Here is a 267,175-nt window from a genome sequence, read left to right as displayed (position 1 = left end):
CATGGACACAGCATGGGGTGCCACCCCAGGCCGGACACACAGACACAGCACAGGGTGCCACCCACAGATGCAGCACAGGGTGTCACCCCCCAGGCCAGACACACGGACACAGCACAGGGTGTCACCCCCCGGGCCGGACACATGGATGCAGCACAGGGAGTCACCCCCCAGGCCGGACACATGGACATAGCACAGGGTGCCACCTCCAGGCCGACACACAGACGCAGCACAGGGAGTCAACCCCCCGGCTGACACACGGACGCAGCACAGGGAGTCACCCCCCAGGCCGGACACATGGACATAGCACAGGGTGCCACCTCCAGGCCGACACACGGACGCAGCACAGAGTGTCACCCCCCAGGCCAGACACACGTTCCGTGTGGACGGAGGAGGCCAGCTGGCCAGTCTTGGCAGAGCGGCGCCTTGGCAGACCTTGGAGAAGTGGGGGGGATTTATCGTCTGTGTGTCTGTCCATCCGTCCTGCTGTAATTCTGTCCATCTTCCAGTCACTCTCTCTTGCTTTCCCACGGGTGCCCCTCACAGGGGTATCTGGGAGCTAATGCTAATAACAGGCATTGGCTTCAAGCCGGTCTCTGACCCACCCCCCCAAGTCAGGCCTGGGAGAGCTGATGCTTCATTCCCCCCTCCCATTCCCCGGAGGGGCTGGTCTGCAGGGGGATCTCTGGGCGCCCTGCCCTGCCCCCTGCTGCAGAGCCACCGGGGGCATCTCCAGTGTGTCCGAAACACCCGGCTCTGTTCCCAGGAGCGTCCCAAGGCGCTGGATACGAAGTGAGCCACGCACCAGTGGGCCTGCCACCTGATCCTGGGGTGCCAGGCTGAGGGGATTCCTGTGGCCCCTCCCCGCCTCTCTGTGGCCACAAAGCAGGAAGGTGCCGGCTGGGGTGGAGTGGTTAGAGCCAGGGGGGCGTCCTGGGCCCTTGAACTGGGCAGAGGGCGCTGGGCAGAAGGCAGGGGGCATCCTGAACCCACAAACGCCCTCCCCTGTCCTGGATGCAGCCAGCTCTGGGGTGAGGCCCTGCTGCTGGGCTGGCATGTCACGTACCCAAGAGGAACCATTTGCTGCATCCCACGAGCTCCTTCCCCTCCCCCTCCCCCCGACTCCCTAAAAACCCCACCTCGCGCTGTACCTTTCAAGAGATAAAACGAGCAGCCGGGGCTCTTCACACGAGCCCAATCGGCCCCTTTGCATCCGTAACGAGCGGCCCAGCAGGGAGCCCGGCGCTTAAAGGAGACCCCGCCAGACCCCTTTGAAATCCCTCCGTCTAGTTTAATGATTGGTTCGCTCCCCGACTTCAAAGGCTGCCTCCCCTCCGCACTCCTGATTGGCTGAGGGGGCAGCCCAAAAAAAAAAAGTTTGCGCGCAGGGGGAAAAGCGCAAAGATGCGGCCGGGGGAGAAGCGGCGGCCGGAGACGGAGAGTGACGCCTGCGAGCCGCGGCGCGCCGCGCTCCATGGAGCAGCCCTGAGCCCCCGGCCCCGGCTCCCGGCCCCCAGCCCCGCTGCAGGTAAGGGGCTTCCCTTCCGGCCGGGAACTCAGGCGAGCTGCCGGCTCCCCGCCCCAGCAGGGTGGGGATGGGCCGAGGGACCCCCTCGACCCTTCCCCGCTGGAACGCTGCGTGCGCCCCGGAGAGCTGCGCCCTCCGTGCCCAAGTCCTGCGCCCTGCGACGCAGGGAGGCGAACCCTGTGCTGGGAGGGGGGATGTAACAGCTCTCCGAGGGCCCCGATCCCGAGCACGCCTCGCTGGGAGGCAGGTCGCTGCCCGGAGCCGAGAGGGGGTGGGTTTTTTTCCGGGGGGCGGGGGAGCAAAGAGAGGCGATTCCCATGGAAGATCCTCTCCATGCGCTTTGCCTGGCACGGGACAGGGACCGTCTCCTCGTCCCCGGCCCGCCCTCTGGATCCCTCCCGCTCCGAGCTGAGCCCAGCGGAGGGCAGCTAAGCCTCGGGCCTTTGCCTCGGTGTTAGCCCCACGCCCCTTGGGCGTCTTCCCCGGGGCCCCTAGCGGGTCCCTCACACCTGGAGCCCAAGGGAGCAGAACCCGCCAGCGGCTGCGGTTACCAAGCTGGGACCCGGGCGCAGGGCTGGGACCCCGGCTGCACACTGATCACCTGCTGTCACGGGACGCACCGCGCCCCCTGCTCCCCCCCCCCCCCCGCCCCAGGCTGCGAGTCCCAGCTCAAGCACCCACGACCCTCCAGCCTGTGACAAAGTCAGAGGGAGCTGAGCGCCGGGTCCTGCTAGGGTTGGGAGGGGGAGGGGGTCATGTTTTCAGAGTCACCCCTCCCCTCAATCACAGGGCATGAGTCACTCTGCAGCCTCTGCCATGTGGAGCTGCTCCCCTCCCCTCTGCCCCTGCGAGAGCCTTCTCCTCTGCAGCTCCTGCCACCCGCCTCTCCCCAGGGCCCCGGTTCCCCTGAAACCTCAGCAGAGCCCCCGTGTCCCATTTATAACCGAGTAGGCGGGCTCGCCCCTCACAGGGGTGGGCACAGGACACTGCCTGCGGACCGGAGTGGTGCCCTTGGCCAAACCACTGGTGATACGGATGCACGGGCCCGTCTCCGCCTAGTGAAGATCCCCCAACCTCTGGGCTGGACTCTGCTCCCAGAAACATGGGTGAAATCTGGAGTGAGTTCAGCACCCATGGGAACGGGCTGGGGACTGGCGGGCGAGCCCTCCTGTGGCACGGGACCACGGCAAAGCAGAGTTCTCAGACCCTAGAGAGAAACACTCCGGGATCTCCAAGGTCAAACGACTCCTGAACAGCCGGTCGGAGGCTGACAAGAACGGACCCTGCTGGGTATCCCAGGCTGGGCTGTGCCAGGCTGCCCGTGCCAAGCTCAGTGTAACACCCCCTCCCGGGCAGTCGTGCATCCTGGCTTGGGTTAATAACCCAGCTTTGCAAACGCCTCAGCTTTCTAGTCTTAGGGTGCAGGAGTTGGGGGCTGAGCCCTGTGCGAGGCCGGACACAGACTGGGAGCTATTCCCACCCTGAGGCTGATCAGCTGGGGGGGGGGGGGGAAGCCCCCCCAGAGGCCTGACCCGCCCTGGGCAGGGCACACCCACAGCTGCCAGGGCAGGAAAAGGAGTTTGCAGCTCCACACCCCCAGCTGCCAACCCAGAACTCAGGCAACTCTGTGGGGCTCCCAAGTCGGAGCCGTGCCCTGAGGTGGGCCCAGCGTTCCCGGGGGGGGGGGGGGTCACCAGGAACCACATCCAGGCTCCCGCCCCAAGGTGGGGAGGGCAGGAACCAGCTGGGGTTTGGAGGTGGGTCAGTTCTGCTGGGGGAGCTGGTGCCCAGGCACAAATAGGGGCAATTTGCATCAGAGGCTAATGAGCACCTGGGAGTGGGGGGGGGGGGAGTTCTGTTCTGTGGGGCCCTGGGCACCCCCTAGCGGCCGGACCTGGGGCGCTGGGGATGGGGGTGCCGCAGCTGGGGGGGCCGGAGGCATGGTGGCTGGGGTGATGCTGTGATGGGAAGTCAAGTGGGTGATGCTCTTGACAGAGGAGAGGGTTGCTGGGGGCAGGTGATGCAGGGGCTGGGGGTGATGCTCTGGTGCAGGGGTGGGAATATGCTCAGGCTGGGGGCAGGTGATGCAGGAGCTGGGGGTGAAGATGCTCAGGCTGGGGGCAGGTGATGCAGGGGCTGGGGCAAGCTGCAGGAGTGGTACTGGGGTGATGCACTGGCTGGGGTGAAGATGCTCGGGTGGGGCAGGTGATGCAGGGGCTGGGGTGATGCTCTGGTGCAGGGGTGGGAAGATGCTCAGGCTGGGGGCAGGTGATGCAAGGGCTGGGGGTGATGCTCAGGCTGGGGGTGAAGATGCTCGGAGGGGGCAGGTGATGATGCACTAGCTGGGGGTGAAGATGTTTGGGGGACAGATGATGCAGGAGCTGGGGGTGAAGATGCTCGGGGGCAGTTGATGATGCATTAGCTGAGGGGTGAAGATGTTTGGGGGCAGGTGATGCAGGAGCTGGGGTGAAGATGCTCAGGGGCAGGTGATGCAGGGGCTGGGGTGATGCAGGGCTGGGGGTGAAGATGCTTGGGGGCAGGTGATGCAGGGCTGGGGGTGAAGATGCTCGGGGGCAGGTGATGAAGGGGCTGGGGTGATGCACTGGCTGGGGGTGAAGATGCTCGGGGGCAGGTGATGCAGGGGCTGGGGGTGAAGATGCTCGGGGGCAGGTGATGCAGGGGCTGGGGGTGATGCACTGGCTGGGGGTGAAGATGCTCGGGGGCAGGTGATGAAGTGGCTGGGGTGATGCACTGGCTGGGGGGTGAAGATGCTCGGGGGGGGCAGGTGATGCAGGGGCTGGGGGTGATGCACTGGCTGGGGGGGCGAAGATGCTCGGTGGGGGCAGGTGATGCAGCGGCTGGGGGGGGTGAAGATGCTCGGGGGCAGGTGATGCAGGGGCTGGGGTGATGCACTGGCTGGGGGTGAAGATGCTCACGGGGCAGGTGATGATGCACTAGCTGGGGTGAAGATGCTCAGGGGCAGGTGATGCAGGGGCTGGGGGTGAAGATGCTCGGGGCAGGTGATGCAGGGGCTGGGGTGAAGATGCTCGGGGGGCAGGTGATGCAGGGGCTGGGGGGTGAAGATGCTCGGGGGGGGCAGGTGATGATTCACTAGCTGGGGGGAGAAGATGGTCGGGGGGGGCAGGTGATGCAGGCGCTGGGGGCAAGCTGCAGGGAGCGGTACTGGGGGGGGGTCATTATCACTGCTAGGCCTGGCCCTGCCTGACTCCAGCTCTCTCTGCCCCAGGAGAGGACCCCCGTCTCCTCCCCCGAGCGAGCTGCTCCCCAGCACTTCTCGGCATTCCTGGCAGCAGCTGCGGGACCCTCCTCTGCGGACTTTGCCCCGGCCGCCTATGAGGCTGCGGGTGGCCCCGCCGGGATGTTTCAACTCTGGAGCAACGAGGTGCCGGGCGGCTCCGGCCTGAGTGCCCACGCCATGCCCTTCGGGCTGCCCAAGGCGCAGTACCCCGGGCACATAGCCCCGGGCACCCACGAGCTGCCCCTGACCCCACCGGCCGAGCACACCTACTCCTTCGAGCTGTCCCCGGTCAAGGTCCTGGCTCCCCAGGGGCCGCCCGGCTCCTCCTACCACTTCCCTGAGGCTCAGGACTTCCCCAGCTTCCTGCAGAGCTCTGGCAGCATGGCCCCCCGGCCCCTGGATCCCGGCCCCCCCAGTGCCCCAGCCGCCCCAGGGGGCCACGCGGAAGATGCCCCCTGGTGGAGCCTGCAGCAGCCCACCCCGGGCAACCTGCCTGCCTTCCACCTGAGCCGCCCCCTGATGCTGGGGCCACAGCCCCCGCTCCCAGCCCTGCTACACGGCTCCCCCAAGGGGCTGCTGGGCCCGGCCCGGCGCTGCCGGCGCTGCAAGTGCCCCAACTGCCAGGCGGGCGCCGAGGAGCCGGGCAAGAAGAAGCAGCACGTGTGCCACCTGCCGGGCTGCGGGAAGGTCTACGGCAAGACGTCCCACCTGAAGGCCCATCTGCGCTGGCACGCGGGCGAGCGCCCCTTCGTCTGCACCTGGCTGTACTGCGGGAAGAGCTTCACCCGCTCGGACGAGCTGCAGCGCCACCTGCGGACTCACACGGGCGAGAAGCGCTTCGGCTGCCAGGGCTGCGGGAAGCGCTTCATGCGCAGCGACCACCTGGCCAAGCACATCAAGACCCATCAGGGCAAGCGGCCCAAGGGGAGCGGGGCCCAGCTGGGAACCATCAAGCAGGAGTGAGGGGGCTGCGGACGGTGGGGGTGGGGGGCACGGGGAGGGATGGCGCCGCTGCTATTGGGGACACACCTGCGGGGGAGGGAAACTGAGGCACACGCGCCTGGTCACGCATACAAACAGTCCACGTTGTGCGCACACACCTGGAGACACGGCGGAGGCACGAGACAGAGCAGGTCCAGCCTGGGATCTGCGGGAACGGTCCCAAATCCGGCCGCTCAGGCCAACTGGGACTGTTCTGAAATACCCCAGGTGGCCCTGATCATGGGTGGACCCCAGCGTCTGCACGGTGCCGGGCGGGTTTTCCCCGGGCAGCCCGCGGCACAGCCAGGGCAACGCAGCCGGGGCCAGCCCTCTCCACGGGAAACTTCGAGACAGAAGCCGAGAGACGGTTGGAGTTCGACATTTCCCGACAGAAGACCCCGCCTCGGGAAAACTTTGGGTTGAAGAGACACACCCGCCCCTGCAAGCACCCCAGACATCTGCAGAGCCGCCCCCCCCAGCACGCTGGACACCCACATAGATGCTCCCCCAGAACACCCCAGCCACATACGGAGATGCCCCCCCAGACACCCGCGGAGACGCCTCCCCCAGAGCACCCCCAGCCACCTGCAGAGATGTCCCCCCAGAGCACCCCGGACACCTGCAGAGACACCCCCCCGCCCAGAGCGCCCGGACACACCCGCGGAGACGCCCCCCAGGAGTCTCTCAAAGTTGCACAGCGCGCTCCCCCTGGAAAAGCCAGTCCTTGTGACCCGGGGGCGTGGGGGGACCCCCCGCCCCGGGCCTCCTCCCTTATGGATCTTCAGCAGGAACGATGGAGCCGCCAGTCCTGGGACCACCAGCCGAGCTAGCGGCTGCATGGGGGGTGGGGGGGGGGGTTGGAGGTGGCTAGAAGGAAACACAGCACTGAGACCCCCTTGTCCTGGGAGGGGGGGGGCTGACACCTGGACCCCACAGTGAACATGGGGGCAGCTGCCAAATCCCCCTTCCCCCGCTGGGGCCCGCGCAGTCACTGTGACATCACAGCGAGCGAGGTCACACGCACGCTTCTGACATCACCATGGGGGCGGGGGCTGGCTCTGGGGGGGGGGGGCAGGCTGCGCCCCCTGCCCCATGTACAGGGCTTGACACCCATTAAATGCCTGACACCACCCCGGCCACTGTGGTTGGTCCAGTCTCTAGGGCCCTGGTGGGGGGGGGGACCCTGACCCAGCTGAGATGGGGGTCGCCGCCCAGAGAATGGGGGAAACCCTGGGGTGCTGTGAGGCACCACCAGAATGCGGCCACCTCTGGGGAGGGGGGGCTGCACGGGCGAGGGGCTGAGCCCACGTGATCTCCCCGCTCCCACCCCACCTGCACCCCTGGGGGGGCGGAGGGTGCTGAGCCCACATGGGGTTCTGGGGGGGAAGGTCAGAGCAGATCCCCCCACTTTGGGCCCACACCAGGGAGGGCTGTTTCAGGGAGCAAATTTTTTTTTTTGGGGGGGGGGATTCAGGAATCCCTCGAGGGGGTTCATTCCTGGTGGGGGGGGCTGTGGAGTGGCGGGGGCAGAGCCAGCTGGTGGGTAAACACTCCCCCATCCCCTGCAGGACGGGGAGCTGCCCTGAGATCTGATCTGTCTTAACGCCCCCCCCATGGCATAAACAGGAAAGGAACGCCCCCCCCACCCGTGTCCCTCACTCCACTCACAGCCCCCGCTCCGACCCCCCCGTCCCTGGCCCCCTCTCACCGCACGGGCCCCCCTCTAGCTCCTGCCTCGCAGCCCCCGCCCCAGCTCTGCCACTACCCCGTACCCCCAACCTGCACCCCCCTCTAGTCAACACCCTCCAAGCTAGCAGCTGAGAGTGCAGGACGGGGCTGTAGGCACAGTCCCTGGGGCTTCGGGGGCCCCCTCCTGCTGCTGCTGCTCTGGCAAAACCGGGGCCCCACCTCACGGCCTTGCTGGGGGCACCCCGCTGCCCCCCCACCCCTGGAGCCAGGCCCGACCCTGCCAGGGGTGTCAGCAGCGGAAGGAGGTGCTGCCCCCATGCCCTGAGCCCCGGGGGGGCTGTGGTGCATGGCGCTGCCCCACACAGGCACGAGTCCTGCACGGGACCAGGCTCCTACAGGTGGGGGGGGGCTGGGGGCTGCCCCCCAGGAGCACAGGAGGTGCTGTCACCCCCTAGGGGGTGGGGGAGGCTCCAAGCTCAGCCAGTTTTTCCCCATTTGATAAACCAAAAACTTTATTAAACAAAATAATTCCCCCGCCCGGGCCCGGCAGCATGCATATACAGGGGCCTGCAGGCCCGGTGGGGGGGGGCGGGCCCAGGGGGGCCCCGCATTGCATTCCCTGGTCCAGAAAGGGGGCACGATTCCCATGGGGAGAGGTGAAGCCTGGGAGAGAAGCCACCTTTGGGCTGGGCAGCTGGGGGCGGGGGGCATGTTGCAATCTCGGGGGCCAGAGATGGGGGGTGGGAAGGGAAGGGCCCTGACAGCCTGGGGCTGCTAAACAACCCCAGGGAGCAAGGTGGGGACGTCTGGGAACACCCCCACCCCACAAAGTGGGGGGCCGCAACAGGGGGTCAGGGCGACGGGGTCAGGGTCCGGCTGGGTCCAACCCAGCTCCCAGGCGGGGGCAGAGGCACCCTTCCCATCTGTCCAGAGCCCCATTTCCCCCCTCCCCAGCACCCCACTGCCCAGCCCCATGGCGGCTCCATGCACCGAAGGGTCCTGGGTGGGGGAGAGGCAGACCCCCGTACCCCCCTCAGCATGAGGGGCCTTGGCCAAAAGGAAGACGCTCAAGGTCATGTCCGTGGTCCCTGCCTGGCTGCCCCTCCTCCCGGGGGGGGCAGCGTGGGGTGCGGGGCCCCGGGTCTCCCCGGCTTCACTCCAGTCTCTGAGGGGGGGGCCCAGCCGTTCCTCACGGGTCACTCGCTGGGCTGGGAGGGGGCAGCAGCATCCTCCAGAGTCCCCAGTGGGGGGTGGGTCACAGCTCGTCTTCGTCGAGTTTGGCGAGCCGGGCGCTGGGGGTGTCGGAGCCTGGCTCGGGGAGCGGGCAGCCTGCCCCCCTCAGGGCCTGCCAGGGACAAACACAGCCAGAGTCAGCCGGCCCCCCGGCCCCAGCACTGCTCTGCCCGCCCGAGCGCTGACCCCTGCTCCCCAGCACCACCAGGCCTCAGCCCTGAACTCACAGGAGCTGACCACAAACCCCCAGCGTATGGGAACCATTGCAGGTACAGGGTTCGGGGGGCTGCGGGTTGGGATTGGGGGGGAGCCTAGGACTGGGATAGCAGGGGGCTGCGGGTTGGGTTGGGGGGCACCGGCAGTGCCCAGGGGGACGCTATTGCAAAGCAGGAGGTGAGCCCCCATTGCCCCAGCCCCCCCCACCTGCTCCCCACCCCCCAGCTCCAGCCCAGGAAGACGTGTGGCCTTCATTGAGCTGTTCCCATCACTCACCCCAGGGGGGGGCTCGCCTGGCTGGGGGCCCCCGGGGAAGTTGAGGCAGACGTGGGCCGGGGAGGCCGTCCTGGGCGCGGGGGAGCTCTGGTTGCGGGCAGGCTGCAAGGGAAGCATGAGAAGTGGACCCAGGAGTCCTGGCTCAGTGAAGGGACATCCCCCAGGCTGGGCCCCCCAGACCCCGACCTCAGTCCCTGCCCCCCCCATCTCTTAACCCAGCTGGGCCCCCCAGACCCCGACCTCAATCCCTGCCCCCCATCCCTTACCCCAGCTGGGCCCTCCAAACCCCGACCTCAGTCCCTGCCCCCTCATCCCTTACCTCAGCTGGGCCCCCCAGACCCCGACCTCAGTCCCAGCCCCCATCCCTTACCCCAGCTGGGCCCCAGACCCCGACCTCAGTCCCTGCCCCCCATCCCTTACCCCAGCTGGGCCCCCCAGACCCCGACCACAGTCCCGGCCCCCGACCTCAGCAGGGCCCCCAGACCTCAGGCCCAGCCACCCAACCCCGACCTCAGCTGGGCCCCCCAGACTCCAACCTCAGTCCCCGCCCCCCGCCCCCGACCTCAGCTGGCCCCCCAGTCCCTGCCCCCCGCACACCAGTCCCCCCAGTACCTCAGTGGGCGGTGGGTGCTCTGGGCGCGGGTGGCTGCTGGGCAGGTAGATGGAGGGCAGGGAGGAGTTGTAGGCCCGGAGGCCGGGCCCCATGTTCCTGTCCATGGAGGCGGAGGAGTGGGGCCGCAGGGGGCCGCTGGGCGGCGATGCCCGCAGGGCCCCCGCCCAGCCCAGGCTGTGGGATTTGCTCTCCCGCCGCTGGTACTCGATGGGCGACTGCAGCGCTGGGTGAGGGGGGGAACCACACAGGGCATCACGTGACACACGGGGGCCACACGCGTGTCACATGCTGCAGAGCCACACTCGCGCTCACACGGCACACGGGCCGCACACGCCTGGGGAACAGCTCCCCTCCCCTGCCGGGCTCTAGGTAGGGGAGATAAGGGGGGGAGGGGGGAAAGTGCAACCCAGGGGGAGGGGGATAGGGCAACCCAGAGGTCTGAGGGGGGCTAGGGCATCCCAGGGGGCGGAGCTGTGGGCGGGGCATCCCAGGGGGCGGAGCTGTGGGCGGGACATCCCAGGGGGTGGAGTTGTGGGCGAGGCAGCCCAGGGGGCGGAGTTGTGGGCGAGGCAGCCCAGGGGGCGGAGCTGTGGGCGGGACATCCCAGGGGCGGAGCCGTGGGCGGGGCAGCCCAGGGCCGGGGGAGGGGAGCTGGGGCAGCCCCGGTGGGGGAGTGGGGGGCACCTACCATTGAGGAAGTCACGCTGGGTCTCCAGGATGTGGCTGATGTCGGCCGCCCAGGCCCGGGCGATCTCCGGGGCCGCGGCCTGGAGCACGTAGCGGATGCTGCTGCGGTCGGCGCCCCGCGACGTCAGGGCGAATTTGCAGGGGTCGTTCTCCACGTCCTCCTCCAGCCCCAGGCAGCTGACCTGCCGCAGGGAGCCCGGCCTGAGCGGGGAGCCGGCCCAGCCCCCCCCCACCAGCTGCCCCCTCCCCTCAGGGGCCTGGGGCCCATACTGGAGCGGGCAGGCTGAGGCACAGCCGGGGGCGCTCAATTCCCCTCGAGGGTACCCTGGCTCTGGTCCCAGTCCCCCTGGTGCAGAGGGGCAGGGGGGGGCTCCCAGGCGTGGGTCACAGGGCGGGGAGGGTGCAGGGGCGGGGAGCGACCCCCAGGCGTGGGTCACAGGGCGGGGAGGGTGCAGGGACGGGGAGCGACCCCCAGGCGTGGGTCACAGGGCGGGGAGGGTGCAGGGGCGGGGAGCGACCCCCAGGCATGGGTCACAGGGCGGGAGGGGCAGGGGCGGGAGCGACCCCCAGGCGTGGGTCACAGGGCGGGGAGGGTGCAGGGGCGGGGAGCGACCCCCAGGCATGGGTCACAGGGCAGGGAGGGTGCAGGGGCGGGGAGCGACCCCCAGGCGTGGGTCACAGGGCGGGGAGGGTGCAGGGGCGGGGAGCGACCCCCAGGCGTGGGTCACAGGGCGGGGAGGGTGCAGGGGCAGGGGGCTGCAGGGGCCACAGCACATGAGGTCCCAGCCCCCCACTTCCCGCTCCCTTCGGAAGCTGCCCCTGGGAAAGGTGCCTACGAACCCCAGGTTGCCCCCTTTGCTGTGTGTGTGTGGGGGGCAGGTTGTGGGTCCTGCGCCACGAGATGCCCCCAGGGCTTGAGCTCTGGGCTGGGCACCAGCTTCCAACCATTTGGGTCTCACCAAAGGGGGTAGGAGGCTTCTCTGAGAGGCGGGACTTGCCTGAGTGGGCGGAGCTTCCTGAGGCTAGGATGGGGTGAGGCCTGCTAGGGGCGGGGTTCCCTGGTGGGAGCTGGGCTACTGGCATGGGCAGGGGCTGATAAAGGCAGGGCTCCCTGGTGGGGCCATGGCTTGCCAGAGGTGGGGCTCCAGGGGTGGGGGCAGGGCCGGCCAGGGGCGGAGCTCTGTGGGTGGGTGTGGCCTGCTAGAGGTGGGGGCAGGGGCTGCCAAGGGCGGAGCTCCGTGGGTGGGTGTGGCCTGCTAGAGATGGGGCAGAGCTCTATGGGCAGGGTGTGGCCCGCCAGAGGTGGTGGGGGGGCTCCATGGGTGGGTGTGGCCTGCTAGAGGTGGGGCCCGCCATGGGCGGAGCTCCATGGGTGGGTGTGGCCTGCTAGAGGTGGGGGCGGTGCCTGCCATGGGCAGGGCTCCATGGGTGGGTGTGACCTGCTAGAGTGGGGGGCTGCTGGGGGCGGGGCTCCATGGGTGGGCGTGGCCTGCTTGAGGTGGGGCGGTGCCTGCCGGGGTGGGCTCCATGGGTGGGCGTGGCCTGCTCGAGGTGGGGAGGTGCCTGTCAGGGGCGGGCTCCATGGGTGGGCGTGGCCTGCTTGAGGTGGGGCGGGCCTGCCAGGGCGGGGCTCCATGGGTGGGCGTGGCCTGCTCGAGGTGGGGGCGGGGCTCCATGGGTGGGCGTGGCCTGCTCGAGGTGGGGGTGGGGCTGCCGGCGGTACCTTGATGCTGCTCTTGAAGAGGTAGGCGGGCGTGGCGAAGGCCTTGCGCCGCTCCAGGGGCTCGCTGAGGATGACGAGCTGCTCGAAGAGGAAGACGCGTCGCTCCCGGCAGCGCGGCAGGAACCCGCCGTCCTGCTCCGTCACCCAGAACGTGTCCTGCTGCAGCAGCTTCCCCTGCGCCGTCAGCTTGCCCTGGAGGGGGCGGGGGGGTCACGTGGGGGACAAAAGCTCCCCTACCCCAGCCCCCCAACTTCCTGTCACCCCCCTGCACCCCACAAACACCTGACCCACCCTGCCAGCGCCCCCACCTGACCACGCCCCAGCCCCCCAGCAGCTCCCACTCCATCTGGCCAATCAGGGTACAGCCACGGCCCCACGGGGGGACCCACTGGGGTGCTCAGGTTTGGATCCCAGCTCCAGGGAATCCTTGGGGGAAATCGGTGCCCCTGGTGGCCGCTCGGCAAACAGGCGAGAGGGCAGAATGCAGCCAGGAACCGGCTCGGCACCTTGGAATATGGGCAAAGAGCCATGGACACTGCCCCACACACGCCCCACAGGGACATGGAACCCTCAACCCTGCCCCCAGTGGGCACAGACCCCCTAATCCCCCCCCACATCCCTGGGTCGTAGAGTGCCCCTGTGGGAGGGCATGGCAGGCTGATAGCAGAGCCTCCTCCATCCCCCTGGAGCAAAGGCTGCCCCAGCACAGGGCCTACGCATGGTGGGGGGAGACGATTGATTGGAGCCCCCCTCAAGGGATCCCAATGCCCAGAGCTCAGAGGAGAGACCACCCCCGCCCCCCGACTCCTACCTCAAATCCCTGCAGCCGCCCCACGTTCATCATGTCGTTGCAGCGCTTGGGCACGAAGCACATCACCTCCACGGCTTTCTGCGAGGCAAGGGGGGGGTGAGAGCCGGGGAGAGGCCCGGGGGCCCGGCGCGTCCTGGGTGGCAGGAGCTGCAGATACTTGGGGCTGCAAGTCGGGAGTGAGGGGCACTGGCAGAGTTGGGTGGGTTATCCCCAGACTCGGGCACCCCCCACACACTGCCCATGTAATGACCCAGTTGCTTTCATTTTCCCAATGGGAACTGAACCAACCCCAGGATGAACCCCCCTGGCAAACACCCGCTCCGGTCCCCATGGAGACGCTGCCCCATGCCCCCTCTGGTCCCCACGGAGGTGCCCTGTGCCCCCTCCGATCCCCATGGAGACACTGTCCCCTGCTGCCCCGTGCCCCCTCCGGTCCCCACGGAGACGCTGCCCCATCCCCCTCCGGTCCCCACGTAAATGCTGCCCACTGCCCTCCTGGTCCCCATGGAGACGCTGCCCCGTGGTCCCCCGTTCCCATGGAAATGCTGCCTGCTGCCCCCTGGCAACCTCACCCTGTCCCCATGGAAACACTGCCCAATCCCCCCGACAATGCTCCAGGATTGGAATGGTGCCTTTGCAGGGGGCGACCCCCAGTCCAGTGGGGCCTTGCCCTGGGCAGAGGCTCATGGGCCGGGTGCCCCCCCACCCCGCTCCCAGCTCTCACTGTCCCTACCTCCAGCTGCTCCGTGTCCATCCCGGCCTTGCTGTAGTACTTCAGGAAATCCTGGGACGCAAGAGAAAAGGGACTGAGGGAGGGGAAAGGGGGTGCCCCGACCCCTCCCAAGGGGCTGGCATGGCCCCAATTAACCCCCAAGCAGATGGCTCGTGCCCCCGGCAGTATGCCAGGGCAGGACGCCAGGGCTAGGAGCCTGGTTCAGAGCCACCCTGTCCCACTTGGCTCACAGGGCCGGGTCCCCAGGATGCTGGGTTTGCTGTTTTTCACACCAAGCCTTCAACACAACCCAGAGCAGGTGGTTACACTCTGGAGAACCCAGGGCTAGCGGTTGGAGGGGCGGGGGCTGAGGAGCATCGGAGAGATGTGGGGCTGGCTCTGGGGCGGAGCATCCCCAGCCCTGGGCAGCCCGGCGTGGGCGGCTGGCTCTGGGGTGGAGCGTCCCGAGCCCTGGGCAGCCCGGCGTGGGCGGCTGGCTCTGGGGCGGAGCATCCCCAGCCCTGGGCAGCCCGGTGTGGGCAGCTGGCTCTGGGGCGGAGCATCCCCAGCCCTGGGCAGCAGGGTGTGAGCGGCTGGCTCTGGGGCGGAGCATCCCCAGCCCTGGGCAGCAGGGTGTGAGCGGCTGGCTCGGGGGTGGAGCGTCCCCAGCCCTGGGCAGCCCGACGTGGGCGGCTGGCTCTGGGGTGGAGCGTCCACTGCCCTGGGCAGCCCAGCATGGGCAGCTGGCTCTGGGGCAGAGCATTCCCAGCCCTGGGCAGCCCAGTGTGGGCAGCTGGCTCTGGGGCAGAGCATTCCCAGCCCTGGGCAGCCCGGTGTGGGCGGCTGGCTCTGGGGCAGAGCGTCCCCAGCCCTGGGCAGCAGGGTGTGAGCAGCTGGCTCGGGGATGGACCGTCCTCAGCCCTTGGCAGCCCGACGTGGGCGGCTGGCTCTGGGGTGGAGCGTCCTCAGCCCTTGGCAGCCCGGTGTGGGCGGCTGGCTTGGGGCGGAGCGTCCATAGCCCTTGGCAGCCCGGTGTGGGCGGCTGGCTTGGGGCGGAGCGTGTCTGGCCCTGGCAGACCTTTCTCACCTTGAGCAGCAGCTGGTATTTCATGATCCTCTGCACTGGCTTGATCAGCAGGTCATTGAGCTGCAGCCTGTGGCCCAGCTCCTGCTTCAGCTCCTGGGGAAACAGAGGCAGCACATCAGCTCCCTCATGCCCCGCACTGGCCTGGTCCCGCCCACCTCCAGGAGGGTCGGGAGGGGCCAGCCAGGGCAGCAGGGTGGGGGGCAGATGGGGGAAACTGGGGTTCTGGCTGGGGCAGTAAGTGTGTGTGGGGGGTCAGTTGAGCCAGGGGAGCATTGGGGGTTGGATGGGGTGTGCTGGGGTTCGCTGCTGGAGGAGCGGGGGGGGGGGGGTTGGATGGGACGGGTTGCACAGGGTGAGGGGGGAGCATGGGGCAGGTTGCAGAGGGGGAGAGGGGGAGTGCGTGTGGGGGGGTCCAATGGGGGTAACCAGAGTCCCAGCTGTTGGGGGGTCATGGAGGGGCCGGAAGGGGAAACCGGGGTCCCCTCACCTCAAAATAGGAGTCGATGTACTCAGAGACAATGTGCTCCGATTTGGGTTTGTTCTGGCAGTAAACGACGTACATGTGCAAACGGCGCTCCTGGAAGGGAACGGGGGGCAGGTGACAAGAGTCCCAGGCACACGCCAGCACACGCCAATGCACGCTAGCAGACGCCAATGCACACCAGTACACGCCAATGCACGCTAGCACACGCCAATGCACGCCAGTACACGCCAATGCACGCTAGCACACGCCAATGCACGCCACAACATGCTCCACACATGCACACACACCCCAACACGTGCCAGCCCATGCGACCACACGCTACAGCACGCTGGAACATGCTCCCGCGTCTGTCCCCGCAGGGGGGTGGCTGATGCCAGCCGGGCCCGCGGTAGCCCCCAGCGGAGCTGGTAGGCCCGGCAGTTACGTGCCCACAGGCGAGGTGGCAGCCAGCCCCATGGTGCGGGGCCCTTGCGATGTGGGGCAGGAAGCGGGGGGGGGGCCTGGGGGCAGGGCAGTGCCAGGGGCAGGCTGGCGATGCAGGGCTGGGGGTGGGGTGGGGCCTGGGGGCAGGGTCCGGGGCAGGGTCTGGGGTGGGATGGGGCCTGGGGGCAGGGCAGTGCCAGGGGCAGGCTGGCGAGGCAGGGCCCAGGGGCAGGGCTGGGGATGGAGCCTGGGGGCAGGGCAGTGCCAGGGGCAGGCTGGCGAGGCAGGGCACATGCAGCGACGCCCGGGACTCACGTGCTTTATAAAGAGCTGCGCCAGCAGGTCCGGGTTGTGCAGACATTTCTCCAGCTCTTTAAGGAGGTAACTGGGGGGGGGGGCAGAGAGGGCTGAGAACCATGGGGCAGGCCCCCACCGACCCTCCGACCCCCCCGCAGCCCCTCAGGCAGCCGGGTGTGCCAGGGGCCGAGCACGCGGCCTGGCACGGGCACCACAAGGGACGGCGTCTGGGAGAGGGCAGAGCAGGGCACCGGATGGCTGGAAGCAGGGGACTCGCCTGGCACCTGCAGACGTCTCCCTGATCCTGCCAGAGCCCGGGCATCCCCCCTGCAGCGGGCAGAAGAGGGGGGTCGCTGTAGAGATCTCTTAGGGGTATATCTGTGTGCCCCCCCGGCCTATACGTGGGTGGGGGGAGGCAGCCGGCCTGGCCCTGGCAGCACAGGGAGACCCAGCCCCTGGAACAAAGCGTTGGGGGGGGGGGATTCCCTGGGACCCACGCCGGGGGAGGGGGCTGGGGGGGGTCCCATCCCCTGACTCACTCCTTGTGCCAGTCGTAGATCTGGTGGATGTTCCCGAAGATGATCTTGTCCTTCCCCTCCATGTCCTCGGGCACGCCCCGGGCACGCATGGTCGCCATGTAGCCCTGGGGGCAGGAGGGGCGGGTTAGCGGGGAGCTGGCGCCGGGGGGCACACGGGGTGGGGGTGGGGCTCTGCTGCTGCCCAGACTGGGGCAGGGGGAGCCGGGCTCCCGGTGTGGGGGCAGGGCCAAGGAGAAGCATCTGCTCACCCCAGGGAGGGGCAGAGCTCTGGGGCTGAGGGAGGGGTCGGGGGTACCCGGGAGGCTCTAGGACCAGGCCTGCTGCTTGCTGTGGGGCTGCCCAGGAGGGGGCCCTAGGGCTGGTGTCTGTCTGGGGAGGGGAGCCCAGGAGCAGGGGGCTGTTGGGGGAGGGGAGCCCAGGAGCAGGGGGCTGCCCGGGGAAGGGGGCTCGGGGGGGGGGGTTGACACCTCCACTATCTGGCCCAGGTCCTCCACGTACATCTTCTCCGTCTCCACGAGCTCCGTGAGGACGAACCTGCCCACGGGAGGGAACGGCGAAGTCTGAAAGCGGGGAGGGGCCGCGGCCCCTTGTGAGACCCCCCCCATCCATCCTCCCTGTCCCGCCCTCGGCTGCCAGAGGGGAGACGCCTCGGCCCCCTCCCAGCCCAAGCCCAGAGCGATGCCGGGGAGGGACCTAGGGTCGAGGTTGCCCCCAACCCCGGGATCCGTCCCTAGCAAACCCCTGCAGTGCTGGGGACGCAGCCTCTGCTCCAAGCGCCCCAGGACCCCCCAGCCCTGCCCCTGGCACCCACAGCCCTGCCCCTGCCTGCTGGCACCCCCCACCCAGGAACTCTGTCCCTACCCCCTGGCACCTCCCCCCAGGAACCTCCATCCCCGACCACTGGCACCTCCCCTCAGGAACCCCCTTCCCTGACCCTGGCACCTCCCTCACAGGATCTCGCATCCCCAACCACTGGCACCTCCCCAGGAATCTCCATCCCCAACCCCTGGCACCTCCCCCAGGAACCCCATCCATGCCCCTGGCACCTCCCCTCAGGAACCCCCATCCCCAACCACTGGCACCTTCCCCAGGAACCTCCATCCATGCCCCTGGCACCTCCTCCCAGGAACCTCCATCCTGACCCTGGCACCTCCCAGGAACCCCCATCCCCAACCACTGGCACCTCCCAGGAACCCCATCCCCGACCCCTGGCACCTCCCCAGGAACCCCATCCCGACCCCTAGCACCTCCCCTCAGGAAACCCCATCCCGACCCCTGGCACCTCCCAGGAACCCCATTCCTGACCCTGGCACCTCCCCAGGAACCCTCATCCCCGACCCCTGGCACCACCCCACAGGAACCCCATCCCGACCCTCGCACCTCCCCACAGGAACCCCCATCCCTGACCCCTGGCACCTCCCCCCAGGAACCCCCATCCATGCCCCCTGGCACCTCCCCCCAGGAACCCCCATCCCTGACCCCTGGCACCCCCAGCCCTGTCCCGCGGGCGCAGCGGCTCCACTTACATACTCTTTTCTAAGGCACTCTTTCTCTCCTCCTCACTCGTTATCTCTTCCGGGGGTTGCCTGGGGAGCTCTTCAGGGGGGGCCAGGCCTTGGGGGTCACTGGAGAGACGAAGGGGGCTGGGGCCCTGCCAGGGGGAGGGGAGACACAGTTAGGGGACACGGAGCAGCCCTGCCCACTCCCACCCGGGCATTGGCAACGGGCCTCGAGGCTGCTGGGCAAAGAGCCCTGGGAGACCCCGGCAGGTGTGGGGGGGTGCGGGGGCCCGTGGGGAGCAGGGGCAGGGGCCCGGCACCTCAGGTGCATGTGTCAGGGGCAGAGCTCCCCCCTCAACAGGCGAGTTGGCGCCTGCACTGGAAGGGGCCCTCGGTGGGACACGGAAAACTCCGACCACCTGCCCCCAGCACTGCAGTTGCTGAGCCCCCCAGAGCCAGGACGGGGCGGGAGGCACCTCCCATGTGAATGCGTCTGCACAGGAGTGTGTCTGCTTGGAGCACCTGTGTGCACGTGGGGGCACATCTGTGTGTGCAACGGCGTGTGCGGGGCCTGTCTGTGCATGCGTGGGCTTCTCCATGTGTGCACAGGGTGTGCGTGGGGCGTGTCTGCGTGTGCACAGGGTGTGTGGGGTGTGTGCACAGGGTGTGCATGGGGCGTGCCTGGGTGCACACAGGGTGTGTGGGGGGTGCACACAGGGTGTGTGTGGGGCACGTCTGGGTGTGCACAGGGTGTGTGGGGTGTGTGGGGGGGTGCACAGGGTGTGCGTGGGCCGTGTCTGCATGTGCGTGAGGCCAGGCGTGTGCCCATCTCTGGGGGGGCACCACCGCCCCTGCTCGTCCCCCAGGGGAAAAGGGGGGGGGGTCTCCTGCGGTGCCAGCCCCCGCCCTCAATGCCCCCTCCTCACCTGTGTGTTTGCCTCTGCGGCGCCCCCCTCCAGCAGGCTGCACAGCAGAGCCAGGCCCGGCAGCCGCTCGCCCCCCGTGGGGCCCGATTCCTGCAACACGCCGGGGGGGGGTGTCAGATGGGGGCTAGGACTGCAGCTCTGCCGGGGGCGGGGCTCCAGAGGTTCAGTTTGCCCTGGAGCAGGATGGGGGGGGCTACACCCCCTGCCCCTGATCTCCAACCCCCGCAGCCCTCACTCTCCCTCAGAGAGTCAGGGGCCCCCCACGGCGGATCCCTGTTTTCCAGGGGAAACTGAATTCATGAGGCTGTTTTCCCAGCCGCAGCCCCAGGATGTGTCCTGACACATCCTCAGCTCCCTGTGTCACCAGAACTGCTAACCCAGAGCACCCCCATGGCAGTGCCCAGCCACCCAAGGCAGTGCCCGGCCCCCGGGAACCCAGCCCCCCCATGGCAGTGCCCGGCCCCTGGGAACCCAGCCCCCCATGGCAGTGCCCGGCCCCCGGGAACCCAGCCCCCCCATGGCAGTGCCCGGCCCCTGGGAACCCAGCCCCCCATGGCAGTGCCCGGCCCCCTATAGCAATGCCCAGCCCCCATGACAGTGCCCAACCCCCTATAGCAATGCCCAGCCCCCATGGCAGTGCCCGGCACCCAGGAACCCAGCCGCCCATGGCAGTGCCTGGCCCCCGGGAACCCAGCCCCCCATGGCAGTGCCCGGCCCCCGGGAGCCCAGCCCCCCCAGGGCAGTGCCCGGCCCCTGGGAACCCAGCCCCCCATGGTAGTGCCCGGCCCCCGGGAGCCCGGCCCCCCATGGCAGGGCCCAGCCCCAGGGAACCCAGCCCCCCATGGCAGTGCCCGGCTCCCAGGAACCCAGCCCCCCATGGCAGGGCCCACGCCCTGGGAACCCAGCCCCCCATGGCAGTGCCCGGCTCCCGGGAACCCAGCCCCCCATGGCAGTGCCCAGCACCCCATGGCAGTGCCCGGCCCCCGGGAGCCCAGCCCCCCCCCACAGCAGTGCCCGGCCCCAGGGAACCCAGCCCCCCATGGCAGTGCCCGGCCCCAGGGAACCCAGCCCCTGGGAAACCAGTCCCCCATGGCAGTGCCCGGCCCCTGGGAACCCAGCCCCCCATGGGAGTGCCCAGCCCCTGGGAAACCAGTCCCCCATGGCAGTGCCTGGCCCCTGGGAAACCAGCCCCCCATGGCAGTGCCTGGCCCCTGGGAAACCAGCCCCCTAATGGCAGTGCCCGGCCCCAGGGAACCCAGCCCCCCATGGCAGTGCCCAGCCCCTGGGAACCCAGCCCCCCATGGCAGTGCCCGGCCCCTGGGAACCCAGCCCCCCAAGGCAGCGCCCGGCCCCAGCCCCTCCCGCAATGCTCTCACCGTGCCCTTGGGCTCCCGGAGGGCAGCGAGGGGTTCGTCCGCCTTGCCCAGCAGCCCCAGGTCGATGCTTTTCCTCTCCTCCTGCCGGCCGTGCCGCCTGCCCTCGCCCCCGCGCCGGGGCCGCCCCTCCGGCTTCCGCTCGCCCTTGGCCAGGCTGCCGGTGCTCAGCTTGCGCACCGGTGTGGTCAGCCACTTCTTGAGGGTGCTGATGGAGCGCCGGGAGCCGGGCGAGCTGGGCGCGGAGCCGGACGAGGGCTGGGGCTGGATGGAGGCCACCGAGGCCGAGATGCTGCCATCACTGCCTGCCACGGAGTAGGACTCTGCGGGAGAGAGGCCGAGGGGGTCAGAGAGCGGGGCAGGCACAGGGTGGGAAGGGGGCAGGCAGGTTCCTGGCATGGGGAAGAAGCTCTGGAGGAGCGGGGGCTGACTCTCCGGGTGGGCCGGGGGTGTGGCAAAGTGGGAATGTTCTTAATGTTTTCTCTGAATGCTGCGTGGGTGCCTCAGTTTCCCCTATGCATTTCTCGAGTGTTATGGGGGGTGGGATTGTTGCAGAGCCCTAGGGGGCCAGTGTGATGGGGTCTGCACAGAGAATGGCGACACCCTGTCTCCTGGCAACTGCTGGCCTGGGCCCCTCCCCTGCAAGGTGCCAACGGAAAGTGTTGGAGAACAAAGGGATCAGGTGCCTCCTGGCCCAGGAAAGAGACAAAGGGGGCGGGGCGGGGGGGGGGCTGGAGAGTTTTCAGTTCGGAGCTGGCTGGGGAAATGACGGGGGCCCAGACAGGGCTCTGGTCTCCCCTGGCCCCCCAAGATGGACCTGACTGAGGGGTCCCGTTGTCTGCACCTGCAAGGCCTGTCCTGGACTGTGTCCCTGTCATCTAAATAAACCTTCTGCTTTACTGGCTGGCTGAGAGTCACGGTGCAGGGGGTGCAGGGCCTTGTCTCCCCCCAAACTCCGTGACACTCCGTGGGGTGTGGCACAGGGGGGGTGGAGAGCCAAGGGGCACCCTGAGCGGGCATGGAGGAGCGGGGCACACAGACATGCTGGGGGCTCTCACATGCGATCCTCCGGGGGCGGGGAGGGACACACACACTGAGCAGAGATAGCGTTTGGGGGGTCATGCCCCAGTGGCTTGGGAGGGTGCCAGGTGGGCGCTGTGGGGGGGCAGGGCTGGCAGCTTCTTTCCAGGCCCAGGAGAGAAGCGAAGTCTCTCCGGGGCCCGGTTGGCAGCATGGGATCAAATGCCTGGGAAGGGACGACCCAGGCCCTGAGCAGCCCGGCTGGAGCCGCCATTCGCCCCTGGGTTTGCGGCACAGGGGGGTGACACAGAGGCCCACATGTCCAGGCCCCCAACCCTCAGCCCCACAGCGGGGAGCGCTGGCAGCGGGGGGGCTGCTGGACTTAGCCCAGCTCAGAAATCTAATCCCTTCTATTCCAAACAATTCCAGCTGCGGAACGGAGCCGGCGCCGGAGGGCCCTGGCACGTCGGCTGCAGCCTCATCCTCTCTGTCCTGCAGACCCCCTGCAAAGCCCCCTGCCCTCCCCGCAAGCCCGAGTGCTTCTGGGGAGCCAGGGCTTCCAAAGAGCTCCCCTCCCAGTGCCCAGGGCCCGTGGGCATTTCAGGCCCCAGGGATCGGGGCCTAAAGGGGAGCAGAGTGAGCTCTTTGGATAATCGGGTCCAGGGAGTGCATGCGAGATAAACATGAGAAGCAATTAAGCTCCTTTATGGCACCAGAGAGGCAAAACCACAAGAGCCACCACCCAAAGCACCAGCCAGTCAGGAATCTGAGCTATGGGGGCGAGGGGCCACCCAGAGGGCTGGGGATCATTTGGATGGAGCTGTGGCTACCTGAAGAGAAGCAGCAGAAAAAGCACAGGAACATGGCCCTGAGAGCAGCCTAGAGAGCGTGAGAGCTTTTGGGCACAGCACGGGCTGGGAAGGGGCTTGGGATGGGAGCAAAGCACCAGCCTCCCGCTGTTTGATTCCTGCTGCCTCGGAGGAAACAGGACTTTGTCCATACGCAGGATTGCATCAAAGATCCCAGCTCCAGCTGTGATTCCTCCCCACACTGGAAACAACCCCCCGTCCCCTATCTCCCCCCCCCCGCCTCCAGCCCATTTTGAACCCACACTTTACCCAGCTGGGGAGCCTCATCCCAGCCCCATCTCCTGGGAGGGACGGCAAGGGAGGCGCCTCCCCAAAACAACAGAGCTGGGGAGAGAACCCAGGAATCCGAGTCCTGGGCTCCCAGCAGCGCCCCCTGCTGTCTGCTTTGGGGAAACTGGGACATGCGTTCGAGAAGCAAGAAACGTTCCCCCACGCTGGACCCCCCCCCATCCCCTCCCTGAGGGAGACCCTTCCCCTGCCACCCCAGCCAGGTGCCCAGGGCACTGACCCTGACGGTGCCCGCTCTCAGCACGGCTATCAGTCAGCAGCAAAGCCTGTAGCAGGCAGGACAGGGGGAGGGAAGGCCCCCCCGGCAGGGCCCAGCAAGGGGTGGGGGCGTGGGCTGGGCCAGCGCCTGGCGGGAGGTGATAATCCCATGCAGTGAGACTGCACCTGCTCCCGAAATAACCTCGCCTGCGTCAGGAGCCCGGGACGTGTCAAGCCGCCGGCACGGGCACCCCACCCCACCCACGTGGCCACACCAGCAGGGGCGAAATGGAGGGACCTGGGCACACTGGAGGGGCTCCCTCGGACATCTCGAGCCAGCACCTCCCCCCCCCCCGTGCGCCGGGGAGGGGCCACACACCCGCGGGGGGGACGTGCACGGAGAGGTTCTTGGCGAGTGGCCGGCCTGTTCCACCCGCTGTTCCGGTGGGGGGGGGGGGGCCCGGGGGCCGAGCCTCGGGCTGGGCGGGGGAGGGGCAGGGGATTGTGTGACTTGAGTTTGGTTCTTTATCATTTAGTTTTCTTGTAAAGGCTCCTAACGACCCATGGGCGGGGGGTGGAGTGGGGGGCAGGGCCCCAGAGACGGGGTTTGGGGAGCCTGCTGCAAACAGGTGCCCCCCCGTGGGGAAAGGCCCCGTACCCCACTCCCTGCCCCCTTGAGCCAGCCAGTGCCCTCGCCCCGGGGGCCGGATCAGAGCCAGCGCCCCCTAGAGGGGAAAGGCCCCATGCCCCATTCCCCGTGCCAGCCAGTGCCCTGCCCCGAGGGCCGGATCAGAGCCAGCGCCCCCTAGAGGGGAAAGGCCCCGTGCCCCATTCCCCGTGCCAGCCAGTGCCCTGCCCCGAGGGCCGGATCAGAGCCAGCGCCCCCTAGAGGGGAAAGGCCCCATGCCCCATTCCCTGTGCCAGCCAGTGCCCTCGCCCCGAGGGCCGGATCAGAGCCAGCGCCCCCTAGAGGGGAAAGGCCCCGTGCCCCATTCCCCGTGCCAGCCAGTGCCCTGCCCCGAGGGCCGGATCAGAGCCAGCGCCCCCTAGAGGGGAAAGGCCCCGTGCCCCATTCCCCGTGCCAGCCAGTGCCCTGCCCCGGATCAGAGCCACGTGATGCTCACAGTAACGTGGGGGATCCCTGCACTGGCCAGTTCGCCCAAGGAAGCCCCCCAGGGCGGTGCTGGTGCCAGGGCTGAGGTGGGGGAGCTGGGTGGCCGTGGGGGAGAGGACAGCTGCAGTGCTGGGGCTGAGGCTGGTGTGGAGCGTGGCTGGGACGGCGGCCAGGCGCCCGAGCCGAGCAAAGGCAGCTGTGTTCGCTGTCTCCCCAGCCCTCCCGCGCCCGGGCTGGCACTGGGCACCGGGCTCAACATGCAGAGGCCTGGCAGCCGGCGCCAGCCACGCCTCAGGGTGGGCAGCGCTCAGCATGGCTGGATTTACCGAGCCCCGGGGACAGGCCTGTGGGCTGAGCAACCCCTGCTAGTGGAGATAGGAGAACCCAGGAGTCCTGGCTCCCAGCCCTCCCCGCTGCTCTAACCACTAGACACCACTCTCCTTCCAGAGCCAGGGATGAAACCCAGGAGTCCTGGCTCCCAGCCCTCCCCGCTGCTCTAACCCCTAGACCCCACTCTCCTCCAAGAGCCAGGGAGGAAACCCAGGAGTCCTGCCTCCTAGCCCCCCACCACAACCAAAGGGGGATGAGCAGGGCACACGGCTGAGTCAGAACAGAGGGTGCTGAGGGGCACCTCTCTGCAGCACCCCTGGATGGTGAGGGGCCATGTGAGACCTTTGGGGGGCATTCTGGGAAGACGCCCTCCAACAGGAAAATACTGGAGGGGGAGTCAGGTCCCTGCTGCCCTTTCTGGGGGCGGGGGGAGCTGCTGGAGTGAAGGGGGGACTCCAGGCGGCAGGCGGGGTGGGGAGGGTGGCGCTAAGACCTGCCCCACACTGGGGCCGGTCTCTGGGGGAGGGGCTCCCAGGCAGCAGCCAGGGGGTTAAGTGCAGGGCACTCCGCCCCCCGCCGCCCATCCCGGGATCCTGCCAACATTTTTCCCATTACGTTCTGTTTATTTTAATGAGGCTGACAAAAAAATGTTGATTTTATTATTGTATAAACAGGCTGGGCTGGGGGGGTGCAGGCCCCGGGCTGAGGGGGCAGGGGCTTGGGAGGAGGGGGCAGTACGATCAGCCTGGGTGGAAGAGAATTGGCTGGCGGGGGCAAGAGACCAGAGAACTCGGGGTTGGGGAGCCAGCTGGGGGACCTGGGGAGATCAGCTGGGGGAGGAGCCAAGGAGCTGCGGGGGCGTCAGCTGAGGAAGGAGCTGGGGGTTGGGTGGGGGTCAGCTGGGGGAGGAGCCAGTGAGCTGTGGGAGGAGCCTGGGGGTGTCAGCTTTGGGGGACACAGGGAGATCAGCTAGGGGAGGACCCCGGGCTCACTGGGCAGCCAGCGCCCCCCTCCCCACCCCACGGCTCCAGGCCCCGCTGCACCGGGCAGCCACAGGGCCTGGGAGCAACAGGACACTACTGCTGACTCAGCGGGTTTGCTAGGCTGGGGGGGGGAGGCGGGGCTGTCTGTGCTGCGCCCCCCACACACACACACCTGTAAGCTCATCCCTCCCACACAGAGCCCTCCCCGGGCATTGGGAGCCGAGCCCTGTGCAGGGGGGGGGGGGAACCCTGCCAGGGGAAGGAAACCTGGGGCTGGGGGGGCAGCTGGGGGCTGTCCAGCAAGGCGTGGGAGTGGGGGGGTGTCTGGCCAGGGCTCACATTGTCCGTGGTCACAACGGCTCCATTTTGGGGTGTGGGGTTCACACCGGAGAGACCTGTGGGGCGATCAGGCGGGGTCCCTGTGGCCTGGGGTTTTCCCCAGGGCTCGGCCCTGTCCTGCTGGGACCCACTGGGGGAAGCGCGGGTGCGACCGGCCCCTCTGGCGCTCAGGGGAGCCGGGAGCTTTGGACCAACACGGGGGGGGGGTCCCCAGATTCCAGGCCAAAGGGGGCAGACGGGCCGGGGGGGGGGGGCTGTGTCGCCTCTGGCTGCGGACGGTGGCTCCACACTGGGTCCTGCCCCAGGGCTGCCCCCCTCCCTGGCCCTCAACCATGTCCCCCGAGGCCGCTCGGCTGACCAAGCCCCTATCACCCCATGGAGGGGTCGGACTCCTGCCAAACGATGCCAGCAGGAGCAACCCACCAATAAGAACCCAGTCTGGCGAGAGACTCTACGATAACAGAGCAGAGCCCGCAGCCCTGTGCCCTCCAGCAAGCTCCCAACAAAGGATCCCAGTCTGCCCAGTCCAGAGCTCCTGGGAGACCCTACAATAACACACCAGTCTGGGTACAGCCACATAACTCCAGAAAGACCCTACAATAACACACCAGTCTGGGTACAATCACGTAACCCCAGAAAGACCCTACAATAACACACCAGTCTGGATACAACCACGTAACTCCAGAAAGACCCTACAATAACAGACCAGTCTGGGTACAGCCACATAACCCCAGAAAGACCCTACAATAACACACCAGTCTGGATACAACCACGTAACTCCAAGCAGACCCTACAATAACGCGGGGGGGTGGGGGGAAGAATTCTCAGTATCGGAAGAGAATTTCAATGCCAGGTTTCTGAGGGGACCCTCAAGCCTGAACGGGGGAGGGGTCTGCTGCGCTGGGTGCATCTGGGGGGTGGGGACAAGACAGAGTGTGGGCCCCAGGCAAGGGTTAGGGTACCCATACACTGAGCAGAGCCCCACCCCCCTTCCAGAGCTGGGGATAGAACCCAGGAGTCCTGGCTCCCAGCCCCACCCCCACTCTAGCCCACTAGACCCCACTCCCCTCCCAGAGCCAGGGATAGAACCCAGGAGTCCTGGGCTGAGAGCAGCCCCCTCTCTGCTCTCATCTCATTCTCTACCATTAAGCAGGTGAAAGCCCCGCTTGGCGCAGCCAGTTGCGCGCCAGGTGGGGGTTGAGGTTGGTGGGTACTGGGGGCGAGGGGACGTGGATGTGACAGTGTGGGGGCTGGTGACCGGAGAGCAGCTCTCTCCTGGCAGTTTGGCGGGTGCCCCCTCCCCCCACACTGGGTCCCCAGCACCCCTACAGCCTGTCCAGCCCCCAACACCAACCCAGGACACCCCCTGGCAACGAGACCCTCCCCATGATTCCTGGCACTGGGACATCCCCCCGCCACCGCCAGTGACCCAGGCCTGTGGGGAAGGGGCAGAGGTCCTGGCACTGGGGGCAGCTGGTCTGCACCGCGCCCTATCAGCCCTCAGGCTGGCCAGCTGGGGGCACTCTCGAGACAGACAGCAATGGGCTGCAGCTCCCCGAGAGGATCCCCTGGGCTAGGGGCCATGAACACCACCACTGTGCCCCCAGGTGAGTGGTCACACACACCCCGACCTGGGGCTAGAACCCAGGAGTCCTGAGATCCCAGCCCCCACTGCTCTAACCCACTAGCCCTCACTCCCCCACAGAGTTGGGGACAGAACCCAGGAGTCCTGGCCTCCCAGCCCCCACTGCTCTAACCCGCTAGCCCTCACTCCCCCACAGAGCTGGGGCTAGAACCCAGGAGTCATGGGCTCCCAGCCCCCACTGCTCTAACCCACTAGCCCCCTCTCCCCCAGAGCTGGGGACAGAACCCAGGAGTCCTGGCCTCCCAGCCCCCACTGCTCTAACCCACTAGCCCTCACTCCCCCCCAGAGCTGGGGCTAGAACCCAGGAGTCCTGGGCTCCCATCCCCCACTGCTCTAACCCGCTAGCCCCCATCCCCCCCCTCGACCTGGGGCTAGAACCCAGGAGTCCTGGGCTCCCAGCCCCCACTGCTCTAACCCACTAGCCCCCATTCCACCCCCCACCCAACCGACCTGGGGCTAGAACCCAGGAGTCCTGGGCTCCCAGCCCCCACTGCTCTAACCCACTAGCCCCCACTCTCCCCCAGAGCTGGGACAGAACCCAGGAGTCCTGGCCTCCCAGCCCCCACTGCTCTAACCGCTGGGGGAGAACCCAGGAGTCATGGGCTCCCAGCCCCCACTGCTCTAACCCACTAGCCCCCTCTCCCCCAGAGCTGGGGACAGAACCCAGGAGTCCTGGCCTCCCAGCCCTCACTGCTCTAACCCACTAGCCCCCTCTCCCCCAGAGCTGGGGACAGAACCCAGGAGTCCTGGCCTCCCAGCCCCCACTGCTCTAACCCGCTAGCCCTCACTCCCCCCACCAGAGCTGGGGCTAGAACCCAGGAGTCCTGGCCTCCCAGTCTCACCCCACCACCTTTTGACCCAGAGCCAGGAATGGGACCCAGGAGTTTTATTAATCTGTCCCACACTCCCAAACCTGCAGTGTGGGGGGGCTCACATGGTCTCCCCCATCAGACATGTCTCTGGGGCCCGGAAGGAAAGTGCCAGAGGTTGGATCATGGAACAGAAAAGGACCCTCATGCCCCAGCCACGGGGCCAATGGAGATTCCCCCCCCCAGTCACGGGGCCACCCCGGACACGCCCCCGTCCAGCTCTGCCAGTGCCCCTCAATCCTGACCCGCAGCCACCAGCTTGACCAGCCCTGGGCTCCCCCGGCTCTGCTGATGCCCCTCAACCCAGGGAAGAGGAGCTGCCCCTGAGTACAGAGCACCCCCCGGAGAAGGGGATGCTGCAGGCCCCTCACATAGCAGGGGCAGCGCAGTGGAAGTGAGCAGCTGGGACAGGGCACCCCCTACTGGCCCTTCTTGGAACTGCCGTGCAGTCTGGGCTCCAGGCCGAGGTGGGGCTCAGGGGGACACCGGGCCCTGCCCTGGGCAGATCCCCGGTCCTGGTGCAGGAGCCAAATTCCTGCTGTGGTGCAGGGCGAGGGGGCGCTGGGCCCCAGGGGGCAGGGGGCAAAGGGGTAAGAGCCTGGGGTGCACAGACAGACTGAGGGGGGACCAATGCCCCCCCAACCCCCAGCAGCCCCAGCGCAGGCAGTGGGAAATGAGCAATGGCCAGCGGCACCAGAGTGGGGGCTTCGTTCCCCACCAGGTCAGCAAGGCCTCAGGCTGGGGGACAGGGCAGGGCCCCTGTGCCAAGCGTGGAGCCGCGGGTGAGCCAGGCACCCCCCGCCCCCCCCAGGCGGACGGTGAATGGCCAGGACAGATGGAGTCCGGGCACAGCACGCACCCTCCTCCCCCAGACTGTGGGGTTCCCCCCCCGATACACCCTGGGCCGCCCACACACTCCCACCACGGAGACACCAACCCACCCCAGGACCCAGCCCTTAACCCTGACCGACGCACCAGTCCCCCCCCACCCCGCCAGCTCTAAATCTGCCCGTCTCTCTTGGTCCAAACTTCGCCCGCCCCCATTGGCGCAGCTGCACTGGGCAGCGGGGCGAGGCCATGGGGCATCTGCAGGCTGAGCTGGCTGCACCGGGGGCAGCTGCTGCCCGCTGTGCCGTACCCCAGAGAGGTGCCCGCAGGGGCCAGCGCCCCAGTGCAGGGGGGGGAGCGGGGTGTTGGGGGAGGGGAGTCACTGACCTCGCGCCCGGGCGTCACAGCAGCTGCACTTGGCGAGGACTTTGCGGAACAAGTGTTGGCAGGAGCAGCCCTGCTGGTGCCCCCCTTTCATGGTGCCACCCGGCCGTGCTGGGCACCGGCGCCCACTGCCCGAGAGGTGCCAGCCATAGACCGGGCAGCGGGGGGGGGCAGCTGGCGGCGGGAATCGGGGCACGGAGCCGGGGGAAGCCGGGGGGCCCAGGGCTCCTGCCCGCTGCACGCTCGCTCAGCGCTGGAATAACAGGGCTGGGGCTGGGGCTGAACTGAGCTGCCAGCGAGGAGGAGCCTGAGCTTTCCCTCCCCCCTCTCCATCCCTCCATCCCTCCCCGCCTCCATCCCTCCATCCCTCCCCCTCTCCCTGCCTCCATCCCTCGCTCCCTTGGGCTTCGGGCCCTTCCCAGCCCAGGCTGCAGCCAGACTGCAGAGGCGCAGGCCTGCAGCGGGGAGCACCTGGCGCTGGGCAGCCGGGGGTCCCGGGCGGGCCCCAGCTCGTGCCCTCGCCAAGGCCTGGCAGGGCGTGGGGGCAGCCCCAGCTGCCTGCCCCCCTCCTCCAGTGAGGTGGCCACAGCCGGGGGTGGGGGGAGCTTGTGGCTTATGGCCAAATCTCCCCACCCCAGGGGTGATGGGGGAGGGAGTGACTCCTTTGCCCCAGAGCAAGGGGGACTGAGCCCCAAGCAGGGGGGGGGGGGGCTGAAAGGTGCAATTGGACCCCCCCCGCCTCGGGGGAAAAGCAGAGCAAGAGGCCTGTGTTGTCTGGATCGGCCCCTCCAATATTAATCACTGCCCCCCCCCAAAGTGCACTGCGGGGGAGCCATCCATCTGCCCGCACCGCAGTGCCATCTGCTGCCCGTCGCCCCCCAGCCTGGGGCCGGAGCCAGCGCCTGAGTCACTGCCCGGAGCCTGGCACCGGCTCTGCCATTTCAGGGGCCACCGCTGGGGGTGAGGGACACAGGGGAAGAAGGGGGGGCAGGGAAGTGGGGCACGATCCTGGGTGCGCCTCACCCCCCGGCGCAGGCCCCACCCCACAGAACCTTCAGAACAAACCACAGGGGTTGTCTCTCAGACAGCCCAGCGGCCCCCCAGCCCCGCGCCAGCCATGTACCCCTGCCCCTGGGTGTCTGTGCCAACCGGCCCGAGGGCACCGCCCACCTCACAGCTCAGCACCAGGAAGGGACAGTCACTGGGCTGGCAGGGGCTGCGGGGCCGTTCCCAAGGCATCTGGGCCTGTGAGGCAGCCGTGGGGCCAGCCCCACACTGGGCTGGGATGTACCACATGAAGGAGACTGGCTGGCACAGGGGGGCAGGGAATGGAGCAAGGGGCCTTAAGAATTGGGGTGGGGGGGCTCAGCTCAACCTGCAGGGGGGGGCAGCCACAGCATGGAAACCATTGGCACCAGCCGGCCCCCTTACTGGCCGGCTCAGTGGGGAGGCTGGGGCTACACGGACCAAGGGGCCTGAGTGTCCCTCGTGTGTGGGTCAGGCCATGGTCTGGGGGGTGGGGCTCATGCTGTTCCCCCACTTGGGACAGACGCAGGATTTCTCCAGACGTGTGTCAGGACAGAGCCCCCAGCGCCTCTCAGCAAACTCCCCCCGAAAAGGCCCTGAGGGGGGCCGCTGACTCCAGGACGTCTGGCTGGGGGGGCTGATTTGTCTGGAGAAGAACCGGGGGTGGCTCTAGTCCCTGCTCCTGCCCCCCCCCCATGTCTCAGCTGCTCTCTGGGGCCAATCCCTCCCTCACTAGCCCCAGAGCCCAGCCCCGATCCCTCCCCATGCCAGCGCGGAGCCCAGGGACCGGTTCAGGGGGTGCTAATTCGTGCTCCTGGCTGTCACAGCCTCGGGGACACAGCTGGGGGGTTCTGAGCATGAGCTACAAGCCCCCGGCCAAGGCCCCAGAGACCTGGGGGGCAGACAGGCGCGGGGGGACCGGAGCTGGCCTCACCTTCTTCTGAGGGGCAGGTGTCTGGGGCCTGGTCCACGCCGTGGGGCTCGGGGGGGCCCGGTGCTGCTGGCCCGCTCTGGGGGTCCCCGCCACGCGGCTCCCCATTCCCTGCAGGGGCCTCGGCGCGGCCGTGCTCCGGCCGCATCTCGTCCCCCGGCCCCTCCGAGCACAGATCCGGCAGCTGGAAGGAAGGACAGACAGGTTGGAGGGGGTGGGGAGGGACAGGCAGAACAATGCCGGAGAACAATGCTGGGTCCCCCCCAGTCCCCCCGCACGCCCGCCTGTTGCAGCTGGAGGCAGAGCCTGGGCACTGGCTTTGCTGACTTGTTTCCTGGCGCTGCTGGAGCAGCCAAGGCATTGGCACCGGCCATGGCCCTACCCAGCCCCCCTTGCACGCTCGCCAGGGCGGAGGGATGTCAGCCGCTGTCACCGATCACTCCTCACCCTCCGCCACTGCTTTCTGCTCAGAGACTCCCCAGGCTGGGGCCAGCCCAGGGAGGGGTCCCCGCTTGGATCCCTCGGACGCGGAAAGAGGAGCTTGTTTCCTGCCGGACTGCCACCCACACAAGGGCTTGTTATTGTAGGGTCTCTAAGCGCTGGGTGTCATGCTCGGGTTTGTTATTGTAGGGTCTCTAGGCGCTGGGTGTCATACTCTGGTTTGTTATTGTAGGGTCTCTAAGTGCTGGGTGTCATGCTCGGGTTTGTTATTGTAGGGTCGCTCTGGTTTGTTATTGTAGGGTTGTCCCTTTGTCTCCTGATATTTTTTAAATAAAAATGTGTTTGGAAGCACGGTCCAACCCCTCCCCGCTGAGAAGGGCAGGGGGCTGTGGGCTGCTCTGATGAGGGGAGGGGTTGCCAGCTGATCTGGGGCCGGGGCAGGGATGGGGCCGTGAGCTCCCCCGGAGCAGAGCCCTCCTGTCTGATGAGACTCCCTGCACTGCAGCCCCCCGCCTTTGGCCGCTGCTCCTCCCGAATTCAGACGTGGCCCCCTGAGCCTCAGCCCCAGCCCCAAATGCTCAGGGAGGGACAGGCTGAGAGTCAGCGACATGTGGAGGTGGGGGTGTCCCTGGCTTGAGATTCCGCCTCTTGAGTTACGTTTAAAAACGCTGCTAATACAGCAGCCACTGGAGCGCCTGCCATGTTGCATGAGCAACCCTACAATAACAAACCAGCAGGCACAGCCCCAGTGCTCCGAGACACCCTACAATAACAAACCAGCATGCACCCCCCAATCCTCCCAAGAGACCCTACAATAACAGACCAGCATGTAGAGCCCAGTGCCCCAAGAGACCCTACAATAACAAATAAGCATGCACAGTCGAGAGACCCCACACTAACAAACCAGGCTGCCTGCAGTGCCTCAGCGGGAAGGATCTGGCGGGTGGGGTATTTATACCCCCCATCCCTGGGACTGTATCTGCCCCACACCAGGAACCCTGTTTGCTGGGGGGGGGGGGCGGTCCAGCCTCTCCCTTGAAGCTCTGCTCTAACCAATCTCACACACACAGGAATGAAGCCTCCGGGCACCCACCCAGGGGGAAGGGGAGGGGGAGTCTGGCGGGATCCCTCTGCCCAACAGTCGGGAAACACCCCATGAGCCGGAGAGGGGCAGCATCAAGTCCGCAAAAGCCTGCAGCCCCATGTGCCAGCACTGGGGGCACAGCCCCCGTAGTGACCCCCGCCAGCCCCACAGCCAGCCCCACATGGCCTGCGTAATTCCTTTTGCACGGCCCCCCAGCCACCCTGCACAGCTGCCCCGCACATCCCCCCCGAACACCCCTAAAGAGACCCCCCAATTACCCCCACATGGGCCCCCCTGCCATCCTGCACAGGCATCCGACTGCCCCTGCAGCGACCCCCCTGATTACCCCCACATGGCCCCCCCAGCCACCCTGCACAACCACCCCACACAGGCCCCCCGACCACCCCTGCTGAGACCCCTCCGATTACCCCCACATGGCCCCCCCAGCCACCCTGCACAGCCCACCGACTGCCCCTGCACAGCCCCCAAGCTCCCTTGCAGAGACCTCCCAATGGCCCCCATACAGACCCTCCAACCCCCGCTTCAGAGACCCCCGGCCATTGCCCCTAGACCACCCCCCGTCACCCCAGCACAGAGTCCCTGACTGCCCCAAGGCACCTCCCCTGTCCGGCTGGCCCAGCGCAAACAGGGGACCCAGATGGTCCTGAATCCCCTGCACCAGCCCCACATGCTCCCCAGAGATGTCATGTGGCTCTGACACCCCCAGGAGCTGCCCCCCGCCCCCATCCCAGGCCCTTACCCAGTGCTGGCTGGGGATGGCCATGGAGGTCAGGATATCGGCCATGGCCCCCAGCATCTGGTCCGTGCGCCCCGCTGCCTGCTGGGGGGCCTTCATGGCCGGGGGCCCCACTCACACCTCGCTGCCCCCAACGGCTCCCTGCTCCAGCGCGAGGCTGGAGGCGTCTGGGGGCAGCATGGGCGCCGGGCGGAGCCGCGGGCACCCTGCCCGTATGGCAGCCGAGCGTGGCCGGGATTGCTAAACAGCAACGGATCCTGCGTGGCTCCCAGCCGAGGCCCCCGCCCCAGCCCCCCGCTCCACCGCAGCTACCATAACTTCTCTGCTACAAGCTGCTACCCTCCCCGGCCCCGCCACCACCCCTTATCTCCCGCCTCCTCCCTATCTGCTCCCCGGCCTTGGGAGAGCGCAGAGGAGGAGCCGGGGGGGCTGAGACCCCCCCCAGGGCAGCAATCAGAGTCGGGGGGGGGGGGGGGGGGAGCTCAGCGGCAGGGCTGCCTTTGGAATGAAAGAGGGGCCCGTGGTCTAGAAAACAGGGTCTAGAAATCACCGGGCCCAGCTGAGCTGGGGGCTACGAACTGCTGGGCCCAGCTGAGCTGGGGGCTATGAACCGCCGGGCCCAGAGGTGCCGGGGGCTATGAACCGCCGGGCCTAGTGGTGCCGGGGGCTACGAACCGTCGGGCCCAGAGGTGCCGGGGGCTACGAACCGCTGGGCCCAGCTGAGCTGGGTGCTACGAACCGCCGGGCCCAGAGGTGCCGGGGGCTACGAACCGCCGGGCCCAGCTGAGCTGGGTGCTACGAACCGCCGGGCCCAGAGGTGCCGGGGGCTACGAACCGCCGGGCCCAGCTGAGCTGGGTGCTACGAACCGCCGGGCCCAGAGGTGCCGGGGGCTACGAACCGCCGGGCCCAGCTGAGCTGGGTGCTACGAACCGCTGGGCTCAGAGGTGCCGGGGGCTACGAACCGCTGGGCCCAGCTGAGCTGGGTGCTACGAACCGCCGGGCCCAGAGGTGCCGGGGGCTACGAACCGCTGGGCCCAGCTGAGCTGGGTGCTACGAACCGCCGGGCTCAGAGGTGCCGGGGGCTACGAACCGCCGGGCCCAGAGGTGCCGGGGGCTACGAACCGCCGGGCCCAGAGGTGCCGGGGGCTACGAACCGCCGGGCCCAGCTGAGCTGGGTGCTACGAACCGCCGGGCCGAGAGGTGCCGGGGGCTACGAACCGCCGGGCCTTGGCACAAATGAAGCACTGCTCAGCGGGCATCGCTGCTCCGGCTGGGAGGGCAAAGGGTAGCACAGGGTGGCCCGATCTGGCTCAATCTAGTCCCACATGAGACCAGCTCAGCCCAGCCCCAGGCCCGGGGGGGGGGCGTGGCTGAAGGGTCTCTCTTTCAGTGCCCCCAGGGGAGCTGCAGACTCGGCCCCGCGGGCGTCCTGGGCTCCGCTGGGGCAGGGGAGGCCCCTAGGAAATTGGGAGCTGGTTCCAGGCCAGGGTGAGGAGCCAGCGGGGTGGTGGAGGGCGAGGGGGCAGGGTATGGAGAGGCTCAGGCCATTGACAGTGCCCTAGAGAGAAATTTCCTGGCAGTGCTGCAGGGCAGAGAGCCCCAGTTGGCTCCCTGTTCCCTGTGATTACGGTCGGGGGCTCCCCCAGAATCAGGGCCAGCCCACTGCCCCCTATAGCCCAGTAATTACGGTCGGGGGCTCCCTCAGTCAGGGCCAGCCCACTGCCCCCTATAGTCCAGTAATTACGGTTGGGGGCTCCCCCAGAGCCAGGGCCATCCCGCTGCCCCCTATAGCCCAGTAATTACGGTCAGGGGCTCCCCCAGAGCCAGGGCCATCCCGCTGCCCCCTATAGCCCAGTAATTACGGTCGGGAGCTCCCCCAGAGTCAGGGCCATCCTGCTGCCCCCTATAGCCCAGTAATTACGGCCGGGGACTCCCCTGGGACGTTCGTTTCCTGCCATTTCTCTCCCACTTTCCAAAGTCAAAACACATTTTTGGAGCCCGAGCTCGGAGGAGCCACAGCCAGAGCCCCTCCCCCACCCGCCCGCCACGCAGGACCTTCCCCCCGCATCCTCCCGCCCCTCCCCCATCAGCCCGCCCCCGCCACGCAGGACCTTCCCCCATCCTCCTGCCCTGCCCCCCCATCCCTCTGCCTTGCCACGCCCCTCCCAGCCCCCGCCACGCAGGAGCCTCCCCCCTCCTCCTGCCCCTCCTCACCTACCCCACTGCGGCCATGCAGGACCCCTGCCTCCCATCCCCACCTGGCACGCAGGACTATGCTCCGTGTCCCCCCACGGGCCCCATCACAACCTCAACTCTTCCCCCACCATGCAGGCTCCGCCCCACCCATTTTGCAGTCCTCTGTCCCTCTCATTCATGCCAGCCACCTTTCCCCCTCCCCCGAGCCCCTTGCTGCTTCCCCCTCCCCCCATGGCAGTTTGCTGCTGTACCCCTCACGCCCCCTCCCAAGGTACCAAATTCTCCCTCCTCCGAATGAGCCTGGAGGGAGCCCTGAGCACCCAGCTCCTGTAGGACACGCTCAGCACGTGGGAACTCACCTCCCCCTCGCTGCCTGCTGCTTTGTTATTGTAGGGTCTCCTGGGCTGAGCATGCTGGTGTGTTATTGTAGGGTTGCTTGGGCTGGATTCCTCCCCCTGCTAGAGCTGACAAGCTGCTCCCTCCATGGGGATGTTCGCCACAGAGGCCCCTGTCCCTCATCCCCTGCACTGGCCCCCCCATGCCGAGACCACTAGACCCTGGAGAGGGACCCAGGCAGTCAAACCCACCTGGGCTGCGTCTCCTGGCTGGCAGCAGCAAAGCCCCCTGGCCGGCTCCTTCCTGGGCCGCAGGAGGCCTGAGCCTGCAGCTTTCCAGCCAGGAACTGCAGCTCAGCATGAATAATTTACTGTGCTCCAGGAAGCCGTAATAGGCAGCCTGTGCTGGGGGAGGTGGGGGGCTGACCCTGCCCACGCTCACACCCTCCTGCCAAGCTAGGTGTGCAGGAGCGCGGCCGTCTCAGCCCCAGGGACAGCGCCCTCCCCTGGCTCAGCCACGCCCAGAGGGGAAGGCGAGTGCTGAAAATGCAGCTGCCTCTGGGGAGGAACAGCCCCACAGGAACAGGCTAGGCCAGGAAACCTGGCATGTCCAGGTAAGCCTGAGCTGGGATTTAGCCAGGAGGCTTCGGCCTAGTCCCTGGGACCATCAGGAAGGAGGCGGGGCTTGATTTTCCACCATGCTGGGTGCAGCTGGGGTCAGACTGGGACAGAGGGGAGACCCCTCTGCCCAGCACCCCTAGTGCTGAGGCCAGCCCTGGCTACAACGGGAGCCCCCGCCCCAGTTTTGCAGTGCCCCGTGTGCTCTTTGAAGCCTCCCAGCCAAGGGGTAACCGGGCCTGGCCCCGCTCAGCTGATGAGCCCAGCCAGGGTTCGGGGCCGTGGCACCGTGCCCGCCGGGCGCGAGACTGCCCCGGGCCCCTCTTGGCCAATCGGCATCCAGCTCACGGTCAGCGACCCGCACGCAGAAAGCTTTTTATAACCACCGCTGAGTATTTATAGCGCCAGCTTGTCTGCTGCGGAGCCCTGCCAACCTCACCCCTGTCCCCCCCTGGCAGTGCCCTTCTCTCCCCCACCCCAGCCGCCTGCCTCGCTGAACCAAGGATTAATTCCACCATCGCCTTCCCCTCCCAGCCGGGGGCAGCTGGCCTTGCCCTGCGGCCTGGGTGCTAAAATCAACCCCCCTGAACCTCATTTGCCCCGGGCCAGCTCCTGCCAAGCAATGGGGCAGGGCAAGGGAGCCGAAGTCAGGGCAGCCTGGGCCGGGGTGAGAAGCCACTGGGGCATTTAACACCCCCCCCCCCCGATGCCCGGGTGGCCCCAGGGCCCAGCAAGTGCAAAGGGGACTTAGAACCACTTTGAGGGGGTGTAAATGGCTGGAAGATGGTCAGAGGCGCATGGTTGGTGCCAGCTGGGTACATCTCTATGGGGAGGGAGGGATGGCTAGTGAGTCTGGGGGGGATAGAGGGGTCTGGATAAGGAGAGATGCTGTGTGGGGGAAGAGAGCTGGACAGAGGGGTGTGTGGGCAGGTGGATGGGGGTGGGGACAGCTGGATGGGCAGCGGGTCTGTGAGGGGATGGATAGAGGGAGGGAGGGGTGGGTGGTGTGGCTGGATGGATGGACAGACGGACGGGGGGGATGGATGGTTGGACGGACAGAGGCGTTGGGGGGATGGTTGGAGAAGTGTGTTGGGGTGGCTGGATGGACGGACACAGGTGTGTGTGGATGGATGGATGGACAGAGGACTGTGTGGGGATGGATGGACGGACGGACAGACAGACAGGTGTGTGTGCGGATGGATAGATGAATTGGGGTGGTGGTGGGTGGATGGATGGTTGGAGGGGTATGGGGGTGGATGAATGGATGGATGGACACGGGTGTGGGGGGATGGATGGACACAAGGACAGACACAGGGGTGTGTGGGGGTGGATGGACGAACGGACAGACACAGGAGTGTGTGGGGGTGGATGAATGGATGGATGGATGGATGGATACAGGGGTGTGTGGGGGTGGATGAATGGATGGACACGGGTGTGTGGGGGTGGATGGACGAACGGACAGACACAGGGGTGTGTGGGGGTGGATGGACGAATGGACAGACACAGGGGTGTGTGAGGGTGGATGGACGGACAGACACAGGGGTGTGTGGGGGTGGATGGACGAACGGACAGACACAGGGGTGTGTGGGGGTGGATGGACGGACAGACACAGGGGTGTGTGGGGGTGGATGGACGAACGGACAGACACAGGGGTGTGTGGGGGTGGACGAACGGACAGACACAGGGGTGTGTGGGGGTGGATGGATGGATGGACACAGGGGTGTGTGGGGGTGGATGGACGAACGGACAGACACAGGGGTGTGTGGGGGTGGATGGACGGACAGACACAGGGGTGTGTGGAGGTGGACTGATTGACAGACCCCCTGACCTCCAGTTTCCCAGCAGCACTTCGATCTCTTTCCTGAGATTTTTGCCTCCTGGTGTGTGGTTTGGGGCGGGGGACGCTGACGCATGGATCTCCGGGGGCAGCGCTGGCCCAGACCCTGCAGCTTCTGCCCTGGCCGGGGCTGAGAGGAACGGGCCGGCTGGAGAGGCGCCGGGGCACAGGGGCACAGGCCGGGCCCGTGTGAGGAACAGACTCCATGTCCCCAGGGCTTGGCCTTGGCAGACAGGGCTCGGACCGGGCCGGAGGGCGCGGCGGGGGACGAATGGGCAGCGGGGCGTCAGTGGGGGGCACAGGCGGCGAGGCCAGGGGCCCACAGCGAGCAGGAGCCGCAGTGCATGGCCATCCCCCGCTCCCGGGCCCCCAGGCCGCAATGGGCCGGAGCTGAACCCCCTGCCCGTGCCCCACCATGGAGCTCCCCGGGGTGGGCCTGGGAGTGAGGTGAACGGGGCTCCCGGCTCCACCCATCTCCACTCCCTGGGGCATGAATTGGGGGCGGGGTGAGGTCCCAGCACTTATAGAGGGATTCGGGGGCAGGGTAGCAGCCAGTGCCCCCCGCCGTGTCAGGGAAGGGGGCACAGATCAGCACACAGACACCCCACGGGTGGGATGAGCCCAGCTGGGCAGTGCAGAATCTGCCCCCCACCCCCACCTGGCTGGGACCAGCTGGCCAAGCGCAGGGGGTGGAACTTAGCACCTGGGCCTGAGCCGTGGGGCTGAGGTGCCCTCAGGCTCCGATCTGTGGGCAGAGGCGCCCAGCAAGGGAGGGGACAGCTGGCCTGGTCTAGCTTGGCCCTCCCTCCAGGAGGCTTGGGGCAGGGGACCCCGCTTGGATCCCGCCCCCCGCGCAGCCCCAGCACCATCGGGAGGAACGTGCCGTTCTCCCAGGGGGGACACTGAGGCACAGAGCTGGGGGGTGACATGCCCAAAGGCAGGAGCAGCAGCTCAGGGCCAGAGCTGAGGCTAGAACCCAGATGTCCTGGCTCCCAGCCCCCCTGCTCTAACCACTAGGAGCAGCTGAAAGTTTGCTCCGCGGTTCCCCGGGGCCTGGCCGGGGCGGGAGCAGAGCCTGTCCTTGAGGCAAGGCCGGGAGGAAACGCTCCGAGCCCCCCAGGGCTGCAGCAGGAGCAGCCTATATTTAGCCCCTTCCCCTCCCAGGGGCTCCTCCACCACCTTCCCATACTTGGCCATTTCCCCGTCATTGGAGACCGATGGGGGCCCCCCTCCTCCCTGGCTGGCTGGCTCCGGAGTCCAGCCCGCAGCTGGGATAGACGTGGGGGGGATTCATTGCAGGCACCGTGGGGGAGGAGACGGATGCTCCATCACCACATCTGGCCATCCTGGGGGGTGGGGGGGATCCAACCCCTGACCAAAGGTGGGAGTGGGGAGTGCCCAGCCTGCAGCCATCTGAGACATGCTGCTTGTGGTGAGGAAGTGGGGTGGAGTGGTTAGAGCAAGGGATGGGCTCACCGGACTCCTGGGTTCCGTTCCCAGCTCTGGGAGGGGAGGGGAGTGGGGTTGGGTCCAGTGGGTTAGCAGGGGGGGGGGGGCTCGGAGTCAGGACTCCTGGGTTCCGTTCCCAGCTCCGGGAGGGGAGTGGGGTCCAGTGGGTTAGAAGTAGGGGGGCTCAGAGCCAGGACTCCTGGGTTCCATTCCCAGCTCCGGGAGGAGAGTGGGGTCCAGTGGGTTAGAAGTGGGGGGGCTCAGGGCCAGGATGCCTGGGTTCCGTTCCCAGCTCCAGGAGGGGAGTGGGGTCCAGTAGTTAGAGCATGAGGGGGGGGCTCAGAGCCAGGATTCCTGGGTTCCACCCCTGGCTGTGTCCTAGTCGCATCCCCTCCTGCTGCTTCCTTTTCTCGGCGTAACATGGTGCAACCCCAGGAGTGGCTCCACTTTTTCTTCCTGACACAGTCACTCCCACCCCCCACGGCCCCTTTAGAGCCCCGAGCCGGAGGTCCCAGCCTTACCCAGGTGCTGGGGGAGGGGAGGGGGGATTCCAACCCAGGCCAGAGCCCACCAGAGGAATAGCTCAGCCTGAGCCGGTATGTCTGGATTTTGGGCACCGAATTCAAGGCCCAGTCAGAGAACTCAGGTTCTCGTGTCCAGCTCGACAGGCAAGCTGGTTCTTGCCAGCCTTGCTCCCACTGCTCGGGGAGCTGGATTACCTACGGTGACGCAGCGACACCCCAGTGGCACAGCCACAGCCCACGCCAGCCTCAGTTTCCCCTCCCAGCCCGTGTGTCTTCAGCCCGTGAGCCCTCGGCGGCAGGGCCAGCGCGTCTCTGTGGTACAGAGGAAGGCCCCTCAATACCGATCAACATGGGAATGGATATTTCAGCCCGTCCGGCCTTTCGGAGCGTCCCCGGTTTTCAAATCCTCTCTACGGCTGGCCGGTGTCGGCACGGGGCAGAGTCCTGAAGGGAGGGTGCAGAGTGCCCCATGGGTCCAGCGACTGGGGCCCAGGACAATGAGGAAATCCTGCCCCAGGGCACGCGGGAGTGAGAAGGGGCCCTCAGAGCGGAGGGGGGCAGCCGCGCGGCTGGCTGAGGCTGCTGGAGGCCAGAGCCCATCACACGGGCAGGCGCTGGCTGCGGTTCCTGTGCCCATCTAGGCTCTCTGGTCTGGTACTGAGATTGGAGGATCGTGGGACAGGCCTGCCTGCTTGTACAGCGCCGAGCACAAACGGTGTGGGGCCATGCCGGGGGCTCCCAGCGCTACCGTAATACACCTAATAAATAACGTACAGCGCCTAGCACAGGGGGTACGGGGCCATGCCGGGGGCTCCCAGCGCTACTGTAATACACCTAATAAATAACCCACAGCACCGAGCACAAAGGGTGCGGGGCCATGCTGGGGGCTCCCAGTGCTACCATAATACACCTAATAAATAACATACAGTGCCTAGCACAGTGGGTGAGGGGCCATGCTGGGGGCTCCCAGTGCTACCGTAATACACCTAATAAATAACACACAGCGCCTAGCACAAAGGGTGCGGGGCCATGACTGGGGTGAAGCGCTACCGTAATACACCTAATAAATAACGTACAGTGCTGAGCACAGTGGGTGTGGGGCCATGCCGGGGGCTCCCAGCGCTACCGTAATACACCTAATAAATAACGTACAGTGCTGAGCACAGTGGGTGCGGGGCCATGCCGGGGGCTCCCAGCGCTACCGTAATACACGTCAATAATAGCAGCCCTGCGACACCCAGAAAGCCAGCACCAGGCAGCCTCGAGCAACCTTATCCCCAATAATCCCAGCAGAGGCCCTTCCCCCGCGGCCCCCCGCCACCGGGCTCAGAAAGGGGGCTGCAGACGTGTTGCATACTTTTATTCAACCAAAGCTACAGAATCCAGGACAGACAGGTCGGGGGCTGAGCGACTCGGTTTCTCCTCTTTTTTTAACCAGCAACCCCCCCCTCCCCCCCCGTGGGGAGACAGGGGACCCATCCTCCCCAGGGCGGCACTCAGCCGGGGGGCGGGGGGAGGTTAAAACAGGACAGAGAGCAGAGTCTGCTCACAGAACGCGACGCATCGTCTCTACCACACACGGTACACGCTGCGCGCCCGCAGCCACATGCTGAGAATAGGCAAAAGAAACAGAAGGGCCCCGCGCCGCTCGCTGGCAGCGCCCGGGCAGGAGGAGCCGGCGGCACCGGCCGGGGGAGGCCGGTCGGCAGAGTTCAGATCCAGACGACGGTGCCAGGCTCTGGCGTAGCCGCGTCTGGGACCAGGCCCCGGCGGAGAGTCTGGATCGGGATTGGAGGGGTATGTACAGGAGAAGCGGGTCCCGGCAGGAGCCTTTGTCCACAGACAGGCAGAGGGTGCTGAGGCAGGCGTCATGGCAGGGCCGAGCCATCGCAGAGCTCCGGAAATCAGTGCACAGCCGGCAGCGGCTCCGGCGCTCTGGGGCCCAGCAGGAACCGGACAGGAGGGCGGCTGGGCCCAGGGCCGGGTGCGGTGCAACCCGGGGGCGAGCCAGGCCCCCTCTTACACATACACACGTCTCGTACAGTCACCGCAAGTGCACACCCTGATCTCATCCGCACAGTGCACACGCTCCACACACAACCACCGACCTCACCCGCCCGGTACAGCCACACAACCCTCACCCCCTGCACACGCAACCCCCAACCCCACCCGCATGGTACAGCCACCACCCTCACCCCCTGCACACGCAACCCCTGACCCCACCCGCCCGGTACAGCCACCACCCTCACCCCCTGCACACGCAACCCCTGACCCCACCCGCCCGGTACAGCTACCACCCTCACCCCCTGCACATGCAACCCCTGACCCCACCCCCCCAGGACAGCCACCACCCTCACCCCCTGCACACGCAACCCCTGACCCCACCCGCCCGGTACAGCTACACCACCCTCACCCCCTGCACACGCAACCCCTGACCCCACCCCCCCAGGACAGCCACCACCCTCACCCCCTGCACACGCAACCCCTGACCCCACCCCAGTACAGCCACCACCCTCACCCCTGCACACGCAACCCCAGCCACACCCACCTGGTACAGCCACCACCCTCACCCCTGCACACGCAACCTGACCCCACCCGCCCGGTACAGCCACCACCCTCACCCCTGCACACGCAACCCCGACCCCACCCGCCGGTACAGCCACCACCCTCACCCCTGCACACGCAACCCCTGACCCCACCCGCCGGTACAGCCACCACCCTCACCCCTGCACACGCAACCCCGACCCCACCCGCCGGTACAGCCACACAACCCTCACCCCTGCACACAACCCCCAGCCCCACCTGCCCGGTACAGCCACCACCCTCACCCCTGCACACGCAACACCCTTCCCCACCCGCCCGGTACAGCCACCCCCCTCACCCCCTGGACACGCACACCCCGACCCCCCCCGCCAGGTTAAGACCCACCACCCTCACCCCCTGCACACGCAACCCCCGACCCCACCCGCCCGGTACAGCCACACAACCCCCGATCTCTCTCTCTCTCTCTCACACACACACACTTTATCTCACTCTACCCTCTCCATCCACCCCCCCCACATCACACATTCCCCCCCACCCCAAGTAGCACTGGCAGTGGGGAGAGGCTCTGGCACTGACAGCGCGGGGCCCTCAGCCGCAATCCGGGGTGGAGACAGCGAAGCACCTTGCCATGACGGATGCGTGGCCGCCCCAGGCCCAGCTGGATATGAGACGCTGTGGGGCCGTCCTGCCACCCCCCGGTTGCCCCCTGGCACCACAGCAGGAGCCGCAGCAGAGAAAGGGTTAATCCTCAGTGAGGCCTTTGGCTCGGAGCTCCTCCTGCACCCTGGCGAGGTACGTGGGGTCGGGGTACCCGAATCTAGGAGACACACAGGGGAGACGTCAACCATGCACAGCCCCACCCCCACCTGGACAGATCCCCAGCCCACCTCCTGCCCCACCCCGCCCCCGTCGCAGCAGCCCCTGGCTTGGCCAGCTCAGCTGTGCACTGCCAGGCACAGGGGGACCCCGGCACCCCCAGGGCGCAGGGTAGTTTGTGTCCCAATTCCTGAAGAAACGGCCTTGGGAGCTGCCAGGGTCACAAGCATCTTGGCACGCAGCACAGTGCCCCCTGGTGGCGGGCATTGGGGTCAGCGCCCACAGCCAGGGCAGGGCGCCCCCCGCTGAGCCCCCTGGCGCCGGGGATTGGGGTCGGCGCCGACAGCCAGGGCAGAGCACCCCCTGCTGAGCCCCCACACTGCAGCCCAGCGCCCCCTAGCACCGCATTGCGGAATTAGGGTCAGCACTGACAATAAGGGGAGAGCGCCCCCTATCTCACTCCCCACGCTGACAGCCAGGGGAGAGTGCCCCCTACTGAGCCCCCCACCCCCTGGGTTTCCAGGGCCAGTCGGGCCCCACTCAGGGGCACAGATGGGTCACCCCCAGCCCGTGAGCCCTGCGGGCGGCGGCTGCCTACAGCTGGGGTCCCCCGGTGCAGTTGGTTTTGTGGTGGATGTCGTTCCACGTGATGACGTTGGCTCTGCCTGTGGTCATGGAGGTGCCGATGGTGAAGGTCAGGCGCTGGTCGAAGGCCTTGCGGAACAGGGCCAGCACCTTGTTCCCCTCCGGGCAGTCGGGCAGGTAGGCCACCCGCGTGGTGCCCGGGTACCGCACGCCCGGGTTGGGATGCTCCACCTGCAAGGGGGGTGGGGAGAGACCATCAGACCCCAGGGATGCTGTGAAGCCTGGCGCAGACGCTGCTGCCAGGCAGGGCTGATGCTGCCCACGGGCCGGAGTCTCCTCCAGTGCTCGCTGCGGGCATCAGGCAACCCCCTGGGTCGCTCCGGCTGGGGGCTTGGTCTCTGCAGAACCCCGGGGGCTGGTGATCCTGCACCCGGCTCAGGGGGCATCATGCCTGGGGAGGCAGAAATGACCCCTGCTCACTGCCCCCCCGAATGCCAACCTGCTTCCGGCCTCCACAGTGCCCAGCCTCCCTGAGCCCCAGGGCACCGGCAGTCCAGAGGAGCCAGGACAAGGTAGGGCTGGTGTCCCCCTGCCAGGGCTGTGCCCAAGGCTCTGCCACGCCCCAGGGGCAAAGGCAGGGAGCGGATGGTTGTGGGAGGAGTTAGATCTACCCAGATTTACCAGAGCGGAGGGGAAATTAGCAGATTGGGAAGGGGGGTTGACAGGAAACGGGGAGGCATCCAAGGGCCAACACAGCTGGGGACGGGGGCACTGCACATGGGACTGGGAGAGCAGGGGCTGGGATTGAGGGGCACCGGCAGAGCTGGGGGCGGGGGATCCCAGGGCTGGGCTAGCAGGGGGCTGCGGGTCGGGAGTGAGGGGCACCGGCAGAGCTGGGGTGTGGGGAGACCAGGGCTGGGCTAGCAGGGGCTGCGGGTTCGGATTTAGGGGCACCGGCAGAGCTGGGGTGTGGGGAGCCCAGGACTGGGCTTGCAGGGTTGAGGGGCACCAGCAGAGGCAGGGAAGCTGACCCAGACCCCCCCCCACTCACAGCTGACTGCCCCAACAAGCCCCCTGCCCCCCGCTGCAGCCAGGCTGGGGGGGAGAGGGGGCTGCAGAGGACTCACCCCCTGGACGCCAGGCGGGAAGACGTACTGGATGATGATGGTGCCGTATTTCTCGTAGCCGGGGAGCAGCAGGCTCGAGTCCTTGGACACCAGCATGCGCCCGTTCTCGGGCTGGTTGCCCACCAGCTGCCCGTAGAAGCGCCCGCACATGGGGCAGGCCCGCTTGACCTGCAGCGCCCGCGTGATGCAGGCCTCGCAGAAGGAGTGCCGGCACTTCTCCAGCGTCTTTACCTTCTGGATCTCGCCCAGGCAGATGGGGCACTGGCTCTCCTGCTCCTCCTCCCGCGAGCCGCCCGCCGCCGCCCCCCCAAGCCCCCGGGCCCCCGCCCTGGCCCCGGCGGGCTGCTGAGCCCGGGAGACGAGGCCGGCCCCGTGCGGGCGCAGCTCGGCCCCGGGTTTCTCCAGCAGGGCCATGCACCCCACCAGCTCGCTCTGCCGCTGCGCCTTCTTCAGCTCCTTCTCCGTCTCCTTGAGCAGGGCCTTGAGGGCTTTGCGGGCCAGGTAGAGGCCGTTGCCGGCCCCGGGGGCCGGCGTGGAGAGCTGCAGCACGTAGATCTCCGAGGTCTCCCCGTCGATCAGAATGCTCAGCTTGGTCTCCTCCTTCAGCTTGACCAGCTTGGAGGGGGCCTCTTTGGTCAGGAAGTCCCAGACGGGCTTAGAGACCGTGAGCTTATTTTTAGTGGTGCCCCCGCATGCCGCCATCCTGGATAAAACAAATGACACTGAAGAGAAAAGAAGAGTCATCAAAGCCGCCGGCATCGCCTCCCGGGTGGGCTAGAGACAGACAGACAGACAGACACGGACCCCGCCCCACCCCCTTCCACAGCCAGCCCCAGCCGGGATCTGAACCTTCGGCTCCAGGAAGCATCGGGAGGGGCAGATCCCCTCCGGGACCCGGCCGTCCCCTCAGCCCCGGTGTTCTGCAGGGGCGGGCAGCCTGGGCGACCCCCATTGTCCCCTCTGGCTTGTAAATCTCTCCCCTCAGATCCCGCGCTGACGGGGGCGTCTCTCGGGTCTATTCCCCGATCGCGGTGCGAGTTAGCTCCCGTCCATCTCAGTGGTGGCAGGTGGGTTGTACCCCACTGCCTGCCCCACGGCAAACAACCGCCCCCAAGTTCAAATGAAACACACACACAACCCCCACGGCTGATCAGTCACCCATCCCAAACATGACAGTCACGAGACAATCATTTAATAAATATCATTGCAATTAAAATAAAACAGTGTGGGGCGGGGAAGAAATGCTTGTTTGGGGGCTTAACAAATGGGGGGGGGTTAACAAACAGGGGGCATGATTGCTCCGAAAACCCCACTTCGTAAGGCCAAGGCTGTGTTCCCCCCCCACCTTGGGTTATGAAACAGCAGAGTAATGAAAGGGAAATCCTGGGTCCTGGGGGAGGGATAAGGAGGCTGGGGGTGGGGCTCTCCATGGGAGAAGGAGGGGGGTCTAGCAGGACCCTAAGACACAGCTCTGTCCCACCGTTAAACTTGCCCTCCAGCAGTGCGAATGGGGGTGCATCCTCCCCCCAAGAATCGCCCCTCCAGAGGCCTCTGATGGTGAAGTGGGGTCAGGCCCTGCCCCCCCCATGGGGCAGATCAGGGGTGCGGTCAGAGGGCACTGCACCTTGGGTAGCCTCTGCGCGCCAGGGGGGAGCAGAGCTGAAGTTAGAGCAGCCCTCGGGCTGCTGCCATTGACCCCTCAGGCCAGGCCCAGAATCCGGGGAGCACGGAGAGGTGCAACCCGCCCTGCAGGGATGGGGGACCTCGAGCCCCACAAACTGAGCCTCAGCCCCGGACACTAGGAGCAGGTGGCTTCCGAGCCCCTGGCACATCTGGGGAGTCTCCCCCCCCCCCAGACACACTTATCCCTCCCCTCCCTCCAGTAAGTGCCAGGAGTAACACCCCCCTCATTTACCCCACTGAATCCTGTGCCCCGGGGCTATGGCTGGGGCCCTATACCCCATGGGGCAGAGAGCGGCACCAGGCAGGTGCCAGCCTGGATCGAAGGGGGGCACCGGGGTGGGGACAGGGGAGGAGGCCTCTCCCTTCCCCCCACACTGGGGGCCACCCAAGATCATGCCCCCCCCGCAACCTCAGCAGGATTCAGACCAACCCTCACCTTGGGGTGGCGTGAGGGGGCGGAGGGGGCCCCAAGGAGTTTTTGCCCCAGTGGGTCCCTGGGTTGGGGTGTCTCAGGAGGGGCGGGGGCTGAATTGGGGCCTGTTGTCTGGGGAAGCCCCTCGGCGCCTGACCAGATGTGGGGGGAGGGGACCGGGAGAGCAGGGCTGGGGGAGCCCCAAAGTGGGGCTGAGCTGGGGGGGTTGACTGGGGGGGCGGGAGAACTCCACGGAATAGGCCCAGACCCCAAGTGCTGGCTCCCAGCACCCCCTGCTCTAACCCACTGGATCCCCATTCCCAGACGAACCCAGGCGTCCGGGCTCCCAGACATGCCCCCACCCCCCAGCAGGTGTAACCCAGGCCCACCCCCACCGGGGCCACATGAGCAGACCCACAGCAGGGAGAGGCCAGCCCCTCCCCCCCGCAGGGGAGCCCCACACCTGGACGGGCGGGGGGGGCTCACTGAGATCCCCCCCCATGGGTGCAGCCCACCCCAGAGCCCCGGGGGAGAACTATCCCGGGGGGGGTAGGAGGAAGTGGGGGGCTGGTAAAGGGGGAGACGGACCCTATCGGGGGGGGGGGGCGGGGAGGCCTCCTGCCCCGGGGGGGGCTGCCCCCCTGGGAGGAAGCGGGGGGTGGGGCCGCGGCAGGGGGGGCCTGCACCGGGCGGCACCTACCTGGGGAGCCCATGGGAGAGGGAGGCAGGAAGCGCCCGGAGCGCGGAGTTCAGCGGAGCCGCGAACCAGGAACTACAAAGACCAGGCGGGTGGGGAGACAAGGGGATTGCGGGTTACGACGCTGCAGGGGCTGCCCCGCCCCCACGTCTATCCAGCCCCGGTGCCGCGGCTCAGGGCCCCACCACCATTCGCGGCAGCTGATCGGCCCGGCTGGCGTCATCTCCCCCCCCCCCGATGTCTCCCCCCCGCCAGCTCAGCGCCCCCCCCGCTCTCCCCCAGGCCAGCTCTGCCCCCCCGCTGTCCCCTCCGCCAGCTCAGCGCCCCCCAAGATTCAGGGCTCCCCAGCTCAGGAGCCCCGCTTCCATCTCCTCCCCACTCCAGCTCCAGCTCCTCCCGCCCCTGCTCAGGCCCCACCCCGTTGTGTGATCCCCAGCTCCCCCCACCCCCATGATTCACGGCCCCCCCTCGCCCGGGGCCCTTCACCAGCGCCTCTGCCAATACCTGGAGCCCCAGCAGGTCCGGTCTGTCACCCCCCAACTGCCCTGAACCACCTGCCACGCTCCGGGCCCCTGCTCGCGGTCCCCACCCCATGTCCAGCCACCCCCCAGGCACCGTGGGCTCCCAGCACAGCCCCCTTTGTGCAGATGACGTGGGGCGCCGGCTCTGCCCGCAGCCTGGGGGTTTGTCCGTGGCAGGTTCGGCTCACGGGACGTGGCGGCCAGTTGGGTCTGTCAGCCCATCGCCCCACTGATCTCCTCACTGCTCAGGCCGCAATCCCCAGCCAGCTGGGCCGGCCCCACTTCCCCATCCCCAGTGGGCTGGCTGAAGGGCAGGCAGTGTTTAAAGTGCATGGGGGGCGGGTGTCACAAGGGGTCGCAGACGTAGCCTGTGGGGGGCACCTTGCGGCCCATCTTACCAAAACGGCTGCTCCCAGATTACGTTGGATCCCTCACTATGTTCAGAGCCCCGCAGCCAGGGCAGGGAAGGAGCCGAATGCCTGGGACGGACTCGCAGCAGGTGGGGGGCCGGGCCAGCCGGACCTCAGGGTTTCTGGGTTGGGGGAAATTTTAACACTGAGTTTGGTTCCAATTCAGATGGAAACTCCACTCCATTTTCCTTTTCGGAAACCCCTCCCCCGGGTGCTCCCCAGATTAATTCCCCGGCCGGGCACCCACTGATTGAAACAGACAGTTTCACAGCTGCTGTTCAGTGCTGGGCAACCCTGAAACGGACCCGACTCCTGGCAGTTTCAGTCAGCGGCAGCCAGAGGCCCTGGGAGCAGCCCGGCCTGGCAGACTGCTCAGGGAAAAGCCAGAGCTTCCAGACTCACGGGCCAGCTGGCTCCCCGCTTCCTCCTGACCGGCCCTAGGACGGAGGCTGTGGCTGGGAGGGGTGTGAACGCTAAGAACCCCCCGGTTGTGTTGGGTCTCCTGCCTGTCACATCCTCACTGGCCTCAGGAACACCCTGCCAGTTTCTCATCTCCGTGCCTGTTCTCGGCCTCCCTGATATCCTGTGGCAGTGAGTTCCGCAGGCCGGTGTGCTAACAAACCTCTAAGAACTTGCTCTGCCAGGCAAGAGGCAACCCTGGGGGATGCGAGGGGGTACTTGGGGAGGCAGCTGGCATAAGGAGGGGTATGGCTCTCTGGGCCCTGCTCAATTGATGCAGAGGATGGCGGGGGGGGGGGGGGGGTTGCTCCCAGCCTGCAGGGAGTGACCAGCATCTGGGGGAGCTGCTGTGTCCCACCAGGAGCTGCCAACAAACAGCCTGTCTGGCTCCATACAACCCAGGGCCCAGCAGCCATGGTGCACAGGCCCCTCCCCCTGGTCCGTAAGTCTCAGCCGGGCCCTGGAGTCTCTAGCACCCGGGAGCTCCGTGTGTCGTGGGCGCTGCCCGGCGAGGCGGCGTCCCAGCGTGGGCTGGTCACTCCCAGAGCCCCTGAGGCCCCAGGTTTGAATGATGTCACCACGTGCCGGATAATGATGTAAACGGCCAGATCGAGAGCACCCTGCAGCCAGATCCCTGCATGGTGGGGTCCTGCCTCCGCCCTTCAGGGAATGGGGCGGGGTCAGTGCTTGGCTGGGAGACCCTCTGAGACCCCCCGGGCACTGCAGGAAGTGTGTGTGGGGGGGTCAGGCGGGGGGGCTCTCCTCACACAGTCACGGCTGGCTCCACGGCCACGCTAGGGGGTGTCGTGCTGCAGGGAGCCAGGTGGGCGCTGGAGCTGGTATTTGCCTCTGCTCCAGGTCACGGGTCAGTGCTGCTCACTAGCAAGGGCTGGTACCCACAGGGGCCCCAGTGGCAGGGCCGGGGGGGGCACCCTGATGGGGAACTCCCCACCACAGGGACGACCCCTTTGCCAGCGCCCCCCGGGAGGAGTCTCTCCCACTGGGAGCAGCAGGCCAGAGGCTGGCCCCTCGTCCCCAGGGCAGCCTCCCTCCCAGGATGAGTGTGACCCTGTAGGCCCCCCCTGCACAGCAGCACCCCCAAGCTGCCATTGGCAATCACAGCCCCGCCGGGATTTACCATCCCCTTCCCTGCGGCTGCATTGCAATAAACATGGGGCACAGCCCCCCGGAGACCCTACAATAACAAGCCAGCCTGAGCAACCTTCCATTAACAACCCAGCCTCTGCAGCTGCTGCAGGAAGGGACCCCACATCCCACCAGCTGTTCCCATGGGACCCTCTGAGAGCAAACCGGCCCCGGCCAGCTGCATGTGTTGGGGGGAGGGGAGTTCCCAGATTCAGTGGCCTGAGCCCTTGCAGTGTGTGTGTGTGTGTGTGGGGGGGGGACAGGCAAGAGACAGGGCTCCCCTCCCCCATGGGTTTCCTTGGCTTTCCCAGCCCCAGCTGGGCCCGGGGGGAGACCGGACATGGACTGGGATGGGCCAGGGCTACAGCGGATTCCCCCCTCACCCCCTCTCAAACAGGTGTGTCAGGGCTGCTCCCCCACCCCCAGCACCATCTCCCTTCAAGGTGGGCTCCCACGACGCATCAGCCCCGCTGGGAGGGGCAGGGGCGCAGGGCTCGGGGGGGGCGGGGGCTGGCTCCACTTCCTACCAGGGGCCCCAGACCGGACAGTGCCCAGTGCTGAGATCCTGCTAGGTCAGAATTGCAGCCGAGTGCCCCCCCCCCCAACAGGCTTCATCCTAGTTTGCAGGTGGATCAGGCCCCATCAGGGCACCAAGCACGGGGGGGGGAGGGGGGGCAGGAACGGAGGTCGGGCTCCGTCAGGGCCCCAGGCCTGGCATGGTGGAGGTAAGGCCTATCTGGGTGCCAGGCCGGGAGGGGGAGGATTGAGCCCAGCCAGGGCATCTCTGCCACAGGACAAAGAACGGGGAGGGGTGGGCATGGGCTGTTCTGAGCATCCAGCACAGGCCGAAAGCTGAGAGAGCGAAGGGGTCCTTCACCCCTCCCCCCATCCTTCAGCTCAGACCCCCCCATCCCTCTCCCCTCCCCCTTCAGCTCAGACCCCCCCATCCCCACACCCTTCTCCCTTCCCCATCACCCCTTCAGCTCAGACCCCCATCTCACACACTCCACCTTTCAGCTCAGAGCCCTTCATCCCCCCACCCTTCACCCCATCCCCCCTTCAGCTCAGACCCCCCCATCACCCCTCCCCATCCTTCAGCTCAGACCCCTTCATCGCCCCCACACCCAGCTCTGCACCCCCCGCAGGACTCACCCCCCCAGCTCACGCTCCCGAGGGGGGGCAGCGGCCCCCTCCCCCACCGCCGGGACAAGTGATGGGCTCGACCCTCCTCAATCTGCAGCCAAAGGCAGGAAGCCAAGCGCCCCCCGCTCCACGGCCCAAGGTCTATTTCATGCCAGCCCCCCCCCCTCCCGCCCACACAATGGCCCGCAGCGCTGGGAGAGCTGCTATTGTGCATCCGGGCCACGATCCCTGGCACGGGCCCCCTGGAGCAGCCAGACAGGGCCAGAGCCATGCCGCGCCCCCCATCTCTGCAGCCCCCCACCCCTGCCGCTCGCCCCCCCCCGAGCCCTGCCGCCCCCATCTCTGCAGCCCTCCGCCCGCCTCTCCACCCCATCTCTGCAGCCCCCCAACCCTGCCGCTCTGCCCCCAACGCTGCAGCCCCCAGCCCTGCCGCTCTTCCCCCACCGCCTCCTCTCTGCAGCCCCCCCAGCCCTGCCGCCCCATCTCTGCGCTCCCCCGCCTCTCCACCCCACCTCGGCAGCCCCCCCACCCTGCCGCTCTGCCCCCCCGCCCCATCTCTGCAGCCCCCAACCCTGCCCCATCTCTGCCCCCACCCATCTCTGCAGCCCCCATCGCTGCAGCCCCCATCTCTGCGCCCCACCCACCTCCCCTGCTCCATCTCTGCAGCCCCAGCCCGAGAAAAAGCCTCGCAGCGGCGGCGACTGGCGGGGTCCGATCCCGGCCGCTCCGTACCTGGCCGCGCAGCGGCCCCGAGGCGCCGCGGGGCGGGAGCGGTGGTCGCGGCCATGGCGGGCCCGGCCCTTCCCCGGCCTGGCGCGGGCGAGCGAGAGACCCGCTCCCGGCTCCTCTTGGGGGGGCGCCGCTCGATGCGAGCGATGGGGGCTGCGGCGGCGCTATGGAACCGGGGAGGGGGTCGGGCTATGAGTAGTGGGGGAGGGGAGACACTGGAGCTGGGATTGCGGGGGGGTCATCAGCTTTGTCCTGCAGCCCCTGGCCCGTTAGCCCCAGCCGCTTGGTGCACTTGGGGCCTGGGGTGCAAGCGGGGGCTAGAGACCCCCATGGGCCCGGCTGGGAGGGGGGGGCAGGGGATTCACCCCACCCAGCAGGTTCCCCTGGGAACCCGGCGGGGGGGGAGTCGGACAGGAACGCGCAGCCCAGCTGGATGGTGCCTCCCGCCCACAGGGCAGGGCTGGCCCCATAGGCGGGATGGGGTAGTGCCAAGGCTGGGGGGAAGCGATGCCATCCCAGAGCTGCCATCACCATTACCTGGGTTTGGGGAGCACCCAGGGGTCCCCCCCCCAAGGTTGTGGGGCCCACTACCCAGGCAGAGCTGGAGCCAGGCCCTGACCCAAAGGGCTACATAGCCAGAGCAGGGAGGGAAACTGAGGCACGGAGCAGGTCAGGGGAGAAGCAGGACCAGAACGTCAGCTGTCCTGAGTCCCAGCCCCCTACCCACTAGGCCTCACTTCCCTCCCCCTCACAAGCCCAGTAACACCCAGGCCGCGTCCCACTCGTCTCCTGGCCCGTCGAAGGGGCGAGAAGAGAAAGAACTGCCAGGCCCAGGGCCCTGGGGGTGAGATGTGCCCACCAGAGGGGGATGAGCCAGGATTTTGAAAGCATGAAATCGGGGTGTGCCGCCTCTAAGCAAGTGGCTGGTTTCATCTGAGCCAGGCATACTGGGGAGGGAAGATAATACAATAGTGACACCTCCCTCCCCCCAGCGCAGGCAGTGCCAGCTCAGGGGGACTAGCCCGGGGCTGAGGGTGACTGGGGAGGGGGGTGGCTGGTGAGGAGCTCCCCTGGGGGGTGGCCCTGATGCCAGGAGCCATGAGGGGGGCAGAGGAGGTTCCCTCCCCCCATGGGGGGTACCACCACTTATCTCCCCCTCCCCACATAGGCAGAAGCAGCTGGAGAGGCCAAGGTAGGTGCAGCTACAAAACACCACCACCTTTCTCTCCCCTACCAGAGCTGCCACCCCCCCCAGGGCAGGGGCCAGCAGCCCCAAAGGAACGAGGCTCATCTGTCACCCCCCAGCTCATGCGCAGGCTGTGGGGTTAGGAAGGCGCTACCCCTCCCCGTTCCTGCCCTCCTAGCACCAGGCTGGGGGCACTGCAGCCTCACCCCTGGCTCTGGCATTGCCCCAAGCATGGATGGCAAAGTTCACAAGCCAGTAGGGGCAGGGCGGGCACTGCCCCACCCCATATCTCCTTCCCTTCGCCGGCCCCTCACCAGGGCCAAGAACCCAGAGCCAGGCTGCTGTCAGTCAATAATTTATTTCTATCCAGACACAGGGAACGGAAATACACCAGAGTTTACAAAAATAGAAGGTGCAACAGACTAACCTGCAGCCAGGCTGGCAGACGGAGCGTTATTGCACACAGGGGGATCGCTGGAGGGCAGGGAACCGCCTCTGGGGCCTCGGGCCCCAGCCTCCTGCTTGGGACCCCCTGCCCCTCCAGACCCCCTGCCCCCTACGAGTAGGGGAGCAGGCATTTCGGCCAGCCTGGCCAGCGCAGCTGACGGGCGCCCCGTGGGCGAGGTCAGAGCACCTCTTTGACCTGTTCCACCGTGCCCCCCCCCAGGCAGCAGTGGGGATAACGGATTGCAGACCAGGCCCGGGGAGAGGGGACCAGGCCGGTAAGGCTCTGCTACTTCCCATCCATATCCTGCCCCGGCCCGGGCCAGCTGTCAGCTCACCGCACGAGCCCAGCCAGGGCTGAGGAGGGCTCAGGCCAAGGGCAGAAGCAGCTCCCCAGCCGGGGAAAGCCCAACCCGTGGCCAGCAGGTGCCAGGGAAGAATGGCAGCAGCAGCGACGCTATGCCCCCTCCATGGGACCGCTGAGACCCTGGGCAGGCAAAGCTGAATCTAGCACGAGCCTTGCCCTGCTGCGTGCAGGGGAACCCACGGGCAGCGCTGCGAGCGCCTCCTGCTGGAGGAAGGGTGGAACTGCACGCGCCAGCTGCCCCATGCCAGGAGGAAGGTGCTGCTGAAATGAATTGGGGGGGGCTCAGAGTACTCACAGCCGGGGGCAGGGAGCTCTGCGCCCAGTCGCTCCCCTCTGGCACACAGGGCTGAGGAGCAGTTTCAGGCCACAGCGGCCTAGAGACACGAGCACCGGTGGCCCTGGCTCGAACCCAGGCTCCGGCACCTAACGCGGCTCGTTCGGGTGAGGCTGGGGGCAGGCACCGGGGGAGCCAGCAGCAGCCATGGCCCCGGGGACGTAGTGTGTGGGGAGAGGCTGCAGAGTGGGGGGCTGGGACCCCAATGCAAACTAGTGTTAACTTCCCCCGCGACCCCAGCCAGGAGATTTCACCTAGGAATAAATTACACCGTGGGACAGGCCAAGAGAACCGTCTCCGTTCTGGGGAGCGTGGCGGGGGGACCAGTGCGGAATGCACACAGGGGGCGGGCAGGAGAGGGGATCCGCTGCCAGCCCCAGACTGGGGAAAGCGGGGGGGGGGGGGTCACTGTTGCTAGGGAGGAACCATCTGCCCCCTCTAAGGCACCAACGGGTCGAATCTTTTATTGCATATTGCAGGGCCTGGGCTGCCCCCCTCCGCCCTGTGGACAGGGCCGGTTGCAGACCCCAGCCCTAGAGATGGGCTGAGCTGACAGGGCCCCTCAGCTAGCAGCCCGCCCCCCCCAGCCAGAGGATCCACCCCCCGCTCGAGCGAGGGCAGGTAAAGATAAGGCACTTGGTTAGCAACCGAGCCCGCCCGGCCCACTCGGCCACCGGGCTTCTCTGGAGCTCTCGGGCCAGCCAACAGCGGGGGGCACGAAGACCAAGGGGTGGGGGGCAGGGGACACCTTTGATCTTCAGCTCCGACAAGACGAGACGGGGGGGGGGAGGGAGAGGGGGCCTCTCCTGGCGGGTAACGACTAAGCGAAGACGTTGGTGACAAAGTCCAGGAAGCGCTTGGCGTACTGCTCGGGGTGGACGGTCGAGATCTCCGCGCCGGCCTGTAGGGGGCACAACAGCGTCAGCGCCAACCAAGCCCCGCCCCCTCCGACACCCCAGGGCGACCTTCCAACGCTTGCAGAGCGCTGGACGCCGGGGGGTGACCCCCCCCCTCCCAGGCCAGGCCAGGCCGCCCGGCTGCGTTTAACAAGGCTAATTCAAGTGGGGCGTGCGCAGCTCCGGCGGCCGCCCTCCCTTCCCCGGCCGCCCCCGCGTGTGGCTAGCCAGCTCCGGCCCCCGGCCCCTGCCCCGGGCGGGACTCACCCCGTGCTTGACGGTCTTGGCGGCATGCGCGGCCTTCTTCTTGGCGTCGTACTGCGTGAGGATGTCGATGAGGCCCATGAAATACACCTCCGGCTGGGGCCCGCCTGGGGGGAAAGGCCACAGCCCGGCTTAACCCGGCTCCCAGACCTTCAACGGACCCTGCCCCGCCCACTAGCTCCCTGACCAGGGGCCCAGCCGCGGGCGCAGCGGGTCTGTGCCCTGCCACTCTCGGCGAGCTCCACGGCCGCCCCCGTCCCTGCCGCCTGGCCCCAAGACTGCTGCAAAGGGCCGCGCGACCCACCGGCCACACGGGGCGCTCCGGGCCAGCGCCCATGGCCGGGGGGGAAATCCAGCCCCCAACGCGAGGGCCGGGGGCTCCCGTCCTTTGAACACCGTTTGGGTCAGCCAGCGAGGAAGGAACAAAGCTACCCACCCCACTCACCCCGGAACCCTGTGCCCCGGCGTGGCACTGCCAGCCCCGCTCACCTTCCGCACTCTTGATGGCATACACGTCGACGTAGGGGTCGAACTCCCCCGGGCCCAGCGGCTTGTAGGAGTTCAGGTAGCCGCCGATCCCCTCGGGGGATGTCCCGTAGGAGCCCACCGCCATGACGTCTTCCCCCTCCTCTTCCTCCTCCTTCAGATCCTCGTCCTCCTCCTGCTCGGCCCGGAGCACGTCATGGATGCCCAGCAGCAGGCTGTAATCCATGATCTTCAGCTGGACCAGGAACTAGGGGCGCAGTGGGCAGGGGGTGAACCGGGGCATCAGGGAAAGGCTCCATTCCCACCCAGGGGGGCTCCTTAGATGCCACCGCTGCTTCCACTCAGGCCATGTTGCCTAGTGGTTAGAGCAGGGCCCTGCCCTGCCCCGATCTGCAGGGTGGGGAGACCCCCGACTGCACAGGGCTGCCCCACACTCCAGGGAGAGGCACTAGGCATGGCCCACAAAGCAGTTCTCCGGAGTAGTTGGGCTGCAGGGATGTTTGGGGACCCCCCCCCCCCACAGCGGAGAACATCAGCGGAGCCGTGAGAGACCCACCAGTGCCAGGACCTCAGTGCCAGCCAGCGCCAACAGCCTGTGCCCTAGGCAAGGCAGCCCTGCCACCCCTCCTTTGCGTGGCTCTCACTGGAACAGTATCACCTGGCACAGGCAGGGCTGCTGCGCCCGCTGGGCACCCAAGGCAGTGCCCTTCCTTCGCATGGTGGAGACCCCCGATCCCTCTGCCACAGGTTTCAGTCCCTGCCAGCAGTGGCAGTGCGGCCCGAGGGGTCCGGCAGAGCCCGGTAGCCGGTTCTGGTTGCTAGACAGGCCGCCCCGGGCGGGTCTGGGCCCATCGGCTTGGGGAGGACGAGCTGTTTCGGGAAGGTCAGATGCCCCCCAAGCACCCTCCTGCAGGCGGTGCCCACAACCGAGCCCAGCCGGCTTCCCGAGGAGAGGGGACAGCTGCCACCTCGGCGTGGAGGTCAGACGTGCCCGCGCCCTGCCCCACCCGGGGGGCAGAGGCAACTGCCCTACCTCCACGTCCCTCTTCAGCTTCTCCATGAAGTCGCCCTTCTGCCCCTCGTCCACGTACAGCTTCTGGCTCATGTGCAGGAAGTCCATGTCCTTCAGCGTGGGCAGCTCCTTGCCCTGGAAGGCACCAGACACGGTTAGGGGTCCAGGGGGGAGGGGCCCCCCAGACAGAAGCAGCCTCGCAGCTGTGGGGCCCCGAGGGACGACCTGCAAAGCAGCCCAGCTCACGGAGTCGCCTCGGGCCCCGGGAAACCTCCTCGCTGCCCATGGCCCCTTTAACAAGAGGCCCCGTCAGACCTGGGGCTGCCCCTCCTGGGACGGTTCCGGGGCAGGTGCCCGTGGGGTGCCAGGGCCGCAGGTAATGCAGTGCCCCCACCCCACCACCTCTGCAAGGGTCCCTGGAACAAATCTGAGGATCCACCTGCACCACCTGGCGAGACCCAAGGGAAATGCCCCATTTAACCCCCCAGCCCCACCTGGAAGCGCCATGCAGAGCATCCACCCCCCATGCTGGGTAGCCGGGGGCAGCTGCCCCACAGGGCCCTGCCTGTGAATCCCAGTTTATTCCCCACCCGCTGCTCTAGGAATTCTGCAGCCAGGCCCGCGAGGGGGCGCGGGGCCAGGGACATGGCGCCCGTGCCCAAAGGCAGGAGGAGCCGGCGACACAGCCCGGCCGTCAGGAAGCTGCTCCCCCCAGAGGCAAGACTCAACAGGAGCCAGTGGCTGGCTCCCAACGCGACACCGGAGCCCCTCACCCTGGCAGGATTCCCCCAGCAGCTGAGCCGAGGGCTCCAATCCAATCAACCCTCCCTCGCCATCATCTCACGGCCCTCAAATCTCGTTAACTGGATGCTGCCGCCACCCCTGGGCTTTAGGGCAGGCGAGACCACTAACGAGATCAGGATTATCCGGCTAACTCAGGTCATTCCCCCACAAACGGGGTAAGGCGGGCGGGGGAGGCCCAGCTGCATCTCGCCCTGGCTCGTGTAGAGCCACGGTTGGTTAGTTAATCACAGGCCCCCGCCTGACAGAGCGAGCCTCTGGCCAGGGCTGGCATCAGCTCATCCCCACTCCCGCCCGTGAACCGGCCTTGCTGCCCTTTCGCATCAGCCCCCCCAGAGCTAGCCGCAGCTGGAGGGCACTGGCAAGGCGACCCCACAGATCCCCGCACAGAGCCCACCGAGGCCTGTGCTGGGGGAAGAGGGTTGCTGCCCTGGGCACCCCCACACCCCCCAGAGGGCAGCGCGCAGAGGGGTGGCCGTGCAGGGCTGAGAACCACTTCCCCTGCCCGGTGCTTCGGTCTGGGATTTAACAGCGGCCGATTCCTCGTCAGCTCGAGCTGCCTTTCGACGGGGGCTGGGCCGCTCCCCCGCACGCTCTGTCCAGCCAGGGGATGCCAACTTGAGCCCAGCCTGGCTCCCCCCACCATCAAGGACGCCCCGTCAAACCCACCTGCTGGCCCGGCCCAGCAGTGGCACCATGTCAGAGATCAGAGGCAGAGGCCCATCCTACACTCCAGCTCCCTGGGGTGGGGGGGAATAAGACAGCGGCTCCCCCCCACACACCCTGAGGGGACAGAGCCCAACTCTTCCCATGGAGTCAGCAGGTCCCAGTTAACCAAGATCCCCCTAAGCTGGGCACAGGACACCCCATAGCATCTCGCTGCCCAGCTCCAGGGACCCCTGAGGCTGAACCCAAGCCCCTTCCCTAACCGGAAGGACAGGGCTGCATCCCTGCAGCTGCCAGCCCCTGCACTTTGCTGCTCACCCCAGCTCCCACTTGGCATGGGGCAGGGCGGGGCAGCCAGGAGGCGGCTGTGTGAGCAGCGAGGTGGATCCCAGAAGGCTGGAGTCCCAGGGTAGTCGGCCCATGGACCCAACCTCCAGGCATGGAAACCCGGCAGCTTCACCCCAGTTCTGCCCCAGCGGGCAGGGCCCAGATACCAACCCAGCCCTCGAGGAGGGGCGGAGTTCTCAGATGCTTTGAGGAGAAAGGGAAGCGAGGCGCCCCTGCCACGGATGCAGCCTGAGGACACCCGACCGCCACGGGAGCCACCAGCCAGGCCTACCAGAGCAACCTCCGACGGGGTCACCACCCCCGCCCCCCACTCCCCCAGCCCTGCCCATCCCACTGGAGGCAGCGACGCCCGTCAGTCAGGGACTCAGGCCCCCTGCTTGCTCTCCTGGAGGCCAGGCACCGTCGCCCGCCAGAACAAGCCAGGCACCGAGGAGCGGAGAAGCGAGCTTCAGAGCAGAGAGATCCATGGGTCAGAGACCCCACTCCCCCCACACCCTCAGCCATCCCCAGCTACCTTCTCCTTGTCGCTGGCTTCTCGGGACACCAGGGAGCCCTGCAAGAGAGGTACCTGCCGATTAGTCACGAGCCCCCGCCCTGGGCGCAGGAGGAGGGGTCAGATACACACAGGAGTCTGTGAGGGGGGTGCGGGGAGGACAGAGCAGGCGGCCACAAGAAGCCACGGCAAGAGGGAGAAGATGGCTGAGATTTAGGGGACTGTCACCTGATTATTACGGATGGGAGCCAAGCGGCTAAACCCCCCCCACTGCCCTGAGCCAGTCCCAGCACCTCCGAGCCGCTTGGCTACGGGATCCCTCTGGGCCTAGCCACACAGCTGCTGCTGCTGGCCTCTCCAACCAGCAACCCCCAGCACCTGGGACCATGCCGGGGTGGGGGTGGGGGTGGGGAGGGCATGAACAGGTCCAGGGTGGGTCGTAACCACCTGCCCTTTGTGGGGAAATGGGACCCCGAAAGCAGGTTGCCCCGTGGTGGCCCGGTGTGGAAAGTGACAAAAGCCACAGCTCCAATGGGGGCCTGTCCTGGGGGGTTTCAGCCGCACGTCACACAGCCCCGGCCGGCCTGCCGATCCCCACCAGCCTGGGGGAGCCCTCTGGGGTCCTGGGGCGTGAGAGAAGCTCCTTGGCCAGGGAAGACCCAGGGCTTCGCCCGGAAAGCGGCACTCCGATCTGGAGGAGCGTCTCTATCGAACTGCTACTGAAAGCGGGGTTCAGGGCAGAGAGACCAATCGGGTGAAGCCGGGGCGATCGATTCCTCGGGGCGCAATGCTCTGGGCCGAGCCCCGGTGATGCAGCCTCACCGGGGGGCTCAGAGACTAGACCGGCCGGCAGGACGAGCAGCAGAGGGCCGGCGGGTGCCCCCAGGAGCCTGGCTCAGCTGACTGCCCCCGGCCCCGTTACCTTGAGGTCGTATTTCCTGTGCACGGCGAGCCGGTGGCTGAACACGTTCCTCATGACCAGCATGTAGGTCTCCTCGCTGTCCACGCTGAGCCGGTACATCCCCAGGAACTGGGGCAGCAGGGTGACCCCGTGACACTTCACCACGTACTGCAAGGAGACAGGGCTGCGTCAGACCGGCAGGGGCCAGGGCAGAGCGCGCGGCGCCAGCCGGTCGGGCTGCTGGAGACCCCAGTGTCATGGAGTTTGGGGGAGACCAGGCCCTGCACCCCCGGCTTCCTGCGATTCACCGTGACTCTCAGCCAGCCAGTAAGACAGGGGGGTTATTTAGCCGACAGGAACAGTCCAGGACAGGTCTTGCAGGCACAGACAACAGGACCCCTCAGTTAGGTCCATCTCGGGGGGCCCCAGGGAGGCCCAGACGGGCTCCCCTCCATTTTTCCAGCCAGCTCCAAACTGAAATTCTCCAGGCCCCTCCCCCCACCACCACCACCTCTGGCCTTTGTCTCTTTCCCGGGCCAGGAGGCACCTGATCCCTTTGTTCTCCAACACCTTCAGTTGGCACTTTGCAGGGGAGGGGCCCAGGCCATCAGCTGCCAGGACACAGGGTGTCGGCCATTTTCTGTGCAGACCCTTGCACACCCCCTGCCCTTTAGGGCTCTGCAACAATCACACCCCCTTATCCCACCACCTAGATACTTAAGAAAGGCATAGGGGAAACTGAGGCACCCACGCAGTATTCAGAGAAAACATTAAGAACATTCTCTCTTCGTCACACCCAGCCAGAAGAGGGGGGCAGTGATGTGCCCTAGCGGCCGCAGGTTGGTGGCAGTGCTGGGATTAGAACTCGGCTCATTTCCTCCCAGCGGCAGGCAGGCTCCCTCTGGCGCCCCCAGGTGGCGAGGCAGGGACACCTCAGGGACACCGGCCATACCTGGTGGTAGTGCGAAAGGAGGCTGTGCACGTCAGCCACGTCTTCGCTGGAGATCTCCTTGATCACCAGCGTCCGGTCGTAGGAGGTGAGGAAACGTCGGTCGCTCCCCTCACCTTCGTAGTGGGGCGGGCTGCGCGTCAGGGAGACCTGGAGGGGGGTGGAAAGCAGGCATGAGAACTGACCCCGGGGCATACCCGGGACACTCCACCCCGGGCCTTTCCATCCTTTAACGGGGCAGACGGTGAGTTTCAGGAGCATCTGCTACCAGCAGCAGCCTGCCTTGCCAAGGTGCCCAGGTGAGGGGCACCACCCCAGTGATATCAGAGACTCGGCCAAGGCTGCTGTGGCCAGCCCCCCGGTCCCCACCCGCCCCTGGCGAAGAGGCAGGCATCCCAAGGAAAGCTTTAAGGGGCGCAGGGTAGCTGCCGGGGTCTGTGTACGTCCCCCCTCTATGCACACAGGGCCCTGGAACGGGAGGCCCAGGACACACATTCACCCTCCTGCCCCCATACGCGATCGGGACCGAGGGAGCGGGCTACCCACCTGGTAGTCCTGGTCGTCAATCCCGAAGCGCTCGCGGAGGTTGCGGAAGACCTGCGGGCAGTACTCCTTGAACTTGAAGTGGCTGGGCAGGTTCTCCCTGGCGGGGGGCGCAGAGAGGGTCAGTGTTTAGAACCAGAGGGACCAGGAGCCTGGCACAGTCACAGCCGTAATCGTGTGATTCAGTCCAATACTGCACGGCTCGTGGGCACCTTAACCCGCCCCTGGCATCGGGGACCCTCCTTGCTGGCAGTCGAAGCAGAAGGCAGAGGTTGGAGGACACCAGACAGAGCCAGGGATCACCCCGCAGGTGGGGACGCTGGCAGGGGGTCAGCAAGCAGGTGCAAGAAGGCTGGGGGGTGCTCCCCTGGGACGCAGGGACGCTGAAGACGATTCGGGGTGGGCCTGGCAGATAATCAGCTGAGCACAAGCTCCCAGTGCCACGCTGTGGCCAATCTAACGCCATCCCAGGACACAGGGGGATCTCGAGTTGGAGCAGACAGTGGAGAGGTTATTTTACCTCCGCATTCGGCACTGGGCTGACTGCAGCTGGAATCCCATGGCCCCGCGACACCCCTGCAGCCGGCTGGAAATTTGGGGAACCCAAAGAAAGCTGCCCAAACTGGAGGACACATCAGCCCCTGCGAGCATTGCCCAGAGAGCTCTAGCAGGGAGGGGGCTGACTCCAAGCCCTGCGGGTGATGCCTGGAGGGCGGCACAGAAGCAATCAGAGAAATGCAGGACCCCGCCCCGAGGCAGGACTATCACCTAGGAGGATGCCTACCCTGCTTTCTCCTGAGCTAGTCAGTCTGCTCTCCGGTGCACTGGGGTGTAATGTACCAGATCCACCCTCAGCCATTTCGATACCAGCCAGCGAGCTGTGCGTGCGCACACGCCCCCCTCCACACTCCGTGGGGGCAGCAGCGACTCACCTGTTGAAGAGATGATTGTTCACTTTGATTTTAGAGTTGGCTTTAAAGTCATCGGGTAGCAGCATCACCGGCAGGGGAACCTGGCTGAGCTCATTGATCTGGCAACAGAACACAGGACAAGCGGGTTACTCCCCGCCCCGCCCCATACGCAGGTTTTGAGCTTCAGAAGGCGCCGTTCAAACCCCAGGCGCGCTCAGACCTGCGGCTGGGTATCCTGCCGACCTCATCCAGGCGCACAGAAGCGGGCAGAGCCAGCGCCACACGGGACAGCTTCCAGCGCGGCGGGGCAGGGGGCTAGGACAGCGTTCCCAGCAAGTCCCTGCAGAGCCAGCTAGGATGGCCCAAAAACCCCCAAACGGCCCAGGGCCTGGTCAGGAGGCTGCTTGGCAGAGTCCAGAGCACGGCGGTAGAGAGGTGCCGGGGAAGAATTCGAACTCCCCTCCCTGAGCTAGTCAAATGAACGGACAGCAAGTGCCAGGCAACCTGTGAGCGCCCCCTACTGGATGGGGTAACAAACAGCCAGGCCATTGGCTCGGGGCGACAGGAGCCCAGTGGAACAGTGTAAGCGGCTAGGAAGAGCGAATTCAAGCAGCAAGCACCCCGTCAGTTGGTACTCGAGGGAGCTCTGGGAACAGCTGTGGATTAACACGGAGGTGCTCGCCCACCGCCTGGCATGACAGTGCCATCACGTCCGAGGAAAGCGGCAGCTGGGACAAGCCAGGCTCCTGTAGCTGCTCAGTCTCCACCCCGAACCCCAGGCGCAGAGACCCATCAAGCCTGTGGGAGGAGCGAGCCGGCTGGGAGGGCGCGCGTGAGGTGGGAGCTGCCGTTTCAGCAGGCTGCAGTGAGCCCAGCACAAGGGGCGATGCCGCGGCCACGCGAGTTCTGGGGCGGGGCCGTCACCGCCCAGCTTTGCCCTACGGACTCCGTGAGGACAGTCCCCAAAGCTGCACAGCGCGGTCTGGGGGCTCTGCCATCAGCTGCTAGAAGGCAGCCAAGCTCCAGCAGAGCCATTGGGAGGCCATGTGGGTAGCGCCAGACCTGAGACCCCCGGTTCATATCCCAAGGTCCCATCCCTGCCCCGTGCCTCGGTTCCCCCGAAATGGTACTTCCCTCTCTGTGAAGTGCTTGCAAGCCAGGGGTGGAGGACACTGCACAGGCGTTACTAACAGCCAGCTGAGTCCCCTTAAGAGCCTAGCAGACATTGCCCTGGGTAGTCAAAACGGAGAGGTTCAACGCCGCGCTCTGAACCGCTCCCAGACCCGCTCCCGAGAGGGGAGCCGTCCGTCGCGAGGGCCAAGCCGCAGCCATCAAAAGAAACCCGCCCTCGATACCAAGAGCCCCGGCGTTAACAGGCACAAAGCGAGGGCACGCGGCGGGGTCCCGGCAGCTTGATACAACACTGCAAGTACACGCACACGGGAGCCCACGCGAGGCAACTCCGGGAGCAGCCAGACGCTCGAGCCACCCGAGCTCCACCGGTTCGAAAACTTGCTCCGTTTCTTACCCAGGCACGGGAGTTTTTTTTAAGCCAGGGCACAAATTAAACACACCAAACAGCAGGGAGGCGACGAAGCCAAGGCACCACCCGGGACGACCAGCCAAGAAGGAAGCAGCTGGCCAGGCTAGGGTTAAGGGACCACCACACTCCATGCTCCGAGGCCCACGTACCATCAGCCTGCTACACTGTGACGTCCAGGGTGTTCTGGGGCTGGTTAAGCAGGACACAGAGCTCTGGCTTTCTAGGGGCCTGGACTCGAGTGTCCTTACAGCCCCTGGAATCAGCAGGCGGGTCCCTTGGCTTCTGGTCTCAGCCGGCGGCTAAGGGGTGGCCCTGGTACGGCGCACCCGAGAGAAGTGTGGGTTGAGATACTGAGCCCACAGTGCAGGCGCCTGCTCCAGGTCCCACTTGGCACCGTGGGGCTGGGACGTTCTCCCCTTTTCAGCTTGCCGCTGCGCGACGATGCTGCGCCCCACCTCGGACGCGGGACACGAGGTGCTTTCTGCGTTCGGGATCTCACTAGCTTTGCCTGCCAGGGTCCCTCAGGCAGGCCAGTCACTGACAGGCGGGGGGCTGAGGCGCTCACACGCCAGAGCGAGGAATGAGGTACACATGCCTGGAAAGGCGCAGGCCACCCCTTCTAAACCCCACAGGGCTCCCTGGGATGGGGTCTGAGCAGAGGACTGCGACGCCAGCAGCGCCTGGGAGCCTCACGTTCCCTGTCTGCAGACTGGAATAATTCTGCCCTCGCTCCCAGGGAGCCTTGCGCTGTGACCTGGTTACCGAGCTCCATGGCTGTAGCCCTAGAGATCCGGACTATTTAAGGAGCGCAGCTGCCGGGAGCTGTGGGGGCACAAACTGGCATTCAGCAGTAAACTACACAAGTTCACACCCCCGCCCACAGGGTCAGATCTGCCTAAACCCCCCGCCCAGTCAGATCCACTGCCTCAGGTGAAAGCTGGGGAAAGGGGCAGCTTCTGCAGAATTCACATTGTGACTCATGCTGGGGTGGGAGGGAAGCAGAGGGAGATGAGCTGCCCAGTCCAGGGGGAGGGACTAGTGTGGGGTGTCTCACCCGGTGGGGGTTACTGCAGCTCAGAGGGACAGTGAGGTCCTAGGCTGGAGGGAGTCAGTGGGCCCCGAGCGGGGGATAGTGCGGGGGGTGTCCTGGTCTCACCTGGTGCCGAATGCCACAACTCACTCCCAGGAGGCAGTGAGGTCAGGGGTGGGGGAGAATCACAGGCTCTCAGGCTGGGGGGGGAGGGTGTCAAATGGGCCTAAGAGGCTGAGGGTCAGAGGGTCCTGGGCCAGGATCAGGGGCACCCCAGAGAATAATAGGGGGCCAGGATCAGGGGACCCTGGAGGGCACCTGGTGCTGGACACCCCAGCCCAGGGGAGCAATGAAGTCTTGGGGGCCTGTGGGGAGCCAGGCCAGGATCGGGGTAGGCCTGGCAGATAATCCGAGGGGCTGCGGGGAGCTGGGATCAGGGGGTTCCAGGAGGGACCGGGAGCCCACGGGGGGCCGGGACCAGGAGCTCTGGGGGCAGTAGGGGCCGGGAGTGGGGTTCCGGGGGTTCCGAGGGTTCTGGGCGTGCCCGAGGCGGGCTGGGATCGGGCAAACCCCGGAGGGGGGGCAGTGCCGCGCCGGGAGATCCCGGAGGTCAGTGGGGGCCAGGATTGGGGAACCGGGGGCAGTGGCCGGGGGGGCAGCGGGGGCCGGGCCGGGAGCCCCCGGGGGAGGCAGCGGGGGCCGGGCCGGGAGCCCCCGGGGGAGGCAGCGGGGCCGGGCCGAGCCCCGGGGCAGCGGGGCCGGGCCCCGCCCTCAGCTGGTGCGGGCCGCCCCAGCACAACACGCCCAGCAGCGGTTCCGCCGCCCGCGGCACCTTGACGCGCTGGGGCACGAAGCGCTTCCGCTTGGTCTTGGTGCGCGGCGCGGCGGGCCCGGCGGAGGCGGCCATGTCCCTGCTCGGCCCGCGCGGCCGCGCTTCCGCCTTCTGTCCCCGGCGCCGGAAGCGGGGCCCAGCTGACTCCCCCGTCACGTGACGCGGGCAGGCGCCGGCCAGTTCGGAGGGGGGGGCAAAGGTCACGAGCATGCGCAGGCCAAGTTCTAGGGTCATGACCCCATCGGGGGCCAGAGGGCAAAGGTCACATTAGAACACATGTGAAACGTGGGTCAGGCTCCCCCACTCGTCCTGGGGGGGGGCCTGGGCAGGTTGGGGGAGCCGGCCCAGGGCAGCCAGGCTGGGCCGGGGGGGTCAGGGCAGGCTGGGGGAGCTGGTCTGGGGGAGCCAGGCTGGGCAGGGCACAGGGGGCTGGGGCTGAGCCAGGCTGGGCAGGGGGTCAGGGCAGGCTGGGGGAGCCAGGCTGGGTAGGGGACCGGGGCAGGCTGGGGGAGCCGGCCTAGGGGAGCCAGGCTGGGCAGGGGGTCAGGGCAGGCTGGGGGAGCCAGGCTGGGTAGGGGGTCAGGGCAGGCTGGGGGAGCTGGTCTGGGGGAGCCAGGCTGGGCAGGGCACAGGGGGCTGGGGCTGAGCCAGGCTGGGCCAGGGGTGCACCCGATGAGCAGGGCTGGGGGAGCGTCGCTGCAGAGCAGGAGCTGAGCCCATTCAAACACCCCCTGTTTTCACACAGCCCCGTGCACGGCGTACGCTGTGGGCAAGGCCTGCCGGCCAGACCTACAGAAGCGGGGAATCCTGGACAGCAGTGTTTCCGCAAAGGATCGTGGGGTCATCCTGGACACACGACTCCCCCAGCTCCTGGGGTGATGTGGCGGCAGAAAGAGCTAGTCAGCAGGGTGGGGATTTTCTCTCTGTCTGCATCGGGGAGAGCGACCGCTGCTGGATACTGCAGCCAGAGCTGGGATCCCCGTTTTAAAAAGGGTGTTCGATAGTTGTTAAGGGTGCAGAAAAGAGCCACAAAACTGATTTGCAGGCTGGAGAAAATGCCGGACAGTGAAAGACACCAAAAGCTCAGGATGTTTCACTTATCAGAAAGGAGATTGAGAGGGGACCTGATTAGAGCATCTAAGTATCTTCATGGGGAGAAAACCCCGGGTCCTGCAGGACTCTTGGGACTCTAAATCTCCCTTGCTGCAGTTTAAGCCCATTGCTTCTTGTTCTATCCTTAGAGGCTAAGGTGAACGAGTTTTCTCCCACCTCCTTATGACACCCTTTGAGATACCTGAAAACTGCTCTCATGTCCCCTCTCAGTCTTCTCTTTTCCAAACTAAACAAACCCAATTCTTTCAGCCTTCCTTCATAGGTCATGTTCTCTAGACCTTTAACCATTCTTGTTGCTCTTCTCTGGACCCTCTCCAATTTCTCCACATCTTTCTTGAAATGCGGTGCCCAGAACTGGACACAACACTCCAGCTGAGGCCTGACCTGCGCAGAGTAGAGGTCACAATTTCATTCCCCTCTTGTGCCCCAAGAGGAGGAGAAGGTTCAGCCTTCAGAGATGGCAGCTCTTGGGCCCACAAGCCACCTGTATGTGTGTGTGTGTGTCACAAGGACACAACCCCTCCTGAGACCTGGCCTGAGAGCTCCCATGTATTAGATGGGAGCTGAGGCAGGTCACATACCCCCAGCTGGGCTGGATCAGAGCCAAGAGATTCCTGACCTCATTCCCGCTCCATTCCTGACACCCAGCACAGCATCATGCCCCAAGGCGCAGCCCCCCAGCCACCACCCATTCACCACATCTCTGGCCTCAGTTTCCCCTTCCTCTCTCCTCTGCGGCAAACTGGGCTTGGGGTTCTCTTGGGCACATCCACCCCCGTGCACAGCCACGGCCCTGCGTGGGGATCAGAACCCAGAGCTCAGGGATGATTCCGTGGGCAGGCACACGTGGGCTGTGGGTTAGCATCACTCCCATGGCAAGTGGCACAAAACTGGCAGGAGGGGTTGTGTTCAGAGCCAGGCTAACGGCTCTTCTACAGCACGCAAGGGTTGCTCCTGCCTGGGAGGCTGCAGCTGGCTCTGGGGTTCTATGATGTACAAAACGAAATAGCTGTAAAGTGCGGGCTGGGAGGGGCCAGGCTCAGGGCCAGTCGAGGGGCAGGAGGTCAGTTCTGGCCTAGCTTTGGCCACCAGGTTTCTTTCCTCCCACCCACCCTGCCGCCTTCAGGAGGATGTGTGTGAGGGGAGAGATGTTATATTTCCCTATTCTTCAATCCTCAAAAGTCCCCTGCCCAGCTAGCTCCCACCTTGCAGGTCAAGGCAGGATAACAGGCCCACGGGCTGGCAAAGGTTATTCCCATCCCCGTCCCATGGAGGAGCCCCCGTTGTGGACCATGCCGCTGTGCAAGGTGCTGCACAAACCTGAGACCGAAGGACGTTGCCCGCCCACAAGAGTTTCTTGCCCCTGTCCCGTGCCCGCTGCTCCCCCCCAGACACCAGACCCCAGGGCGCTCGCTCATTCTCATCTCTTTATTGATTTTCTTAAATAAACACTTTTTACTCCAACATGCAACATTTTGGTGTGATGTGAGCAGAGGGGGAGCGGGCGGGGCCTGCGTGTTCCCGCCTCACAGGAGTGGGGCAGAGTGACCCCGACGTTGGGCCGAGGGTCCCCCGGGCCTGCTCTGCTCTGGGCGTAGCGGAGGTGGCGACGGGAGAAGGGGGTGGGGGACACACACACACACACAAGCTAGAGGCGGCCGCCTGCCGGCCCAGGAAAAAAAGACACCAAGGTGGGTTTAGCAGCTTCGGTTTGTCCAGAACAGCACCGGGCAGGACGCCCGGCCCCTGTAGGCTAAGCTGTATAATGGGCATCGGGGAGGAGGGGCAAAGCCCCCAGGCAGATTTCACAACCGTGGCAGCGTCCCCCCATTTTCTAGCATAGCGCCTCTGCCCCCAAAGCCCCCCCACCTGCGAGCTCTGAGGGAGCCCACCTTGATCTGGAAGGCACCCAGAGGAGACGATCGGGGCGCACACACCCCAGGATCAGTAGCCTAGGCAGCGAGGCTAAGGAGGAGACAGGTTCCCGGAGCAGGAAGGGGCCCAGCACCATGGGGGTAGGACTCCTCCTGGGGGCAGGATGCAGAGTGCAGCCCCGAGCGCCAGCACGGGTACCTCTGCCCTGCGCAGGAGCCACCCCCCTCTGGGCACGAGAGCTGAGCCGGCCGCCCTGCGGTTGTGCTGGGGACACGGGCTCTCCGGGGGTTAGTCTGACGCTGGGCGAGGCCGGGGACTCAGCCTGGGGCGAGCAGCTGTCTCCCCGGGTGCAAGGGACGGCCGGCCACTCGGCAGCCGCTGCAGCCCCAAGTCCGGGTGCCAGGCTGGGCCGGGGCAGTGCTGGCAGCTGGGCGAGCTTGGGGGGGACGGGGACAGAGGGAAGAGCCGGAGGCACAGACCTGGATGCGCTGCGGGGCCCCTTCCACCCCAGCGGCTGGGAACCAGGGGGCCGCTCACCCCTTGAGATGAGAAAGCAGCTCCCAGGGCCTGGCCAGGCGGCCCTGCTGCTGGTTACGCGTAGGGCGCCCCTCTGCCTCAGGGGGAAGGGCAGCGCCCGGGGGTGCCACGGGCTCTGGGAGCCCAGGGCTGGGAGGCGGATGAGGGGATGTGGGGTGAAATGGCTAATACCCCCCTCTCTGCAGGGTGCAGAGGGGCTTGTCCCGGGGGGCCTGGGTTCGATGCCGGACATTCCTCGTGGCGTCTGCTTAAGGCATTTTAAAATCAAGGTGGGTCGGGCCGAGCCGGAGGTGCCACCGCGCCGGCTCCTCGGCCGAGCCCGGCCGGAGCGCCAGCCCCAGGCAGGCCGGATCCGGGCCCGACAGGCAAGCTATGACACCGACGAGCTTGCAAGGACAGAGAGAGAGCGAGACAGCGAGTGCAGCAGCTGGGGAACGACACAGGAGACGAGAGAGCAGGACAGGCAGACGCGCGGACGGACGGACAGACGGGGGTTAGTAGAGAGGCCCCGGGAAGCCAGAGAGCAGCATGCTGAGCAGAGGCCTCCAGCCCAGTTAGAAACTACAAGAGAAGAGGGGAGGGGGTGAGATCTCAGGCTGCCCCAGACGGCACGGACCTGCCACAGGCTGAGCCTTGCTCACCCGCCAGCGCTGTGCCGGGCAGGGGTCCTGCCCCACCAGCTAACGGGGTGCTGAGGAAGGCCGGCTTGACCTGGGGGCAGGAGGAGGGGCAACCCCCCAGCAGTTTTCATGGTAGGACCCCCAGGGCGACACACAATGGGGGAGGGTTAGTGCGAGAGACAGGAGGGGAAGGCACCCAAGGGTGCAGGCATGATATCGGGGGGCTGGCGGGGCAGTGCCACCATGACACTGGGGGGCTGTGGGAAGGTGGCGCACGCGATACTGAAAGGCTTTGGGGGGCAGCGACAGCGCTACGGCAGGGGGTGGGGGCCAGGTGCAATGGGGGGGTCCCCTGGGAGGATGCAGACAGCAAGGAATCCCTAATGGGGGTAGGGGCAGAGGCCAGTGGGGCAGGGCAGCCCAGCGTGGGGGGCAGGAGCAGAGGCCCATGGGACAGTACCTGGCATGGTGGGGCAGGGCGGTACCCGGCATGGCGGGGGAGGGGCAGAGGCCCATGGGGCAGGGTGGTACCCAGCGGGGGGGGGCGTAGAGGCCCATGGGGCAGTCCCCCGCCGGGCGGGGGGTGCAGGGACAGAAGCCCGCAGGGCGGGGCGGTACCCGGCAGGGCCAGGGGTGCAGGGCTGGGCGGTGCCCGGCAGGGCGGGAGGGGTGGGTCATGGCGGTACCCGGCAGGGCAGGGGGTGCAGGGCCGGGCGGTACCCGGCAGGGCAGGGGGTGCAGGGCCGGGCGGTACCCGGCAGGGCAGGGGGTGCAGGGCCGGGCGGTACCCAGCAGGGTGGGGCACTCACCAGCTGCGCTATTAGCTGGCTGCTGTCTCCTGGTGAAGGGGGAACAGCTTAGCTTGTTCGTCAGCCTGGCAGCTGCAGGGCAGCTCACTTCTGTGGGCAGAGAGGGGGCTTAGCTCTGCCCCCAGCTGTGCCCCGGGAGCCCCCTTCCCTCCCTGCCCCCAGTGCCAACCCCCTCCCCAGGCCAGGGCCCGGCTGCTCCAACCCCGGGGCAGACGGCCTGAACCCAGGGCTGTCTGGGGTGTGGACGATGCCCTCCCTGGGATGCCCCTTCGCTGGGGGATGCCCGGTTCCAACCTCGCCCTGTGGGTTGCTGGCCACTCCCTGAGCCAGGCCCCAGCCCCCCCGCGGGGGCTCCCGGCCTCACCTGTTATCGTTGATGTCTGTGGCGTTCCCTGCAGCCCGGCAGACATGGAAAGGAAAGTGCAGTGTCAGGGGGAGGCCCGGCCCCCCCATCATCCTGGCAGCCAGCCCCATAGAGGGGTCCCCTCAGGGTAGGGGCCCTGGCATGTTCTCCCAGGACGGGCCCTGGCTATCAGGGGGTCTCTGATGGGCTGCAGGTTCTGGTCCCCAGCAGATGGCCACCTCAGGCCCCGTCCCTCCCCAGCCTCAGCCGCCCACTCCCCAGCAGCAGCCTCCACCCAGCCGCTCCGCGCAGCTGAAGCCGACGCATCCAAAGGCTCCAAGCTCCCCGCTCCCCACCCCGCAGTGCCTCCCCCCCCCCCATGCAGGCTGGGCCCCTCTCACCATTATCCACACTCAGCTTCTGGTAGGGGGCCAGGGGGCCGCTGGAGGAGCCCGTGCCGCTGCTGGACGAGGAGTTGGCAAAACTGAGCAAGGGGAGACCCAGACAGACGGAGCCGTCAGAACCGCAGCACGGACAGCCGCTCGCGGGGGGCCACGGCCCAGGGACCGGCAGCCCCGGGCCCCACACGCCAGGGGTGACAAATGGGGGATCCCTGCCCCAAGGGCTGGTAGTGCCCACCCCCGCTATGGGTTGGGATCCATGCCAGGCTCACAGCCTGGATCCTCTGTAACCGGCACCCGACAGGGCAGCTGGTCGGGCTGAGGCCAGGCTACGGGTCCCAGAGGGCAGGGTACACCTGCGGGAGGGGGTGGGCACATGCGTGGCAGCCCCCCCGTCAGGGGTTCCCCGTCCCCCCATCCCCAGCACTCACTAGGCGTCTGGGGCGGAGCCCTGCCCGTAGGCCGCCTGGTAGTTCTGGAAGAGGCTGTTGGTGTAGCTGACGCAGTCGGAGTTGCGGGCGCCGTAGGGGTTGGTGGGCGAGGCCGGGTAGTGCCCCGGCCGCACCGGCTTGGCTGAAAGGAAGAAACCGCCACTGAATCACGGCCCCTGGGACCCCCCAGTGCAGATGGGGCATTGAGACAGGCCAGCTGGGGGGAGCGCATGGCCCCCAGAGAACCAGGGGGGGCGTTATGCCATGCTGGCTCGAGGGTCTGGCAGTGCCCTGAGAAGGCCAGTGCCCTGCCCCCATCTGCACGGACCCCACTGAGCCCGGGGGGGCGCTCACCGATTTGCGCCGAGTGGGCGCGCTTGGTGGAGTTCTTGTAGCGCACGGCCTCCTTGATGCGGTCGACCTCCTGCTGGTAGCGCCGCTTGTCCTTCATGGCCCCCTCCTTGGCCTCCCTCAGTGCACCCTCCAGGGCCTTAACTCTCTCAGCCGTAGCCCGAAGCCGCTTCTCCAGCTTAGGAAGCTCACAGCGCAGATCTGCATTGTCACGAACCAGCTGGGGGCGCCGGAGAGACAAGGGGGTGTCGGCGGAGGCGAGACAAGAGCCCCCCCGGAGTCCTTCCCCCCCACACCCGAGGAAGCAGCCAGCTCCCACCCCACCCTCTGCAGGGAGCCACGGCACATCTCGCCTCGTCTCCTGCCCCTCCGCCCCAGGGAAAGGACCCAGCACCCCCCAGAAGCAGGCTAAGGGGGTCACCTGCCCTGGAGGGAGACCTCCACCCCATCGGTTTGGGGCTGGGGGGTTTGCAGCCCCTCTCACTCCGTCTCTGGGATGTGCTCATGCACCCCCTGCTCCTAGCTCTGAAGCCCCCTAAGCTCTCAGCCTCAGCACCCTCCTGAGGCAGGCAGTTCCACAGATCAATTTATCCCCGTGCTCCATCACTTGCACCGGGGAGCGATGGGGAACCGGGATTCCCACGCAGAGGGCAGCTGACAGAGCGGTGGTGGGAGCTGTGACCGGTGGCTCTAGGGAGGGGGCCTTGTAGAGGGCCGGGGTCTCCAGCAACCTGCCCTCCTTCTCTCGGCCCTGCTAGCGTGTTGAGGTCGGGACCCCTTTGGCAAGGGGGGCAGCATGGGGAAGGGCATGGGGGTCATGCCCCTTGTCTAGGGGCATGGGCCACCTCCCCATTGGCGCTCTCTCTCCTGTGCCCATGGAGACTTGGCCAAATTCATGCCCCTTTCCTTGCCCCCCCCCCCCCATGTGGAGCCAGACTCGAGGCTGCATGGCGCAGGGCACACATTGGCTGAAAGGCTGGAGGGCCGCGGGGCAGCCGAGGGGCCCACAGGGAGGTGGGGGCCAGGTACCTACCGTCTCCAGGCCGCCCCCCCCCAGCTCTGCCAGGCACAAGCCCCCAGCAGGCCGTGCCGCCAGGCGTGTGGCATGCAGGCAGCAGTGGTGGCAGGAGAGCAGAAGCCGAGCGCGTGGCAGAGGGGAGCGTGGAAGCGGGAGGCAAGCTGCAGCGGGGTGGAGAGGGACAGTCGCCGTCTGGCACAGCCGCCGCGGGCGAGGGGCGGGCAGGAAAGTGTTTGAGATCACGCCGCAGAGAACATAAGAGCGGCCATACGGGGTCAGAGCAAAGGTCCATCCAGCCCAGTGTCCTGTCTGCCAACAGCGGCCAATGTCGGGTGCCCCAGAGGGAATGAACAGATCAGGGAATCATCACGTGATCCATTCCCTGTCGCCCATTCCCAGCTTCCGGCAAACAGAGGCTCGGGACACCGTCCCTGCTCAGCCTGGCTAATAGCCACTGATGGACCTGTCCTCTATCAGCTTATCGAGTTCTTTATTGATCCCTGTTATAGTCTTGGTCTTCACAACATCCTGTGGCAAGGAGTTCCACAGGTTGACTGGGTGTTATGTGAAGAAATACTTCCTTTTGTCTGTTTTAAACCTGCAGCCTATTAATTTTATTTGGGGACCCCTAGTTCTTGTGTTTATGAGAAGGGGTAAATAACACTTCCGTATCTACTTTCTCCACACCAGTCATGATTTTATAGATCTCTATCATATCCCCCCCTCAGACATCTCTTTTCCAAGCTGAAAAGTCCCGTCTTATTAATCTCTCCTCATACAGAAGCCGTTCCAGACCCCTAGTTATTTTTGTTGCCCTTTTCCGAACCTTTTCCAATTCCAATATATCTTTCTTTGAGATGGGGCGACCACATCTGCACGCAGCATTCAAGATGTGGGCGTTACCATGGATTTATAGAGAGGCCACATGATATTTTCTGTCTGATTATCTGTCCCTTTCTTAACGATTCCCAATATTCTGTTTGCTTTGTTGACCTGCCGCTGCACCTGGAGTGGATGTTTTCAGAGAACAATCCACAGCGACTCCACAATCTCTTTCTTGAATGGTAACAGCTAATTGAGATCGCGTCATTTCAGATGTAGAGTTGGGATGATGGTTTCCAATGCACATTACTTTGCATTTATCAACATTGAATTTCATCCCCCATTTTGTTGCCCAGTCACCCCGTTTTGCGAGATCCTTTTGTAGCTCTTCGCAGTCTGCCTGGGACTTAACTATCCTGAGTAGTTTTGTATCAGCTGCAAGTTTTCCCACCTCTGTGTCTACTCCTTTTTCCAGCTCAGTTATGAATCTGTTGAATAGGACGGGGCCCGGAACAGACCCCTGGCAGACACGACTATTTACCTCGCTCCATTATGAGGGCCCAGCCCGACCTGCCTGAGGGGTGCCCATAGGGAGGGGGCACAGACCCTCCCTATCCTGCATGGCCCATCCCGGGTGCTGCCCCAGCCCCCTGCCTCCCTGGGAACAGGGAGAAAGGGGCACTCAGGGCTGCTGCCAGGGGAGGGAAAGTGCCCAGGCTCCTGGCAGGCCCTGTCCCTGGCACGGAGAGACTGTCCCGACTGCGGCTGGGGAAGGGCAGGTTTTCAGGAGGGAGGGAGGTGCCACGTCTGAACCCTCGAGTGAGCTCTGCAAACATTTCCTGCCCGGCCCAGCCCTGCCTGCCCGGCGAGGGAGCAGGCGGGTGGGGGGGGGGGGTACGGTACCTTGGAGACCCAGAGATCCAGCTAGGGAGAGGCAGCGAAAGGGGACACAGAGCAGTGACTCAACACAGCGCGGCACCTGGGGGCAGCTCCCGCACCCCATCTGCCTCCCACAGGCCCCAGGGCATCGGCCCGGGTGCCCAGCAGCAGCGGGCAGGACACTGGGGAGGGCTCCATGGGCAGGGCCAGGTTATGCTGAGCCTGGACAAGTGGCTGCACCCCCTCCCCCATGGCGCTGTGCTACCCCCCCACACACCCGGGACTCAGCCCCTCGGGGGCACAGGGGACCAGCAAGGTGCCCCCTGCTGTGCGGCAGCAGCCTGACACCCTCTCCGCCATGACGGGGAGATATGCCCCCCCCCAGCGCAGGGATGCGGGGGGACGGGACGCCAAGGCACCACGGGAGGGGGAGCTGGAGAGATATTGAGAATGGATGGAGACGGGCACATGTCAGGGCTGGGGGGAGAGGAGGGGGCTAGGCAGGGCCAGATGGGGTGTGGGGGAGGGAGAGGCCTAGGCAGGGGCTGACAGGGATGGGAGTCCAGGCAGAGCTGGGGGGGAAGGGGGGGAAAACACGGCCAAAGCCCACATTCGTGCTCCCCGCTCTGGGAGCTGGGCATGCACTTCCCAGGATCCGCTTCCGTGCACCCCAGTGCCAGCCGGCCCAGACAGCCCCCCTGCCCCCCACCACCGGGAAGGGGGCCTCTCATAGGGGAACAAGGCGGGGGGCGTTGCCCGATCTCCCCGGCGGGGCGCCCCCTCCGGGAGCAGCTCCTGCACCCCAGAGTGCATGACAAGTGGTGATGAGTCTGGCGTTCTCAGCCCAGGCGCCGTGGTGATGGTCGTGCTAATGCCCCAGGGTGGGGGGTGCCCCAGACGAGGTGGCTGCAGACGGCACTAGCCGGGGTCAGACCCAGCCAGGGGCTGGTGGGGTCAGGGCACTGGCAGCACTGTTGGGGGGGGGGATGGACTGGTGGGGTCAGCCCACGCTGGGCAGCAGGGGAGGGGGGCTCAGGATGGGCATGGAGGTTCGTGAGCAGTGCACAACACACATGGATCAGAAAATAAAAACAGACGATGCCAACGGGGAGGTGGGGTCCTGTGACCTCCCTCCAGCCCCCCAATGGGCCTGCCCGGTGCCAGGCAGTGGCACAGAGATTGTACCCCCAGGGCAGGGGGCATGTCCCCTGCCAGTCTGCACAGCCCACTCGGTGCCCTCGGGCACCCCGCTCACGGCGAGTACCCCCCCCCAGCCAGTTCCAGCTGAGCCCTCCCCACCCCTCCACGCTGGCTTCGTTCCAGCCCCCCACTCCTGCGCCAGCTGCCCCCCAACCCAGGCGCTTGGCCCCCCCCCCTACCTGTTTGTGAACCTTTGTAAGCTGCTCCAGGTTGTTCTCAAGAAAGGAAATCTTCTGCTTCTGAGAATGGGCCCCCCCACTGTCCTCGGGTTCCATCTCTGCGCTCTGGGGGGCACAGGGAGGTGGGCACCGGGGTGAAGCATGGACACATGGCGAAGCTGGCAGGGGGGAGTTCGTGGGGGGGGGCTGGCACCAGCTCAGCGGGGCACAGGGCTGGGGAAGCCAGGACTGGCACCGGCCCAGGAAGGTTGGGGCCGGGCTGTGGATGAGGGTCCTGGCACGGGTTTGGGGGACAGAGGCAGGGCAGGACTGGGGCCGGGGGGCCTGGCACCGGCTCGGGGGGCAGGGCTCAGCCAGGCTGGACTCCACTCACTTTCTTGACTCGAGTCGTGACGTCTTGAACGAAAAGCTTGCGCAGGTTGTGGAGGGTCTGGAGTTCCCGGGCCTGGGGCAGAGACAGATGGACGGAGCTGAGGTCAGGGCAGGTTTCCCCCCTCCCCCCGCCCCCCGCTTTGGGGAGCTCCCCAATACTTACGACAGTCTCTTCCAGCCCCTTGAGATCCTGCTTCGACTGCTCGTGGCGCTCGTACAGAAATCTGGGGGAGGGCAGAGGAGACGGGGGTCAGGCCCCACATTCCCCCCTGGGGTTGGAGCCGGTCCTGGGACTAGGGGGGGCTGAATTGGCTGGAATCTCAGCCCCGGGACTGGGGGGAGGGGGGCTGCGGCGAGGTGGGGTGGGGGGGCTCACGTCAGCTCCTGCAGTTTGATGGTTTTCTCCTGCTCCTCGTTCTTGAGTTTCTCGTAGTCGGCCCGGAGCTGCTCCAGCTCCAGCTGCAGCTTCTGGTTCAGGCTGCGGCGGGACAGAGACAGGCGCAGTCAGGGCTGGGGGGTCAGGGCACCATCCGGCCCCCCCTTGATCCTGAGCCCCTGCCCCATCCGGGACACCCCCCGCTCCCCCTGCAGGGTATCTGGAGGCCGGGGGGGGGGGGGTCACTCACTCCTTCAGCTCGTCGATGACCTTCTGCTTCTCGTTGATCTCGTCACGCAGCCGGGCCAGCTGCTTGTGGTGGGCTTCCCGGTGCCCCTCCAGCTGCAGCTCCAGGGCCCTCTGCGCCACAAGGGCCACGGTTAGAGACGGACCCCGCCGGGGGCCCCACAGCCCCCCAACCCACCCCCGGGGCCCCAGACCACCCCACCGGGCTCCCCACATCCCCCTCCGCCAGGCCTCCCATCCTGCCCTGGGGGCCCCACATCCCCCACACGGGGCCCCCCATCCTGCCCTGGGGGCCCCACATCCCCCACACCGGGCCCCTCGTCCCCACCCTGCCTGGGGGTCCTAGACTGCCTAGCCAGGCTCGCTGCCCCCACCCCGCCGAACAGGCCCTAGATTTCCCCCCACTGGGCTCCCCATCCTAGGGCCCCAGATTCCTCACTGCCCTGCCCCCCCTCCAATATTCTGCTCCTCTGGTGAGTGGGGAAGGATGAGGGGCAAAGGCAGGCGGGAGGAAGAGAGCCCGTCCCCGGCACAGAGACCCCTGCCATCCCCCTAGCAGAGGGCACAGAGCCTCCCCCCAGAGCGCTCCGGCTCTGCCCGCCCCCACACACCTTGACCTCGTCGGCGTCCTGGATCAGATCCTGCTCCTGGTCCTTCCGGGCTGCCTCGTGCACGGTCTCTGCAGGGCCAGCAGCAGAGGGTTAGGGGGACCCCGGCACCCCGCCCCACAGCCCCCGGCCCAGGAGGGGCAGGACCCCCACACGCACCTTGGGCCTGCAGCTTGGCCAGCTCCTCGCTCAGCGAGTCGTACGACTCCTCCAGGTGCCGCTTCTTCAGCTCCACGCTGTGCATGTACTCGCTCAGCGACCGGATCTTGGCCTCGTGCTGCGGGGAGGGGGGGCTGAGCTTGCGGGCAGCCCCACGGCCCCGGCCCCATTGAATCTGCCCTCAGCCCCATCACATCTACCCACAGCCCCATCCCACCCGTCCCTGGCCCCCCATCCCATCACACCCGCCCTCAGCCCCATGGCCACGGCCCCATCACATCTGCCCTCAGCCCCACGGCCCTATCACATCTACCCACAGCCCCATCCCACCCGGTCCCGGGCCCCCATCCCCATCACACCCGCCCTCAGCCCCACGGCCACGGCCCCATCACATCTGCCCTCAGCCCCATCCCCATCCCACCCGGCCCCAGCGCCATCACACCCGCCCTCCGCCCCACGGCCCCGGCCCCATCCCCATCCCAACCGGCGCCATCACACCCGCCCTCAGCCCCATCGCATCTGCCCTCAGCCCCACGGCCCCATCACATATACCCACAGCCCCATCCCACCCGGTCCCGGGCCCCCATACCCATCCCATGCGGCCCGGCCCCCCATCCCCATCATACCCGGCCTCAGCCCCACGGCCCCATCGCCATCACACCCGGCCCCAACCCCACGGCCCCATCACCGCCAGCCGCCGCCCCACAGCCCCACCCCCATTGCCCTCCCCCCCCGCCCCAAGCCCAGGAGCCAGCCCACAGCCCCTACCCACGACCCCCATTCTGCCGTCCCGCGGCTCCCGCCCCTCACCTGGGAGATGAGCAGCTGGCAGGCGGCCAGCTCCCGGCCCGTCACGGCCATCTTCCGCTGGCACTCGACCTGCAGCGCCTCCAGCTGGCGGCAGCGCTTCACCACCCCCCTCACCTCCGCCTTGATCTTGCTGATGTAGAGCCGGGCGACCGTGAACTCCTCCTCGATGGCCCCGCTGATCTCCACCGGCTGGGGGGGCAGGGAGCTGAGAGCCGCCCCCCTTCCCCCACACTGCTGAGAGCTGCCCCGTCCCCATCCCCACCCCGGCCCCCTTCCCACCCCGATCCCCACCCCACTGAGAGCCGCCCCTGCCCCCTCCCATCCACCCAATCCCCCCTTCCCCTCCACTCCATCCCCCCTTCTCCCACCCAGTTCATCCCCCACCCCGCTGAGAGCCGCCCTCTGCCCCCTCCTCCCTTCGCCTCCCTTCCTCCCACCCCACCCCACCCCCTCCCTGCCCCCGCCCCCTCTCACCAGCTTGATCTCCCCGTTGCCCACGATGACGCTGAATTCGCTCAGGTCCTTCATGAGCCCGTTGAGCACCTCGGCCACGCGCTTGCGCTGGCGGGCGCCGAACTCCTGCAGCCGCTGCAGCTCCGTCTCTAGGGCCAGCAGGGTGCTCTGGGGTGGGGAGGGGGGAGCAGCTCAGAGCCCAGCCTGGGTTAGCCCCGGATCAGGCCCCCCCCCCCTCCGGCGCCGCCCGCTCACCACTTTCTGGGAGAGCTCGTCCACCAGCAGCTGGTTCTGCTGCCCCTTCTCCTCCGCCTCCTGCGCCTTCTGGTCGTAGTTGAGCGCCAGCTCCTCCAGCGCCTGCAGCACCTCGCGCACCTCCTCCTTGGCCGAGTCGTTCTCCGCCTGCAGCCGGCCCAGCTCCCGCTGCACCTTCTCGTTGTCCCCACGCGTCGACACCAGCAGCTGGGGGTGGGGCACAGCCGGTCAGGCAGGGAGCCCCAGGCAAGCGCCCCCGCCAGGAGAATAGGGGGCTCCCCTGGGGTCCAGCCCCCTCCCGGGACCCCCTGGCCTCTCACCTCCTCCTGCTCCAGCATCTGCTGCGAGAGCTTCTCCATCAGCTGGCTCTGCTGGTTGATCTCGTCGTCCTGCGGGGGGGGAAGAAAAGAGATGGGAGGAGGGTCAGAACCATCCGCCCCATGGGCGCCCCCCGATCTGCTGCGCGGCACCCCTGGGCTCAGAGGACAGAGATGGGGCTGGAAACATGGAGGTGTCAGGCAGGGGGGGCTCTCTGGCCTGTACGGGCTGGCAGGTTTGGGGTGGGGGTCTTGGTAAGCCTGGAGTGGGAGCCCGGGGGGGGGGCACAGTGCACCCAGAGGTCTGTGTGCCCCCTCACATCTCCTGGGGCTGCAGGAATGGAGGGGGCTGGCCACAGTAATGGGGAGCAATGGGAGGGGGAGCGGGCACTGGGGGGGGCAGCATCCTGGCTGACCTTGTCGTCCAGCTGTTTGTACAGTTTGCGGATCTCCTCCTCGTACTTGTGCCGTTCCTCCTCGGAGATGCGGATGACGATGGACGAGGCGTTGTCGTTGACGGGCGTCTCGTCACAGGTGTCGGGCGCCGGCTTCTCCTCCTCGCTCAGCTGCTCCGTCTCCGGCACGTTCTCCCCTGGGGAGGGTACGGGGGGCAGGGTAACCCCCTGAAGCCAAAACAGGGACAACAGGGACCCCTCCACTGGCCCCCAGGGATGGCCAGAAACTCAGCCCTGGAGAGCGAAGCTTTCTCCCCACAGGACAGGGTCAGCTCCCCTCCCCACCCGGATGCCTGGGTCCCCCGGCCCGGTCTCACCGTTCCTCCAGCAGCAGGGTCAGCTCCCCCTCCCCACCCGGATGCCTGGGTCCCCCGGCCTGGCCTCACCGTTCCTCCAGCAGCAGGGTCAGCTCCCCCTCCCCACTCGGATGCCTGGGTCCCCCGGCCCGGCCTCACCGTTCCTCCAGCGGCTCAGCTCAGCCTCCAGCTTCCCGATCGTCTCCTTCAGCGTCTTGTTCTTCTCCTTCTCCTTCTCATACTTCTTCTTCCACTGCTCGGCCGTCAGCTCCAGGTTCACCGACGCCGTGTTCTTGATGGTCTTGGCCCTGGAGGGGAGGCGGGGGGCGGAGGCCCCTTTCACATGGGGCCCACGAACCAGCCCACCCCCCAGCCCTGCCCCAGAGCCCCCCCGGGGAGTCGATCCCCAAGCCGCAATGATCTCTCCAGCTGGGGTTTCCCCTGAACTCCTCCTAGCACCCCCTCTGGTTCTCCCCCGCCCCCGGCTCTGCCCACCCCCTGGATCCAGGACACCCCAACATGGGGAACCAAGCGACCCCAGACCAGCCCTCAGCCTCTCCCGGCTCCTGCCCTGGCAGCTCCTGAGAGGATTTAGGGCCACTCCAGGCTCCCTTCCAGGTCGGGGGTGACTGTGACCGGCTGCGGGGGGGTGGGGGTGGGAATCCAGCCTGCTGCTCCCGGCCCCTCCCCAGGGGGATTCACAGTGCCAGTGCCCAGCACACACAGGAGGGTGGGGGAATTGCACCAGGGGTAGCGGGTGGGCAGCGGGTGGCCCCTCAGGGAGGGGGCCTGCGGGCCCAGCGAGCAGGGAGACCCCCCCAGGGTAGCAGACTGGCGCCGGCTGGCACCAGAGGGAGCGGGGACCCCCGGGGTAGCAGTCGGGCGCCGGCTGGCACCAGAGGGAGGGGGACCCCCAGGGTAGCAGACGGGCGCCGGCTGGCACCAGAGGGAGGGGGACCCCCGGGGTAGCAGACGGGCGCCGGCTGGCACCAGAAGGAGGGGGGACCCCCGGGGTAGCAGACGGGCACCGGCTGGCACCAGAGGGAGCGGGACCCTCGGGGTAGCAGACGGGCACCGGCTGGCACCAGAGGGAGCGGGACCCTCGGGGTAGCAGACGGGCGCCGGCTGGCACCAGAGGGAGGGGGACCCCCGGGGTAGCAGACGGGCGCCGGCTGGCACCAGAGGGAGGGGGACCCCCGGGGTAGCAGACGGGCGCCGGCTGGCACCAGAGGGAGCGGGACCGTCGGGGTAGCAGACGGGCACCGGCTGGCACCAGAGGGAGGGGGACCCCCGGGGTAGCAGACGGGCAGCGCCACGGGCACTGTTCCGGTACCGTTGGCCGAACATGAGGGTGGACTTGGTCTCGGCGTCGTTGTAGCTGGAGGGCGAGCAGCAGATGAACATGGTGGTGCGGCAGTTCCCGCCCAGCGAGTCCTGCAGGATCCGCGTCATCTTGCTGTCCCGATAGGGCACGTAGCTCTTCTGCAAGGGGCGCGGGAGAGGAGTTAGGGGGGAGGGGGCGCTGGGACGAAGCGGGAAGGGTCTGTAACTGGTTTCTGACCCCGGGGGGCGCTCCCTGTGGCCGGGGGACTCGCCAGCCTGCAGAGGGCAAGGGGGGCTCGTGGAGCCCACAGCCGAGCATGTGGGCCACCAGCGGCCGGCAGGGCCTGGGCGGGTCTCCCCCGGCGGGCACAGCCAGGGCGCTCTCAGGCTGCGAGCAGGTGGGAGTGAGTCGCCCCCTGACACCCTGGGTCCCCCCGGAACATCGTGGGGGAGGCAGGTGGGAGGCAGGAGGGGCACAGAGGGGAGGTTATGGGAGGGGTGTCCGGGAATGGGAGGGGCACCCTGGGGCACAGAGGGGCTGGTGGGGGTGGGACGGGTGCCCTGGGGGGAGGGGTGCCCAGGGCAGAGGAGGGCTATGGGGGGCGCCCTGGGGCACAGAGGGGCTGGGACAGGTGCCCAAGGGGAGGGGTGCCCAGGGCAGAGGGGGGCTAGGGGGGTGCCCGGGTGTGGAAGGGGCGCCCTGGGGCACAGAGGGGATGGGACGGGTGCCCTATGGGGGAGGGATGCCCAGGGAAGAGGGGGGTTATGGGGTGTGCCCTAGGGGGAGGGGTGCCCAGGGCAGAGGAGCTGGGACGGGTGCCCTAGGGGGAGGGGTGCCCAGGGCAGAGGAGGGCTATGGGGGGTGCCCTGGGGTGGAAGGGGCACCCTGGGGCACAGAGGGGATGGGACGGGTGCCCGGGGGGAGGGGTGCCCAGGGCAGAGGAGGGCTATGGGGGGTGCCCTGGGGTGGGAGGGGTGCCCTGGGGCCCAGAGGGGCTGGTGGGGGTGGGACGGGTGCCCGAGGGGAGGGGTGCCCAGGGCAGAGGAGGGCTATGGGGGGTGCCCTGGGGTGGAAGGGGCGCCCTGGGGCACAGAGGGGCTGGGACGGGTGCCCTAGGGGGAGGGGTGCCCAGGGCAGAGGAGGGCTATGGGGGGTGCCCTGGGGGGGGGAAGAGGAGTGCCCAGGGCACAGGAGGTAGCCAGGCTCAGGTCCCCCAGAGGAGGTGAGGAGAAGGGGGAGGAGCCTGTCAGGGTTGGAGCGAGAGGGAGACCCTGAACTCCAGCTCTGGGGTGGGGGGCAGGGGGATCCCACCCACCCCCAGGAGCCCGGGCGAGGGGGAGTCTCTCACCGTCCCCTCAGCCAGGGCCGAGATGACGTTGCCCAGGGCAGACAGCGACTTGTTGATGTTCTTGGCCTCGTCCAGCACGGCCCCTTCGGCCCCCGTCTTGCTGACCTGCCGGCAGAGCGGGGGTCGGTTACTGGGGGGGGGGGGGACTCCCAACCCACTGCCGGGCGTTGCCCTCCCAGAGGGGTCTCGGCTGCAGGGATGAGCCAGGAGCCCCGTGGGAGCAGGGCCTTCTCCCCCGGGACCCAGGCGTCCGGGCAGAGATCCCAAAGCAGGGTGGGGCGGTGCCTCTGGAGGACCCGTGGAAGGGGGGGGGTCCCAGCCCTGCCCACCCCCGGACACTCTGCCCCCCCCCACCCTGCCCCGTCCCTGGCACCTTCTCGCTGCCAGCCAGGTCCACCAGGTAGAGTTTTCCACTGAGCTTCTGCTCCGTCTCCATGTTCTCCTGCTTGATGTTGATGAGGAAGATGCTGTGGCTCCGGGAGCTGTGCTCGTTCATGTCTAGGGGGAGACGCAGGGGTGGGAGGCCTGCTGGCACCAGCCCCCCCCCGGGCACAGAGCCCTCACCCTGGGCACTGTGTGCCATTGCCCAGCCCCGAGTCAGCAGGGCCCCAGCTCCCCTCCGCTCGCCCAGCCCCCCCACTCCCCAGTCCTGGGTGCCAGGGCTGATGGTGACCCCAGGCCAGGGCCTGGCCCCAGGGTACCTGCCCACCCCCCCCACCCCCCAGGCTGGTGCCCCAGCTGCTCACTGGTGACAGCCACGTGGCGGTTGGATTTGCCCTCGTCGATCACGTCCAGGATCTCCTCCGGGCTGGAGACAAAGCGCTCGGTGCAGCCCTGCGGGGGGGACGGGGGGGGTCAGCCTCAGGGGTGGGGGGGGGTCCTTACCCCTCCACCCCCACAGCCTCCCTCAGGGTGGCCCTCCCCGAAAGCCTCACACAGGGGGGCCATCAACCCCCCCAGTCCTCCACCCCCACAGCTTCACATGGGGGGCTCCTCACCCCCCACCCCCATGGTGCCCCCCCACAGCCCCTCCTCTGGCCCCCATCTCACAATGGGGGCTCCTCACCCTACCCCACAGGGGTCCTCCGCTCTGCTCCCCACAGCCCCTCCCTCCACTTCCCCTCATGCAGCAGGTGCTTCTCTTCCAACCCTCTGGGTGCTGCCCAGGTCCCCTTCCCCACCCCACCACAGCCCCCCCCACGTCCCCACACGAGGGGACCCCTCCCCCTCACCTTGACGTAGGGAACCCGGTTCTTGTCCTCATGCACTGACAGGTTGGTCTTGGTCACTGGGGAAAGAAAAGGCTGAGTGGAATGGTGGGGGGGAGGGCCCAGGGGTGGGGGGCAGCGGGGGCTGGGGGATCAGGGAGGGGCCCTTGGAGGTGGGGGGCAGCAGGGGCTGGGGATCACACAGGGCCCCCAATAGCACCCCCTGGCCTGCTCCCCCAGCACAGCCACTCAGGAAGCAGAAATAGCAGCCCCCTCTGCACCCCCCGACCCCCTCATCTGTGCCCCCCTCCCCTGCTCTCCTGGGGGCATCACTCACCATCCAGCAGGTCCCGGATTTTGTCCAGGTAAATTTCAAAGTAAGAAACCTGGGAAACAGCGAGACGGAGCCACATGAGCACAGACGTGGGGGGGGGGAGGGAGGGAGATGAGCTCATAGGGACCCCCAGGATCACCCCCTGCAGCTCCCTCAGGCCCCCATAAACCTCCCCATCCTCTTCCACCCCAGAGATCCCCAGTGCTGCCCCCCACCCCAATCTGAGGCCCTCTTCAAATCCCCCCAGTCTCCCATCAGCACCAATCCCAGAGGCCCCCCTGCCCACGGCTCTGACTCCAGAGGCCCCCCCCATGGCGCCGATCCCGACTCCCACCCCAGAGCCCCTGAACCTCCTCCCCACAGCTCCCACCCCAGAGCCCCCTGGACCCCCTCCCACAGCTCCCACCCCAGAGCCCCCGCCAGCCCTGACCCAAAGGCCCCCCTGACCTTGATGTGGAACTCCAGGTTCTCATCCATGGCGTAGATGTGGTTGAAGATGTCGCGGGCGATGCGCGGGATGATGCCCATCAGCTGGGGGTCGTGCAGCTTCCCCTGGGGGCAAGGGGGGGGTCAGCCGTGGGGCCCAGTCTCCCTGGGGAGGGGGCCCACCTCCAGAACCCTCCCTCCCGGCAGCTTTTAGGGGAGGCCAAGGGGCTAACTGAGCCCCCCTCACCCCAGCACCTCGCCCCGGAGGGCATCACCCTGCCCCGCCTGTCTCACCTCCATGGTGTGGGTCTTCCCAGACGACGTCTGCCCGTAGGCGAAGATGGTGCCATTGTACCCGGCCAGCACATCTACAAGAGACGGGGGTAAGCGAGGGCCCCTGCCCCCACTCCCCTCCCCTTCCCCCCGCACCCACCCCATCCTCACTCCCACTGCCCCCCAGCCCCTCCTCACCCTGCACCGCCCCCTGCAGCCTGGATCTGCCCCCCCCGTCCTCCCCACACTGCTAAACTCCAGTCTCTCCCCCCGCCCCTCCCCTGCTCACCCTTGACGATCTGCATGGCGCAGGCATGGTACACCTGCTCCTGGGTGGTGTTGGGGGGGAAGACGCGGTCGAAGACGTAGGGCTTGCCCTGGGGGGAAGCAAATGGGGGGGTCAGTCCCCAGGCAGAGACCCCCACCCCGTGCCGGAGGGTTCAGCCCCCGGGCCCCCAGGCCGAGCCCCCCCCCCCCGGCACTGAGGGGGTGAGACTGGTGCCAACACACAGAGATAGAGCACCCCCTCCTCCCCCCCCCCAGCAGCTGCTTCTCCCACTGCCAGGCCCAGCAGGGAGGCTTGTTTCCTGGCCTGCTGCCCCCAGCCTGTGCCCACCGCTGGGGGCTGGGGGCTCCCGCCAGGCTGGGAGCACCAGAGTCAGGGTGTCCTGCCGGAGCAGAACATGGGGGGAGGGGTCACAGCCAGGATCTCAGGGATGCCCCCCCCCGGTAGAGCCCCTGGGTGCTGGGGGGGGAATGAAGCTCCAGACCCAGCAGCAGGAATGGGGGTGTGGGACGGTGGCTCGACACCCCCTGGGTGGGAGAGCATCTGCCCCCCATCCAGCCCCCCCCAGCCCCAGCCCATTACCTGGAGCCAAGACAGCCCCTCCCTGCAGCATTGTTAACCGGGGGGAGGGGGCTGGCAGGGCACCAGCTGGGAGAGGGCTGGGGGGTTGGCAACATTCAATAGGAATGAGCTCCCCCTCCCAGGCCGGAGGGACCCCCCTACAAGTACCATGTGGGGAGGGGGGATGAGACAGCATGCGGGGGGGGGGGGTCTTGGCCTCCTGAGTGAGGCCTGTGCCCACCCCTACCCCGATCCGCATGGGACACACAGGCCTCAGACAGGCTCCGGTCCATCTCCCCCACTGGAGGCGGAGGCAGCAGGCCAGGCAGGCGCCGGGAGCTGTCCAGGTGCTGGAGACGCCCCGGCCCAGGCCCAGCTGTGCCAAGACAGGACGCACGGCGTGGGGGGCAGGGCTGGGATGCCCGGGAGGGGGGGTTTGGGGACCCAAGAGCCAGGGGACTGACCGACCTCTTGGAGGGGCCAGATCCCACCCCCAGTTCAAGAGAGACACGGGACATTATTGATACAGGAGCCAGGCACAGAGCTGGGTAGGTGCCGTGCCTGCTGCCCCCCCAGCTCTGCCGGTGCCCCTCACTCCCGATCCGCAGCCCCTCTTAGCCCAGCCCTGGGCTCCCCTGCCCATGCCCCTTTCTCCCACAGTCTGGCTCACTCCAGGGCAGAGATGCCAACGAAGCCAAGCCCAGAGGGGAAGCGGTGACGTGCCTGAATGGGGAACTTGGCCAAGACCCAGCAAACTCATCCCACTTGTGCCCTTGGAACGCCGCACAGACAGAGCTGAGCCGTGCCCGCCCCCACCGAGGAGCCCTCTCCCAACACCCAGTCTGGCCCGTGGCCCTGCTCCCCCGTCACTCAGGCCTCCAGGAGTCCCTCCCTGCTGGGCTAAGAAACCCCTTGTGCCAGCGGTGCCACCCAGCGGTGCCCCGCAGGCTGCCTCCCTGAACCGCTCTGCCTTGCCTCAACCTCCCTCCCCCACCGCAGGCCCCATGCAAACCCCCGGCGGCCCTAAGCCCGGTGGGAGCCTGCGACCCCGCAGTGAGCGGGGGGAGGGGGGATTCGGGACCAGCTGCAGGACCAGCTGCTGCAGGGCGGGCACCAATCAAGCTTGTTAATCCAGGAGCCGCAGCCTAATCCCTACCCAGAGAGCTTCCCCTCCCCAGCTGCCAGCACAGCCCCCGCCGAGGGGACTCCGTGGGCTCCGGTGGGTTCCCCACCGCCCCCTGCCCCCGCCATTCCCCAGCCTCAGACGGGAAGGAGAGCAGGAGATGGGGGAGGGGAATGACCGTCCTGTTGTTGTCTGGAGCCGGGCACAATGGAGGGGAGGCGCTGCGGGGCTGACAGAGCCACAGGGCCGGCGGGTGGCATCGCCGCTGGGCGCGTGGACAGACAGGAAAGGGCCTTTATGCCGGGAGGAGAAAAGTGCAGGCGCCTGCCTTCGCTCGGCACAGACGCCCCCCAGCTCTGGTCAGACAGTGGGGCGGGGGGGTGAAAGAGCCAGATTGGGGGACGCAGACTATGGGAGGCAGCATGGTCTAGTGGCTAGAACACTCAACTGGGCTGCAGGACAGCTGGCCTCTAACCCCAGCTCTGCCCCTGCCCTTGGGTTCCCCTCCCCTGCTCGGTGACTCAGTTTCCCTTTCAACCTCTTGTCTACTTAGCCTGGGAGCTCTGGGAGGCAGGGACTGTCTCTCACTCTGTCCCTGCAGCGCCCGGTCTGACGGGGGCAGGCCCCTGATCTCAGTCAGGGTCTGCCCCAGTGCGACGGGGGGCCCATCTCAGCTGGAGCGTCTGTAACACCCGTCCCAATACCAGACCCTGCTGAGGCAGCCCGGGCTAAGCACGACCCTCACTCTTGGCTAGACCAAGGGGCTGATTTTGACAACCCCACCCCGGGGCCCGGGGCCCTGCTCTGCCCTCGCCCGGATCCCAGGCTCCCCGACCACCCAGCCAGGCAGGCAGCCGCGGACAGAGCGCGGCAGGGGCGTGGACACCTTGAAGTAAACAACCTGCACCCCCCACACGACCTGCACCATTGGCCCCCCTCGCCCCGGCACTGCCAGCCCCGCAGGGGCACCGGGGCTGCAGGCCTGTCCCCGAGCAGGGTGGGGCTTTCACCTTTCACCCTCGCAAGGTCGAGGGGGGGGGGGTGAGGAAGCCGCTTTGCGGATTAGGGAGAGACAGACGGACAGAAGCGGGGGATGAGGCTGCTGGAGGGGCTGGATGCAAGGGGGGGGGTCCCCATCCGGGGATGGAAGCCAGCGATTCCTATTTTCTATGGGTCACACACCAGTAGCCAAATCCCCAGCCCTGCTGGCCACACCCAGTTGCCTCCGCTGGGATGGAGGATCCGCAATACAACCCCCCCACCACCGCCACCTGCCACCCCCTCCCCGACAGCCGCAGAGTTCGGGCTGACAGAGCTTTGGGGGGGCTGGGGGGACCCCCCACAACTCCCCAGCCCTTTGTGCGCTGGGCACGGGGGCCCCCTTCCCCCCGCCCGGGGCCGATGCCGCAGCGGGGGGAGGGAAGTTGGGAGTGGGGGGGGGCGCACCGGCGGGTGGGGGGGGCACTTACCCCGAGGATGACGCTGTCGTCCCCTTGGAAGAGGGGGATGAATTTGTCCCCCCGCAGAATCTCCGCCTGGTTCAGGGGCCGGAATCGGCACAGCACCTTGATGCTGCATTCGGTGCTGGGGTCGGCCATGCTGGGCGCTGGGCTGGGGGGCGCAGGGCCGTGGGGTGCTGGGCTGGCACTGGGGGGGGGCGCAGGGCCGTGGGGTGCTGGGCTGGCACTGGGGCCGTGGGGTGCTGGGCTGGCACTGGGGCGCAGGGCCGAGGGGTGCTGGGCTGGCACTGGGGGCCGTGGGGTGCTGGGCTGGCACTGGGGGCGCAGGGCCGAGGGTGCTGGGCTGGCACTGGGGGCGCAGGGCCGTGGGGCGCTGGGCTGGCACTGGGGGCGCAGGGCTGGCACTGGGGAGCCGTGGGGCGCTGGGCTGGCACTGGGGGCGCTGGGCTGGCACTGGGGAGCCGTGGGGTGCTGGGCTAGCACTGGGGGGGCCGTGGGGCGCGGGGCTGGCACTGGGGGGGGCGCTGGGCTGGCACTGGGGGTGGGGGCGCTGGGGATCCTGCTCGGTCTCTGCCTGCTGCGCGGGGCGGGTGCTGGGGGCAGCTGCTGGAGACGCTCCCGCTGGTCCGGCCTCGCCTCGCCCGTGTGAGCCGCGCCGGGTCCCGCTCCTGCGCCAGCCCCGGCGCCCGCCGCAAGCACCGGGCTGGGCTTAGCCACGGCGCCCGCCCTTAAGGTGGAGCGGCCCGGATCGCTTAAGGTGGCAGGGCCCGGCTGGGAGCCAGAGGCCGGGGGAGGGGTCTCTGGAGCCAGACCCGCGCCCCTGCCCTGCCCCCAGGCTCCCGCCCGCCTCCGTCCCTTTGTCCCCGCTCCCGACCCCAGACCGCTGGGTCCTGAAGGCCAGGCTGAGGAAATGCCGCCCTGCCCCCAGCCCGCGCTGAGACTGGCAACCTGCTGGGGGAACCAGCACCAGACCCATGGTGGGGAGGGAGAAAGTAGAGGGCGAGTGAATCACCCACGGGCACCCAGTGAACCCAGGAGTCCTGGATCCCAGCCCCCTGCTCTGACCACTGGACCCCACTCCCCTCCCAGAGCTGGGGAGAGAACCCAGGAGTCCTGGCTCCCAGCCCCCTGCTCTGACCGCTGGACCCCACTCCCCTCCCAGAGCTGGGGAGAGAACCCAGGAGTCCTGGCTCCCCAGCCCCCTGCTCTGACCGCTGGACCCCACTCCCCTCCCAGAGCTGCGGAGAGAACTCAGGAGTCCTGGCTCCCCAGCCCCCTGCTCTGACCGCTGGACCTCATTCCCCTTCCAAAGCTGGGGAGAGAACCCAGGAGTCCTGACTCTAACCAGCAGACCCACCCTCCCTTGATCCCAAGGTGTCCCAGCACTGGGAGGATGGGGGGGCTGAGCTCAAGAGGGGGGCCTGGGACCGAGAGTCATGCAGGAGCCCAACCTTCCTCCCTCCCACACTCAGCCTGGAGGCCGCTTAGCTGGGCAGAAGCTGCATATGTCAGACGGGGATGGGGCACAAGGGAACCAAGCAGCCCTGGCGGGGTCCCTGGGCACCCACAGGCCCACAGACAGCCCTTCCTCTCTGCTCCTGGCCTTGGGCGCCAGGGCCACCCGGCGAGTGCCAAGGGAGGCCATCAGTGCCCAGCGGGTCCCACCATCCGGAGGTGCGTGAGCCAGCTGGAAGTTCCTCGGCTCAGGGCAGGGGTCGCCGGGAGGCATTCTCCAGACTGGGCTGTCCAGGAGCTCAGATGATCGAATGGTCCCTTCCGGCCTTAAACGCTCAATGAGCCCCGAGAATCCCCCTCTGGGCCAGCTGATGCCGCCGGGCAGCGGTTGACTTTGCTGGAGCTGTGCCAAGGACCTGGCCCCTTTGCATGGGGATTCCCCCCTCCCTTGTTCAGCTGCTGCTTTAAGGGAGACAAAGAGCGAAGGAAGCCAAATTCCGGGGCTGAAGCCTGAGGCCGGGCCCGGCCCAGATACAGCCACAGCTCCAAGAGCAGCCTCAGCTTTCGGGGCTTCACTTCAGCCAGCTCTGGGCCTTCTCAGGGGGGCTGATCATGCTGCATCCTTGTTAGCACCGGGCAGAAAAGGGGCTGAGGGCCTTGGAAAAACCTGGGGCCTCGTGTACATGTGTGTGGACATGCATGTACGTGTGCGGGTGTGCACGTCTGCACGTTTGTGCACACACGTGTGTATTTGGTGCATGCTGTGTGTGCACCCGTGTGTCTGTGTCCATGTGTGCCATTCACATGTCCGTGTGTGCGTGTCTCTGTGTACACCTGTGTCCATGTGTGCATTCATGTGTCTGTGTGTACATTCACGTCTCCATGTGTGCCTGCGTGTCTCTGTGTGCATGTGTCTGTGTGTGCATTCACGTCTCTGTGTGCATGTGTCTGTGTGTGGTTTCACATGTCCATGTGCATTCATGTGTATGTGTGCATGCCTGTTTCTGTGTCCATGTGTGTCCATGTGTGCATTCATTTATCTGTGTGAGCATGCATGTCTCTGTGTACGTCTGTTTCCGTGTGTGCATGCATGTCTGTGTGTACATTAATGTGTCTGTGTCAGCATGTGTGTCTCTGTGTACACATGTGTAAGCTCAGATGAGCTACAGTTCTTCGGGGAGTTCAGAGACAAGCAGTAAGGATGATCGGGGGCTGGAGGGGTTCGTTTATGGGCGGGGTCAGAGGAGAGGAATGCGTGTAACTTGGCCAGCTGACAGATAAAGGGGCACATTAGGAAGGAGGGATGGTCCGGTGGGTCAGGAGACCTGAATTCAGGGCCCTGCTTCAGCACGGACTCCCTGAGCAAGTCGGGTAGCCATGCCATGCCTCAGTTTCCCCATCTGTACAATGGGGATAATAGTCCTGCCCTGCCTCTCAGGGGTATGTGGATTAAACTCAGATACTGTGGGAAGGAGGACAATGTACTTTCCCTACACCAGGCACAGGACAATCCCCCAGGGGGCCAAGGAAGCATGGAGGGCGCCCAAGAGATCATCGTTAAGAATAAAGGGGCAAAATTAAGAGAGGGAACCTTTGCCCCCTGGCAGACCAAGGGAAAGGCATTAGGAGAACTCATAGTTCTTTGTCTTCAAAACGAAACACCTCTGAGCCAGTCAGCAAAGGGTGTCGCCAGCCTGCGGGATATGGGGACCCAGCGAGCCGAGCTGCTGCATCCTTTTACTGGAAGCCGGGTGGGGAAGCTGCAGGAATCCGAGTCATGCTGAAACCTGAGGAACCAGCAGCTACAATACAGGGCAGGCCCTGAGCCAGAGCCAGTGGAGCTGAGCCAGATGCTGCGTGTGGGTACAGGCTTGGCTTCGGGGGTGGGGGGGTGTCACCCAATGGATCTGCCACTTACAGGCCCCCCCGGGGGGCTGGGTTTGAGTCTGCAGGGTCTGTGACATGCAGGAGGCCTGAAGATGCTGAGTCACTTTCATGGCTCTTTGTCAGCAACATGGGGGGAGGAAGGAAGTCAGGGGTGCGGATGGGAATCAATCTGCAAAAAGGCAGGAAAGCTTAGGGTGACCGGATGCCCCGATTGTATAGGGACAGTCCCGAATTTTGGGTCTTTTTCTTATATAGGCTCCTATTACCCCCCACCCCCCATCCCAATTTTTCACACTTGCTGTCTGGTCACCCTAGCGAGAGCTGGGCTTTGCATTGCAACCTCTACGGTGAAACGCAGCTGTGGGAGGACCCACGGGGGATCGATCGTGTAGGGAGCTGGTGGCCTGAACTCCCAATTCTAGCAGCTTCTGCACTTCACCTCAGAGCTTTGTCTTGGTACAGTCCAGTTCCCGCTGCCCCCATCCCAGGCCCCGCTGACTGGTGGAGAGAGAGGGGACCAGGTGGTTCTTTGTTTGCTTTCTAATATTGCAAGGCACTCGGCCCCCCTGCTGCGCCCCCCCCCCCGCCCTCCCAGGGGTACAGTGCAAAAAACCTGGAGTGAAGAGGCAGGGACTGGAAGATGAGATTTGGGATCAGAAGGAATCAGCTGGCAAAGCCTTCCCTTCTGCTACAAAAGCAACCAATGAAATAACCCCCACCCGCCTTGTGGAAGAGGGAAGGGTACCGAGCAAAGGGGAGCGCAGACACCACAATGATTAATGGGTCCCGGGATAGACAGATGAGACGGGGGAGGTATGGGACAGACAAATTTGGGGTGGAGAGATGAGATAGATTTTGCCCTGGGACTGGCAGCAAGAGCTCGGTGTCCAAAGAGGCAGAGCCCCGAGAAGCCCAGTTGCAATCAGTGGGACGCAGAGTACAGCAGAGAATGGGGTGCTGAGACCCAGGGCGGGTACAATCCAGAGTGGTTGCTATACCCAGCCCAGGCAAGCCTCTCCAAAGGGCCCAGTTCGAAGGCAGGCTCAGCCCCGTCTCCTCCATCCAGGTCCAGCAGCAGCAGCTGGCAGCTTGGCGCAATGACCAGGCCGGGAGATGGTGCCACTGGCTACAGGGTCAGTTTGGTGTAACAGGGTTTGGGATGTTTTTCTGGGCGTGGAAGGCGAGAATGGGGCCTTTGCAGGCACCCCGGTGCCACAGCTGCTATTGCACGGGGGGCATCCCAATAAAGCTCCAATGGGGGTGGTGCTGAGCCCCACTTTCACGGTGGTTCCCAGGGTGTGAATACAGCAGCATTTTCCCCAGGTCCTGACAACCTCCCCAGTCCCAATCTCCCCCCCCCCCACTGCCGCCCCCTCCTCAGATCCACCCCATGGCCCTTCTCCAGCCAGCCTGGCACAACCCCGGCCCATGCCAATCACAGACCCCTCCTGCCCACCCCACAATCCTTTACCAACCCCCTTTCCTACACTCCCCAGCCCCGCACCAACTTCCCTTCCTCTGCACCTCATGGCCACCCTCCCCACACAGTCAAACTTTCTTTCCTAGCCCCTCCTAATGCCCCTAAACCTTCTCCCCACTCCAACACCCCGATCCCAAATACTGCACCTGTTACAGACCCCTTCCCCAAATCCACCCCACGCTATATACCCCCAACCCTCACCGCCACCCTCCACCCAAACATACCTGAGTCCCCAACCCACATGGCCCACACCCCCCTCGCCAGCCCCACACCAGCCCCATGGACCCCCCCCTCCAGCCCCACACCACAGCCCCACATACCACCTCCAGCCCCACACCACAGCCCCACATACTCCTATCCAGCCCCACAGCCCAGCCCCACATACCCTCATCCAGCCCAACACCCCAGCCCCACATCTTCCTATCTGCAGCCCCACACCCAGCCCCACATACCCCCCCGACCCTGCACCCCAGCCTCACATACCCCCTCCAGTCCCACACCACAGTCCCACACCCCAGCCCCTCCAAAACCCACACTGCAGCCCCACATCTCCCCCTCCCCGACCCTGCACCCCAGCCCCACGTGACCCCCTTCAGCCCCCCACATCCGCCCCCAGACTACAACTCCCAGGCTGCCCCGCGCGGCCGGGATCTCGTCGGACCCCGCCCTCCCCTGACGCTCTCGCGAGACTGGCGGCTCCTCCCTGACTCCCGGCCCCGGCGACTCCAGCTCAGGCCCCGACCCGGCGCCGCCGCCATGGCCGAGCCCAAGTACGCGGAGCTGCCCGGCATCGTGAGTGCGGGGGGGCGGGGCGACGGGGGGCTGTGGGGGGAGGGGTGGGGTAATGGGGGGAGGGGACTTGGGGGGCTGTGGGGGGAGGCAGTGGGGTGGGGGTAACTGGGGGGGGCAGTGGAGGGGTGGGGTAACTGGGGGCTGTGGGGAAGGGTGGGGTAACTGGGGAGGGTGGTTGGGGGCTGCGGGGAGGCAGAGGATGGGGATAACTGGGGGCAGTGGGGAGGGTGGGATAACTGGGGGAGGGTGGTTGGGGGCTGCGGGGGGAGGCAGTGGGGTGGGGGTAACTGGGGGGGCAGTGGGGGGAGGGGTGGGGTAACTGGGGGAGGGTGGTTGGGGGGCTGCGGGGGGAGGCAGTGGGGTGGGGGTAACTGGAGGAGGCAGTGAGGGGTTGGGTGGGGATAACTGGGGGCAGTGGAGGGAGGGGTGGGGTAACTGGGGAGGGTGGTTGGGGAGCTGTGGGGGGAGGGGTCACCTCTGTCCCTGGAGCCCCCTCTGCGTCGTTGGGTGCTCCCCACCGAACCCCTGTGCGTGGGGGGATTCCCGAATGGGGCGTTGCGGTTTGATGTGAGTGAGGGGGTGAAGTCCCTGCCCAGCTCCCCCCAGGGCGGCGCTGGCCCAAGTGCTGCTCTGCTCGTCCTCACGGGGCCCAGCACTTCCCCTGGCACCTGATTTCCCAGCCCCCCCCGCCCCCCCGCGACAAGCTCTGAGGCTTCCCCCCATTCTTCTGGGAGCTGGTTTCCTGGGTCTCCCTTCCCACCTCCCCATACGCCGGCGCTCGCGGGTCCTGCTCTGGCATTTCGGAAAGTCCTTGGTACAAGGTAAATGGACCCTGAGCACCTGCAGCGGGTTCCACGTCTCTTCAGGGAGGCAGGGTGGCCACACGGCTAGAGCACTGGACTGGGACCCAGGAGACTTGGGCTCTGTTCCTGGCTCTGCCACTGGCCTGCTGAGCGTCCTTGGGCAAATCGCTTTCCTCTCTGTGCCTCAGTTTCCCATCGGTACCCTGCCCTCCTTTGCAAAGTGCTTTGAGGCTTCTGGATGAAAAGCGCTGGATAACCACTAGGGACTGCTGTCTGCAGAGACATGGACTGAATGTCTAGCTCTGGGGTGATGTCATGGGTGGGAAAAAATAGGATGCTGTTGCTAAGTTGTGTTTGTCATGCAAATCTGCATGTCCTCGTTACAGGGTTACATGCCCTCTAACAAAGGCTTGATGGGGATGTGTCTCTATTTGGGTTGGCCCAAACTTCAGAACGTGCACAGATGAATGATTGGCAGTGCCAGGCACCAGCTGGCACAGTCGAGGCCTCCCCCCAAAATCTTAGGAACCGCTTCCCTTTGTGAAGGAAGCCACGTACTTCCTGGATGTTCAGTACCCCCACAACCCACCTTTTAAGATCCATGGGTCCTACACGTGCCCCTCACAACGTGTGCTGTACCTTGCCCAGTGCGCCAAATGCCCCAGCAGCAACTATGTGGGTGAAACGACACAATCACTACGCTCTCAAATGAACTGGCCTGGAAAAATGATAAAAGACCCACCATCTCACCTGTGGGTCAACACTTTTCCCCAGAGCGATCACTCCAGATCTGACCTCTCAGGCCTCGTCCTTGAAGGAAACCTGCACAGCATCTACAAATGAGGAACCTGGGAGCTTAAATTCATAACTTTGCTAGATGCTAAAAATCACTATCTTAATAGAGACACTGGCCACTTCACCTTGAATGGTCCCTTGAAATAAGTGCTAACTACTCATGCTAAGCAATCTGTTCTACCTTGTATTTAGCTGTGACGCTCTGAGTACCTTTCCCAGACCTGAAGAAGAGCTCTGCGGAAGCTCGAAAGCTTCTCTCTCTCACCGACAGAAGTTGGTTCAATAAAAGAGATTCCCTCACCCACCTTGTCTCTCTAATATACTTCCTGGAAGCAGCTGCGTTCTCTGTGTACCTGGCGGTGTGAGGCGGGCACTCACTTTGGGTGCTATTCTTTGCAATAAGAGACGCGTCTGTCCAGAACTGCCAGCTGTCCTGACTGTAACGCATTTGTGCTTCCAGGCCAGGAACGAGCCAGATGTTTACGAGACTAGCGATCTCCCAGAAGACGACCAGGCGGAGTTCGATGCGGTAAGGTCGTGTGGAACGCAACAGCTCTCTGACTAGCATTGTGGTTAGAGGGCAGCGATAAGTGGGTGTGCCAATCCCAAGTCATTTCCAAAGCTGCTTTTGCCCAAATGACTCGCGTAACTGTACCAGATTGGGTGTGAACTCCTGCAGATCTGGGTAGCAGAAAGCTTCATAAAATGGTGCTGTTTTCAGAATAGTTCCTAGCAAGGGAGGTGCGACAGTCCTCTCCTAGAAATGCTGCCCCCATAACAGCTGTTAAATCCTAGTCCTTTTCATCATCCCAAAGGAGAACTTGCGTACGGCTTTGGGGACGGCAATCTCTGAAGAGGCCCTTTGCTTTTCCTCATCACTTTCTTCCAAACTGGAATTGGGTCTAGTGGCAACTGGAGAGATTATCTGCTTTAAATCCAGTTGAGCTCGGTCGTCGGAAAGGGTCTATTCTCCCTTTGACATGAGGTGCTCACCACGTTTGTTTGGCTAAATGCAAGATAGCGGGGTGGGAGTGGGTTAAAAATCAGTTGACATCTTGGCATTTTATTTTCAAACGACAAATATATATTTGGGGCATCCTGGAACTCTGGTCTGTGAAATATGCCATTGGGCCGTCGTTGCCAGGCAGAACACCAAAGAGAGATGGCTTTTCTGGTAGCTAGTGAAGCACATCTGGCTGCTGTACATTCTGCAGTTGGGCCGTGGCTGTATGTATGCCGTAGGGGTTTGGGCAAAAAACCCGAACAAAACCCCACTGTTGCTAACACTGGGGAAGTGTCGGGGTAGGCCAGGCTTCTGTGACTGCTGACGCTTTAAACGCCTTATCGTCCAGCTGCGCAGCGCCAGGGCTAAGCAACACAGTATTAAACATGGAGGCAGGCTCTGTCAGCCCTCCTGGCGTTGCTTCCTCAAATGGAGAATGTTTGCCAAAAGCCCTGGTGTAGATAAAGCTTTGAGGACTAGAAGTGGCAACTGGCCAAACCCAGTCCTGATTAGAATGGGTTGCCCAGGGGAAAACGCCGACTGAAACTCGCGGTGTTTGTGTCTTGTCCCTAGTTTTGGCCTGAGCCCATTGTAAAAGCAAATTGTCTAACATCTCATCGCTGTGCGGAGTGCAGGGTCTGCTGATGCTTCTGCGGGAGAATTGCAGAAGGTACATTAGCCTCATGGCGTCTTGCTTTAGAAAAGGGAGTTTTCAGGGGTGGGAAGGAGCTGAGTAAAACGCCCAGGAAATGCAGGCTGCAGGCACTGAGGGAACACTGGAGACTCAGGGTTTTATCTTGCAGGATGTAAAGCATCTCAAAATAGCAGCAGGGATGGGAGTGCCCTGGAGACAGTCTCATTAACTGGACATGGTCGGCGCGGTGCTGTGGGTTGCAGGCTGAGCTGTGCACCGCTTTGAAACGCGACTCCCCGCATGCTGGCTGCCTGCCCGGAGCAGCTTTTGCCCCAGCTGTGTGCTGAAGGTGACGAAAGGCGGTGACGGAGGAGCAGTGAAGGCCAGGGCTGAGTGATCCCTGCCCTCAGGTCAATGCTCACATACCCAGGGGTGGGGCAGATCCACCCTGATGGGACTGAGAGGCTGGGGGCAGGTGGCTGGCCCTTTCTGGGCCTCAGTTTTCCCAGCTGTAAAATGGAAAGGATCCTTTCCCACCGCCCAGGGTAGCATTTACAAAATGCATTGCAATGCTCTGGCGATAGTTGCCCTCCAAAGTGCACTTGCTAGCTTGAGAGAGAACGGGTGCATTTTCCTTGCTGAGCAAAGACTAATATCATATGGGTGATTTATCGGGACCTATCGCCAGCTGGGACTCCAGTGTTCCTTTTAGTGCTCTGCCCTGCTTTCGAAGTCCTTTTCCTCCCAAGTCTCAGGCCTCTGAGTCGGAAGCCTTTAGCAGGGCACAGCTAAGTCAAGGAGTAGCTGCCATGGCACGGCCTGGGGTTGTGGCATCTTTCTGCGGGCCGGAGCTGTGCCTGGCTCTGGCGCACGGACGAGCGTGAGAAGGATTACGGGCTCTAGCATTTGGAATCTTGCTGGCGTTTCCGGTGCAAGTGACTAGACCAGGAGCTGGGAGGAAAATCACCCAGTTTTGATTGAAAAAGAGCTTAAAAGCAGCAACCCAAGTTGGAGACGCTTCTGCAACAAACCTGGAAAGTAGGTCAGCACTTGGGGGAAGACGTGGGTCTTTCTGCTCGAATCAGCGTCAAGGGTTTGGCTGATTCACAGGAGCAGACAGAAGGGGCGTTAAAAGAATGTTCTCCAAGGTGGGGGCGGTAACGCGAACACCCTGAGTGGCCGTGTTCTGTAGCACCCACAAGGAAGCGAGGGGGTTCCCTTCTCTGCAGCTCTCACGGCCTAGCTGAGGGTTTAACGTAAGCAGGAGAGTGGAGCTGTGAGGACAAGGCTGGCTTGCAGATACGTGGTGCCAGTGGGAAACGAAGGAGCGTGTGCATCCTCCACCAGCCTCCGACATAAGGAACCGCTTCCCTCCTCCAGTCAGAGGCTTAGCTTTCGCAGGGCAGCGTGTTCCCCTCGTGCCCTTCCCACTTCCTCCAGCTCAGTCTTGGATCTCTGCAACGAAGGGACCTCACTTAGGGGTTTGCTCAATTGCCTCTTTGCACCAGGGTTTCCCCCTTCCTTAGCTTCATGGCTGTGCTGCCATCTTCTCGGGCTGCGAGTCGTTCCCCTCCATCACGTTGTCACGGACTCACGGGTCGTGCCCACTCTTGGCCCTGTGAGGTCCGTGGGGGGTGCCCCTTTCATTGTGACAGCCCTTCTCGGGGGTCCACTCTCTCCTGGGGTTAGGCCCCTCCACCTCCTGGAGCCGCCCCTCTCTGAGCCTTAGCACCCCTGTCTCTCGCCGTGGGCCCCCTCAGGTGTCCCCTCGCTCTGCACCCCCGGGGCCTACACTCCCAAAGGGAATAATGCAACTGTGATCTCTAGACCGGAGTGACTCTCAGCCAGCGTAAAACAGGAGGGGTTATTGAGCATCTGAACACAGCACAGGAAACTCTCAGAGCCTCAGGCCTGGCCTCCCCCAGCACAGCACATCCCAGTCCCCCTGCAGCCAGGGGGGCTCTGCCTGCTCCCCCTCTCCAGCCCTGAGCCCCCCTGCTTCCCAGCTGGGCCTCCAATATCACCTGCCCCAAGCCCCACCTCTGTCCATTGGCTTCTGTCCAGGTGTCGGAGTCCCCGGGCGATGCTCTGGAGCTGCTCCCTACGAAGCCAGCCAGGACTCTGGGGAAGTCTCCTCTCTGGGAGCAGACTGGCTCCAGGGCAAGAAGCTCACACGGCTTCACCTTCCTGGGTCTGACCTTGGAGCATTCAGCATCCTCTGCCCCTCTGTGCGCTTCCCCCAGCGAGTCCGCCCCGGCGGGGTCCTGGGGCAGCCAGGGGGTCCTGCACCCCCACTGCGCAGTCAGACGTGACTCTCAGCCAGCCAGTAACACAGAGGTTCATTAGATGACAGGAACATGAGCTAAAACAGAGCTTGTAGGTACAGAGAACAGGACCCCTCGGCCGGGTCCATCCTGGGGCGCAGTGAGCCAGACCCCCACGTCTGCACTTCACTCCTTGTCCCCAGCTAGATCCAAACTGACTCTCCAGCCCCTCCTCCTCTGCTTTGTTCCTTTCCCGGGCCAGGAGGTCACCTGATTCCTTTGTTCTCCCACACCTGTAGCTACCCCCTTGCAGGGGGGAAGGGCCCCGGCCATCAGTTGCCAGGAGACAGCGTCGCCATTTATGTGCACTGGCCCTTTGCTCTGCAACAATTACACCCCCTTAGCCCACCACCTAGAGACTTAAGAAATGCAGAAGGGAAACTGAGGCATCCCTACAGTGTTCAGAGGAAACATTAAGAGCAGTCACACCAGGTAAACAGGATCACCTAGGCCGCCTCTTCTGTCCTCCGGCTGGAACTGGCTGGTTAGGTCACCGGGGTCTTCTCTTTACAGCCCATTGTTCTCCCACTGGCCAGAACCAGCTGCGACTCCTGAGCTGGGCCTCTGGATCACCAGGACACCAGTCGCTGGGGTATCCGTCCTCCAGGCCATTGGCTGGGGTCCCAAGTTCCCTCGCCGGTCCTCTGTAACAACAAACTCCCTCTCCCCTCACCTCATTAAACCAGTGACCCCCAGGGAAACTGAGTCCCACCCTCTGCATGCAAACCATTGGCAAACAAGGAAAAAACAAGAAAATCCCCCACTCTGTCACACATACACTGAACGCAAGCGCTGTCGGACCCCACGGCTCAGCCTCCTGCTTACTGCTACTCTGTTGTGCTGGAATTTCCTCGAGCCCTGGGATCCACGTGGTATATGGGGGCAGCACTGAAGAAGCCCTGTCCCCGTGCGTGCCAGGTTACGTGGCAGTCAGATAGGTGAATGGGAGCCGTGGGTGCCCAGCAAGGTGCCCCCACGTTGATTTTGTCGCTTGCCTTTGGCGAGAGGATTTGAGTCACTCGGGCTTTCTCTGGGCAACGTGCTCTGCAGTGAGGCTCCAGATGGAAACGCCATTGCAGGGTGGCTGGGAGCGGGCTCGGCTTGGCACACTCAGTTATCGTTGGCCTACCTGCGTCCGGCAGTGTGGTGACAGTGTCTGTGTCTGTGTGTGGAGCTCAGGATTGCTGCTAGCATGTTACCCGTTTGAGGTGGTGCAGTCAGGAGACCGGGGGAAATGGACGGTGTAAACTCACCACGCTTCTGGAGGCTGGTCAGAAACCAGGCGAGTGAAATACTGAGCAGGCCCTGACACTGCTCCGTACCCGATGTGCAGGACAGGCAATTCCTCTGCAACCCATGGCTGGATCCTTGTCGTGCTGAGCCTCACTGGCCTAGAGGGAGCTACGCCCAGGGACTGGTTGTGCCAATAACATTGGAATAATCTGACTATGGACCCAGCCCCTGCATTGTAGACTAGAGACCCGACTTGTAAATGACACACCTGTATTAAAACAACACGAGCTCAGACGTTTCTGCCCAAACCCAGGGCTAGCGACTCGTTTTCACCCTGATGAGGGCACCTGCCCGCCTAATGTGACCATTTTTATATTAGTTTCTGTGTAGCTTTTAATTGGCTTATGAAATTCATTTTCCCGGCAGCATAATCTGATCCAGCCTCCACGTGTTACCCCTGCTGCCACGGGCAGAATTCGGTTTTTAATTGCTAAGTCTAATGTACTTTTCTCCAGAACAAGCTACGGGCCTTTTGCTGGCTTCGCCGCTGGCCAGGTTTGGTGGTTTGCAGTGGGAATTGAACAACCTTGCAAAGCTCGGTCATGGCGCTGGCTCGTTTTTAGCAGCTTTTGGAACCAAATCTGCCCTTGTTCCAGCTGAGAGGCTGCTTGAAGTGTGGGGCTGCTTTGCCCTGGTGCTCTGTACTCCAGGCTGTTCCTGGCTGCGGGAGTTAAGTCTCCAGTCCCCATAGGCCAGACATGCTTGACTCTGAAGCCTTCAGGCTGCTTTTATCCTTAGCAGCAGGCGCATGTTCTTCTGAGCTGCAGACTTAGCGATTAAAACCCAGAGGTTTTAGGGCACCGATGCCTTGTTCACGTTCTTCCATCTCACCTTGCCCATTTTGAGCCCTGCATGCATGTTCCCCGGAGCGCCGCAGAGCTGGTCTCTTGGTAAATAGATCTTCCCAGGATGGTTCTCGCCACCTCTGGCCCTAAAAGCTGCAACGTTACCGCTGAGACTAGATCTCGGTTCGGTGGAATTACATTTCTGCCGTCCCTTTAAACCAATTTCAGTCCGATGTTCTGATATTCCAAACCCAGAAGCCTGCGCAGACGCGAGACCCCTCTTTCACCGTATTAACCCAGGGCCATTGACAGGATTAACTGGGCAGTATCTCCTGCAGTAACACGCACCGCGGCGGTGCCCTGCTGGCGTGCGCTACGGCGTTTTTATTATTTTCTGCTCGAAGGGCTTAAAAGAGAGACTAGATTTAAAAAAAAAAAAAATCAGCGTTGAACTCAATTTAAAATGAATTGCCCCAGGTTAAAATGCCACAAACGGTGTCTGAATTGGAGATTTTCAGCCGGCTTAGGGGGTTTTTCCCCTCCCCTGCCAGCAACAAATTAATGCAAACAGCAGCCTCGGCCCAAGTCAGTTGGCAGCAGCTGCTGTGAGCTCTGTATGCCCAGAATGGCACCTCGGCCTGCTTGCTTCAGAGAAACCAGCAGCAGCCTTGCTTCTCTGGGCGTCTGCGACTGGCGTCTTCTAATGGCAACATGAATGAATTATGCTGAAGAATTTCCAGTGCACTTAGGGTATTGCAGGGAGTGCTTTCGAGCGCAGACCGTAGGGTGGGGCCGTCACGCCTGTGCTCTCCCTGCAGCTCCTCAGACAACCTCTCCCGTTTTGGGGTACCGGCTAATACTGCTTTATTGTGTTGATTGACTGTTGCGCAGTTGAACTTACCTGAGTTTTCCTAATGCTCTTCCCCCCCTGCCTTTTCACTACCTTGCCTGGATTCTAGTTTGCACAAGTAAGACCATTACAATGCTTCTCTTTTGCATGCTTTGGAATTGGATTTTGCATGCGGATAAATCTGCACCGTGCTTTGTTGTGAATGTTGCAATGAGTTTTAAATCCCAGTCATTAACCTCCCCCCAACTTGTTGAACTCATGGGGGCCTGATTTCAAGATGATTGTTGGGTTAATCAAGGTGTGGCTTTGAAATTGGCGTGTGGCCCGGGGCAGGGTTCTCTCTCCCCGCGCTAAGACGTGTAGCCGGAGCAGAGGAAAACAAGGAATTGGACGTTGGTTTTAGCAGGAGGAAGGTTTGGTTAGCGGGGGGATTCCTCGCCCAGAGTGGGAAGAACAGAAGAGGAGCCTAACTCCAGGCTAGTGCACCGGCACGGTGCCCTGCCGAGGGCTCTGCTGGCTGCATGGCCGGCGCCCCGGGGTAACTGGCATGAAACGGAGCAGACTCGCTGTCCTGCTCTAATACAGAGGGGTGTGCGGGTCCCAGGATGCAATGCGGCCTTTCAAAGATGGCACCCAGCCAGAACTCTAGCCCAGGTCCCCCTCCACCTCCTGCCCTGGCTACTGCAGCCTCCTCTTCTCTGACACCTGCACCCTCCCGGAACGCTTCTCCTCCCGACCATGCAAACTAACCCTCCTCCTCGCCTGGGGATCGGGCCATGTGCCCCCCCACCCCCCTTCATCGAGTTCAAGCTTCTCAGCACTTAAACGCCCTGGATCTGGGGTCTAATCTCCTACTGCTTCCCTCCCGGCTACCCCACCCAACTGCCCTCTCCTCATTTAAATCCCTCTCCTGCCATGCGGCCTCCATGAACGCACCCTGGCCGCGGAGCCCCGAGAGCTGCGTGCTAGCCCTCTCCGTGTGATCCCGTCAGCCGTCGGCTGCTGGCCCTGGCCGGGCGCTCGCCCGTAGCCCCGTCGGCTGCTGGCCCTGGCTTTCCTCATCCTACCCCCTTGGGCGTCACGCCTGTACCGCCTTGGTAAGATGCTTGGGGCTTGGCTCTCTGCGTCAGGAGGCAGCCGGGCATTGTTATGACGACACAACCAGACTGCTTGGGTCAAACTAACGTGGCATGCTGGGACCTGGAGCCTGCGGGCTGCTTTACTGTTAAAGGCGAAGGCTGTTGTCTGGCAACATGGTGCTAGAGAACGGGAAAAAAAAAACCCTAGAAGTCCCGTCTTCTGGTGAAACAAATCGGACTGAGGCCTCCTTAACAATTCTCTCCAGGTGCTGCCAGGGGGAGCCCAGGTGACAGCTGGGGCAGGACACAGGGTCTTTTTTTTTTTAAATCTGTCTCTCAAATTGTGATCCCTGAAGGTGGCCAGCTGGGGCCTGTGATGGCCCCGCATTGGGGGTGGTTCTTGCTGAGCGAAAAGGACCCTGTGTTTATTTCTGACCATCAGAACGGCCAGTCAATCGGGCAGTTTAATGACATCCAGCTAAGGGATTAGTGTGACTTCTAGCCTGGGAAATGAGCAGCGGTAGATCCCGGGTATCCCGGCATGACCCGTCTGGGCACCCGAATCTCTGGGGGAATCATCTGAATGATTGAGGCACCGTGTGGGGCCCGCTTTCACGGGCAGTGCTTTCCAATCCGCTGATTGCTCTGTTGTTTTAATGGCGACGGTCTCTCCGGGTGCGTAAGTTCCTGGAGGGGCACTCGGGAGGTGAAATGCTCACCGTATCCTTTTGGACTAGCTTCCCTTTCGTTTCCCCCCTGCCCCGTTTTCACGGCAGCCCCGGGAGCAGGCTCGCCCCGAGGAGGAGAAACAGTGCTCTTAATCCCCTCCTCCCCCGAGACATGACTCGCGCGGCTCTGCCTGCGGCCTTGCCTGCACCGCCACTGTGGGTGGCCCCCGGCCTTTGTCTAGGAGGTGGCAGGTGTTTCTCCGCGTGTCATCTCCACTGGAGACCATCCCTGAGCCTGTGTCGCTCTGGCCTCAGGCAGAAGGCTCCTCTCCTGAGGAGCGTGCGTGGATTGTGTTGTTCCAACAGATCTTTACAACTAAAACCCCTCGCCCCCCAAAAACCTCCAGATGGTAGCCACTGATTCTGGGGGAGAGTCTGGTCTACTGGTTAGAACAGCCGGGCCCAGGAGCTGGGTGTTCACAGCTCTCAGACTGTGTGACTGTAGGCAAGTCAGCGCCCCCTTTCATACCTCCCTCCATTAGCCCCGTGGGACATTTCGGGGGTAGGGGGGTGTTGTGTGCATCACACCTGTTGTGTTACCTCTGGGAAGGGCTTGGGGGTGATGGCGTGAGGAGAAGGTGCGCAGGTCGGGGGTGGCCCAAAACATGCTGCAAAAGGTGCCTCAGGGGCACCTCTGATTAGCTGCTGACAGCTGGAGCCTGTTCCCAGTTCCTCCGTGGATGGGGTCTCAGCGCGGTCCCCACTCTGCAAAGGGCCCCAGGTGCCAGGCGGAACGACCCCATTTTAAGCCATGGCTAAGTGCTGCTGAGCTCTGAGGGCATCAAATGGTCCCCTTGACTCCCGCCCTCGCTTAGGTTTGGCCGAGCGGCCGCTGCCCTCCTGGGCGCTCAGGGTGCGGATCCAGGGTGGCCTCGGGCTCCTTGCTTGACTCCCCTGTGTGCGTGAAGAGGCAACCCCAGCCGTGAGTGCGGCTAAGCAAGCGAAGCTCCCCGCGCCTGGCTCGCTGCAGCGTGTGGAACCAGCCTGGTGCCCCCAGCAGCAGCATGGATCGGGGCCGGGACCTGCTGTCGCTTTCTCCTTCCAGGTGGCCAAGTCAGTTCAGATGTTTCCCTCTCAGCTCCCCGTCCCCAGTGTCTCAGGATGGGGCCCCAGCTTCCCCTCCCCAATCCGGTGGCAGGAGGGTGCTTTCCTGTTCCCCCGAGGATGCCGTGGGATACTGACGAGCCTGCGCCCTCTCCCCTGTGAATCCTGCCGTCCACTGTCCGTGGGGAGACCTGCAGCCTCACTGCCACCAGCAGTAACCGCCGGGCCAGTGCTCCCGCATGCCAGCTTCCCCGGGGCCTGAGCGGCTCCTGAGCCTGGCACATCCGCTGGGTCGGCAGCTCCATTCGCTGAGCCCGTGGGGACTTTTCTTTAGCATCCGGCTAAAAGTCCAAAGAAAGAGTCTTTAAGCCCAAACCGTTGGAAGTGCTTAGCCGAGGGCCGGGGGACACCTGGCTCCTCGCCATGGGGGTTTCGTCTTCAGCAGACGGCCGCTGGCGCCATTCCAGGCTTTGGCTGAGGTCGTGTTTCCAGGGCGTTGTCACGAGCTGGGGAGTCTGCTGGGGTGAAGGTGGCGCACAAGGCGGGTCGGAAGCCCCCCCCCCCCGGGTGTCCTCTTCATCTTTTCTGTAGACCTGCTCCTACCCCGGCAGCGGGCACCGGATACACCTGAAGGGTGCTGGGCTGGGGGATGGCAGAGCTGCCCCCCCTCTGCAGAAGGCAGGTGGTGAGGGCACTGGAAAGAGAACCCTGGCATGAAACCCCTGCCAGCCTCCCCAGGGTGAAGCAGCACCTCTGGGCAGGCCAGGTGCGAGGCGATTCTGGGTCCTGTCTCGTGCTGTGCTCCAATTGCAGTGGCTTGTAGAGCAGGTAATGCCTAGCCCCCTTGACCAGCCGCACGCGAGCTGGCTAGTGGAACTAGTAGCCAGAAAAAGGCAGCAAATGTACCCCCTTTGGTGCTCCCCCCAGGCCGGCTTGATTCAGGTGCACCGCTTGGCGTTCACCGAGGCCCCATCTTGGTTTTCGCCCGGCTGCCCGGCTGGTTGGCTGAGGTGGAAGGAGGCCAGCGGCTTGGCTCCCAGTCACTCAGTGAAGGATTAGGCAGGGCTTGAACCCGGCTCTGTTGTGACCTCTAGACCACACCCGGCCTCCTGCTGCCCTGGGAGAACAGCCGTCGGGAGGGCAGCAGAAGAGAAAGCAGAGGGTGTAGAGACGCTGGGCCCCAGGCCCCAGCAGCTCCCTGCCTGGCTTTCCTGGGGCTGGCGGGAGCATGTCCTCCAGACCACAGCTTCAGAAATGGCCCCCTAGAGATGAGGGGGTGGCGAGGCGGAGACTTTCCCTGCTGCCCAATTCCCTTTGCTATTAATGTCAGCCTGCCTGAATGCCAGCTGCCCGCCTAGGTGGAGGGGCTGCTGTGGAAAGCCCCTCCCTGCCGCGTCCTTGCCCCCCGGGCGCTCGCCTTCGAGGGCGTCTCCTCTGCCGCGATGCATTTCCCTGAGCTGGGAGGGGAGAGAGCTGCCTCTGTGCGGCCCGTCAGACTTTTCCACAGCCCCCCCTCAAACGCTCCGTCCCGTCCCGCTGCCCATGGGGCACCATCTGCCATTGCAGCCCAGGGATCTAAGCCCCCATCCGTGCACACGCCAGCCCGGGAACGGTCGGCCGTTCAGAACCCTAAAGAGCAGCTACATTTGCTGGGGCCGCGCAGTGGGAGATGACGGAGCCCCTGGGCGCGCTCTGCCGGAGTGACTAACTAGGGGGACCAGACAGCAAGTATGAAAAATCGGGACAGGGTGGGGGGTAATAGGAGCCTATATAAGAAAAAGACCCAACAATCGGGACTGTCCCTATAAAATTGGGACATCTGGTCACGCTCTGACTAACACACGGGTGCCGCTGGCTGAATCCTGCTCCACGTTTGCTGTCTCCGAAGCTCCCCATAACCTCGTATCTCCTAGGAAAGCGGCCGTGGTGCTAGCGACCTCCCCTGCCGTAGGGCGGCTGCTGGCTTTGCGAGATGGCGGGGGGTGTCCGTGGTGGGGACTGTGAAAACTGGTGTGTAGTGCATGTGACCAGCTTCTAATACGATTTTTGTCTTTTTCTCTCCCCTCCCCTCCCCCCCCCATTCCCCGCCCTCCTAACTTTTCTTTGACTTTCTCACCTCTGGGAAAACGCAAGGAGCTGGTAAGGAGCCTGACCCCTCGTCTGCTTGAATGTTCGGCTGAGCGAGCAGCTGCTGTAACCTTTTGTCTTTACCAACCCTCAAAAGAGGCTTCCCTCGGGCACCAGAGCTCGATAGCTGCCCCACCCCCCTTCCTGAAAGCAGAGGGGGGGGTCCCGTAGCCAGGCTGTTCCGATCACTTCTAACCACTGGGCATTATTACTCCCCAGCCCGAGGCCAGCGGCTCCCAAACGCTCTCAGTTCATGTTCTGCCTTCAGAAATCGCTCTGAAGTAAATCGACGGCCCGTCAGGCTCATGTGCGGCCTGCAGTTTGGGAGCCCCTGTCCTGGACGGCACAAAAGCTCCGATTCGCTGTTAATAATCTCAAATGGCTGAATCCCGGGGCCGTTGTACCAGCAGGCGCAAAATGAGCCCGGCCACCTCCTGCTTTAGGCGGGTCAGTAAAGTCGTTACCGGCGCCTGCCCAGCCGGAAATCACGGGGCCTCCTTTCCCGGCAGGGCCAAACGCGCCCCAGCCGTTCCTCGCCGCCCGACGTGCTGGAGGCTGAATTCTGTAACGGCCTTTAAAACAGAGCAAACGCGGCTTGTGCACCCCGCCTTCCAGGACAGGGGCTGGCTGGGAGGCACGTCCCCTTCCTTTTAATGGCTGCTCCGTTCACAGCGGGTCCAGTGGGTGAACCCCTCTGGAGGGACTGAAACCGATAGCTGGCCCTTGACTCCCCCCGGGCCCCCGTTGTGCTAGGACCGAGAGGTGGCCCCTGCCCCACGGAGCTTCACGATGCTCAGGAGCAGATTTTTCCAATATTAATAACTTGGCTGTTTAAAAAGGTGCCAGCTTGAAAGCCTTCAGCCCATGTGACGTAACCTAACCTGGGAAGCTCCCGCCTCACGTGAAAACCACCCTGCAGAAGAGCGGACTCACCCCTGCGGCGCCTCCTGCTGGTGACTTCCGGGAATTAGCTCATTCCAGCTCTGGAGCGCCCTCTGCAGGCCGGTGATCCGCTGCCTCTTGGGCCCCGGTGCCTCTTTATCTGAGGTGTGGCCCCCTGGCAGTAACCCCTTTTAGCCTCAGGGCCTCCCCCTCCCCAGGGAACCCCCACCCACTATCCCCATCTTGCCTCAGTATAAGGCCACTGCCAGGCATCATCTAGCCCCGCGCCCTGGGGCAGGCTGCAGGATCAGCCACTCATCACTGGCATGGGGGGTTTGGCCTACCCCTGGGCTGCCCCTCTGCAACCCCCAGTACCTGTTGGCCTTGTGCTAGGCCGCAGCCTGGGGCTTTCCAGGCTGGAGCTCCCCAGCTCCTCTGCCTTTCCCCAGCCCTGCTCCACTCAGGCTCCCTGTCTAGCTCCCTGCAGCCAGGCCCTTCACCATCTACAGGCAGAGGGAGACTGGCTGGGCTCCTGGCTCCCAGCCTCTTTATACAGGCCTGACTGGGGTGTGGCCCAGCTGCAGCCACTTCCCCAGTCAGCCCAGCTTAGCAGCTCCCAGCCACCCACGACCTTCCCCCAGGGCTGTTTCCAGCCCTTCAGGGCAGGAGCAGGGGAACCACCCTGCTACACACCGGGTGTTTCCCTCGAAGATTTGCCAGGGCTGAGTTCGAAATGCCCTAAAACCCGTCGGCGCCCTGGCAGATTCTGAACGGCAGCGGGCGAGCGAGGAGGGACAATTCCCTGGCGGGGACAGTTTGGGTTTTTAACTGACTTTGGTGGTCCCAGCTGCCTCGTTAGACCCTTTGTTTAAATGTTAGGGGGGTTTTACAGGCTGGTTAGTTACCGTGGAGTGCAGAGCAGGGCAGGATCCCGGGACACAGGCCCCTGACCAGGAAGCCCCGGGCGAGAGATAAAGACAAAAGGTTTCTCTTTAACTGTGATTAACCTGCCTTTGGTGTTCTCCTAGCACTAACCCCTCGCGCGGGCGAGTTTCTGCCTGGCACTAACGCTCTCTGCGCGCGGGAGAGGCTCCGCTCTGGGCCTGATCCTCTGAAGCTGCCTGGTGACTGACTCACCCTCTGAGCACTGAGCGAATCCAGGTCAGCGGCCCCCAGCCTCCGCACAAATCCCTCCTCCGAGGTGCGGGAGGCCTGCGTCCGAGCCTAGGCCTGTGCCTGCGTCTAGCGCCTCCCCCCGGGGCCTGCCCCTCTGGTAAAGCTGAGCTGTCCCATCTCCTAACCCCTGGAGAGCTCCATGCCCAGGGGCGGCCCTGTTCCGCTAGCCAGGGGAGCCAGGCCGATCGCCGGAGACGGGCTTGTTCCCAGTGCGGAAGTCAGACTCTCATCATCCAGGGCCGTCCCTCCGCGGGCCGTTGGGTGTGAGCTGCGGGCTGGGCTCCGTACGCCGAGATCGAGTCCTGCGCTGGGAGGCAGGAGGAGCAGCCGGAGGGGCGTTGCCAGCCTGAGACTTTGCTGGGGATTCCCTCCTGCTCTGCCACGGGGGCAGCCCTCTCTGTGCAACTCCCAGCAGGCCGTTTCCTTCACCCTGCCCAGCTCTGCTTGGCCTGGGACTCTCCAGACCAGGGCTGCTCGGGGTCGAGCCCTCGGGTCAGAGCCTCGGCTTTTCTCCCTTTTCACGGCTTCAGGGTGATCTAGCCACCTGTTCAAACTGAGCCACCCCCCTGTCACCTGTACAGGCCCAGGGCCAGCAGCGGGGCCTGGAGAGGGGGATCCTACCCGAACGTTCCTTGCAACTGGGACTGCTCCCTGCGGCCACAGGGCTCCACGCAGGGCCCGTGACCGCAGAGCGACGCCCATTGCTCTCTCCAGTCCCGGCCCGGGAGGAGAATTGTGCAGGGACCCTAGTGAGAGAGAGAGAGGGCAAGACGGGCTGGGGTGAGTGACCCCTGCTGGCAGAGGTGCTGCGGGGGATTTGGCACGGGCTCCTGTAGCCTTCCGGGGGCCAGGTCCCACTGCATTGACCGTATGCGTCTCCACTGCACCGCGGTTTGCTGGCAGGAGGGGGTGTGGGGGGTGCGGCCTGGCAGCTCTGCTCCCTCTCTGCCAGGAGCGGGTGCGGTTCGTTGGGAGCCCCCGGATCCCAGCGCTGCGTCTTTGCGGGTAAAACCCTCCCTGAGCCTCCTGTCTGCAGAAAACGATTTTCTGTCTCTATTTCCGTGGCAGCATTTACAAAAGAACCGGCCCTGCAAGCCCATGGGGCCGCCCCCTGCGGGCCTCTCGCGGCCCAGGGCTCCTGGTGAGGCTCCCCAGGACTGTCTGGCGCTAACGAGAGCCAGGAGCACGTTAGTGTTATCCTGTCGCTCCCCCCCCCGTGATACCAGAGCCCCCCTTTATCTGCAGGGACTTTGGAACGGCCCCCGAACGCCTGGCCAGAGGCAGGGCCTGAGCTGAAGGCTTTGAAGCTGTGAGCATTGAGCAGGCCAGGCTGGTTTGCACTCCTGTCATCGGGGGCTATTTAAAGGGAGCCCCCCCGCCCCGGTGACCCGGCCAAGTTATTAACATCTGGTGGGCTCTGCTCCTCGGCAGCTTCCCCCGGGGTGAGGCCAGGGCAGCCCTGCGCCTCCTGCAGCGCTAAGGGGCCGTCGGAGGGCGGGGGTGTCCTTAGGGACGTGCTCTCGGCTGTTTTGGGGGGAGGGGGCTGGGGCGGGGCCGGGTGGCCCCAGGGTCTCTAACGCTGCCCTGTCTGCGCAGGAGGAGCTGACGAGCACCAGCGTGGAGCACGTCATCGTCAATCCCAACGCCGCCTACGACAAGTTTAAGGACAAGAGAGTGGGCACCAAAGGGCTCGGTAAGGCTGGTGGGGGGGGGGGGCGTATCCTACATCGTTTGGGCGCGGGGGGAGGGGAGGCAGCAGCCGGAGCGACTGGCCGGTGGCGGAAGTGAACCGGGGACGTCGCTGTTGTGTCCTTTGATTGGTTGGGGGGGGGGCTCCCCCTGTCCCGCCCCAGGTCCGTGCGGAGAGCCGGGGCGCACTGAGCGTGCACAATGGGGGGGCCTCGCGGGGGGGCACGTGCCCAGCCAGGGCCTGGTTTAACTAAGGTCCCCCGAGCAAACCGCGCTCTCCTCTCGCTGTGCAGACTTCTCGGATCGCATCAGCAAAGCCAAGCGGACGGGCTACGAGTCGGGGGAGTTTGAGATTGTGAGTAACCGGCCTGGTTCTGTCGCCCTCCCGCCTTGAGTACTGGGCACGCTCAGGAGAGAGAGGAGCTGAAATCGGCACCTTCGTCCTCCCGTGCTTCCCCTGAAGGGAAGTTAAACCGTCCCCTGAGCCCAAGGGTCCTGGAGGCCAAGCTGGGCTCCATCACCCCCCCCCCCGAGGGGTCTCGCCACTCCCTCCCCTGCTGGCTGCCTGGGCAGGGACCGGACTCCAGGACCTCTGGGCCCAAAGCGGGTGTGATGGGTAATGCCCCTGCCCGCATGTAGCCGGTTTCTCGAAGGCTTTGGCTGTGCTTGTCACTGGCCTGGGGGGAAAGGAAATGCCCCTCCCTGGGGCTAAAACCCAGCCGTGGTGAAGCCCCCGGCTCTCCTCCCTCTGCCTGAGCGAGCGTCGCCCGCTGGGGAGCACACTCTGGGGGGGGGCTGCGGAGCAGGAGGAACGGTCACCCTGGGCAGGGCGTCAGGACCCCTCCTGGCATTAGACAGGAGCTGCTGGTGGGTGGCGTGTTGCCCCCAGGAGGAGCCTTGGTGTGAATTTGTCATTTCTGCAAGAGATGGTGCCCACAGGTGCAGTCACGCAGGCCTTGTGCTCTGCCCGGGCATCGCAAGCCTGGCGCCTGCAGCATCCCCTGGCCCGAGCAGCAGACCCAAAGTGAGGGGCAGATGGTGCTTTGATTCGGATAGACGGCCCGGGAGGACTAGGCTGCGGTGGGATCCCCTGTGTCAAGCACACTGGGTAGGACGGGGCCGGTGAAAGGTCCCTGCTAACAGGGTAAACCCAAAGCGCTGCCCGGAGACCAGCCGGCCTCCCCGGAGGATGAGACGCCCCAGTGATGCCAGCTGGATTCCAGACTAGAAATAATGCAATTTCCACTGAGGTCTGAGCCGGCAGCTCCCCCACCAGCCACACGCTGCCGGGCGTGGAATCCTTGCCTGGCTCGCTCAGCTTTGGCTGGCCCAGTTCAGGTCCCTCTCGGCTCCTCGGCTGGCTTTCCGGGAGAGAGGCACCCAACCCCAGCCCACTGGCCCCAGGCCTGCAGAAGGAGCCCACTGCAGAAGCTGATTCCCTGTTGCAGGGTTAGAATTCGTCGAACCAGAGCAGAGGGGCCGTGCAACCTAAACCCCTCTGTGTCCTTAGCTAGGGGAAGGCATTGGTGTGAAAGAGACGCCCCGGCAGAAGTACCAGCGGCTGCTCCATGAGGTTCACGAGCTGAGCACAGAGGTGGAGAAGATACAGGTAGGAGCCACCTTGGGTGGCCCACGTCGCCCCCATCGGGTGAGATGTCCGGGCCGTCGCCCTCCGGTCTGGTGGGAGGCAGTGGTGTCTAGTGGGCAGAGCACTGGACTGGAACTCAGAAAACCTGGGTTCTGTGCCCAGCTCTGCCACTGACCTTGGCCAAGTCACTCCACCCCTCTGTGCCTCAGTTTCCCCATGTCAAACCGGGAGCCCTTTGAGCTCTACGGCTAGATACGATTGCTCCCCGCCCGTGCCGCTGGCTGGGAGCAGACTCGTCGGGGGCTGAATTGTCAGAGCCTTCAGCTGGGAGGCGGCGGGTCCCCGTGACCACAGAGCCCCACGCCCCGGCTGTAACGCGGCAGCGTCTCCCTCTGCAGAGCACCGCGAAGGAGTCGGCGGCGGAGGAGAAGCTGAGCCCCGTGGCGCTCGCCAAGCAGGTGGTGGCGCTGAAGCAGCAGCTGGTCTCCACGCACTTGGAGAAACTCCTGGGGCCGGACGCAGCCATCAACCTGACGGACCCCGACGGAGCCCTCGCCAAGTGAGCTGCAGGAGCAGCTGCAGCTCGGGGCGGCTGCTTCCCTCAGCCAGGGAGCAATTGGAGCTGGGATGGCGCCGCCCCGGGGCTCGACCCCCCTTGTGGTGACATCTCCCCATAAACTGGGACCAAATCCCCGGTCTGCCTTGCTCTGGCGAGTGCCCGAGGCCGTATGGTGCCCGTGGCGTGGGGGTGCCCGGGAGAATTCAGCCCCAGCGAGACCTGCTGACCCCTGGGCAGGCGTGCGGGACTTGGGCTGAGAGGGAGCGTCCTCTCCCGGCCTCGGCGCCGCTGAGCGGGAATCAGAGACCGGCTGGCCCCCAGCTGCCCCTCGGCTCCCGGGGCTGGGGTGCGTTTATTCCCGGGCAGGAGCTCCCGCGTCCGCTCGATGACAGCTTGGCTGTTCACCACGGTGGGGCCGGGGAAGGATTAGAACCGAGGCCGACGGATGAGAGATGGAGCTGTCCCGCCTGTCGCTGCCTCGGAGAGCCCCAGGGGTGGTCGTGGCGAGGGGTGTTAGCGGGCGTCACTGCAGCCTGGCCCGTTGGTCGCTGTGGCCACGAGGCTGGCGTCTCCCGGTCCCCATAACCCTGCCGGGAAACGGGCAGCGCGGAGCAGCAGGGCCGTTTCCTCCCAGCTGGCGCCCGCCACTCGCAGGCCCTGGAAACCAGCAGGGTCTCTTCTGTTTACCAGGCGCCTGCTCATTCAGCTGGAAGCGGCTAAGAGCGCCAGGGGCACCCCCGGGGCAGGGAAGAGCCCGTCGAAGGCCCCTGTGCCCGCGGGGAACATGGTGACCTACGAGCTGCACTCGAGACCTGAACAAGACAAATTCTCTCAGGCTGCAAAGGTGAGTCTGGGGCAGGTCTGGGTTTGGAGTTGTCTGCCGGGCAGCAGCGGCCATGCAACAGCAGAGCTGGACGCCGGGAACTCCTGGGATCTACCCTGGCTCTGGGCTGGAGACTGGAGCTCTTACGTCACTTAGCTGGCGCGCCTCAGTTTCCCCATCTAATGCTTATTTACTTGCCCCCTGGGGGAGGGGGTGTTAATACTTGAAAATACCAGCCAAGTTGCTGTTTGAAAACCTGCTCCTGAGCCCACAGCAACATCACCCGGAAGATCTGTGGGGCAGGGCCCCTGTTGTGTGTCAGGGCACGGAGGGGCCGTGTGCAGATGGTTATTTCCTGCTTGGCTCCCTTGCCCGGCTTCCCGGGGGGGCCTGTCGGCTCAGACTCTGCCGCCTCCCTGCGCTGGGAGGGCTTGGGTGGGCCAGGGAATTGGGAGGCTGTGATGAAGGGTCCGGGGGCAGCTGGGAGAAGGAAGCCGGCTCCCACCGGGGGGTGCCGCAGCCCAGCACAGGAGCGAGCTGCAGCTGGATCGCACCCGCCAGCGGCTGGGCCCGGGCGTCTCTCGCTGCTCGGCTGGCACGGGCACAGCTCGTGTCTCGGCAGGCTGGCAAAAGCTCTGAGCGGCTTCCTGGGCAGCGACGGAGCCCTGCAGTGAGGCGCTGTTCCAGCACCACGTACCCTGGCTAGGGCCCATGGTGCCAGCCTGGTGGGTCGGGGAAGCGGGGCAGGCTGGGGGAATCGCTGACCCCGCCTCTCGCCCGTTGATCTAGCTGGCGGAGCTGGAGAAGCGGCTGAGCGAGCTGGAAGCCACGGTGTGTTGCGAGCAGGACAGCCAGGTGAGCGCCCTGCAGAGGGATCAGGTTGTCCAGCCCCCCCCGGCCTGGCGTGGGCGTAGTGCCCAGGGCCGGGCTGCTCTGAAACTCAGGCTCCCGGACCCACACGCTTGCTCTCTCTCTCTCTCCCCCTAGAATCCCCTGGCGGTTGGGCTGCAGGGAGCCAGCCTCATGGTAAGCCCGAGTGCGGGGAGCGCCGCGGGGAAGGGGATTTGTAATGGCCTAGCTGGTGTCCCGTGGAGCACGGAGACCCAGGGGGGCTGTGGGGCCGAGCCCCCTTCCCGTGCTGGAGGCAGCGTTTCCGAGGTTGGTCTGGGGGGGATGCGATGATGGGGGGCCCGAGCCCAGCCCCAGAGGACCCTGGGAACGTTCAGCGGGGCCCTGGCCGGGGCGGGTTCTGCTGGGCCTGGCGCGGGCGGTGAACTTCGGCATTCGCGTCTTTCACCCCCTTCCTCCCTCCCTCCCTCCCTCCGGCAGGAAACGGTGGAGATCCTGCAGGCCAAAGTCAGCACCCTGGACGTGGCTGTGCTGGACCAGGTGGAGGCGAGGCTGCAGGTGAGCAGCCGAGGGGGGAGGACAAGCTGGCAGGCCCCCACCTCCCGGCTGCTTCTGTCGCACCTGGGCAGCTCTGGCTCCGGGCCAGCGGCCTGCCCGCCCTGGGCTCCCCCCGGCGCCCTGTGCGCTCTCCTGCCTCCCCTGCGAGCTGGGGGGCACTGGAACCAGGAGCCCGGTGCCACCAGCCTGGCCGGCTCTGCCCTGCTGGTGGGATCCAGCGCCCTGGGGCTGGGAAGGACCCGGCTGTGCACCTGGCAAATGCTTCCCCTCCGCTGAGCCGGTTCTGGGGGTCCAGGAGCACGGGGCAGCCCCTTGCCCCAGGGGTGTCTGATCACGGCCCCAGCAGTGGGTGGGTGCATGGCACAGAGGGACCCACCTTGCCCCTGGTGAATTGGTACCATCCTGGCTTCTGGCCCAGCCACTGGCAGGGCAGGGCTGCGCTGCGGGGGGCTGTGCTGCCAGCTAGTGGGCGGGAGGGGGGCACCCGCTGCCCTAGGATCCTCACGTCTCCTTTTCTCCCCCAGAGCGTCCTGGGGAAGGTGAATGAAATCGCCAAGCACAAGGTGGCCGTGGAGGACGCAGACACCCAGAGCAAGGTCAGGTCCCAGCCTCCCTGCGCCGCAGCCCGGCGAGCGGGCGCCCCCAGGGCCAGGCCTGCAGTCATCTGCACCCACCCCCCTCCCGGGGGCCCCCAGCCCCTGAACCCAGCTAGGGCCTGGCCGGTGGCACCACGCCCCCGGCTCACTTGATGAACTTTGAGGGGTGGCACAGGCTCTGGGGCTGGTGGAGGGGAGAGGGGACAGCAGGCGACGCCTGGTACGTTGGGCTGCCCGTGACTGTGTGTGTGTGGGGGGGTCAGTGTGGGCCTTGGGGCCACCCCCCCGGCCTGGCACTCACCCCTGTCTCCTGCCACCAGGTGCATCAGCTCTATGAGGCCGTGCAGCGCTGGAGCCCCATGGCCACCACCCTGCCCGCGCTGGTGCAGAGACTGGCCACCACCAAGCAGCTGCATGAGCAAGGTGAGGGGCGGGGGGGGACGGGCTCCGTGCCCAGCTGGCGCAGGGAGACGGGTGCCCAGGTGCCGCAGGGAGGCTCTGAGCTGCTGCCTCTTGTCCCTTCCAGCCATGCAGTTTGGGCAGCTCCTCACCCACCTGGACACCACCCAGCAGATGATCGCCAGCGCCCTGAAGGACGACGCCACGCTGCTGACACAGGTGGGCACCCCAGCAGCACCCCTCCCCCCCGGCCAGGTCCCCGTACTGCCCCCCGTGCTACCCGCTCTCTGTCCCGCAGGTCCAGAAGACCATGAAGGAGAACCTGGTGGCCGTGGAGGAGAACTTCGCCAGCATGGACGCGCGGGTGAAGCAGCTGTCCCAGTGAGCCCTGCGGCCCCTGCCACACCCACACCCACTGCTTGGGGGGCACCAGCGGCTCCCCTCCCCCGGCCCCTGCCCTTCTGGGGGGGGGAGGGGGCTCTGCTGCTGCTCCAATGACCTGGGGTGAGGGGCAGAGCCCAAGGCATGAAGGGAGGAAGGACACCCCCCCCCCCCCAACGCTAGGTGGCTCCCCAGGGGGTGGGGCTCGCGCTCATCAACCTGTACAATGATTTACTATTAAACACTGTCTGCTCGCAAGCCCGGCCCTGCACCTTCCTGCTTGGGGGGGGGGGGGGGCCCGGCACTCGCCACACACCGCAGGCTTTTAAATACACATTTTAATAATTGATACAAAACACCCCCAATCCCCGCGGAAGAGCCAGCGGCGCTCGGCCCCCAGCTGTTAAATTAAGTGGCTCCCATGGGAAAGCGCCGGTCCCAGCCTCTACCAAAGCAAGGCCCCTGTCGGTGAGGGGGGGCAGGGCCCAGCCCCCGCTTTGCATAATTCCCACCAGCGGCCTGGGAGCGCGTAGTGTGGGTGGGTGGCGCTGGCGGCGCGGCCGGGCCCCGCCAGCCGCCGGACCTGAGTGTTCTCGGAGGAGTTCAAAACAAGGAAAAAGGAGGCTGGGGCCCGGTGCCCCATGGCTGAGCCGGCGTCCCGGGCCAGGTACCCCCCAGGCTCTGTCCATGCCCGGGCCGGGGCCACACTTATTGCTTTGTACCATTGCCCAGGGGGGTTTTTGGTGAGCGGGACGGGCGGTAAGCTAACCCCTGAGGCGTTCCTGGCCCTGCTGAGACCCGCAGGCCTGAGGTAGGGGAGGAGCCCTCCCCCCACAGCCTTGATACCGAGGGGGGGGGCAGAACGGCAGCAGCTGGGAGCCCCGGCCCCAGTCTGGGGGCAGCACAGGCTCGTGCCCCCCCGTAGCACTGCCACGGCTCCCTGGCATTTCCCTGCATTGCAGAATGGCTTCAGAAGTGCTTTGGCAGGCCGCGGCCCGGCACTGCCTCCTGCTGGGCGGAGCGGGAAGTGCCCATTGCCAGCAACAGCACCTGCTCCGGGCCCCCCACTGTCCCCAGGGCGCCCCCGGCGGGGGCTCGTTCCTGGCTGTGGGTGGCCGGGCCTCGCTCGGCTTCGCCTCCCCTGGTACCTCTGGGCCAAGGCTACGTCACCAGCTTCCTGCGGCGGTTCTTGGCGGGGCGGCCAGGCCGGGGGCGCCGCCCGGAGGCGCCGTCCTCCTGCGGGGTGAGAAGAGAGGGGGCTGCTAGATCGATGCCCCGAACTGGGGCAAATTCCCCCCCCCGGGCCTGTTCTGGGCTCAGCCCCTCGCCCGTGGCTGTTGAATGAGACAGAGAGAGGGGCCCAGACGCCCCTGGGGGGCACCTATTCCCATCCCGCCCCCTGCCCAGCGCTGGCACTTACGGTGGGGACGGAGCCTGGCTCGGCGGTTGGGCCCCTCGCTCGTGGTGTCTCCAGGCGGGTGCTAGGCCGGGGGGCGCTGCAAAGACAGAGCACGTCAGGGGGGAGGGAATGGGGCAGACTGCACCTGCCTGGAGGGTTGGGGGGGGGGCCCAGGGGATCCCAGGTCTCCCCCCACACTCACCTGACCTTCCTCCTCCGGCCCCGGCGTGACGGGCGCAGCCTCCCAGGGTTCCCCTGCAAAGACAAAGGACGTGGCTGGGTCGGGCACGGCCCTGACTCCCCCCCCAGCCCTGCAGGCATGGGGAGGGGTGAGCTCTGGCTCTGCCCGGGCCCCTGCCCTGCCCGAGGGGCCCCCCGTTCCGTACCTTTCTCTCCTCTGCTTTGCTGGGGGCCAGCGGGCTGGCCGGGCCTGGCACCGGGATCTCACCGTTGCACCTCCAGGCCGGGTGGGGCGAGTGCCCCGAGGGTGCTGCCTTCTCGCCTGGCTCACCCGCCTGCCCGTTGAAGTGCCGCCGGCTCCCCCAGGCCCCGCGGCCCCGCCTGGCCCCACGGCGGGCGCTCTTGGTTCTGCGGGGGGCCGCCCGGGGGGGGATGTTGCCATTCAGCCCCTCCCCGCTGGGCCGGGCCCGTTTCAGGGGGGTCCTGGAGCCTCTCTCCAGCTGGCCCACGGGGGTGGCAAAGCCCAGCGCTCCCTGCTGGCCCGGCCCGGCCGGCTCCAGGGGGCCTGTGGCCGGGCAGTCCGTGGCCCTGGGCACTGCAGGGGAGTCTAAGGCACTTGGCAGGGCAGGGGGGGCAGCGTCCGTGCAGAAGGGGGCGAAGGGGGCCGGCGGCTCAGGCTCCGGGACGCTGGGCGGGTTCGGGGAGGGGCCTTCGCTCGGTGCCGGCTTCTCGGGGGCGCCGAACCCAGGGCTGAGCTGCCAGGGGAGGAGAGGGAAGAGCCGTGAGGGGGGCAGGCCCGGCAGGAAGGTGGGGGACCCCACCCCTGAACCCCCCACTTCAGCTATTGGCCTAGCTGGCTGCATATGCTAAATTATTTGCATCACATGTCCCACCCAGAGCTGCCTAAACCACCATCCGTCCCCCTGCACAGCTCCCCCCGCCTGCCCCAAAACACAGCCCCCTCCACAGCCCCCCACTGCCGTCCCCAAAACACAGCCCCCCGCCCCCCCGAACAGCCCCCCACTACCGTCCCCGAAACACAGCTCCCCCCGTCTTCCCCAAAACACAGCCCCCCTGTCCCCCCAAACAGCCCCCCACTACCGTTCCCGAAACACAGCCCCCCACTGCCGTCCCCAAAACACGCCCCCCCCGCACAGCCCCCTCCCACCTCCCCCAAAACACAGGCCCCCCCCGCGCAGCCGGCACTCACCTGCAGCAGGCAGGCCAGGGGGCTGGAGCTGCCCAGCGGGCTCAGGACGGGGGGCTGCCCCTGGAAGAGCTGGAAGCCCAGGGGCGCTGGCAGGGCAGGAGGCAGCAGCTGCGGCTGGCTCTGGAGCAGGGGGCCCCCGGTGGCCCCCAGGGGGCCCAGCGCCGACAGGTCACCTGGGGGTGGGGGGAAGAGAGTCAGTGGGGGGCGGAGTCCTGGGTGGGGACCCCCCCAGCGACCGCGGCCCCACTCACCCAGCAGCGCAGCACTCAGCAGCGGGCTGACCAGCGGGGGCAGCAGCGGGTGGAGCCTCCCGGAGGAGCTGGGGGGCACCGGGGCGCTGCCGAAGGCGCCAGGGGGCTCGGGGGCCTCAGTAGTCGTGGGCGTCGTGCCGGTCGAGGTAGGTGCCATGGGGGAGCCGGCGACGCCAGGCTGGGGGGGGGGCAGAACGTAGCATCAGGTCCGAGAGAGCAGGGCTGGGATGAAGCCTGCCCCCCCCAGCCCACCTGGGGCCACCCCCACTGCCCCAGCCCCAAGACAGAGCAGGGCCCCCCAGCCCACCTGGGGCCACCGCCCCAGCCCCCAAGACAGAGCAGGGCTGGGATGACGCCCCCCCCCGCCCACCAGGGGCCACTGCCCCCCACTGCCCCAGCCCCCAAGACAGAGCAGGGTCCCCCAGCCCACCTGGGGCCACCGCCCCCCCCAGCCCCCAAGACAGAGCAGGGTCCCCCCCAGCCCACCTGGGGCCACCGCCCCCCCCCAGCCCCCAAGACAGAGCAGGGCTGGGCTAACGCCCCTCCACCCCCAGCCTGGCTGGCCACGGAGGGGCCAAGTGCTTCTTTCCCCGCCCCCAGCACTGAGACACGACCCCCACCCGGGGCCCGGCCTTACCTGGGCGTCGGGGGCTGCCAGGCCGGCAGCCAGCAGAGCCGAGTTTAAAGCTAAGACGGCGGGCGAGGCGGGCAGCGCGGGGAAGAGCAGGGGCTGCAGGGGCCCGTCCGGGAGGTCCCCCTGGCAGGGCGGGTCGGGCAGGGGCAGCAGGGCCGGGAGGAGGCTGCCGGGCTGCTGGAGCAGGTCCAGGCCGGGCAGGCCGAGGCCCCCCAGGGGCAGCAGGGGCGACTGAGGCTGGCTCTGCAGCAGCGAGGCCATGAGCAGGGTCTGCAGCACCTGCCCCTCGGGCTCGCCCGGCAGGCCCAGGGCGGGCAGTGGCGCCTCCCCCTGCCCCGGGCAGCCCAGCAGCTGCGGCTGGCTCAGGGCCAGGGAGAAGGGCAAGGAGCCGAGGAAGCCGCCCTGGAGGAGGCCAGGGGGCAGGGCGCCTCCGAAGGGCAGCACCTGCTCCTGGCCCAGGAAGGGGAAGGGCTCGGGGGCCGGGGGCGGCAGGCCCCGCTGGCCCCCCAGGCTGCCCTCCCCGGCGCCGCTGCAGGGGCCGGAGCCCGAGGCTGCTTTGGTGGTGGCTGCCGAGACGGTGGCACCTGCAAGGGAGAAGGGCTGGGTCAGAGGGGACCGGCGGGTGCTGCCCCCCCCCAGCACATGCCTCCCACCCCATGCCCCCCACCCCTGCCCTGAGGCTCTGGCATCTTCAGCCAAAGCCCTGCCTGAGTTCCCCTGAGCCAGCCCCATCCCCTGCCCGGCTCTCACTCCCCGGGGGTCCCTACCTGCGGCGCTGCTGGGGGCGGGCGCTTTCGGCTGGGGGGGGCTCCCTGAGGCCGGGTCGGAGGAGGCGGAGGCCAGCTGGCTGAAGAGGCTGAGGAGCTGGCTGTTGAAGTCCTGGAAGGAGGGCAGGAGGCCGGGGGGGCTGTCGCCCAGGGGCAGCGGGGGCAGGCCGGGGGGCTGGGCGCCCAGCAGGCTCAGCAGGGACGACAGCGGCTGGCTGGGGGCGAGGGGTCAGGGGGCTGCCCTTGGCCTCTCCGGGGGGTGGGGCGCCCCCCGGGGGGGGCTGCTCTCTGGGCCGGGCCCGGTGGGCAGGGGCCTCCTCCGGCCCGGCCGGGCCCTGCTGCGAGTCCTTCAGCAGGCGCAGCACGGTGGGGGCGCGGCGCTGGCGCCGGGGCTTGGGCAGCGCCCGCCCGCCCACCCCGGAGAGCAGCACGTTGGAGCCCAGCAGGCGCCCGGGTAAAGTGCTAGAGGGGGGCTCGGCGTCGGCGCGCCGCTGGCTGGCCAGCTGGGCCTTGGCAGCCGCGCTCAGCAGGCTGCTGGCGGGGAAGGAGGCGGCGCCCGGCTGCTGGAGCAGCTGGCTCAGGGGCAGCCCCAGGAAGCCGGGCGGCCCCTTGCCCTCGGGCACGGCGCCTAAGGGCACTGGTGGGTTATTGCTGCTTTGGTTGGCTAAGGCATTGCTGGGGGCCGCCTCGTCCTTGCAGGGCCGGGGGCCCAGCGGGGGCCCCCCAGGCTCGGAGGAGGTGGAGGAGGGGCGGGAGCACTGGGGGGACAGCTCGGCGCTGCCCCCTGGCGACGAGACAGAGGAGAGCGTGGCGGAGGCTGCCAGCCTGCCGAGGGAGGCGCCTGCGGGCAGCGGGCAGGCGCGGCTGCTCCAGGCGGGGGCCCCCTCGGGGGGCGGCGTGGCGGGGACCGGAGGCTTCCCCAGTGGGCTGGGGGCAGCAGGTGGCACCATCTCGTCCGGTGAGGGGAAGGGGGAGCTGAGGGGGAAGGGCCGGGGGGCCGCGTCCAGGGGCTCCAGGCCAAAGCTCTGCAGGGGGCAGGCCGGGCGCCCGGGGTAGGCGCCGTTGGAGGAGCTGACGCAGGGCGTCCTGCCCGGGAAGACGTCCCCGAAGAGGGCGCCGTGGTGACGTGGGAAGGACGACGCCTGGCTGGGCCGGGTGCTGGTGGGACGGTCTCCGGGGCAGGCTAGGCAGGGATCCGCTGGGGCCCTCTCCATGGGCTGGGGCTTGCCGGGACCCTCGCCCTCTGGGCCGGGCGCTCTGCCGAAAGGCGCTGGCTGCTGGCGGCTGGCGATGCCCGAGTGGTACGTCTGGCTCAGCCCGGCCCCTGCAACAAACGCGGGGGACTCAGTGCCGGGGGAGGGGCAGGAGTGAAGGATGGGCCTTGGGGGAGGGGTGGGCACAGATGGGCCGGGGGGAGGATGGGCCAGGGGCACAGACAGCCTGGGGAGGAGCAGCTCTGGGGGCACAGACTGGCTGAGGGGAGAAGGAGCTGAGGGGAGGGGCCCGGGAGGAGGAGGAGGGGCCCGGGGGAAGGGGGCTCTGGGGGCACAGACAGGCTGAGGGGAGAAGGAGCTGAGGGGAGGATGGGCCTGCGGGGAGGAGGGGCCCGGGGGAAGGGGGCTCTGGGGGCACAGACAGGCTGAGGAGAAGGAGCTGAGGGGGGGCCCGGGGGCTGTCTGTTACCTGGGCCCAGGTGCGGCAGGCCCAGGGGCGCGGCGCTCTCCATGCTGCGGTACAGGGTGGCCATGGCGACGGTTTTCCGGCGGTGGTTGCACAGCTTGGTCATGTCCTGGTCACCCCGGGCCCCGGCCCCGGCCCCCCCCCGCGGCACCACCACGGCCACCGGGTTGAAGTTGAAAACCTGCCGGGGGCAGAAGAGGATGTCACAGCTGCATCCTGGGGGGCCCTGGGAGAGCTTGCGGGGAGGGGAACCCAGGGCTGGGCTAGAGCTGCGAGGGGGGGGGGGGGACGTCCCCAGCCCCTGCCCACTCTGACCCTCACTCCTGACCCGCAGCAGCTGCCGAGGAGGACAAGGAAGCCGAGCCCAGGGCAGTGTGTCCTGGCAGTGCCCGTCCCAGGCCCCTTCGCGTGGGGCGAATCCCCCAGGACTGGAGTTGGGTCCCCCCAGGCTGCAGCCCCCAAGCCAGTGGAAAGCTGGAGGGTGAGACCCCCAGGGGCATCATGCCCCCAGCCCGCCTGAGCCCCAGGTCCTCCCGCCTGGGCTCCAAGCCCCCTGGCCCCCAGCCTGCCCGGCCCCAGGCCCCCCGGCCCCAAGCCCGCCTTGGCCCCAGGACCCCAGTCCTCTTTCCACCCACCCAGGCTCCAAGCCCCCGGCCCCCAGCCCCCAGCCTGCCCGGCCCCTGGTCCCTCGGGTACCTTGTGCACGTTGAGCGGACACTCCAGGCCACACTTGCAGGTGCCGTCTGTCAGGAGGTAGGCGCGGGTCTGCTCCAGCGAGGTGAGATTCGTGCCACTAGGACTGAGAGAGGATGGGGGGGGGGGTCAGGGCAGGCTGCCGGGCCCGTCCCGGGGAGGGGGGGGAAGCGATGCCACCGCCGAGAGGGCAGCCCTACCTGATATAGCGCACGGCGCCTTCCTCCACCTTCCGCTGCCAGCCCACGGGCACGGCCACCGGGCACCCACCTGGATCTCCGCCAGCGGGCTCATCACCACCATTCATTGTGCCCCGGCCTCGCTCGGATACCTGCCGGGGCGCTGGGTTAGCGGGACGGACAGACCGGCCCCGCCAAGCAAGGGGAGGGGTTATGGGACCCAGTGGGAGGGGCTAAGTGGGAGGAGTTATTGGATCCAGTGGGAGGGGCTATGGCATGGGCGGGGCTGGATCCAGCTGCCCAAAGACTCCTGGGAGCAGGAACCAGTCTGAGCAAGCAAAGGGGTCACCCTGCTCCCCTCAGGGAACAGCCAGGGAGTTGCTCACAGGAACACCTAGGGGGCTGCAGGTCAGGAGTGAGGGGCACCGGCAGAGCTGGGGGAGCCCAGGGCCGGGCTGGCAGGGGCTGCGGGTCGGGAGTGAGGGGCACCGGCAGAGCTGGGGGAGCCCAGGGCCGGGCTGGCAGGGGCTGCGGGTCGGGAGTGAGGGGCACTGGCAGAGCTGGGGGAGCCCAGGGCCGGGCTGGCAGGGGCTGCGGGTCGGGAATGAGGGGCACTGGCAGAGCTGGGGGAGCCCAGGGCCGGGCTGGCAGGGGCTGCGGGTCGGGAGTGAGGGGCACTGGCAGAGCTGGGGGAGCCCAGGGCCGGGCTAGCAGGGGCTGCGGGTCGGGAGTGAGGGGCGTCAGAAGCCTGCATGTTCTCATCCCCACGCTCCTCCAGACCATAGAGTCCTGTAATCCCCCCCCACACACACACACACCATTAATCCCCGGCTGTGCCTGACCTACTAACCACTGCCCGGGCCCTGCAGCAAGAAGGCAAACAGCTGCTGGCTCCTTTAATCCCCGCCGGGCCCCGGCGCGGGGGCCGGGTCTGGCTCCTACCTGCTCATGGCTGCGAACATGCTGGCGTTAAGTGCGCGCACGCTGCCCTCCTGCGCTCATGGCCAGGCAGCCTTGCCCGGGAAGCGCTGGCGGCTCCGTTCTCCGCAGCTGCGAGTTCGCCGCGGCCGATACTAGCCCACGCCTGGAAGAGGGGAAGGAGGGTCCTGCCTCAGTGCCGGCCTCAGCAGGGTGAACAGCCCCCATGGCCCACGGGGCAGGGCCTGGGGTGCCCGGCAGAGACCTGACTCCTCCCTGTTGAGGTCTGAGCTCAGGCCCGTGCCTGGCGGGCTCAGCTCCTAGGCACAGGGCAGCACTGAGTCCCGGGCGCAGGGACCGTCACTGCTACCCCCGGGCTACAGATGGGGACACAGACGGAGAAGGGGGTTAGTCAGACGGCACATAGTGAGTCAGAGCTGTGGAGAGAACCCAGGAGTCCTGGCTCCAGCCCCCTGCTCTAACCACTAGTCCCCCGATCCCAGAGCTAGGTCCAGACCCAGGATCCTGGCTCCCATCCCTCCCCTGGGCGAGCTAAGGAGGCACCCAGGTCGATGTAGGGGCCGTGTCTTCTCCCGCAATGGGAAGGTGTCACTCGAGTGGCCTCAGGGACCTGCCCTGGTGCTGCGGGGTCCAAGCACGGGAGGACTGGGGCTCCCCAGCGAGCCCAGCACCTGCCTCCCGAGGGCTACAGCTCAGCAGCGTTTCTGCTGTGAAATGCACCAGAAGCCTCCGAAACTGGCCCCCACGGCGAGCCGGTCAGGTCCATCCGAGCCGCCAGAGGCCGGGCAGCAGCAGGAGAGGCAGGGTTTACTCCAGGCTCCCGGGGCTGCGATGGGGCGGGATTCTCTCGCTAGCTCTGGGGCTCAAAATGCAAACCGAGGGGCTCGGAGGTGGGAAGCCGGGACACTCATGCGGCCTGCAGCTCTCTCTGCCCAAATGCCGAGGCGAGGGGCCTGGGATGGGAGGCCGGCTCCGCCTTTGGGATTCGGCACAGCCTGTATACCCAACCTAACAGCGCCCCCCACGCCAAGAGGACGCTGCCAGGATCGGGGCCCTGGAAGTCCAGATTTCTGAGGATGATCCACAGGATAAAAACACAGGAAGACTCAATTAATAGTATTTCCCTTCCCGCCCCACCCCCCAGGGGTCTTTGGGGAGGGTTAAAACAGCTGCCACATTGCACCCCAGAGGTGGCTGCATTTCAGTGTCCGGCCCGGTGATTCCTATGTGGGACAGCAGGGGCTGGTTGCAGGGTCCCAGGAGTCCTGCAGGGACAGCGTCTGTTAGCGCCCAACAAGGCCCAGGGAGGGGCACTATACGCCAGCGGCACCACTGTACCCGGGAGTGGGAGAAAACAGGGCTCAAGCTGCTAAATAAGCAGCGCCCCAAGGTCTAGGGCTGCTGTCCCATCTCTGAACCAGCTGCAGGACTCCAGCCTCCTGCAGGTCCCAGCCCAGCAGCCCTTAGCTCCACGCTGCAGGCCCCCAGCTCAGACCCAGGGCAGCAGCGCCAAGCCGGGGGGCTGCCAGCTGCAGCTGGGCCCGGTACCCTAAAGAGAGTCGCCCGCACAGCCGGACAAATGCACCCGCCGCCCAGCCCGCAGCCCCAGGGAGGGGGGAGCTGGGGAGCGGGCCGGGATGGCATCGATGCCCCGCGCCAGGCGCTGTACATGCCCAGATGTGACCCGGTCCCCAAGGAGTCTCTGATCTATGCAGGTGGCAGGAGGGAGGCCCAGGGCCCCCTGCACTAGGCTCCACTCCCCCATGGGGCTGCCGGGACCCTGGCTACGGGACCTGGGGCCCTCCCCCCATCTCAGAGGCACCAGCCACCCTCCGGCGAGGCGGGACAAAGCCAGGGCCGGCAGCCGGGGGTCCCGAGTCCCAGCAGCCCGCTGCGACCCCGGGACCCTCGGGGCCAGGACCGACCGGCGCGCGGGGACCCCCGGGCTGGCCCCGCCCCGTGTCCCTGCAGCGCCGAGCACACGGGACCCGCCGGGCCGGCCTCGCTGCCCCCGGAGCCCCCACGGCCCGGGGCCCTGCAGGGGGGGCTGCCCCCCCACCCGGCCCGTGCAGGGCGTGGCCCCCCCGCGTCCCGGCAGCGCCGAGCACACGGGACCCGCCGGGCCGGGCGCGGTACCCCCGGAGCCCCGGCCCGGGGCCCTGCAGGGGGCTGCCCCCGGCCCGTGCCGGGAGCGGCCCCCCCGCGTCCCTGCAGCGCCGAGCACACGGGACCCGCCGGGCCGGGCTGGCTGCCCCCGGACGCCCCCCGGCCCGGGGCCCTGCAGGGGGGGCTGCCCCCCCCGGCCCGTGCACGGAGCGGCCCCCCGCGGCCCCGCCCCGCAGGAGCAGCCGGCGCCCCGCGCGGGGGGGGGGGAGCCCGGGCCCTACCTCGGCTCATGGCGGGGCGGGGGGGTCTCGCGGCGGCCCCTCGCGCCCTCCCCCCTCCGGAGCGGAGCCCGTGCCAGGAAGAGGAGGGGGCAGCGCAGGGAGCTTCCTCCCGGGCATGCGCAGTGGGGGCCAGGGGCAGCCCTGGGGATTCCGTTCCCAGCATGCCCCGCGCCCCAGGGCGGAGGGGTTGCTATCCCGGCATGCACCGGGCTCCGGGGAAAACCCGGGGTGGGCTCCTCGGGCCGGGTCCCCGCCCCCCCCCGCGCTGTTCCGAGGCCCCGGGAGGGGATCGGGGGGGCAGCGCTGGGGCAGCCCCCAGACACTGGGGTGGGGAGCCTGGGGGGGCAGCGCTGGGGCAGCCCCCAGACACTGGGGTGGGGAGCTGGGGGGGCAGCGCTGGGGCAGCCCCCAGACACTGGGGTGGGGCGCCTGGGGGGGCCGCGCTGGGGCCGCCCCCCGACGCGGGGGTGGGGCGCGGGGGGGGCAGCGCTGGGGCAGCCCCCAGACACTGGGGTGGGGGACCTGGGGGGCAGCGCTGGGGCAGCCCCAGACACTGGGGTGGGGACCCGGGGGCAGCGCTGGGGCAGCCCCAGACACTGGGGTGGGGACCCGGGGGCAGCGCTGGGGCAGCCCCCAGACACTGGGGTGGGGGACCCGGGGGGGCAGCGCTGGGGCAGCCCCCAGACACTGGGGTGGGGAGCCTGGGGGGGCAGCGCTGGGGCAGCCCCCAGACACTGGGGTGGGGGACCCGGGGGGCACCGCTGGGGCAGCCCCCAGACACGGGGGTGGGGAGCCTGGGGGGGCAGCGCTGGGGCAGCCCCCAGACACTGGGTTGGGGAGCGTGGGGGGGCAGCGCGGGGGCAGCCCCCCGACCCTGGGGTGGGGAGATGGGGGCAGCGCTGGGGCAGCCCCCAGACACTGGGGTGGGGGACCCGGGGGGGCAGCGCTGGGGCAGCCCCCAGACACTGGGGTGGGGAGCCTGGGGGGGCAGCGCTGGGGCAGCCCCCAGACACTGGGGTGGGGAGCCTGGGGGGGCACCGCTGGGGCAGCCCCCCCAGACACTGGGGGTGGGGAGCCTGGGGGGGCACCGCTGGGGCAGCCCCCAGATATGGGGGTGGGGAGCCTGGGGGGGCACCGCTGGGGCAGCCCCCTCCCCAGATGGCAGGGGCACCATTGGGGCTCTGCAATCCATGGCACCTGGGGAAGGGCCCAGGGGGCACCTGGCACACTGGGGTTGGGTTTGTTGGGGTGGGGGGGACAGACCCTCCCAGCTGTAACTCACGGGGGTTCAGGGGGGACTTCCTCCGCGGGCAGTTCCTGGGGTGGCAGGGTGGGTCCTGGCCTGGCCATTGGTGTAACAGGTGGGCCAGGGCCACCTGCCTGGAGCTGCCCCGCAGCAGGGTGGCTGCCGAGCCAAGCGCTGGGGCTGGTGACTCTGGGGAGCTGTCCCAGCGCTGCCCCCGACCCCCTATGTCTGGGGGGCTGAGGGAACGTGGGAGCCCAGCAGCTCCACCTCCCTGGTATCCAACTGTCCAAGGTCTGACCCCGTCCCACCAACCTCCTGCCCCCAGTGCTGGGATGCAGGCCGGGGGAGGGGTGCTGGGGCACAGTGGGGTGCTCCCCTTGGAGTGAGCTGAGCCCCGTGGTCATGGAAGCGAAGGGTGAAGCCGCTAGAGACCCCAGAGACAAGGCATGCACCCCCATGGCCCTCAGTCCCTTGGGGTTCATGTGGAACCTCTCCTTCCTGGGGGGGTTTGGGGGCTCAGCCCTCCTAGCTCCCCTGGGACGTGCTCAGACTGCCCCCAGCACCTCTCCCCAGGGCTCCCTTGGTGTTGGGGGTCCCTGACATTGGCTGGGGAGGTCTTTGACCCCCTCCCTGGGATGTTCCTGATGGAGTCCTTGCCCCAGGGCTCCCTTGAGGTCCCACAGGTCTGGGGACCCTTTCCCTGGGGGCCTCTGGCCTGGAGGATCCTTGTCTGCCCCTCCTCAGGGGCTACAGGCCTTTGTCTTGGGGGATCTTTGGCGTGGGGGGAGCCTCAGTGGGGCTCTCTGGCCGGGGGGGAGGCCCTGGAAGGGGAGTGTTGCCCCAGGGGGGTCCTTGGGATGGGGGCCTGGGATGGGGGCTCTTGGGGCTGGGCCCAGGAGGGGGACGTGGCCCCAGGGGTCCCTGGTCAGGGGGCTATCGGGGTTACCCTAGGGGGTCCCTGGGATGGGGGGCCCTTGGGGGGGCTGGGCCCGGGAGGGGGGACGTGGCCCCAGGGGGGTCCCTGGCCAGGGGGGCTGCCGGGGGGTTACCCTAGGGGGTCCCTGGAGGGGGGCTGGGGGCCGGAGCTGGCCCTGCCTCCCCCCGGGTCTGGCCCTTTAAGGGGCTAGCGGGCGGGGCGGGGCGTGACGTCACGCCGGCTCTCGGAGCGGCTCGCCGCGCGCCCGGGCCGCCGTTGCCAGACGTTGCATCACCCGCCGCGTGACTCACCCTTTAAGACTCGTGACCCAGCGGGAGCCACTTCCGGGTGCGACGCGGCGGGTGCTCGCGCTGTCACCGTCAGGGGGCGGGTCCCGCCAGGCCGATTGGCCGGCGGCGAAGGCTACGTCATCAAGGGGGCACCGCCAATTGGCCAGAGCTGGTGCAAGGGTTGCGTCATGCGGGCTTTTTAAAGGGCGCGCGGCGGCCGAGGCGGCGGTTCCAGACCGGCAGCAGCAGGGAGAAGATGCGGGCGAGGATGAGCCGGAGGCAGCGCGGGAGCCGGGGCCAGGGGGAGCAGGGGCCGCGCAGGAAGGTGCGGGGGGGGCCGAGCCCCTGGGGCCTTTATAACGCGCCCGGTGGCCAGGCGCCCTGTGGGCAGGGCTAGAGTGGCAGCCCGGACTCCTGGGTTCTATGGGGGGGGCGGGCAGCCCGGACTCCTGGGTTCTCGGGGGGGGGGGGGAGCCCGGACTCCTGGGTTCTATGGGGGGCGGGGAGCCCGGACTCCTGGGTTCTATGGGGGGGGGGGGAGGCAGGGAGCCTAGGGGTTCTACGTGTGGGGGCTGGGAGCCCAGACTCCTGGGTTCGGGGGTGGGGCTGGGAGCCCAGACTCCTGGGTTCGGGGGTGGGCCAAGCCCTGACTCCTGGGTTCTATGTAGGGGAGGGCAGGGGCCTAGGGGTTCTACATGTGGGGGCGGGGATGCCGGACTCCTGGGTTCGGGGGTGGGGCTGGGAGCCCAGACTCCTGGGTTCTATACGGGGGGGTGGGCAGCCCGGACACCTGGGTTCTATCCATCTCTGGGAGGGGAGTACCACCAGGGGACTAGGTGTCTGGGCTACTCGGGTTCTGTCCCAGTGAGGGGAGGGAGGAAACTGCCTGAGCCAGGACTCCTGGGTTCTATTCCTAGCTCTGACCTTGCATGAGCTCGCTCAGCCCTTCCCTGCCTGACCTCTGCAGTCCGTGTCCTTACCATGGTGCACCGGGGGTGCAGGCCCCTGCCCCCTGCAGGTTGAAATGCAGGGAGGGGGGTGGCTGCTGGCATCTGGGGAACTGATACAAGTGCCAGACTCCCGCTGTGAATTCCCTGTGACCCTGCCGTGGCACTTAGAGGCCAGGGTGAGGGGCACGTTAGACTTAGCTGGGATGAGCAGTAGGGCTGAGGGCTCGAGTGCTGGCCTGGGGAGCCCAGTCCCTCCTGCTCCAGGAGATCCTTGGCCGTTTGCAGCCCTGCAGGGTAACGGGTTCGAGGGGAACACAACTTCCTTCCCTAGTGCTACTGAGACGCGAGGTGCTCCTGCCTGGACCACCCAGCCTCTGCTCCCATTCCTCCGGGACCTTGGTGGTGGCTCCATGCAGCCAGGCCCCAAGGTGGTTCTGGGCCCCTACCTCAGCCGCCTTCTTGCATCAGTTGCCCCAGAAGCGCAGCACGGGATGGCTGACGAAAGCCCTTGGAGTGTCTCTGGGGGTTATCGGGGAAGCACTGCTCTGAGATGCTACCTTAACTGGCCAGGGAACCCCCCTAGGGGCACTTGCCCCACAACAACTAAGAGGCTGAGATACCATGGGGGCGAGCGCAGTGTTAGAGGAGGCAGCTCCTCTCCCCAGGCTCCCAGACCAGCTCGGCCGAGGCTGCAGAGCTTTGCTCTATGAGCAAGAGAACCCAGTTCCTCTTGGCTTTTGATCCCAGCTGCAAAGCCCAGGCTCAGGGTGGCTTTCAGCAGCACTGCCTCTGATGGCTGCACTTGGGAGGAGATCCTGGCTCTTTCCCCAGCAGCAGGGTGGAAGCAGCCGGCTGGGAGAGGGCCACAGCGAGGCACACGGGCAGCTTGGCTCATTGCTTGGAAGTTCCCGAACATCATAGGCTAAAAATAGCCAGTGGCTGGAGCAGGCAGCAGTTCCCAGCGGGGAAGGGTCCTGGAGTCGCACTAGGGTGGAGCAGGCAGCAGTTCCCGGCGGGGAGGGGTCCTGGGGTCACCCTGGGCTGGAGCAGGCAGCAGTTCCCGGCGGGGAGGGGTCCTGGGGTCACCCTGGGCTGGAGCAGGCAGCAGTTCCCGGCGGGGAGGGGTCCTGGGGTCACCCTGGGCTGGAGCAGGCAGCAGTTCCCAGTGGGGAAGGGTCCTGGAGTCGCACTAGGCTGGAGCAGGCAGCAGTTCCCGGCGGGGAAGGGTCCTGGGGTCACCCTGGGCTGGAGCAGGCAGCAGTTCCCGGTGGGGAGGGGTCCTGGGGTCACCCTGGGCTGGAGCAGGCAGCAGTTCCCGGCGGGGAGGGGTCCTGGGGTCACCCTGGGCTGGAGCAGGCAGCAGTTCCCAGCGGGGAGGGGTCCTGGGGGTCACCCTGGGATGGAGCAGGCAGCAGTTCCCAGTGGGGAAGGGTCCTGGAGTCGCACTAGGCTGGAGCAGGCAGCAGTTCCCGGCGGGGAGGGATCCTGGGGGGTCACCCTGCGATGGAGCAGGCAGCAGTTCCCAGCGGGGAAGGGTCCTGGAGTCGCACTAGGCTGGAGCAGGCAGCAGTTCCCGGCGGGGAGGGGTCCTGGGGTCACCCTATGCTGGAGCAGGCAGCAGTTCCCGGTGGGGAGGGGTCCTGGAGTCACACTAGGCTGGAGCAGGCAGCAGTTCCCGGCAGGGGGAGGGGTCCTGGGGGGTCACCCTATGCTGGAGCAGGCAGCAGTTCCCGGCGGGGAGGGGTCCTGGGATCACCCTAGGCTGGAGCAGGCAGCAGTTCCCGGCGGGGGGGGTGTCCTGGGGGGTCACCCTATGCTGGAGCAGGCAGCAGTTCCCGGCGGGGAGGGGTCCTGGGGTCACCCTAGGCTGGAGCAGGCAGCAGTTCCCGGCGGGGAGGGGTCCTGGGGTCACCCTGGGCTGGAGCAGGCAGCAGTTCCCGGCGGGGAGGGGTCCTGGGGTCACCCTGGGCTGGAGCAGGCAGCAGTTCCCAGCGGGGAGGGGTCCTGGGGGTCACACCGGGCTGGAGGGGAGGACAAGCAGCAGTTCCCTGTAGATTTTTGGCTCGCACCTTCCTTTCCATCCCTGCTAGTGCTGCCTGGTTCTGGCCTCATGGGGCCCAGGGGGGGATTTGCCAAACTGCTGCCTTGTCTGATTCCGTCTTTGCTTTTCCCCCAGTCTTCTAGACGAAAGTGCATCTTCATACATCACCACACGTGAGAGCAGGTGAGGCCTGGGGCTGGTTGGTACGTGTTAGGGTGCGATGCAGCTGAGATGGGGGTCCCATGGGGCCAGGTCCCTGCCCCCGAGTTCCCTCTGCAGCGGTGAAAGGCAGCTTTCCTGCTCGCTGTGCTGGAGAGAGCCGGCCTGCCCCACTCGGCCAGGCTGTGGGGATGCCCGGGGGGGCAGCGCTGCTCCTGCCAGGGCATCAGGCTGAGACATGCTGCTCTCTCCCCTGGGCTGAAGCCGCTGGCCCCCCAGCATGACTGCGGGACGTGGTGTTGGCCCTTAGAGCCTCTCCCAAAGCTGCTGCTTTGTTTTATTGTAGGGTTGCCGAGGGGAGCTTTGGATGGTGCCCCTGGGCCCGGTTTTGGGCCTGCTGCTAACGGTTTTTCTCCCTCTTTCGCCAGGGAGACTGCCTGGCCCAGACCTGACGATGGCAGCCGAGCCGGTGCCCACCTCCCTGCCCAGCTGGGAGCTGGAGGCCTGGTACGAGGACCTGCAGGAGGTGCTGTCCTCAGATGAGAATGGGGGGACATCCCTGCCCCCCGGGGGAGTGGAACAGGTGAGTAAGGGGCAGGCGGGGGGCCCACTAGCCTGGCTTGCCCCTTGGCCCCACTGACTCTCTCTCTCCCTCCAGAAGGACCTTGTCACACTTGATGCCACAGCGCTGCTATGGGGCTTGGACTGCCCAGCCCCCTTGGCGGAGCCGACAGGCGATGCCCCCGAGAGCTGCGAGCTGGATGCCAGCTTGACGGCCGAGCTGCTGGAACTGCTGAGCGGAACGGCCGAGGAGCTGCCGGGGCTCCCTGACTCCGACTCCAGCCAGAGCTCCCCAGCTCAGACCTGCACGGAGGACGAGGAGGGGGCCGGCCCGGCCCGCGGCGTGAAGAGGAAGAGAAGCAGCCAGCCCCACGGGCAGGGCAAGCGGAGCGGGGAGAAGGAGCAGAACGAGAGGAGGGTGACGGAGCTGGTGGCCGAGAACGAGCGGCTCAAGCAGGAGATTGAGCGGCTGAGCGCGGAGGTGGAGGCCACCAGGGCGGCGCTGATCGAACGCATGGTGAACCTGCAGAAGGTGTAGGGCTGAACTGGGCCCAAGGGGCTGCAGTGTCCTGTGCCTGCTGGACTCACGGGGGGCAGCTGGGCCCCGCTGGGGTGTGGCCCACTTGCCACAAGACACCTGTGCAGAGCCGGGGCTGGAGCTGAGGCTGAACGGACCAGTGGCTGCCCTGGGCAGACTGACTCAGAGCACAGCCCCGGGGGGCCCTATGGGTGCTGCGGGCAGGAGCTCCCACTCCTGGTTGTGCCAGCGGGGTGCTTGGGACTCGCGGGCACTCGGCCACGTTCTTGCAGGCCAGCTGGCACAACCCTGCCCCTGACGAACTGCTATTTAACGAGGGCCGGTGACTCCTGCAGCTGCGGAAGGGGCTGTTGTAACGAGCATCACAGCATGTCTAGCAAACCCTTTATTGTACAGCCCCGCACGGTCCCCCATTACAGCCCGTCTGCCTGAGCGGCTCTGCGGGTCCTTGTGTGGGCTGGGAACGGCGGGAAGTGGGTCGGGGGCCCCTTGCACTCAGCACAGTTGCTGCAGGAGGGGCCCAAAGGGGAGGCGGGGCCAGGCCCCACAGTCTGGGCTGTGCACAGGTATTTCTTCTGGGGCTGGAGGGGGCAGGTGCAGCTCTCCCAGCAGGGGGAGAACCAGGGGGGCTGCCACTCGGGAGCTATTTCCTCTTCTTCCCCTTGGGAGCCGGTGGCTCGGGGGTCTTCCCCTCGGCCAGCGCCAGCTGCTTCTTCAGCTCCAGCAGCTTGGCAACCTCGCCGTCAATCTGCCCCTTCTCTGCCTTGCTGGCCTTCAGCTGGCGCACGTGGTCGGCCTGGGCACAGAGGGCAACTGTTAGCTCAGTGCTCTGGCTCCCTCCCTGCCCCGTGCAGAGCTGCAGCGGCTCTGGCCCCAGGCGGGGGAGAAGCTGAACCGCCGGGCCTGGGGGGCTTCGCCCTGCCACGAATGCAGCCTGCCCTCAGCACAAGCAGAGGTGCCACTCACCTGTTTGGCCACCTCCTCAGCCAGCTCCTTGACCTTCTGGGGGTCCCCGGCCAGCACAGCGCCTCCCCCAGGCCCAGGGGGTGTCACGTCGGCCAAGGCCATGCGGGCAGCCTGTGCCTGCGGAGGGGAAGGGGACGTCAGGGAGTCCCAACACAGCAGGCTCTGCCGGCCTTCGCCAGGCCTAGCCGAGCCCCCTCCCCGGAGTTCCCCCTGGTGGAGCCAGGCAGGGGGTAAGGGCAGTGCCCCCAGGGCATCGGCAAGGGCACCACGCATGCGTAACTCCCGCAGGGCTGGGCCACACGGCACTGCGGGGGTGGGAGGAAAGGCAGGGACAGGTCACTCATCCCCCCCCCCCCCAAGCCCCAGGCGTACCCCAGAGAGCGGGGCAGCGTTACCTGCAGCTCCAAGGTGGAGTCTTCAGGCTGGGAAAGGAGAGAGGAGACAGCAGGTGAGGACAGGTAGCAAGAGCACAAAGCATGCGGCTGGGCAAGGCAAGCGAGGGCTTCCCGCCCTCCCCCTGGGACAGAGATTCACTCGCTCCCTGCCAGCTCCTGCACAGCAGGGCTCTCCTTCCAGCAGTGGGTCACACAGGAGCAGGGGGGCCTGCCCCAGCCCCCAGGAAATGGCTCTCTGTACGAGCACGTCCAGGGTGCCACAGATTCCACAGGCAGGGGACAGGGGTCAGGATTGGGGCTCACCTGCCCTCCTCCAAACCGCTTCCGCAGGGCTTCAATCTGCTCGTTCTCCAGCTTCTGGAACAGGGGGTTCACCTGGCAGGGGAGGGGGAGACGTTAACATCCGGCCTGCCCACCGCCTTCCCTCCGCCCCCCTCGCCTGCAGGGGGCTGCAGACTCCGCCAACCCCCCACGCCAGGCCCAGGCTGTGCACCTACCGTGCCGATCTGGTGCCCGGGGGGCAGGAGGCAGAGGAAGGTGTCCGTCAGCACGTTGCAGGCCTGCGGCACACACAGCTGGCGCTGGATGGTGGCGCTGATGCAGGGCATGTAGGGCTGCAGCATGACTGAGATCAGGGCAGCGATATTGACGGCCACGCCCGTCACCGTGCCCGCCCGAGTCCTGGAAAACGGGACCCCCCCACATCAGAGCGGGGCACAGACTCCAGCAGTCACAGTGTTTGGGGGCATCGGCCCGGCTCCCAGCCACAAAACTAAAGGCCAGAATCAGCACCATGGGCAGGCTGGGCTGGCAGGGGCTGTGGGTCAGGATTGAGGGGCAGAGCTGGGGGGAGGGGATCCCATATCAAGTGGGAGGAGGCAAGTTTGACCCATTAACCTGGTCACTAGGACTTGGCTAAGCCAGTGGAACAGCTCCCCCACCTCGCTGAGCCAGGCAGCCCCAATCCTCCCCCCCCCCAGGAGTTCCTTTGCCCCCTAGGGGCGAGCTGGTAGGTGGGTCTGGCCCTGCCCCCTACCTGTCAGCGTCGTGACCCTTGATCCGTTTCCAGGGCTCGTTCACCTGGATGTACTGGTTGCCGTAGCGAGAAATGCTCAGGATGCAGCGCAGGGCGTCCCGGATCCTGGAGGGAGGGGTGGGGGGACACACGGACTCAGACTCTGCAGCCAGCATGGAGCAGGGTGATCCCCTAGTCTGCCCTGCACCTCGCAGGCCCCCGACCTCCAATCCTGGGTTCCAGAGCCCACGGTCCAGAGAAGGCACCATTGACGCCAGTTCACATCTGCCCGGGCCCCTCGCTGCAGGGGGAGGCGAAAATCTCGGCCAATCTGACGGTGGGGGGGGGGGGGGGGATTCCTTCCCAACCCCACTTACGGTGACCAGCTGGACCCTGAGCATGCGGGCGAGACCCGCCGGCCACACGCCGTGACGGGCGGGGGGGAGGAATCTCACCAGCTCGCTGTCCCTGGCTGCGTGGGGCACGGACGCCTCTTCTGCCAGCTACTGCCCCATGTACCCCCCTGGAGCAAACCAACACAGGGCAGCGGGGCCTCTGGGGGCTGGCCACTCTGTGCCCCCCCACCACGCTGACCGCAGCTGACCAGGGCGCAGCCAGAGCCAGCCCACCGGTGCCCCTCAGCCCCCGGGACGCACCGGACCTTCTCCAGCAGCTGGTTGTACTGGTGCAGCTCCAGGGTGACATGAGCCAGCAGCCGCTTGTCGTCTGCGCCCAGCTCCATGGGGGGGACGCGCCCACCGAAGAACTTACAGACGAACATCCCGGCCCTGAGGGGGGAGAGAGCATGAGCCAAATCCCACCCACGCCAAGCCTGGCCCATCTCCTCCCACCAGAGCCCCCCACATCCACAGCCTGCCCCAGCTCCCACCCCCCGCGGGGCCCGCCCGCCCGGTACCTGTTGACGAAGTTGCCCAGGTTGTTGAGCAGCTCGGAGTTGTTCTTCAGCATGAGGTCGGTCCAGGAGAAGGCGCTGTCCTGCCCCTCGGGCCGCAGGAAGAGCAGGTAGAAGCGCCAGATGTCGGCGGGGATCCCCGTGTCCTGGGCCATGTCCCCAAACACCCCCACGCCGCGGCTCTTGGAGAACTTCCCGTCCTCGTAGTTCAGGTACTCTGGGGACGGCGCGAGAGACTGGAGTCTGCACGTCATCCCCCCGAGCCTGCCCCACAGCCTGCGGCCCCCATGACCTAACTCCTCCCTGGCCCACCCTGCGCTGCCCCCTAGCAACCAACCCCGCACTGCCCCCTAGCAACCAACCCCGCCCTGGCGCACCCAGCACTGCCCCCTAGCAACCAACCCTGCTCTGCCCCTCCGCACTGCCCCCTAGCAACCAACCCTGCTCTGCCCCTCTGCACTGTCCCCTAGCAACCAACTCTGCTCTGCCCCCTAGCAACCAATCCCGCACTGCCCCCTAGCAACCAACCCTGCTCTGCCCCTCCACACTGCCCCGTAGCAACCAACCCCGCCCTGGCCCACCCCGCACTGCCCCCTAGCAACCAACCCCGCCCTGGCGCACCCAGCACTGCCCCCTAGCAACCAACCCTGCTCTGCCCCTCCGCACTGCCCCCTAGCAACCAACCCCGCTCTGCCCCTCCGCACTGCCCCCTAGCAACCAACCCCGCTCTGCCCCTCCGCACTGCCCCCTAGCAACCAACCCCGCTCTGCTGCCTAGCAACCAACCCTGCTCTGCCCCTCTGCACTGTCCCCTAGCAACCAACTCTGCTCTGCCCCCTAGCAACCAACCCCGCCCTGGTGCACCCAGCACTGCCCCCTAGCAACCAACCCCGCCCTGGCCATCCAGCACTGCCCCCTAGCAACCAACCCTGCTCTGCCCCCCCCCACCGCACTGTCCCCAGTCCCTCCCTGGCCTGCCCTGCCCCCGAGCAGCCAGCCCCCCCCGCCCCGCGGTACCCGTGGCGACGAGGTGGTTGACCAGCGTGTAGTTGTCCTCGGCGCCGAGCAGCGAGCAGGGGAAGACGACGCTGTGGAAGGGGACGTTGTCCTTGGCCATGAAGTTGTAGAGCTGGACCTGAAGAGGTGTGTGTGGGTGGGGGGTGTCAGTCCTGGCTGTGCTGAGCCCAGTGGCACGGCTGGGGGGGGGAGGGGTCACTCCTGGCTTTGCTGAGCCCAGTGGCACGGCGGGGGGGAGGGGTCACTCCTGGCTGTGCTGAGCCCAGTGGCACGGCGGGGGGGGGGGGGGGGGGCCCTCCGGGCTGTGCTGAGCCCAGTGGCACGGCGGGGTGGGGGTGTCAGTCCTGGCTGTGCTGAGCCCAGTGGCACGGCGGGGGGGGGGGGGTCACTCCAGGCTGTGCTGAGCCCAGTGGCACGGCGGGGGTCACTCCTGGCTGTGCTGAGCCCAGTGGCACGGCTGGGGTGGGGGTGTCAGTCCTGGCTGTGCTGAGCCCAGTGGCACGGCGGGGGGGGGGGGTCACTCCTGGCTGTGCTGAGCCCAGTGGCACGGCGGGGGGGGCTCAGTCCCACCCTCAGAGCCAGCCTGGCCCCCAGCCCCCAGGCTCCCTGGAGCAGGGTGGCACCGTGGGCGCTGCCCCTCCCTTGCCCCTTCTCATCTCACTGGCAAGTTCTGCCCATTCCAGACTCCTAGTGAGTCCCGGCTGGGCTCCCACCCGCCTCCTAGAGCGGGGGAGGGCAAACTAGGGCCTGGCCAGCCCTCCAGCTGTTCTCATCTGGCCTCCAGCTCCCGCCAGGGAGTGGGGTCCGGGGCTTCCCGCTCCGTGCGGCTCCCAGAAGCAGTGGCATGTCCCCCCCTCTGGCTCCTACGCATATGGGCACCCAAGGGGCTCCGCTCTGCACGCTGCCCCCGCAGCTCCCATTGGCTGGGAACCGCGGCCAATGGGAGATGGAGGGTGGTGCCTGCAGACAGGGCAGCGCACAGCCGCCTGGCAGCGCCTCTGCGTAGGAGCTGGAGAGGGGACATGCCGCTGCTTCTGGGAGCTGCTTGAGATAAGTGCCACCCGGAGCCTGCACCCCATAGCCTCTCCCCACGCCCCAACTCCCTTCCCCAGCCCTGATCCCCCTCTCACCCTCCGAACCCCTCGGTCCCAGCCCAGAGCCCCCTCCTGCACCCTGAACTCATTTCTGACCCCACCCCAGAGCCCGTCACCCCCTCCCACACCCCAACCCCAATTTCGTGAGCATTCATGGCCCCCCCATACGATTTCCCTACCCAGATGTGGCCCTTGGGCAAAAACACGCCCACGCCCCCCACGCCCTAGAGCATTTTCCAGCCATGGCACCACGAGGGGGGGAGGGGACAGGCTGCAGATCCAGAGCAGAACCCAAGAGTCCCGACTCCCAACCCCAAGCTGGGGCCAGATCCCAACCCTCCAAGGGGCCCGGGCTCGACGGCGCCTCACCTGCTGCGGGTTCTTCCACCATCTCTCCCACTGGTCTGTGTAGTTGGCCGTGATGGACAGGTAGCCGATTGGGGCATCGAACCAGACGTAGAACACCTGGGGGGACAGGGACGGAGCGGCACATGGGCACAGGGGCTCGCTCGCCTTTGGCCAGGTCAGTCTCTGAGGCAGAGCCTGCTGCCCTTGCCCAGGGCACATACGTGGGACGGAGCAGGGCGGTTCCTCAGGGGCAGCACGTCCCAGGCTGGCCCGCCCCAGAGCAGGCCCACGGCTGCAAGGCAGACGCCCTGCTGGAGCGCCAGGGCAGAGGACGCTCCCGGTGACAGAGCGAGCAGCAGGGGGTCCCAGGCTGAGCTGCTCCAGCCCCGTCCGCCCGCGGCCCAGCTCACCTTGTCACGGAAGCCGTCCAGGGGGACGGGCGTCCCCCATTTCAGGTCGCGGGTGATGCAGCGGGGCTTGAGGCCGTCGCGGATCCAGGAGCGGGTGATGAAGCGGGAGTTGGCCGTCCAGTCGCCCGTGGCCCACGACTGCTCCAGCCACTTCTCCAGGCGCCCCTCCAGCTGCCGGGGGACGAGAAACAAGCTGGAGCTAGAACCCGCTGTCGCAGAATTTTTTATTTGGGGGGGGGGGGCAGGCGGGTTCCTCCACCCCCTGCTCCGGACTCCTTCCCCTCCCCTCCCAGCACTCACCTTGGGCAGGTCGAGGAAGAGATGCTGCGAGGACTTCACCACCGGGGAGTCTTTGCACACTTTGCACTGAGGTTTCTGGGGGGAAGAAGCACACGGCCTGTGAATCACCGGGGAATGCAGAGACCGTAGAGGAAGGGGTTCATGGGCCGATGGGCACAAGCAGACAGCCGCCTTCCCAGGGTCCTTGGGGAGCGTCACGCCGGCGGGGGACAGACAGCGGCCAAGCGCTTACTGCCCTGCTCCTGCCATGCCCGACTCCCCCACGCCAGCCCTGCATGGCCCCGGGAGAGCGTCTCTGCCCCCCGCTGACTGCGGTACCTTGAGCTCCACCGCATTGATGAGCTTCCCGCACTTGTCGCACTGGTCGCCCCGGGCCTCCTCGTAGTTGCAGAAGGGGCAGGTGCCCTCCACGAAGCGGTCGGCCAAGAAGCGCTGGCAGCGCTCGCACCGCAGCTGGTCCACGGTGTCCGTCAGCAGCATGTCGCGCTCCAGCAGGCGCTGGAAGATGTCCTGGGCTATCCTGAGACATGCCAGGGGATGATGGGAGAACAGCCCCCCTCCAGCAAGCGCTATGCTAGGGGCCCCGCCGCCCGCCAGCCATCGCCCCCAGACCGTAACAGCTGCTCAAGGAACGCGGGGGGCAGCTCGTGCCTTGGTCTGGAGGGGGAACAGTGCCCAACGCGCTAGGCCCTGGAGACAACTGCGGTGTCCTGATGGAGCCATGGCAGCCCCACGGGGAGCGTCCCACGCTCCCCAGCGCCTCCCTCCCTGGGTCTCGCTGCTCGCTCGCGCGCCCTCCCCAGTCCAGCCCCACTCTCCCGGGCCCCGCTCCAGTGACACCCCCGGCCGGCGCGACACCTACGTGGTCTGGTGGGCCGTGGTGGTCCGGCCAAAGTAGTCAAAGGAGATGTCGAACCAGCGGTAGATCTGGGCGTGGATGGCGTTGTACTTGTCGCAGATCTGCTGGGGCGTCAGCCCCTCCTCCAGGGCCTTGGTCTCCGTGGCTGTGCCGTACTCGTCCGTGCCGCACACGTACAGCGTGTTCCAGTTCCGCAGGCGGCAGTACCTGGCCGAGGGGGGAGCCTTAGGAGACGGGATCCCCTGGAGGGGGCTTGAGCCCCGCTGCCCTTGGGGGCTGCAGAGGCCCATGGGGTTTGAGGGCTGCTGCGCGGGACCCCTGGGGCGGGGCAGGCTCTGGGAAGTAGCCTCTAAGCTCTGCCCTTGGGCACCCTTCTCCCTCACTGACCCAAGGGGACAGGCGGAGCTACCGCCCCTGGTACCCCAAGTGCCTGCGGTACCCAGGGCCATGGGTGCCAGTCTTGCCTACACAGCAGCGTGGGCTCCCTCTGCCAGCCCAACCCTCGCCCTCCTCCAGGCTGGGACACGGCTGCTCCAGCTGGGAAGACCCTGCGTTCCCCTTCCTCTGGGAGCCCAGCAGGGCTGCGCTGGGGGCTGGCCGAGGCTCCCGGCCAAAGCCGCCAAACCGCCGGGACCTGCCCCGGGCCGCCGTACCTGGCGAAGACGTCAGCGCTGAGGACGCAGCCGATGATGTTCCCCAGGTGGGGCACGTTGTTGACGTAGGGCAAGGCGCTGGTGATCAGGACGTTCCTTCTGCCCTCCACGGGCAGCCTGGGGAGAGAAGGGCCATGAGCCGCCCAGGGAGGGGGATCCTGGCCTGCAGGCTGGGGGCAGATGGCTGGGCCTTGCCCCCCAAACCAGCAGGGGCTGGGTACACTGCCCAGGGAGAGAACAGGATGAGGGGCCCCCTCCCATCGCTCCCCTAGCGATCATGGGCCAGCCAAAGGGCCTTTTGTGACAAAGTGGGAATGTTCTTAATGTGTTCTCTGAATGCTGTGTGGGTGCCTCAGTTTCCCCTCTGCATTTCTCGAGTGTCATGGGGGGTGGGATTGTTGCAGAGCCCTAGGGAGCCAGTGTGATGGGGTCTGCACAGAGAATGGCCGACACCCTGTCTCCTGGCAACTGATGGCCTGGGCCCCTCCTCTGCAAGGTGCCAACGGAAGGTGCTGGAGAACAAAGAGATAAGGTGCCTCCTGGCCCAGGAAAGAGACACAAGCGAGAGGAGGGGCTGGAGAGTTTCAGTTTGGAGCTGGCTGGGGAAATGGAGGGGAGCCCAGACAGACCTCCTGGCCTCCCCTGGCCCCCCAAGATGGACCCGACTGAGGGGTCCTGTTGTCTGTACCTGCAAAGCCGGTCTTGAACTGTGTTCCTGTCGTCTAATAAACCTTCTGTTTTACTGGCTGGCTGAGAGTCACGGTGAATCGCAGGAAGCCGAGGGTGCAGGGCCTTCTCTCCCGCAAAGTCCATGACAACTTTCACGGGCGACAGAACCGGCCCCTTACACAGCAGCGCCTCCCCCCATGGGTGAGCTCAGCAGCCAGTCCCGCGCCCTCCAGCCGCCCGCTCAGCTCCCTTCTCCCCGCCCCACGGCACTCACACAGGGCTCGGCGGCTGCCAGCGTTCGGGCAGGGCTGCCGGGCCTCTGGCCCAGGCTTCCGCAGCGGCTGCGATTTCTTCCTCCGACAATGAGCGCTCGGCCAATTCCTCTTCCTAGCGGGAGGGAGGGACGCCGGGTGAGTGGGGCGGGGCAGCAGCTGGGCTTGGCGCTAGGGCCGCAGATGCTCAAGGCAACGCCACTGGCGGCGAAAGCTGCCAGCTGGAGCCCTGCATCCCAGTGTGGGGCTGGAGAGCGTCCCCACACCCAGGGGAAGGACGGGCACTGCTCCAGGCAGGGGGCTCGGAGCTTCTCCTCCCGCGAAGCAGGCGCCCGCACACCCACCGTAAGCCTCGCTGGTCCCAGTCGCATTTCAGTTCAGTGGTCCCCGGGGGTTGGTTTTATGACACACACTTGGGTTCGGGGCCCAGAGCTCAGAACAGCCGCTGTTTAAAGGCCTCTGACCAGCAGGGATCCCCCCCACCCTACCCCCCACCCGGGTCGGGCTGCAGCCTGATCCCCTGGGCCGGGCACAGAACGGCAGCAGCATGGGTCCATGGCTGAGCGGACAGGGCCAGAGAGGCTCCGTATAGCACCTCTCTCTCTCTCGAGAGAGAGAGAGAGAGAGAGAGAGAGGGTTTCCATGCTCTGAAGAACTGTGGGAATCCCCAGCCTGGCTCAGTCCCCAGATCCAGCGAGCGCAGCCAGCCCCGGGCTGGGGGGCAGCCGTGCCGGAGCGAAGGGGGGACAGTACCTCTGGCTCGTTAGCTGCTGGCTTCTCCCAGTGCAGGCTGGACCCTAGCTGTTTCTGCAGATAGACCTTGAACGCCTGGGCTCCCTTGGGTGTCAGCACGGACACCGCGGCGCTTCTGCAGGGCTCCGAGAGGTTCATGGTCTGGAACCAGCTCCTCAGAGCCTGCAGCTCGTCTTCGAAAGAGGAGAAGGGCGTCAGCGCCAAGAGGCCAAGGAAAGCTCACCCTGGGTGGGCGCAGGCACCCGGCCCTGAGCAGACCCTCGGCCCCCGGCGGCAGCTCTTACCTGGCAGGCAGGATTCATCCCGCAGCACAGGGAACAGGGTGGCCCACAGGACAATGTCGGCTACCGATTCTGCCTTCTAGAGGGAAGCAGAGCGCGTGAGGGCGAGAGCAGCGGGGCGCCGGACGCCGAGGGTCTTTGTGCAGCCATGTGTATTGCAGGAGAGCGGTACGTCCCTGCAGCGCCGAGCTAGACGCTAGCATCGCATGCTGGGACTCGTCCTCCGCGGGCACAGCTCACCACATCAGAGACAGAAGCTACAAGCTGCTTCCTTCACGTGACTTTGAGCACCTGGCCAGCTGCCCTTTGGGGGGGTGAAGTCGGGGCTCCCCGGGCTAACGATTTAAGCGCTTCCAAAGATCAGGGGACCAAAAGCCAGGACTCCTGGGTTCTATTCCCAACTCGGCCATGCCCTTGCTGTGGGAGAGGCAAGGCACTTCAGCTCAGCGGGTCTCGGTTTCCCCAGTCCATACATTACTCACCCCGGCGAGGTAAGGAGTGGCTTTGCTGGTCAAGCTTTGATCAATGTAGGTTAACGTTTTCCTGATGGCCCCCAGAACCTCTCCTCCTTTCTTTCCTTGCACCAGGTGGCAATACAGGGCTGTGGACACGGCCGGCTAAGGACAGAGACAAAGGTTTAGCAGCGTCGGGGACAGCCCGTGCGTCAGACACGCGTGTTGCTGCCACGTTGCGCTTCTCCGGGTGACCCACCTGCAGCTCCGTTGCTTCCCATTCAAGCCACTGATTGGTGAGATCGTTGGGCTCCTTTCCAGCTAAGAGGAAGAAGTACCTGCAGGACAGGAAGGAAGGGGAGGGCTGAACGCATGTGGCAGATCCAGCCCAAGGGATTTGGCAGCCCAGGTAACTCCACTCAGCGCCCGTCACCGGAGCGTTGACTTCCCCACACTCACACAGCACGTCACTGGCACAGACCCAGGAGTCCCAACGTCCCCTTTGCTCTAACCACTAGGCAGGGGACTCAGCATATTTTTTGGTGGCCTCCCACTCTCGCTGGCGGCCGCACTGACACATTTTCCTAAAACACTTAATTAACGTCAGGAGAAACAAATAAACTTGCACATCCACCCCCCCAAATCCTGGTCATTTCTTCATGTAGTAAGTCTGCTGGAAAAGTGAGACTTGCCTGTTTAAATATCCCTTTTCTCAGCAAGCCCCAGGACAGATTAAGCCCTGGAAGGGGGGGAAAGCGAGAGGGGGAGGTAGCGGGAGCCGGGGGGGGATGCAAGGGGGGCCTGGGGTGGCAGCAGAAGCCCCGCCTGCCCCGCTCCTGCCCAAGGTGGGTCGAGAACTCACCTTGCTCCTGCAGTGTTGTGCCCCACCTGTCTCCAGAGGCACATCCCGGAGCAACAGGGAGGGAGGGGAAGAGGTTGATACTTTGCAAACCGCCTCCCCCCCGCAGGCTGTTCAGGCCCCCTAGTGGCCAGACCCCGCATTTGAGAAACTCTGCACCAGACCCCACTCCCCAGCTGCCGCCAGGAACCCCCCCGGGCCCTAAAAGCTGCAGGAAACACTTCAGCAAAACCAGAGGATTGCTAGGCCCTGAAGGCTGATTGCCCAAGAACTGGCCTGGACCCAAGAACAGCAAGATGCCAAGTTCCTCGTCCGACTGCAGCAGGCACCGGGGAGCCGCTGTCGGGGTCCGTTCCCAGCAGCGGGACAGCGTGTGCTCTGGGAGTGCTGGCACGACCTCGCCCCGGGGCCGGGGCGACCCGCCAGCCCAGAAACCAGCAGGGGACACTTACTGACAGATGGCATTTGGGGAGAAGAGGAATGTGCCGCTGTCCAGGTGCAGGGCTGGCACCCGCGGGTGGGTGAGGAAAGGCACCACGCGACCTGCCGAGGGAAAAGCATGTGGCATTAGGGCACTGGAGCCTGAGCCAAGGAGACCGGGGCCTAGGGAGAGGGGAGGATTGAGGGGCATGGGCCCTGGGGGAGCTAAGGCACAACCGGGAGGATTGGGGGGCCCTGAGGGAGGTGACCCCAGAGAAAAAGGGGCTAGGGCAGGGGTTCTCAGACTGGGGGTCGGGACCCCTCAGGGGGTCACGAGGTTATTACATGGGGGATCACGAGCTGTCAACCTCCACCCCAAACCCTGCTTTGCTTCCAGCATTTATAATGGTGTTAAATATACAAAAACGTCTTCTTAATTTATAAGGGGGGGCGGGGTCGCACTCAGAGACTTGCTGTGTGAAAGGGGTCACCAGTGCAAAAGTTTGAGAGCCCCTGGGCTAGGGAAACAAGGGGCAGTAGAGACGGGTCCCTGAGAACGGCGAGAGGACACCGGGAAGGGGGTCACAGAAGATGGTCTGTGATGCAGCTGGGGGGGAGGTCACATCTGGCAAGGAGCTGTGGGGGCTCCAGGTGGGAGGGGAGCCATGGGCAGGTGGAGAGGTCTCCTGAGGGGACACGGGATATGCCCTGGGCAGAAAGGGGGGATGACATGGGGAGGGGGGCACAGGGGCACGGCCAGGAGTAATCCTGGGGGAGGGGGAGGCAAAGTTCTCGGGGGGAACATGGGGAGGTTGGACAGGAGGGGTCCTGGGGGCCATGGGGAGAGGAGGAAGAAGCCCTGGGGGGGCCGGGCTGTAAGGGGGGGGTGTCCCAGGCCAGAGGGGGGTGGAACGGGGGGAGGACCACCAGAGAAGTGGAGCACTAGAAGACTGGGGTTGGAGGGGAAGGGGAATTGGGAGGCAGCACACTAGGGCAGATCGGGGTTGGGGGGCACTGGGGGTGGTGCTGAGCCAGGGGGGTCCCAGGCACAGGACAGCAGGTCAAGCATGTGGCGGTTCAGGGATCCGCCCAGGGGAGTCCGAGGGGGGCACCAAGGGGCGGGCAGGTGGGGTTGTTGGGATGGGGGTGCAGGGGCCATGGGAGGAGGCAGGTGGGGCCTGACAGGGGAGTGCAGGGGGCAGGGAGAGGGGCCAGGGCGGGCAAGGGGCAGGAGGGAGGCAGGGGGCAAGGGGCAGGAGGGGTTGGGGGCAAGCAGAGGGGCCAATGCACAGGGGTCGAGGGGCAGGCAGGATGGGGCAGGGAGGAGGCAGGTGGGGTCCGAGGTGGGGGCGCTGGGGATGGTGGGGTAGGGGTCTGAGGGGCAGGAGGGGTTCGGGGCCGAGGAGCGATCAGGGGCCGAGGGGCAAGGGGAGGTTGGGGGCCACGGGGTGAGGAGCAGGAGGGGTTGGGAGGGGGCGTGGGGCAGGAGGAGGTTGGGGGGCCGGGAGGCAAGGGGGGCCGAGGGACAGAAGGGAGTTGGGAGGGTGGCACGGGGGCCAGGGAGGAGGCTGGGGCACGGTGGGGAGGAGGAAGTTGGGAGGGGCGCTGGGGGCGAGGGGCGGGCGCGGGGTTGGGAGGGGGCATGGGGGCCGGGAACGAGGCCGGGGTGCTGGGGCGCTGGGCCGGGGCGGAGGAGCAAGAGGGAGTTGGGAGGGTGGCACGGGGGGGCAGGGAGGAGGCAGAGGGGCCGGGGTGGGGGGCGAGGGAGGGGCAGGAGGAGGTTGGGGGGGCGGGAGGCAAGGGGGGGCGAGCGGGGGGCCGGGCGGGGGGCGAGGGAGCGAGCAGGGGGGCCGAGGGGCAAGGGGAGGTTGGGGGCCGCGGGGGTTGAGGGGCGGGAGGCAAGGGGGGGCGAGCACGGGGCGGGGGGCCGGGAGGGGGGCTCGGGGCCCCGCCCACTCACCGTCCGGGGGGACCCGCTCCAGCCGCACGCGGGCCCCGCTGGCCCCGGCCGCCGCCAGCACCTTGAGGCCCTGGGCGCTGCCCTCGCTCAGGTAGAGCCGCATCCTCGCCCGGCCGCGCTCCCCGCCGCCCGCTGATGCAACGGGGCCGCCGGGCCGGGCCGCCCCGGGGCGCCGGGGGCCTGTAGTCCCGCCGCCCTCGCTCCCCGGCGCCGCCCGCGCCCGCCGGCCGCGGCGGGACTACGAGCCCCACAATGCACCGCGGCGCGGCGCGGAAGTGTCGTGAAACGGCCGCTAGGCTGGTGGTTACCAAGGAGAGGGCTCCTGGCCAGGTTGCTATGGTTACCAGGAAACGGGGCTAGGATGGCCATGGTTACTAGGGTTACCATGGGAACGGGGCAGACCCCCCCCATTAATCTCATTTCACACACACACCTCATTACCCCATGCAAAATGGCCGTGGGAACGTCACAGCACCACGCTGTGATGTCACCAGCACACACCATGACATCATGGGAGCATCATCACGGGGGGGGGCACACCAACGGAAAGCCACGACGTCACCGTATTGCACCCTACATCACGCGTGACACACACACCATTTCTGACCTCGCACACGCCTTCGCCCTCACCTTCGGGTGCCGCCTCTGGTGATGTCATAGCACGTCTGACGTAGGAGAACGATGTCATGATGTCGAGACCTCACAGCGTTCCCAGGGACAATGGGCTGGATCGACCTGTCTAGGGTTTAACCCTTCTCTGGCCCCATTGTTGCACAGAAGGGAAACTGAGGCACAAAGACACGAAGTGACGTGCCCATAGTCACCCAGTGAAGCTGCCAAAACAGGGCATTGAACCCAGGTTATGCGTGTGCCCCACTGCTGGCCCATCCTTCCTTCGGTGTGGGCTGTGGAGTTGGCTGGGAAAATCCAGGAAAGGTCAGATTGGGGCTAACAGTTTCCTTCGTAACAAAACAAGGATGGAGTCTCCCAAACCCTCGGCCTTGCAGCGCTTGGGAGCACCCCAGGGTGCCCACTGGGGTTGTGAGGAGGCCAGCGTGTGCTCCAGAGCTCAGCTACCGCACAGAGCAACCACAGCAGCATGGCACAAGAGAGCAATGAGTGACAATACGCACCGGACTCCGCTGCCAGACGCACACTCGGCTCAGCGTCAGCCCGGTGGTGCTGGATAGCGTCACCTTCCCTGGCACAGCCTGAGTGGAGAACGCCCACTGCTCACCCTGCGAGTCACTGACAGAGCCACAGATGGGACCCAGGAGTCCTGAATCCAGTGCTCTGTTTGTTCTTGCTGCTAGAGCACACCTCCTTCCAGAACTGGGAGCAGAACCCAGGAGATCTGGCACCCCTCCCCCCGCTCTAACCACCAGACCCCACCACCAGGAACAGAATCCAGGAGTCCTGACACCCAGCCCCTCCCACCACTCTCATCCACTAGGCCCTGCTCCCTTCCCACAGCCAGGAATAGAACCCAGGAGTCCTGGTGCCCCCAGCAGCAGCCAAGCTCTGTGCCCAGGGCCAGCCCTGGCTGCCTGTCACATGGCCGGGGAGGTGTCACTACAGCTGCTGACGTGGGCCTGTGCTGTCCCAGGACCCTCCTCCTTTGGCAGCCGCTGCTGAGAAGCTGCCAGCAAAGTTGCAGGAGGTCCCGCAGTGAGGGGAGCGACTGGACAGTGAGCGGCCAGGTAAGGGGCCTAATGGGACGGGGAAGGACTTTTCTGCCCAGCCTCTTAGCCCGGGAGAAGGTACCCGCGCTCCTGGCACTGAAGCCCTCGTGAGATGCTGCTCAGAGCCATGGGGCTCCCTAGAAAGATACGGGGGGGGGGGGGGCATCTCTGCAAGGCTCCCTCTGAGAGCATGCGCCAGTGGGAAAAATCCTGTCAACGCAACACACATGGGTGCTGCTGCCTGGGCATCCCATACAGGTGCAGAGAGCCACTGCCGGGCTAAATCCTACTACTACAGCCACGCACGGGCATCGTCCAGCTGGAACCACGCACAGCCACCGCCGGGCTGGTGCCACGCACGGCCACGATCGGGCAGGAGCCACACATAGCCACCGCCGGGCTGGTGCCACGCACGGCTGCAGGTTGCTGAGGCACAACTTTGCAAGAGGAAAGGCGCTGAGCCGGCAATTCAAACCACACGTTGTCTGTCTCCACACCGCCCCCGGCACGCAAGGAAATGCAGCTTTCAGAACAACATCTGGGGGAGCCACCCAGGCTAAGCCGGGCTGTCCAGGCTGCAGGGACGGAGAATAAAATAGAGGGGTGGTAGGTGGGACTCTTTACTCCTGGGAACGGTCGAAAGGGGCGGACTAGGCAGATTTTCCCAGGATGGGCCATTTCTGGAGGTAGCTGTCCTGGGAAATGTGCAAGGATGCTTGCGCGGCACACACTGCCGGCTGTCCAGTTTTAGAGGCTCAGGATCACCCCACCTGTCCTATGTTTTTCTACCTCAGAAGTGGCAGTCCTAGGACGAGGCCCCAGGCTTCCCAATGCCCACGAGGGGGGCATGCGATTGGTAAGAGAGAGAAAGAGTAAAATCCAGGTGTGATGTTTGTGGGAGACGCAGATCCCCATTTTCCAGGTGGAGGAAACTGAGGCCGGGGTAGATGAAATGACTTGCCCAAGGTCACCAGTGAGTCAGCGGCAGAGGAACCCTGATCTCCTAGATCCCTGCCCTGTATCCCATCCCCACGGCAGCCTCCCTCCCTCTCAGTGGGCGTGTCTCTGATTGCCCAAGGCAATACGCCTCCCTGCGGCTCCTGTTGGATTTGGCTGAGGTTTGCTCAGCGCCTCAGCCGCAGGGTTGCATTTTCGATGGACTGCCGTTGGTTTCGTGCACGGGCCGAGGGTCCAGTTTAACCGGTGACTTGCCAAGGACAGTCCATTTCGGAACTTGCAGCTTCGGGGCGAGGGGAAGGGACAGACCTGGACAGAGGCGGGGGTAGTTGACGAGGCTTGGCTGTCAGATGCGGTCGCCCAGAGCGACTAGATGGAAGGGGTCTCCAGGGAATAGCCCCCTGGCCAAGGGGGGGCATGGTGTATTTTGGAATCAGTGATAAAGAAGCAGAGAGGGCCTTGGGGATGCAGAGTCTTGAAGGGCTGTTAATCCTCATCGCTGGCTGCAATGTAGGCACCACCCAGAGCTAGCTGCATCCCGTCAATTTGAGGTTTGTCCTGGGGAGTGCGGTGGAGTCTGATGAGGGCCCGGCAGGGAGGTGGGTTAGAGGGAACAGGACTCTCCTCTCACGATTGTTTAATTCCACATGGGTCTTCCCCCCACCCAGTTCTCTCCTTCCCACCTGGGCTGAGCCTGGGCTGCGCCCCAGGGCGCTGGAGCCAGAGACTCGCTCTGCTCACGCCGCAGCTCGGCTCACAGGAAGCCGGTGCCCCTCGCCGAGCGGAAATGCGGTACCTGCGCTCTGCACGCCGGGGGTTGGGTGTGTGTGTGACTGTACGAAAACAATTAAACCCAGGTCCTTTGTGCTGCCTCGCGGCCGGGGGGAGGGGGAGGGGAGTGAGGCTGGGCCAGCGGCTGCCTTGTTGGGGTCCCTGACTTCAAGGCCCCCAGCCGCTCCTCCACCCAGCTGGAGCATCTCAGAGACGGGCACCAAGAACACACACGTACCCCCACCCGGTCCTTGGCCAGTCGCTCTGGGCCTTAATTCCCCTCCTTGGTGCCAACTGGCACCTTGGTTCTTGGCTGCACAGGGGAGGGCGTGGACTGGCCCCACGCAGCGCAGAGCAAACACCAGTCCCGCCGCTGGAGATCCCGACAGGCGCGCTGTGTCTGGCTCCCCCTTCCCATAGTCACATGCAGAATGGGGAGTCAGGAGCCAGGACTCCTGGGTTCCATCCCCAGCTCTGAGAGGGGAGGGGGGATCTAGTGGTTAGAGGGGGGGCCTGGGAGCCAGGACTCCTGGGTTCCATCCCCAGCTCTGAGAGGGGATCTAGTGGTTAGAGCGGAGGGCTGGAAGTCAGGACTCCTGGGTTCCACCTCTGGCTCTGCTGGTAACTCTGCCTTGGGGGTATCCCCCGGCCATGCCCCAGGTTCCTGCTCTGTCAGTGGGGCGAAGCTGACCTGCTGACAGGGCTTTGAGAGCCTGGGCTGGCAGGGGTGTCACAGAGTGTGGAGGACTCAGGGCCCTGCACCCCCACTCCCTGCGATTCACCGGGACTCTGAGCCAGCCAGTAACACAGAAGGTTTTTTGGACGACAGGAACACAGTCCAAGACAGGCCTTGTAGGTACAGACAACAGGACCCCTCAGTTAGGTCCCTCTTGGGAGGGGGTGGGGGTGTAGGGAGGCCAGAGCCCCGTTGGGAGGCCAGATCCCATCTGAGCTCCCCTCCATTTCCCCAGCCAGCTCCCAACTGAAACTCCCTCCAGCCTCTCACTCAGCCTCCCCCCGGCTCCTCCCCCACCCTTTGTCCAGTGTCCCGCGCAGAGGGTGTCACCTGCCCTCCAACCCCCCTCCTGGGGTCTCCTGTTACCTGCTCAGGTCTCCTCCCTCAGGGAAAGTCTCTCATCCCCAATGCAGCCAGTCCCAGCAAAACTCCCCTGCAGCCTTCCCAGGTGAACACTCCCCATCCAGCATTCAAAGAAAACATCAAGAACATTCCCACGTCGTCACAAGGGGCGCCAGCTTTGTAAGCGCAGCCCCGGCCTTTGCCCCTTGGTGACGGATGCACCCAGCTCAGCACCCTGGTACCCTTCAGTGCCTGCTTTTCTCCTTTCCCCCCAGGTCCTGCAGGCCACCCCATGGCAGCACCCCGGCGGTGGTGAGTCCCTGCGCGCCGCGCCAACACCTCCAGCCTAGCCCGTCCCGGAGCCTGAGGTCCCTCCTGGCCACGTCCTCTCCTTGGGTTCAGGGCAGCTGGCCCCCTCCTCTGCCCAGCCCCATGCAGACGCCTGCCCCTGTGGCTCTGGGCACGTGCAACGGACCCATGGGCACAGAGCATGGGCCAAGCCCCCTTGCCATGCCGGTTCTCGGCTCCACCTCCATCCCCACGGCCCAGGGCGCACGGGCGGAGGAAGGGGCCTGGAAGATGCCCCCCAGGGTCCCACCTCTGGGGAAAATGTTGGGGTCACCCAGGGGAGGAGGGGGGATCCCCAGGGCTGTGTCTCCACCATACAGTTGCTGGGTCGGGCTCTGGGCAAGAGCCACTTCTGCTCCCCTCTGCCCAAGGCTGCCTGGTCCGGGGAGGGGAGGACATGCCAGGGCCCTGCCCCCCCCCCCCCCGACAGAGCCAGTCACCCCGAGCTGTACGTGGCCGCCTGCGATGAGCCACTGGCTGGAAAGCCGCAGAGCTGGCTGGCTTCCTGTTGTAGCAGCATCTGGGCTTCCTGTAGCCACGTGGCCTCACCCACTGGCCGCTACCAGGGCGCTGAGCCCTGGCTTGGACATGTCCTCTGGGGGGGCAGGGCAAGCAGCCATGTCCCAGTCTCTGCAGCGCCCCCCCACTCCCCGCCGGTCCAGCAGCAGGCCTGAGGCCAGGAGGTCTGGGGCCATGGGGAGGAGTGGGTCAGGCCGCCTGGGCACACACTGGCACCGTGCATCCCAGAGGGGAAAGCCCCCATTCCCCGCGCCAGCTGGTCCCCCTTTCCCCGCGCCATTGGGGCCGACGCCCCGTGTCTCAGCCTGCTCCCCTGCCTTCTCCTTCCAGATGACGGTGCTGGGCCCCGGCTGGGCTGGGCTGGCGGTGCGCACAGAGCGGCCAGCCGCTCTCCCCCTCGCTGAGATGCTGTCAGGGCGGTGGCGGCTGGAAGGCCGGTCCTGGCGCCGGGCCGGCCCCTCGCCAGGCTCCTCCTCGGCCGTGGCGCTGCGAGCCCTCTACGACTACCAGTACGAGGCGGAGGACGGGCGCCAGGTGGCCATCGCCGAGGGCGAGCGCTTCCTGCTGCTGCGCAAGTCCAATGAGGACTGGTGGCAGGTGCGGCGGCTCAGCGATCCCCGGAGGGCACGGCCCATCTTCGTGCCGGCCACCTACGTGGCAGAGGTGGCTCCACACGTGCAGGGTGGCCCATGGCTGAGCGCCACGCTGCTCGCAGCCGCTGGCACCGGGCAGCACCCGTCCCCGGGTGAGTGTCTGCCAGGGGGCGGGGTGAGGGCTCAGCAGGGGGCTCTCTCCCCTTCCAGCTTGGCACGAGCGGGTACTGGGCTGCAGGGACCAGCCTGGGGGTGTCACAGATCCACAGGATCAGGACCGGTCTCTGGGAGGAGCCAGACCCCCTCGGGGTGTCGCTCTCCCTCCAGGGTCTCCCACGTGGCTTCCCTGCCTCCTTAGACCAGCCCCCCGGCCGTCAGCCCCCCTGCGTCCCGCCAGGAGCTCCGCCAGTGAGTCTCACTGAGCCAGACCCCTGAGGGTGACTAGTCTCGCACGCCAGCTGCAGGGGCGCTCCCACGGCGGGTGTGTCACCGGGACCCTGGCCCGGGAAGCCCTGGGCTAGCGCTGAGGGAGGAAGGCTCTGGGCGCCCCAGCACTCGGCCAGGCTGTGGGGAACCCCCTTGTTCCAGCTGTGACTCTCCGTCCCCTGGCTCAGAGCCCACCCCCTCCGCAGTAGCCACCCTTTCTCCCGCCCCTGGCTCAGCCCCTGCGGCGAGGCGGGGCCCAGATCTCTGTCCTGGGTTGCTAGGTATCAGTGTCTGGGCAATTGGGGTGGCCATTGTCTTCTCAGCCGCTCCTGGGATTAAGGCCAAGCCAGCCGGGCGCCACCCACACCCCCACCTCTTCGCCTGCCCTGGGAGCAAACGGCCCTTTGCCACCCCGGGGAACAGGGCGGAAACTGAGGCACGCACAGGCTCCGTGGAAATGTTACAAAATTCCCGCTTTGTCATAGGGGGTTCAGCAGGGGATGCTGGCCCCAGTGTGGTGCCGGGGGGCTCTGTGCTGCAGGGAGCTGGGTGGGGGGCTCGGCCAGGGGCGCTGTGCTGCAGGGAGCTGGGTGGGGGGCTCGGCAGGGGGCGCTGGGCTGCAGGGAGCTGGGTGGGGGGCTCGGCAGGGGGCGCTGTGCTGCAGGGAGCGGGCGGGGGGCCCGGCCGGGGCGCTGGGCTGCAGGGAGCTGGGTGGGGCTCGGCAGGGGCGCTGGGCTGCAGGGAGCGGGTGGGGGGCTCGGCCGGGGGCCCTGGGCTGCAGGGCGGGGGGTGGGGGGTTCGGCTGGGGGCTCTGGGCTGCAGGTTGCTGGGTGGGGGGCCCGGCAGGGGGCGCTGGGCTGCAGGGAGCTGGGTGGGGGTCTCGGCAGGGGGCGCTGTGCTGCCGGGAGCGGGTGGGGCTCGGCCAGGGGCGCTGGGCTGCAGGGAGCTGGGTGGGGCTCGGCCGGGCGCTGGGCTGCAGGGAGCGGGTGGGGGCTCGGCCAGGGGCGCTGGGCTGCAGGGAGCTGGGTGGGGCTCGGCCAGGGGCGCTGGGCTGCAGGGAGCTGGGTGGGGCTCGGCCGGGCGCTGGGCTGCAGGGAGCTGGGTGGGGGCTCGGCCGGGCGCTGGGCTGCAGGGAGCTGGGTGGGGAGCCAGGGGACAGTGGGGTCATGCTGTGAAGCCAGGGGGACAGTGGGGTCATGCCCAGAGCTGGGGGGGGTCCCAGGCTCTGAGCTGAGCAGTGGGGGACCCTCTGTCGGCCCAGGTGCTGTTCATAAGCCGAGGTGCCGCCTCCTCTCCCCCCGCTGCCCCCTGGCGCACCAGGGGCTCTGACCCAGCTGTTCCCTCCCCCTTGCCAGGCCTGCAGCCGCGGTACCGATCCCTCCAGGACCTGTCCAGCCCCCCAGCCCGGCCTGCCGAGCCCGGCCACCACTCCTGCCACAGCCTGAGCCTGCCAGCCTGGGACCCCGGCCCCCAGCTCGGCCCGGCCCACCCCGTCAGCAGGAGCGTCAGCGCCGCCGGCCTGGCCCAGAGCCCCGGCAGGGACGCGCTGGCCCCCAGATGCCAGCAGGAGCGGTGCCCGGAGCCGGTGGGGCAGGGGGTCAGGCCCCCTGGAGTGAGTATGGCCTCCGGGGGGAGGGGCAGGAGTGTGTGCATCTGGCTTCCCCCCCCACCACCGGTCCCGCCCTGCCCTTCCCTTCTGCACATCACCCACCCAGAGCAGACGGGCAGGGGTGGAGCAGTCCCACAGCACGTGGGCAGCCCCCCAGCTCTGCCGGTGCCCCTCACTCCCGACCCGCAGCCCCCTGCTAGCCCGGCCCTGGGCTTCTGCCCCCCAGCTCTGCCGGTGCCCCTCACTCCCGACCCGCAGCCCCTGCTAGCCCAGCCCTGGGCTCCCTGGTGCCTGGCTCTGCCCTTGGGTTCATTTAGGAGCCTCCCCTGTCCCACCCACCCGCCTTCCTCTTTCTTCCTCTCTCTGACCACAGGGAGGGAAGTGTAGGTGCAAGGGCTGTGCTAACCCACAGGATGTGGGGTGAACTGGGGGAGGGGCTGCCCCACGGGGTGCGGCCTGGAGCAACGCTACAGACTCAGCTCCCCAAGGGCTGCAGGCCCAGCTGCTGCGGGGGGCCGGGGCTGAGTGCTCAACGGCCCCCCCTGGGTGGGGGGACTGACGGGCTGAGCAGCAGCGCCAAGCCGTGAGTGTCTGCTTGGGACCTGGGGGGAGGGCGGGCAGCGGGGCTTGGGGGGCAGGAGCGAGAGGAGAGGGTCCTGGGGAGGGAGGAAGGGCACTGCGGGGAGGGAACCGGCTGCAGAGAGGCACAGGGTAGGGGACAGAGGGGCTGAGCAGGGACGAGGGGGCCTGGGGTATGCGGGTGGGGACGATGGAGGGCACAGGAAGTGGTAGGGCGGAGTGGGCAGAGCAAGGGGTAGGGGACAGGGGGCTCAGGACGGCGGGGAGCAGGGGGCTCAGGAGGGGGGAAGGACCAGGGGGGCGGGCCGGGGGGTGCAGGGGGCTCAGGAGGGGGGCGGGAGCCGGGGGCACCAGCTGACGGGCGGCTCAGGGCCCCTGGCATTGTTCCAAGCCGCTCTGGGGAAACCGTTCCCGACCTTGGCTAAGGCAAAAGTTTATCTGCTTCGCCCAGGGCCGGGAGGGAGAGGGGGGCGGGTGTGTCGCGGGGTCCCAGCCCCAGGGCTCAGCACCCGCTCCGGATGCAGCCGGCCAGGACTCTGGGGCGGGGTCCCCCCTCGGGGCTCACTCCCCCGGGGCAAGGAACCGGCTCGGCTTCGGCGCCTCCAAGGGCCCTGCCCCCTGCTCTCCCCCCACGGCCGGCAGGGACTCCCAGGCAGCAGGTGACAGGCGGGTTGTTAGTCGCCGGGGACCCAGCGTAGGACAGGGCTGGTTAGCACCCACCAGGGACGCCCAGCAAAGTGCATTGGGGGGGGCAGAGCCCAGGGCCCTCCCCCCGAGTCCCAGCCCAGCCCCCCCCCCAGCTCTGCCGGTGCCCCTCACTCCCGACCCGCAGCCCCTCCTTGGGGCTCTGCGAGGAACTTTGGACCCTCTGCTCCCAAGCAGGCTGGATTCTGTCTGACTGTGCACCCCCGACTCCGACATTGTGGTGGTGGGGGGGGTTCCCTGTAGCCCCTGTGGGCAGCAGCCCTGACAGTAACCAGCCCCCCGCATGCCCTGCAGGTTCCGCCCCCTGGAGCCACCATGGAGGAGCCCCCCATTTACTGCAATCTGGAGGAGATCAAGCGGGTGAGGGGGGAGCCCCCCAACCCCAGCGGCCCCCCGCTGCAGGTGCTGGACACCTGGGAGCGCCACCTCGACCCCAGCACCGGCCGCAGCTACTTCTACAACCCGGAGACAGGCGACAAGTCTTGGAAACCTCCGCGGCGCCACCGGGAGATGGTAGGAGGGGGCTGCCCCATTGTCCCCCTGGCTGGGTGTGCTGCCCGGCCTCCTGTGCCCTGGCCTGGCTGAGCCAAGCACCCGGGCTGTCCGCCAGGGCCTGACAAGGCTCAGCACTAATTGCTCTAACGAAGCCCCCCAGGGAGGGGCGGGAGCTGGGTGGGCCGTGGGCAAAACCCGGGAGTCTCCTGCTGCGACAGTGTCCCAGGAGCGCGGTACCAAGAGCAGAGCAGGTCAGGAGGGGCCCCGGCAGAGCTGGGGGGGGCAGGGCTGGGCTAGCAGGGGCTGCGGGTCAGGAGTGAGGGGCCCTGGCAGAGCTGGGGGGGCAGGGCTGGGCTAGCAGGGGCTGTGGGTCGGGAGTGAGGGGCCCCAGCAGAGCTGGGGGGAGCCCAGGGCCGGGCTAGCAGGGGCTGCGGGTCGGGAGTGAGGGGCCCCGGCAGAGCTGGGGGGAGCCCAGGGCTGGGCTAGCAGGGGGCTGCGGGTCGGGAGTGAGGGGCACCACCTTGCTGCAGGATGAGGGGCACTCCCTGACTCGCTCCCCTCTCCCCTGCAGAGTTTGCTCCCCGTGGAGGCCCTGAGCCCCGAGTCCCCGGCAGCCGCTGACCCGGGGGAGACGCTGGCGCAGGGCGGGGGCAGTGTTCGGGCCGCCCGGCTCGGCTACACCAAATCCATGATCTTGCCGGAATCTCGCGTGCCCAAGGTGAGATGCCCACAGGGGACGGGGGTCGCGTGGGGGGCTGGGGGCAGCGCTGTGTTGTTTCTCTGGGGTTGGTGTGTTGGGGGGCTGGATGGGGAGGCAGGGTGTTGGGGGTAGGGTGGGGGACCGGGCGTTGGGTGTATGGTGGGGGCAGAGTGTTGGGGGGCCAGGTGTCGGGGGGCCAGGTGTTGGGGGCAGGCTGGGGAGACAGGGCATTGGGAGCCGGGTTGGGGGGCAAGGTGTTGGGGGGCAGGCTGGGGAGACAGGGCATTGGGAGCCAGGTTGGGGGGCAAGGTGTTGGGGGGCAGTGACCCATCTCCCCTGCTCTCTCACTCTCTCTGCAGGTGTCTCACCGCAGGAATCGCTCCCAGCACAACTTTGAGGACTGGGTGGGGACCGGTCCCCCCTCCACCTGCCCTGGGGGCTCCCCCCCTCACCCCTCCGACTTACCCCATGTGAGTTACCCCCCAGCCCCCTCCTGCTCCCCTGCCCCTCCCCCGGTCACTGCACAGGAAGCTCCGAGCCAGCAGGTCCCAGGGCCGGGGGGGGGGATGTAAATGGGCCCTTGCCCCATCCCCTTGGTCACCCCCAAATTGATTCAATTCCCAAGAGTTGGCTGCAGCCTGGGGCCCCCCGCTGGGTGGATCAGGTTGGGGGGGAGGGAGCGGGAGGCAGGGCTGTGGGGGGTGAGGGGTGGGGTTGACCAGGGGGCTGTGGGGGTGAGGGAGGAGTGGGGGCAGGGCTGGGCGGGGCCGGGGGGCTGACGATTCTCCCCATGGCAGGAAGTGGAGAAGGCCGGGCAGCTGAACAAAACCAAGATTGCAGAGGGTGGCCGGAAACTCAGGTACGTGTGTGGGGGGCGGTGTCCCTGCAGCAGGTGGCAGGCATCTGGGGGGAGTCCCTGTGGATGGGGGAGGTGTCCTGGGGGGCAGGAGGGGGGGCCGGGGTGGGGAGGCATCCTGGGGAGCAGGAGGGAGGGTCCCTGTGGAGGGGAGAGGTGTCCTGGGGCGGCAGGAGGGGGCCGTGGTGGGGAGGCACTGGGGGCAGGAGGGGGTCCCTGTGGAGGGGAGGTGTCCTGGGGGCAGAAGGGGGTCCCTGTGGTGGGGTGCAGGAGCCGCGGCCTCTCACAGCCCAGGGGTTGGACAAGGGACGTCCTGGGCATGAATGGACAAGGGCCTTTCTCAGCTGCCCAGAGCACGGAGTGGGGGGGGAGCTCGGGGCCCAGGGCGGGGGGAGCTCAGGGCAGCAGGGGAGCTGGGGCTCCCGGGGGCTCCAGGGCAGCAAGGGGTGGGGAGCTCGGGGCCCAGGGAGGGGAGCTCAGGGCATGGCGGGGGGGGGGGGGGCTCGGGGGCTCCAGGCAGCAGGGGCAGGGGAGCTGGGGCTCCCGGGGGCTCCAGGGCAGCAGGGGGCGGGGGGGCTGTCCCAGCTGGGCTCAGCCCCCTCTCTCTGGCAGGAAGAGCTGGGGTGTCTCCTGGGTGGTGCTGGCTGGGAACAGCCTCGTCTTCTACAAGGATCTCAAGGGCCCGGCCCCCGCCAGCTGGGTGAGTGGGGAGCTGGGGGTGGGGGGAGTGAGCGGGGGAGGGGGAGGGGGGTCACACCTGTCCCAGACCCCAGGGGCTGGGAGCTGCCTGGCAAGGGGCTGCCCTGCCCCCACGCCCCCCCGTGCAGCCCCCCCTGCAGCCCAGGGGGTACTTTGGGCCGAGCCCCCCCAGCAGCCCCGAGGCCGAGCGATGCCCGTGGGTGCTGCCCTGACGCCCCCTCCCCTGGCCCCCAGAGACCCGCCAGCAGCAGGCCCGAGAGCAGCGTGGACCTGCGGGGCGCCGTGCTGGAGCGGGCGCGAGACATGTCCAGCAAGAAGAACGTCATTCATGTGAGTGTGTGGGGAGCCCCAACTCCCAGCAATGCCCCCGCAGGGACCCAAACCCCCCAGCTCCCAGCCATCCCCCCCAGGGACCCAGAAACCCCCCCGGGATCCCAGCAACCTCTGCACGGACCCAGAACCCCCCTGGCTCCCAGTCATACCCCCACAGGGACCCAGAACCCCCCCGGCTCCCAGCCACCACCCCGCATGGACCCAGAACCCCCCTGGCTCCCAGCAACGCCCCCCCAGGGATCCAGAAACCCCCCCTGGGATCCCAGCAACCTCCCCAGGGACCCAGAACCCCCCCGGCTCCCAGCAACCCCCCAGAGCAGCCTGAGAGACGCTCCCCTCAACTGCCCATGGGGGCCCTGCGGGGAGGGGGCTGCCCCTGCCCGGCCCCCTGACCTGCTGGGCCCTGCCTGGAGACCAGCCCCTTCTCCCCATGGGGGGCCCTGCGGGGAGGGGGCTGCCCCTGCCCGGCCCCCTGACCTGCCTGTGCCCCCCTGGCAGCTCCGCACAGTGACTGGCAACGAGTTCCTGCTGCAGTCGGACAGCGAGGCCGAGATCCAGGACTGGCACCAGACTATCAAGGGCGTCATCCGTAGGCTGGTGAGTGCCGGCGGGCAAAGGGTTAACGTGGCCCAGGCCTGGGTATTGGGGGCCCCCACCCGTGGGGGAGCTGGGGACGGGAGGCGATAAAGGAGCTGCCCCCCACCAACTTCCCCCCCCCCCGCCCTGCTCGGTGCCCCTCACTCCCGACCCGCAGCCCCTGCTGGCCCAGCCCTGGGCTCCCCACACCCAGCTCTGCCGGTGCCCCTCACTCCCGACCCGCAGCCCCTGCTGGCCCAGCCCTGGGCTCCCCACACCCAGCTCTGCCGGTGCCCCTCACTCCCGACCCGCAGCCCCTGCCAGCCCAACCCTGGGCTCCCCCAATCCCCAGCTCTGCCGGTGCCCCTCACTCCCGACCCGCAGCCCCTGCCAGCCCGGCCCTGGGCTCCCCCCACCCAGCTCTGCCGGTGCCCCTCACTCCCGACCCGCAGCCCCTGCTGGCCCAGCCCTGGGCTTCCCCCACCCAGCTATGCCGGTGCCCCTCACTCCCGACCCGCAGCCCCTGCCAGCCCAGCCCTGGGTTGCCCCGAACGTGGGGAATGCCCAGCACGCTGCCCCTCCGGCTCTGTCCCCTTGCGTGGCTGGGAGCGGTTCCCATCCCCCACTGGCTGCTGCCTGGCCTGACGCGTCCCCCTGCGCCCCAGGACCGGGAGAACCCCCTGGACGAGCCGGGCTACGTGCTGCGCCGGGCGGGCAGCTCCGAGCTGGGGGACCTGAGCGGGGACGAGGAGGACGAGGGGCTGAGGCCGAAGGACAGCTGGAAATCCTCCGGTAGGTGCCCTCCGCATGGGGGGGGGGGGCTGGCCTTGGGCTCGGGGGAGGGGAGGGGGCGACGGGCCTGGGGGGCTCTGTGGCTGCTTCACCCCCTCTGCCCCCCTCCAGGCTCCCTCCGCAGCCCGGACAGCAGCGAGAGGAAGCGAGTGAAGAGCAAACTGAGGCGCTTCATCGTCAAGCGGCCCCCGCTGCAGAGCCTGCAGGAGAAGGGGCTCATCCGAGGTGGGGACCCCCCCCGTCGCTCCCCGTGCCCCCCACTCCCCTGCATCCCACCCCCCTGCCCCACCGCTGCAGAGCCTGCAGGAGAAGGGGCTCATCCGAGGTGGGGACCCCCCTCTCCCATCACTCCCCCTGCCGGCCCTATAACGATGCTGGTTCCGGGGACCCAACTGAGAAGCTGATTCAGGACAGATTGCTCAGAGCAGGGCAGTTACAGCCCCAGGCTGGGGGTTTTCCACCTCGAAGGCACCAGCCCAGCCAGCCAGAGAGGACTTCGCTCTCACCCCACTGGCTAACCACACGTCACCCCAGCAATTCCCTCAGACGCTCCAGTGTCCCAGTATCCCCACCAGGGCCACTCGCTATGGGGACGAATGGTTATGAAAACCAATGCCCCAGTCAAAGAAAAAAAAGTTCTTCCCATCCCAAAGGACCAAGCCCCAGCCCCAGGTCAATACACAGATCAGATCTTACCCACGAATCACGCTGCTGCCAAGTCTTTAGATCTAAAATCGAAAGGTTTATTCATAAAAGGGAAAAGCTACAGGTGGCAGCTAGACTTGGGGAAATGGAATCAGTCACGTACCGTGATAGCCAAGTTCTTGGTTCAGGCTTGTAGCAGTGATGGGATAAACGGCAGGTTTGAATCAAGTCCCTGGCACATCCCCAGCTGGGATGGGTCCTCAGTCCTTTGTCCAAGGCTTCCGTGTAGCAAAGTCCCTCCAGGGGTGTGACGAGGCGGTTCTGGTGGGACCCAACTGAGAGAGTCAATTCAGGACCAATTGCTCAAACAGGGCAGTTACAGCCCCAGGCTGGGGGTTTTCCACCTCTAAGGCAAACCAGACCAGCCAGACAAAGAGGACCGTGGTTTCACCTCACTGGCAACCACAAGTTACAAGCAATTCCCTTAGACGCTCCAGTCCCCCAGTATCACCACCAGTCCCACTCGTCCTGGGGATGAATGGTTATGAAAACCAACCCTCCATAAAAGAAAAAGGTTCTCCTGATCCTAAAGAATCAAGCCCCAGACCCAGGTCAATATACACATCAGAGCTTACCCACAAATCACGCTGTTGCCAATCCTTTAGAATCGAAAATCGAAAGGTTTATTCATAAAAGGAAAAAGATAGAGATGAGAGCAAGAGTTGGTAAAATGGAATCAATTACATACAGTGATGGCAAAGTTCTTGGTTCAGGCTTGTAGCAGTGATGGAATAAACTGCAGGTTCAAATCAAGTCTCTGCTACAAACTGAAGCTCTGAACAAAGGACTGAATGACCCATCCCAGCAGGGGATGTTCCAAAGTCCCTCCAGAGGTCAGAAGCAGGATTGAAGACAAGATGGAGATGAGGCATCAGCCTTTTATAGGCTTTTCCAGGTGTAAGAACCTCTTTGTTCTTACTGTGGAAAATTACAGCAAAATGGAGTCTGGAGTCACATGGGCCAGTCCCTGCACCTTGCTGAGTCACAAGGCGTGTCTGCCTCCTCTCCATGGGTCAGTTGTGTAGCTGATGGTCCTCAATGGGCCCTCAAGCAGGCTAGGCAGAGCTGACACCAACTTGGCTGGGGTGTCCCCCAGAAGCAGAGCGAACGTTTGAAATACAGACAGTCCGGAGCCAATACCCCTAACGTCAGCTACAACGAGACACACGTACCCGGACCCCTCCCGGGACCCCTCCCGCCAACCTTTCGCCAACAGCACCTTGGGTGCAACAATGAGCTATACGGTTCCAGTTCATGTCAGTAACGTCACACCCCACCCCTCTGCAGCCCATCCCCCTGTACCCCATTCCCCCTGCGCCCCCTGCCCCACCGCTGCAGAGCCTGCAGGAGAAGGGGCTCATTCGAGGTGGGGACCCCCTCCCCGTCACGCCCCCTGCCCCCGTCTACCTTCACCCCATCCCCTGCCCCCCAGCCCATGTATCGCTTCCCCACCCCCTGCCCCCCAGAACACCCCACCCCTTGCTCCTCATCTCCCCCAGCCCCTCTGTAACCCACCCCCTGCCCCCTGCCACTTCAGAAGCTGCAGACGAAGGGGTTCAGTCAAGGAGGGGACCCCCATATGCCCTGCCCCGCTCCCCCCTCCCGCTGATACAGGACTGCATGGCCTTCGGGGACATTTGATGCAAATGATTTAATAAGGAAATTTGCATATTTGTAAAAACTGCCCCCTGGCCCCACTCAGCCCTGCCTCCCTCCCCGCTGGACCCTGTTCTCAGCCCCCTCCCTTTTCACTCACCCAAAACTTGGTGCCCACAGCACCCCCCAGTGGCAGCTGTTGGGATTGCAGCTGGTGGGGCGAGGGGCCGGGCTGGGCAGCCCTGGGGGTGAGAGCTGCCCCCCCCCCGCCCCCCGGGTCTGTTTCTGCACCCCTGAGGGCCCCCGGCCCGGCCTGGCACCCACCGCTGCCCTCTCTCCAGACCAGGTCTTCGGCTGCCGGCTGGACGCCCTGTGCCAGCGGGAGAACGACACGGTGCCCCGCTTCGTTCGGCTCTGCGTGGAGGCCGTGGAGAAGAGAGGTAGGAGCCCCGCGGGCAGGTGCCCGGTGTGCCAGGCCCCCCCAGCGTGGCGCCCCTCCCTCCCTGGGGCCCTGCCTGCCATTCAGGGGGATCTTTCTGCATGGGCCACACATACGGGGGCGTCCCAGAGCCCCTCGCGCCCCAGCCCACGGGTCGTTCCACCCGTGCCCAGCCAGCGCCACCGGCACCCAGGGAGGGGGAAGAGACCTCGGGGGGCAGACGTGCTCCCCCGTGGGACCTCCGAGTGGGGCCTGGGGAGGTGGGAGGGGGGCACGCGGGGGGCTCCAAGCAGGGGCGGGGGCCACATGGAGCCCTGAGCAGAGGCAGGGGGGCAGGCGGGGGGCACACGGGGTTCTGCAGGAGGGGGGCAGGAGTCACAACTGCCCCGAGCAGAGTCTCACCCCTCCCTCCCCCGCCCCTGCAGGCCTGGACGTGGACGGGATCTACCGGGTGAGCGGGAACCTGGCCGTGATCCAGAAGCTGCGCTTTGCCGTCGACCGGGGTGAGCGTCTGCGCCCGGGGGCGAGAGGGGGCAGCTGCCTCAGGAGCTGCTCCCTGCAGGGAGGCGGCCGCCCCTCACCGTGGCCCTTGGCCTTTGCCCCGGGGCTGCAGTGGCCCGACCCAGCCGGCCTCCCCGTAAACCCTGCCCCGTTGGGCTGCCAGCAGGGTGGGGCCGTGACGGGGTGTGTTGTTTTGCAGAGCGGGCAGTGACCTCAGACGGGCGCTACGTCTTCCCGGAGCAGCCGTGCCAAGGTAGAGCCATGCCGGGCGGGCACCGTGTGCGCGTCCCCTCCCCCTGCGCTGGGCCCGCGGCCCGCCTGCCCCCGTGGCTGGGCCTGTGAGCAGAGCCCCGTGGGGTGCCCAGCGTCGCCGGCGGGGCACACGGCGCTTGGGGGGTGTTCGACGTGGGGGTGCCCGGCGTCGCCAGCGGGGCACACGGCGCTCGGAGGGGGCAGGGGTGTTCGACGTGGGGGTGCCCGGCGATGCCAGCGGGGCACACGGCGCTCGGGGGGGTGTTCGACGTGGGGGTGCACGGCGTCGCCAGCGGGGCACACGGCGCTCGGAGGGGCAGGGGTGTTCGGGGGGTGCCCGCGATGCCAGCGGGGCACACGGCGCTCGGGGGGGTGTTCGACGTGGGGTTCCCAGTGATGCCAGTGGCCCCCATACTCCACACCCTGGGCGCTCGCCGTGGGGCTGGCTCGGTCTCTCCAGCGTGGCCGGGCCGGCCCTGCGCCCCCCGCGCTCCCCGCTGCCCCCGGGGCTGACCCCCGCTGCCCCGGGGCTGACCCGCCCGTGTCCCCCAGAGGAGCGGCTGAGCCTGGCTGACCCCGAGTGGGACGACGTCCACGTTGTGACCGGCGCCCTGAAGCTCTTCTTCCGCGAGCTGCCCGAGCCCCTGGTGCCCTTCGGCCTCTTCGACGCCTTCGTGGCCGCCGCCAGTAAGGACACGTCCCCCCGCAGGGCCTCCCTGTGCCCAGCCTCCCCCCCGGGGCCCAGCCAGTGCCCAGCCCCCCACCATGGGGTCTCCCCTGTGCCGCATGCCCTGCGCCCCAATCCCAGGCAGGGGCAGGGGGGGCGGGTGCAGGCTGATGCCCCGTGTGGCTCCACCCCCCCTTGTGGGCCACCCAGCCCCAGGGGCCCAGGCTGCCTCGCGCGGCCAGTGCCCCCAGACTCCTGGGGGTGGGGTGGGGGGCAGCCCTGGGCCCCCCTCTCGTCCAGCTGCAGAGTCACGTCGCTTCTCCCCACAGAGCTCCCGGCCTACGGCGAGCGGGTGCAGCGCCTGGCCGAGCTGGTCCAGAGCCTGCCCCCCCCCAACTACGCCACCCTGCGCTACATCCTGAGCCACCTCCGCAAGTAAGGGGGGCCTGGGAAATCCGGGGGGGCAGATGTCCCTGGGGTGGGGAACAGAGCCAGGGGCTGAGGTCAGGATTGAGGGGCCCTGGCAGACATGGGGGGCCCCAGCGGCCGGCAGGGGCAGAGGGTCGGGATTGAGGAGCCCCGGTGGCATAGGGGGTCTGCAGGTCGGGATTGAGGGGTACCAGTGGCTGGGGGGGCAGCGGGTCAGGCTTGGGGGGCCCCAGTGGACATAGGGGGCTGCGGGTTGGGATTGAGGGTACCAGTGGCCGGGGGCAGCAGGTCAGGCTTGGGGCCCAGTGGACATGGGGGCTGCAGGTTGGGATTGAGGGCCCGGTGGCTGGGGGCCGCGGGTCAGGCTTGGGGGGCCCCAGTGTACATCGGGGGCTGTGGGTTGGGATTGAGGGGTACCAGTGGCTGGGGGCAGCAGGTCAGGCTTGGGGCCCAGTGGACATGGGGGCTGTGGGTTGGGATTGAGGGGTACCAGTGGCCAGGGGGCAGCAGGTCAGGCTTGGGGGCCCAGTGGACATGGGGGCTGCAGGTTGGGGTTGAGGGGTACCAGTGGCCGGGGGCAGCAGGTCAGGCTTGGGGGCCCAGTGGACATGGGGGCTGTGGGTTGGGATTGAGGGGTACCAGTGGCCGGGGGGGCAGCGGGTCAGGCTTGGGGGGCCCCAGTGGACATGGGGGGCTGCGGGTTGGGATTGAGGGGTACCAGTGGCCGGGGGGGCAGCAGGTCAGGCTTGGGGGCCCAGTGGACATGGGGGCTGCAGGTTAGGACTGAGGGCCCCGGTGGCTGGGGGCAGCGGGTCAGGATTGGGGGCCCAGTGGACATGGGGGGCTGCGGGTTGGGATTGAGGGGTACCAGTGGCTGGGGGGGCAGCGGGTCAGGATTGGGGGGGCCCAGTGGACATGGGGGGCTGCAGGTTAGGACTGAGGGGCCCCGGTGGCTGGGGGGCAGCAGGTCAGGATTGGGGGGCCCAGTGGACATGGGGGGGCTGCAGGTTGGGATTGAGGGGCCCCGGTGGCTGGGGGGCAGCAGGTCAGGCTTGGGGGGCCCCAGTGGACATGGGGGGCTGCCGGTTGGGATTGAGGGGTACCAGTGGCCGGGGGGGCAGCAGGTCAGGCTTGGGGCCCAGTGGACATGGGGGCTGCGGGTTGGGATTGAGGGCCCCAGTGGCCGGGGGCAGCAGGTCAGGCTTAGGGGCCCAGTGGACATGGGGGCTGCGGGTTGGGATTGAGGGGCCCCAGTGGCCGGGGGGGGCAGCAGGTCAGGCTTGGGGGGGCCCAGTGGACATGGGGGGCTGCGGGTTGGGATTGAGGGGCCCCAGTGGCTGGGGGGCAGCGGGTCAGGATTGGGGGGCCCAGTGGACATGGGGGGCTGCGGGTTGGGATTGAGGGGCCCCTCTCTGCCGCCCCCCAGGGTGATGGAGTACGCCGACGCTAACCGCATGACCCGGCAGAACATCGGCATCGTCTTCGGCCCCACGCTGCTGCGGCCCGAGAAGGAGCTGGCCAGCATGGCCGTGGACATGGTCCACCAGAACCAGGCCGTGGAGCTGCTGCTCGCCGAGTTCCAGCGCATCTTCCCGGCCCCCGGCGCCAGCTGAGCCCCCCACCCCTGCCCCGGACCAGGGCCAGGGCCAGCGCCACTGCCTGGAACACGCCGACCTCGGTGCCAGCTGAGCCCCCCACCCCTGCCCCGGACCAGGGCCAGTGCCGCCGCCTGGAACACGCCGACCTCGGTGCCAGCTGAGCCCCCCACCCCTGCCCCGGACCAGGGCCAGTGCCGCCGCCTGGAACACGCCGACCTCGGTGCCAGCTGAGCCCCACCCTGCCCCGACCAGGGCCAGCGCCGCCGCCTGGAACACGCCGACCTCGGCGCCAGCTGAGCCCCCCACCCCTGCCCCGGACCAGGGCCAGGACCAGCACCGCCGCCTGGAACACGCCGGCCTCGGTGCCAGCTGAGCCCCCCACCCCTGCCCCGGACCAGGACCAGCGCCACCGCCTGGAACACGCCGGCCTCAGCGCCAGCCAAGGACAATGGCCCTGGGGTCCCGTCCCGCCCCCGGGCTTCGGACAATGGAGCCCCTCCCTTGGGCCATACGCCGGGTGGGCGCCGGTGCCCCAGAGGGGAAAGGCCCCGTGCCCCATTCCCCGCCCCCCGAGCCAGCCTGTGCCCGGCGCCCTCTGCCCTGCCGGGTCTGTCGTGCCCAGTGCACCGTCTGTCTGGACTCTCGAGCCCGGAGCCGGGCAGTAAATGGCTGCTCAGGGAGCCCCCCGTCTCTGTGCTGTGATTCGCGGTGGGGGAGGGGGGGTCACCCCAGTTACTGTGAGCTGGGGGGGGCTCAAGGGGCCAGTGGAGGGGGGGCAGTTAGGCTGCTAGTCCCTCCCCTAATCGCTTCCCCTCTAACCCACTCCCCCACCCCGGAGGATAGAAGCCAGGAGTCCCTTGGGGGCACCAACCCCATTGCCCCCCGCATTGAGTGCCCCCCACCCCACTGTCCTGAGGGCATCGGCCCCGCTCCGCGACGGACCCAGCCATGCCGAGGGGGGGGGTTATTTATTTATTGATTTCTCTCCCCAGTTTACAATCAGAACAACCCCCCCCACCCCGAGCCGGAGGTTGTGCCACGCGCTGCCAGGGTCCTTCGTGGGCCGCAGAGCGAAACTCCCTGGGTGCGCCGGGGGTCGGGGGGGGCAGGACTCGCACTGGTGCCCGGCTGCGAGGGCACCGGGAGGGCAGGGAAGCTTTGCCGCTACAGGTTCTGCTGAGCAGCATGAACTGCGGGCTCTGGGCGGGTGCCCGAGGTGCCTGCCCAGCCGTGGCAGGACCAGCGCCATGGGTGGGGGGAGGGAGCCCCAGCACGCGCCTGCCAGCTGCCCACCCCGACGCTGGGGGGCCTGGCCTGACGGGAGAGTCGCAGGGGGTGGGAGGCCAGTGAGGGCTCCCTGAGGTCCTGGTGCCTGGGGTGGGGGTGCCTGGGCTCTCCCCATGGGAGATGGAGGCCGGGGTGTCACCCTGGTGACAGGGGGCCAGGCTCTCCCCCTTGGGGGGCAGGGGTCTCCCCGTGGGGTGTGTGGCTGAGGGCGGGAGTCTCCCCATGGGGGGCAGGGGTCTCCCTGTGGGGGCCAGGGGCAAGGATCTCCCTGTGGGGGGCAGGGGTCTCCCCCTGGGGTGCGTGGCTGGGGGCGGGGGTCTCCCCGTGGGGGGTAGGGGCCAGGATCTCCCTGTGGGGACTGGGGGTCTCCCCCTGGGGTGCGCGGCTGGGGGCAGGGGTCTCCCCGCGGGGGGCGGGGGCGCCCCAGGCCCGGCAGCAGCCCTGCCGGTGGTTGACGTGCTGCGAGTAGGAGCCGGAGTGGGCGAAGCGGCGGGCGCAGCGGGCGCACTGGAACGGGCGCTCCCCCGAGTGCAGCCGGGCGTGTTCCGCCAGGTGGTGCTTGTGCTTGAAGGCCTTGGGGCAGAGCGGGCAGCCGTGCGGGCGCCTCCCTGCGGGGGCGGGGACGTCAGTGCTGGGATCCCCCGGCTCCCCAATCCTGCCCCCCCCGCCGGGATCTCCCCACCTTCCCCGCCGGGATCCCCCGGCTCCCCAATCCTGCCCCCCCCGCCGGGATCTCCCCACCTTCTCCGCCGGGATCCCCCGGCTCCCCAATCCTGCCCCCCCGCCAGGATCCCCTGGCTCCCCAACCCCAGCTCCCCCCCCCGCTGGGCTCCCCACATCTCCCCAACCCCAGCTCCCCGGTCTGGAATCCCCCCCCTCATCACCCCAACCCCGCCCCTGGCTCCTCAAACCTGGCTCCCTCCCCCAACCCCAGCTCCCTCCACTAGGATCCCCATCTCCCCAGCCCCTCCTCCCAATCCTGGGCCCCCGCTGGGATCCTGGATCCCCAGCTCCCCAACCCCAGCTCCCGCGCTGGGCTCCCCATCTCCCCAACCTTGTCCCCCCACTGGGCTCCCATCATCTCCTGACCCCAGGTTCCCCTGCTACCCCCACCAGTCAGGACCCCATCTCCCCACTGGGCCCCCCCAGCTCACCCGTGTGCTCGTACTGGTGCCGCAGGAGGGAGCTGCTCTTCCGGAAGGTTTTGGGGCAGAGTTCGCACAGATACAGCCCGTCAGGGGTCCTGCGTAACCGCTTCCGGCCGCCCCCCGGCTCCCGGCCTGCCTGCAGGGGGCGCCCCCCGGCTCCCTGGGGCAGGAATGGGGCCGTCAGTGGGGCCGAGGCAGGGAACTCTGCAGCCTCCCTCCCCCGGCCGGCACAGGCCAAACCAGGGAATGCAACACCCCCAGCTCTGCTGGTGCCCCTCACTCCCGACCCGCAGCCCCTGCCAGCCCAGCCCTGGGCTCCCCACACCCCCAGCTCTGCTGGTGCCCCTCACTCCCGACCCGCAGCCCCTGCTAGCCCAGCCCTGGGCTCCCCACACCTCTGCCGGTGCCCCTCACTCCCGACCCACAGCCCCTGCTAGCCCAGCCCTGGGCTCCCCCCACCCAGCTCTGCCGGTGCCCCTCACTCCCGACCCGCAGCCCCACTTTCCCAGGGCAGTTTCTCACCGGAGGCCCGTGTTGCTCCCAGTGGCCCGTGGGCAGTGCTGGCTCCGACTCCGCCCCGTATGGGCAGAGCAGAAAGGGCAGGAACTGGGGGGCCGGCAGGTCCGGGTTCCCGTGCAGCCGAGGGGCCCCGTGCGGGAGGAGATGGCTGAGGGTGCTGGACAGGAAGGCTGGGAAGAGGGGGCAGAGAGACGTGGGCAGGTAGAGGGGCTCGTAGGGCACCGGGCCGGGCTCCGGCTCCTTGCCTGGCTTGGGCAGAGACAGGTCCAAGGGCTGCTCCATGGTGGGGGTCTCGGGGGGGGCCCGGTCAGGGCCAGGCCCTGGCACATTGGCATCTCTGGGTCCCTCCATTCCCAGGTCAGGGGGGCCCAGAAGGGGCCGGGCTGGGCCGGGGCTGTGCGGGAAACGGAGGTCTCTGCCGTAGGCCCCGCAGCCCCCAGTGCGGCCCCCCCGGGGCCTGGCAGCACATGGGTGGCTCTCCCATGGGGCCGGGGGGGCGGGCAGCAGGCAGCGGTGGGAGCTGAGGTGGGAGCTGTAGGAGCCGGAATGGGAGAAGCGCTTCTGGCAGGTGGCACATTCGTAGGGCTTCTCGCCTGGGGGGGACGGAGACAGGGGTCAGTGCTGGGGGGGGGACAGGGACACGAGCTCTGAGAGCCGCAGGGGGTGAGAAAAAGACGCGCAGACGCGGGGCCCATCCCACCCCCCCCCCCCGAGTTCCCAGCCCCCAACTCTCACCCGAGCGCTGGGACATGGGGGGCATGGGCTGCGTGGGAGGCTGGGGGGCCCTCAGCGCTGTGGATGCGCTGACAGTGGTGGAGGGAGGGACAAGAGTGGAGGGACAGAGGGGGACGGGGGGACTCACCGCTGTGGATGCGTTGACAGCGCGGGGGTTGTTGGGGACGGGGAGCAGGGGTCTCACCGCTGTGGATGCGCTGACGGGGATGGGGGTAGGGGATCAGGGGTCTCACCACTGTGGATGCACTGACAGGGGATGGAGAGGGGGAGCAGGGGTCTCACCACTGTGGATGCACTGACGGGGATGGGGGTAGGGGAGAGCAGGGGTCTCACCACTGTGGATGCACTGACGGGGATGGAGGGTAGGGGAGCAGGGGTCTCACCGCTGTGGATGCGCTGATGGGGATGGGGGTAGGGGAGAGCAGGGGGTCTCACCACTGTGGATGCACTGACAGGGGATGGAGGGTAGGGGAGCAGGGGGTCTCACCACTGTGGATGCACTGACGGGGATGCGGGGGTAGGGGAGAGCAGGGGTCTCACCACTGTGGATGCACTGACGGGGATGGGGGTAGGGGAGAGCAGCGGGGTCTCACCACTGTGGATGCACTGACGGGGATGGAGGGTAGGGGAGCAGGGGTCTCACCACTGTGGATGCACTGCCGGGGATGGGGGTAGGGGAGCAGGGGGTCTCACCACTGTGGATGCACTGACGGGGAATGGGGGTTGGGGAGAGCAGGGGGGTCTCACCACTGTGGATGCACTGACAGCGGGGGAGGGATGGGGGGGTAGAGGGGGTCTCACCGCTGTGGATTCGTTCATGCTCTTTCAGGTGGTGTTTGTATTTGAAGCCTTTCCCGCAGGCCGGGCACCTGAACGGCCGCGTCTCCGCCTGCCCCGAGACACACCCCCATCGATAGGGGCTGGACCGAGCTGCCCCCAGAGCTCCCGCACCCCCACGGCCCCCGCCCCAGCTTCCCCGTGGCTCCCCCTGCCCCCCACTCCTCTCGGGGCTCAGCCTCCCCCACCTTCCCTGTGACGCCCAGGCCCCAGGGGTCCCCCCGCCCCTCGGGCCTGGCTGCGCCGCACCTGGCTGGGGGTGGGGCGGGCTGGGGGCCGGCAGTGTGTGGCCACGTGCTGGCTGAGCTGGGCCGTGCCCCCCAGGGCCCCCTGGAGCCGGAGCCGGGCGCGCTGGCTCAGGCAGTCGAAGGCGCGAGATTCGCACTCGCAGGACGGGGCACCCGGCCACGGCGCTGGTGCTTCAGGGGGCTCCGGAGTCCGACCTGGGGAGAGAGCAGCATCGCCAGGCACAGCAGCAGCCAGGGCTGGTTGGGGGGGCTGCGGGTCGGGAGTGAGGGGCACCGGCAGAGCTGGTGGCGGAGCCCAGGGCTGGGCTAGCAGGGGCTGCGGTCGGGAGTGAGGGGCACCGGCAGAGCTGGTGGCGGAGCCCAGGGCTGGGCCAGCAGGGGCTGCGGTCGGGAGTGAGGGGCACCGGCAGAGCTGGGGGGAGCCCAGGGCCGGGCTAGCAGGGGCTGCGGGTCGGGAGTGAGGGGCACCGGCAGAGCTGGTGGCGGAGCCCAGGGCTGGGCTAGCAGGGGCTGCGGGTCGGGAGTGAGGGGCACCGGCAGCGCTGGGGGGAGCCCAGGGCTGGGCTGGCAGGGGTTGCGGGTCGGGAGTGAGGGGCACCAGCAGAGCTGTGGGGCAGACCCAGGCTGGGACACCCCCTGGAGGGGGCCGGGCTGGTGCTGAAGGTGGAGTTTGCCGCTAGGCCTTACCGTGGTTGGGGTCCGGGTGGCTGCGTCTCTGGTGCATTTCGCCCACGGCTCTGCCTTGGTCTCTTGGCGCCGGCAGGAGGGCAGCCGTGGGGCTGGGGTCCTGGCTCAGCTCAGTCTCTAGGGGGTCCCTGGCCCCCCTGAAAGCCAGCGCTGCAGCAGGAGAGACAGGAGCCAGTCAGGGACGGGGAGAGAAACTCAGGCAGTCCCTCTGGGGCCTGCACCCTGAATCCCCCCTGCCCCGAATCCCCCCCTACATCACCTGCCTGGCCCAGCAGCTCCAGCCCCACACAGCCTCGTCAAGCCCCAGGGCAGGCTCTGGGGGGACTCCCCACTTGCCACCCGCCCTGTGGCCCAGGCAGCACGGGCGGAGCTCCCCTTGCACATCCGGCCCCAGGCGCTGCAGGAACAGGTGTGAGAACGCCCAAGGCCCAGCCCTGGCCTGCACCGAGGCCGAGCAGCCCCCCACGGGGAGGGGGGGCGGAAATTGGCCCAGGCGAGGGTGTGGCCCCTGCGCTGCCCTGCTGCGGGGGGGCGCGGGGTGGAGATCCCGCCGGAGCAGCTGGTGGGGTCTCATGGCAGAGAATCACAGGACTGGAAGGGACCTCGAGACGTCCAGGCCTCTCGTGCCACGACCAAGTATTACCTAGGCCACCCCTGAGAGCTGTTTGTCCCTCCCGGGGGGGCGCAGCCCTGAAAACCCTCGCTGGGGCTGGGCCGTGTCCTGCAGCCCCCCCAGCGCCGCGCCTGCCTGGAGAGGCCCCGGCCAGGCGAAAGGCCTTTGGTTCCCGGCAGCCCCGGGAATTCCCCTGACAGCGTCGGGGGGTCTGGAGACCTCCTGTCGCCCCGCGGGCACCGTGCCAGGGCCTGGGACAGGCCCAGAAATACCAGCCAGCCAGAGAGAGCCAGGCCTGCGAGGGTTAAACCCGCCAGCGCACACGGCTGCAGAGCCCTGAACCCCCTTCCAGTACATGGGCACATGCGACCCCCCCCACACCCCCCATTCACCACACACACACACACACACCCCATTCACTGCACACGCAAATGTGCCCACACACACACACGCAAACCTGCGCACACGATTCCTTACAATAACCTTGAGGAGGCTTGAAGCTGATCCCCCCCCATCACATGCTCACCCTGGTTTGTTTTTGTAGGGTCTCCAGCACACGAAGACGAGGGGAGGCAGGGAGCCTGGCAGCTACTGGCCAAGTCTCCCCGGGCAGGGACAGGGGCTGCTGTGGCCTGTTCTGTTCTGAGTCAGACTCACCACAAGCGAGATCTGCGGGCGGCCGGGGGAGCCGGGCCCTGCGGGGCCCTTGGGGGCCAGGGGGGAAGAACGAGGCCTGGAAACTCCCCAGGACCCAGCACAGAGGGGAGCGTGGGGGCAGGGAGCTGGCAGCCCCTCGCTGCAGCCGTGACACCATCTTCGCCAGGGTGCCAGGAGTGTGGGGCGGGGAGACAGCCGGGGACGGGGTTAGCACCCTCGCCACCACCCGCTCCTTCCCCGAGCCTGGCCTGCGTATCCAGAACCTGCCCCGGCACCCAGGGGCTGATGGGGGGAGCCCAGGGCTGGGCCAGCAGGGGCTGCGGATCGGGAGTGAGGGGCACCGGCAGAGCTGGGGGAGCCCAGGGCCGGGCTGGCAGGAGTCTGTGGGTCGGGAGTGAGGGGCACCGGCAGGGCTGGGGGGAGCCCAGGGCTGGGATAGCAGGGGCTGCGGGTCGGGAGTGAGGGGCACCGGCAGAGCTGGTGGGGGGCTCCCCTAGGACCCAGCTTCACCTCCCTGTTCTCCACCTTGCAGGACTTTTGCTTTCCTTAGGTGGATCCCCTCCCCCCCAGTTTCTCTGGGGCTGCCCCTGCCCCGTGGGGCTGCCCCTGCCCCGTCATGCCGGGAGCTGGGGGAAGGGAGGTGTGACAGGAGGTTTCCAGGAGAAGCTGTTTCACTTCCTGCCCCAGGAGGCTGAGGGGGTGGGAAGCTGCAGCTCCCCCTGCCCCCGCCCGGGGCAGAGACTCTCCACGCTGGAGAGAACCTGGCCCCATCCTCACCTCCGACTGGGGCTGCGGGTCGGGAGTGAGGGGCACCGGCAGAGCTGGGGGGGGGAGCCCAGGGCTGGGCCAACAGGGGCTGCGGGTCGGGAGTGAGGGGCACTGGCAGAGCTGGGGGAGCCCAGGGCTGGGCTTGCAGGGGCTGCGGGTCGGGAGTGAGGGGCACCGGCAGAGCTGGGAGGGGGGAGCCCAGGGCTGGGCTGGCAGGGGCTGCGGGTCGGGAGTGAGGGGCACCGGCAGAGCTGGGGGGGGGAGCCCAGGGCTGGGCTGGCAGGGGCTGCGGGTCGGGAGTGAGGGGCACCTGTAGCTGGGCCCATCCCTGCCCCGTGGGTTCGTTACGCTCTGGATCCCAGCGGCTCCCCTGCCCTGGCGCTGGGCCTATGTCAGCGTGTGGGGCGCAGGTGCCCCCAGGAGGGGCCGAGGGCAGGCGGGTCCCTAGCAGGCGCTGAGCACACGGCCCCGGGCTGGGCCAGCAGCCAGAGATGCGGCCGCAGCACTCGCAGGCCGCACACCCCCAGCGGGCGCTCGCTGGAGCTCAGAGAAGGGGCCGTTTCCTGCCCCGCTCGCTGACTCAGTTCCCGCCCCAGCCCCAGCCTTCACCCTGCCGGGGACCCCGTGAGAACAGGTGGGCTCCCCAGGGCGGGCAGGGGGTGGGAGCCGAATGTTCCCAGACCTGGCCCCTGACGCAGCCCGGGGCACAGGGGGGTTGTGGAAACCCTGCGCTGGGCTGCCAGCCCCACGTCAGCGCCCGGGGGCGGGGCAGGGAACAGGCTGGGTCAGGGCAGCGTGGGGCAGGCTCGTCCCCTGGCACTGAGACCCCCCCCCCCCGTCACCACCGCTGTCCCCTGAGGCTGGGGGCTGCCTGGCCCAGGTGGGGCGGGAGGTTCAGTGCCTTCCTGGTGCTCCCCGAGCCCGGGCAGCCAGAGCTGGAGGGGAGCGGAGAGCTGGAGCCAGCCCATCATACGGGCGTCTGGGCTGCATGTGCCGGTGCCCTCGCTGCCCCCCCTGCATGCACCAGCCTGGGGGGGGCAGCTCCCTTGGAACCCATCTGGTGTCCTGGCCCCGACCCCCCAGACAGCGGGTCCCAGACGAGGGGCCCTGCCCAGCCCTGGCCCCGTGGCCAGAGCTCCACCAGCCCAGGAATGGGGGAGGACCCCCAGGACCAGCCCTGGGGGGGCACCAGAGCCGAGGGGAGGGCAGAAGACATGGGGCCCTGCAGTCCCACACGCTCACACACGCACAGACACGCCATCACACGCAGGCACACAAACGTATGCACATCACACAGTCACACACACAGATGCACAACACACACAGATGCACACAGGCGTATGCACACCATGCACGGATGCACACCACCACACACAGGCACACACACAGATGCACACCACACGCAGTCAGAGGCCCAAATGCACAATAACACGCACACGCAGGCCCTGGGCCGGAGGAGGGGGCTCAGGGCTGGGCAGGGGGGCGGCGCTGGTCTGTGGTTTCACACACTCACATGGGGGGAGTCAGAGGCAGCTGCCAAACCCAGGGACCCACCTGGGCATCGGGGTAACTCTAGTCAGAGTCTTGGACAGCTGGGAAGTGTGCAAACGCCGCACCCCTCCCCCAGCCCTGCAGGTGCCCCTCACTCCGGACCCGCAGCCCCCACTAGCCCAGCCCTGGGCTACCCCCCCCCCAGCTCTGCCGGTGCCCCTCACTCCCGACCTGCAGCCCCCGCTAGCCCAGCCCTGGGCTCCCCCCCCCCCACAGCTCTGCCGGTGCCCCTCACTCCTGACCTGCAGCCCCCGCTAGCCCAGCCCTGGGCTCCCCACCCCCAGCCCTGCCGGTGCCCCTCACTCCCGACCCGCAGCCCCTGCTAGCCCAGCCCTGGGATCCCCCCAGCGCTGCCGGTGCCCCTCACTCCCGACCTGCAGCCCCCGCTAGCCCAGCCCTGGGCTCCCCCCAGCTCTGCTGGTGCCCCTCACTCCCGACCCGCAGCCCCTGCTAGCCCAGCCCTGGGCTCCCCCCCAGCTCTGCTGGTGCCCCTCACTCCCGACCCGCAGCCCCTGCTAGCCCAGCCCTGGGCTCCCCCCCAGCTCTGCCGGTGCCCCTCACTCCCGACCCGCAGCCCCTGCTAGCCCAGCCCTGGGCTCCCCCCAGCTCTGCCGGTGCCCCTCACTCCCGACCCGCAGCCCCTGCTAGCCCAGCCCTGGGCTCCCCCCAGCTCTGCCGGTGCCCCTCACTCCCGACCCGCAGCCCCTGCTAGCCCAGCCCTGGGCTCCCCCCAGCTCTGCTGGTGCCCCTCACTCCCGACCCGCAGCCCCTGCTAGCCCAGCCCTGGGCTCCCCCCAGCTCTGCTGGTGCCCCTCACTCCCGACCCGCAGCCCCTGCTAGCCCAGCCCTGGGCTCCCCCCAGCTCTGCCGGTGCCCCTCACTCCCGACCCGCAGCCCCTGCTAGCCCAGCCTACTGGGGACAGTGGGGGGTGGGGCCATCAAGTCGGGGTGTTGCCCCAGGCGGGGCAGGAGGGGAGCAGGGACCCGGCGCCCCTTCCCGCAGGGCCCGGCTCAGTGCAGGCTCCCCATGCAGCAGGGCTCCCGGGCACACGGCCCAGCCTGGCGCCCCCGGGCCAGCCCCACCCCATCAGGTGCCTTTGAAGATGCGTGCGGGGTGGTACCTGTACGAGGCAGGTACCCGCTGAGATACCAGCCGCAGCCTCCACCCCGGCTCAGCAGCCCAGCCCCGTCCATCACGCAGCCCGGGCGCCGCCAGCTTCCCCGGGCCCCGGGCAGGGCGCCCAGGAAGTCGGATGTGACAGAGACTTGGCAGCATGTTACATCTCAAATGAGAGAGGCTGGGCCCAGGACTCCTGGGTTCTATCCCCAGCTCTGGAGGGGAGTGGGGGCTAGTGGTCAGAGCGGGGGAGGAGGAAGTCAGGACTCCTGGGTTCTAGCCCCAGCTCTGCCCCTGACTCGCTGTGTGACCTGGGGTGACTCCCTCATGCCTTTCTGGGCCTCAGTTTCCCCATCTGTAGCCAGAGGCCAGTGATCGGGCCTGGGAGGACCCAGAGCAGAGGGTGCATGGCAGAGCCGCAGGCAGGGGGCTAGTGGCCCAGCCACCCAGGAGCCCAATATCCCACCCCAGGGCCCTTGGCCATCCAGCCCACCGGGGCCGCACTGCTCTGGGGGCACGAGTTGGGCCCCCGGTACGCTGCCCTGCCCCCCACCCCACCTCCACAAGGGGGATGGGCCCAGGAGCCCAGGGACCAGGACACACCTCCCCAGGGCCCCCGGGAGCGAGGGGGCGACACCCCGTAGCCAGAAAACTACCAGCAAAGAGCGACTGCTGGGCAAGAGCGTGTACAGCAACCCTGACACACACCCACACACGGTGCACGACTGCCTGACACACACACACCCCGCGCACAACTGCCTGACACACCTCGCACAACTGCCACGCACAACCACCTGACACACACACACACGGTGCACAGCAACCCTGACACACACACACCCCCCGCGCACAACTGCCTGACACCTCGCACACCTGCCACGCACAACCACCTGACACACACACAGTGCACAGCCCTGACACCCACCCACCATGCACAATCACCTCACGCACCTCGCACACCTGCCACGCACAACCACCTGACACACACACACACCATGCACAACCACCTGATGTACACACACCACACATAACCCTGACACACACACACACACACCACACACCCCTCCCCCCCGCAATTCCCCCCAGCAGGCACATGGACGGGGGTAAAACTCCCCCAGTGAGCGACCCTGACCCAGCCCCAGGGTCACCAGCCCTGTGCCCCCCAGACCCTCAGAGCGAAGGAGGAATCTGACTCTGCTTCCCCCCACGTCACTAATTAATTTGCTAATTAATAAACACAATCAGCAAAGCCAGCCAGCCCCCCACTCCACTCCCAGCCCCCCAGCAAGCCCCCCAGCCGGTCCCCCCTCTGATCCCAGCCCCAGCCAGCTCCCCACTCCACTCCCAGCCCCAGCCAGCGCCCCTTTGATCCCAGCCCCGCCTCTGATCCCATCCCTCCAGCCAGCTCCCCCCTCCACTCCCAGCCCCCAGCCAGCCCCTCTGATCCCAGCCCCCAGCCAGCCCCACTCCACTCCCAGCCCCAGCCGGTCCCCTCTGATCCCAGCCCCCACTCCACTCCCAGCTCCCCTCTGATCCCGGCCCCCATGCTCCGATCCCTGCCCCACAAATCGCCCCTCAGCCCAGCCCCCCAACTAGCCCCCGAGCCCCGGCCCAACTCCTGCCACCCAGCCCCGGGGAGCAGAGCCCGGCCGCTTCCTCACCGCGTCTCCCGCCGGCTCCGGAGCCACGATGCGGGGCTGCCGCCGGCTCCGCGGGCTGAGTGCGGGGCGCCCCGGGCCGCTGCCCGGACCCGCCCCGACGGCGGGGGGCGGGATTCGGGCGGGGCGGGGAGGGAGCGGCCCAGGTGTCCGCTCCCCGCAAGGGGGCCGGGGGGCAGTAAGGGGGGGCGCTGGGGTCACCCAGGGGCAGGGGGATCACCCCATTCAGGCACTGGGGGGCAGGGAGCACCCCAGGAGTACAGGCAATGGGGGGAGGGGCGGGGAGCAGCTCAGGGGAGCAGGCAGTGGGGGGAGGGGCGGGGAGCAGCCCAGGGGAGCAGGCAGTGGGGGGGAGAAAGCCAGGACAGGACAGGACAGGGCGCACCCCTCCCCCACCCCGGCGGTGATCTCGGGTGTGTCACTTCCCCTCTCGCTGCCTCAGTTTCCCCCTGCTTGCCCTGAAGCCAGCCCCCTTGGAGCCCTCCCGCTGCCTCGCTCACCGGGGCAGGTTGGGCCCTGGGCCCAAGTGGGGATGGCAGGAGACGGGAGCAGGGCATAGCTGACGGGGTTAATCTTCATCCCGGGAGCCTATTGGCTGAGAGGCCGTGAAGGGTGTGGTGGGGATTTTGCCACAACCCAGGCAGGCCGTGACATCATCATCAGGGCCATGACATCATCCCCGCCCATGACATCAGAGCAGGAGCCCCTCCCTTTCTCTCAGCTGTTAGCTCGCCCTGCTGCCCCCTGGCGCTCCTAGGCCGGGCTGGCGTTAGCTGGGACTGGGGTGCCCAGGCCTGGGGACCATGACACGGGCATCGTGGGAGGAGGGACCCGGCCGTGGGCAGATTCCCCTCCCCCTCCGGGAGCTCAGCCTGTTTCTTCCAGATGCCCTCCCCCACACGGGCTTTGGGGACGCCTCCCCCCCAGCAGCACCCCTCACTTGGATGGCTTCGCCCTCTGGCCCCACCCCGGGAGGTCCCGGACACCTGGGTTCTAACCCTCCCTCTGCCACTGGCTCCCTGCGTGACCCTGGGCGTGTGGCTGGGTTCCCCCAGTTGTAGGAGAGGGGGTGATGCCTGCAGGACGCGACTGGCACAGGCTGGGGGCTCTGAGATCTTCCCATTACTGGGACTTTCCAGTGGGGAGAGCTGGAAAGGCCGGGCCGGGCTAGCAGGGGCTGCGGGTCGGGAGTGAGGGGCACCGGCAGAGCTGGGTTGGGGGGAGCCCAGGGCCGGGCTGGCAGGGGCTGCGGGTCGGGAGTGAGGGGCCCCGGCAGAGCTGGGGGTGGGGAGCCCAGGGCTGGGCTAGCAGGGGCTGCGGGTCGGGAGTGAGGGGCACTGGTAGACCTGGGGGAGGGGGCGGGGGAGATTTTCACATCCTTTGCCTGACTTACCTGAGTCTCAGCCCGGCATCCTCCTTAGAACAGTCACTGAACCAACCTCAGAACCCCCCCCCCGGCCTGCGTCCCCCCCACACCTGAGGGGGGCACCGGGGGTTACCAGAACATTTGTTTGCTGATAAAACTCTCCACCCGCCCAGGGGATCTGGGAAGTGACGCCTGAACCTGCGGGTGAGTCAGTGCAGCTGCCTCAGCTCCAGATGCCCTGACACCCAGCCAGCCTGCTCTGACCACTGGGCCCCGCTCCCCTCCCAGAGCTGGGGGGAGAACCCAGGCGTCCTGGCTCCCAGCCCCCCTGCTCCGACCACTGGGCCCCGCTCCCCTCCCAGAGCCGGGGGGAGAACCCAGGCGTCCTGGCTCCCCAGCCCCCTGCTCTGACCACTGGGCCCCGCTCCCCTCCCAGAGCTGGGGGGAGAACCCAGGCGTCCTGGCTCCCAGCCCCCCTGCTCCGACCACTGGGCCCCGCTCCCCTCCCAGAGCCGGGGGGAGAACCCAGGCGTCCTGGCTCCCAGCCCCCCTGCTCCGACCACTGGGCCCCACTCCCCTCCCAGAGCCGGGGGGAGAACCCAGGCGTCCTGGCTCCCCAGCCCCCTGCTCTGACCACTGGGCCCCGCTCCCCTCCCAGAGCCGGGGGGAGAACCCAGGCGTCCTGGCTCCCAGCCCCCCTGCTCCGACCACTGGGCCCCGCTCCCCTCCCAGAGCTGGGGGGAGAACCCAGGCGTCCTGGCTCCCAGCCCCCCTGCTCCGACCACTGGGCCCCGCTCCCCTCCCAGAGCTGGGGGGAGAACCCAGGCGTCCTGGCTCCCAGCCCCCCTGCTCCGACCACTGGGCCCCGCTCCCCTCCCAGAGCCGGGGGGAGAACCCAGGCGTCCTGGCTCCCAGCCCCCCACTGTAACCATGTAAAACGCCATCACCACCCATCTGCTTTGCTCCCCCTGCCCTGTGTGCCGGCCTCTCTCCCCACATCCTGTCCCGGAGCCCCCCAGAGCTGCAGGCCCCGTAACGCCCCCTGCCCTGGAGGGAGGCTGGGAGCTCAGTCGCTGCAGCCTGTTCCCCCCCCAGCAGCCGGGGGGGGGGCTGTCAGTGCCCTGGGGGGGGCTGGGGGACCCGTACTGACCAGGTGCAGGCTGAGCCCCCTGCTCCGCTCTCAGGTGCCTGCCGCTCCCAAACGAGCCTCCCCCTTTGTTCCCCAGAACCCCCACACTCTGGGGGGCACCAGCCCAGCAAGAGATGTGGGGCCCCAGCACATCGGGGGCCCTGAGCTCGGGGCCTGGGACAATTGTTCCCCCTTCCCCACTGTCAGGCCTGTGGCCTGGGACGCCGGAGAAACCCCCCAAAGCCTCCCCCAGCGAGGGGCCTGCCCCACAAGCCAGTGCCCGCGGCAGCAGCCTGAGCTGGGCCCCAGCTATGGGGGTGGGGGGGGCCGAGGGACCCTCTGATGGGCCCCGGGTCTGTGCAAAGGGTGGGGCGTCCCCCCACCTGCCCCTGCCAATGAGGTCCCCCCCCACAAAAGGCCCCCAGCCCCTAAAGTCGTTCCCCAGAGCAAGGGACTGGCCTGAGGAGCCCCCCCAAGACCCCCCTGGGAGTGGGACCAGGCCCACCCGCCAAACCCTGCTCCACCCAGCCCAGACGGGGGCGGGGGGTGTCCTGTCCCCTCAGCCCCCCTGGGCCAAGGGGCAGAGGGCCGGGCGCTCTGGGGCAGGGGCGCGGGGGGAGGCTGGGCTGATGTCAGCCCCCCCCCCCGATGTTCCCAGGGCGAGGGGGGCAGGCAGTGGAGTGAAATCCAGGAGCTTCCCAGAGGGGTGGGGGGGGAGGCCCAGATCCCGGTGACCTCACGTTCCCTGGGGGCCCGGGCCGGGGGGGGGCGTCCGCACCATGTGCCATGAGAAAACTACGCTCCTGTGAGGGGCGGGGACGCAGCTGGGGAGGGAGCCGGGGGGCTCGTAGGGGCCCAGACAATCCCCCAGGCCCGGGAACGTCGCCCTGGAAGGGTTTAGGGGAGTCCAGCTGCAGAGAGCCCCTGCCCACCCCTGCCCAGCGCCCACGCACGGGGGGCTGCTGCCGGGACTCTGGCTGGGTGGGGCCAGCGCCCCCATCTCGGCTGGGGGCCTGGTTCCCAGGGGCGGGGCCTGCATCTCGCTTGGTGTTTGACCAGCCCTGGCACAGCGAGGCCGGGGCCCGGGTCTGAGCCCCCAGCTGCCTTTGTGATGTGATGGCACCAGCCCTGATGCCAGGGGAGGATTTCGTCCGGCAGCCCTGCCCCTGCTGAGCCCCCGGCCCCCAGAAAACCATGGCTGGATGGGACCCGGGGCAGCCCCCAGGCCCCAGAGGCCTGGGGTCGGAGGAAGCCACAGTGGGGGAGGATCCAGGGGCTGGGGCTTGTTAGCAGCACATCCAGGGTGCCCCCCCGGGCCCTATGGGCAGGGACTGTGGGACTCACCTCACATCGAACCAGGGGGTCTCCCCCAGCAGCCACCTGGCCCATGGAGCTTGTCAATGCTGCCCTGACAAAGGCTTCACCCCCCAGCTCCTGCCCTGACGGTGTGGGGGGGAAACGTTCCCTCCTGTCGCCTGCCCCGAACCCTGGCAGTCCAGAGCCCCTGTCATTGCTGCCCCTGTTCCCACCCAGCTGCAATGGGGCCAGCCCCTAGCGAGGGCGTGTGATGCTCACCCGGGGCCATGCACCCCTGCTCCCCCCAGGGCTGTGCAACCCCGCGGCATGGTGCCGTCTCCTGGAGGAGCTGAGGCCTCGGTGGCCTCCTGCAGCGTGGAGTCCCGCAGGTGAACCGCGCCTTGCGGCACAAGCAGTCCCTTTGCCCTGGGCAGTGGCACGGCCTCCTCTTCCCCCCCAGCTCCCACCCCTCCTCTCTCTGCTGGGGAATGATTTGACACTGGATCGTGGGGCTGAGCTGAAGGGTGCATGTGAGTTTGGTGAGCTCGGTGAGCCAGGACACCCTAGATACACTGGGCCGTCGGGGGCCCCTTCTCCAGCGCTGGGCCGTAGCGATTGTTCGTCATTTGGTCCGTTTCTGCGCAGGTCCAACGTGGGAACAGACTCGATGCACCCATGGGAGAGGGGGTTTGCCGCCGCGCCGCCGCCAGCCCTCGGCTGCTGGGCTTTTAGCCCGGATGGCACAAGCCACCTGGAGAGCGGCGTTCGCCGGAACATCCTGCGGCGTCCAGCATCTTGGCCGGGGGCTGGGCAGCCCCCGGCGCGACGGGGCCCTGATCTCGGGCAGGGTCTGGGCAGCACCCGGCGCGACGGGGCCCTGATCTCGGGCAGGGTCTGGGCAGCACCCGCACAAAGGGGCCCTGATCTCGGGCAGGGTCTGGGCAGCGCCCGGCCCGACGGGGCCCTGATCTCGGGTAGGGTCTGGGCAGCACCCGGCGCGACGGGGCCCTGATCTCGGGCAGGGTCTGGGCAGCGCCCGGCGCGACGGGGCCCTGATCTCGGGTAGGGTCTGGGCAGCTCCCGGCCCGACTGGGCCCTGATCTCGGGCGGGGTCTGGGCAGCGCCCGGCGCGACGGGGCCCTGATCTCGGGCAGGGTCTGGGCAGCTCCCGGCTCGACGGGGCCCTGATCTCGGGCAGGGTCTGGGCAGAGCCCGGCCCTGATCTCAGGTAGGGTCTGGGCAGCGCCCGGGCCCTGATCTCGGGCAGGGTCTGGGCAGCGCCCGGCTCGACGGGGCCCTGATCTCGGGTAGGGTCTGGGCAGCGCCCGGCACGACGGGGCCCTGATCTCGGGTAGGGTCTGGGCAGCGCCCGGCGCGACTGGGCCCTGATCTCGGGCAGGGTCTGGGCAGCGCCCGGCGCGACGGGGCCCTGATCTCGGGCAGGGTCTGGGCAGCGCCTGGCCTGACGGGGCCCTGATCTCGGGCAGGGTCTGGGCAGTGGCCGACGCGACTGGGCCCTGATCTTGGGCAGGGTCTGGGCAGCGCCCGGCCTGATGGGGCCCTGATCTCGGGCAGGGTCTGGGCAGCGCCCGGCCCGATGGGGCCCTGATCTCGGGCAGGGTCTGGGCAGCTCCCGGCGCGACTGGGCCCTGATCTCGGGCAGGGTCTGGGCGGCGCCCGGCCCAGCAGGGCCCTGATCTCGGGCAGGGTCTGGGCAGTGCCCGGCACGACGGGGCCCTGATCCTTTGGCTTCTAGCTGCTCCAGGACCAGAAATCAACAACAATTTCACTCCCCTGAGGAATTTTTTGTTTAATGATTAGTTCGTATTGGAATTTTTTGTTGCTAGCAAACAGAGGACGGCGCTTGACAGGTACAAAACCCCACGGACGCGTATAGATACTATGTACAGAGCTGCGCCGGGGCCGCGCCGGGCACCAGGAGTCGGATTTTGGCCATTCCCCCGCCAGCCTGTCTAGCAGATCTCCTGCCCCGGTGGGCGGGGAGCCGGCAGCGCCCGCCTGTCGCTCAGACCAAACGCAGCGAACGAGACGACGGGTTTTTTAAAATTATTTTTCTTTGGTTTTTCAGTTTTAAGTTAAGACTTTGCTGCGAGCCCCTCCCCCGCCGTGCCACTGGAGGGGGGGAGAGGCGGAATGAGGAGGGGGGGTAAATTGCAGCAGACCCTGGCCCAGAGAAGGGGCGATAGGATGGGCTACACATGCAGCATCTGATGGGAGAAGGGCCCTGGCATGGGGGCAGCCTGGCACAGGGACGGAGGGCACTGGGCACTGCAGTCTGGTGGGGGCTGCCCACCCCCATGGCCTGTCACCGCCTTCCTGGCCTTGGGACAGCTGAAGGCAGGTGGGAGACAGGGCCAAGCGCCAGCCCAGGGCAGTCTCAGGGGCTCCAGATTCCTGGTCTGCGGCCACTTGGCCCTGCCCTCGAGGCTCCCCCACCCCACAGCCTGGGGATCATGCAGCTGCCTCTGGGGTGGGGCGCGCAGCTGCGTATAACGGGCGCTCCCCCTCCCTCCTGCCCTGGAAAGACTCGAGGCCCCCACGAGGGGAGTGGGATGGGGGTGGGACATCTCCCAGGACGGCCCCCTGAGGGCCTGGGGGAGCTGCCCTGCGGCCGCAGAGGGGAGCAGAGGCTCGTCCTCTTCCGACAAAGCCCACAGGGATGGGGGGCTGGAGGCGGGATGGACAGATGGACGGACGGACAGATGGGTGGCTGCTGAATCGCTAGGAGCATCCCATGCCCATGGGGGGCCCCTTCTCCCGGGTGTGGGGCGCTGGGCAGCCCGTCGAGGGGGGCGTCTCCTGCCCGCGGGCGCTGGGGGCCCGGGGAGGCGCCTCAGGACAGGGTGTTGAGGAAGTGGTTCTCCCCCGCCAGCGAGCTCAGCATGGAGCTCATGTCTCCCACGGCCATGTTGGGGGGCCCGGGCGGGGGCAGCCGGGCGGGGCTCAGGGCCGGGGGCTCCGGGTCGTCCAGGATGGCCGTGAAGTCCAGGTGCGTGTTCTCCAGGTCCAGCGAGTCCAGGCTGTTGGAGACCTGCCCCTCCGGCGCCAGGTAGGGGAAGGAGTCGGCCTTGAGGCGCTCCAGGCCGGGGGCAAAGGGCCGGCCGGGATCCTGGCCCCCGCAGCTGGCCGGCTGGTGCCCCTGGGCGCCCTTCCCCGGCCCCGGGTAGAACAGCAGGGCCGGCTCGGCGGGGCCCTCGGGCGGGGCGTGCAGGGGGGGCAGCCGCAGCAGCCTGCGGGGACCGGCCTCGGGGGGCTCGCAGGAGGGGCCGCCCGCGTAGCCCAGGCTGTGCTGCCTGCTCGGGGGCCTGGGCCCGCCAGGCGGGTGGGGCCCCAGCTCGGGGCTGAAGCACTGGCTGGCCGGGGGCTGGCTCTCGGGCGGGCCCAGGGGGGGCCCTGGCTTGGCCGGGTAGCCAGCATACTTGGGGCTGAGGTACGGCTGGGGCGCCGGGGGGTGCCGCAGGGGCTCCCCGCCCAGCCCCACCATGAGGTCCCCGGCCTTCGGGGGGGGCTGCGGCTGCTCCCCCCACATCAGCGCCTGCTGGGACTGCACGTAATTCCGCACCATCAGCTCCTTGACCTGCAGCATGGGGGTCTGGGGCCGCCTGCCCGGGGGGGTCATGGCGAAGCAGGAGCCCTGCTGGGGCTCGGCCGGGTACCCGCTGCCGGGGGCGGCCGCCATGGCCCTGGGCTGGCCGAACGGAGCTGCTGGCGGCTGCTGCACGTTCTGGCAGGGGGTCAGCGCCGGCGCCGGCAGCTGCTGCTCGGCTTTGATCTGCAGCTGGCTGAGCTCGCCAAACTGCTGCCCGCCGGCGAACCCGCCCGGGTGGCACATGCCCATGTGCTTGGGCTGCGGCTCGCAGGCACCCGGAGTCGGGTACTGGTGGTGGCAGTGCCGGCTGCCCAGCGGGCTGGGCACCAGGGGGTTCAGCTCCAGGCTCCCCGGGGCGGCCTCATCCCAGGGCGCTAGGATGCTGGCATCGGGCGGGTGCATGCCCTGGAAGTGCTGGTTCACCTGGCACTGGGGGAGGGAGTAATCGGGCTGCCCCAGGTCCCCCTGCAGCTCCCCGTGGGCACCTGGGCTCAGCTGCATGCCCCCCATGGTCCTGTGGGCACCGATATAGGCACCCTCCCCCTGCAGCTCCATGCCTGGCCCCTGGCACTGGAAGCCCTGCTCCGGGTAGCCCAGGTACTGCTCCATCTCCCCGGGCCCCTCCATGGCCACGCTCTCCAGGAAGACGTTCTCGCTGATGCTGGGCGGGCGAGGGGAGAAGAGGTGGCGCTGCAGGCTGGCATCGGTGCCGCCGAGGGGCTGCAGGCCGGCCCTGCCCAGGGCCGATGCGCTCACGTTACCCATGCTCTTGAAGCGCTGCACGTTGGGCGCGGCGTGCGGCTCGGCCGCCGTCCGGGCGGGGTCGCTGGCCCGCCGGGTGCCGTGCCCGGGCGCCAGGTGCGGGTGGAGGCTGTAGCCGGGGTACTCGGTGGTGCCGTGCCGCCGCAGCGAGCCGTTGGCCAGGAAGGGTGGCCCGGCTGGGCCCGGGTAGTCCCCGGGGAACCCCGTCCTGCCAGCCAGGGCCGCCCGCTCCATGCTGGGCAACGGGGTGGGCGGGGGGCCGCCAGTGGCCGCGGCGTACTTGGCTTTGAGGTGGTAGTGCTGGGCCGGCGTCAGGCCCGGCAGCCCCCCGCAGTGGCTGGCCTCGCTGGAGCGCCGGGAGGCGTCGGGGGAGATGGGGTCGTAGGCGTCGGCCAGGCCCAGGCTGTTAGGGAGCCCCCCCGGCCCCTCGGCGGCCCGCGGGTAGGGCGAGGCCAGCGAGGAGCGGCGGCTGACGGTGTAGGCCGAGCTGACGGTGCTGGTGGTGCTGGCCCGGCGCTCGCTCGCCGGCGGCACGGAGGCCAGGTCGCTGGCGGAGAGCTCCAGGACGCGGCGGTGGGAGGCCGCGGGGGGTGGGCCGCACAGGCTGGGCATCTCCCCGGCGGGGCCTGCAAAGGCGGCGGGGTGGGGGGGGGTGGGTTACTGCAGGGACGGGAACGAGCCTGGCTCCCAGGGCACAGGCCCAGCGCCTGAGGGGTGGGGAACGATGGGGGGGGTTGGGCCAAAAGCCAAGGCATGGGGGCAGCTGGGAGGTGCAGGTTGGTGGCCAGGAGGTCAGGTGTGTGGGGGTGACTGAGGGGGGTGCAGGTGGCTGGGGGTGCAGGTGGCTGGGAGTAGCTGTGGGGGTGCAGGTGCCTGGGGGCGGCTGGGGGTGCAGGTGGTTGGGAGTAGCTGTGGGGGTTGCAGGTGGCTGGGGGTATCTGGGGGGGTTGCAGGTGGCTGAGGGGACTGGGGGGTGCAGATGGCTGGGGGTGTGGGGTGGGGGTCTGGATCTAAACTCTTGTTCTGTAACTGAGCTGGCGTCGAGCTGGCTGCGGGGTCCTTCACCCTCCCCCGGGGGCTGGCTGCTCCCCATTCCTTTTATCCCCAGGGCAGTGGGGGGGCTGGTCTCAGCTCAGAGACCCCTAGTGGCCCTCTGGGAGGCTGGACCCACCTGCCCCAGCCCTGTGCCCTGCCAGAGGCACAAGCCCCCCCAGTCCCCATCTGGCCCCACTCACTGGAACCTCCCCGAGCCTGTCCACCCGGCGCCATGCAGCCACCTCTGGGGTGGGGCACGGCAGCTGTTTATACCAAGATCCCTCCTCCAGGCCCGAGGTGCAGCTGCCTCTGGGGCCGGGGGCAGAGAATGTGTCCGACTGAATGGCTGGGGCGGGGACATGGAGGGGTGGGGGGCAGAGCAGAAATACTGAGCTCTGAATGTGGCCGGGACCCCGAGCTCAGTGCAGCTGCGGTTTATGTCTTAGCTGTAAGACAAGACCTGTGGGAGCACAGCGCCCCCTAGTGCCATGCCAGGGCCCTGGGACCAACGCAGCCTGAGGGGGGGAGAGCGCCCCCTGCTGAGCCCCCCCTGCTCCCTACAGCACAGCGCCCCCTAGTGCCGTGCCAGGGCCCTGGGACCAACGCAGCCTGACGGGAGAGCGCCCCCTGCTGAGCCCCCCGCTCCCTACAGCACAGCGCCCCCTAGTGCCGCACTGGGGCAATGGGGGCCAACGCAGCCTGACAGGAGAGCGCCCCCCGTTGAGCCCCCGATCCGCTCCCGGCACCCCCTTCCTGCCCAGGGTGGTTTCCCGCCCCAGCCCTCGCTGGCCTGGCCCTGCCCGGCCGAGGGCTCACCGGTGCCAGGGATGGCCGGCAGCTTCAGGCCCTTGCCGGGCGGGGGCTTCCGCAGCTGCTTGAACTTGTCGATGCGGAGGTTCTCCAGGCGGCGCAGGGCCGAGAGCCCCGAGGCGCCCATGGGCTCCCCCGGTGGGGGGTCCTCCAGCGTGGACAGGTCCTCGAAGCTGCCGCCCGGGTTGGCGTTCATCTCCACCCCGCTGTCGTTGTTGTTGGCGCTGCCGAGGGGCGAGCGCTCGCTGCTGCAGGACGACTGCCCGCCGGGACTGGGCTGGGGCTTCTGGGGAGACAGGGAACGGAGGGGAGGTGCCGGCCCCCTCATTAGCCACAGCCTCCGGGGCACCCCCTGGCCGCACGCCAACCCCCCGCAGCTCAGGCAGTGAGGAATTCCCTCCCCCCGCAGCCCAGAATCCAACCCCCCCATGGCAGGGCCTCGTCCTGTAGCATGGCAGCCCAGAGCCCCCTGGGCCCAATTTGCCCCCCTGCCCCACCCCGCTCCGTACCAAGGTGGCCTCAGGCACCATCAGCTTCCCCTCGTCCTTCCTGCCCTCGCTGGGGCAGCCTCCCTCCTTCTCCTGCTTCATGTCTGCGGGGCCCCCCAGGGCAGCCAGCGCCCGGCTCAGCACCATGTCGCCCCGATGCTTCTTGGTGACGTGGGCGTCAGGGCCGTGCACGGTCTTGACGTGCTTGCGCAGGGAGCTGGGGTCCGTGTAGCGCTTGGTGCAGCCGGGGATCTTGCAGACGTACGGCTTCTGCATGGGGGGGGCAAGATGGGGGGGTTAGCTCAGCCCGGGAGACAGCCCCATCGGCACCTCTGGGCGTGGAGAGCTGCCCGCTGGGGAAGGACCACCTCAGATTCCACCTGATTCCAAAACCAGGGGTGCCAACCCCAGGGGAGGCCAGGCACCAACACGGGAGGGGGCCGTACTGGGGGGCATGGAACGTGCCCTGTCGGGAACAGAGGCATTGCCAGACCCGGGGTCCAGCTAGCCCAGGTTCCTGACTGTGCCGGGGGGGGGACTGTGGGCAGCAGCCGGGGATCAATCCCCCTGAAGTGTGAGGCTGGCTTCAGCCGCGTGGCACCGGGGGGCAAATCCCGGAACAGCTGGAGGGTCTTGCTCCAGAGCGGGAGCTCGTGGGGCAGGGACAGGTCTTTGCTCTGGGTCCAGCCGCTGCTGGACTAGGGCCTGGGAGTGGCTGGCTCATTACACAAGCAGCTTTGCCTCTCCTGGAATCGACACCTCCCCATCTGTTATTGTCAAGGGTCAGAGGGGAGCCGTTAGTCCGGATCTGTAAAAAGCGGCGAGTCCTGTGGCACCTTAACAGAAGTTAGTCTTCAAGGTGCCACCCGACTCCTAGTTGCATTGTGAGCTCCCTGGAAGAAAACGCCACCCATAGCCGAGAGTGAGCAGCTCCTATTGTCCAGCCTAAAGAAAACCCTGAGTCATCAAATTTATTTCAGCATGAGCTTTCGTGAGCTGCAGCTCACTTCTTCGGATGCATAGAATGGAACACACAGACGGGATATTTATACATACAGAGAACGTGAAAAGGTGGAAGTATGCATACCAACAGGCAGAGTCTAATCAATTGAGATGAGCTATCGTTAGCAGGAGGAAAAAACTTTTTGAAGTGATAATTAAGATGGCCCATAGAAGGTGGACCGCACACCATACAACATAAACACTAACCCAGGAACCGATCCTTGCAACAAAGCCCGATGCCAGCTCTGTCCACATATCCATTCAAGTGACACCATCATAGGACCTAATCATATCAGACACGCCATCAGGGGCTCGTACACCTGCACATCTACCAACGTGATATATGCCATCATGTGCCAGCAATGCCCCTCTGCCATGTACATTGGCCAAACCGGACAGTCTCTATGCAAATCTGGACACAAATCTGACATCAGGAATCATAACATTCAAAAACCAGTGGGAGACACTTCAACCTTTCTAACCACTCAGTGACAGACTGGAAGGTGGCAATTTTGCAACAAAAAAACTTCAAAAACAGACTCCAAAGAGAAACTGCTGAACTTGAATTAATATGCAAACTAGATACTATTAACTGTGGCTTAAACAAAGACTGGGAATGGTTGGGTCATTACACCAATTGAATCTATTTCCCTAGGTTAAGTTCTCCTCACACCTTCTATGGGCCATCTTAATTATCACTTCAAAAAGTTTTTTTCCTCCTGCTAACGATAGCTCATCTCAATTGATTAGACTCTGCCTGTTGGTATGCATACTTCCACCTTTTCACGTTCTCTGTATGTATAAATATCCCCTGTCTGTGTGTTCCATTCTATGCATCGGAAGAAAAGCTCATGCTTAAATAAATTTGTTAGTCTTTAAGGTGCCACAGGGGCTCCTGTTCTTTTTGCAGATACTAACAGGGCTGCTACTCTGAAACCTGAGTCATCAGTTTACCGGTAAACAAATCTCCTGTTCTCCCTTCAGCCATTCTATTTTCTCTACAAAACCCCCTACCTCTGCCCAAGTCAGTGTTCTGATGCCTGGACCCAAACGCTGCATCAGTTCCACTGGGCTCCATCGGGCTGGGGGCTCTGCCTGGCTCCCGCACTCAGGACCCTGAGCTCCCACCCGCATCTGGGAACCCCGACCAGGTCAAGCCTCCTGGAGTGGGTGAGATTCCCCCTCCCCCCGTTTTCTTTTGCACTGCAGGTATGAACCATTAACAATGTAACTGTCCTATTGCTCCTTTGTGTGGGTATCACTAGTTTCACTAAATAACTTTTACGGTTAAGCTGGTTGCGTCTCATTCACTGAACTTCACCCTTTTGTGTTTTTAGCTTCCCTATTCACTCTGCAGCAACGCTCCTGTTACCTAAGCTAAAGATCCCTGCAGCGCCCGAAATACTGTGGGGTTTGCTCATCAAGTGGGTTACTACAGTACAGTGTGTGTGTGTGTGTGTGTGTGTGTGTGTGTGTGTGTGTGTGTGTTTACAGAACCCGCCCCCCGAGTAACCCTAATCTATGAGCGTACCCCCAAGCAAGGGGCACATCTGGTAACCGGGGGGGGGGGGTGTCGTACCTCCTTGGCAAGGGGCTGACATGGGGGTGCCTCTTGTTGGCATGGGGGAAACAGGCTGTACCATGATGGATTGGGGGCGAGGGGGAGTGTACCTCGTTGGGGTGGGGGGAATGGGCCATTCCATGTGGGGTGCAGGGGTATGTTGCTGGAATGGGGAGAGCAGGCTGTACCATCTTGGGTGGGGGGGGTGTACCTCGCCAGAGTGGGGAGAGCGGGCTGTACCATGTTGGGTGCAGGGGTGTGCCTCACAGAGCAGGCTATACCATGTCGGGTGAGGGGTGCACCTTTGTAGCCCACGAAAGCTTATGCTCAAATAAATGTGTGAGTCTCTAAGGTGCCACAAGGGCTCCTGTTTTTTTTTCACTGGAGTGGGGAGACCAGGCTGTACCATGTCAAGTGGGGGGGGCTACCTCATTGGAGTGGGGGGAGTGGGCCGTACCATGTCAGGGGCATACCTCGTTGGAGTGGGGAACAGGCTGTACCATGTCGGGTGGGGGCTTACCTCATTGGAGTGGGAGTGGGCGTACCATGTCGGGGACGTACCTCGTTGGAATGGGGAGCAGGCCGTACCATGTCGGGTGGGGCGTACCTCATTGGAGTGGGAGTGGGCCATACCATGTCGGGCGTACCTCATTGGAGTGTGGGGAGCGGGCCATACCATGTTGGGGGGGCGTATCTCGTTGGAGTGGGGGGAGTGAGCCGTACCATGTCGGGTGGGGGGCGTAGCTCGTTGGAGTGGGGGGAGCGGGCCGTACCATGTTGGGGGGGCTTATCTCGTTGGAGTGGGGGGAGCGGGCCGTACCATGTCGGGGGGGCATACCTCGTTGGAGTGGGTGCGGTTCTGGTGCTTGGCGCGGTCCGAGGCGTTGGAGAAGGCCTTGTTGCAGCCCTCGTGCTCACAGACATACGGCTTCTCGCCCGTGTGCGACCGCAGGTGGGTCTTGAGGTTCTCCAGGCGTGAGTAGGCCTTGTGACAGCCCTCGAACTGCGCAGAGAGCTGTGAGAGAGACGCCACCCCCTGCTGCCCTGCGGGGCATCCACAGCCCCCCCAGGACATTCACGCCGACCCCACCCCCACTCTGACACCCCCGAGCAAAGAACCTTCACCCCCCTGCACCCAGAGCACAGTCGCGGATCCCCCCCAGGATCTGCACCCAGAGGGGAGGAGAGTCCCACCCCCGCCCGGCTGGCGTGTCTGGCCTGCGCCCGGCTCACACTCACCGTGCACTTGTGAGGCTTCTCGCCCGTGTGCCGCCGCATGTGCACCACCAGCATGTACTGCGCCTTGAAGGGCCGCTGCTCCCGTGAGCACTCCAGCCAGTGGCACACAAACTCCTTCTTCTCCCCGTGGATGTGCTCGTTGTTAATGTGCTGTGGGGGCGGAGCAGGGTGTGGGTCAGGGGGGGCACCCAGCCAGCGGCCCCCAGGCCTCTGCAGAGACAGCTTCCGGGGCTGGTTCAGGGGCACAGTGGTGATAGGCAGGGGGCTGCGGGTCGGGAGTGAGGGGCACTGGCAGAGCTGCGGAAGCCCAGGGCTGCGCTGGCAGGGGGCTGCGGGTTGGGAGTGAGGGGCACCGGCAGCACTGGGGACTGTGGGGAGCCCAGGGCTGGGCCAGCAGGGGCTGCGGGTCGGGAGTGAGGGCACCGCTGGGCCAGCAGGGGCTGCGGGTCGGGAGTGAGGGGCACCGGCAGCGCTGGGGACTGTGGGGAGCCCAGGGCTGGGCCAGCAGGGGCTGCGGGTCGGGAGTGAGGGGCACCGGCAGCGCTGGGGACTGGGGGGAGCCCAGGGCTGGGCCAGCAGGGGCTGCGGGTCGGGGTTGATCCCGCGACGGGCTCGGGGGGGGGGGGTCCGAGCCGGCGTCCCCGACTCACGTGCACCAGCTGCTCCTGGGTGTCGAACTCTTTGCTGCACCCCTCCCAGTGGCAGTTGGTCTCGTACACGGCCTCTGCCTCCTGCTTCCCGTCCTCCTTCTCCAGCTCCTCCCGGGGCTCCAGCATCCCCAGCAGAGGGTCCTAGGGCAGGGGGGGCACCGCCGGGTCAGCCCCCGCCCCCGCCAGCCGAGTGAGGCTGGGCCCGGGGAGGGGGTCACCGGCGGGCAGACCCCCCCCGTGCTCATACCGGCAGCGCCCCCTGTGGGTGACGGGCGACGTGGCTGGGTTGGGGTGTCTGGGCCCAGCGGGGGAGGGGGAGCTCGGGGCAGCCTCCTGCCGGCGGCCCCAGGTGCCCGCGGGCGACGTGAGCAGGGAGCCCGGGGGTGGCTGCCGCGGCCGACGCTGGGGGGCTGGACTCCGGGCCTGGCTGGGGGGCGAGGGGGAGTCGGACCCTGCCCGTTACCTGCGTCCCCGTGGAGGCTGGGCTGGAGACGTCGCCCTCCGATCTCTCCTCCAGGCCCTTGGTGCCCAGGGCATCGCCCAGGCTCGGCTCTGATTTCATCTGCATTGGGAGGGGGAGAGAAACGGGATGAGCTCAGGCAGTGGGGGGTCCGTGGGGGGCACGGCAGCCCTGCCCCTCCACCGGGCAGAGCTCCAGCTCCCCCCCCCCAGGGCTTGGCGCTGCTGCTCCTGCCAGGAGGGGGTGTCAGGGCTCCAGCCTGGCAGCTTCCCCCACCCCCGTCGCTGGGGCTGGCGGGCAGGGCGGGGGCGCCTGGCTGGTTAAACACCCCAGACTCCAGTGGGGACGGTTCTCAGTGCTGCCCCCCTGTGGCCATTGTGTGCCGTGCGCCTGGTGCTCCCCCGGGGCGGGGGCCCCTTACCTGGCAGTGCTTCGGTGCCCCGTGGGGCGGGGGATGGTGCAGGAACCCCGGCCGGCCGGGGAGGTGTTCATGGGAGCCACAGTGGGGCATGGGGAGGCCGAACGCTGCCCCTTGCCCCTTCGGGTGAGCCATGGGGCTTTGGAAGCCCAGGGACGGGCTGAAAGTCAGAAGGAGAGTGAGTGGGACCCCCCCGGAGGTGTCCCCCCCCATCCCAGCCTGTGGGGAGGGGCCCCTCGCACCCGGCCTCGGGCCTCCTGCCATGTGTACAGCAAGGCAGAGGGGCTCAGCCTGCCCCAGGCCCCCTCCCCGCACTTGGCAGAGAGTCAGTCACTAACCTGCCCCCCCTCGCACTCCCTCACTGACACATAGGGAAACTGAGGCACAGAGCAGCAAAGGGACTTGGCAAAGGTCACACAATGGGTCAATGACAGAGCCAGGGATGGAACCCAGGCGTCCTGGCTCCCAGCCTCCCCACTCTAACCACTAGACCCCACTCCCCTCCCAGAGCCAGGAATGGAACCCAGGCGTCCTGGCTCCCAGCCCCCCTGCTCTAACCACTAGGCCCCCACTGTCCTCCCAGAGCTGGGGAGAGAACCAGGCTGCTCCAGCCTCTGGGCGTTGGACTGGACAGGCTGACAAAGCACCTTTTCCACCTCGGCTCAGGCCAGGCCAGCTCTGGGGCCTGCCTGCCCGCCCGCCTGTGCCCACCTGATGGTGCCAATGGAGAGGTGCCCGTAGGAGCCGCTGGCCGAGGCGCAGCGTGAGTTGATGAAGGCCACCAGGGAGTTGGGCGAGGTGCGGATGACGGTCTGCAGGTCGATGCTGGCGTCGGACAGCGGCGAGATGGACAGCGCCCGCTTCTTGGTCAGCTTGGCCGTGCTCCGGGGCGTGGAGAACCGGGACCCTGGGCCGGGCAGAGACGGGGAACCGGGGCTGAGTGCGCTGGGCCCCGATGCCCCCTCTGGCGCCGGCGCCCGTCCCCCACAGAGCGGGCTGGGGCGTCTGCTGGGAACCCCTCCCCTTCGCCCGCCCCCCAAGGCCAGCCGGATCCCCCAAGGCACCGACCTACCGGTGGCATTCCCAGCATGCTCGTTGCCCGGCGCCAGCCCGTACCCATGGTGACTGCCCATCAGGTTGGCCTGGTGGCACATGGGGAAGTCGTTCAGCCCTGAAAAGAAGGGGGGGTCGTTAGTCCTGGGCAGCCCCCGCCCCCACCTCCCAGGGCTTGGTGCTGGGGGCGGGGCAGGGGATGGACGGACGGAGGGTGGGACCGGTAAAGGGGCACAGAGGGGCGGGGGACGGAGGGAGGACCAGTAAAGGGGCGCAGAGGGCGGGGATGGAGGGTGGGACCAGTTAAGGGGCGCAGAGGGGCGGGGATGGAGGGTGGGACCGGTAAAGGGGCACAGAGGGGCGGGGGACGGCGGGTGGCACCGGTAAAGGGGCGCAGAGGGGGCGGGGGCCGGCGGGTGGGACCGGTAAAGGGCGCAGAGGGGCGGGGGCGGCGGGTGGGACCAGTAAAGGGCGCAGAGGGGCGGGGATGGAGGTGGCACCGGTAAAGGCGCAGAGGCGGGGGACGGAGGTGGGACCGGTAAAGGGGCACAGAGGGGTTGGGGATGGAGGTTGGCACCGGTAAAGGGGCACAGAGGGGCGGGGACAGAGGCTGGCACCGGTAAAGGGGCGCAGAGGGCGGGGACGGAGGGTGGGACCGTAAAGGGCGCAGAGGGCGGGGTGTGGCGGGTGGCACCGGTAAAGGGCGCAGAGGGGCGGGGATGGCGGGTGGGACCGGTAAAGGGCGCAGAGGGGCGGGGGCGGAGGTGGCACCGGTAAAGGGGCACAGAGGCGGGGCGCGGCTGGTCCCGCAGCCCTGTGCGGATGCTCCGGGGCGCAGGGGCCGCGCGGCCGGGACTCACCATCTGCCAGGCCGGGGCCGGGCGCGTGCCGGGGGCGCAGGTAGCAATGCTCCATGTAGCCGCTCCGGGGCGGGTTCCTGGGGTTGAACATGCTCCGTCAGGCCCCGGGGGCACTCAGGGGCACATCCGCTCCGGGCGGGGGGGGAGCCGCCGACCCCCCGGGGGGGCAGGCCTGGGGGAGAGGAGGGCGGGCGTTGGTACCCTGCCGGGTAGCCATGGCCCCTGGCCTGCCCCGTGTGGCCCAGTCCTGCCCAGCCCCCCAGGTCAGCCCCTGGCACCCGCTCCCCACTGGCAGCCACACGCTGTTCCCGCAACACCCCCTGTCTCCAGCAGAGGGAGCCATGGCTGCAGAGCCCTGGGCTGCCCATCCCCACGGCCTCTGGCCCCAGCAGAGGGTGCCCAGCCCTCCCCCCCACGGCCTGGGCCCCCTCACCCCTCGTCTGCACCCCAACCCGGTAGCCCCCTCCTCCCAGGCAAGGGCTGAGCCTCCATCGCGGGATCTTGGGGGGACCAGCCCAGCCCTGGGACCAGGTGCCAACGGGGGGGGGGGGGCAGCACCCCAGCAGGACCAGGACAGTGGGTCTGGTGGGGGGGACCGTCCTCTCCTCCCCGCCCCATCTCCAACAAGGTGACTTCCCCCCCCGCCCCGGGGTTAACCCCCCGTCTCTCTCCTCCCTCCATCTGCCCCTGGCTGTTCTCAGATGCTCCAGGGCCGGGGGCTCCCCCGAAGGCAGGACCCCCTTGTGGGTCTGTGCCAGGCCTGCCCGCCAATCCTGCACGGGGCCGGTGTCTCGCCACCAGCCCTGGCACCAGGCCAAGCCCTGAGCCCCCCCTTCCCCGCAGACTGACAGGGCCTGGTCGGCGGGGCCAGGGGGGCTGGTCACACCGGCTGAGGCAGGCACCGTGGGGGGGATGGGGAAGGGTTTTGGGGGGACACATCCCCCCTCCCTGTCTCAGTCCCCCCACGGCTCAGCCAGGTGCCCCATCCCAGCTGTGGCCCCACAGGCCACCACAGTCGACCCCCCAGCACCAGCCTGACCCCGAGCCACCCATGGATGGAAGTGACGCGGCCCCTCCATGCTGCGCCCCCAGCCTGGGGGCTCTGGCAGGAGGAGGTGTGGAAAATGTCCCCCCTCCCCCCGGCCCCACCAGTCTCTTACAGGGCCCATCCCTCTGTCTCATGGCAGCCCCCGCGCCCCTTCCAGCGATGCCAGAGTCCCACGCAGCCCCACACCCGGCCCCTCGGCCGGACTGAGCTCCCCTGCTGCCCGCTGCCCTCCTGCAATCAGCACAGGCCAAGCCGAGAGACAGATCCACCCACACGGATACGCACCCACACACGCATCAACCCCACAACCCAGTAACATGCAGAGTATACTCACAACACACACGCAGGACGAGCAGGCAGGGAAACACAAACACACACGGTGCAATGCACGACTGCGCGCCCTGCCCGTTGAACGCTGCGACCAGAGACCAGACGACCCGACACGCACTGACAAAGGCACCCGCCCACCCACGGGGCGGCTCAGCCTTGTGCTGAAGGTTTCGGAGTCTGATTCACGTGCCCCCTGCTCTGCTCGGGTGCATGGAAAGGGGGGGGGGGTTGCAGAGATGGGGGAGGGCCAATGGGGAGGCCAGCTCGGCGGCCGTACCCACAGTCTGCTGCACCCCCTCCCCATCTCCCACCTCTGCACGCCCTCTGCTAACCCTCCTTCGGCCCATGCACTGGTGCTGAGCTCCAGAGCTCGGCACAGAGCGGATCGGCTCCCTGTGGCATGTGGCCGTGGTGCTGGGCCCGGCACAGTGAGGATCAGCTCCCCGTGGTGCATGGCCATGATGCCGGGCCCAGCAACGTCCAGATCGGCTCCCTGTGGCGCGTGGCCGTGGTGCCGGGCCCAGCAACGTCCAGATCGGCTCCCTGTGGCGGGTGGCCGTGGTGCCAGGCCCGGCACAGTGAGGATCAGCTCCCCGTGGTGCGTGGCCATGATGCCGGGCCCAGCAACGTCCAGATCGGCTCCCTGTGGCGGGTGGCCGTGGTGCCAGGCCCGGCACAGTGCGGATCAGCTCCCCGTGGTGCGTGGCCATGATGCCGGGCCCAGCAACGTCCAGATCGGCTCCCTGTGGTGCGTGGCCGTGGTGCCAGGCCTGGCAAGGTCTGGATCGTCTCCCCATGGTGCGTGGTGCCAGGCCCGGCACAGTGTGGATCAGCTCCCTGTGGCGCATGGCCGTAGTGCCGGGCTTGGCACAGTGCGGATCAGCTCCTCGTGGCACGTGGCCATGGTGTGTCAAGGTCCCGATCGGCTCCCCGTGGTGTGTGGCTGTGGTGCTGGTCCCGGCACAGTCTGGATCGGCTCCCCGTGGTGCGTGGCCGTGGTGCCGGGCCCAGATCGTCTCCCCGTGGCGTGTGGCCATGGAGCCAGGCCTGGTGTAGCCAGATGAGCTCCCCACGGTGCTAGGCCTGGCACGGTCCAGATGGGATCCCACTGGCACCTGGCCGTGGTGCCAGGCCCACGATGCCCAGGGAGGCAAAGCCACACTGTGGCCGGTTCCCCCACAACCACCCGGGCGCTGACTTCCGGGCATGCGAGGCCTGGTCTGAAAGTGCCGAGCCACTGGCAGGAATCCAGCTGGGCTGCTCCCCCTCAAACCTGGCTCCTCGGCCCCGCGGGCTTTACAGGACGTCTGTAAGAACCTGCCCCCCTCGCCGGGGAGAGCCGGGGCGCAAGGGAAGAGCCAGGGGTGAGATAAAACCAGGGGAGCAGGCCCGGGACGCCCCCCAGCGCAGGGCCGCAGGCCCCAGCCGGGCGAGGGAGATGCCTGCGGTGGCGCAGTGCAGCGAGCCAGGCCGCCCCGGGGGCTGCAGGCTCCGGGTCCCGCGCCCGGCCCCGCGTTCCTGCTTTCCCAGCCAGCCCGGGGCCGGCCGGCGAGGTGGGTGTTCTGGGCGTTTGTTATGACTTGGAAGCCGATAATGGCCGAGCTCCTGGCCAGCCCGCTCCCAGGCCTGCTCGGGCTGCGGGGGGGTTGTTTTGACATCGCGCAGAGCGGGGTTTGCTTTGGGGCCGGGCCAGGCGGTGGCACAGCGAGGCGTGTGCTCCGGCCCCAGTGCCCTCCCCTCCCCGAGTGCCAAGGCTGCAGCACGGGTCAGTTACCAGCCATTTCTGCTGACGGGCGAGTGCCCACGGGACATGTCCTGGGCAGCTGCTCCAGGGCGGGGTGTGTGTGTGTGTGTGTCTCTCCTCCACCCGAGCACAGCGAGACCTCCCCAGCCTGGCCTCCATGTTCCCCCCGAATCCTCGTCATGCGCCAGATTGGACCTCACACCCTAGAGGGGAATCTCCCATCCGGTGCGAGCTGTGCAGGGGCTAGGACACATGGCTCGGCCTACAATGGAATCCCCAAGCACGAGGGCAGAGGTGCCCCCCCCACGACGGACCCTCTGGCACCCGGCTGTGACCGCAGGGCGAGCACGTCTGCCCAGCAGGGCCCTGCTGCCCCCAACAGGCTGGCGGGTGGATCCTACATGGTTTCCGCGACCCCCGTTGCACGAGCGTGGGGCAGATGAGCCGGCCAAGCACAGGTTGGGGAGGGGGGCCCAGGGCCTGACCCTGCCTGGCTCAGCGCCAGCAGCTGCTCTGACCCGCTGGTCTGGGCCATGAGCCAAGCTGGGTAAATTCCCCCCTCCCCAGCCCCAGGCCCACTGTGCGCCCCCCCTCCCCCAGACGCCTTCTCCCCTCGTACGTGTGTGGGGCAAATCGTCTGTTTATCCTCCCCTGGCCGGGGCATTCGCAGGGTCCCAGGCCGAGCGTTTCAAGTGCGTCCAAAAAACGTCTGGGGCCGCCCTCCTGGCCGGGGCAGACAGATGTGGGTGTGTGCGGGGTGGGGGGGCTGGGGAAGCAGGCGGGGGGATGGGAAGGGGACTTTGCAGCTGGCAGCCAGCTGGTGACGGGACAGAGCAACTTCTCTGCTGCACAAGAACCGAGTCTGTTTGATTGGGGGGGGGGGGTAGGATTTTTTCACCCCCCCGATCTCTTCCCCACACCCCATTAGTCAGCATCAGACATTGTGGGGGGGGATGGGACCGTCTGGGTCAGGGGTCCCCAACCTGTTTTGTCTGGCGGGCACCAGACGACCCACGGACGACCATTGCGGCGGACGAGCACCCACCGAAATTCCGCCGGCAAGCGGCAGAATCCAGAGGCGTCGCCGCCGAAATACTGCTGAAAATCGGCAGCATTTCGGCAGCTGCTCGTCCGCCGGCCAGGACGCGGGTGCACTTAAGACGCCCCAGCGGGCGCCATGGTGCCCGCGGGCACCGCGTTGGGGACCCCGGTCTGGGTCGTTGCAAAATAAAATGAGCAAAAGAGGCCATTTGTGGGGCCTCCAGACAGCCTGAGTGCCCGCTGGGTGCCACCCCCAACGCAGAGCGCCCCCGCTGGGCGCCACCCCCAACGCAGAGCGCCCCTGCTGGGTGCCCCCTCCAGAGCAGAGCGCCCCCGCTGGGTGCCCCCTCCAGAGCAGAGCGCCTGCTGGGTGCCACCCCCAACGCAGCGCGCCCCCGCTGGGTGCCCCCTGCAGGCAGAGTGCCCCAGAGTGCCCGCTTGGCGCTCCTGAGACAGCACCCCCCCACCTTGGCCCCCAGGCAGAGCAGCTCCCACCATGTCCGCTGGGCACCCCCCCCATATCCCATTCCCCACCTCCCCGAGCTCGCCAAGCCCTCGCCCTGGGGCCAGATCCGAACTCACATCCTTGAGGCAAAAAGCTCCATCCCTCTCCTGAGCCTCAGCCCCAGCCACTCGGGATCGTGGGGAGCCCCCGGCCGATCCCCACCAGGCCTCAGGACCAGCCCCCCGCCCCATGGGGTGAGGGCAGCCCCGACCCCCCTGCTCCCACCCAAGTTGCAAGCAGCGCGTCTGACGTGTGGCTTTGGTAATTAAAAACAATCCAACTACATCAAACGCCTCACCAAGAACGGCCCCCAACCCCACCCGGGCCACAGCCCCCAGGCACCACTGGCAGGGCTGTATGGCCCACAGAGCTGCCAGGCTCATGTACGCAAGGGTGGGAGGGGAAACTGAGGCAGAGCTGGGATGCGATTCCAGGTCTCCCGAATCCCAGTTCAGTGTCTGACTCAGCAGCTGCTTCTCTCTGCTTCCTAGCTATTAGTGGCTGAAGACACACAGGCAGGGCGAGGTGCCAGCACACGCATGTGCACACACATGTAAACATACAAACATGTGCACACTCACACACAAACACGCGTGTGCACACAGGCTCAGGCACACATGCACACACACATGCACAGATCGGGACCATTCATGACCATTTCCAAAGGGGGGAAACTGAGGCACAGTGGGGCTCGCTCTTCCCCGGCGGGGCGAGCACCCCGTGGCCCGGCACTGGGCAGCCCCTTCCCCGTGGCTGGCCCACCCGGGTGCGGGGCCCTGCCTGGGAGTGGAGCGGGAGCCAGGGCTGAGCTGGGCCGCGACAGGCCGCGAAATGAGAACAAGCTGGAGTGTGGGGGCGGCGGGGGGGGGGGCTGTCTGTGTGTGGCATTCAGCATCGGCGCCCTCAGCTCCTTCCAGCCTCTCCCTGGAGAGGGGGGGGCTCACCCCCAAAGGGGGGGGCAGGGCCCCGCGGCCCGCTGGGAAGAAGAAGGGTTTGGTTTGCAATGGGGAGGGGGGGCGGATTCTCACGCCTCAGTTCCCCCTTTGAGAGCTCGTCTGGGGGCTTTGTCTGCGTGTCACCGGGGAAGAATGGGGTGGGGGGAGGGCAGGGGTGTGAAACCAGATGGGGAGTGGAAGAAGAGGGGGCTGCTGGGGGCATGAAAGGTTTTGGGGGGGGGCAAAGGCAGGAGGCTGGGGGCAGGGACCATGGGGGTGATATGCACAGAGATGGGGCACATGACAAGGCCGGGGGGGCACGAAATGAGAAGGGGGGGCGGTAAAGCAGGAGGGAGGAATAGCAGCATTTCCCTGAGGGAGAGATTCGGGGGGTGGCTGGGGCAGAGAAAGGGGCGCACTCCCCTCCCCACCAGCTGGAGGAGCTGCCCAATGAGGGGGGGGGGGAACGAGGCTCTGGGATGCTGGGAGCCTGGGGAAGTCCCCCTGCCCCCCCCACTCTCAAAAGTTTGTCTAGTAATTGAGTCGATCGCTGCTCCACCCCCTCTGCTTCCCCATCCAGCCCCCGCCCGGCCCGGCCCGGCCCGTGTGTGTGTGTGGGGGGGCTAAGACCCACAGCTGGTGGCCGTGGGTCCCATCCCGCTGGGCAGCTAAGGGCCCCGGGGTATGAACCCCCCCCCGAGCCCTAACCCCCGCTGTGCACCCAGCTCCTGCCACTCGGGGTGGCTTTCCCACAGAGCCAGGACACCCCTTCCCTCGCTGGGATCCATGGCTACGTGCCGCCCCACCATGGCCCCGCACCATACATAGGGGGCAGCCCCTGGCATTGCACTGAGCCCCTGAAACGGCCACATGAGCGGGGAGGCAGCAGGAGAGCTGGGGATAGAACCCAGGAGTCCTGACCTCCAGCCCCACACCCCCCGCTTTAACCCACTCGACTCTGCCCCTCTCCCACAGCAGAACCCAGGAGTCCTGTGAGCTCCAGCCCTGCACCCCCCGCTTTAACCCACTCGACCCTGCCCCTCTCCCGGAGCAGAACCCAGGAGTCCTGACCCCCAACCTGGAGTCCCCCCGTCGCAATCCCCATTCCCAGCGTTCAGAGTCAGAAGGGCCCCTGGGATTATCTCCGGCCGGACAAGCTGCCCCACACCCTGGCCCGCGGCGCGTCCCGTCCCCGGGCAGGGCAGAGCCCCGGGCAGGGCACCGGGATTTGTGCCAGAGGCTGGCTGGAGAGAGGTTGCCCTGAAGTGGCGCGAGGGGCCCTGCCCACCGGATGCCCAAGGCTCTTGTAATGTTCAGTGCCCCCCAGCGAGGCTTCCAGCCCTTCCTATGGGGCACCATCTCCCCCCGCCCCGCCATCGAATGCTCCCCCTCTCCCACCCCCGTTTATCACTGCTCGGGGCAGGTCTGTGGAGGCGCCTACGCGGCCGTCATTGCATGAGCACCTGACAACACCCCATTGTACAGATGGGGACACTGAGGCACGGAGCCTCTCCCAAGGCACAGGGTAGAGCAGGGAGGAGGACTGGGGTCTAGCCCCCCCCCCCACTGGGCCAGCCTTCCCTCTCCAGCCCCATGGCCACATCTGTGCCTGGGAGGGGGGGGCGTTCTGGGCTGGAGGGGAGATGCTGATGTTATGTCTCTGGCTGCCCCCCCCCATGACTCCCCCCCAGCTGCCCCCTCGCTGGCTCCAGGTCAAGGCTTGCGTGCTGAGTGCATCCCATCAGCCTGAGTCATCCCCCCCCACGCCCCCACTGCCTCCAGCTGCAGAGCCCCTCGGATCCGCGCGTAGCGCCAGGGCACTGCTGTGCTGGGGGGCCAGGGACCCAGAGCTGGGGAGGAGGGGGCCCCACGGCCTGAGGGGGGGTGCGGCGCGGGCACCCCGCTGTGCCAGGTGGAACGGGGGGCTCGGCACCGGCAGTGGGACCGGGGCACGGCCAAGCGGGGGTGCCAGGGGGCACAGCCAGGCTGGGGGGCTGTGACGAGGGAAGGGGGAAGCAGCTGGGGGAGGAGCCCCGAGGCCAGGCCGAGGGTCACATTTCCTAGCTGCCTGCTCTGTCGCCAGGCCTCGGAGCCGCCCATTGTGCCACCCACCCGCCGTGCCAGGCTGCCAGTGGAGCTCAGGGGCTGGGTGCCCTTCCTGGAGGCCTGGCTGCTGCCCAGTTCCTGGTCTCACGAGGCTGGGAGCCCCTGGGATGGTGGCTGGGGGCGTGACAGGCTGGGGATGGGCACCCGCGTGCTGCAGCCAGGGGGCGCTCCCCTGGGGTTGGGGGGCAGGGGAAGGGCCCTGTCCAGTCTCTGGTCCCCAGGCCGGCAGCGCCGACCACACTCTGCCAGGGGATCAGGGCACACGAGGGGCGGGGAGGGGGGACGGGCGCTGGGGAAGGGAGTTGTGGGATAAACAGATGACAGGAAGGACGTGGGGGGGGATTTCCCCCCCACACACACACAATCAGGGGGCTTGGATGGGATCAGATGAGCCCTCCCCCCATCAAGCACTTTCCGGTGAGCGCCCAGATACCAGGGGGATGGGCACGGCATGCGAGCCAGGAGGGCAGCCTGGCTCCCTCCCTCCGAGTGCCCTGCTACAACCTGCTGCCCCTTCCCCGTCCCGGCTGCGTCGGCCCTGCCCAGGATCTCAGCGCTTGGGACCATGGCTCCATCCTGCACCAGGAACATCTGGGAAATACCCGAGCCCCGGCCCCACGGACCCCCTGCAGCCCTAATGGGCACTGCCAGCCTCCCCAGCCCATGCTTGGGTACCCCAGGGAGCGTGGGGCACAGAGACGCAGGGAGGTGCCAGCCCTGCCCCCGGGGCCCCATCACAAAGGAGGTTTCCGTGCTGTGCCAGGTGCTGCATGGACACAGAGGGCACGACGGGCCCTGCCTCACCAAAACAGAACGACTACCCTCCTGACACAGGTGGGGAAACTGAGGCACGTGGGGTGCCCAAAGTGGCAGAGTCAGGCTTAGAACTCAGGTCCCCCAACGCAACCCCCGATGGCCTCAGCAGAGTGGCAGGGGCGGGCGACGGGGCACCCCTCTGCCGTGGCAGCTGCCGCCCTGAGGCGTGAGGTCCGTCCGCGTGACAGCGAGCTCGGGTACATGTGCATGAGCTGCCATCACCCCCCGGGTCGCTGCAGTCTCGGCAGCCCCTCAGTCTCCTCTGGACCCTCCCTCTCCCGCTGCTGCCGCGCCCCACGGTTCCCACCACAACCAGGAGGGCGAGGAACGCTGAGTGGCCGGGGAGGCACCGTCCCGAATCGCTGGCGCTCACTGCAACGACTTCAGTTCTATTATTGTAGGGTCTCTCACTAGCGCTGGGGCTGTGTGCACCCTGGTTTGTTACTGTAGGGTCTCTCACTAGCGCTGGGGCTGTGTGCACCCTGGTTTGTTACTGTAGGGTCTCTCACTAGCGCTGGGGCTGTGTGCACCCTGGTTTGTTACTGTAGGGTCTCTCACTAGCGCTGGGGCTGTGTGCACCCTGGTTTGTTACTGTAGGGTCTCTCACTAATGCTGGGGCTGTGTGCACCCTGGTTTGTTACTGTAGGGTCTCTCACTAATGCTGGGGCTGTGTGCACATTATTACCCAGCAGCTGGTACCAGCGGCCCACGTTAAACCAGCAGCAGGGTGCCTGTTGCACTGGTGAGATACGGGCGCCGCATTGGTGAGAAGTGGGCGTCGCACTGGTGAGATATGGGCATCACACTGGTGAGATACGGGCGCCGCACTGGTGAGATATGGGCGTCGCACTGATGAGTTATGGCGCGGGCGCCGCACTGGTGAGATATGGGCGCCGCACTGGTGAGATACGGGTGCTGCACTGGTGAGATACGGGCATCGCACTGGTGAGAAGTGGGCGCCGCACTGGTGAGACACGGGCGCCGCACTGGTGAGATACGGGCATCGCACTGGTGAGAAGTGGGCGCCGCACTGGTGAGACACGGGCATTGCACTGGTGAGAAGTGGGCGCCGCACTGGTGAGATGCAGGCGTCGCACTGGTGAGATACGGGCGTTGCACTGGTGAGATACGGGCGCCGCACTGGTGAGATACGGGCGCCGCACTGGTGAGATACGGGCGCCGCACTGGTGAGACACGGGCGCCACACTGGTGAGATACGGGCGTTGCACTAGTGAGATACACGTGCCACACTGGTGAGACGCGGGCGCCGCACTGGTGAGAAGTGGGCGCCGCACTGGTGAGATACGGGCGTTGCACTGGTGAGACACGGGCGCCGCACTGGTGAGACACGGGCGCCGCACTGGTGAGATACGGGCTTTGCACTGGTGAGATACGGGCGCCGCACTGGTGAGATACGGGCGTTGCACTGGTGAGAAGTGGGCGCCGCACTGGTGAGAAGTGGGCGCCACACTGGTGAGATACGGGTGCCGCACTGGTGAGATACGGGCGTTGCACTGGTGAGATACGGGCGCCGCACTGGTGAGATACGGGCGTTGCACTGGTGAGATACAGGCGTTGCACTGGTGAGACACGGGCGCCGCACCATATAATACTTTAAGCCAGTAATTAGCCTCTGGCTCAGCCGGCGTCACCCAGCGCGGCCTGGGAACAGCCATTGTTGCGACTCCTGTTCTAACGTGCACCAGCGTCCAGCTCAACCCGAGCACCTTCTGCACAGCCCAGGGCCCCCCGCCCCCCCCCCCCGCTGGGCTGGCCCAGGGGCCTTGCAGAGATTGCTGGGGGGGGGGGCGTTCAAAGCCTGCTCTTCCCCTCCCCCGGTGCAGGGAGGGCTGTGAACTCCCCTTCCAGCGTCTTCTCCAGCCCCCCCCCGCACCCCTCCTCTGCTTCCCCCTCTCCCTACACCCCTCCTCTGGGCCCCGCCCCCAAACGGCACTTTTCGAAAGCAGATGGGGAGTTTCCATGGCGACGCTGAGTGATAGGCAGAGGGCATTCCTGAGGGGGGGTGCAGGGGGGGCTGCAGACAAGCCGAGATCCCAGCTGGGCTGCAGGCATTGCTGGGGGTGGGGGTGCAGCTACCCAGGCCTGGCTGTGCCCGCGGGCGCTTCCGGGGCAGTGGGGGGACGTGCCCACCCGGAGCTTCACCGATGCACCAGGGCCCTGGTCAGGGCACAGCTGCTGCCTTCAGTCCTCTACCGAATGAATCCCCGTTAGCGGCGCCGGCTCCCACCAGGCATGAATGACTGAGCGCCAGCAGGGGGCAGTGTGCACGGCGGGTGTGTCAGTGCCCGGTACCGGACGGCGTCCGAGTCGGTTGCTGCCAATGAGGCTGGATGGCTTGGCCTGCCTCGGCCCGGGCACCGCCCCGCCCAGCGCGTTGCGTCACCGGGTCGGGGATTGCGCCGCGTTCGCATTGCACGGCGCGGTGCCGCCCGACAGCAGAACACACGGCCTGGCCTGGTTCCATTGCCCTGCCCTGCCCTGCCCTGCCCGCCGGGGTTCGCTCGGCCTCGGACGCTGGGTCTCCGCCGCATTGCACGGCCTGGCCTGGCTCCATTGCCCTGCCCTGCCCTGCCCTGCCCGCCGGGGTTCGCTCGGCCTCGGACGCTGGGTCTCCGCCGCATTGCACGGCCTGGCCTGGCTCCATTGCCCTGCCCTGCCCTGCCCGCCGGGGTTCGCTCGGCCTCGGACGCTGGGTCTCCACCGCATTGCACGGCCTGGCCTGGCTCCATTGCCCTGCCCTGCCCTGCCCGCCGGGGCTCGCTCGGCCTTGGACGCTGGGTCTCCGCCGCATTGCACAGCCTGGCCTGGCTCCATTGCCCTGCCCTGCCCTGCCCGCCGGGGTTCGCTCGGCCTTGGACGCTGGGTCTCCACCGCATTGCACGGCCTGGCCTGGCTCCATTGCCCTGCCCTGCCCTGCCCTGCCCGCCGGGGTTCGCTCGGACTCGGACGCTGGGTCTCCGCCGCATTGCACGGCCTGGCCTGGCTCCATTGCCCTGCCCTGCCCAGCCCTGCCCGCTGGGTCTCCGCCGCATTGCACAGCCGTGTGTGGGACCTCTGCAGCCGGGAACACACCCCACCACTATTCAACAGGCCTTGCTACTCCCAATCCTGGAGCCACGTTGTCAGGAGTGAGGGGCACCAGCAGAGCTGGGGGGGAGCTCAGGGCTGGGCTAGCAGGGGCTGCGGGTCGGGAGTGAGGGGCACCAGCAGAGCTGGGGGGGAGCCCAGGGCTGGGCTAGCAGGGGCTGCGGGTCGGGAGTGAGGGGCACCGGCAGAGCTGGGTGGGGGGAGCCCAGGGCCGGGCTAGCAGGGGCTGCGGGTCGGGAGTGAGGGGCACCGGCAGAGCTCGGGGTGGGGAGCCCAGGGCTGGGCTAGCAGGGGCTGCGGGTCGGGAGTGAGGGGCACCGGCAGAGCTGGGGGGGAGCCCAGGGCTGGGCTGGCAGGGGCTGCGGGTCGGGAGTGAGAGGCACCGGCAGAGCTCGGGGTGGGGAGCCCAGGGCCGGGCTAGCAGGGGCTGCGGGTCGGGAGTGAGGGGCACCGGCAGAGCTCGGGGTGGGGAGCCCAGGGCTGGGCTAGCAGTTCCCCTCAAGCAGCACTGAGCCGCGGGGCACAGACCAGCCATGCAGACAGGAGGGGGCACCCGCAGCAAGGCAGAAACACTGGGGGGGGGCGCGGAGCCACCCAGGGCAAGACCCTGCTTCACACCATCCTCATCGTCAGCTGCCTCTCATAAGGATGTGCACACGTCATCCACCCAGCAAGTGCATGCACACCACACAGACTCTACATACAACACACGTGGTCACATGCATTCCACATGGACTGCACACACAGCACATATGATCACATGCACACCACACCGACTGTACATACAATACATGTGGTCACATGCATTCCACACGGACTGTACATACAACACATATGCAGTCACATGGATTTCACATGGACTGTACACACAACACACATAGCCACATGCATGTCACACAAACTGTACACAGAACGCACACACACACACATGCTGCTGCATGCACAGCACACGCGTGCACGCCACATACACTGCATGCACATTTGCAGCCCACCGATGGCCACTCCATGTCCACAGCTCACCCCGCTCCACACCGAGCAGCGTCCATGGCACGCCCGGCCACCCACACACATGCCAGTACGGCACCGTCCTGCTGAACAGAACAGAGAGAGATTGGGCCACTCTGCCCTCCCTTCCCGCAGCCAGTTTCTAGGCGCTCCCATGTGCCTGGGCTGGAGCAGGGGCTGGGGGCCAGATCTCCCCGCCTGGGCCTAACCCTGCGCTTCTCCCAGCTGAGTGGGGGGGACCCCAGCTGCAGGACATGCCGGGGAGCACCCCCTGGCTTCCCAAGGCTGCCCACCCCCAGTGGCTGCCCCAGGCCTGTCAGCGGGGGGCCCAGCATGCGGCTTGGGGGGTTGAACCGGCCCCAGGGGGATCCCCCCACCCCCGGCAGGAAGAGTTTGGGGCGGGAGGGGGAGCAGAAGAGACGAGCTCCCGTCCCGGCAGCCAATGGGAGCGACGAGCCAGCTCCCTCACGCGCAGCCCCCCCCTTCCCGGCCCAGCCGGCCCCGGCCCACCCAAGTAGCAGCCTATGGGCATAAATTTGAGAGCCAAGCGCAGGCTGGATTGAAGGAACCTTCCCTGCCAAGAAACTCAAACTGACACACATTCCTCCCGCGCCTGCCAAGAACACGGGCTGCGGCCAGAGGCTGCAGCGCCCGGCGCGGAGCCCTGGCCTTTGCCGCCCAAACGCCGCTCGCTGGGCACGGGGGGGCCTCCTGCAACCCCCGCAGAGCGGCCCCCGGCCCGTGTTTCCCGAGGAGCCTGGAGAGAGAGAGAGAGAGAGAGAGAGATGAGGGGTGGCTGGGGATAGATAGATAGATAGATAGATAGATAGATAGATAGATAGATAGAGGGGGTGGCTGGGGATAGATAGATAGATAGATAGATAGATAGATAGATAGATAGATAGATAGATAGAGGGGGTGGCTGGGGATAGATAGATAGATAGATAGACAGATAGATAGATAGATAGATAGATAGAAGGGGTGGCTGGGGATAGATAGCTAAAAGCCCCAGACTGGCCATGGTCTCTGTTCCCATCCCGCCGCCCCTTCCATATCTGGGGGGACGTTCCCCAGCTCCCCAAGAACAAACCCTGAACGGAGGGGGACAAGGGGACGCTTCTCCCCACTCTACAGTCAGCAGCTTCCGGGCCAGACGCTTGGAGCCCCCAAGAAGTCTCAGGGCCTGGGACTCCCCCCACCCCCCGTGCCCCCTGTTCGAACCGGAAAGATGCCCTGAGCCGACACATCAGCCTCCCGCCTGCCCGGCCTGGGATCGCTGTCAGGGGGCCAGGAGGGGGCAGGGAATGGGACTGGGGCTTACCCCTCTTGGGGGCGCTGGCCTGGGATCGCTGTCAGGGGGGCAGGAGGGGGCAGGGAATGGGACTGGGGCTTACCCCTCTTGGGGGCGCCGGCTCGGCTCCAGCCCCAGGGCCTGGCTGGGGTGGGAATGGGAGACGGGGCCCCTCCCAGCTCACTGGTAGGTTGGGAACCAGGGAGCCTGCAGGGGAACTCCCGGGGCCGCCCCCGCTGGGCCGCTGAGTAAACGGGGCGGCTACATAGTCTGGGGAAAGTGCAGGTTACAAAACGTGCACGTAACACGCACACACCCGGCCCCGATCCCGACCCACAGCCCCTGCTAGCCCAGCCCTGAGATCTCCAGCCAACCTGCCGGTGCCCCTCACTCCCGACCCGCAGCCCCTGCTAGCCCAGCCCTGCCCCCCTCTACCCCCTACCTCTGCCCCCACTAGCTCTGTCGGTGCCCCTCACTCCCGACCTGCAGCCCCTGCTAGCCCAGCCCTGCCCCCCGCCCCACTCCTGTCCCTCTGTCTCCCAGGGTGAAGCTTGAGGGCTTCTCCCGGAAGCATTTTTCCAGCTGGTGCGGCCCAGCCCCCACAGGGTTAACGGCCCCCCAGCCGTACTGCGGGGAGACCTGACGTCAGGGCTGGATTAGGCCGAGATCCCAGGCCCGATAAAGAGGCAGCTCAGCTTGTGTGGCAAAATCCATCACCCAGCTCAGGGCCCAGGCCGCTGCGCCGTGAACTCCGGGGTGGGGCAGAGCCGCTCCCCAGTGCGCCCCCAAGGCTGAGCTGCTCCCCAGTAACCCCCCCGGGCAGAGCTGCTCCCCGGTGCCCCCCCAGGCTGAACTGCTCCCCAGTGCCCCCCCCGGGCAGAGCTGCTCCCCAGTGCACCCCCAAGGCTGAGCTGCTCCCCAGTAACCCCCCCGGGCAGAGCCGCTCCCCAGTGCCCCCCCCGGGCAGAGCTGCTCCCCAGTAACCCCCAAGGCTGAACTGCTCCCCAGTAACCCCCCTGGGCTGAGCTGCTCCCCAGTGCACCCCCAAGGCTGAGCTGCTCCCCAGTAACCCCCCCGGGCAGAGCTGCTCCCCGGTGCCCCCCCAGGCTGAACTGCTCCCCAGTGCCCCCCCCGGGCAGAGCTGCTCCCCAGTGCACCCCCCCGGCTGAGCTGCTCCCCAGTAACCCCCCCGGGCTGAACTGCTCCCCAGTGCCCCCCCCGGGCTGAGCTGCTCCCCAGTGCCCCCAGGCAGAGCTGCTCCCCAGTGCACCCCCCAGGCTGAGCTGCTCCCCAGTAACCCCCCCGGGCGGGGCTGCTCCCCAGTGCCCCCCCCGGGCTGAGCTGCTCCCAGTGCCCCCAGGCTGAGCTGCTCCCAGTAACCCCCCAGGCTGAGCTGCTCCCCAGTGCCGCCCCCCCTGGGCTGAGCCACTCCCAGTGCCCCCGGGCTGAGCCGCTCCCAGTGCCCCCGGCTGAGCGGCTCCCCCGTGCCCCCCCTTGGCTGAGCCGCTCCCCAGTGCCCCCGGGCTGAGCTGCTCCCGGTGCCCCCAGGCTGAACTGCTCCCCAGTGTCCCCCGGGCAGAGCCGCTCCCAGTGCCCCCGGGCAGAGCTGCTCCCCGGTGCCCCCCCAGGCTGAACTGCTCCCCAGTGTCCCCCCGGGCAGAGCCGCTCCCCAGTGCCCCCGGGCTGAGCTGCTCCCAGTGCCCCCAGGCTGAGCTGCTCCCAGTGCCCCAGGCTGAGCTGCTCCCAGTAACCCCAGGCTGAACTGCTCCCAGTGCCCCCAGGCTGAGCTGCTCCCAGTGCCCAGGCTGAGCTGCTCCCCAGTAACCCCCCAGGCTGAGCTGCTCCCCAGTGCCGCCCCCCCCGGGCTGAGCCGCTCCCCAGTGCCCCCCCTGGGCTGAGCCGCTCCCCAGTGCCCCCCCCCCCCGGGCAGGAGCAGCCCAGGGGTGGGGGCCCATGCAGAAGGGCAGTGACCCAGAGCTTGGGGTGGGTGTGGATGGGGACGGACAGACAGACACGGGGTAAGTCTCATGCTGAGCCAGGGTGTGCAGTGATCTGGGGGGCTGGGTGTTGGGGTGAAGGATCTGGGTGTTGGAGTGAGGGGGCTGGGGGGCTGGGCATCGAGGTGAGGGGTCGGGGGTCTGGGTGTTGGCATGAAGAGGTTGGGGGTCTGAGTGTTGGGGTGACAGGTCTGGGGGGCTGGGTGTTGGTAGAACCAGGTTGAAGGGTAGCCTGACCCCATGGTGTTCCCCCCCCCCTCCCCGCTGCCCAGACATGGGGGGGGGGTCGGGCCCAGCTCCTCGGGGAATTCTGCCAGCCGAGCCACTGGCCACCCCAGGGCCCAGACGGCTGCTGGGCCGGCAGCCACCCCCCCTACCCCTGCGCTCAGTGACCCCGGGTCAGCCAAGTGCCCAATTGGTTTAACCCTGTGTGGCCTTAGGAAACCTGCTGCTCCGGCTCCTGCGGGGATCGGCCTTCGCGCCCCCCCCACCCTGCTGCCAGCCCCCGTTCACAGGGCGTCCCCATGCCCGGCACTGCCCGGCCTGCCAGCCGCACCCGTCCAGCGCCACTCCCCGGCCACGCCGCTTGCATAAGCGATGGGAGGATGGGGGCAGCCCCTGGAGAGCGAGCTCCCCTGGGCCCCCCATGGGCTTCCCGCACCCAGAAGTCACTGAACAACTGGCCAAGGTCCCTGCCAGGGGCCGGATGGGAGCCAGAGCCCCTAGAGGGGAAAGGCCCCATTCCCCACCCCCCTGTGCCAGCCCGTGCCCCTGCCCTGGGGCCGGATCGGCGGCAGACCCCCCCCCCATGCAGACACAGGCTGCCCTGCCCGGGGTTTGGGTCACGGAGAAAAGCGAAATCACCCGTGAGCCGGGGCCGGGGGACACTAGGGTCGAAAGCCCCCGAGGTTCCGGGCCTCCCCTTCCCCGGGAAGGGCCAGGCCGGCCCCTGCTCTCCCTGCCCCGAACGGGGCCTTGTGTCTCTGTCCCAGCCCCCCACCGCGCCTGACCCCTCCGCTGGGCCGCCCGCCTCATTCAATCCAGGCTGCTAATCTGCCGGGGCCAGACAGCTGCCTCAAAGCCCATCGCTTCAGGTTCAGGGGCTCTGAAAGGAGCGTGAGCCCCACGCCGGGGGAGGGCCGGGGCACCGGTTCCAAGGTGGTCCGCTGGCCCGGGGGCTGGGAGAGCCGAGGACGGGGCTGGGGCCGGGCCCCAGTGTCTGAAGGCACCTTCCCCTGGACTCCCCTCCAGCAGAGCCCCTGGGGCTCCCCCCGGGTTAACCCCCTCCGTGCTGACCCGCAGAGCCGCCCACGAGTCTGTCCCAGCCCCAGCTGCGGAGGCCCCGGGCTGTTTTAATGGGGAGACTCAGGCCCCTGCTCCAGAGGCCCCGGTTCAGCCCCTGGGTGCCAGCCATGCACCCCGCTGTCCTAGCAACACCTGCTCTGGGGGCTGGGGGGCTTTGCCCCGGCCCCCTGCCCTTCACCCCTCCATTCTCCTCCTGGCCACGCCGGGAAACCCACGTGGGAACGGCCAGCTGAGCTCCCGGCAGTGCCCAGGGAGGGGGCCTGTGTGGGCTGGTACCCAACTGGGGGCAGCACCCCTCATTCCCCGGGCAGCCCAACATCTGGAACATCTGGCTTGGCACCCACATGCAGTGACACATGGGCACGCGGCAAACCGAGACCTGCGCCCATGGAGATGTACACACACCCAGACCTACACACGCACACCCAGATCTACACACACACACCCCGACCTACACACGCACACACGCACCCCCAGACCTACACACGCACCCCCAGACCTACACACGCACACACGCACCCCCAGACCTACACACGCACACCCCGACCTACACACACACAGATCTACACACACACAGACCTACACACGCGCACATGCACACCCAGACCTACACACGCACACCCAGACCTACATAAGCACACATGCACACCCAGACCTACACACGCACACACACACCCTCAGACCTACAAACGCACACATGCACACTCAGACCTACACACCCCCAGACCTACACACGCACACCCAGACCTACACACACCCACCCAGATCTACATACACGCACACCCAGACCTACACACGCGCACACACACACACACACAGCCAGACCTACACATGCACACAGCCCCAAACCTACACACGCACACACACACACACACACACACATACAGAGAGACCTACACTTAGACAGATGTGAGGGGCACCGGCCAAGATGTGGGAGGGAGCCCAGGGCTGGGCTAGCAGGGGCTGCAGGTTGGGAGTGAGGGGCACCGGCAGAGCTGGGGGCAGGGGCCCTGGGACAATCACCTGCCCTGTCTGGTCTCCGCTCCTGCCCACCCACTGCCCTGCTCAGCCCAGGCAGGCCGGGGGCCCTCGCCTTGAGCCGCAGGCCGGCAGGGTCCCTGCTCTTGCTAGGTGGTCCAGGGGCTGCGGGGAGGGGGCTGCTGCTTGTTCGCTTTGGCCCCCTGCACGGGATTCACGGCAGCCCCCACAAAGTGCTCCCTGGAAGCCGCTTGCACAGCCCTGGGCCGGGATTGGGGAGCGGGAGCTGGGGGGGGGCCACGACAAAGCTGCTGCTGGGAGGAACTTTTCCACCTCCCAGTGCACGGGGTGCAGACGGCCACGCTGTGGGGCTAAGCATCCGCCTGGCTGGGAGTCGCCTGCCGGGAGCCCCAGGTCCCTTCGACGGGGCCACTGGGGCGGGACCTAGCTCAGCGTCGCCTCTGCCCTTCCCCAGACCCTCACAGGCGAGGGGCCTGACTCGCCACGGGCCGGCGAGCCAGGAAGTCCCGCCTTGCTGAAGGCAGGACATCCAGGCAGGGTCACACAGCAGCCAATCAGCTTTGCTGGGGCAGTGACAACACCTCAGGTCTCTCGGGATGAGTGTCTCCCACCAGAGGGGGTGGGGATCAAACCCCGAAATCTCAGCTCCCCCATGAGGGATCACCCTAAATATCCCGGTTTCTCTATGGTCAGCAGGTCCTCCGCCCCTCTCCACTAATGAGCACCGATCTCGGGAGCTCCAGACCACATCCTCCTCGGAGCCAGAGAATAGGGAGAGACTCTGGGTGTTTGCGGTCTGTCCAAATCACCCCTCTTATTGTCCGCATCTAATACACACCCACTTCCCCGGTTAGCTTGTGGAACTCACTACCACAAGAGCGGGATGCAACCGAGGATGGGGAAGGACAGTGTGACGCTGGGACGGGTGGGAGCTTGGGGGAGGGATCAAACCCCTCCTGCTCTGGGGCAGGAAGCCCCCCTATCGGCGGTTCACCCCACAAGTGCCTCCTGCAGGAAGCCACTGGAGGAGAAAAGAAACTGGGCTTGAGGCCCCTGGGTCTGAGCCAGGAAACACTCTGCCTGCCCGTTCCTATGTTCCTAGACAGCAGCCTCCCGGCCGTGCCCTGAGCCCGGGTGCCATTAGATCAGTACCAAGGAGCCCGCAGAACCACGCAAACCACCATCGCCAGCACACCTGCCCGGCGCCGGAACGCCTGGCGTTGCTCGGTGCAGACCTGGCCTGAGTGTTGAGATCTGGGGAGCAGGGAGCCCCAAACTCCCCCAGACTCCTCCTCATCACCGGATGTGGCGTGGCCGAAACCCAGCTCTGTTTTCGCTGCTTCTTCCCTCTCCTCTCAGCTGCTCCCCATGTTACTCTGCAGCTTTGGGGGGGGCGGGGGTTTGAGGCACTGCAGCGCTAGGGGTAGGTGGTGGGGCAACACCCCCCTGCTGGGTGCCCTGCAGGGGGCTCTGCAGCCCCTCACCTCTGCCAGGGAGCCAGTGCTGCAGCCTCCTGGCCTTGGGGAAACTGAGGCAGAGCGCAGGCAAGTGACTTCAGACCCACAGACACGCCACATGTCCGACTCAGCAAGAGAACCCAGGAGTCCCGGCTGCCCCAGCAGGAGAGGGCTGGGCAGAGACGCCCCTAAAGCCAACTCGGAGGGGACATTCCCCCTCCATCCCGGCTGATTCGGGGGGAATGGAGCTGGAGAGAGGCCCTGGAGGGGCTGGCGGGGGCCCTGTGAATTAGGGACAGTTGCTCCCATGCAGCAGCCTGTGGCACAATGGGGCTGGGCCCCTTTGAATGTAAAAGGTCACCCAGCTGCCACCAGGTGTGGGGTGTTCCCCGCCCCCGCCCACCCTCCCAGCGGGCATCGAGTTACGATTCTCCAGCTCCGGGCTCAGCTCCAGCTCCCAGCCTCTCCCTTCGCGCCCCGTGGCCCCGACATGTTACAAGGTGTCCGCGATGAATCACTGCACGGGACGGAGGCTTCTCTGCAGCAGGCAGCCTCGCCCGGCTCGGCGTGCCGCATTGCCAGCGGGCCAGGCGCCCGCCTCTGCCAGTGCCCCTCACTCCCGACCCGCAGCCCCTGCTAGCCTGGCCCTGGGCTCCCCCAGCTCTGCCGGTGCCCCTCACTCCCGACCCGCAGCCCCTGCTAGCCCGGCCCTGGGCTCCCCCAGCTCTGCCGGTGCCCCTCACTCCCGACCTGCAGCCCCTGCTAGCCCAGCCCTGGGCTCCCCCAGCTCTGCCGGTGCCCCTCACTCCCGACCCGCAGCCCCCTGCCAGCCCAGTCCTGCCGGTGCCCCTCACTCCCGACCCGCAGCCCCTGCCAGCCCAGCCCTGGGCTCCCCCCAGCGCTGCCGGTGCCCCTCACTCCCGACCTGAACCTAAGTGTACCAAGCATGTGATGGAAATACCCCGCCCGGCAGAGCCACAGGCAGCCATGGGCTGTTCACAGGCCTGCGTGCGTGTCTGAGACACGGGGAAGGGCCGCGATCAGAGGCGGCCTCCCCCGCAGCTCCGGGGTGCAGACCCCACACAGCCTGGGGTCCCCGGGCCCAGCTGCCCCCTGCTCGCCGAGGGCTGGTGCGGAGCCGATGGGAGCCAGCGCTGGGCCGGGGCTGAGCCGCACGGAGCCAGACACACAAATAAACAAGCAGCAAACGCAGACGGACGGCGGGTGGGGGTGGGAGCGGAGCTGCAGGGCCCCAGCCTGAAGCCCGCGTCGGGCGAGGTCCTCGTGCCCCTGAGGGTGCGCTGGGCACCCAGGGCGCAGCGCCCAGACCACCTGTATCAGACGGGTGCCCAGCCTGGGACCCACCCCAGCTCTCACCCCGGCTCCCACTTCTTTGGCAGCCAAAGACCTGCCGGGGCCAACCGGGGATGAAAGCCTCAGTCACGGCCCAGTGTCATTACCCCAGAGGGGCGAAGGGACTTGTCTAAATTCGCACCCAGAGTCAGTGGTGAAGGCGTGAGCAGAACCCAGGCGTCCCGGGGCTCCCCCCAGCTCTAATCCACTAGGCCCCACTGGCCTCCCAGACCTGGCGATAGGACCCAGGCGTCCTGGCTCCCAGCCCGCCCTCCCCCCAGACGACCTTTCCGCCCCCAGCTGTTACTGCGACGTCAGAATAGCTACAGGATTCTCAGGCCAAACGATGAGATTATTTTAAATTGACACTTTACCTTAAAAAACCCAGCGCCCCCCATCCAAGCCCCGCCCAGCCGCCCTGCCCAGACTGCCAAGAACCCCGACCCCCAGGACAGCCGCGACCCCCACACAAAGCAATAACTGCCCCACCCCTGCAGGTAGCCGGGCCAGGCCCCACCAGCCCCTGGCCGCCACGGGACAGACCCTTCGGCCCGGAGTCCCCAAAGGGGCAGCGCAGACGTGTCACCCAGGCAGTGGCCGAGCAGGGGTCCCACATCTGGCCCCTGAAAATGGGGCCCATGGAGCCGAGCCTGGCGGCAGTTCGCCCAGGGAGCCGAGCGGGGGGCAGGGTGTGTCCCTGCCCGGAGAGGAACTCGCACTGGGTTAGTTAAACGGGAGCGAACCCATTCCGCAGCGACTTTGGCTCAGAGGGTCTGAACCGCTTAACAAGGGTTTTGTCTACATGGGTGAATTTCAAGCCGTTTCAGAGTCGCCGCCCTGCTTTGGGTTTCAGCAGCGGCAGCTCGGATCCCGCCGGTCCCCAGTCGCCGGGAGCGAAGCAGCGCGCAAGCCAGGGCTGCGCCGGAGTAACCGGCTCCATCTGTGTTCGCCTCTTAGGGGGTCCCAGCCCGGCTTCCCCATGGAGACGGGGCCTCCCGAGCTTTGGTGAAACGGGGGCACATGGAGGGGTCAGCCAGCAGCAGCGGGTACAGGCTGAAATCAGAGCGTCCACACCGCCCCCCTGCCTGGTGTTACCTCCCCTGGACCCTTCTCCCTGGGTCCCGCGTGGGAGCTGGCTCCCCTCCGCTGAACGTTTGCTGCCTGCCTGCTCCGCGTCAGCGGGGCCTGCCCGGGTCCTAGCAGATCCGTGTCTGCACTGGCAAGGCCTCCCGTGCCCCTGGCCCTGCGTGAAGGCTCAGCAGAGAGGCCGAGGGCCGAATGGGCCACGGTGTGTGAGCTCCCGTCAGGGTGGAGACGCTCGGGTGGTTGTAGGTAGTGACCTCGGGCCGGGTCTGTGTCGTGCCCGGATCTCGGGCCGGGTCTGTGTCGTGCCCGGCCCGGCGGGGCCCTGATCGTGGGCAGGGTCTGTGCAGTGCCCAGCAGGGCTCTGATCTCGGGCCAGGTCTGTGTTGTGCCCGGCCCGGTGGGGCCCTGATCTCGGGCAGGGTCTGGGCAGCGCCCGGCCCGGCGGGGCCCGGATCTCGGGCCGGGTCTGGGCAGTACCTGGCACGTCGGGGCCTCAATCACAGGTGGCACCTCCAGGCGTTACCGTAACATACCTCCTGACGAGCCACGATGGAGGGATTCTCCCCTCCCCGCCCAGTCACGTCACCTCTCTGTGGCAAGCCCACGAATTGCTGATGCAGCAAACTGGGGCTCAGGGCCGCTGGGCTGGGCAGCAGGATTCCCCGGGTGGGGCAGTCTCTGGGCACCTCCCGCCCCCCGGGAATGTTTCCTGGTGGCTTCTGGGAAGCTCGTTGCGGGAGAACAAAATCCTCGGCCTCACCCTGAACGGGCGCTGCCAGCGGAGCCGTGCCCCAGGGGTGCGGCTGGGTCGCGCCCAGGCTCCACCTCCCACTGACCAGGGAGGTCAGGCTGGCGATGGGCGGCAGGGACCCTCGGGCAGGGCGTGGGCCGTGGGCACCGGCGGGAGGGGGCCAGCGTCTCTCCAGGTGCCACCTGGCTATGGATGGGGGGAGGGGCTGGGCCTTGCCCGATGGGGGCTAGGTGGCAGCTGTGTGGGGCTCCTGGCAGGGCCTGGGGCTCTGGTGGGGCCGGGCAGGACACGGTGCCACGAACGAGCGGGATGGCGGCCTCCTGGCGCCCCGGGGATTCCCACTGGCAACGGACAGGCTGCCCCAAGGGTGCCCGTTTCTCACCCTGGCCCCATGGCCCGATCCGCCCCGGACGGGTGCCCCACTCTGGACGCAGCACCAGATCCGCTGCTCCCCAGGGGCCTCGGCAGCCACCCCGCTCCCTTCTCCTGGACTACGGGCCAGAGAACTGGGCCTCCCCACGCATCCCCAGTGTCCAGCCCAGCCCAGGTCAGCCTTTGCATCCACTGTCTGTCGGCACCTGTCCCCCCATCAGGTCTGTCCCCACGGCGCCCACCCACCCAGCCAGCTCCAGCCTCTGCTAGCACAAGTGCGCCAGGATCTCCGTGGGTGATCTCGGCTCAGCCACCAGGCGTGCGTGTGACTCTCCACATCACAATACAGAACCGCGCGGTGTCACTTCCCTCGCTCGGAGCCCTCCACCGGCCCCTTCCCCCCATCTGGGGCTGTCTGAACCTGCTCTGAGCCCCCAGCCAGCTGTAGGAGCTGGGCTCTCTGGGCCGCTCAATACGTCAGCACCGCTGGGTGACCCGGGAACGGGACAGACGGATGTGTCAGCCAGTCAATGCCACCCACTGCTGGGCCTGCTGGGGGTGGGAGTGCTCCAGAGCACAATCCCAAACAAATCCTCAGCCAACCTCCATGGACCGGCACCCACCGGAGACCTGGCCTGACCTGTGGCGAAGAAGGAGGGGGAGGCCGCCCCGCAGCCCAGGAATTATTTTGCCAAGTTCACAAAGCAAAACAAATTGCAGCGGTGCGAAAAGCAAAGGCAGTGAAAGCCGGGGGAAAGCGCCTATTCGGGCTGCGTAATCCCTGCCTGACAAATTGCAATTTGGCAAAGTAATTGGCTGTGGGTTCCCCCCCCTCCCATCTGATTTAATTGGATCTGATCCGATTCCAGAAGTTGGGAGCCTCCTGGATTGTTTTGCCAAAAGGAGAGGGAGGGAGGGAGGGGGAAAAAGCAATTTGGTAACTTTGCAAAATTAAACTTGGATGAAGGGAAATTTACTGTCAAGTCAGCCGGGTTTTGTTGGCCATGGGGCACGTAGGAATTCTAGCTACAGTTGTGTTTCCCCCGTAGGCACAGAAGTTTGGTGTCCCGGAATAGCTGCTCCCACATCTTGTGGAGCCGAAAAAGGATCAAGTCTTTCTAAAGGTTTTTGTGGTTTAAAAAACCCCACAAAATTAAAGTCATCCAGCAGGTCCTGAGACAAAGCGTCCCATAAGCAAAACCATCCCCTTGAACCAGAAACCGTTAAACTGGGCAAAATTCCTGCTCCCCCTCAAAACTGTAGTTACATTTTTTTTTAAGTTATTTTAAAAAAATGCATCGTACCTTTGGGAGCTGGACTGGGATGGTGACTCGCGCTCCAAGGGAAGGAGACTTTTCTTTTCCTTTTTGATGTTTTCTCCCCCAAAATCGCACCCTTTGGTGCCTCAAGGCTGAAATTCCACTTTTCGGGGCACTTCGCTTCTTTCCAGGAGAAAAAAGTAACATCCAGAGAAACGATTAAAAACGAAAACCCGAACCAGCGGCGACGAAGCTCATTACCATTCCTCTTCACAAAACTTTCCCCATCGTTCCTTTCCGTCTTTTCCCTTGAAATCCACCAAAAGAAAAAGAAATGGTTAACAAAAATGTGCTTTTTGTCTGCCCGATGCAGGCCGGGTTATAAATATTCCCTTCTCAGACTGCAGCCCAGGACCACCTTGGAGAAGGAAGTCTTGTTTTTCTTTAAGAAACTTTCCCGATGATTTCTTGAGTCTTCCCACATGGGAGAGCGACTCAGTGTTACGCCGCCGGGCTTTGATGCAGCGCTGGGGCTTTGGGGAAAGTGTCAGGACAGACACACACACACAAAAAAAATCTCTTTCTTTGCCCCTTTCAAGTTGCGGAGCAGTTTTGCGAAGCTCTTTTTTTTTTTTTTTTTTTTAAGAAAAACTTTTAAGGCTGAATGTGGAGGAGGAGGGCTGAGCTCTGTGTGAGGCTGTGTGAGGGAAGACCCTGGATCTGAATTCACACAGCATGCTGTCTACAATTTCAGAGACACTTTGAAAACCTGGGATGGATCTGTGCACACACACACGCACTCACACAGCTGTGGGCGCGCTCACACACACACACACAAGGCAGCAGGCAGCCAAACCCTGGTGCAAACTCACAACTTTCCCCACCCAAGCGCCATCTCGGGGGGTGGGGGGTCACGCCCTCTGCCTGCCCGCCCGGCCCGAGAAGGCCCTTCGCGGTGCTAGGTGCTGCGCTCCGGACCCCTCCGGCTCTGTGGGGCTGTACAGGAGCGGAGGAGTTCGTGGGAAGAGGAAAGCGAGAGGGGGCATCAGGGCAACACAGATATTTTGGGGAGGCCCAAGGCAAAATCTGAACCTGAGGCCTCCCGCCCTTCCAACAAAATACCCTGGGGAGGAAGAGGCCGGGGCGGGGGGCTGAGCCTGGCTCCCGGCTCCGGGCAATGCCCCTGGCACACAGGGTCACAGCGACACTCGGGTTTGGGGGGGCAGCAGGGACCCCGCGCAGCTTGGGGGCAAACCGGGGGGCTCTTCTCCCCACCGCGGGGGCAGTCGGCAGGTGCAGAGGAGCCGTGGGTTGCAGCCAGTTCTCTGAGGACTGGGGTGCCCCCCCCCAAGCGTCACAGCAAAGGGCGTCCCCAGCGAGTGGTTTGCAAGGTGGGGGTCTGGAATGAAACATCTCCAGGGGCCGACGTTTTCCAAAGCCTCAGGTTTGGGGCCCCTGGCTGAGATGGCAGATTTTCCAGGGACGAGGGGGGGGACGAGAGGGGGCAGAGTCAGAGAAACCTCTGCCCACCCCCAACGTCCCAGCCCTGCCAATGTGCTGACCCCCGTCTGGGGGGACAGGGAGCGGGAGAGGCACCTTCCCTCACTGGCCTCTCTGCGGGGGCTGCCAGCAAAGGGTCCCCAGGAAGTGGTGTCGCATTTGACGTTTAAACTCCCTGTTTCTTTGAGGGCCTCGGAAAGGGGAGGGGACTACGGGTGGGGGGACCCCCCCCCTTTTGTTGGCTGTCGATCTGGCAGAGACGCGTGTCATTTATGACATGCCCGTGGCGCAAGCCAGCTCTGGATCCTTGCACAGCAACTAGGGAGCCACGAATCCAGCCCGGGCTGCACGGGCGAGGCGATGTCACCCCATGGCGTGATGACCTCACAGGGCCCACGATGATGTCAGGCCAAAGGAAATGATGTCACACTCTGGGGGGGGGTGTGCCGAGAGCCGACGTGATGACGTCATGCCCTCAAGGTCGCGCTACAGTGAGCGAGGTCACCTCCCGGCCTGGGGTCACGCGGCGGTGTCCCGTCGCCAGGCACGTCACGCGGTGATGTCACGCCGTTGTCACCTCGTAGTGTGATGTCACGCGGCGATGACGCAATCTCCCTCCGCGTTGGGGGTGTCAACGCCAGGCTGGGGTCAGCCCAGGGGCCGGACACGCAAAGCCAGTGACCCCGACCTGCTGCTCCGGGCCTGGCCGGCCCCTCGGGGCTCTGGTGCAGCTGGGCCTGGCCGGCCCCCGTGAGAGCTGGGGCACAGCTCACCCCCCCACAGCTCTCTGCCCCACAGCTCTCTGCCCCCCCAAGGCTCCCCCACCCCCACAGCTCTCCTCCCCCACAGCTCTCTGCCCCCCCAAGGCTCCCCACCCCACAGCTCTCCCCCACAGCTCTCTGTCCCCCAAGGCTCCCCACCCCACAGCTCTCCGCCCCACAGCTATCTGCCCCCAAGGCTCCCCTCCCCACCCCACAGCTCTCCCCCACAGATCTCACCCCAAGGCTCCTCCACCCCCACAGCTCTCCCCTGGCTCACCCCCACAGCTCTCCCCCAGCTTACCCCCACAGCTCTCCCTCACCACAGCTCTCTGCCCCCAGGCTCACCCCACAGCTCTCTCACCCCAAAGCTCCCCACCCCAGCTCCACCCCCACCGCTCTCTGCCCCGGCTCACCCCACCCCCAGCTCTCCCCAACAGCTCCCCCAAGGCTCAGCCCCACAGCTCTCTCCCCGCCAAGGCTCCCCACCCCCAGCTCTCCCCCAGGTATCACCCCACCCCCAGCTCTCCCCTCCAAGGCTCACTCCACCCCCAAAGCTGATCCCCACAGCTCTCCCCCAAGACTTCCCCCCACAGCTCTCCCAAGGCTCACCCCCCATGGTCTCCACACCCCCATCCCTTCTCATGGTTCACCCCATCTCCCAGCTCCCCACAACCCCACCTCATACAGTTCCCCTGCCCCCCACCCTCAGGGCCCAGCCAGCCTCCCCGGGATAACTCCACTCACCGCAGGGGGGTCACTGGATTCCCCCTGGGATGGGGGGCGGGTTTCCTGGCCCTGGGGAGACAGGTTGGCCGGGCTAACATGGCTCCGTTAGGGCCTGTGATGGGATCAGGAGCCTGAGCCCTGGTACAAGTGGAAGGGCCTGGAGTGGGGACTGTGGTGGGGCCAGTCAGGCTGGGGATAGAACCCAGGAGTCCTGCCCCCAGCCCTGCCCCCGCTCCAACCACTAGACCCCTCCCCCAGCCAGGGATAGAACCCAGGAGTCCTGCCCCTCAGTCCTGTCCCAGCTCCAACCACTAGACCCCTCCCCCAGCCAGGGATAGAACCCAGGAGTCCTGCCCCCCAGCCCTGCCCCCGCTCCAACCACTAGACCCCTCCCCCAGCCAGGGATAGACCCCAGGGGTCCTGACTCCCAGCCCTGCCCCAGCTCCAACCACTCCCCAGCCAGGGATAGACCCCAGGGGTCCTGACTCCCAGCCCTGCCCCAGCTCCAACCACTAGACCCCTCCCCCAGCCAGGGATAGAACCCAGGAGTCCTGACTCCCAGCCCTGCCCCCGCTCCAACCACTAGACCCCTCCCCCAGCCAGGGATAGAACCCAGGAGTCCTGCCCCCCAGCCCTGCCCCCGCTCCAACAACTAGACCCCTCCCCCAGCCAGGGATAGAACCCAGGAGTCCTGCCCCCCAGCCCTGCCCCTGCTCCAACCACTAGACCCCTCCCCCAGCCAGGGATAGAACCCAGGGGTCCTGACTCCCAGCCCTGCCCCTGCTCCAACCACTAGACCCCTCCCCAGCCAGGATAGAACCCAGGGGTCCTGACTCCCAGCCCTGCCCCTGCTCCAACCACTAGACCCCTCCCCCAGCCAGGATAGAACCCAGGAGTCCTGCCCCCAGCCCTGCCCCTGCTCCAACCACTAGACCCCTCCCCCAGCCAGGGATAGAACCCAGGAGTCCTGCCCCCCAGCCCTGCCCCTGCTCCAACCACTAGACCCTCCCCAGCCAGGATAGAACCCAGGAGTCCTGCCCCCAGCCCTGCCCCTGCTCCAACCACTAGACCCTCCCCAGCCAGGATAGAACCCAGGAGTCCTGCCCCCAGCCCTGCCCCTGCTCCAACCACTAGACCCCTCCCCAGCCAGGATAGAACCCAGGAGTCCTGCCCCCAGCCCTGCCCCTGCTCCAACCACTAGACCCCTCCCCAGCCAGGATAGAACCCAGGAGTCCTGCCCCCCAGCCCTGCCCCTGCTCCAACCACTAGACCCCTCCCCCAGCCAGGGATAGAACCCAGGAGTCCCGATTCCCATGCCGCCAAAGACCCCTGGAGCGGGGCCCCCTTAAGCGCGGGGCCTGATTCCAGGGAATCGGGTGAATCGGCTTGAAGCCGGCCCTGCCTGCCCTCCCCCCTCGCCCACCCAGATCCCAGCCGCTCCATCCAGGGCTGGGCTTGCACCGGAACCCCCGGCCCAAACAGCCCTGCAAGGGAACCCGGCACCAGCCATAACCCGCCGTGCCAGCCCCACCCCGCTCGCTCCCAGACCTCAGGGCGTCGCGCCCGTGCTGGCCGCGTTGCCGGTCTTCGGCCAGCTGAGAGGGGCGTTTCCCCTCAGGGGTCCCCTGGCCTGGAGGGAAGCACAGAGCCTATAAAGAGTGCTGAGGCCGGGGGGAGCAGGGGCTGCGGGGGTAATAGGTAATAATTGGAGATATACCAATCTCCTAGAGCTGGAAGGGACCTTGAAAGGTCATTGAGTCCAGCCCCCTGCCTTCACTAGCAGGACCAATTTTTGCCCCAGATCCCTAAGTGGCCTCCTCAAGGATTGAACTCACAACCCTGGGTTTAGCAGGCCAATGCTCGGTGACGCGAGTGGGTCTCTGGGACAGGTAACACTCTGCCTACACCTCCCCGAGCTGGCACCGGGCTCCGGTCGCCCGTCCCTCCCCGAGCTGGCACCGGGCTCCGGTCGCCCGTTCCCCCCCCAGCTCCCTCCTGCCCCCGTTCTGGGGGCATTGGCCTGAGCAGGACAAAGGGTGCCCCACTCCCAGTTCTGCTGCCCCCCCAATCCACGAGGGGTATGTGATGGGGGCTCCGGCTCCAGGGGGTCGCAGTGCTAGGGGCTGTTCGGGCGCCGTGGGGCTCGCCCCGGTTTGCAGGCCGGCCGGGGCCCCAGCCAAAGTCGAGCGCCACGTCGTGGGTTGCTGGGTGAAGGGTGAGCAAACAGCAGGTGCCGGGGTCAGGCTCCCACGGTGCTGGGGGCTTCGGGGCCAGCTGCCGCTTGGGTAACTCCGGCAGGGGATTGCAATTCCCGTCACCTCCAGACCTGCCAATTCAGCCAAGGCCAAACTGTTCCCAGCAACGGGGACAAGCCCCAGCCAGCCCCCCCCCGCTGCCCCATGGGAGCTGGGGCACCGCTCACTTACTCCTGGGGCTGGACCAAGCCCCCTCCCCCCAGCTGCCAGGTGAGTGGGACGCTCTGAGGCGGGAGGGAAACGGCCACAGGGACAGGTGGGGAAACTGAGGCAGAGTGAGGCCATCCAAGGAGCCTGCGTCCGAGCTGGGCCTGGAACCCAGGAGTCCTGGCTCCCAGTCCTATGATCAGGCCCCCACCCTTCCAGGGCTGGGAAGAGAACCCAGGAGTCCTGGCACCAGGGTAATGACCCACCCTCGCGGGGTTTATTTTTAGCCCAAGGTGGCCCCGCCCCCACCGGACTGTTGCCGTGGCGACCAAATGCGGGGCAAAGGGCCATCCCAGCGGGGGCGGGGGGGCACGAGCGTCCGGTTCAGGGAGCGCGGCCTTCGCCCGGCGGGTGACATCACGGGCCAGAACCCGTGTGGGGCAGGATCCCCGGCAGGGCCCTTCCAGCACCTCTGTGCCAGCCCCATGCTGTGCCGGGGGGGGGTCTGCTTGGGGGCCAGACCCCAGAGCCTGGACTGACCCTGCCCCATTCACCTCCCCCACAGTAACCCCCCACCCCCCGTTCAGGGGCCAGAGGGTGAGAGAGGCCGACCCCAGGGGTGTTGGGGGGGCATGACCCCCCCCGGGACGGGGTCACATGCTGCATTTGGGGTCTGACCCTAGGTGTCCGTAGCTAGATTTGTCTGCAAATCCCTGCTACCCCCCCAGCTCTGCCGGTGCCCCTCACTCCCGACCCGCAGCCCCTGCTAGCCCAGCCCTGGTCTCCCCCCAGCTCGGCCAGTGCCCCTCACTCCCGACCCGCAGCCCCTGCCAGCCCAGCCCTGGGCTCCCCCCAGCTCTGCCGGTGCCCCTCACTCCCGACCCACAGACTCCTGCCAGCCCGGCCCTGGGCTCCCCACCCCCAGCTCTGCCGGTGCCCCTCACTCCCGACCCACAGCCCCTGCTAGCCCGGCCCTGGGCTCCCCCCAGCTCTGCTAGTGCCCCTCACTCCCGACCCGCAGCCCCTGCTAGCCCAGCCCTGGGCCCCCCCAGCTCTGCCGGTGCCCCTCACTCCCGACCCACAGCCCCTGCTAGCCCGGCCCTGGGCTCCCCCCAGCTCTGCTAGTGCCCCTCACTCCCGACCTGCAGCCCCTGCCAGCCCGGCCCTGGGCTCCCCACCCCCAGCCCTGCCGGTGCCCCTCACTCCCGACCTGCAGCCCCTGCTAGCCCAGCCCTGGGCTCCCCCACCCAGCTCTGCCAGTGCCCCTCACTCCCGACCCGCAGCCCCTGCCAGCCCAGCCCTGGGCTCCCCCCGGCTCTGCCCCTGCTGACCGGGGAGTGATGTGCAGACGCCCCCTTGCGGTCACCAGCGGGATGTGCACCGTGCCGAGGGCTGAGTGTGTTTGGCTCCAGCCCGGCCGCCCTGGTGTGGGGCGGGGGCGAGTGGGAACCGGGGGGGGGGGGGGCCGTGGTGCAAACACACGCACACGCTGCTGAGAACCAGGGCACTCGTGGGCCCGATCCTGCCCCCGGGGGCTGCCAGAGGCCCCCTGGTCCAAACTCCCTCCCTGCCCGCAGGCGTCGGGGCTGAGTGCTGGGGGGGGGGGGGGCTGCTGTCTCACCAGCCGCCTGCAATCAGGAGGGGGCAGGGGCAGCAGGAAGGGTTCCCCTCGCCCCCTGGTGCAGGCCCTTCCCCTCCCCCACCCCAGGGCAGCAGCGGGGTCCCTGGGCCCAGCCTCCCTCCCCCCTGGAGCTCCGCCACCTCCAGCAGTGACACCCCCCTGCCCCCGTGAGACTCCGCTCGGCTCCGGGCCGGGCCTTGGCTGCACTAACCCCGGTTCCTGCGGGGTCCCAGCCTTGTCCCTCTCCCGGCACCTGGCTCTGCCCTGGGCTCCTGCCCGAGGGACCCTGAGCTCCGCCAGCCCCCTGCGCCGAGGCAGGACCAGGGGAGGCCGGACCAGCCCTGACGGGGGTTCCCGACCTCCCCTGGGGCCGTTCCACAGCTCCAGCCCCTTGGAGGGCAGCAGTTTTTCCTACATCTTGTCCTGCCTCCAGGACACGAGGGCTGGTCTCCGGCCCCCTCCCCGTCTGACAGCGAACTCGTCTCATGCTCCTTCAGCCAGTTGTGCACCCACCCGGATAGTAACGTCTCTCTAGCCCACATCTCCCCAGTCTGCTTGTGCCCCGTCATGCGGGACTCTGTCCGAAACCGCCCCAAAATCTGCAGCTTCCCCCATCCAGGTGTCCAAGTTAGGCTGCTGGTCTGTAATTCCCCTGGTCTTCCACTCACCCCCAGAACCTCGCGCCTCTGTGCCTCAGTTTCCCCTCCCAGCCCTTGTGAGCTCTCGGGGGCAGGGCCCGTCTCTCGCTCTGTGTCTGTGCGGCAGCAAGGCTGGGCCAGGACTAATCCTCTCCAGACGCTGCCCCCAGCTCTCGCGCTTTCCACCTGCAGCTCCGCGCACACCTGAGCGCAAAGGAGGGTTGAAGCCCCTAGGGGGCGCCAGGTCTCAGTGGCTGGGAAAGGAGCAGGGTGGGTGGGAGACCTGACCTAAGGGTGGCCCAGGTCCTAGGGCCCCTGGGTGCACGGGGGTCCCCGGCTGAGAGTGTCTCCCTGTCCCGGAGGGTCGGGCCCACGAGCCGAGGAGGTTCTGGGTGTGGTTAGTGTGTCAGCGTGTCCATGTGCCACACACATGCACACACAGCTGGGAGGCCACCCTCCAGGCCTGTGCCACTAAACACTGGGGCACCGGCAGAGCTGGGGGTGGGGAGCCCAGGGCTGGGCTAGTAGGGGCTGCGGGTCGGGAGTGAGGGGCACCGGGGTACAGGGGAGCCCGGGGCTGGGCTAGCAGGGGCTGCGGGTCGGGAGTGAGGGGCACCGGGGTGGGGGGGGAGCCCGGGGCTGGGCTAGCAGGGGCTGCGGGTCGGGAGTGAGGGGCACTGGGGTGGGGGGGAGCCCGGGGCTGGGACAGCAGGTGGGGCTGCGGGTCGGGAGTGAGGGGCACCGGGGTGGGGGGGAGCCCGGGGCTGGGCTAGCAGGGGCTGCGGGTCAGGAGTGAGGGGCACCGGGGGGGTCGCCTGGGATAACACTTCGGGGCAGCTTGGCCTTTCGCAGTGGGGAGGGCTGGGGGGAGGGGGGGCTCCATCTCCACCTGATCTCTGCATGTTCAGGCCGCCGGGAGCAGATGGACGACGCCCGGGGCCCGGGCGCTGGGCGCGGGGCCGGGAGAGCGGCCAGGGCTTAGCCCCAGATAACGCGGCCCTGAGCCAGCACTGGCTCAACGAGCTGGGGACGGGACGGGGCGTCTGATGCTACGCAGCTCCCCCCAGCCCCAGCTCCCCCAGCCCCCAGTGACCCCCACCCCCAGCTCCCCCCAATGCCCAGCTCCCCTGACCCCCAACTGCCCCATCCCCCGCCTCCCAGTGCCCAGCTCCCCCTACCCCTGACCCCGAGCTCCCCCGACCCCCAGGCCCCAGCTCCCCCGACCCCCAACGCCCAGTGACCCCCACCCCCAGGTCCCAGCTCCCCCCTGACCCCAGCCCCCAGCTCCCCTGACCCTCAACGCCCAGTGACCTCCTTCTCCCGCCAGCCATGGAAAGACGGGCTCGGTCCCCTGGGATGGTCCTGGCTTCGGTCTCCCTGCTGGGGGGCTTGCTGGGACCTGCCCTGGGGGCTGGGGCTGGCACCCAGCGCACACGCCCGGCTTTGCCCCCTGGGACTGGCCCAGGAACCTCCCAGCTTCTCTTTCCCCCGCTGCCCCCACCCGGGGTAGCATCACCCCCAGCAAAGGCCCCTCAGCCGCAGGGGGTCCTGTGCAGATCTGGGGGGCTGGTAAACACAGGGGGGCTGCCTGAGTCACTGGGAATCTGCTCTGGGGTAGCCCTGATCCCTCCCCTCAGGCCACCTGTGTGGTGCTTAAAGCCCTTCGTCCAAGATGACTGGACTGGACTATTGTTGGGGCTGCGGGTCGGGAGTGAGGGGCACCGGCAGAGCTGGGGGGGAGCCCAGGGCTGGGCTAGCAGGGGCTGCGGGTCGGGAGTGAGGGGCACCAGCAGAGATGGGGGTGGGGGGGCCCAGGGCGGGGGGAGCAGGGGCTGCGGGTCGGGAGTGAGGGGCACTGGCTGGGCTGAACCATCAGCCTTGCCCCGGTGTCTCTGATCTGTAGAGAATTACAGGCCAAACACGCCGTGGTTTCACCTGTTTATTGGAGACGTCGCTTGAAATAATAAAATAAAATAAAATAAAATAAAAATAAAATATTTTTTTACATTAGTGCGAAAAGAAAATACATAAAGGCAAACGCGGCACCAGGCTCCTCGGCAGGGTGGGGTGGGGAGCCGGGGGGGGCAGGTTCTCCCTCCCCGGCCACCCCATGCCCTGCTCCGAGCCTGGCACCTCCCCTACAGTAAACACTTCCCCAGTGCATTGAATGTGCCCATCCCATGGCAGCAGAACTGCCCCCGCAATGAGAAACCCCCCCCCAGAGAATCTGCACCCGAGCAGGTCCCAAGTCCGTCCGCAGGGCCGGTGCCCGGTGCCCGGTGCCCGGTGCCCGGCTGCGCCCAGCTTGTCTGGCTTCCTCCTGCGCACGGGTCTCGCCACCCCCGGGCGTAACCCCTGGTGGGGCTCGGGTTGGAAACCAGCCTGGCTCGCCTGGGACAGCGCTGGGTCTGGGAGATCCACCACGGCCCTTGGGAAGCACCCAGGGAACATGGTCAGCTGGGAAATGGAAAACCTCAACACGACATTTTGGGCCCAAAGGTTTCCTCTTCTCAGCTGGGAATTGCCGGTTTTCTGCTCAGTCCCCCTAAAATCGAGATATTCTCGGTGAGAAGAACCCACCTGCTTTGTCTGGCAAAATTTTCCAACCAGCTCTGGGCTGGGGCGGCCGAGCCGTGTGCTGTGGGGCGTTGGCCCCCAGCCGGCCCGGAGACCTTTCCTCCACTTGGCACCTGGCCCGGTTTCCTCCTTGCACACTTGTGCTTGAAATGTGTGTGTGCGCTGGGGGGGGAGGGGGGAGCCAGCTGCCCCCCCCAAACACACGCCCAGAGATGTATCGTGTTAACCAGCCTCCTGAGCCCCGGGAGTGAGAGTCCAGAACAATCCCTGACCCCGCGTCTCCCCTAGGGCACTGGGGCAGAGCCGCGTCTACCAAACGGTGCCCTAGGGCACTGGGGCAGAGCCGCGGCGGGCACGCGGCAGAGCAGACTCCATCTGTCTGCGCCAACCCTGCTGAACGGCACCGGGAGCTTCCCGCACCCCCCACCTCTCCAGGGGCAGCTGGGCCCCCCCGGCCACGCTCCCCCTAGCTGCAGCCGCAGGCGTCCACGATCATGTCCGGGATGTCGGTCTTGACGATGTTGCTGTTGCGGTCGAAGTAGAGGATGGAGAGGGGCCGGCGGTGCGTGGGCACGCAGCAGGACTGCCCGCCCGCCTGCACGTTGTGGGCCCGGATCAGGTTGAGCACGGCCGTGTGGGAGGAGGAGGCCATGCCCGGGCTGCTGGCCACGTGGGGCGGGCACTGGCCCATGCAGTAGTTGATCTGGTAGCCCTCTGGCTTGATGATCCAGTCGTTCCACCCGATGTCCCGGAAGTCCACGTAATAGTCCTTGCGGCAGCACAGGTTGGAGGTCTGGTCGCAGCGCAGGCTGCGTTTGGCCACCCGCTGCCCTGGCTCCCGCACCGTGGCCTTGGCCACCAGGAAGGGCTGGTGGGAGCCGCCGGCGTCGCTCCCGGCCGTGGCGTTCGCCTGGCACCCGCGGCACTCCAGCTCCAGCCGCAGCGTCTTCTCCTGCCCGCGGAAGAAGGCCTGGAGCACAGGCAGGAGGGTGAAGGTCTGCCAGCCACCGGCCCGGGCCTCCAGCTGCCTCTCGCTCAGCAGCGCCCCCGCCAGGGAGACCCGCAGCGTGACCGGGGAGAGCCCGCTCCGGGGGGCCCGGACGTAGAGCCACAGCTGGGCCTGCAGGATGTGGACATCCCGGCCCGGGCCCCGGCTGAACCGGAAACGCAGGCCCGTGCTGGAGGGCGAGGAGAACTCTGTGGGGAGAGCGGGGCTGTGAGAACGGGGGGCGGTGCCAGGCGGGGAATGCCCGTCCTCGCAGCTGGCACCAGGCTCCCTGCTCCACCCAGCCAAGTCCCGGCACCCCTGTGGCCCTGTCTCTGACCCGCTGCCCCCACAGGGGAACCCGGCAGTGACAGCGAGGAGCCCCCCTCCCCGGCTCAGCTCCAATGGGCTGGGGGCATTGGGAGACAGTGCTGGGTCCCGTCTCTGCCCCAGGGCCCTCCCATGGGGGGATGGGCAGCATAGGCCCATAGGGGGAGGAGTTTGCTGATGACTCCAGCCCCCCATACATGGGGCTGGGGGGAGCTGATCCCCTGGGAAATAGATTCCAGTGGGGGGCTGTTTGTCCCCCATCCAGCCCCAGAGGCCCCCTCCCCTGTGTGTCAGGAGCAGTGGGATGGGAGTGTGGGGGGGTCCCAGTGCCCAGATCTCTCCCTTACGCCCTGAACTACCAGGCCCTTGGTGCAGGCACAGGGCACCCTGGTCCATAGACCTCCCCCCACCCCCGGTCAGAGATCCACGGACCAGCCCAGCTGGGAAACCAGCAGGAATCACAGCCTCAGGGAGCCAGTTCCACCATGGGGGAAAGTGAGTCCCAGAAGAGCTGGGCTTCGAACCCAGGAGTCCCGGCGCCCAGCCCAGCCCTAACCACTACACCCCACTTCCCTCCCAGAGCCGGGGAGAGAACCCAGGAGTCCCGGCTCCCAGCCCAGCCCTAACCACTACACCCCACTTCCCTCCCAGAGCCAGGGAGAGAACCCAGGAGTCCTGGCTCCCAGCCCCCCCTGCTCTAGCCACTAGTCCCCACTCCCCTCCCATAGCTGGGGATAGAACCCAGGAGTCCCGGCGCCCAGCCCAGCCCTAACCACTACACCCCACTTCCCTCCCAGAGCCGGGGAGAGAACCCAGGAGACCCAGCTCCCAGCCCCCCTGCTCAAACCACTACACCTCACTTCCCTCCCCTAGCTGGGGATAGAACCCAGGAGTCCCAGCTCCCAGCCTCCCTGCTCTAACCACTACACTCCACTTCCCTCCCAGAGCCAGGGAGAGAACTCAGGAGTCCCGACGCCCAGCCCCCCTGCTCTAACTGCTAGTCCCTACTCCCCTCCCTTAGCTGGGGAGAGAACCCAGGAGTCCTGGCTCCCAGCCGCTCCCCCCGACTATAACCACTAGACCCCACTCCCCCCCAGAGCTGGGGGCAGAACCCAGGAGTGATGCTGTGGCACTATCCAGCCCTAGGGAAGGGCTCGGTAAACCTGTGGGGCCCTCGTAGCCGGGTGAGGGGTGGCTCTGCCCCCCACCCCCTGCATGGTCTGTCCTGAGAGCAGCCTGGGCCTCCCCCCAGGTCCCCTTTCTCCCCACTCACCCCCCTTCTCTGCTCTCCAGACCCCAGGTTTTCCCACCTGCAATCGGCAAAGTTCCCTTTGGTGGGGCAGAGCCGTTGGCTCCGTCCCGCTCCCCGTCCCCGCCTGTTCCCACCCCTGCTCCTGGCTCACCGCCAGCCTCGGTTCCCCGTCTGCAGCACCCACCTGTCTTGGCAAAACTGATGATCTCGTAGCCCAGTTCATCGGCGTTGGGACCGTCCCAGCGGTCGAAGGGCCCCGGCTGCCCCTCCTGCCGGGCTTTGCCCACATGCAGGCGGTGCAGGGCGTTGGCGATGGCCACACGGGGCACCGGCTGGGTGATGTTGGGCCTCTCACTCAGGTGCAGCTTCTCCAGGATCTGCCGCTTGGCCAGCTCGAGCAGGAAGCGCCTCTCCGTGCCCGGCTCCAGGGTGGGCATCCGGCAGGACGGGCACCCTGGCGTCCCTCCTCCCTGGACCGAGGATCCCCACAGCAGGGCCAGGGCGGCCAGGGCTAGCCAACCCCCCGGGGGCTGCCCGCTCCTCTCCAGCTGTGCGCCGGAGCCAGGAGCCATCTAGAACCGAGAGCGGCGGGGGGTAGGGACGGTGCCAGGCCCCCAGGATTTGTCTCCGAGCTCTGCCCAGCCAGTCTGCCTCCTGCTGTCACACCCAGGCTGCCCCGCTTCGACCTGCCATGCGAGGAGCCGGGTGCCAGGGGCTGAGATGGGTGCTGCTCGCCCGAGGGAGCCCGACTCAGGGCTTGGCTTGAGGTGCTGCCCGTCCAGGCTCCAGGCACTTGTCAGTCACAGGGGCAGGCCCTGCCCTCCTGCCTGCTGCGATTGGCCAGCACCTGGGGCCCTGGGGGAGGGTGCTGGCTGGGGGGGGATTGGGGGGTGCTGCCTCCCCCGGCCGGGAACAGGTGCCGAGGGCTCCCGGCAAGGGGCATGATGCAAGAATGGAGAAGGTTGCGCTGCCCAGGCAGTCGGGAGGTGCTGGGGGGCACAGAGCAGGCACCTTTGGGTTCCGTGGCAGCTCACGACACCCCTGGGTGTTTCCTCCAGGGGCCGGGGGCATTGCCCGGTGCCAGCTGGTCCTTTGCTCAGGCACTGAGGGGGCAGAGGGCACAGGGGTTAATGTCCCTTTGCCAGGTTTCTCCTTTCTCCGCCTGCCTCCTGCAGCCGGGGGGGGGGCACTGCTCACTAGCCAGCCCCCACCCCTCGACCCACGGCCCCCCCCACAACAGACCAAGTGGGGGGCAGAGGAGGGGGAGGGCGGTGGAGCTGGGGCTCGGGCCCGGCGCACCCCCCAGCAGGATTGCCTGCCCGAGCACCCTTATCACCAAAGGGCTCAGTCCCAGATACGCTGCCCCATTAGCGGTAACGGTCCCTCTCCGGGCACTGATGCTGGCACGTGCCACGTTACCGGCACCGGGGCCTGACACCAGGAGCTGAGCTCAGCAGCCGCCATGTGGCCTTTGCTTGGTCCGGACGCCGTGGGGGGCTGGGGGGCAGCTGTCAGAGGTGGGGGGCAGCTGGGCCGGGATGCTGCCGGCGCATGAAAGCTACAGAGAATGCACCAGCTAGGGGAGGCTGCTTACTCCCACTCGGCCCCGCCACGCCCGGCTGAGGGGGAGCGAGTCCTGGCCCAGCCCGGCTCAGCACAGGCCCGGCTGGGGTTTGGGGTCCATTTCTGCTCCCCCAGTCAGGCCCCCTTCCTGCCACGCCGGCTGGGGTGGGGCAGTCTCGGGCACCTCCCAGCGGGGGCACTGCAGAGTGAGATCACGTCTTCTCTCCTTGCCCCACAGGCTGGGTTTGGGGGTATCCCAAGCGCGGGGGTCTGGGGAGGGGGGTAGGCGGCGCAGTGTCCGGAGGGGAGCTCCCCTGGCCCAGGAGGCGTTGGCGCACTGACCCTGACTGATCCCCACTGCCCGTCGGACCGGGACGCGCTGGCATCCAAAGTCTCGGAAACGGAGCTCCGGGGGCAGAGGGTAAACGCGGCAGGTTCACCAGGCCGTCTGGGAAAAAGCACTCACGTGGCATGACGCAACCGCGGGGCCGGGGCCGAAGTCTGTGGCAGGCCGGGGCCGCGCTCCCAGAATAGCCCAGGAATGTCAACAGTGAGTAATGAGCCCTGGCACGGTGCTGCCACCGGGGCATGCGTGCTGCCCTTGGCACCAGCCTGCCCCTGCTGCTGCTGCCCAGCTCCGAGGGGGCGGGGGGTGTCTTGTAACTGGTGCAGTGCACATGGACACGCCCGCCCCCGTGCATGCAGGGGCGCACACACACACACACACACACACACAGAGTTGGTGCTTTCGGGGGGCTCCAACCACCAGGAAAATGCAATTTGCATGTGTGCATTGTCCCAGTGCAAGGGGGCGACTCCCAGGGACAATCACGGCCTCCTGCATGAGGCGGGAGCGAGGTGGTATCGGGGGGCAGTGAGCAGCGGGCCGGGGCAGGGTGATGCCAAGCTGTCGTTAAGCTCAGCCAGCGCTAACCAGCTACCGATGGGTGCCAGCCAAAGCGCGAGACCTTCCTCCCAAGGGGGCTGGGTGTGAAGCCGGCACGTGGGGAAAGCCGCCTTGGCACACGGGATGGATGCGCTGGGCGCCGGCCTGGCAGCCGGCGGAGAGCAGGGGCGGGGGCTGTGTTTTGGCAGCCCGGGCCGGGCGCCACAGGCTGCAGCTGGCTCTGGGCTCTGCCCGGGTCAGTCTGGGGAAGGAGGAAGAAGGAGTTTCCCGGTGAGCTCTGAGGCCAGGCCCGGACCCCGGCGGCCAGCACCTGGCAGCCCGGCAGGTGGCAGCAGTTACAGGCTGACCCGGGAGAGTTTCGCACCCTCTCCAGAATTGGGGGCAGCGGTGGGGAATCCCACGACTCCGCCCGGCAGGGTGCCCCCTGCTGCCTTCCCCTCCTCACTGCAGGCTGAGAGCGGGATCCCGCTGCAGGGCCAGGGGGCGCGAGGCGGAGATGGCTCTGCACTTGGCCCTGTGGGGCTGGCGAGGCCAGGGCCAGGCTCCCTGTTTCTGCTCCCCGTCCGGCTGATGCCAGGGGGTCCCAGGCTCTAAGCGCTAACCCCCTCCCCTGCCTCGGGACCCCGGCGTCATCAAGCCCTTGGCCTGCCAGTCTGTACCAGGCCCTGTTGGCCTTGGGCTGGGTCAGCTGGCCCCAGCCCCCCCCCCAGCCACGCAGCCCTGCCTTGCCAAAGGGCAGGGGGGGGATGTAGGGCAAAGGTCGGTACAGTATTGTCGGAGCGGCGGCTCGCATTGCATAAGGGTTGTTGTTGATTAAACTGTTCCAAGAAAGCAAAGCCCGCAGCCCCGCCTGGCACCACGACGGGGCATGCAGGGCACAGGCTGCCCCTCATGGTGCCCGCCCCTCCGGACCGTGTCCTGTGGGGCCGGGAGGCAGGGAGCTGGTTAAAACGCACCACGGCAGCCGGACCAAGGAGTGAGCCCCCCCCTCGCCCCGCAACGAGGGAGCCCGACTGCGCCCAGGCCAGCTGGTCTCGTTAGCTCTGATGTGCCCATCGCCACGGCGTCGTGGCGGCGAGCGCAGCGGGGCATTTATCTCCTGGGCGCACGGGGCTTTGTAGCGAGCAATCCCCGTCCCTGCAAGATGCTCCTAGACCCCCACGTTGCCTGGGGGTCCCTCAGAGCGGAGCGGGCTGGGCTGGGGAGGGACAGACCCCCCAGGACTGGCAGCTTTCTCTGATGGTAAACACGCTGCTGGCTTCTCTGCATTCAGGGCCCTGCCGGAGCCACTGGCAGGCTGGCATCTGCCTGCAAGAGCAGAGGGCACAGAGGGTGCTGCCAGCCAGGGCCACTCTCTGCCTGCCAGGGCACCCAGCGCCGAGTGCCAGGCCTGCCGGGAGCCCAGTGCACAGGGGTGGGACGCAGGCCCTGCTGGTGGGCAGCCGCTCGGGGCAGGGGGCTGCAGTACAGCGCATGGTGGGAGGGGAGGACACTGGTTCCCAGTGCCCCCGGAAACTGGGTAAGGGTTGGGGAGCTCCCGGGCCTGCTCCATCCTGGGGGGGTCTTGGTGCTAAATCCCCCAGAACCTTGGGGCCTGATTCTGTGAACCAACGAGCACAAGAACCGTTCGATCTGGTCACAGACCCGTCGCCCCCCACTCCCCACCCCCCAGCCCAGTGCCACAGCAGATCAAACCAGCAAGGTCAGCGCCCCGTCTCCCTTTGCCCTCCCAGTCGCTCCAAGAGGAGACCACCCAGCACCAGGGCGTCCCGCTCCGGCCCCCGTCCCGGCTGCGATGGCTCCGGAACAGGAGATGCTCCCATGTGTCCCTGCAGCCTGCGCCCCACAGCTGGCACCGATGGGGCACGAGCCAGGCTGGGTCGCCCTGAGCCCCTCGTCTCCACTTGCACCAGGACGGAGCCCCTGGACTCTGGCTCTGCACACCCTCCTCCCTCCCGCTCCCCGCTGCCCCAGGGCTGGGTCGGAGGAACTGCCCGGCTACTTAGGGGGCCTACATGGCTCCTGGGACGCTAGCGCCACCTGGCAGTAGTGGGGGGTGTCACACACTGGGTGCCTCGGCCCCCACAGGGTCCAAGCTGCAGCAGCTTGTGCTTCTAGCTCTGCCGATCCCCGGTTCGATCCCCGGCGTAGCCTCCTAGAGCCCAGCCATAGGGAAACCTCTGCCCTCCGCGCCCCTGGCGCAAAGCAGGCCCCCAGCGCCCCCTCTCTCTAGCTGCCCCCAGCGCCCACAGGGGCTGCTCCATCCTCAGAGGGACCCCGGGGCATGGGGCTTGCCCAGTATTAGAGGCAGGGCTTAGCCATCTCCTGGGGAGCCTCCCCGGCCCCGGGCGAAGCTCTCTGCTCTGGGCCGCGGGTCTCTGCCCCCCTCCTCTGGGGCTTTACCACTGCCCCCCCCCATTCTGCTTCCTTGGGGTCCCTCCTATTGCGCCCCCTGCTGGAGGCCAAGTCCCGGCAGCCCACAGCGCGTTGGCTCAGTGTCCCCCTCTAGTGGCTGCGCCGTGCGTGGCTTTGGGTCTGTGCAGCGTCGAGCTAACGGAGCTAAGTCTGAAGGATCCCAACCACCTGCCCTGGGGGCGGGGGGGGGGTGTCACATGACACCCCATTTTATGGACCTGCCTCCCCACTGCTGGGTTTGTCAAGGAGCCACACCCCGCGCCTTGCAGGGCACCTGCGGCCGGCCGGCGTCGGAGCTGGGTCTCTGGGGCAGCTGGTCACGGACTGGGAGCCACTGGGGAACCTGACCCCGCTGGATCCCCATTTCACCTCCTCTGTGTCCCCAGCTCGCCAGGCTCCGGCTCCGGCAGCTCCCACGCTGGGCACCCCATGGGGCGGGTGCCCAGAGCCCCGGCTGCGCCCTGATACCCCACCAGTGTCGCGATGCAGCCACCCCCTCCCCGAGGCGGCAGGGCGGAGACGATTGCTGCTGCAAAGGATGCTGGGTACTAGGTGGGCGGGGCTAGTTGTAGCCCCTCCCCCTGTTAGACAGACCCCACCCGAGGAAGGGAGTGGCGTCTGGAGGGGAGGGGTCTGGGAGTCAGGACTCCTGGGTTCTATTCCCAGGTCTGTTGTTTGCTCCCTCTGGCTTGGGCCCAAGGACCGTAGGAGGACTGGGGCCTGCTGGAGCCCTTGAGCGGAGGAGAGGCATGGCCTGGCCGAGGAGTCCTGCAGCCAATTGTGAGAGGAGGACGAGCTGGGAGGGGGCTGGAGGCCAAGCCCAGCTGGACGGAGGAGTCTTTTGCTTGGTGTGTTGATTAGCTCTTACCCCAGAAGGCTCGACCGGAAGGGCCCGATCTCCTCTCTGCTGGAGCAGGCCAAAGATGGTGGTGGGGAAACTGAGGCTGAGCGGCCGCATTGTCGCATCCAGGCACAAGGGGGCGTGCAGGGACAGTCTCTGTGCCACCCCTCTACCGCAAAGCTGGTTCTTGGCTTCGAACTCCTGGGCTGCCCGGGACATCGCCCCAGACGGCCCTCCCTGTCCCCACCTGGCCGGCCAGGCCCCAGGGCTGGGCGGGAGCAGAGAGGGGAGATTTCAGCTGAGAACTCTGCCCCTCTCCCCTTCTCCGGAAAATCCCCCTGGGGCCAGGAATGTCCCTGCAGAGCCTCGTCTCAAAGGCCCAAGCCAGGCCGGCTGCCCCCACCGCCCACGGTGAGAAATTGCCCCGAGACAGCAGCCGAGAGCCGAGCCCTTTTCCTGGTAGAAAGCGGCCGCCGTGAGGAATTCCCACCCCGCCCCCTGAGACCCCGCGCCAGCCGCTGGCACCGGGTGCCCTTGGACCTTCGCAGTGCGGCTGTTGATCTTGGCACAGGCTCCTTCAGGAGAAACGGGCAGCGTCTAGATCCCGGCAGAGGGAAGAGGCCCATGGTGGCCCCGGTGATCCAAGTGCAGAGTCCAGGGGGACGGTTGGCCCGAGCCTGGTTTATTCTCCACCCCCACCCCCAGAGCCATATCAGCCCTGCAGCCTCCTCTGGGTCTTGCTCTGGGTTGGTTCTGAAACCCCCCCAGGAGGCTGGATCAGCCGAGGGGCTGGAGTGAAGGGACCTCACCGGCAGCGGGGTCTCCTGTCGCAGTTTGGCTCATTGACTCAGGGCTGGGCTCTGAGCTGAGCCGAGCTGGACCAGGAGCCTCCCCCCAGGGCTCAGCCCATAGGAGCCAGATTTTGGGATGCAGGAGGGGGCGCAGGGCTGGGGCAGGGGGTTGGGTGCAGGAGGACGCTCCAGGAGGGGGCGCAGGGCTGGGGCAGGGGGTTGGGTGCAGGAGGACGCTCCAGGAGGGGGCGCAGGGCTGGGGCAGGGGTTGGGTGCAGGAGGACGCTCCAGGAGGGGCGCTGGGCTGGGGTCGGGGGTGGGGTGTGGGAGGATGCTCCAGGAGGGGGCGCAGGCCTGGGGCAGGGGGTTGGGTGCAGGAGGACGCTCCAGGAGGGGGCGCAGGGCTGGGGCTGGGGGTGGGGGGCAGGAGGACGCTCCAGGAGGGGGCGCCGGCTGGGGCAGGGGGTTGCGTGCAGGCGGATGCTCCAGGAGGGGGCGCAGGCCTGGGGCAGGGGGGTGGGTGCAGGCCCCCGGAGGGGGCGCAGGCTGGGGCAGGGGGTCTGAGCTGGGGCAGGGGGTTGGGTGCAGGCCCCAGGAGGGGGCGCAGGCTGGGGCAGGGGGTTCTGAGCTGGGGCAGGGGGTTGGGTGCAGGAGGACGCTCCAGGAGGGGGCGCAGGCTGGGGCAGGGGGTTGGGGTGCAGGCCCCAGGAGGGGGCGCAGGCTGGGGCAGGGGGTTCTGAGCTGGGGCAGGGGGTTGGGGTGCAGGAAGAGATTCGGGGTGTGGGCTCCAGCCAGGTGGCGCTTACCTCGGGCAGCTCCCGGTTGGTGGCACAGCGGGGCTAAGGGCGGCTCCCTGCCTGCCTTGGCCCAGCGCAGCTCCCGGAAGCGGCAGCATGTCCGGTTCCTTGGCACAGTGGCCAGGGGGCTCTGCACGCCGCCCCCACAGCTCCCATTGGCCACCGTTCCTGGCCAGTGGGGGCTGCGGAGCCAGCACTGGGGGCAGGGGCAGCGCATGGAGCTTCCCTGATCACCCCTGTGTCTAGGGGCCGCAGGGAGACGCCGGCCGCTTCCGGGAGCCACACGGAGCCAGGGCAGGGAGCCTGGCTCAGCCCCACTGTGCTGCCAACCGGACTTTTAACGGTGCCCCAGGAACGTTGCGCAGGGGAAACTGCTACTGAGAACCCAATGAAAACGGGCTTAAGATATAGCACTCCCCACACGCAGAGTCAGCACGGCGCGCACTGCCCCGAGGGGGCGCTGTGGAGTCACACGTGCCAAATGGCAGAGAAGAGGGAATAACCTTTGGTGGTTAGAGACCCCAGGCTCCTGTTGGCCGAGAGTAGCTCTGGCGGCCACACCCTACCCTCCGCTGCAGGAGATGGGAATTTCCTTCACTTCTTATCCAAAGCTGTTGTAGGGTGGTGGGATGAGGCTTTTAAACAGCTGCTGTACCCCACCCCAGAGGCAGCTGCATTTCAATGGGGAGTGGAATGATCCCTCTAAAAACAGCTGCTGTGTCTCACCCCAGAGGTGGCTGCATCTCAGCGCTGGGCGAAGGATCCCGGTGCAAACAGCTGCCAGGCCCAACCCCAGAGGTGGCTGCCTTTTGGTGGTGGGTGGGTTATCCCGGTTTGTAAAACACCTCAGGATCGCGCTCCAGAAACAGAGATGGCTGCAGCTGCTGCTGCTGTTACGGATTCTGCCCACGCAGAACAGCCCCGCGTCCTGCTGGCTTTCGGCTTCCTTTCTAGCTCCTCGTTTGCACGTAAAGCCAAACGCAGCCCCTTCGGTTCTGAATCACTCTGCACAGGAAGCGTGCGAGGGCTATAAATACTCCAGCCATATGCCTCGCCTCCTGGCCGCGGGGCCTGTGTGCGCCCTGGCTCCCTGGGTGGGCTGCAGAACGCACGCCAGGACCCCACGGCGAGCGCCGCTCCGGGCATCTAGGAAGGGGGCCGAGGAATGGCCAGCGGAGAGAGGAGACTGGATGCTGGGAGAGGGATGGTAGCCAGTGGGAATCCTATTTCAAGGTCCAGTAACTTCCCACTGTCTATTTCTATTCGCTCTGGCTGGCGGCCTGACACCCACTCGGTAACAGCCACCCCTTACGCTGCACTTCTCCCCCAGAGCACTTTCCAAAGGAAGGTCAGGGTGGGGAAACTGAGGCACTGGGCGAGGGAGTGATTTGGCCGAGGTCAGTGGCAGAGCCAGAACCCAGGGCGTCCTGATTCCCAGCCCACTGACTCCAGTGAGGGAAGAGGCATTCGAACGTTGGTTAAAAAGATGTGGGTGGCAAAGGGGGCTGGACTGGCTGCCCCCAGGGCCTGAGGCTGGGCTTTGCAGCACCCAGCTCTCAGCATCTCCGCCTGATTAATCTGCACATCCTCAGTGCAGGTACAGCCGGGGGGGGGGGGGGCAGGGGGTGATCTCCCCCTCCCTTGTTGTCCCCTTCCAGTGTGCCCTGCCCTGGAGGGATGGGAAGGGAGTTCTGTCTCTGGTGCTGAGATGCAGCCATCTCTGGGCTGGGGCGCAGCGGCTGTTTGTACAGGGATCCATCACCCAGGATCCGTGGCTGATCCCAGTCTTGGCCTCGCTTGCTGATGCTGCAGAAGTGTCCTCACCAGGGGGAGCGCGCGTGGCTATTGTGAGACGTCAGGACCAGAGGCCCCTTCTGGGGACGCTTAGGGTGAGCTTGTCGGCTTGCGTGTGACGGTGACCAGCCTGCTGAGATCTTGGCCAAGCCCCCAGTTTGTTTCCCACGTGGGCCAGTGAGGGGCTGTCAGACAGGAACAATGTTGGGGGGTTAAACCCGGGTCTGGGGGACCCGGGCCGGTGGACTCGGTGTTTCCAAGCCTGCACTTAAGCGTCTGCACTGGGGTGGGTCTCACAGCCGGGCCAAGGTGTCTGTGATGGGGAGCCCACCCCACCCCCCGCTCAAAGGCACCTGCAGGACAGCCGGGGGGGCCCTACAGCTGGGGAGGAGCGGGGCTGGCTACAAAGCCAGGAAGCCGGCAGCAGAAGAGGGCTGCAGGAGGAGGGAGTTGGAGCTGGTGCACACGGAGAGGGGGAACCAGAAGCTGGCAGAAGGGGGCCAGGGACGGGTCTGAGCGAAAGCCGTCCACAGTTGCCGGGTACAGGGTCTCTGGACTGGGACCCAGCGTAGCGGGCGGGCCCGGGTTCCCCTACCGGCCCCTGGGGAAATGGTACCAGCAGGGCAGTGCCGGAGAAGATTGCCTGAGACTCGGTGTGCGGAAGGGGGAGATGCCGTGAGTGCCCTGGCCGGAGACCTGAGTCACAAGGAGGCAGCGGCTCCTGGGGCAAGACGGCGAAAGAGACGGAGCTCGGCAGAGGGGTACCCCAGGAAGGGGCATCGGCCACACGGGGCTAATCCCCAGAACGGACAGGCGGGGGCGCCACCTGCAGCGGGTAGAGTGCCCCTCCCAGTGTCCATGCTACGCTACGCTGCCCTTCCAGCTCAGGTCTGCGGCTTGCGCTGCGTCCTCACAGCAGAGCGAGAGGCTCGGACCCGCGTCCCGGCAGGACGTGCGCTCTGACCCGCCCCCGTCACAGGGACCTACGGCCTGGATGCTGAGCGCTCAGACTGATTTGTGTGCGGACAGAAGCGGGGCTTGACCCACCTGCGTCAGATCCCAGCCTTCGTGTGCAGTGTAGACACCGCCTGGGGGGCTGCACAGCACACGCTGGCTTCGAACCGGCGAGCAGGAGACGGAAGAGCTACTCCCACAGACTGAAGGCTGGAAAACACGCCCAGCACGGAGGGACTCGGGCGTGGCACGTAGAGAGAAGGAACGGCTGTGCCTCAATAGATGCCTCCATGGGGCGAACGCTCCTGCTGGGAGGGGGCTCTCAGATGCCAGACGGGGGCAGGACAAGCGCCCAGGGATGGAAGCTGGAACAATTCCCACCCGGGGCCCAGGTCCTCTGCCACTGAGCTGCTGCAGGACCTGGGGCAACTCACTTACCCACTCTGTTCCTCAGTTTCCCCTCCCAACCTATGTCTGCTTAGCCGGCGAGCCCTTCGGCGCCCGGCACAGCGGGGGTTACACGTGCTACTGCAATAATAATCATTCCCCGGGAGGCCAGACAAGATGATCACAATGCGCCAGCCCGGCTTTTAACCTTACGGACTCCTGCCACGCGGAGCCGCTGCCCAGCTGAGGCAGGATAGAGGGGCCGTGTTGTCCCCTCAGGGCTCTGCGCGGCTCAGCCTGGGATCCTCCCCAGCACCCCCGGCCCCCCGAGATGAACAAACACAGACAGGGAGGGATGAATAAAAACACAACATCCCTTCGGCTTTGCGCAAAGCCAGCCGTGGGCCCCACAGGGCATCGATCCCCTGATGGACAGGATCGGCCTCGGGCTCCAGACGCTGGCCACCCCGTGATGGGCAGGGCTGGGGCCTGAATGGGCCAGGAGCGAGGGGCAGGCACCCGCTTGGCAGACACAGCAGGGATTGAACTGGGGACTTCCAGAGCCACAAGGCTGAGCGAACGCTGCGCAGCTGGGACTCGGGGAGCCGAGCCGCACGCTCGCCAGGGGCTGTGTGGGCATATGGAACAGTCTGTTCCAGGGGCCGCTGGGGGGCCAGACCCCCTCCCCCAGTCAGGGAGGAGTTGGAGCTCTCTGGGCACAATCGGCCTCAACCCAGTGCCCCTGGGTGGCGGGTGAAGCCAGCAGACGGGCGAGTCCTTGAAGGGGACACGGGGCCCTGGCCAGTGGAGGGCTCTACCCGGAGGAGCGGGATTGCAACTCCGAGCGCAGCCGGGGGTTGCCACGCTGGGCCGGCCAGGCCCTCGGAGACGGGAGAAGGGCTCTGCTGCTTTCCTCTTCTCGAGGCGGCTTCCCCACCACGCAGGCCTCTGCTTGGGGGGCGGGAGGGAGGACTGCTGACTTTGTCTGGACTCCCTTGGACTTCCCCCCTGCAAGGGGGCAGGGGCCCAGTGGCACAGCAGAGCCGCAGGCCTCCGACACAGGAGCAGGGCTCCCGCTCTCACCCAGGGGTGCTAGAGAGGTGCTGCTGGCTACAGGGCCCCCCAGGGCCTTTGCATCGGGGAGTCCGCGGGGGGGGGAACGGACGGACTCAAAGCGGTAGCTTCCTCCCTGTGCAGGGACCGGCTTGTGCCTTGCCCGTTCAGGGGCTGGTGTGGCCCCTGGTTAGGGTGCAGGTCCAGTCCGCCCCCTCCTGCCCGTGCCCTGCCCCCAGCCTCTCCATACCCTGCCCCCAGCGCTCCCTGCTGTGGAGCCAGGCCAGGGCCCTCTGCATGGGGCTTTTTCCTGGGGGTTGGGGGGACGCCTCCTTGCACCAGGTTAGCTGCTGCGTGGAGTGCTGAGGGCAGTGGCCCCGTGCGCACAGTCTAAGTGACAGCCGAGCCGCCAGGACGGAGGCCCACAAGATTACATAACGGGTCCCATGTGTCGGACTGGCCGGAGGAACCTTTGCCCCCGCCACGCACAGACACATCCCCCCTTATCAAGTCAGCCTGCCCCAGGCCCAGCGAGATAAGGGGGGAAAGGTGGAATTTGGCTTTGATTCGCTGCCACGGGCTGCGGGCGCAGCTGGCGGCAGCTCTCGCTAGGGGAGTGAACTGCGGAGCATCGGCACGGCCTGGGGGGCACCGGGGCTGGGGTCTGTGCGCACCGATGCTGGTGGCCGGGATGGGTCAGAAGCCGGGAAGTTCAGCCGGTGGGAAATCCCAACGTCCGAAATTAGTTTTTGGTTCGAATGGGGATGAAGAGTTGAAACGTCCACGGAGTGGAAATTTGGGGCAGGGGGGGAAGGGGTGTTGGAATGTTTCGCCGCGGTGACGGTGAACCCAGGAAAGTGGGAAGGAAACACCCCACTTTGAAAGTGCTCTGCCCACAGCGGCACGTCCCCCCGAGGTGGCTTTTCCCCGAGCCAGCTGGGCCTGTGACATGTGTCACCTCTTGAGACCCCGGGCGGAGACCCCAGCCCGCTTGCTGGGGTCTGGAAGCTGCCCCCGGCCGCAGCTGGGAACTGGGCTTTGGAGGCCTCGCCCAGCCGCACGCGGCCCAAAGGAGCGCCCCAGCGGAGAGGCCTGGGGCTGAACGGGTCATGGGCCTCCCCTCTCCCAGTCCAGGGGGGACATGTCTGGACACTGAGGGTTACAATGCTGAGCCTCGCAGCTCCACTGCCGAGTCGGGGCCCTCGGGCTCTCGCACCCGGCGTTCCTGGCTCTCCAGGGAGCCCAGATGGGCCCAGACCCGGGCGAGAGACTTGCAGATGGTCAGCTGGAATCCAGCCTTCAGGGGCTCTCTGGTCAGAGCAGAGCTGGACTGAGAGTCTGCTCTGGGAGCATCACCGGCCCCCCTGAGCCAAACCTCCAGCAGTCATCTCCCTCTCGGTGCTGGAGCCCACATCCCGAACCCCCTGTCGCAGGTCTGAACCCCCTCCTGCACCCTAACTCCCTCCCAGACCCCACGCCCCCACCTGCACCCCAGCCCCGTGCCCCAGGTCGGACCCACTCCTGCACCCTAACTCCCTCCCAGACCCCGCGCCCCCACCTGCACCCCAGCCCCGTGCCCCAGGTCGGACCCCTCCTGCACCCTACCTCCCTCCTAGACCCTTCTCCCCAACCTGCACCCCATCCCCGTGCCCCAGGTCGGACCCCTCCTGCACCCTAACTCCCTCCAAGACCCCACGCCCCCACCTGCGCCCAGCCCCGTGCCCCAGGTCGGACCCCCTCCTGCACCCTAACTCCCTCCCAGACCCCGCGCCCCCACCTGCACCCCATGCCCCAGGTCGGACCCCCTCCTGCACCCTAACTCCCTCCCAGACCCTGCACCCCCACCTGCCCCCCATGCACCCTGAACCCCTCATTTCTGGCCCCACCCTGGAGCCCTCACCCCCTCCCACATCCCAACCCCCCTTTCCCAGCACAGTGAAAGTGAGTGAGGGTGGTGGAGAGCAAGTGACAGAGGGAGGGGGGCTGGAGTGAGTGGGGGTGGGGCCTCAGAGAAGGGGGGGCCTCGGGGCAGGGGTGGGGCAAGGGTTTCAGTTTTGCACAGTTAGAAAGTTGGCAACCCTACCTTGATGGCCGGTCCTTAACAATTATTGTCCGGGCCACCATGCACGTGGGGCCAGTTCTCCTTCAGTCAGACCAGACCAGACAGCCACCTGCATGAGCAGCCCATCCATTCCCATCCTGGCCATGAGGAGCAATGAACCCCTTCCTTCCCTGGGGCTGACAATCCAAAGGGAGTGGGGAAACTGAGTCACGCATTTCCACCCCCACCCCCCGTAATAATAGTAAAGAAATGTCCATGTTCTCCATCCCGGCCTTGCAGGGCTCTCTGGAGAAACAGGGATATTAGCGGGGGCTGCCAGTCCAGCCCCTTTCGCCAGGATGAATTGCTACACTGATAACATCTCGTTTACACTGGTGCAAATCTGGAGTGACTCCAATACAGCGAGGAGTTTGGATTCTCTGTTGTATCCAGGAACCTTTGTCCTGCTCCAGCACTGTAAAGGGGCCTTAACAGAAGGGAAACGACCCCTAAGAATCAGTGTGGAGCTGGCATAAGATCCCTGCACCAACCTTGCTCCTGGTGTATGGGGTGGATCAGGGCCATGGCTGCAATGCACTGAATTATGGGTATTCTTGGTTCCAGAGTGGGCGGGGGCAGAGCAGAAATTAGAGCAGCCCTGAGGCTGCTGTAAGAGCAGGATCTGGACTAGGTGGAGTGGAAGGTGGCTTCTATCGTAGCCCTGTCGCATTGGAAACTGCAGGGGAGAGCGGAACCCAGCCCCGTACTCCAGAGTCAGACCCCGCTTCCCTGGCTGCATCGGCTGGGGCCCACGATCCAGGTGGCAGCGAGGTTCTCCGCACGGAGCTCAGCCTTGGCTTTGGGAGTCGACGCAGGGTCACCCCAGGTTTCCCAGCAGGAGGCACGGCCGGGTTTAGACACGCGACCTGCTGGTTGTCCTGCCCCCTGCCCTCCGAGCAGGACAGGCCTGGGGCAGCTCATTCTCCAGCCCTAGCCCAGGAGCGGGGCTGGGGCGCAGCCAGGAGGCTGGGGGCCGAGGAGGGGAGCCCAGAGCCAAGCCGTGCTGAGAGGCCCCCAAGCCGGACGCTCTGCAGGGGACCAGTCCGGATGTCCCCACTTGGGGACTGTGTGCAAGTGTCAGACCCAGAGCCAAGCGTCCCTGAGCCAGCTGCATGATGTCCTCAGGAGCCTTGGCCGTTGGATCAGATCCCATCTCACCAAAGAAAGAGAAAAGATCATGTTTGCCCAGCCGGGGGAGGACTTTTGCCCCCCAGCTGGCTTGGCACCTCTCCGCGTGCTGTTTGGGTGCGTGGATGCGAGTTGAGCAAGCAGCGATTGGTAACAGTTCCCACCATCCCTGCTACGCCCCCTCTCCGCCCCCAGCGGGCGGGCTGCAGAGAGCCAGGATCCACAGTCCCACGCTCCCGAGCGCTGCCCCTCGGGAGGCGACCCCCAGGAGCCGCAGGGCAGGGGCGAGCAAGTCCCGGGCCCCCTGAGGCTTGGGGAGCTGGCAGCAGCCTCTCGAGTAGCCCCTGGAATCAGGGCGGGCCCTGGCGTGTGAGGCCGAGCCTGCCTGGCCCCTGATGGGGAACGGCTGGCTGGTGGGGGCAGCTCTGGTTGGTTCAGCTCCCGGTGCCCGCTGGGCACTGCGCAGCACTAGCCGTGGCAGCTGCATGGTGGCTCCAGGCACCGGCTGGGGCTGGGGCAGGACTGGGATCCGCGTGTGGGGATGGGGAGGGACTTGCTAGCTGACTGAGGTCACGCGCACACAGATGCAGCATTTTATTGAGTGCACAGGACAGAGGCTGCTCAGGGAGGGAGGAACAGGCACCTTAAAGGGCTGTGGGCGCCTTACGGACAGAGAAGCCGGGGCTGCATCCCTCCCGTCGGGACCAGCTCGCCTCACCCCAAACCGCTCTCCTGGTTCCACAGGACTCGACGCGTGCCAGCTGGCCTCCCAGGCTGCAGCTCCCATTCGGTGCCAAGTAGGGTGACCAGATGCCCCGATTTTATAGGGACAGTCCCGATATTCAGGGCTTTTTCTTCTATAGGGACCTATTACCCCCCACCCCCGTCCAGATTTTTCACACTTGCTGTCTGGTCACCCTAGTGCCAAGCGACATGAAGTGGCCCCCTGTGCCCCGCCCCGCTCAGCCGCAGACTCAGAGATCCCAAGGCCCCTTGTGACTGTCTCATCTGAGCCCCTGGGTAGCATCCCCACCGTTGTTCCGAGAGCAGAGCTTTTGGAAAATCATCCAGTCCCAATTTCAAAATGGCCCGTGATGGCGAAGCCGCCCTGGCCCTCGGTAAACTGTGCCCATGGCTAGTTACTCTCCCCATCAGGAATTTACGCCTTCTTTCCTCACGCCTGAATTTGTCTAGCAGCACTGACCTCCTCTCTGACCCTGCCCAGCATCTCCCCCGGCGGTCTCTGAGGTCTGGGGGGCTCGGTCCAATTTCCCTGCAGGGTGGGTCTTCACATGGCAGAACCCACTGCTGCAAAGGGCCCTTGGTTGGCGTCTGCAGGACGGCTCGGGAAAGGGCAGAGGGAGGCCGTTGGCTGGGGGGTGAGATTCCAGTACCCGTCCTCCGGAGAGAAGGTGCTTGACACGGCATGGTTCAGCGGCACGATCAGTCACGTACGCGAAGGACGTGAATTCCAACAGCAGGACCAGTGGGAACGGGGCCTCGGCGGGGGAATCTCTGCCCAGTCCCGGTGGGAGGGAGGAATTGCTCAGTGCCAAGGCAGCTGCGTGCGCGCCAGGCAGCGGGTTAGGTGCAGCCGCAGGCCTCCACGATCATGTTGGGGATGTCGGTCTTGACGACGTTGCTGTCCTGGTCGTAGTAGAGCAGAGAGAGGGGCCGGCGGCGGGTGGGGACGCAGCAGGAGCTGAAGGCGGCGTGCGCGTCGTTGGCCTTGATGAGATTCAGGATGGCTGTGTGGAAGGAGGCGGCCAGGCCGGGCATGCCGGCCACGTGGGTGGGGCAGGGCCCCGTGCAGTAGTTCATGCGGTAGCCCTCGGGCTGGATGATCCAGTCCTCCCAGCCGATCTCCTTGAAGTCGACGAAGAACTGCTTCCTGCAGCACATCCTGGAGTTGCTACTGCACTCGACGGCCCGGCGGCGAAGCCGGTGTCGGGGTCTGGCCCGGGCCTTGGCCACCATGAACGGCCGGTGAGAGTCGCTGCTGCTGAGAAGCAGGGCAGGCTCCGGGCTTCCTTCAAGCTCCAGCTCCGCCGTTAGTCTCTGGCCGCCTTTGCTGAAGAAGCTCTGGACAGCTGTCCTCACCTCCACCGCGGCCCAGCCTCCCCGCTTCACCTCCAGCTGTCTGCTGCCCACCAGCGTCGGGTTTGCATCGCCCGGCTCAGACAATAGCAGCTTCGCCGTGACCCTGCGCGCGGGGCCGCCGGGGGCTGCCAGGAACACGTACATATCGGCATGGAGGACGTGCACGCTTCTGCCGGCGGCCTGGGTGAAGCGGAAGTGCAGACGCGTCCTGTTGGGAGCGGTGGGCCCTGCAGACAAAGCAGCAAGGGGGGTATTAGGAAAGGAAGCAGTGAGGGCTCCACGTTTACGCTGGGCTAGGCTGGCATTGGAGGGGGGGCAGGAGTGCCCTTTCTATTGGGGATGGGGGGAACTAGACTGGAGGGAACAGGAGACCACTGCATGAAATGCTAAGCCCAGCTCTGGGGCCACGGCGTGGGACTCCACCGACCGGGATATGCCACGCCTGGGGCGGCCCTACGTTTTCCTTCGCCTCCAGACTTACTCCAATGGCGAGCAGCGGAATATCGGCTAGGCTGGTAATTCTGGTGTCCTTTCCTACATTCCCTTTGCTGGTAAAGCTGGAGAAAGATATGGGGCCAGATCTTCAACTGGTGGCAATCCTCATTGACTTGATGTCACGGAGTGTGGGGGAGTCCGGCCCTGCACCCCTCTTCCTGAACTCACAGTGACTCTCCGCCAGCCAGTAAAACAGAAGGTTTATTGAACAACAGGAACACAGGATACAGCCCAGCTTGTGTGCAGAGCCAGGACCCCTCAATCTGGCCTTTCTGGGGGTTCAGGGTGCTTGGATCCCAGCCTAGGATCCCCTGAAACCCCACCTCCCAGCTCCCAAAACCGAAAGAATGCCTTCACTCCCCTGTTCCCTTTTGTCTACCTCCAGCCAGAGGTGAGACCTCCCCTCCCCCAGGCCAGGCTCATGTTACAGCTGCAGACCTGTCTCTGCCTACCAAGCACACAGACAGCCCCTGCTCCATCACACTTGAATGAAGCGACACTGACGCACCAGCTGAGGATCGGGCCCATTTTCCACTTCCTGCTGCCTGAATCACTGTGCGGTGTTACTGTGCTGTTTTATCTCACCCCAGAGGCAGCTGCATTTCAGCAGGGGATGGTGTGATCCTTGCCTATAGCTGCTGTTCCCAGATCCCTTAGGAGACGCCGCCTATAAATGTAAGATCATTGTTCTCCCGGCATTACAGATCTAAATACGCAAAGAAAAATCCCTTTCTTTGCGTCTGGATCGAGAGCAGAGGTGAGCAAACTATGGCCCGCGGGCCACATGCGGCCTGTGGGACCATCCTGCCTGACCCTTAAGCTCCCTGCCGGGGAGGCTCGCCCACGGCCCCTCCCCTGCTGTTCCCCCTCCCCGCAGCCTCTGCTGCTGGCCTCTGCCAGTCCTGCTGTTCTGAGCGGCATGGTAAGGGGGCGGGAAGGTTGGATAAGGGGCAGGGGTCCTGGGGGGCAGTCAGGGGGTGGGAAGTGGGAAGGGGTGGATAGGGGGCGGGGGCCAGGCTGTTTGGGGAGGCAAAGCCTTCCCTACCTGGCCCTCCATACAGTTCTGGAACCCCGCTGTGGCCCTCAGGCCAAACAGTTTGCCCACCCCTGATCTAGAGGATGGATGATGGGCTGGGCCATGATGCATGTTCATTTGCAGCCACATCTCTGCGCTAGGAGATTCTCTGTCCGGGCCTGGATCGGGCTACGACGTATTCCAGAGGAGCACTGTTCTGGGATGTTTGAAGAACACAGTGTGTCGTTCCTTTGGCCAATGGGCCTGCCTGGGACATGGCACGGGGCGTCCAGACCTGCCTCCGTGGGTGTACAGACCCAGTACCACGGAGGCTCCCTGGCCAGCAGCTCCTTCCACGGGCACAGTGACATCCATGGAAAAATACACACAAGGGCCGGGCCCGGCAACCATCTTGCTGGCTGCACTTCAGATAGCTCCGTGCCCAGCCAAAACCATTACCAGGAGACTCCTGCGCCTGCCGGCCTGGGCCGCCCTGGCTGCCCGCTGGTGAGCTAAGCAGGCGGGTGCTAGTGAGTCTGTGGGTGGGAGCCTGCCAAAGAAAGCCCAGCGCTTTGGTGGTCTTCTCAGTCTGGCCCAAGCGAGCCCTTGGCAGAGTGCTAGGGGGCGCGGTGCTGGCTTTCACCGGAAACACCGTCTTCATCGCCATCGGTGCTAAAGAGCTGACGGTGCTTTTTATATATAATGACAGGATAGAATGTGAGCCTGGGGTGTCAGCCCTGGGGCGCTGGCTAAATTCTGCATTGAGAAGTCGCTTTTTATCCCAAGCACCTGGTATTTCAGCTGGATATGTTGATCTTCACCTCCTCCACCTAAGAACCGGGTGGGTTAGTGCTGCTGAGGGAGGGTTGGGGCTGTGTTCCACCCCAGAGGCGGCTGAATTTCCATGGAAGGAGAAATTAATCCTGTTTTACACTGAGGGAGTGAAGGATCCCATAGCACTTTACAATCTGTATGCACTCAGCAATGCCCTCTGAACACGGAGCTGCATCTGGGGCGGAACACGGCAGCTGTTCGACAGCAGCATCCCCAACCATCTAGCGCCCCCTGTACTCTCTCCACAGAGTTACTTTAGATCCTCTCCCGTCTAGCTTTGAGCTAACGAGTCAGAGGGTTTTTCAAGTACACCTCTACCCCAATATAACGCTGTCCTCGGGAGCCAAAAAATCTTACCGTGTTATAGGTAAAACCTCGTTATATCGAACTTGCTTTGATCCGATGGAGCATGCAGCCCTGTCCCCCTGGAGCGCTGCTTTACCGCGTTATATCCGAATTCGTGTTATATAGGGTGGCGTTATATCGGGGTAGAGGTGTACTGTACCATAAAGCACAGTGGAACAAAAATTCAACTAAGCAAAAGGCCACATTCACCGCTGCCATCTACCGCTGCCTTCACCGGGGGCTAGTCAGACAGCCATCTACTGCTGCCTTCACCGGGGGCTAGCCAGCCAGCCAGCCATCTGCTGCTGCCTTCACCGGGGGCTAGTCAGCCAGCCAGCCATCTACTGCTGCCTTCACCGGGGGCCAACCAGCCAGCCAGCCATCTACCACTGCCTTCACCGGGGCCAGCCAGCCAGCCAGCCATCTACTGCTGCCTTCACCGGGGGCTAGTCAGCCAGCCAGCCATCTGCTGCTGCCTTCACCGGGGGCTAGTCAGCCATCTACCGCTCCCTTCACCGGGGGCCGGCCAGCCATCTACCACTGCCTTCACCGGGTGCCAGCCAGCCGGCCAGCCAGCCATCTACTGCTGCCTTCACCGGGGGCCAACCAGCCAGCCAGCCATCTACCGCTGCCTTCACCGGGTGCCAGCCAGCCGGCCAGCCATCTACCACTATCTTCACCGGGTGCCAGCCAGCCATCTACCACTCCCTTCACCGGGTGCCAGCCAGCCATCTACCACTGCCTTCACCGGGGGCCAACCAGCCATCTACCACTGCCTTCACCGGGGGCCAGCCAGCCATCTACCACTGCCTTCACCGGGGGCTAGTCAGCCGGCCAGCCAGCCATCTACTGCTGCCTTCACCGGGGGCCAACCAGCCAGCCAGCCAGCCATCTACTGCTGCCTTCACCGGGGCCAGCCAGCCGGCCAGCCAGCTACCGCTGTCTTCACTGGGGGCTAGTCAGCCAGCCATCTACCACTCCCTTCACCGGGGGCCAGCCAGCCAGCCAGCCATCTACTGCTGCCTTCACCGGGGCCAGCCAGCCGGCCAGCCATCTACCGCTGCCTTCACCGGGGGCTAGCCAGCCAGCCAGCCAGCCAGCCAGCCATCTACCGCTGCCTTCACCGGGGGCTAGCCAGCCAGCCAGCCAGCCATCTACCGCTGCCTTCACCGGGGGCTAGCTAATTCTCCTCCACGGCCGAAATCTCTGCTGCTGTGAACAGGACCTGCCCTGCTGACTTCAATGGTGTTTCACCCCGCTATGCCCACAGAGAATTTGGCCTTATGGAATCATAGCAATGTGCTGGAAGGAACCTCGAGAGTTTATCCAGCCCAGCCCCCTGTGTTGAGGCAGGACCAAGTAAACCTAGACAAGTCCTGACAGCTGTTTGTCCACCTGATCTTAAAAATCTCCAGCGAGGGGGATCCCACCACCTCCCTGAGCCTATCCCAGAGCTTAATTACTCTCATAGTTGGAAAGATTTTCCTCATATCGAACCTAAATCTCCCTTGGTGCTGATGAAGCCCAGTGCTTCTTGTTCCACCTTCAGTGGATATAGAGAACAATTTATCTCCAGCCTCTTTGTAACAACCCTTAACACACTGGAAGATGGTTATCAGGTCCCCCCATCAGTCTTCTAAACTGCCCAATTATTTTAACTTTTCCTCACAGGTCGGGATTTCTAAACCTTTGATCATGTTTTGCTGCTCTCCTCTGGACTCTCCGGGTTGTCCCCACCTCTCCTGAAGTGCGGTGCCCAGAACTGGTCGCAACACACCAGCTGAGCCCCCGCCGCGTGTCTTACGCCCAACACGCCTGTTAATACAGCTCCAAATGACATGAGCCTTTTACGTGACTGCGTCCCATTGTTGACTCATCCAGGGCCGCCCAGAGGATTCCGGGGGCCTGGGGTCTTCGGCGGCGAGGGGCCCTTCCGTTCTGGGACCCGCCGGCGAAGTGCCCCGAAGACCTGCGGCAGGGCCCACCCGCCGCCGAATTAGCGCCGAAGTGGGACCCGCCGCCGAAGTGCAGCCCAGTCTTCGGCGGTAATTTGGAGGCGGGGGGGGGCCCCACCGCGGGTCTTCGGGGCACTTCGCCGGTGGGTCCTGGAACGGAAGGGCCCCCCGCCGCCGAATTACCGCCGAAGACCAAGCTGAACTTTGGCAGTGGGTCCCACTTCGGCGGTAATTCGCCAGTGGGGGGTCCTTCCGTCCCGGAGCGGAAGGACCCCCCCACTGGCTAAGACCGGGAGCGGAAGAAGTTCCTGTGCCCGGCCCCGCAAGAGTTTTCCGGGCCCCCTGCAGCGAGTGAAGGACCCCGCTCCAGGGGCCCCAAAAAACTCTCGTGGGGGCCCCTGTGGGGCCCGGGGCAAATTGCCCCTCTTGCCCCCCCCTCTGGGCGGCCCTGGACTCATCCGCAATTTGTGATCCACTCTCCCCCCGCCAACCCTTTTCAGCAGTACGACCACCTCGCCAGTTCCCCTCCCCGCGACCAACATGTAGTTGTGCGTTGGATTTTTCCTTCCTCAGTGACATACTTTGCCCTCTGTCTTTATCGGCTTGCATCTTGTTGATTTCAGATCAATGCTCTGATTCGTCAAGGTCATTTTGAATTCTAAACCTGAAGGCCAAAGCTTGCTACTCCTCCCGCCTTGATGTCATCCGCAAGCTGTAGCAGCATTCCCTCCACTCCATTCCCCAAGTCACTGATGAAAATATTGAATAGTGCCAGACCCAGGACTGACCCCTGCAGGACCCCACTAAACACTCTCCCCCAGTTTGACAGTGAACTACTCTTATGTGTTTATTTCCTTGCAGTGTAAGGTTGGATGTAAGTGCTCGGGGGAGTAATTTATGTTCCTGCATCCTTTTGGGGTTGCAATGGGGTAAAATACCCCCATGCAGAGGCCCCTCTTGGGGGATGATTTCCCACGATATGCCCCTGCAGCACCCCTTGAGACACCCTGTGAGACCTTACAGACCTGGCTCAGCAAAGCTGAGAATCTCATACTCTTGCTCATCAGTCTTGGGGCTCTGGTTTGGCATCTCCAACGTGACGCTCGGGTTCGTGCGCCCGACACGTAGCCTCCCCAGAGCTGTCAGGAGGCCAGCGCTGAAGACTGGTTGGGTCACATTGGGTCGCTCCTTCAAATGCAGCTTGGAAAGAATACTCTGCTTTGCTAGCTCAGTGAGGAACGTCTTCTGCACCTCTGGGTCCAGGGCTGCCATCTCGCAGGCAGGGCATCTACCTGCCCTGGGCTCGGCTACTCCAATGAGTATTAAAAGCAGGAGGGCTTGCCCGGTGGCCATCTCTTTCTGATCCCCGCAGGCAAAGAGAATAGGGATCCAGCAGGCTGATTTTCTCGAACAGCACAAGGTCAGTTACCACCACAGCAATGGAGCTGGGTTCCCGTCTGGAAAAGGAGCCCCACAAAGTCAGTGCCAGGAGGGTAAAAGCCAATGTGGAGACTGCACTTCTGTGAGCTGATTTCACAGCCCCACTCCTGGATTACTGGGAAGTCTCGTTTCACTGCTCTGACGCAAATATTGGCTGATCCCAGTGCAGATAAACGCCCCTCTGATCCCGCAAGAACGTTCCCGTAGGACACGGATTTTGGAGGTGTTAAGGTAGACCTGGGGGAGAGCTGTGTTTGGGGTCCTGCTGGATCTGGCTGGGTTTTGTGACTTAGAAGCCAAGATCAATTAAAAAAAAAAAGGCTGAAAACATGGCTGATTTGGGACTGAACACAGGAGTCAGTGCGTGACTATTACATTTGTACTGGGATAGTGACTACAGGTGTCAGGTCATGGCCCCATTGTCCCGGGCGCTGGACAAATGCACACAGCCTGTCCCTGTCCCACAGAGCTTGCAGTCTGTGTGTGGCAAAGAGTTATTGGCAGACAGCTGGTCCCAGCATAGGAGAGCGAGTGGCTGTAGCAGAGACAGGAGGAGGTATTCCCAAATCTCAGGCTGGGTCTGCTTTACAGACTGTTGCTGGCACGGCTCCCTCGGTCAGCAGTGGGATGGGGTTGTGATCTCTGGCCGACAAAGCTGTGTTGCCAAAAGCCCCTAGTGAAGACATAGGTGGCTAGACTGATAAGGGTAGAAGCCACGTCCACACAAGGAGTGCTTTGCCAGGACAGTATGCTGGGACAGATGCACTAGCAAAGCACTCCTAGCGTAGGGCCATAGCTACACATCTCTGGCACTGGAGCTATATTGCTGTAGTGCCCGAGAGGTGGTGGTGGGGGTGCGTAGATGCTGCCTACAATGATGCAGCGGGTTTTTCTGTTGTAGGCAGCATCGACCTGGCTGTCTACACTGGGGGTTAGATTAGCATTGCTACGGCACTCAAGGGTGTATCGCTTTCACCCCTCTGAGCGCTGTAGCTGTGTGGTAAACCAGGCCTAGCCCTCAGACAGCTGCCGCTGGGACCAGCATGGCAGAAGATTTGAGGTGGATGCCAACAAATACATTTTGATGGTGGGAAAAAAAAAATCAACCAGTTTTACCCAGCTGGCCTGGGGCAGGGAAAGGCCCGTATAGAACTGGCTTCATTTTTTCCAATCAAAACACACTTCTGACAAATAACCTTTTGACCAAAATTAAAATTTTGCATTTTGGTTAAAAATGCTCTTGTTTTTTTTGTTGGGGGAAAAAAAAAAGGAAATGGGGGCTGGGGCAGCAGGTGGTGTGGAACAGTGGGGAGGCTGGAGAAATGGGGGCAAGAGTAGTGGGGTGGCGGGAGCTGGATGGGTAGAACAGTGAGGGCTGGATCAGTGGGTGGGGGCACTGGAGGTGGAAAAGTGGGGGCTGAAGCAGGGGTGGTGGAACAATGGGCAACCTGGAGCAGGATGGGAGAGCAAGGGGTGGGAGAGGTGGAACAGTGGGGGCTGGAGCAGGGGATGGGGGAGCGGGAGGGGTGGAAGAGTGAGGGGCTGGAGTGGGGTTGGGAGAGCAGTGGGGCTGGAGTGGGGGTTGGAACAGTGGGGCTGGAGGGGGGGTTGGGAGAGCAGGGGGGATCTGGAGCAGGGGGGGTGGAACAGTGGGGGCTGGAGGGGGGGTTGGGAGAGCCGGGAGAGCTGGAGCGGGGGTGGAACAGTGGGGCTGGAGGGGGTTGGGAGAGCAGTGGGGTGGAACAGTGGGGCTGGAGTGGGGTTGGGAGAGCAGGGGATCTGGAGCGGGGTGGAACAGTGGGGCTGGAGGGGGTTGGGAGAGCCGGGGATCTGGAGCGGGGTGGAACAGTGGGGGCTGGAGGGGTTGGGAGAGCCGGGGAGCTGGAGCGGGGTGGAACAGTGGGGCTGGAGGGGGTTGGGAGAGCCGGGGAGCTGGAGCGTGGAACGGGGGCTGGAGTGGGGTTGGGAGAGCAGAGGGGCAGGGGCGGAGCCTCCCGCGCATGGGCACTGCGGACGCGCGGCGGGCTGGGGCGCTCGCTCCCCCTTTAAGGGGGCGCGGGGCCGGAAGGCTCCGCCCCTCTGGGCCGGCAGGGGCCGCTGCGGGGCGCGTCTCGCTGTTGCCCCTGGCAACGCGGCCCGGGGTAGGCGGCCCGGGGCGCGGCGCGGCGCGTTGACGCGAGGCTTCACGTAGCGGTGACGCAGCGCGCACGCCGGCTGGGGGAGGGGCCAGCAGCTTCTTTCCTTTTTTTTTTCTTTCTTTTTTTTTCTTTTCCTCCTTTTCGGTTTTTTTCCTTCTTTTCTTTTCTCCGCCCGCCCCAGCCCCGGCCCGGCCCGGGCCCCGCGGCACCGACCCCGCGGCCTCCCAGCCCCTGATCCCAGCCCCGCAACCCTGAACCCCTCCCCGCTCCAGAGGAGGGGCCGGGCCAGGCCCCGCTCGGCAGAGCCCCCCCCCCCCCCGGGGCGGCAGCGGAGACCAGAGAGGAGGGGGCAGCCCCCGGGGTAAGTAAAACTTCCCCTCCCCCTTCTGCCCCGGAGGGGGGGGCTCTTGGGGGGGCTATTACCCGTCCCCTCGGGGGGGGGAAGGGGCTAGACCCCCCCCCCGGGGCGGGGGAGCGGGGGGGGGGTTTAGCAGCCCCCTACGTTCGGTGCTTGGAAGGGAGGCGAGGGGCTTTACCCCCCCCCCCCTTTGGAGTTGAGAAGTTTGTACCCAGCGGGGGGGCGGGGGGTGTCACCAGCCCCCTTCCCGGGCTCGGGGCGGATGGCAAAGGCGGGAGGCCCAGCCCCGGGGCAAGGGGCAGGTGGGAGCACAGGTGCGCGCTCAAAGGCGGAGTCGTTTTCCTTTCCTCTAGCGGCGCCCCTTTGCCCTCCCTTCGGCCCTGCTGCTTTGCACTTGGGGGCCCCGAGGGGCCCCCGGGGTCTCTGCTGTGGGAGATTCTTGCGGGGGAGCGAAGGGTGAAATTGGGGAGGGGGGTTTCTCATCTCCCAGCTTCCTGAGGTCCCCCCTTAGTTCTGAACGTCCCAGGCGAGTGCCTGACGGTTGGGGCTCTTGCTTCTCTGGCCACCTGCAACTTCTGCAGGAGCCAGGAACCAGCAGGAGGCTTGAAAAGCTTCATGTGGGGTCAGCATGTCGGGGAGCTTGTAACTGGCCACCTGCCTATGCCAGTGGGACCAGTGTCTCTGGGACTGAGAGGTAAAGGGATGTGTCCAGATGGGATCTGAGGGCATCTGAAAGGCCCAAAGTTTGTGATAACGTGGGGGTGGGGATGAGGGTGTCTGTGGCCTCATTCATCTCAGAGAGAGAGATTAAAGATTGTGAAGTGTTATGAGATCTATTGATGAAAAGCGCTCCGTAAGAAATAGAAATTACTGTTGTTTATTGTTACTCACAAACTACCTGCACGCAGCACTTTCGAAAGGCAGCTAGCAGCCACCTCTGGACTGGAGGGCAGCAGCTGGTGATATGGGGAGAGGAATTCTGGGCCTGGAAATGAGAGCAAACACCCTGCTCTTTTGAAAAGCATGATGGGAACTTTAATATCCTTACAGAACAGGGCCTTTGCTTTTAAGAGCTCCTCTGAAAAATACAAACACAGTAAACTTCCTGGGACTTGGTTTGTTTGCCATAAGGCTGGAGAGCAGGCCAGGCCAGTGGTCTGTATTATATAGTTCACTGTCCTCTGTCTGACCATCTATGGATGCTTCAGGGAGAGTTGCAAGAAGCCCCTTAATTACAGAATAAGGTTCTTAAAAGGGATGTTTCATCCAAACCACTGTCAGTTAGCCATTGCCTTATGCCCTGTGTCAGGTTTTATCCCGTACAGTATTTGTTTAATATCATGTTTAATGTAACTCGCTATTTTTGCTATCCTATCCCGTCCTCTGAATCCTGCTATGAAGATCTCTTTTGGCAGTGAGTTTTGCAGGTGGTGTATAAACATTTTCATTTGATCAGTTTCATTGGACGTGTTCCTGTGATCCCGTGTTAGGAGAGGGTAGATAGGAGCCCCTGTATCATGAGTTATTTTATGAACCTCTATCACACCCTCTTCTGTCCTGTCACCTCTTGAACAGTCCCCATCTTCTGTGGAAGTCTTCCCAGGCATCTGATTGTTTTTGATGCCTCTCTCTGAACTGCTTCCATGCCTATTTTGAGATAGGGTGACCAAAACTGAGCCTTGGGATCTGAGGCCCACACCGCTGAGCCAATCTCTATGGTTTTATGTGATCTCTGTGATCTCCAACCTTGCAGAATCTTCTTGCAGAAGGCCAGTTGCCCTGGGCTGTCCAAAGAGTGCCCATGCTCAAGTTACGGTGAGTCATGCTGGCTGCTGGAATGGTGGGCCAGGAGCTAGTCCTATCATGGCTGGACTATTGTCATAGGATTGCAGTCTCTTCACAATATGGGCTAGATTTGATTTATGCCTCCTCCCCTTTCCTTTATTTCTCCTGTATTGTACCTTAATGCAGGCAGCTAGCCTAGCGGCTCCTGAGCTGAGCATAAAACATAAACTTGTACATAAAGCCCTTAGCAGCTTCTCTTCTGTCGGAGTGGTGTCTGGGCCTGCACTTTGTGCTCTGTCTCTGACCTGTAGCTTGATTACACCTTCTGTGCCCTGGGGGAGCTCCAGTCATGAGGCCTCCTCTCCTCTAGTTCTGTGTCAGGAGATGCCTGTCTTACCATGCGCGCACCTATGGTTCACCTAGGCTCCTAGCTGCAGCCAGAACACCTTGTGCTGGGATCGAGAACACCTCGGGCTGGCATCCCCTCGTGGCTTGCAAGCAAAATAGGGCTTGGCCAGTGCCTGGGAGAACCCACAGAGGCATGATTGTTAGATGTACTTTTCCCCCCGAATTGGTGGGGAGCTGCTGAAGGGACTATGAAACTAAAACCCCCGTTAAGATTTTCAAAAGTGACTAATATTTTTGGCTGTCTGGCTTGAGACAGGCATTGCAAAGGAGCCTGACTTTCAGGGAGTGGGTGCTCAGGACTTTCCGATAATCAGCTCCCTTTGAGGCGTTTCAAGTTGGGCTCCCAGAAATTAAGGCCATAATCATTGTTACTCACTTCTGAAAAGCTTGGCCACGGCCATTTGTGGCTTTCAGAACTCCCGTGGCTGGCATGGCACTCCCCCTGGCCCCCGAATATGGGGTATTCAACTCTGCGTCTTGACCAGATTCTAGCACAGGTAATTAGACTTGATTCTTGTTCACTTCCTGGCCTAAACTGTCTTGTACCATTGCTGTGCGCTGTTAAATGGGTGCTGTGTTTGGTTCCTGAGGTGGCTGCATTTCAGTGCGTGGTGAAGTGATCCCTTTGTTATCCCAGCATGCAAACCACTTGTCTGATCTCAAGGCCTTCTGTGGCCAGCTCCCACTTCAGTAGGTATTTATGCTTAGCTTAGTGCGTGATCTAAGGGCTGGTCTGTACTGAAAACTGACATTGGCAGAGCTCAGTGTCTCAGGGGTGTGAAAAATCCACGTGCCTGAGAGATGTAGCTACGCCGACCCAACCTCTGGTGTCACTGACCTACCTACTGCCCCTCGGGAGAACCCCTCCCATTGCTGTAGTGAGTGTCTGCACCAGTGGTTCTCCATCTATTTACCATTGTGGACCGCATATGAAGCTCTCCGTGTTATGTGGGCCGCATCCACATGACATATATATTACCTGTATGGCCCCGAGGAGGTCACGTGAGCCACAACTGTGTGTTGATTGGGTCGTGGGTTGAGAACCACGGGTCTACACGGAAGCGCTATGGGGCTGTAGTGTTGTAAGTGGAGACATAGCCTCAGTGTATGAAAGGAGCTTTGTAAATGTAAATTTCTCATTTAACTTAAATGTTAAATGCCTGAACTCAGAGCATTTCTTTTAGCTGCCTGCTCCCTAACTTCTCGGGGTGGGGTGGGAAAAATGCCACCATTTCCAAGGAAGTTGCATGGGGATGGGATCCCCCCAGCGCTCTTCGTGTCGCTTTCAGCTCTTTGAGGCTATATCTGGTCTAGTGTATCAGTTTGCAGTCCCAACCTCTCCCCCTCATCCTAGTGTTCTCGGACTGCTTGGTGCTGTCTCTTCCTTGCTTCATCTTTCCCCTGCCTGCGTCCCACGGAGGGGTTCAAGGTCATGACCTCCTAGGGAGGCAGGGTGACTCAACTGCACTTTGTGTTACTCTTTTGGCGGTGGGGGCAGGAGCAGAGTCTTCCCTTGTGGGCTCTGCCACAGACCTGGGTTCTTTCCTCCTCCGCGTGGCTGGTTGCAACTCTTTGCACGCGCTTGCTGGGAAGCAGGAGCAACGGAAGGTGCACAGCCCTGTGAGTTATCTTGTTCCTCCTAAAAGTTGCAATTCTCCAACAAAAAAAATTCAAAAACAGACTCCAACGCGAAACGGCAGAATTGGAATTAATTTGCAAACTGGACACCATTAAATTAGGCTTGAATAAAGACTGGGAGTGGATGGGTTATTACCCAAAGTAAAAACTGTTTCCCCATGCTAACTTTTCCCCTACTGTTACTCACACCTTCTAGTCATTGTTTGAAAAAGGCCATCCTGATTATCACTACAAAAGTTTTTTTCTCCTCCTGATAATAGCCCACCTTAATTGATTAGTCTTGTTAGAGTTGGTATGGCAACACCCATTTTTCCATGTTCTCTGTGTATATATATCTTCCTACTGTATTTTCCACTGCATGCATCAGATGAAGTGGGTTTTAGCCCACGAAAGCTTATGCCCAAATAAATGTGTTAGTCTCTAAGGTGCCACAAGTACTCCTCGTTCTTTTTGCTGATACAGACTAACACGGCTACCACTCTGCAACTGTTCCTCCAAAGGAAGCTTCCATCGTTCTTAAGACATCGGATCCCCAGGGCTTAACTGAATGGTTTGGTATTGGGGGACGGGGGAGTTCTTTGGAGGAGCAGGATCTTTAGGATCTTTCCTTGGGATCCAAGGAGCAGCCACCAACGGGGACACATTTCCCTGCAGACTGACTCTGGCGTTCCTAGAAGGGGAGCAGCACCTGGGAAACAAGGGGGAGAATTGAATAAAGTTGCAGAGTTAAAGCTTTAGTAACCACCCCCAGGTTGCGCCCATGTTTGTGAGAATGTGACCTTTTCCTGCCTGCGAAGGTCCTGTACGCGCCCGATGCACACGGGAATTCTTCTCTTCTGTCACTCTGGGCAGCAGCGTTGGTGTGTTTCAGTCCCCAGCCCATTTGCCAGAAATGAAACGGACGAGCACACGTGTGTGTCTGCAAATCAAAACACAGCTGGCCGAGCTACTTTTAGGCCTCCCAGCCTTCATGCTCCTTTAACCGTTCTCCGTGTAAAGAAATTCCACCAGTGGCTGGCCTGGGTTCAATCCTCCTTGTCTCTGACGCCAGCTGAAGTGGGCTTGGTGCACCTGTTGCCTTCCCGGCTGGGAATTCAGCCTACATGTTCAGTCTCCCTTTGAACATTCAGGCCTGCTTTCTCTAACCATTTAGAATAGTTAAGATCTCTCACTGCTTTAGTCATTCCCCCCCAGATCCATTCTGCTTTTTCTGCCTAAGTCCTCTCAAGTGTGAATGGCATAACTTCCCTGCCTCTCCTCTTAAATTCGCGTTGGCAATCCTTAATTAAGTCATAGCTGTGAGTGTCCCCAGTACTTTCCTTCAGAGCAAAGGTAGCAATTTGGTAGTTTTCAGCCTATTTGCCTAAATCCTTTGTTAAATACAGCTGTTCTCTCAGTGTCTCAGCACTCTGTCTGTGCCTCCTGTATTTTCAAAGAGCTGTGAAATGTATTTGCTGAAGATTCCCCGTCTCTTTCACTGGCTCCTTTGGAACGCAAGGGTGGATTCCATCTGGATCTAAAGTCCTGGCAGCTTTCAACTGTTCTCTCTTTTTTTAATGGAAGAGAATTTAGATGCTGATGAAAGGTGCTAGGTTGATAGCTCTGGAGACTGATTTACTCTGGCTACTGAACTGGCACAGCCTAGGCATATTTGAGTAGCGGCTTCACCCACCAGTAAACCAGGACTCCAGATTTAGGGGGCCTGTAGGAGTTAGGGGGTCCGTCTCCTGGCCAGTTCAGCCACTGGCTTATCTGAGACTGCTAGCTGTGATGGTAGATTTCTGTGGGGAGGAGGGGGCGCCTGCATTGAAATCCTCCAGCTCCTTCCATGCAGGCCACCAAATGGCCATTAGAAAAGAGAACCTGCCGCTCCTTGGATTTGGTTCCCTGGAGGTGAGAAGGGCTGTATCCCATTCCCTGGCTGCTTCCGCTCCCCAGCCAACACCTGGGGCTGGATCGGAACCT

The 267,175-nt window shown here is 66.3% G+C and overlaps 14 protein-coding genes across 32 annotated transcripts; 4 read left to right on the top strand and 10 right to left on the bottom strand.

The window, feature by feature from the left end:
- The first annotated feature begins 1,239 nt into the window (after positions 1-1,239).
- Positions 1,240-5,747, top strand: LOC120391356 (transcription factor Sp5-like). The gene is made up of 2 exons (XM_039514926.1): positions 1,240-1,525; positions 4,773-5,747. The coding sequence occupies exon 2, from the start codon at positions 4,905-4,907 to the stop codon at positions 5,745-5,747; it is 843 nt and encodes a 280-aa protein (XP_039370860.1). The 5' UTR covers positions 1,240-1,525; positions 4,773-4,904.
- Positions 5,748-7,928: 2,181 nt separating this feature from the next.
- ARHGEF25 (Rho guanine nucleotide exchange factor 25) lies at positions 7,929-36,354 on the bottom strand. 4 transcript variants are annotated; one of them, XM_039514921.1, is made up of 17 exons: positions 33,463-33,777; positions 31,181-31,361; positions 20,357-20,676; positions 18,981-19,070; positions 18,082-18,206; positions 17,023-17,089; positions 16,556-16,659; positions 16,035-16,104; positions 15,300-15,389; positions 14,813-14,905; positions 13,747-13,797; positions 13,014-13,091; positions 12,203-12,394; positions 10,481-10,661; positions 9,792-10,015; positions 9,180-9,281; positions 7,929-8,799 (listed from the first exon to the last, which is right to left on the bottom strand). In XM_039514921.1, the coding sequence occupies exons 1-17, from the start codon at positions 33,556-33,558 to the stop codon at positions 8,710-8,712; spliced, it is 2,154 nt and encodes a 717-aa protein (XP_039370855.1). In that variant the 5' UTR covers positions 33,559-33,777; the 3' UTR covers positions 7,929-8,709. The 4 variants fall into 4 exon arrangements, with proteins under 4 accessions (XP_039370855.1, XP_039370857.1, XP_039370858.1 ...); XM_039514923.1 differs by lacking the exon at positions 33,463-33,777 and adding an exon at positions 36,244-36,354 and having other exon boundaries at positions 7,930-8,799; XM_039514924.1 differs by lacking the exon at positions 33,463-33,777 and adding an exon at positions 36,016-36,048 and having other exon boundaries at positions 7,930-8,799.
- Positions 36,355-43,419: 7,065 nt separating this feature from the next.
- DTX3 (deltex E3 ubiquitin ligase 3) lies at positions 43,420-52,805 on the bottom strand. 2 transcript variants are annotated; one of them, XM_039513696.1, is made up of 6 exons: positions 52,695-52,805; positions 49,203-49,336; positions 48,287-48,358; positions 45,492-46,213; positions 44,378-44,595; positions 43,420-43,780 (listed from the first exon to the last, which is right to left on the bottom strand). In XM_039513696.1, exons 3-6 carry the CDS (start codon positions 48,297-48,299, stop codon positions 43,705-43,707), a joined length of 1,029 nt encoding a protein of 342 aa, XP_039369630.1. In that variant the 5' UTR covers positions 48,300-48,358; positions 49,203-49,336; positions 52,695-52,805; the 3' UTR covers positions 43,420-43,704. The 2 variants fall into 2 exon arrangements, with proteins under 2 accessions (XP_039369630.1, XP_039369629.1); XM_039513695.1 differs by lacking the exons at positions 48,287-48,358; positions 49,203-49,336; positions 52,695-52,805 and having other exon boundaries at positions 45,492-47,315.
- A 1,167-nt stretch (positions 52,806-53,972) lies between these two features.
- PIP4K2C (phosphatidylinositol-5-phosphate 4-kinase type 2 gamma) lies at positions 53,973-66,820 on the bottom strand. Of its 2 annotated transcripts, none has more exons than XM_039514603.1 (10): positions 66,635-66,820; positions 63,314-63,411; positions 62,385-62,481; positions 61,842-61,988; positions 60,911-61,057; positions 60,010-60,048; positions 57,702-57,815; positions 56,672-56,915; positions 56,186-56,289; positions 53,973-55,923 (listed from the first exon to the last, which is right to left on the bottom strand). In XM_039514603.1, exons 1-10 carry the CDS (start codon positions 66,770-66,772, stop codon positions 55,843-55,845), a joined length of 1,209 nt encoding a protein of 402 aa, XP_039370537.1. In that variant the 5' UTR covers positions 66,773-66,820; the 3' UTR covers positions 53,973-55,842. The 2 variants fall into 2 exon arrangements, with proteins under 2 accessions (XP_039370537.1, XP_039370536.1); XM_039514602.1 differs by lacking the exon at positions 66,635-66,820 and adding an exon at positions 64,985-65,160.
- Positions 66,821-69,242: 2,422 nt separating this feature from the next.
- On the bottom strand, positions 69,243-90,139 carry KIF5A (kinesin family member 5A). Of its 2 annotated transcripts, XM_039514848.1 has the most exons (30): positions 89,975-90,139; positions 86,825-86,912; positions 86,557-86,630; positions 86,284-86,388; positions 85,840-85,888; positions 85,527-85,582; positions 85,041-85,128; positions 84,668-84,792; positions 84,295-84,399; positions 82,956-83,104; positions 81,782-81,930; positions 81,288-81,463; positions 80,875-80,943; positions 80,555-80,761; positions 80,321-80,467; positions 79,847-80,035; positions 79,037-79,154; positions 78,881-78,948; positions 78,274-78,383; positions 78,024-78,125; positions 77,811-77,871; positions 77,649-77,720; positions 77,276-77,380; positions 75,921-75,941; positions 73,181-73,397; positions 72,827-72,968; positions 72,396-72,478; positions 72,016-72,043; positions 71,652-71,741; positions 69,243-70,783 (listed from the first exon to the last, which is right to left on the bottom strand). In XM_039514848.1, the coding sequence occupies exons 1-29, from the start codon at positions 90,101-90,103 to the stop codon at positions 71,663-71,665; spliced, it is 3,111 nt and encodes a 1,036-aa protein (XP_039370782.1). In that variant the 5' UTR covers positions 90,104-90,139; the 3' UTR covers positions 69,243-70,783; positions 71,652-71,662. The 2 variants fall into 2 exon arrangements, with proteins under 2 accessions (XP_039370782.1, XP_039370783.1); XM_039514849.1 differs by lacking the exon at positions 75,921-75,941.
- A 5,285-nt stretch (positions 90,140-95,424) lies between these two features.
- On the top strand, positions 95,425-118,802 carry DCTN2 (dynactin subunit 2). 3 transcript variants are annotated; one of them, XM_039514404.1, is made up of 16 exons: positions 95,425-95,579; positions 97,638-97,706; positions 104,176-104,184; positions 109,051-109,056; positions 112,699-112,795; positions 113,085-113,146; positions 114,302-114,400; positions 114,778-114,938; positions 115,629-115,782; positions 116,551-116,616; positions 116,749-116,787; positions 117,091-117,168; positions 117,693-117,764; positions 118,085-118,187; positions 118,291-118,382; positions 118,462-118,802. In XM_039514404.1, the coding sequence occupies exons 1-16, from the start codon at positions 95,544-95,546 to the stop codon at positions 118,546-118,548; spliced, it is 1,230 nt and encodes a 409-aa protein (XP_039370338.1). In that variant the 5' UTR covers positions 95,425-95,543; the 3' UTR covers positions 118,549-118,802. The 3 variants fall into 3 exon arrangements, with proteins under 3 accessions (XP_039370338.1, XP_039370339.1, XP_039370340.1); XM_039514405.1 differs by lacking the exon at positions 104,176-104,184; XM_039514406.1 differs by lacking the exons at positions 104,176-104,184; positions 109,051-109,056.
- A 28-nt stretch (positions 118,803-118,830) lies between these two features.
- Positions 118,831-129,107, bottom strand: MBD6 (methyl-CpG binding domain protein 6). Its single transcript, XM_039514737.1, has 13 exons — positions 128,864-129,107; positions 126,480-126,621; positions 125,559-125,689; positions 125,362-125,464; positions 124,669-124,846; positions 122,990-124,309; positions 122,222-122,802; positions 121,585-121,762; positions 121,334-121,506; positions 120,330-120,878; positions 120,146-120,198; positions 119,965-120,040; positions 118,831-119,780 (listed from the first exon to the last, which is right to left on the bottom strand). Exons 3-13 carry the CDS (start codon positions 125,663-125,665, stop codon positions 119,706-119,708), a joined length of 3,393 nt encoding a protein of 1,130 aa, XP_039370671.1. The 5' UTR covers positions 125,666-125,689; positions 126,480-126,621; positions 128,864-129,107; the 3' UTR covers positions 118,831-119,705.
- A 2,227-nt stretch (positions 129,108-131,334) lies between these two features.
- Positions 131,335-135,837, top strand: DDIT3 (DNA damage inducible transcript 3). Its single transcript, XM_039514407.1, has 4 exons — positions 131,335-131,640; positions 134,442-134,489; positions 134,894-135,048; positions 135,124-135,837. Exons 3-4 carry the CDS (start codon positions 134,920-134,922, stop codon positions 135,562-135,564), a joined length of 570 nt encoding a protein of 189 aa, XP_039370341.1. The 5' UTR covers positions 131,335-131,640; positions 134,442-134,489; positions 134,894-134,919; the 3' UTR covers positions 135,565-135,837.
- A 99-nt stretch (positions 135,838-135,936) lies between these two features.
- On the bottom strand, positions 135,937-149,385 carry MARS1 (methionyl-tRNA synthetase 1). Of its 3 annotated transcripts, XM_039514395.1 has the most exons (23): positions 149,200-149,385; positions 147,272-147,362; positions 146,220-146,298; positions 145,991-146,125; positions 145,512-145,587; positions 145,228-145,400; positions 144,477-144,589; positions 143,534-143,650; positions 142,884-143,087; positions 142,340-142,541; positions 142,022-142,096; positions 141,722-141,892; positions 141,333-141,428; positions 139,870-139,987; positions 138,857-139,070; positions 138,597-138,728; positions 137,962-138,066; positions 137,423-137,606; positions 137,229-137,300; positions 136,926-136,952; positions 136,531-136,647; positions 136,161-136,360; positions 135,937-136,107 (listed from the first exon to the last, which is right to left on the bottom strand). In XM_039514395.1, the coding sequence occupies exons 1-22, from the start codon at positions 149,300-149,302 to the stop codon at positions 136,208-136,210; spliced, it is 2,757 nt and encodes a 918-aa protein (XP_039370329.1). In that variant the 5' UTR covers positions 149,303-149,385; the 3' UTR covers positions 135,937-136,107; positions 136,161-136,207. The 3 variants fall into 3 exon arrangements, with proteins under 3 accessions (XP_039370329.1, XP_039370328.1, XP_039370330.1); XM_039514394.1 differs by having other exon boundaries at positions 135,937-136,360; XM_039514396.1 differs by lacking the exon at positions 136,926-136,952 and having other exon boundaries at positions 135,937-136,360; positions 149,200-149,384.
- A 448-nt stretch (positions 149,386-149,833) lies between these two features.
- On the top strand, positions 149,834-169,756 carry ARHGAP9 (Rho GTPase activating protein 9). 7 transcript variants are annotated; one of them, XM_039514400.1, is made up of 21 exons: positions 149,835-150,899; positions 151,676-151,737; positions 153,963-153,999; positions 154,885-155,299; positions 156,929-157,185; positions 158,761-158,979; positions 159,533-159,679; positions 160,021-160,131; positions 160,459-160,520; positions 161,130-161,217; positions 161,451-161,546; positions 162,048-162,146; positions 162,791-162,917; positions 163,029-163,142; positions 165,560-165,658; positions 166,083-166,160; positions 166,358-166,411; positions 166,963-167,097; positions 167,407-167,512; positions 168,933-169,143; positions 169,450-169,756. In XM_039514400.1, exons 2-20 carry the CDS (start codon positions 151,712-151,714, stop codon positions 169,117-169,119), a joined length of 2,457 nt encoding a protein of 818 aa, XP_039370334.1. In that variant the 5' UTR covers positions 149,835-150,899; positions 151,676-151,711; the 3' UTR covers positions 169,120-169,143; positions 169,450-169,756. The 7 variants fall into 7 exon arrangements, 6 of the variants coding, with proteins under 6 accessions (XP_039370334.1, XP_039370333.1, XP_039370331.1 ...); XM_039514399.1 differs by lacking the exon at positions 169,450-169,756 and adding an exon at positions 169,221-169,282 and having other exon boundaries at positions 168,933-169,144; XM_039514397.1 differs by lacking the exon at positions 169,450-169,756 and having other exon boundaries at positions 168,933-169,211.
- Positions 169,757-170,069: 313 nt separating this feature from the next.
- On the bottom strand, positions 170,070-182,373 carry LOC120391278 (zinc finger E-box-binding homeobox 1-like). 3 transcript variants are annotated; one of them, XM_039514769.1, is made up of 7 exons: positions 182,323-182,373; positions 174,566-174,715; positions 173,880-174,073; positions 173,595-173,682; positions 172,062-172,651; positions 171,546-171,699; positions 170,070-170,999 (listed from the first exon to the last, which is right to left on the bottom strand). In XM_039514769.1, exons 2-7 carry the CDS (start codon positions 174,600-174,602, stop codon positions 170,527-170,529), a joined length of 1,536 nt encoding a protein of 511 aa, XP_039370703.1. In that variant the 5' UTR covers positions 174,603-174,715; positions 182,323-182,373; the 3' UTR covers positions 170,070-170,526. The 3 variants fall into 3 exon arrangements, with proteins under 3 accessions (XP_039370703.1, XP_039370702.1, XP_039370704.1); XM_039514768.1 differs by lacking the exon at positions 182,323-182,373 and adding an exon at positions 181,430-181,560; XM_039514770.1 differs by lacking the exon at positions 182,323-182,373 and adding an exon at positions 181,430-181,560 and having other exon boundaries at positions 172,062-172,228.
- A 4,131-nt stretch (positions 182,374-186,504) lies between these two features.
- On the bottom strand, positions 186,505-223,747 carry GLI1 (GLI family zinc finger 1). Its single transcript, XM_039513650.1, has 13 exons — positions 223,595-223,747; positions 223,222-223,484; positions 198,669-198,840; positions 197,828-197,926; positions 197,467-197,662; positions 196,759-196,915; positions 196,341-196,439; positions 195,878-196,018; positions 195,228-195,377; positions 194,827-194,991; positions 191,447-191,695; positions 190,944-191,223; positions 186,505-189,718 (listed from the first exon to the last, which is right to left on the bottom strand). Exons 3-13 carry the CDS (start codon positions 198,757-198,759, stop codon positions 187,575-187,577), a joined length of 3,771 nt encoding a protein of 1,256 aa, XP_039369584.1. The 5' UTR covers positions 198,760-198,840; positions 223,222-223,484; positions 223,595-223,747; the 3' UTR covers positions 186,505-187,574.
- Positions 223,748-233,615: 9,868 nt separating this feature from the next.
- Positions 233,616-236,714, bottom strand: LOC120391115 (inhibin beta C chain-like). The gene is made up of 2 exons (XM_039514468.1): positions 236,153-236,714; positions 233,616-234,598 (listed from the first exon to the last, which is right to left on the bottom strand). Exons 1-2 carry the CDS (start codon positions 236,538-236,540, stop codon positions 233,868-233,870), a joined length of 1,119 nt encoding a protein of 372 aa, XP_039370402.1. The 5' UTR covers positions 236,541-236,714; the 3' UTR covers positions 233,616-233,867.
- Positions 236,715-251,579: 14,865 nt separating this feature from the next.
- INHBC (inhibin subunit beta C) lies at positions 251,580-259,191 on the bottom strand. Its single transcript, XM_039514443.1, has 2 exons — positions 258,469-259,191; positions 251,580-253,026 (listed from the first exon to the last, which is right to left on the bottom strand). Exons 1-2 carry the CDS (start codon positions 258,794-258,796, stop codon positions 252,284-252,286), a joined length of 1,071 nt encoding a protein of 356 aa, XP_039370377.1. The 5' UTR covers positions 258,797-259,191; the 3' UTR covers positions 251,580-252,283.
- Between the last annotated feature and the right edge of the window lie 7,984 nt (positions 259,192-267,175).

This window comes from Mauremys reevesii, linkage group 25 (assembly GCF_016161935.1).
Source record: "Mauremys reevesii isolate NIE-2019 linkage group 25, ASM1616193v1, whole genome shotgun sequence".
Classification (NCBI taxonomy): Eukaryota; Metazoa; Chordata; order Testudines; family Geoemydidae; genus Mauremys; species Mauremys reevesii.
This window is presented reverse-complemented; position numbering and strand designations above follow the sequence as displayed.

Coding starts and splice junctions, on each gene's coding strand:
- LOC120391356 (XM_039514926.1), top strand. CDS start 4,905: ATGTTTCAACTCTGGAGCAACGAGGTGCCGGGCGGCTCCGGCCTGAGT.
- ARHGEF25 (XM_039514921.1), bottom strand. CDS start 33,558: ATGAAGGCCCCCCAGCAGGCAGCGGGGCGCACGGACCAGATGCTGGGG. Junction 17,090..18,081: donor AGTGCCTTAGAAAAGAGTAT/GTAAGTGGAGCC, acceptor TCCCGTGGGCAG/GTTCGTCCTCACGGAGCTCG. Junction 9,282..9,791: donor AGCACCCACCGCCCACTGAG/GTACTGGGGGGA, acceptor CTTCCCTTGCAG/CCTGCCCGCAACCAGAGCTC.
- DTX3 (XM_039513695.1), bottom strand. CDS start 46,250: ATGCCGGCGGCTTTGATGACTCTTCTTTTCTCTTCAGTGTCATTTGTT. Junction 44,596..45,491: donor TCCCGCCTGGCGTCCAGGGG/GTGAGTCCTCTG, acceptor CCCCCCTTGCAG/GTGGAGCATCCCAACCCGGG. Junction 43,781..44,377: donor TGCACCGGGGGACCCCAGCT/GTAGGCAGCCGC, acceptor TGTGTCTCCTAG/ATTCGGGTACCCCGACCCCA.
- PIP4K2C (XM_039514603.1), bottom strand. CDS start 66,772: ATGGCCGCCTCCGCCGGGCCCGCCGCGCCGCGCACCAAGACCAAGCGG. Junction 62,482..63,313: donor AACAATCATCTCTTCAACAG/GTGAGTCGCTGC, acceptor GCCCCCCGCCAG/GGAGAACCTGCCCAGCCACT. Junction 61,058..61,841: donor TCCTTTCGCACTACCACCAG/GTATGGCCGGTG, acceptor GTCTCCTTGCAG/TACGTGGTGAAGTGTCACGG.
- KIF5A (XM_039514848.1), bottom strand. CDS start 90,103: ATGGCCGACCCCAGCACCGAATGCAGCATCAAGGTGCTGTGCCGATTC. Junction 75,942..77,275: donor TTACAAAGGTTCACAAACAG/GTAGGGGGGGGG, acceptor GCCTCTCCCTAG/CTGGATCTCTGGGTCTCCAA. Junction 71,742..72,015: donor ACAGACATCAACGATAACAG/GTGAGGCCGGGA, acceptor CTCTGCCCACAG/AAGTGAGCTGCCCTGCAGCT.
- DCTN2 (XM_039514404.1), top strand. CDS start 95,544: ATGGCCGAGCCCAAGTACGCGGAGCTGCCCGGCATC. Junction 112,796..113,084: donor AGTGGGCACCAAAGGGCTCG/GTAAGGCTGGTG, acceptor CTCGCTGTGCAG/ACTTCTCGGATCGCATCAGC. Junction 114,939..115,628: donor CCCGACGGAGCCCTCGCCAA/GTGAGCTGCAGG, acceptor TCTGTTTACCAG/GCGCCTGCTCATTCAGCTGG.
- MBD6 (XM_039514737.1), bottom strand. CDS start 125,665: ATGAATGGTGGTGATGAGCCCGCTGGCGGAGATCCAGGTGGGTGCCCG. Junction 121,507..121,584: donor GCTGAGTGCTGCGCTGCTGG/GTGAGTGGGGCC, acceptor CCCCACCCCCAG/GTGACCTGTCGGCGCTGGGC. Junction 119,781..119,964: donor AGCCAGGCTCCGTCCCCACC/GTAAGTGCCAGC, acceptor CTCACCCCGCAG/GAGGACGGCGCCTCCGGGCG.
- DDIT3 (XM_039514407.1), top strand. CDS start 134,920: ATGGCAGCCGAGCCGGTGCCCACCTCCCTGCCCAGCTGGGAGCTGGAG. Junction 135,049..135,123: donor CCCCCGGGGGAGTGGAACAG/GTGAGTAAGGGG, acceptor CTCTCCCTCCAG/AAGGACCTTGTCACACTTGA.
- MARS1 (XM_039514394.1), bottom strand. CDS start 149,302: ATGCGGCTCTACCTGAGCGAGGGCAGCGCCCAGGGCCTCAAGGTGCTG. Junction 145,588..145,990: donor CCACTCCTTACCTCGCCGGG/GTGAGTAATGTA, acceptor GCTTCCCTCTAG/AAGGCAGAATCGGTAGCCGA. Junction 143,088..143,533: donor AGCGCTGACGTCTTCGCCAG/GTACGGCGGCCC, acceptor CCCCTCGGCCAG/GTACTGCCGCCTGCGGAACT.
- ARHGAP9 (XM_039514400.1), top strand. CDS start 151,712: ATGCCCACGAGGGGGGCATGCGATTG. Junction 161,547..162,047: donor GCAAGAAGAACGTCATTCAT/GTGAGTGTGTGG, acceptor CCCCCCTGGCAG/CTCCGCACAGTGACTGGCAA. Junction 167,098..167,406: donor CGCCTTCGTGGCCGCCGCCA/GTAAGGACACGT, acceptor TTCTCCCCACAG/AGCTCCCGGCCTACGGCGAG.
- LOC120391278 (XM_039514768.1), bottom strand. CDS start 181,508: ATGAAGATTAACCCCGTCAGCTATGCCCTGCTCCCGTCTCCTGCCATC. Junction 173,683..173,879: donor CCCGCCCCACCCCCAGCCAG/GTGCGGCGCAGC, acceptor GTCTCGGGGCAG/GCGGAGACGCGGCCGTTCAG. Junction 171,700..172,061: donor GGGAGCAACACGGGCCTCCG/GTGAGAAACTGC, acceptor TTCCTGCCCCAG/GGAGCCGGGGGGCGCCCCCT.
- GLI1 (XM_039513650.1), bottom strand. CDS start 198,759: ATGTTCAACCCCAGGAACCCGCCCCGGAGCGGCTACATGGAGCATTGC. Junction 197,927..198,668: donor CGGCCCCGGCCTGGCAGATG/GTGAGTCCCGGC, acceptor CCTTCTTTTCAG/GGCTGAACGACTTCCCCATG. Junction 196,916..197,466: donor CTCTCCATTGGCACCATCAG/GTGGGCACAGGC, acceptor TCTGACTTTCAG/CCCGTCCCTGGGCTTCCAAA.
- LOC120391115 (XM_039514468.1), bottom strand. CDS start 236,540: ATGGCTCCTGGCTCCGGCGCACAGCTGGAGAGGAGCGGGCAGCCCCCG. Junction 234,599..236,152: donor CATCAGTTTTGCCAAGACAG/GTGGGTGCTGCA, acceptor CTCTCCCCACAG/AGTTCTCCTCGCCCTCCAGC.
- INHBC (XM_039514443.1), bottom strand. CDS start 258,796: ATGGCCACCGGGCAAGCCCTCCTGCTTTTAATACTCATTGGAGTAGCC. Junction 253,027..258,468: donor TCTCAGCTTTGCTGAGCCAG/GTCTGTAAGGTC, acceptor CTTTGTCTGCAG/GGCCCACCGCTCCCAACAGG.